General features: G+C 51.5%; 4 protein-coding genes and 3 long non-coding RNA genes across 10 annotated transcripts; 2 read left to right on the forward strand and 5 right to left on the reverse strand.

The window, feature by feature from the left end:
- Window positions 1-1111: 1111 nt before the first annotated feature.
- On the reverse strand, window positions 1112-4581 carry SC5D (sterol-C5-desaturase). Its single transcript, XM_048328981.1, has 5 exons — window positions 4476-4581; window positions 3641-3858; window positions 3147-3279; window positions 2604-2704; window positions 1112-2335 (listed from the first exon to the last, which is right to left on the reverse strand). Exons 2-5 carry the CDS (start codon window positions 3848-3850, stop codon window positions 1871-1873), a joined length of 909 nt encoding a protein of 302 aa, XP_048184938.1. The 5' UTR covers window positions 3851-3858; window positions 4476-4581; the 3' UTR covers window positions 1112-1870.
- Window positions 4582-5051: 470 nt separating this feature from the next.
- Window positions 5052-6740, forward strand: LOC125338335. The gene is made up of 2 exons (XR_007208247.1): window positions 5052-5694; window positions 6432-6740. It is a non-coding gene; the product is annotated as an uncharacterized LOC125338335 (long non-coding RNA).
- Window positions 6741-9339: 2599 nt separating this feature from the next.
- On the forward strand, window positions 9340-10559 carry LOC125338161. The gene is made up of 3 exons (XR_007208216.1): window positions 9340-9395; window positions 9436-9444; window positions 10525-10559. It is a non-coding gene; the product is annotated as an uncharacterized LOC125338161 (long non-coding RNA).
- Window positions 10560-11380: 821 nt separating this feature from the next.
- On the reverse strand, window positions 11381-12763 carry LOC125338225. Its single transcript, XR_007208229.1, has 2 exons — window positions 12330-12763; window positions 11381-12235 (listed from the first exon to the last, which is right to left on the reverse strand). It is a non-coding gene; the product is annotated as an uncharacterized LOC125338225 (long non-coding RNA).
- A 475-nt stretch (window positions 12764-13238) lies between these two features.
- On the reverse strand, window positions 13239-38072 carry TECTA (tectorin alpha). Its single transcript, XM_048328678.1, is given in 25 exon segments — window positions 13239-14276; window positions 14673-14789; window positions 14909-14996; window positions 15300-15419; window positions 15421-15463; window positions 15944-16192; window positions 16312-16475; window positions 16752-16954; window positions 17322-17432; window positions 17556-17836; window positions 17934-18220; window positions 18449-18832; window positions 19636-19835; window positions 20407-20968; window positions 21271-21881; window positions 22574-23147; window positions 23544-24136; window positions 24650-25220; window positions 25501-25913; window positions 27696-27861; window positions 28402-28539; window positions 31211-31498; window positions 32659-32792; window positions 34463-34527; window positions 35833-38072. Coding segments are annotated over 24 exon segments (6462 nt in total). The 5' UTR covers window position 34527; window positions 35833-38072; the 3' UTR covers window positions 13239-14175.
- A 1050-nt stretch (window positions 38073-39122) lies between these two features.
- Window positions 39123-58468, reverse strand: TBCEL (tubulin folding cofactor E like). 4 transcript variants are annotated; one of them, XM_048328679.1, is made up of 8 exons: window positions 58395-58468; window positions 54487-54636; window positions 52161-52300; window positions 50036-50217; window positions 48811-49067; window positions 47110-47236; window positions 46489-46605; window positions 39123-42417 (listed from the first exon to the last, which is right to left on the reverse strand). In XM_048328679.1, the coding sequence occupies exons 2-8, from the start codon at window positions 54617-54619 to the stop codon at window positions 42099-42101; spliced, it is 1275 nt and encodes a 424-aa protein (XP_048184636.1). In that variant the 5' UTR covers window positions 54620-54636; window positions 58395-58468; the 3' UTR covers window positions 39123-42098. The 4 variants fall into 4 exon arrangements, with proteins under 4 accessions (XP_048184636.1, XP_048184637.1, XP_048184639.1 ...); XM_048328680.1 differs by lacking the exon at window positions 58395-58468 and adding an exon at window positions 58315-58366; XM_048328682.1 differs by lacking the exon at window positions 58395-58468 and adding an exon at window positions 57990-58114.
- An 11667-nt stretch (window positions 58469-70135) lies between these two features.
- GRIK4 (glutamate ionotropic receptor kainate type subunit 4) lies at window positions 70136-243261 on the reverse strand. Its single transcript, XM_048328833.1, has 20 exons — window positions 243174-243261; window positions 185590-185721; window positions 136915-137079; window positions 130040-130137; window positions 127492-127657; window positions 122852-123030; window positions 119931-119984; window positions 109017-109178; window positions 104743-104895; window positions 103764-103868; window positions 97018-97125; window positions 95863-96066; window positions 87964-88077; window positions 80378-80487; window positions 78299-78472; window positions 77534-77699; window positions 75326-75551; window positions 73775-73903; window positions 71148-71266; window positions 70136-70590 (listed from the first exon to the last, which is right to left on the reverse strand). The coding sequence occupies exons 1-20, from the start codon at window positions 243244-243246 to the stop codon at window positions 70225-70227; spliced, it is 3003 nt and encodes a 1000-aa protein (XP_048184790.1). The 5' UTR covers window positions 243247-243261; the 3' UTR covers window positions 70136-70224.
- Window positions 243262-254126: the final 10865 nt, after the last annotated feature.

Raw genomic sequence — 254126 nt, forward strand, 5'->3', positions numbered from 1 at the left:
GCTCCTGCCCCACACTGGGGGAACGAGGAGGAGGAGGAGGAGGAAGGGCATCCACGCAGGTGCAGCTCCAGGGATGGCTGTCGTGAGCAACATCCCCATCTTGTGGCAACAGCAGCATCAGGGGAGCAGAGCCAGAGCTGCTGCTCTCCGCGCTACAGTGCCCCAAGGCCACCGCGGGGGACGCGTCCTGTGCCGGCAGCCTTGTGTGACCGGCAGGACACGCTCTCCCTGTCCCCGGGCTTTGGGGTACTGCAGATCCATCCCGGTGGGAATGCCAGGTGCCCAGCATTAGGACCGTGGGAGGGTGCACTGGGCACCAGGAGTGATGGAATTTCATCCATTGGATTTTACTTCCCTGCAAGGACCCAGCTGCCGAGGGTCAGTGTCTGTCCCGAAGCTGCCCAGGATGGGGTGCCCAGGCATTAGGCTCAGCAAAGGTGAAAGGATGGGGTGATGAGAAGCCTGGGGCTCTTCCCAAGGGCCTCATGTGGATTGGGAGTCAGGCCCGTGGCTGGCCAAGGTCAGTGATGTTGTCACCGTGTTTGATCGGGGCCCTGGGCAGCGCTCCAGGCCCCAGGTTAATCAGCAAACAGAGGTCAGGGGTCCTGTCCAGGTGGGGAGAGCGAGTTGGGATGGGCAGATGAAAGTAGAGCATGGCCCAGGCGGGGCACTGTGCTGGCAGGACGTGGGACAGGTGTCCCTTGTGCTCACCAGGTGCCACATGGTGCGGTGGTGTGGCCTCGGGCCACTCCTGCCTGGGGACAGCAGAGACTGGGTGGGGAGCACAGGGGCTGTCACCACAGCAAGGCACTCAAAGAAGGGCCTCTGTGCCCAGTAAGGGCAGCAGGGCTCCAGTGACTGGTGAAACTGGGGGACCAGGGGATGGGAAAGCACAAGTGTCACTGGGACGTGGTTAACCTAAGGAGGTTTGGGGGACTGGAGGTGGCTCTGGCCACTCCAACTGTATTTTCCCCATCCTCTGCTGTTTTAGCCCAAATTTGCTGCCAGCACAGCCCAGGTCTGTGACAAACCCCTCATGGGTGCTGTAGGGCAGAAACAGGCTGCCCCAGGAGGCTTTGCAGGAGCCAGGGAGAAGGGACCAAACAGTAGCCAAGTTGGCAATTGAGATTTATTGAATGTGGGTCAACCCCAAAGGTGGGGTGACCAAATTTCAGCAGGAAACACACAGGCCCTCAAGGGGGGAGCCCTCGAGTGAGGAGAAGCCCCTGCCCCTCACATCTGGGTGCCTGTTCCTCCTCCCTTCCCCCTCAGAGTTCTCAGGAAGCTGAAGGGACCCACAAGACTCAAAGTACACCTCTGTCCTACAGGCATTGATGTTTCCATGGGACATCCCCGGGCAAGAGGAAGGAGGTTGAGTGCAAGAAGTCCCACCAAGGGAGCCATCAGGAGAAGCCGCACCACCTCCAAAAGGTAAGGTTTTTTTCCAAAATACAGCTCGTCCCGATGGACACCACGATGGGAGCAATGAATCATCGACAAAGGGGCGCAGCAGACAAATGAAGACCCTGCCACGAGTCATGGTAATTTGTGCCACGTTACTGTTCTATTTGTGCCATGTTACTCTTCTGGTAAAGCATCAGCACAGCACTAAAGCAGCGCAGGAACCTTAGCAGAGATCCAAAGGGAGCTGGGAGGGGAAGCAGTAGGAAAAACAGGGCAGACCTGTGGTGTGGAGCGAAGCCGGACGCCGCCGTTTTGGGATCGGGGCAGGTCGGACGCTCACCAAAAATCACCTCACGCTGGTCACATCATCAGGGACAGGGGCTCTTTGTCCGTGGAAAACAGTCTTGGGTGGCTGGTGAGGGATGGGACAAGATCCAGCCAGAGAAGGGACACACTTGGAGGAAGCCTACTCGGTCTTGGAGGCCGCGACGCCGTTGGACGCTCCCTGGTCTTTCTTAGAGGCCGCGACGCCGTTGGACGCTCCCGAGTCTTTCTCTCGGAGCTTGCGCAAGTAATCGTGGGGGCCTTTGCCCTCGAAGGATGTGGGGCTCTTGTAGGAACCCCCAATCTTGTCCCAGAGGGTGAAATACTGCCCGTAGTTGTAGTCGAAGTACAGGTGGTGGTCGGTGTGGTGGGCAGAGCCGTTGATGACGTGCCGCAGCAGCCGCGGCACGCGGTAGTCGCCGTCGTGGATGGAGATGGTCCAGACATTGACGAAGATGTAGAGGCCCAGGTAGGTGACTTTGTGCAGGGGGAAGAGGAAGGGGTACACGTGGTAGGGCAGGCTCTGCATGAAGCCGTCCACGGGGTGGAAGGCGTGGCTGGCGAAGGGCGTGGCGATCTTCCACAGGTGGTGGGGCTTGTGGAAGCGCTGCGGGGACAGGGGGCTGTCAGTCGGGGTGGACCCTTTCAGGGGGTCCTCCAGGCAGATTCACAGCCCCAGGGGATGCTTTTTGGGCCATCACCACCCAAACTGAGCAGGGGACATGAGCCCTAAAGGGCTCTCAGCTCCCATCACATGGTGACACCTGGTTCAGCCATTCCCACCCGAGCATGCATTCCCTGGGAGGAGCATCTTGGACAGGTCCCCCAGAGTGGGACAAGGACTCTTGTCCAGAGCCCCTCGTCCTGTCCCATACCTTATAGAACAGCTTGTGGTGGAGACCACGGTGTATCCAGTAGATGCCCATGTCGGTGAAGAAGAGGAAGGACAGCATGCTGAGGAACACACCAGACCAGCCTGGGGGGAGGGGGACAGGGGTGTTAGAGGTGGCACATGTGGGCATCAGGAGGCTGTAAGGGCCTCCACAATGGTCCTCATGGTGGGAGACATATCTGAGTCGTGTCAGGTTCTGCCCCACTGAGGTGAGAGCGTCAGGCTTTCCCCTGTGACTCAGGGCAAGTGAGTCAGGTTTCACTGGGAGTCACTGGGAGCCATGCCCAGGGAAGGGAGGGATCTCTTTGGTGGAGGGAGGAGTGTGTCAAGCAGGGGGACACAACTCCCAGTGAGGGTGTATGGGTGCCTGCCCTAAAGAGAACTTGGGATTTTGGCTGATAGCCTGGGACAGGATGTACCCAGGAGGATTTCTTGGGGTCATCATTGGGAGAAATGGGGGCTGAGGGAGGTGGCCCAGGTGGGGAGAGGGTGCTGCCGTGGCAGGGGGTGCAGGGAGGTCACTCACCATAAGGGGAGTCCTCGATGTTGTCGTAGAGTTTGCTGTAGCCCCGCACCTCGGCGAAGAACAGGGCGACAGTGGGGACGCTGATCCAGGGCAGGGAGCGCAGGGCGTAGGCGATCTCCCGGCTCACCTGGTTCTGTGGGGCACGGCAAGAGGGATCAGGGGCACAGGGGACATCTGAGAGCCCCAGTGCTCCTCATGAGGCAGAGAAGGATGGCATCATGGCCACCCCTTTGTCGTGGCATCCGTGCCATGGTGTGGGATGCAGCGTGCTGCTCATTTGGGGACAGCTGTGCTTGGGGCAGGGCTCACACTGGGTTGTGGCACTTGTGTCTGGTCAGGGATGGTCAAGGGCAACAGCAGGCTGAGAGGGCTGGTTGTGACAGTAGGGACAGCCTGTGCCACAACACTGGCACGTGACATTTGGAGTGGACAGGAGGATGGCGAGGGGGATGCTGCCACGACCCCTGGGCGAGGAGTCCCCAGGGTGCACCCACCTCCAGGAACTGGGGATGCTTCTTGAGCTCGTGGTCGAAGATGAAGTAGTAGCTGAGGGTGCCAAAGAGCAGGTAGAGGGCGAGGGCCCCCAGGTTGGTGATGACGAAGAGGCTGAGGAGCTGGCGGCAGGGCTCGCCCTCGGGCCACCCCGCCGGGTACACGTAGGGCGTCAGGAGGTGCCGGTCAGCGGCTTCCAGGACCAGATCCATGGTGGCTCCTGCAGGAAAAAGAGTTGGTGCGACTGCTCAAATACGTCCCTCTCTGGGGCCATAGGGGCACGGGAAATCGGGTGCCCGCCAGGTTGTGGGCAGGGGGGTGGCAGGGTGGGGATGTCGTCCATCCCTCTGGATCACCTTAGACGGGACTGGGAAGCAAGTCTGGGAGATGCAGGTTGTGGGTGTAAAGCCAGAAGACGCAGAAGTGGGAGGCTCGCCTAATTATGGGCTCTGCTGCTGTGGGAGGGGGCATTTATGACAGGGGGCAGCAGGATGTGGGTGGCAGCGGGACGGGTGACAGCGGGATGCGGGTCTGGGGAGCAAAACCCCTTTTGGGGCAGCACATGGGGCTCCGTTCCGTGCCCCGCGGGGCGATTCCCGCAGCGCTCCTCGGGGGCCCCCGGGCAGGGTGGGTGGCCGAGGGTGGGGAGGGGTCACTGTGTTTGGGAGCCGCAGGTGGCACGGCCAGCGGCGGGGAAGCAACCGAGGGGTGCTGGAAAGGGGGACGGTGACGCTCGCGGCGAGCGCAGCGGCCAGCGGGGGCCCTGCCGGCGGTGTCCCCCCCCCCGTGACCCCAAATCCCGGTATCCCGTACCCCCGGTACCCCGTACCCCGTTACCTGCCCGAGGGTCCCGGAGCGGCGCGGGGCGGGAGCGGGGCGGGGCCGCCCGGTAGCGCCACGTGACGTCACCGGCGGAGGCGCTCGCGCGACCTCGGACGGTGACGTCAGTGAAAAGGGGGCGTGGCGGAGGCGTGGCCTGGAGGAATCGGGGGAGTGGGCGTGGCCTGGGGCGTGGCCGGGAGCGGGACATGCGGAGCTCCGGTGCCCCCCCGGTGACCCCCTGGTCCCTCCCCCGGTGCCTCCCCCGGTGCCTCCCCGGTGCCTTCCCCGGTGCCTTCCCCGGTGCCTTCCTCGGTCCCTCCCCCGGTGCCTTCCCCGGTGCCTTCCCCGGTCCCTCCCCCGGTCCCTCCCCGGTGCCTCCCCCGGTCCCTCCCCGGTGCCTCCCCCGGTGCCTCCCCCGGTCCCTCCCCGGTGCCTCCCCCGGTGCCTCCTCCGGTGCCTTCCCCGGTGCCCCCCCGGTGCCTCCTCCGGTGCCTCCCCGGTGCCTCCCCCGTCCCTCCCCCGTCCCTCCCCGGTGCCTCCCCCGGTGCCTCCCCCGTCCGTCCCCGGTCCCTCCCCCGGTCCCTCCCCCGGTCCCTCCCCGGTGCCTCCCCCGGTGCCTCCCCCGGTCCCTCCCCGGTGCCTCCCCGGTGCCTCCGAGCGCTGCCGGAGGGGGAATTGTGGCCGCTCCGGCCCCTTGCCTGCTGTCCCCTCGGTCGGGATGGCGGGGGCACATCCCTGGTGGCAGTCTGGGTTGGGAGGGACCTTAAGGACCGTCCGTTTTCACGCTGGACACGGGCGGGGACACCTTCCGCTATCCCGGGGTGCTCCAACCTGGCCTTGGATGCTCCCAGGGATGGGGCAGCCACAGCTGCTCTGGGCACCCTGTGCCTCCCCACGCTCGCAGACAGTTTGTAACCCTTTTTCCTAAAATTACTGCTTTTTTTTCCCCCATTTCCCCCCAGTTTTCTCTGCAGCAGCTTTTACTCAGTCTCCAGACCCACCTTCTCTCTCCCGCTCCAGTTTCCCGGAGTTTTCCCCTGAGTTTTCCCCAGGTAATGCATCTCTTTTCCTCCCTCGAGGTCACACCTTTCCACCTCCAGGGCCTGGGATGGGGACTCCAGCAGAGAAGCACAGCAAGGCCTGGCCTCAAATCATCTCCTGCTCATCTCTCTACCCAAATTCCTGCCTCCCTGGGAATTTCCTGCCTGCACAGCGCTGGGAAAGCTGGGACAAGGTCTGTACCAAGTCTCCTTGTGGAATTCTACTCTAAAAATCTGGGAGGGAGGGATGGAGTGATTCACCAAACTGTATTCCTGACATTGCCTCAGCTACTAAAATCATGGGATTTTTCCCAACACCAGCAAATATTGTACCCCCCATGCTTATTTTTATTAAGATACAGTCAGCTCTTTTGACTGTTTTCCCAGTAGAACTTAAGGAAAACTTCAGAATAAAAAAGTCAGTCCAGAAGGTTCTATTTTGTTGAAGTTATAGGTGTTAAAAGCAGAGGTTTTTGATAGAAACTCTGATTTGTGAGGAAATCTGAGTCCCATCTGTTATTTATGAGCTGCTGGTGGCATAAATACAGACAGACAAGTGCAGGACAGAGACCAGGGGGAAAACAATTTCCAGCGGGGCTTTTTGGCAAGGCAGCTGAATAAAAAAGTTATATCTTGACCTAAAGTCGTTTCCACTGGTACAGCTGTAGTTATTCCTGTTATTTCTATACTAACCATGTTTACAAATGGAATTTCAACAGAAAAAAAATCACCACCAAGTCCCTGTGGCCACTTTCTTTCAGGGGCAGCACAAACCATTTCACTTGGCTTTAAACCTTGTGCTGTTTCCCTGCAGTGCTTTAAAATGAATAAACACAAAACAAAACTAAAACAAAGGCCAGGGTGGCTTGGCTGGTGCAGGGACACTGGGAGATGTTTGAGAATGTATTTTCTGTCATCATCTCTCCAACAGGTCCAGGTCTTTCCTATATTTGGGGCTCCAGAAGTGGATATTCCACATGTTTGATGCACATTTTTATCCATCTGGGACAGATGCAGGATATTGATATGGAAAGATGGTGGAGGAAAAATACGTGATTGCTCGATGAGGAAATCCAGGCCAGAACTTTCATTCCTTCTGGAATCATCTGTATTTAACCATTAAAATAAAATGGATTTGGGCTCAGGTGGGGGAAATATTTGGTCCAAGTTCAAAATCAGGTTCAGCAGGGGAAAAACTTACACATAATTATTATTTCTCAATAAAAAATAATATGAATCAGTCTTGTTTGCCATTCTTATCAGAACACAGAGATATTTTTATTGTTCTTGATGCTGGTGTGGCTTCCAGCAAAATAAATGGGGGTTTTTGATGGGGTGATGCTGCTGATGTTCACAAATGTAGGGTGGAAGTCTGAGTCAGAGAATGACAGAAATCCTAAATTTGTTGTGGAAGGCTGATGGCTCAGAGAGGCTGGATGAGATGTGGAGAGATGAAACGACATTTCCTTGAATCCCAAAGCAAGAGAAATGGTAAATCCTAAAAAAACCCCAGCAGTTCAAATGAGAGGAGGAATCCTAAGGAGAAGGAATCAGAGAACAAACCAGAGGGGGATGGAAAGGATGAAAACTTCTGAAATTGGCACGGGGGGAATAAACACATTGGGAGAAGTGAAATGATCAAAGCCGGTCCCCAAAGAGGGAGAAATCGATCCCAAGTGATCCCAGTGATCTGAAGTAACCCCAGAGTGCCCTGGAGGGAGCAAGTTTGAACTCTGGTAACCCCAATGACCTAGAGTAACCCCAAATCTTAATTGGTGACCTCAAATAACCCCAAAATGACCCAAAATAACCCCAAAAATGATCTAAAGTAATCCAAAGATTTCTGGAGAGAGTGAGTTTGACCTCTAATAACCCAAATGACCTAAAATAACCCAAATGACCTATAGTAACCCCAAATCTTCATTGCTGACATCAAGTAACCCCAAAAATGACCTAGAGTAACCCAAAATTTTTCTGAGACAGTGTGTTTGACCTAGAGTAACCCCAATGACCTTTAGTAACCCCAAATCTTAATTGGTGACCTCAAGTAGCCCCAAAAATGACCTAAAATAACCCCAAAAATGACCTAAAGTAACCCCAAATTTTTCTGAGAGTGACTTTGACCTCAAGTAACCCAAATGACCTATAGTAACCCCAAATCTTCATTGCTGACCTCAAGTAACCCCAAAATGACCCAAAATAACCCCTAAAATTTTCCTGAGAGAGTGAGTTTGACCTCTAATAACCCCAATGACCTAAGGTAACCCCAAATCTTAATTGGTGACCTCAAGTAACCCCAAAAATGACCCAAAATAACCCCAAAGTTTTCTGGAAAGAGCGAGTTTGACCTCAAGTAACCCAATGACCTATAGTAACCCCAAATCTTAATTGTTGACCTCAGGTAACCCCAAAAATGACCTAAAATAACCCGAAAAATGACCTAAAGTAACCCAAATTTTTTCTGAGAGAGTGTGTTTGACCTAGAGTAACCCCAATGACCTTTAGTAACCCCAAATCTTAATTGGTGACCTCGAGTAGCCCCAAAAATGACCTCAAATAACCCCCAAAATGACCTAAAGTAACCCCAAATTTTTCTGAGACCGTGATTTTGACCTCAAGTAACCCAAATGACCTATAGTAACCCCCAATCTTCCTTGCTGACCTCGAGTAACCCCAAAAATGACCGGAAATAACCCCAAAGTGTCCTACAGTAAACCCAAAATTTTCTGGAGACAGTGAGTTTGACCTATAATAACCCCAATGACCTATAGTAACCCTAAATCTTAATTAGTGACCTCAAGTAACCCCAAAAATGACCTAAAATAACCCCAAATTTTTCCTGAGAGAGTGAGTTTGACCTAGAGTAACCCTAATGACCTATAGTAACCCCAAATCTTAATTAGTGACCTATAGTAACCCCAAAATGACCTAAAGTAAACCCAAATTTTTCTGAGAGAGTGTGTTTGACCTAGAGTAACCCCAATGACCTATAGTAACCCCAAATCTTAATTGCTGACCTCAAGTAACCCCAAAAATGACCTAAAATAACCCCTAAAATGACCTAAAGTAACCCCAAATTTTTCTGAGAGAGTGTGTTTGACCTCTAATAACCCCAATGACCTAAGGTAACCCCAAATTTAATTTGTGACCTCAAGTAGCCCCAAAATGACCCAAAATAACCCCTAAAATTTTCCTGAGAGAGTGAGTTTGACCTCTAATAACCCCAATGACCTAAAATAACCCCAATGACCTAGAGTAGCCCCAAATCTTCATTGCTGACCTCAAGTAACCCCAAAAATGACCTAGAGTAACCCAAAATTTTTCTGAGACAGTGTGTTTGACCTAGAGTAACCCCAATGACCTATAGTAACCCCAAATCTTAATTGCTGACCTCAAGTAACCCCAAAAATGACCTCAAATAACCCCAAAAATGACCTAGAGTAACCCCAAATTTTTCTAAGAGAGTGTGTTTGACCTAGAGTAACCCCAATGACCTTTAGTAACCCCAAATCTTAATTGGTGACCTCAAGTAACCCCAAAAATGACCTAAAATAACCCCCAAAATGACCTAACGTGACCCCAAATTTTTCCTGAGAGAGCAGTTTGAACTTTAGTAACCCAAATGACCTTGAGTAACCCCCGAGTTTTAATTCTTAACCTCAAGTAACCCCCAAAAATATGAAAAGTAACCCCAAAGTGCGCTATAGGGAATGAGTTTGACCACAAGAAACCCAAAATAATTAAGATTAGGGGTTATTATAGGTCATTGGGGTTATTTTAGGTCATTGGGGTTATTAGAGGTCAAACTCACTCTCTCCAGAAAATTTGGGGTTACTTTAGGTCATTTTTGGGGTTACTTTAGGTCATTTTTGGGGTTACTCGAGGTCATTTTGGGGTTACTTGAGGTCACCAATGAAGATTTGGGGTTACTATAGGTCACTGGGGTTACTCTAGGTCAAACTCACTCTCTCCAGAAAAATTTGGGGTTATTTTAGGTCATTTTTGGGGTTACTTGAGGTCACTAATTAAGATTTAGGGTTACTATAGGTCATTGGGGTTATTATAGGTCAAACTCACTGTCTCCAGAAAATTTTGGGTTTACTGTAGGACACTTTGGGGTTATTTCCGGTCATTTTTGGGGTTACTCGAGGTCAGCAATGAAGATTGGGGGTTACTATAGGTCATTGGGGTTACTTGAGATCAAACTCGCTCTTTCCAGAAAACTTTGGGGTTATTTTAGGTCCTTTTTGGGGCTACTTTGGGTCATTTTTGGGGTTATTTGAGGTCACCAATTAAGATTTGGGGTTACTAGAGGTCATTGGGGTTATTTTAGGTCATTGGGGTTACTTGAGGTCAAACTTACTGTCTCCAAAAAACTGTGGGGTTACTTGAGATCATTTTAGGAGTTATTTTGTGTCATTTTGGGGTTATTTGAGGTCACAAATTATGATTTGGGGTTACTATGGGTCATTGGGGTTATTTTAGGTCATTGGGGTTACTTGAGGTCAAACTCACTGTCTCAAAAATACTGTGGGGTTACTTTAGGTCATTTTTGGGGTTACTTTAGATCATTTTTGGGGTTACTTGAGGTCAACAATGACGATTTGGGGTTACTATAGGTCATTGGGGTTACTCTAGGTCATTGGGGTTATTAGAGGTCAAACTCACTCTCTCCAGAAAATTTTGGGTTTACTTTAGGTCATTTTGGGGTTACTTTAGGTCATTTTTGGGGTTACTTGAGGTCAGCAATGAAGATTTGGGGTTACTATAGGTCACTGGGGTTACTTGAGGTCAAACTCACTCTCTCAGGAAAAATTTGGGGTTATTTTAGGTCATTTTTGGGGTTACTCTAGGTCATTGGGTTACTTGAGGTCAAACTCGCTCTTTCCAGAAAACTTTGGGGTTATTTTGGGTCATTTTTGGGGTTACTTGAGGTCACCAATTAAGATTTGGGGTTACCTTAGGTCATTGGGGTTATTAGAGGTCAAACTCACTCTCTCCAGAAAAATTTGGGGTTACTTTAGGTCATTTTTGGGGTTACTTTAGGTCATTTTTGGGGTTACTTGAGGTCAGCAATTAAGATTTGGGGTTACTATAGGTCATTGGGGTTATTATAGGTCAAACTCACTGTCTCCAGAAATATTTGGGGTTATTTTAGGTCATTTTTGGGGTTACTCTAGGTCATTGGGTTACTTGAGGTCAAACTCGCTCTTTCCAGAAAACTTTGGGGTTATTTTGGGTCATTTTTGGGGTTACTTGAGGTCACCAATTAAGATTTGGGGTTACCTTAGGTCATTGGGGTTATTAGAGGTCAAACTCACTCTCTCCAGAAAAATTTGGGGTTACTTTAGGTCATTTTTGGGGTTACTTTAGGTCATTTTTGGGGTTACTTGAGGTCAGCAATTAAGATTTGGGGTTACTATAGGTCATTGGGGTTATTATAGGTCAAACTCACTGTCTCCAGAAATATTTGGGGTTATTTTAGATCATTTTTGGGGTTACTTGAGGTCAACCATTAAGATTTGGGGTTACTATAGTTCATTGGGGTTGTTAGAATTCAAACTCACTCCAGAAATTTTTGGGGTTACTTTAGGTCATTTTTGGGGTTATTTGTGGTCAGCCATTAAAATGTGGGGTTTCTCTGGCTCATTTGGGTGACTTGGGGCCACCATAAATCATTCCTGACAAAGCTCCCTGGCCCTGCCCTGGTCCTCAGCTCCTCCTGGACCCAAAGTGGGGATGATGAAATCCCTGTGCCTTTGGAGCAGGACAAAGCTCTCCAGCTCCATCTCTTCTGGCTGAATCTCAGTGTCCCTCTGTCCCCCACCCCTTCACCTTCTGAAGCTGCAGATTTTGGATGGATTTAAAACACCAACACAGTTTGAAACTTGAAGGTTTTATTGGGCTGGCAATCATTAACAGCACACAGCACCCAGGGTTAGGTTTTAATCATCGTCAGTACACAACAACTAAATAATCAGTCTTTAATAAATTTGGCCTAAATTAGCCAAAAGTCTGAAAAAAAACCCCATAAGTAGTTGGAATGTTGAGTTTAGGGAGAGTTTGGGGGGTTTTTTTCCCTTGTTTTGCCTTTTAAACACAGCTGGAGCATTTGAAAGCCTTGAAGTCAGGTTTGCATCATCCCAACTGAGCCCACATGGCTGGATTTGCCCTGGGCCATCTGACAGTTGCTAATTAGGCTTCTGCGTGTGATTAGGTTGATTTCGAAACATTAAATTACAACCTGAAGAGATTAAGATCAAAGAGAGTTTGACATCCAAGGCCCGGTCTTACAGACTAGTCTGGATTTCAAGTAGCAAAAGCCAGCTCTGCTTCAGGGTAAAGTTGGCAGAGTTCAATGGGATTTTGGGGAGAAATTCTTCTTTGTACAGGTGCTGAGGCCGTGGCACAGGGTGCCCAGAGCAGCTGTGGCTGCCCCTGGATCCCTGGAAGTGTCCAAGGCCAGGTTGGAGCACCTGGGATAGTGGAAGGTGTCTCTGCCCATGGAAGGGGTGGAATGAGATGAGCTTTTAGGTCTCTTCCTCTTCCACCCCAAACTGTTGTGTGATTCCATGATCATTAAGTCCCACGAAGCTGTGGCCAGTTCTGTGGTCAGTGCCATGGTCAGTGCTGTGGCCAGTTCTGTGGTCAGTGCCATGGTCAGTGCCGTGGCCAGTGTGATCCCCACAGTCAGGCTCTCCTCTCACCATCGCTCTTTGGACAGTCTGTCAAACCCTATAAAGATCCAAGGAAGATCATTAACACCACCATAACCCCCTCACAGTGCTCCCCACCACCCCACTGTGTCACCACGTGAGTTTTTACCCACCTGCTCACCCAGCAAGGGCCAGCCAGCCCCATCAGCACCTCCAGTGCCCTGGGGATCCTCTCCATCCTCGGGGTGTCCCAGCACATCCCCAGCACCCCCACAGTGTGCAAAGACAGACCCTCAGGCCACAGTCAGCTATCTCAGGTCAGCACACCCACACTCCTGTCATCCTCCACCAGTTCATTAATTAACGCCGAGATAAGGGCAGGAGACATGGCCCGGGGCAGGAGGAGGCAAAGAGAGACTGGAGAGAGAGCTTGGAGACCTGGAGAGTAAAGAGGGAGATGCAGAGGGATGGGGAGAGGGCACAGAGGCAGAGGGGGCAGAGAGCAAACATGGGGAGAGATACAGCAGACCTAGCTGAGAGTGAGCACAGAGACAAGAGAGGGATGGCAAAGAAGCACAGAGAGGCACAGAGAGAGCAGAGAGTGAGGACAGAGCAGAGACAGACAGGAGAGGCACAGGCTGGGAGCAGAGAGGCACAGAGATGGGGGACTGAGGCAGCAGAGAGGCAGCCACAGGGAGAAAAGAGGGGTGAAGGAGAGAATTCAGAGCTAACACACACACAGAGGACACGGAGGCACAAAGAGGGAGCTGAGAGGCAGAGAACATGAAGAGACCACATCCTGCTACCCACCTCTTCTCTTGGGGCAAGGGGAACCAGCTGCCCTCCTGCTGCCCCAGAACCCCAATCCCCTCTGCTCCTTCTGCCCTGCATCCCAGCCCATCCCACGGCAAACCTGCCAGACACACACTTCAGCCCTGATCCGTGCCCTCAGCTCTGGTGTGCCCCTGCCTGGCACCCCACAACTCCCTCCTCACCCCTCCCAGGGACTCTCTGCAGCCTTGGTGTCCTTCCAGCCCCTGCTGCTGCTCCCCATCCTTGCCCCATCACACAGGAGCCGCTGCTTACCAAGGATTACAACACTTTTTATTCCCACGCAGCCGTTTCACAGAGTACAAACACAAGACAAGACACCAACACCGACAGCCCCCCCACACCCACCAGCACCCCAAGGCTGCTCCCCACTCTTCCACCAGGCACCCCAATGCTGCCCTGTGCCCGCAGACCCCAACCCTGCTCTGACCCTCAACCCTTGCGTACCACGCAAACACGGCAGGGAATTCCATCCCTCCTTCTTCTGACTCTTGTTCCTGCCCACCAGAAAGCACCTCTTTCCAAGTATTGGCACCAGCTTGTCACCACCAAGCACAGTGCCAAGATTTCCAGACCCCCATGGATGAGTTTGGCTCTCTGAACCAAACCTCAGCACCACCTCTGCGCCAGAGAGTCAGAGGGTGACACGGTCCCAAGGTGTCACAACATCCAGTGATGGCAGTGCACTGCTCTGGCCATGACCTGTGCCCCCACACCTACCTCTGGTTGAGTCTGTGAGCTCATAAGACCCTGGTGGCAGCTCCCAAGGACAGTGGAGACCCACAGCTGTCCATGTGAGGGGACAGCGCGTGCTCCATCCTGTCCCACACTACCGACAGCGGCGTGGGCCACCTACAGTGCACCCCACAAGGGAGAGCCCAGGGAAAAGCTGCAAAACCCCTTGAGTCCACATCAACGATGGAAAGCTGCAAAAAAACCCCAAACCCCAGTCCCACATCACTGCTGGCGACCATCCAGCTCTGTCTCGCCGTTGCTGCCGCTGCGCCGGCCGCGTGTCCCCTTCACGTCCGGGTCCGCATCCCATCGCTCTCCAGGTCACGTCCCTTTGCCTCCTCGCAGCGTGGCCGGGTTGGCAGCAGCGTGGCCACTGCGGGGGGGGCTGTCTCCTACCCTACAAAGACTCAGGCTGACGCGAGAACAGTTTTTGGCTGGGTGGCGGGGCCGTGCCTACGAGGTCAGGTGCCGTGGAGCCGAGCGCAGCCACAGGCACAGCTGGGCTGCCAGCAGCAGGGTCACTCGGGCACGGTGCTCCCCTGAAGAGCTGGAGGCTGCCAACACAACAAGACCCACATGAGCTGGGGCTCCAGCACACATGCAGCAGGTGCCTGTCTCCCAGGTGCCCCTCAAATCACGCCAGTCTGGTGCCCACCCAAATGCCCGACCTCACTGCTGGGCCCCCAGACTCTGCCCATGGTGTTTACCCGACCCTGCACCATGCAGGTACCATCACCTCCCTTGCAGCTGCCTGCCCGCTCTTCAGAACCTGCCAGCAGTGGCCCCACAGCCCTCAGGTGACAGCACACATCTGGCTCCCTGCCCTCCACACCCCGCCTGTCTGCAACGCATCACATGTCCCAGCCACCTTCCCCACACTGCTCGTCCCACAGCCCCTCGGTTTGGGGGTGGCAGTTCCCTGCTGTGCCCACCCTGACCCCGGTACTTGCCCCTGCAGCTCTTGCCGTCCCCTTGCAGTGTCCCTGTCACACAGCTGCACAAAGGCCCGTCCGCCCGGCTCGTGCAGATCTGCTCACAGCCTCCATTGTCCTCGCACCAGTCCGATCCTGGGCACAAAGAGCAAAGGGGGACACCTGAGCCATGCTCCCAGACCCCTGATCCTTGGCTGCCAGAGGCTGGGATGGCAGAAATCCACCCCCAGCCTTCTCTGGGGTCCCACACTTACGCTTCCTCCTGATCGGCCCCACTGAGAGGATCTGCTCCTTGGACTCCTCGGTGAAGGCACTGGCCATCCTCGTGTGCTGCGGGCAGTTCTATTCGGGGATAAACACCATCTCTGTCACCCTCAGCCTCTGCCCGGGCCCCCTCTGTGCCCCTCCAGCTGTCCCAGCTCCCAAAGGGACCCTGCAACCAGGCTCAGAGAGCACAGGTCCTAAGGTGAGCTGCCCGTGACGGAGCATCTCCTCCCCATGCCTTGAGGGACACACAACCCTCCCATCTCACCCCTAGGACTACATCTCTGGTCACCTCTCTGATGCCACATCAACAGGGCTCACTGCACTCTGGAAGAGCCCTTCAAATCAAGCAATCCACCCCTCTGCTCTCGCCCCACTCACGATTTTGCAGGAGTATTTCTCGGAGTCGCAGAGGGACACGGCGCAGTGCAGGTGAACCTCGTCGTAGTCGCCGATGAACTTGAAGACGGTGACGTGGAAGCGACAGGTCAGTGACACCCCCGTTCTCCTCTATGCCGATGGTGTTGTCCTTCATGTTTTGGCACCTGTGCAAAGCACTGATGCTCAGCACCACCCTCCTGTGACTGCCACCCTCCCTCAAGGGGTCTCTGCCCCATAAGGTCCCTCACCCCAGGTACCACAGTGGGGTGCTTAGACCCTGCCATGGCTTGTCTATGGTGTCATGCCCTGCCTCTGTCACCTCTCTGGCATTCCCAGCTTGTACTCCCACTTCCCAAAATGCCTGTGCCATGATCCATATTCCCTCATCTGCTGCGAACAGGAGTCGCCCACAGCACTGTTGACACAAGGAAGGTGCTTCTCCCTGCACCTGGTGCTCTGTCACACGCAGGGCTTCTGGCTGTGTCTACACTGAGCAAATTAACTCCTGCTCTAACAACACTGCTCCTCACCCTTTCCAGATTTTGACCATCTCATTGGCCAAAAGGTCCTTGTCCCAGCTGATGCCACCACCCTTCGAGCACCAAGAGACACCATGAAAACCATCGGGGCTCGTGGTCACTCACCCTCCCTCGATGATGAAGTAGCGCAGTTTGTCGTTGCTGTCCCGCGAGGGAGTGGCGTAGCACTTGTTCAGCATCAGGATCAAGTGGTTGGAGTCAGCCCCCACCACAAAGACCCCCACGTAGAGCACGTCCCGGGTGGTGAGCACCACCTCGCCCTGCCGGTACGGGTGCTTGTAGGACGAGTTCTTGTACAGGGCCATCTTGGTGGTGAAGCTCCCTTCCTGCGTCGGCACCGTCAGGTTAATCACGCTAACGATGGCAAAAAGAATACTGGCTCAGATGGAGGAAAGGTCATGAACCCCAAAATTGCTGCCTTGCTTCAGAACCAGCACTGCCTCACCCATCTGTGCAATGGGCCCTGCTCCTACCTGAGCATCGGCCGCACCACTGAATCCAGGGAGATCTTGATGTCCAGCTCATAGGCACAGGAAAACTCCACATTGATGGTCCTGTCCCGGGTGATGATGTTGCCCGTGTTGTTGGCGCTCTCGATCCACACCGTGTTCTTGTACACTATGTGAGTGCTGTTGGACTGCAGAGGGAGCACAGGGCACTGCTTAATTCCAGCTGTCCCTGCTTCCCTGCTCCTGATGAGCACCTATAAACGAGCTGTGTGACAAGGGCCCTGCTGCCCCTCCACCTCTGGCCAGAAAGGGCTTGGAATTGTATCCTTATTCTACAAAACCTTCCTCTGTTCTCCTTGACCCCCAGCCCATTAAAGCACCTCCCAAGCATCACTTGCACTGACCTGCCCCAACCCTGGACTGTCCCACACTCCCAGCCCTGCATGCCCCACATCCCAGCTCACCTGCACCAGGTTGCCACAGTTGCCTTTGGTGTTGTTGATCTGGAAGGAGATGAAGTCCTCCCCCTCGATGCCGGGGCAGTGGCGGTCGTTGACCCGCACGCCCTCACGCTCAAAGCCCAGCTGGAACAGTTTGCACTTGGAAATGGACACCTCCATTTGGGCGGCCTTGCAGGTCACCTCCGCATCAATGATGTCGTGGGTGGCTAGAGGAGGAGATGAGACAACTTCAGATCACCACAAATGGCCCACTGACATTTCTCTCCACCACCAGAAATGGGCTGGGATCTTCTCCTGTGGTGTGCCCTGCCCATCCTACATCCCTGCTGCTCAAAGTGTTCCCAAAACAGAGATGCCCATAATGTGCACCCCAGAAAAGCTGTTCCCTGCTCTCTGCTCCCCTCCTGAACTGTGCATGGTCAGGAAAACCTGTCCTGGCAGAGGTCACAGCCCTCAGCATGTCCCTTCCCAAAGCCCCAGTGGCACGATGGCCCAACATGGAGCTCGGCACTGATCCCACAGCCAGGAGCAGGGGACTCCCTGTTCCCACAGGGCCAGGAGCAGAGGACTCACTGTTCCCGTAGGGCGGGGGCTCGATGCAGCCGCACAGCTCGCCGCCGTTGTCCAGCTCGCAGGTGCGGTTGGGGCAGTCGGCACCCACGCAGGGATCTTCCACCACTCCTGCTAAACAGCACAAGACACAGCACAAACACAACCTTTACCCTCAGACTGCAGGGCAGCCACCTCCAGCCCCTCTCCCCAGTAGGACATGGTTCCCCTCGACCTGGACAGCCCCAGTTCTCTTACAGCAATTCTCCTTCTCGATCCACTCGGTGCCCAGGATGCCGAAGGTCCGGCAGGCCTCTCCGTAGGCAGCCAGCGAGCCGCACAGCTGGACCTTCTTGTGGTTGTAGCAGCCATCCAGAAAGCAGGACTCGTAAAAGGGCAGCGGGTCCAGGAGGCCGTAGCAGGGCTGGAAGAAGCCCTTCATGTCGGTCAGCTTCAGGCAGTAGCTGTCACTCTGCAGCTGCTGGATCTGGACGTTGTCACACGAGGCGGCGTATTGCGAGTACTGCAGCTCGTTGCAGCTGTGGGCACCGGACACGTCGTGGGGGCTCCTTTCATGGCCAGCCCTGCTCCCATTCCCACTCCCACCTGGTGGGAAAGGGTTGTCTGTCCACTCACCTCTTCTGCATGCCATTGGTTTTCCAGCTCTGTGCCAGCACCACGCTGCTGACGGCCGGCTTGCCCCGCAGCGTGGCGTAGTCGTCGGTGGGGTCGCCGTTGAAGTTGCCACAGAGGCCGCACACCTTGTTCTGCAGCCGCTCGCCGATGGTGATTTTGATGACGTTGAAGCCGTTGTAGCGGATCTGGATGTCGGGGCTGGAGTCGATGACCAGGAAGCCCTCCTGGCTGAAGATCTTGGTGGACAGCCCCGTGACAAAGGGGATGCTCACGTGGCTTCCATTCACCTGGCGCAAGAGAAGACACAAAGCTGACGTCCCTCCCATATCCTCTGCCTACAGATGTGGGTGAGCCACTCGTAAATGATTCCATGGCTGCTCCCCACTATCCCAGCTGTGAAAACATCAACAGTTCCCTGGGGCCCTAGTGGAGACCACTGTGCAGCCTGGACTGCCATCCACTATTCCCTCCCCGCCCACCTCTGGAGGGGCCGGACACCCATGATGAGACCTCACCTTGACAGTGTTCCTGTCACTGATAAGGATCTGCTCCTCATTGATGTAGAAGTACACAGGGGAGATAATGGTGAGGTTGGGCGAGGACCACTTGTCGAAGTTGATGATGAGCTGGAAGGAGAAGTCGGGCAGCTTCTGGCAGATGGTGGAGAGGACGAAGGCGCAGTTGGCGGGGAAGCGCAGGAAGGCGCCGTCGAAGGTGTGGAAGACGCCGCCGCCGGCCGCCAGGCAGAAAGAGCTGCGGGTGCTGAAGCAGCCGCGGACGCCGTTGCGCAGCGCGCACTCCTCGTCCGACTTGCAGTGCCGGGGGTCGCACTGGATCAGGTTGCGCCGGAAGCAGCGGCACCGCCGGGTGCAGTCCCCGTTCCAGAAGAGCTGCTTGGGCTGAAAGAGGGACCCATCACCGGCTGTCCCATCGCCCTCCAAGGATGTTTGGGACAAGGTTTACAGCCCTCTGTCACGCGATAAGGAACAGCAGGCAACGAGGGCAGAGGAAAATGTGCAAAGAATGCGCTGGCAGCTTGCACCTCCCTTGCAACATTGCTGCTACCCACACTCACCTTTGCACTGCCACCGCAACCTCCCTCACCTCTTCTGCGCACACAAAAACCACAGTGCTAAAAATACCTCCTTGGCCTCTTTCCTGCACTCTGCCAGCCACCAACCCATCTGCAAGGAGCCCCATTTGACAGTAGCCCGATACTGGCTCCTCATGGAGCAAAGGCACCTTCCACAGAACAGTTGCACTGGCACAAAATACGACCCACTAAAACATGAGCAACGCTGTAAGCACAGCACTCTGCTGCATCAAACTCCTCAGTGACATGCAGCAGCTACGAAAAAGCAAATTTCATGTGAAACAGTAAATTTACCATGTGTGGAATACCTAGAACAATGTGATCATAGAGTGCTGGACTTTGGCATTCATCAAAGAGTCTTCCCAGTCACCAGCCTTTCCTCCATCCCACCTCCACCAGTGCCCTCCTGTGCTTGACGCTCAGGTCACCTTCAACCAACAACTGCTTGATGGGTTTTTTGGATAGAAAGACTCCCTGTGCAGCACACCATGCAAGGACATCCCTCTCCTCTCTAGCCCTGCAACCAGCCCAGCCTGACTGTCATCCCCGCTCAAACTCTGCCCAGAAATATCATCCAGACGGAGGGAGCAAGCCCCGAGAGCCACGTACCTCGTAGTATTTGCCATCGGAGTAGCAGCCACAGTTGTGGGGCAGGATGCAGCTCTTGCCATTGAGGACGTAGCCGGGATCACACTGACAGCCCTCCACGCAGTAGTGGCTGCAGTCGCTCTTCAGCCGGATGGCGGCACACCGGGGCTGGCACAGGGACACGCAGCTCTCGTAGTGGCTGTTGGGGGGACAGCTGACAGCTGAGCAGGGGACAAAACAGACACAGATTAGCTCCATGGACAAAACCAACCTGGCTCCCCACCAGGGACTGACTCAGACCTGTCCTGCATGGTGCCAGTCTGTGGCCTCACCACCCTGCGAGAGCGGAGCCCCTGAGCCATGGGCTTGCTTGTTAGAAGGGAAAAACAACACAAATTTAATTTTCAGTCTCGTTAGCAAAGACAATTACTTCCCATCTGATTTGCCAGACAGATTGGCTGCCAGGGAGGCATGCAGTCCCCATCCTCAGGAGCCTGATTGAACAGCACAGCGTCATCTTATTGACAAGGTGCTGCAGCTTCATTAGAGCAAACACGTCCTGCTGGCTCTGAGGCTGACTAATACAACCCCTGGTTAACAACGGGGGGATTGCTGATTCCTTCTGAGCTTGAGGCTTCCCCTTTTCCATCCCTGCTCCTGCTGTACCACATGCAGTTTGTAACAACTCCAAGAGACTTCACCCACCTCACCCAGCAACTGTGGGAGGGATTGGCTGCCAGGCCATCGGCCTCCCCCTCCCTGGCACCCCAGGAAAAGAAGGGTGGCACTTACAGCATGAGGTGAAGTTCCTCCAGCCAGTGATGGCAATGCCCTGAGTCTGGCACGTACTGGCGTAGTTCTGCAGCCAGCTGCAGGCTGTCTGCATGGCTCCCCCATCCACACACGTGTCAAAGAGGCAGTTCTTGTAGAAGAAGCCAGGGCTGATCTTGCTGTGGCACTTGGCAAAGACGCCACTTTGGCTGGGGATGAGGCTGCAGAGCTGCTGGGGCTTCCAGAAGCCTTCCACCTTGCCGCAGGCCGGGCAGCGGTCGCCGCAGCCCACGCGGCAGAACGCGTCCCTCTTGGCCCAGCTCTGCACGAAGTCACTGATGCTGGTGGCCGGTGTCCCCCCCGCGGCCACCAGGTCGTCCTCGGGGTTGCCGTTGTAGCGGCCGCAGAGGCCGTAGGTGAGGTTCTGGAAGCCCCGTGGGATGGTGACAGACAGGAAGGTCTTCCAGTCATACACCACCTTCAAGCCGAAGTCGGTCTCCACCACGATGTGGAAGCCAAAGGCAAAGATGTTCACTTTGCCCTGGCCCAGCTTCAGGGGCAGGTAGAGACGCTCGTTGTTGATCTGCAGGGAGGAAACAAGGCACACGGTGAGTGGGAATCGTGGTGGGAGCTTCCTCAGACGGACACAAATGAGGGCGTCTCAGCATTCCCAGAGCACGGCCCCTGCTGACCTCGCCTCCACAACCAAAACAAGGCAGCCGAAACAGAAACCCCCTCCAAAAGCTGTGCCTGGCAGCACCCTAGGACGAGCCCAAGCATGACCTGACCCCCAGAAAACCTTGCAGGCCACATCTAGGGAATTGCTCCGCAGTTTGGGAGTCACACCTGCAGAAATAACTGCAGCCCTCATGGTCCTGCACTCACCAGCACGGTGTACTTGTAGGCACGGTGGATGACGATGTTGTAATTAAAGACCTCCACTTCGACCTGTTTCACCCACAGGGCCAGAGAGGTGTCCCGATCCTCGTTCTTGGCCGTGACAGTGAACGCTGGGAACGTGTCCGAGCGCTCCACCATGGGCCGGGAGATGGTGGTGCACAGCACCAGCTCACAGCTGCTCTGGAAGTCGAAGGAGTAGCCATCAAAAGTCAGGTAGTGCCCGTAGCCCGAGATGATGCAGGAGGCGTCGGTGCGGACGTGGCAGTAGTAGAGGCCGTTCTCCTCCAGGCAGTACTCGTCGTCCTTGCACGACACGTTCTCGCAGTACACGCTGTTGTCCGAGCCGTTGCAGTAGCACAGGAAGTGGCAGGAGATGTCCATCCAGAAGGTCTGGTTGGTGGCCAGCTGCCGGCCCTCGAAGTTGCAGCCGCACTCGTGGCGGGGGATGCAGCGGGTGCCGCGCAGGGCGAAGCCCTCGTCGCACTGGCAGCCCTCCGAGCAGGTGTCCCTGCACACGGGGCCCGAGGCCAGGCTCTCGCAGGTCTCCACGCAGCTCATGCACTCCTCGAAGTGGCTGTTCTCCGGGCAGGAGAGAGCTGCAGGGCCGGCAAACACAGAGCCTGAGCCCCCAGCTCTGACAGCACAGAGTGAGGAACAGGCAAAAAGCAGGTGGTGACCGATTCAGGGGGGAAAAGGGGAAACAGTCCCAGCATTTTGTGGTCACTGGCTCATCCCATTCCCTTTGCAGCCCCTTCTCCCCTCAGCCATCACCCCCCTCACATCTCAGCCCTGTCCTGCCATGTGCCAAATGATGCCTTCTCCTGTTATTTCCCAAACAAACACCTTCCTGAACACTCTGAGGCAGAGACAGGCACAGCCTTCCCACCACCTACTTCCACACTCGGGATTTTTCACATTTGCTTCTGAATTGTGAGTGTTCTCCCATCCACGGCAAGTTTACAGTGGCAGCTAAAACCCAGTGTTATTCAAATTATCCTCTGGTGGTGGCGTACAGCACCGCCAGACACCATCTGTGGCGCCAGAACGCTCCTACAGTGCACCATAAAACTTCTGGTGCCTCCTGAAATGCCACCCTGAAACCACTTCCCTGGGAAATCTGTCTCTGCTGGCACCAGAAACTACTGCCTGTGATTCCAGCATCCCGCACGAAAAGCTGCTCCGCCTCTGCGCGCCCACAAATCCCCAGCAAAAAGTCTCTGCCTAGGTCTGGTGGGTTCCAAACCCCCTTCTCCCCATCCTGGGTGATGAAAAGCTTTGGTGGACTCACGGCAGAAGCTGTGGCTCCTCCACTGGCCGATGTCCACGTCGGCGTTCTTGCAGGCACTGGCGTAGCGTGCCACCGAGTCACACAGCTCCGACACGTTGCCCCCACTCTGGCACAGGCGGAAGAGGCATGTCCTGTAGTAGGCTGAGACATTGACCACGCTGTGACACTCCAGGAAGGAGCTGTTGGTGGGGTCGTTGATGATGCCGCAGCTGGAGCGGCTCCTGTACGACTTGAGCAGCTCCGAGTCGTTGTTGCAAGCCATGAGCAGGTCCCCACACTCTCCGTTGCAGATCTCGTCGAAGGTGGTCCAGCTCTCCAGGAAGAGCTCTAGGTTGTCCGTGAACTTGCCCTTGGGCAGGCTGAATTCGTCGCTGGAGTTGTCGTTGAAGAGGCCGCAGAGGCCGCCGGTGCAGTTGAAGTAGGAGGTGGAGAGGCGGATCTCCAGGAGGCCAGAGTCATAGTAGCTGATGGCCAGGAGCCCCTCAGACTCCATCACGGTGCTGTTGTCAGTCTGGTAGATTTCCAGGCGGCCAGAGGGGTGGAAATAGGGCAGCCCCACATCATAACCATTCACCTACAAGGAACAAGGTCGAGAGGCTTCAGGAAGGTTGATGTGGCTTTGCCCAACCACACCCTGCACATTAAACACTTTCTGACCCATACCCACCCTCCAAGGCCCAGAGCCTCCTCTGAGTGAGGGCATGCAGCTGTATCTTTGCTTTTTGCCCCACAAAAAGCAATTTTTCTTCCAGGGCAAAAACAATTTGCAGGAGAAGGAGGAGGCAGGAAAGCCTCCTCAGCAAACAGGAGGAGCAGTGCTGTGGCAACAACTTCACAGGCACCTCAAGGGCCTCCGTGTCATGGCTCAAGTGCCACTGTGGTGTCCACAGCCACAGATCCATGAGCTCTTCTCCACTGGATCACAGCACAAGCCACCACCTCCCAGCCCATCCCTAGGCCGCACTTTTACCTTAATGTCTGACAGCCTGGTGCCTGCAATCTTCACCTCTTGGCCGGCCGCCTGGACCCGCACAACGCGCGGCCCGTTGGGAGCGGAGCCGGCCTTCTTCTGGCTGATGTCCACCTCGATGAAGTCCGGCCTCTCTGGGCAGGTCTTGAGCAGCGTGTAGGACTGTTCCAGCGGGTAGGGGAAGGTGATGCCATCAAAGGTCTGCAGCACCTGGTCCTGCCCCACCAAACACACGGTCTCCCGCTTTGGGTAGCACCCCCGGTAGCCGTTCTCGATGGTGCAGATCTCTCCCTCGGGGCAGGTGGTGTTGAAGCACCTGGCCTCCCTGCCAGGCTCGCAGTGGCACTGCACAGTGCAGTCTGGTGACGCCCAGAAGGACTCCCCGATGGCGTAGTAGCGGCCGTTCACGTCACAGCCGCAGCCCTGGACGGGGACGCAGCGGTCGGCGCTGAGGACGTGGCCCTCGGGGCACTCGCAGCCCTCGGTGCAGGGGGAGGTGCAGGCCAGCGGGGCCGTGAGGTCCGAGCAGGTGGCAGGGCAGCTGCTGGCACACACCGAGTACTGGCTGAGCTCTGGGCACTGCACGGCTGCCACTGTGGGCGCAGAGGGGTGACAAACAGAAGGACCGTGTTATGGCACAATTCAGAGTCAGCTGCCACCTTCTCACTGGCCACAGCAGAGACAACACAGAGGGACCCGTGACCCCCTCAGTGGTAGGACTGGCCCCTCCATTTCCTTCCTAGGCCTCCCTGGCCAGTCCTGGGCTTCTCCAAAATAGCCCCAGAGCCACTGAGCCACCCAGAGCTATTTAAGGCTGCAAGGATGGTGGACTGACCAACCAGTCCCCATTCCAGTCCAGCCTCCAACTCTCCTCGTGGCAGCTGATGATCTCCAGGACAACATGGAGCTTCCACCTCATGCCTGGCTTGTGCCACACTTTTGCTGGAGCAAGGGTGTGATGCCACGGAGAGGAGGGACCGATCAGTTCCCTCCCGACACCCTCCACTTCAGGCAATTCCCTCCCTTGGATTTCCTCCCCCTCCTGCCACGCACTCCTGGGCACACAAGCAAACCCCGGCATCGCTCCCCTCCTCGCAAACACTCACCGCATCCCGTCTGGCTCCGCCACTCTCCCACCGAGATGCCCAGGGCCTGGCACACGGCAGCGTACGCCTGGATGGCCTGGCACAGCCCGGTGCCATTGTCCCTGGCGCTGCAGAGGTCGTAGACACAGCTGTGCACGAAGGCTGTGGGGTCCACAACGGAGCCACACTCCCAGAGGGGCCCCCCGCTCTTGTTGATGAAGCCGCAGTACTCGGGGGTGAAATACAGAGCCTCGGTGGCGGGGTCGCAGAGGCTGCAGTTCTCCAGGCAGCCCGTGGAGCACCTGCGCTCGGGATGTGGCACCTGCCAGCTCTCGCCCAGCTCCGGCACGGACGTGGCCACCCTCCCGTCCGAGCGCAGGATGTCATCCTCCGGGTCTTTGTTGTAATTGCCGCACAGCCCGCACGTGGCGTTGATGTACGAGCCCGGCACGGACACGGAGGCGTAGTGCTGTCCGTCGTAGGTCACCAGCAGGCCGAAGTCAGTCTCCAGGGCGGTGGACAGGCCGCTTTGGTAGACCTTGATTGCACCCAGTTCCAGGGAGATGGGCAGGGACACCACCAGGTCGTCCACCTGCGGGGACAACACCCGGCGGCTGAGCCAGCGCGTGGAACAGCAGAGCCCTCGTGCTGGGACACAGACAGGACAGTCCTGTTGTGGGGTTTTGGGGTGGGGACACGCACAGAGGGCCAGCCATTGGGAAGCCACAGGCATTTCCTGTGCCCCGTGCCCATCCCCAGGACCCACGAGGCCCAGAAGTGCCATCCCACGCTCTCCAGGTTGCCAGCGCGGTCCTGCTGCCGCCCCAGAGGAGCCGACCTGGCAAGTTCCCTGCTTCCAGCAGAGCTCTTACCTTTGCCTTCCCAAAGCTGCCCTTGGGGAGAACAATCTTGTGCGAGTAGACCTCCACAAAAATATCCCTCAGCCAGGAGACGGAGGAGCCGCCTCGGTTCTCATTCTTGGCCTCCACGTTGAAGTAGGGCAGCTGGGAGCCTGGCCAGCACTGCCTGGCGAGGAGGTAGGAGCAGGAACCCTGGAAGTGAAAGAGGAAGCCGTCGAAGGTGTGGTAATGTGGATCTCCGAACACCACGCAGGTGCTGCTCTCCACCGGCACGCACTGGAAGAATTTGGTCTTCGTCTCACACGCCTCGAAGGGGCCACAAGCCATGTCCTGGCAGAGGATCTCATTGTTGAAGTCCAGGCAGCGGCACTTGGTGGTGCAGTTGGCGTTGTCCCAAAAGATCTCCCCTTGACGGAGAAACTGTCCTAGAAAGACAGAAAGGGAAAAACCCACGCTACATCACTTCTCGAAACAGAAACACGCTCTGAGTGCACCCTCGGGGGGGTCTGCTGCTCCTGTGATGGGGACCACCACCACCGTGTCCTGCTGCTGGGCTTCTCAGCTGCTTTGTTTGTGCAAACTCCCAGCAAGAGCCGCTCATCAAACCCCAAGCTCCGTTTCCAATGGGTGGTGCATCCTCTTCGAGTCCTACCCACGCCACGAGTCCCTGGAATGCTGCGAGTGCTGTCACAAATCCGGGGTCAGTGCTGCAACAAGCAGGCTGGAAAACTTGAAGGCTGTTCCACACATTTTGGACACCCACCACTCAGGTTCTTCTTCAGTATTGCAGGGCACAAGAGGCATTTGTGCTGTTTTCTCAAAGGAAAAGCCCCATTTGGAGGCGCCTTCCAGCACTTTTGCTGCACTTGCAGCATCCTCCAGCCTTGCTGCCATTTCCATGATTCCCCTGCTCACACATCTGTGCTGGTCAGAAAGTCACTCTGTCATCAGCAGCCCCAGGAGCAATTTACTCCCATTCAGGAAGAGCTCGTAGTAATTACAACACCAAAGAGCTGTCGACAAGCAACTTCCACCCCACACACGAGCCCCAGCGGGAGAGCCGAGTCATCGCACAGCCCCAGACGGAGCAGACGTGTTACACCACCAGAGAGGAGCGGGTTTGGCTGGTGACAGACAGGAGAGGCTGGGAGAAGGCTGGAGAACAAGGATGGCAAGTCCCCGTGAGGGATTCTGTCCCCTCCATCTGGCCATCTTTCACACTCCTCCGGCGCGTGGCTTCTGCCGTGCGCTGCCTGAGTTTACCTCTCCTAAACTTTTTGTTCTCTTCCCTGCCTCCTACAAAAAAAATATGCTATTTTCTGCTTCCCCGCAACAAATGTCTCCTCTTGGCAAGGCCCACGCTCCAACCATCCTGGCGTGGGGAATTTGGGAAAGGGGTGTCATTCGGATCCAACACCTCGTGCTGTGTCTCCTCTCGTGGAGGGCAATCAGCCATTCGCTGTGAAATTTAAATCCAGTGGCGGGATCTACTCGTGTTCCTCTTGTCACCTGCAAAGCTGAGACTGGTTTCCAGTTTCTCTTCAAAGTCCAGCCTTTCCTCCTGGGGTCAGCAGCTGGAAAACGCTGGAGCAGCTGGACCCAAAACTCTGCTGGAGCTGCAAGAGCCTTGGAGTCTCGTGGACCTTCAGTACCGTCCTAAACTAGGACATAAAGAAGCCACGTGACTCCAGTGTCCGTCAGCAAATGACAATCCACTCTTGCTGGAAAGACTCCTGGAGCACAGTGGATGCTCCTGACAGTTTTATTTGTCAAATGGAAATGCAATAATCTTTCAGCAGCAGAGTCCCTGTGCAGCCACTGTGTGCATCGATTAATCCCTTTATGGCCCCGCGCTGTCAGGGACACAGGCACAGACTCTGTAACTGCTGCAGACACACGGCATTTGTCCTGCCTGGAAAACCTGCTGTTCCTCCTGCAGAAACGAGGGAAATGGCACCACAAGTTCAGCTTCCCTAATTTATGGGCAGCAGGAAATTGCTGTCCCCGGGTCTTTCCTGTTGCCACCAATTATCGCAGGAACTCGGAGATGTGCACGGACTGAACCCTCTCTTGTGTTTCTGTCCCTGCAGCTGCAGCTCGTGGAGATGCCTTGGCAAAAGCACAGATCATGCAGCACCCCAACAGCAGCACCTTTTGCTACACTGCACCCCAAAATCTGGGGACAAGCAATGCCATTTCTGCCTTACCTCTCAGGCTGCAGCCGTTGGCCGGGTCTATTTCTCTGCCATCTATTTTGAAAGCCCAGCGCCCAGGGATGTTTACGTTGGTTGTTTCCTCAATATTGACAATGTCTGGGGTTCTGGAGCCTGGGATGCTGAAAAAGTTGGTGAGATTTCCACCATTGAAGCCAGCCTAAACCAGAGAGAGAGAGAGCAAATTCCATCACCCATCTTGGCAACGGGAAAGCGATGCTGCATTTCCTCACTTCTCTGTTCCCCGCTGAGTGCATCTTCTTTAGTTTTAACAGCTCTTTCTGGAGATTTCTGCTTTCAGATAGCCTGAATTTCTTTTTTTCAGGTGGTTTGGATGTGAGTGAAAAGCTAAACAGGCACTACAAGCAGAAGGGATGTGTATTTACAGATTTATGTTTGTACAGACACATGTCTGTATATACATATAGATCTGAGGCTGTGTGAATTGAGTGGCCAAAATAAAGTCAGGGAGCAATGTAGGGAGATTCCCCTTATTCAGGAATGTCCCCCTCTCCTCAGGCAGAGGGACTGGCTGTGGCACTGCTGCCACCACCAAATTTTGGAGTGCTCATCCCACCATGCCCAGCAGTTCAGTGCAAGGCCAGTTCTAGGCCTGAGCAAGCACGGCCACCTTGGGAAAAGCCATAGGCAGTCATCCAAGAGCTCAGCAGAGGTGGGGATGCGGGAGCAGGAGCCTCACCTGTGCCATCACCCCGCCGAGACCAGTGAGGGGGTCCCCTCCGCTGGCCGTGCCCGTGGTCCAGCTGATTTCGTGGTAGTTAAACAAGGCAAAGGACGACACCCCGTCTGTGATCAGGACAGCCTGGAACGTGTTCACCTGTGCAAAACCACGGGCACATTCACAAGGTGATACTGCTTTTCTCCTGCCCTTCTGCCACATTGTTGTCTGGCCTGGGTGAGCCTCACAGTGAAGACCAGAAGTGGAACGAGACCCCAAAATCCGCTTGTTCTTGCTGCCACAGCTGCAGCAGCTCCCATTCCTGCTCCTTCCTCCACCTGGGAGCGTGTGAGGACGATCTCGGATCCAAGGGAACACCAATAGATGGCAGCATGAGAATAAGCTCACGGGGAAGGAGCAGCGGGCAGGATCTGGGTGGTTGTGATCTGTTATCTCCCATTACTCCACCTTAGCTTTATTCCTGCATTATCTTTCCCTGTTCCCTTCCACGTTCATATCCTACAACGCTGCTGAGGGTGGATTCCATCCAAGCCAGCCGTGTATATCCTGCACTTTGCTGGCTGCCAAATCCCCTCCCTACCTGCTCAATCCGCTGCTCGTGTTCTTCCTTTCACTTGAAATGACTCTGCATTTCCAGCCCCACACACTCCAGGCACACTCCAGCCTGGAATCCAGCTGGGAAGAGCCCAGCTTCCCTTTTAGGGCTGTGCAGAAAGACAGAAGCAGCTCCTTCTCCCCCTCTATCCCCGCAGATGAAGCAGCAGAGCTCCTCACTGGGAACTCAGTCAGTCCCTTCTCTCAGCTCCCTGCATTTTCCTGTCCTTCCCATCCCTGCCCTGGGACCACGCCATGAGAACAGCTCCTCCCGCCTCTGAGCAAGCAGGATTTTAGCAGGGCACAGAGTGTGGGCTGCCTCTCTTTTAATTAATCTAGAGCAACCCTTCGAGCCTGGCTACCTGGGCACTGCCCACTGGGGAGGAAGCCACAGCCACAGAAACAATTCCCAGGTGATTGGGAAAGCCCATGGATCGAACCATCTCCCACTGGGAAGCACCAAGGCTTATCCTGCCAAGAGCCCTGAGCACTGCAAGCAGTCGGTGGCTGCTGGAGGGAGGGAGGGGAGGGCTGGGGGTCACTTTGCACCACATCCCATCCCCTTGGAGCAAACCCACTGGCCCTGAGGAGGCCTTAGAGGGGAGCCCAGGGCTGCTCCCGCCGCCTGCACGCCGCAGGGATGTCACTTCCAAGGCACATTCGGCCCCTGCCAGGAGAAATCTCGAACACGGAGGCGAAGCAGCTCTGGGAGCTGTCACGAGAGAGACAGAGGTGGGTAGAGCTGCCTCTCAGCAGCTGCACATGGCACAGTTCACACCCGGGCAGGCAGGGCAGGGAGCTACAGCAGAGCCACTTCCACCTCTCATCCTTTCCTTGGGATTCTTTCTCCCGTTCCTGGTTTCCTCCTGCTCACCTTTGCCGAGCCTTTGGCTGTGCTGGGAGATCACAAACACGTCACACATAAAGGCAGTGGCACTTGGAGAGTGCCACAACAGCTTTTCCATGCAGCAACGAACCCTGCTCTGCTCAGGAGCCTCTGGGAGGGTGGCAGGAGATGAATCTTACACCTGGATCTCCTCGAGAGGAGCAATTCCATCAACCCCCAAAATTCTCCTCTTTGGAGCTCCTGCCCATGCAGCACCCTCTCTGTCCAACCAGGCCCTCAGGAAATGAACCCATTTGCTCAGGTGACATCTCCAGGCAGCAGCTGCAGCCTCCCCGAGGCCACATTCCCAAAATGGTTTTCTGCAGCTTTTCTGCATTGCGATGAAATTCCTGCTTAAGTTGCATGGTGCTATTTCCTTGTGCCAACTCCAGGCCCTGGCTGCTGCTGAGCAGGAAGGCTGCTCTGTAACAAAATAAATTGCATTGTGTTGCAAATGTAATTCTTCAGGCAATACACGGATCTCTATATTGCTGGCTGTCTGGAAATATATATATATATAAAAATATATAAATGTGGGGTTTTTCTGCAAGTGCTGCCAGGACTGGCAAAAAATATGCATCAAATCTCAAGCTTCTCTAGCTGAACTGTTTATCAGAGCCAACTCCTCGAGACAGAAGCAGCTGGGTTTTGGCACTCACAGCACACAGGCTAATCCTGAACAATCCAGACAATAGCTGGGATCCCTCACTTGCTGTTCAAGAATGGGTTGGATGAGGCTTGGAGCAACCTGGTCTAGTGGAAGGTGTCCCTGAGGTGATCTTTTCCAACCCAAACCACTCTGATTCTATCTTCACCCCAAGCTCCAGCACGGACCTCCCGCCATCAGCTGCAGTCACAGCTCACAGATTCACCAGATATTTAAAGCTGTCCATGCCCTGACAAACACCGCCCTGCCATCCCCCTCCTGTGAGATACAGCTCACACACTGATGGCCATGTGACACGGCCACGCTGTTGGTGTGACTCTGATCAGCGTGATCAGTCTCCCGTGCAGGCAGAGAGCTGCCATCAGAAATATCTGCATTTGTATGCAAGAAGCGCATTATGATCAAGGCAAAAAAGCCCTAATTGGTGTCAGAGCCTTGCTTAGATCCACTGCCTACAAACACTGCGGAGGAGATGCTTTCCCTGGAGATCCAAAGCAGGGAGCGAGGCTCGTACAGGCTCCCAGGGGAGAGAATGAAAGGGCCGTGCTGCTCCTCTGCCCAGAAGGGAAGTGAGCAGCAGGAACACAACGTGTCTCACTCAATTTCACACACGAACGATGGGACAAGACACGAAATACACCCGTGAGGAGCACAGCTCTTACCGGCGTCGTGCTGCTTCCCCCGTAGAACGTCACCTCCTCCCAGGTGACGATGAAGACCCAGAGGGCAGAGAAGGAGGCCATGTCCCTGAAGTGCCTGCGGATGTCCCTGGAGGCTCTGCGGAGCAGCTCTGGCTCCGTGCTCTCCCTGTAGTAGATCTCCCCGCGGATGCCGTTGTGCACGTCCGCCCAGAAGGGCGCCACGAAGGCGCGGCCGTCGGTCAGCGGGAAGGCCTCCGGCGTGAACTGGCTGACCAGGGCGTTGAAGGAGATCACGCCATTGTTGTTGACCTGCGTGGAGACCCCCACTCTGTCTGAGCAAAGGTGGTTTAGCAGAATAAATCAGCACAGAGCTGCTGGTTTGTCAGGAAATGTGGGGTTGGAGGGTTTGGGTTTATACACAGACAGAGGGTGAGCAGCCCAACCTTCTGGGCACAGATTCACTTCATCCTACCCATGGTGGCCAAGGGTTGGTGCAGGAAGCCCCAAAGGCAGGACAAAACCCTGAAAAGTCTTCAAAATAGGGTTCTGCAGGACAACACAGGAAAGGCACCCATCAGAGCAGGATGGCACCCAAATCTACTGAGACACTGCCGTGGGCCCCTGGGGTCACTCAGCCTTTGGAGAGCAGCTCTGCAGCACTGAGGGGTGTGGATGGTGATGACACAGGTGGCTGCATGGAACAAAACTGCCTTTGGCTTCGTCATCTGTGGCAGATCCTGGGGCTCCCCGAGAGCAGGGAGGTGCCACCTCAGCCTCCCCAGAGTCTGCTGAAGGTGCTCCCCAAAACAACATCGTGGCAAAGCGTGGGCAGCAAATGGCTCTGCTGCCCTGGATGCTGGAATTCCCCACCACACAAGGGCTTGAAATGGGATTCCTGCTGTGCCCGTGCTGCTGTGCACAAATACAAACTGGGGAACGGATGAGGCTTTGCCTCTCTTCTGATCCCACAGTGACCACAAGACTTGGGATGTGGCACAGTCACGCTGACTTAGGCCCTGTCTAAGGTTTAGGTGAGCTCAGGTGACCCCTCTCAGCCCAGCCCTGGTGTCCCCTTAGCCAGGCTTTTTGGGAACAGCAGCAGCCTGTCCTTCTCCTGGGCACCCATAAAACTCTTGCCCTTTTTCCCCCCCTGCAGGTCCTGCATGTTCTTGTTTCTTGTCATGGAGCAGGAATAATGTCCCTGGTGTCAAGCCCTTCGCTTTGCTGTGCCATTTAATCACCCACAGAGAAAATTTATTGCCTTTTAGATTCCTTTCCCATGAACATTATCCCATTAAATATACCTTTGACTTTCTTAATCATAAAACCTATCAGTTCATGAAATCTAAGAACTTGTCAGGTAGCTGCTAATAAATCTTCCAATTCCTGATGACAGGCAGAGCGTGTTTAAAATGCAGCCAATAATGGCAAGGAAAAGGATGAAGGGAAGATCTGCTTTCTCCACTTACATAAATGCTTCTGTACGGGGCTCCAAAAAAGATGAATGGCACAGAGATCTTGATTTCAGGTGAGCTCCCATCATCGACTTTGGGGGTTTTGGTGTCGTTCTGCCAGAATGGATACAGGCTTGCCATGCTGTGAGCTGGAAGGAGAGGGAGAAGAGTCCTCAGGGCAGTGTCAGGACAGCCCTGACTTCAGAGAGGCCACAGGAAAACAGCACCAAACCCAAAGGGTGTTTGAAGCCAGGGCAGAGCTGCTGGCTGGGGGACTGGCTTTAGGACAGGCTCTGGGACAGGCTCAGGAGAAAAAGCAACATCCAGGTTAGTCAGGGCACAGCAAAGTGACCACAGGATGCACCAGAGCTGCGCTTCTGCCTCCCCTGGGACTGTGCCCAAGTCATACCCCCTAAGTCTTTTCTTCACACGAGGACAACAGGTCCATCCCTGCTCCAGGACGGGCAGGACTGGCTGTTCCACGTGGTGAGGTGCTCAGGAGAGCAAACAGCCCCAGTTCCAGCCCCAGAGCCACGTTCCTGGCAGTGCCCACCTTCCTCCTGCCTGTTTTCCCTCTGCCGGGGCTCCTGGCCCGGGGAACAGCCTGAGGGGTCACAACTGCTCCAACATTTCCCGACAAAATTCAGCTTCCTGATAAAAGGCACTGCCAGTAACATAATTGTCTCTCCCAGAAGTGCTTCAGAAGATGGTTTTGACACATTTCAGCCGCTGCTTTTCTACCAGCCTAAAACCCATCAGCCTGAGGCACCAGCAGCCGCTTCAGGCCCCAGGGAACACGTCTCTTCCTGTCCCAGCCGCTGCCAGACCTCCGCTGCCATTTCATGTCCTGTTCCTCCAGCCAGCTCCTCACAGAGCAAAAGGGGATTTCTCTGGGTTTGCCTCCCCCTTCTCCCCTCTTTGATGTAGGAAAGCCTCACGACATTCAATCTGGGCTGACAGAGCCCCAGGCTCGGAACAATCCCGGCTCTGTTCACCTGGATTCAGGACATTTCCGGGGATTTCATTTCCTGGGCCCTACCCTGAGCTCTTGAGGGGCCTCCAGCCGAGGCCAGCTTGCTCTGTGTTCCCATGGACAGGGAAGGGGCTCTCCTTGATGCCCAACCCTGAGGATGCTCCATGCTGGGCATTAAGGAGTCACTGACTGACCCTTCACAGGCTCCAAATTTCCCTGGGGAAAGGGAGATTAGGGGAAATCTGTCCTAACCCATCCTGATTTCCTAGGACACTTGTGTGACCTGAGTGCCCTGTTGGACATCAAGGGAGGTGGCATTGACGGTGTCCAAACCACAGCTCTGTTTCCACAGACATATCCAAAGGGCCACTGCCAAATTCCTCCTGCCAGGCAGTAAAAGAAATCATTTCACAGCTGTTACACACCTGATGAGTTATCACAGCCAGGGCACAGCTACAAGACATGGATTTTATTCATTTTTTAAACAGGAAGCTCAGCAGACACTCCTCAACTCTTCTTCAGCTCTACCGGTGCCACACCACCGCACCTGCTCAGCAGCCCTAACACAGACATTTCCCAAACTCCTGCTTCCTCTGGAATGCTCTGGGTGCACACACAGCCATATAAATGATAAACAAAAGCACCCCTTAGGATTCTCAGTCCCTCCATCCCTATGGGAAACACTCAGTTCACCCTGCTTGTTGCTCTTGCTCCAGCCAAGGAGCTGGGGGTGTTTCTCAAGCCCTCTGGGGTTGTTTCCCAGCCCTCTGGGGTCATTTTCCAAGCCCTCTGGGCTCTCTGGGCACAGCCCAGCTGGGGAATGTTTTCCTGATGAGGGATACTCACCTCTCTGCCAGGCTGTTATCACCAAAAGGGCCACCCAGGCTCCCAGAAATGATCTCTTGTTCATCCTACAGGAAGGAGACAAACCCAGCCATGCATCACATTGGTAGGAAAACACATCCTTGAGGCGATTCCCAACTGCTGCCGACACGGGGATGTTTCAGGGCTGGAGGTCCCTCACCTACCAGGCAGCACTGAAATGCTGTCCCATGGATTGGTGTGAGGAGAATTCCCTGGTGATAACAGCAAATCACCTGTAGTGCCAAAGGGAGCCCAGAACCTCCTGGAAGAGCTCATTTCATGCTGAAAATAAATAAAGCCATGGCTCTCCATGGGCTCTCTATTCTCCTGAGGGTTCAGGAGCAATGTCCTGATCCACTTAGTGCAGGGATGGCCACTCCTGGCTGATCCCAGAGGGAGCAGCTCTGCTCCAGACAGGAGACCTGTGATGTGCTCTCGTGGTCCAGGGGCTTCAACTGCAGCTAATCCTCTGCCCTGGCTGCCACCACAACCATCGCTCAGGGGGCTGGATGAGCATGGAAGGAGCCCATTTTACACAGCTGGGCAGCTCCTTGCACAGGAATCAATGAGAGAGAGAGAGAGCAGATACAAAAAGGAAGCGAAATCCTGTGCCAGCTCTAATTCCTTCTGTGCCTAATGCAATTTGTTACTCGTTATAAATCCAATAGAAAATATTGCTCAAACACCTGCTTTGGTTTCTTCGCCCGTCAATTCCGCTCGTGCCGCACGGGCACGGCTCAGGGAGAGCTCCCAGGAAGGTCTGGGGTGCTCCCAGCGTGCTGGGGAAAGATGTGGCCAGCTTCCCACACCAACTGTGTGCATTATGCCCAGCCTGGGTGTCAACAGCAGCCTCCCCACCTTCCCAGCTTTAAAAACCTCCCTACAAAACCCAGCGTCTCTGTGTGTTCTCCCCATGGATCTGGTTTTATGGAATGCGTGGATCAACAGATCCAGCTCCTTCTAAGGACACTCACAGGGCACAGGATTACATCCCATCATCTCTCCCACATCACTCCCACTTGATTCCCATTTCCTGGGAAGTTTGGAACACAGTGGAAGGAAAGCCCTTCGCTCACACCAATGCGACTGCATTCCCCATGGGGAAAGTTCATTCCACCAAGGAGAAGTTTTAGCACATTCCCTGTCTCGGAAAGGTGAAAAGAGAGTGACAGAATTTTGTGTAGATTTTAAATCCGAGTCACTGCAAGGAGAGACCAGGCAGAGAGCGGCCAGTGGGGATGGCAGCAGTGCGAGGACAAGAGTGGAACTGGAGGGACAGCGAAGAACAGATTATTTAACACATCCCATCCAAAACTACAAATTTTTAGGTATGGAAAAAAAGAATTACCAACCTGTTTCGTAGGCTAGAGGAGCGACCAGCTCTGAAATTTTAGACCAGTCTTGGTAGAGCAGGGTGAAATCCTATGTCAATGGAGAATGCATGCCCGTTCTCCCGTGCCAATTATTGCTGACGACTGAAACGATGGCTCAGTCCTTTGCTCTCCCAATTGAAAACTCCGTTTTCCTCAAGGCTCTTCCAGGGCTGGAGCAGTGTTGAGTTGCAATCACAACTGTTGTTCCTCTATTGATAACCAGCAGGCTAATCTGGAGATCAGATTCTGGCCTGGAGAAGGAGAGAAGCCTCTTTCTTCCCCAAAAGCTCACCCCCTTCAGGTGGATTCAGATGGAAATGCCAGCGAGACAGAGCTGGGCTCGCAGCTCTGCTGCTCAGGGAACAGAAAACCCAACCCTCAGAAGAATTGAGCCCCTTCCTCCTTTGTGTAAAGGGGGAAAAAAAAGCCCATCTATATAAAGTTACAGGATTAGCATTAAACAGTGCTAGGCTTAAAGCGCCGTTCAAAGGCGCTGCCCTGGACTTTCAATGGAGCTGCTTTCACATCCAAGTCTTGCTTTTACAGGTGGAAAAGGAAAAACTCACCCAAGAGAGGGCTTCCTTGCTGTTCCCATTCCCACCCTCTCTGGAAGAACTGGTGGTAGTGGGGAGTTTCACTGGGGGACTGCTGTGAGTGTTACGATCCTTTTCACTCGTACGATTGCAGTTTCCACAGGGATTTTCCCTGCCTCTGGCATCTGGGCTGGCCACAGCTCTTCATTTGAGCCCAAAATGTACCCCAAAAATGATTTCAACTGCTTTGAGCTGGTTCATATCCATGTTGGATGAGAGGGAGAGCTGGAGCAGCAGCCGAAGGGTGAAGGATTCCCCAGCAGAGGCACGTTAGAGCTGATTTTTCAGCCTGCAGCAAGGCTCAGGTCAGACAGGCACTGCTCCACCCCAGCAGTGGGAAAACAGCCTGGCCTTGGCTGATTTTCCCTTCTGACATTTTGGGTGGGGGCCTTTTACTCCCTATTTTCCCTGCTAGGAGGTCTTTATTCCTTTTGTGCTCCTCACCCTGTGTCAGGAACAGAGAGGAGACAGGAATGCCAGCAGCCCAACAAGAAACCCAGACTTTTTCCCCTGGGTGCTCCTGGCAGTGTGTTCAGCAAGTTTCCCCCAAAAAGCTGTCTCTTACCTCAGCAGTCTCTTTTAGCACATCAGGGCACCAGGCAGCTCGCTGCCTCCACAGCAAATCCCGGAATTTGCTTTCCCTCCGTCCTCCAAGCAGGAATCTTTCATTTTAAAATTTATTCTTAAATTTTTAAAAATTTATTTTAAATTTTTTTAATTCATTTTTTACCCTTTTCTAAGCCAACAGCTATTTTAGGAGGGCAGGGGGATATCAGCACTGACTGATATTCCAGGGGCAGATTACTTCCAGCCCGCACCCCGGCTCTTCCCTTCCCTCCCATACATTTTAAACACGACCAGCTCCAGGAAAATCAATTGACTCTCCTCATTCTGTTTTGTAGCACAGAGAAAACTGGTGAAAATAGGTTTCCCTCTGCTCCTTTTGTCAGTTTAATATTCTGGTCCTGTTTGTCCTCGGCGAATGTACACTGATGAAGTTTGATTAGGTTTCACCAGCTCTTTGGGGAAGACTTTGTCTTCCAGCCTATCTTCTTCTGGCAGGGGATGTTCCCATCATGCAGTGCTGAACACATTGGAGCCCAGCAACCAAACACTTCTTCTTTTTTTTTTTTTTTTTTTAAATTCTTCTAGGAGAAAACTTCCTCCCATGCCTGACCTGAAGGAAAAACAAGCACTCAAAGATGCCACAAGGGCTTCTGTGGCTGCGTGACCTTAGCACAGCAGCCACAGGCAGTGCCTTGTCTCGTTCCCATCTCAAGGACCTGGCACAGCCCATGGGAGATGCCCTGGCAATGGATTTACCCAGGAGATGTTTCCCATCCAGAGGGGCATCTCCCTCCTCCTGCCTCCTCCTGCCTCCCCCAGGGTTGTTTGGTGCAGGCCATGAGGCTGAAATTTGTTTTAACCCCAAGGCCAGTCCCAATGAGGAGAGAGAGCAAGCTCGAGCTTTATTCCTCACCTGCAAGTGGGGATGAGTCCCAGTCATGGGGAAATACAGCCCAGGAGAGGAATAGGCCTTCAGCTCTGTGACTTCTCCTTTTGACAGGTGGCACCTTGCACAGGTGAGGTGGCTGTGCCCAAGCTCATGGACAGACAACACAAAAAAATCCTGGCAGTTTTCACTCATACCTTTGGGGCGACAGCAGGAAACATTTTTGCTTCAGGGGACACCAAAGTGCAAAGCTCAGGACACTGGGGTTTTTTTGTGTAAAAACTTACATAAGTTTATTGAACTGATCCAAACCAATGACCTATTTTGGCCTGAATTCCACCGCTAAGTCTGCGAGCAAACCAAAGGCAAATCGTGGGAGCGGGACGTGTATCCCCCGTGAGAGAAACCAGGATAAAAAACCAGATGGACTTACAGTTGTTTTTCTTTGAAATTACATATGAATGCAACACTAATAGGGAGCAAGATAGATCTTCATGTTTAAATTATATTTGAACTTTCCAGGAACTGCAGAAAAGCAATCACAGAGGCAAAGGCCCGAGATGGCTGAAGCCCCTCTAACGTTGCTCTGGGGAAGGCGTCTCTCTACTGCCTACAAAAGTGCCACATCCAAACGAGGCAGGCACAGCTGCCAGGAATACAGATTTTAGCCTCTGGGCTGCTTTCAGTGCCTCGTTTGCATTCTCCAATCTTGCACATGCACAGAACCCACAGAATCTCACTGACAAGCGAGGAGGCAGAGCCGCCGCGGCGCCTCCGTCAGACCGCAGACCCGAGGAGGCGCGGGCACAGGGAGAGCCCGTCCCCAGCAGCACTTCCTCCGAGTCACCACGGGTCACACCTGCCACCAGCACGCCTGCAGCTCCCAAAAAACAGGGTTACAAATCCCAGCCAGGGAGCAGAGGCCAGCCAGCACCCTGTGCATATCCATAACACCGCTCGTTACGCGATCCGCCCGGAACATCTGGCCAAAAACACGGATATTCAACGGGAATCTACCCAAAACCACAACAGCACAGCGTCTGACTCGGCACACGGAGCTGTGTGACACTTTGGTTTATAGCTGGCACCCAAGTCCTCGTGGAGCAGGTGCTCTGCCCGCTGCACAGGCTGCCCGTGGCAGACTTTTATGCGTGAACTAGCAGGAACAACAAAACAGCTCTCAACAAAAGTAGCCCTCGGACAGAAGGACACCAAAGCCAGGGAAGCTTGCAAATCTGTTTTGTTTTCTCAAGGGGATGTGGCAGACGCAGGCACCTTTAGCTGAAGCGGGTACACGATGGCAATGCCTGGACACAGCCCCTCCCAACACGGCAGCGGTTTAAATCAAACCCCCTGCCACCTCTGCACCCTCACTCAGCACCCAAACTCCCTCTCCCACTCAGAACCTTCTCCTCTCTCCCCAAGACCTGGTCCCCTCTTGGGTGGAGCACACACAAGACCCTTCCTCACCAGGTATCGTGAAGGGAAAGTGATCTGGGGTACTTTGCCACATTGCTGTGTGCCATTTGGTCCCACTTTTCACAGCTGATCAGCTGCACACATAAACTCACTCTGGGTTTTGGGGCTGAGTCCTTCTCCTTGGGAAGCCAACCAAGATTTTTGGGTTCTACCATCCCATGAGTGCTCCACTGCCTGCACACAAGGTGAATGCCTTGAGAAAAACCTTCCCCTGAAGAAGCAGCAGAGTGGTGATTTCACATCCTGACCTGAACAGACCAGAGGAGCAGTTTTGGGTGTCAGCACCAAACCTCCAGCACTTGTTAACCTTCTATGTTCTCTTTTTCCATCTTCCAGTTCCCACCAGGTCTGCCACAAATAAAATCAGGATTTACTGCCAGTTCTGAGCCGGTGACAGCACCGATCCCTCCAATTTTTAGTGGGCAAACAAACTTAAAAACACATACTTGGATCTCCTTTATCATCCCATTCCACCCTTTAATGGACTTTGTTTATTCCCTTCTCTGAAACGCAGACACTTAATTGTGCTGAGGAAGTTGGTCAAGAGTTACAGCATCTCATTAATAGCAGGTACAATGCCATAAATACACCCACAGAGGCAATTACTGCTCTGGAGAATTAGGTCAGAGATATTTTGCATCCCCACAGGTCGCTTGCCTCGGACTCTGCAGCCACTCCGGGATAACCTACTTACACTGGAGGTCAAGGGCTGAAATAGGCTTCTAATATTAAACAACCATATCTTCATAAAACTTTGCTTTATAACAAAATATCTTATTAACCACAACTTTTCCTACTGGTAGGTATGTATATATCATACAGAAGTGTTGGCTTAAGGGTTCTGCTATCAGGCAGCAAATTATTTTCGCTGCCCAAATGGAAAATACATCTTCAGTAAAGCTCTAGCTTATAAAAGCATCATTTTCTGTTACACTGCCACTGTCTCCCTGCTGTTTAGTTTACAGGTACCACGGATCTATGGAAAATCTATGCTACCTATGGAAAATCTCGCTCCCTTCCCTATTGCTCATCTCAACGGGGCCAAGAAATTGCTATTTTTGGCAGGGGGATGAGGCACAAATTAGTAACTTGTTTTAAATCCTCCCATTTTAACTCTTGCTTTGGATAAGGAACTAATCCCCTTTGAATAATCCCCACATCCTAAACCTGAAGACTATGAGATAATAATACTTCATGCCCTCCCCACTGATCCCACCCCACAATCCACATAAAATGTGAAGAGAAATTACACAACTCCAAGAATACCAAAGGAGCTCGGTGATGCGGGCAAAAGCATCCTGGGAAAGAAAGTGCACGTGGGGATAAAGGGAGCATTTCAAAATGAAGGTCAGGAGTTCATGTGTAACTAGAGCCCTCGCTGCACAGCTCCAAAAACTGGTGTGCAGCTGCTTGTAACCAGGAAATCGGGAAAGTCTTGAACTTGGAGCAGGGAAGACACAGGAAAGCGAAACGAGAGAGAGAAAGGAAGGAGGATTTCACGGAGCAGGCAGGGGCCTCTGCTCTGCAGTAGAAAACAGGGACTACGAGAAGCAGCAGCACACGATGCCTACGAGGGGAGCGTGGGGGAAGCCAAGAGAGAGAGTGAAACCTGCTGAACACCCAAACGTGAGTCCAGCTGCTTTGCTCCTCCACTTCCAGAGGCTGATCCGAGCCAACACATCCTCCGAGTTCGGACCCTACGCAGGGACCCCGGCCAGGGGCCCCGGGGAAAGTGCTAGGTTTGAACTGGTGCAACAGCAACAAACACAAACTTCAACTTGACTCTTCCTCTCTGCCAGGAGAGGAATTTTAGCCATCCCACTTGCAGCACCCACTGGTACAAGGTGAAGTGCAGGGGGGAGCTCTTCAGCATCAGGATGGACGACGGCCAACGGGGGAAGCAGCTCTTCAACCCCTCGTTGATCTGTTTCTCTGAAAACCCTTCCAACGCAGCGCTCATCCACCACATCCCAAAATTCACTTTCCAACACACCCTTTATCCCCACAGGCTGCAGACACCATGTGAGATGGGTACAGCAACCAAAACCTCTTTTTTCTGCCCAAAACCAGGTGGATATAGAGCGTGCGCTTTGAAAAGAAAGCTTCTTCCTAGGAAGTTCTTTATCTTTCCCCCATTTTGTGCACTCACAGAAACCAAACCAGCGGGGTGAAGTGGATGCACTAAAGTACCTGAGCTCTGAATCAAGCAGAATACTGATGGAGATCTTTCCTGTGAACTCGAGCACAACAAAAGGTTGAGACAGCACCAAGCTGCAAGAAAATACTACAGCAAGCTCGAGCCACAGTTGGATAGCGAGGCCAAAGGGAGCTCTGGTGGAGCAAAACACCAAAAAATTTAGGAAAAGAAAACAGCAGGTCGAATTCGGCACCGAGCTGTCTCCTCCCTTATGGACCCTGGCATTGTTTAGCTTGAACAACTGACCATTCATGCCAAATCACGAGTATACCGGAGCATCAAAGGAAACATCAAGGTATTGCCCACACTGAAACACATGTCCTGAAGTCAACTGTCACCTCAAGGTCACCTGCAGTGGATGGTGGGCATGGTTCTCAGATCAGGGCACTTCCTCCGGGCTAAGAAATCACCTGCTACAGAAACACAACCAAACCTCAACCAACCAACCAAAATAAAAACCTTGCAAAAACTCCTCAATGCATGTGTGTGGGTGTGTGGGGGTGTGTGGGTGTGGGCAAAAAGGCTATTTCATTCTGGGCTCCACGTAAATTTTATCTCCATCCCGGATGCCGTAGGAATGCAGCGCCCGCGAACTGTATTTCATCTCCTCGGGACCAAAAGGAGCTTCCTGGTCCAAGTAGAAGAGCAGCATGTTGCTTGTTGACAGCTGCACCACAGTTTTTAAGTGCTTCTTCAGCTCTGCCACAGTCTGATCGAGGCGGATGGACATCTCCTCCACCTTGTCCTGGAAGTGAACCTCCACCTTGGCGCTGCTCTGAGGCCGCAGATCCACCACTGCCAAGGGCTCCAGCTTCCCGTACTTGGTGACCAGCTCGTGATACCTGGAAAATTCAACAAGGCCAGAGTTATGGTGCAGCCAATGCACATTTCCCAGGTCTCAGTGCTCCTCACATGACACGACATCCACCCTGATTCCAGCTGATGGCCTGAAGCCCCAGAAAGCCCAAGCACTCCAGTCACTTTGGCCCACAGTCCCCAGGCTGCATCGTGGCACTGACACGAGCTCAGTGTCCCACTAGGGACGAGTATCTTGCTGAGGAAGGTGAAGTTACCACCAGTCTGAGATGTTGAAGCTGACTGGGCTCAAAAACAGCTTCCTGACGAAACTGAACAGCACAGTTTGGGCTCCTACAATTTCAGAAATCCCAGCTGTGGCTGCAGTGGGATTTGGAAGAAAGAGAGGATGCTGCGCTCACAACTCTATGCCTCCTGCTCCAGTGAGGAGTGCCAGAACCAAGGAGGAGTGCCAGAACTCACGGAGGAGTGCCAGAACCAAGCCAGGGCTCGCAAAAAGGACACAGCCCTCAGTTTAGATTCCAAGTATGTGTGGCTTCACGACTGATTATCAGACATTCCTGCTGTTTTCCAAGAGGCCATCTAGGTCCCAAATGTTACACTCCTCTGAGCACACGATCACTGAGATCACCGAAGCAAGGTGAGCTGTTGCACAGTTTGAGAGCTGATAACAAACAGGGCACTTCTTGCCAGCTGATCCCTCACACCTGCTCTAAAACAAGATGGGAATTTTCCTAGCAAGAGGCACACACTCCACTGTCACCTTGTCTTTGCAGCCAAGTTCTCTGAGTGTCCTTCGCAAGGCCCCTGCTACGGAAAGTCTGTGTCACCCCCGCCCCCTGCTATTGCTGCCATCGGGCCAGGCTGGATCTCCCTGCCTGGCTGGGAAAGAGCAGGAATGGCAGCACAAAACACAATGGGATTGGGATGACAAAGGCTGAGAGCTGCTGAGGACAGGTAACGTTTCAGAGCCCCTGCACAGAAAGCGCTTTGTGTTCCCAATCCCCAGCGGAGCCGAATGCGATCGGCGCGGTGTCCCAGCCCCCGCCGAGCAGTGATGGGATCTGGCAGGCTGGGTGACCCCAGGGAGTCCTGCAGGAATGTTCCTGGAGAACAGCAGCCCCTCTGTCTGCTGGGCACTGAGGTAAGGACCACAAGGCACTAGGGTTTCCCCAGTCCCACGGACACAACCAGAGCATCCAAAGACGAGACGGTGCCCTGCTCTCACAGGCACTGGGGTGGTAGATCAGCCCCATTTATCTGGGAAAGCCATTAGTGCTGAGAGAAAACAACACTCTCCCCACATCTAACCCACCTGCAGGCAGAGCAAGTGCCAGCCAACGTGGCACCAGTGGGGAGGGTTTCTCTTTCTCGGGAAGGATTTGCCAGCAGCAACATCCGACGGCAAAGAGGGAGAGAGGAGCCCACCTCTTGCTGCTCCAAACCCTCAGTCCCCTTTGGGACATCCCTTTAATTGTCAGCATCTCTGCTGCTGCAGACCAGCAGCAACTTCTGTACCAGCCACAATTACTGTCATGATTCATGCACGAAGGGTGAACTGGGCTGATGGTGGGGAGAGGATAAAGAGGGGGACAAATTTCAAACAAGCTGAGAGAGAGAACCACTGTGAAAGAGTCGAGATTATCCAAATATGTGCTGTAAACACGTGGAAGGTCAGGCAAGGCTCTCTGAAATTTCCTTGTGTTGAGGAAAGGCAGAACGAGCTTTGCAGCCTGCTCCTTGTATGTGAGCTGCAAAGAAAATGGGGAGTGGGAGTGACTGGCTGCCCTCAAATCAGTCAGGACCAAGGCACGCATGGTTTGTTTTGGACCCCAAAAACAGGCACCCTGGGGACTTTTCTAATCACCCCTTGCAGCCTGGCAGACGCTGAGGCTGCTGAAGACCTGAGCCTGGCTGAAAGTGTCTGTGATGCTCTGCAGATAAACAGTGGAGCAGACAGGCAGAGGGCTCATTAAAACCCCCCACACACGAGGACGTCACTCCACAAGACAGCCAATATTGGATTGTACACCCGGCGCTCCCTTTAACCACGACATCCAGAGAGATAAATTGTTCCTTCCACTTCCCTGCCTGCCTGATCCCTTCCAGCTGCAGACAAGCAGAGGGGTTCTGGTGACAGAGCTTATCACAGGCTGCACCTTGGCAGTCTGGAGAGGGGCTGCTCCCACTGGGAAGTTTTCTGTGCTCAGGTTGTGCTCCCTCTGCTCCAGACAGCACTGCAATGCAGATGTCAGACCCCAGCCACAATATGTGTGTCCTGATGAGTTTCTAATTAGAAATCACCTTTGGAGCCACCACACCGGATTTGGGAGCGAGGAAGGGGAAGTTTTAGGAACAAACAGACACAAAATCCCCCTGCAAGGAATGCCAGGTCTCCCTTCCAACAAGGGTCTGCTGCTTGTGGGTCCAGGAACTCAAACCCAGCACTAGGGACACTCAGCCATCTGCAGCCTCACTAGAAAGGAGTCTGCAGTGGCACCCAACCCCTCCAGGACAGAAAAACCCTCTCTGGTAGCTGCAGAAGTCTCCTGGAAACGCTGCACAGATGAAGGGATTCGGACAAAGAGGCCATTGACCATGAAAAAGGCAGTACCAGTGTTTAAAGGCTAAGAAATCCGAGGGGGAGGTAATTTTTCTAGCATAAAGCTGGCGTGTTGGCCAAAACCAGCCTGGTTTTCTTGAATGGGTGAGATGTCAGTAATCTTTTACGTGAGATCCCAGCTGGAAACTGATCCCAGTGGTCTGTGGTGATGTGTAACACACAGCCTGTTCCCAAAACCCATGTCCTAGGCATCATGAGTGCCTCAAGCTGTACCCCACTGTGTCCTTCCCAGCAATATATGGATCATGGACATTCTGTCACCACCAAACACAAGAAACAGGAAGTGTTATGGAAATTAATTCCTTTTGGGAGCAGCACCATGAGCTCACAGTCCCTGTCTCTCCTTCCTCTCTCCTGCATTCTCTGCCTCTGCTGTTATCCCTTCCAATATTTCCTTCAATTTTTATGCTTCAAGGCCCTCTAAAATTACAAGCCAGGACTTGTCCTCAGAAAAAGGACCAGCTGTCTTGTCTCCCTGACTACATGAGTGCCCTCTGCCTCTGAACTGACCCCAGCATGCCTTTAACAAATATTATAATCACTGACCCTATTAATACTCACACAAAATGCCATGCCCTCATTGCCCATTCCAGCCTTCCCACCCCCTTACTGGATTGGCAAGTCACATATCCAGTGCTTTAGAAAAACAATTTTAGCTGAGAGTTAAGCCAAGGAAAACACTGACCAGATTCCATTTGTACCTCTGTCATCCATACCAGGCCATACCTGTGACCTTCAGTGTGTCCCCACCTCTGACTGTGCCCTCAGAGTCACACACACACTCCCGTCCTACCCCTTTTCTGTAAAAAAAGGACAATAAAGCTTTGCTGTCCAAAAGCACATGAGGGTTTTAGGGCAGAGGGCAGGTACAGGCAGTGACCCGATGCTCCATGATCCCTCCTCAGCCCAGTAGAAGCGGTAAGTGGATGCTGGCACAGAAAAGATACAGACTGAACAGCATCTGTCCGAGTTCATTAGTTTACCAAGATGAACAGATCACTGGATGGACATTTTTGGCAAAGAAAACCCATCAGACTTGTGATTTGTAGGCCTGAAAGTGAGGGGACAGCTTCCCATTGCCAGCCACATTGCACACACCAGATGGTGCAGAGGATTAGCTGCCCTGGCCTGGCAGCAGAGAGCACGATGTGTCCTGGCTTTGGGCACACAGGTGGGTTATGAAGGGAGCCGTGGGAAAGGCCAGGAAACAATGAAGGTCATGAACTGAACAGTCCTGTTGTTTAATGGCACTTGACACAGGCACTTTCAAGATCAAATCTGACTGGGGAGTGACCCTACAAATCATCAGACACCAATAATATAACAACTTCAGCTCAAACAGACGGAGGGAGCCAAGGCCGGAGGAAGGTGAGGGACGGTTTCTTTCATGGAACAGCTGGCACATATTTCCCATCTCCTGTTCAGTCACCACCCTTCTGTCCCTGCTCTCCACTGCAGGACAGAGAATTCCTACCTGAAAGGGACCTCCTCCTCAGGGAACTCCATGTAATAGCGGATGAAGAACCGCTCCGAGTCCTCCCGCTCCCCGTCGGCCACGATGCTGCCGTTGAGCTTGGTGATGGATGGCAACCTGCAGGCACACACCAAGAGCCACAGTCAGCCCAGGAGGGGAGCCCAGACAGGCTCATCAACAAGCCAGTCACACCAAAAGTGCCCCAACTTTAACACCATGAGAATTCCTGCCAAGGAAGCTCAGGCCTCGGTCCCTTTGAGAGAGCAGGAAAGTTCCATGTAATGTCTCAAGCACATTCAAAATTAAGCATTTTCATTTCACCACATGTGCACAGGCTTGTGGGAGACTCGCAAAATTCCCTGAGAAGCAGAGCAGTCAGATTTAACATTTCCACTACTCTGACTTTTCCACAAAACAAGCTCAAATCTTGCTGCATTCACACAGAACTTCATCTCCTACCAACCTCTTCCTCTGACGAGCTGCTCCCACCCAACATATCAAGCTCCAGTCTTTCTGCATTCACACAGAACTTCATCTCCTGTCAGCCTCTTCCTCTGATTACCTGCTCCCACCCCTTCCTTGCCTTGTCATGTCTCTGCTGAGGAGAACAAACCAACAGACCTGGCTATTAGCAGCTTCCTGCGTTCCTCGGTGGTGTAGGACTGCAGCAGAGGAATTCCCAGCAATTTCACTTCCTCGAGTTTGGGGAAAGAATTTAACTTGTCAATGTCTTCCCAGCAATGCAGACCTGCTCAGAAGGAAAGACTTGTGTTAACAAACACAGAAAACACATCATGGATCCAAGATAATCAGACATAGCCAAAGAACATATGTGACAGGAGAGTGTCACTGCTGCTCCTTTGAGAAGTTGGCTTTTTGCTCACGATGTGCTGCTAAAAAAGCTACATTTGCTTACGAGACAGAGGAGCTGAAATTCTCTTGTGCTGTTTCCCAAGTCTGGAAGGATGCTCTCCATGGCTTTTTTATGGAGCACCCAGCCTTTGGCCTCTCTGCTAGGGACTGACCAGCATCCGTGATGTTGTGCCTATTAAGGGATGCTGCCTTCAGAGTGTTAAAGTCACCAGCACTTCTTTCATTCCAGGCATCACTAAGCAGCCATCAAACAGCTTTACCTCACACACATGACCACCTTGGGTCCCTTTTCTGCTCACAACCCGACGGTGAAACAGTCCCAGAAGCCATCCAGCCATTTAATGAAAAAGGTTTTAACTCGTTTTCAGCCCCCTCAAGACTTGACATTTGGGATAACAAAGCAAGCAGGGAGGACAAAATAAAGCAAAGCTGAGGATTGAGCACCAGCAGAGCCCTGATTGTGTGGCGAGATCAACACAACTCATCTTGGAGTCTTCACCTGACAGAACTTCAGAGTGCAGCAGCTTTCCCTAAAACCCCCAAAAAGTTTTAACAAGCTCCTTGGGATTCCTGTTTGACTTTCAGCTCCCAAAATATCAAAATGCAACACAGAGCCTGGAGTGCTTAAGCACCTGGCAACGGAACTGCAAAACTACTTACCACAGGAGCACTTGAAAGCTTTCAAATGCAGCTTAACAGGCTTTTCCTCCCCTAGTTAAGCTTTTGTTACAGGGATTCCTTGATGCTTATATTGTAGGGCATGTTAATAAAGTCCCTTCTACCTGCCTGACACTTAAGCAGCACTTGCACAGCATATAAAGCTGTAAAGAACAAAAGCTGCTGGTGCATGAAGCGCTCCTGCAGATGAATTTCTGGTGTATGTGTCATACACAAACACGTCACAGCCCCCACGAGCTGCTCTGCAGCTCCTTCTCTCCCAGCACAGGGTGCTCTTCCCAATATTCCAACTGCTCATTCTCCCTCTGGAGCGTTGGCTGAAAATTCTCTGGGGCTGGAGTGTAAAAGCAGCTTCCAGCATCACTTGTGAGGTTGTAGTGCCTGAGCACGGCTGACAGCTTCTACTGCTGCTGGGGGATGCTTGATCCACGCTGCATACCTGCACACGCCCTCATTTTACCTGAGATAAAACAGGGAATAAAGGGAAAATGGCATTTTTTCATCCCCTTCACTGCCAGACATTTATTTATCCTTCTCCAGCCAGGAGTACCTGAGGCAGGGATGGGAAACAGAGGGAAACCACCAACATAAAAAACCTTTCCAGCTCATTTTGATTAACTGGTCCACGCTGCTCTGACTCATCTTTTGATAAGGACTGACTACCCAAGGCAGCAGGAAAACCCCACAGATGAGCAAGTTCATTTCTTGTCATCTATACAGGAGGAGAGACTGATCAACCAACAAAACCCATCCCTGCTTCCAGGCTCTCACCTGACTTGTGCAAGTTGATGGATCTTAGGTTGGGGAAGAGCCTTGCCAGGGAATCTTCTGATTCTTCAATGGTCGTGAGGTTGTTGTTAGCCAGGATGAGTGTGTCCAGTGATGGAAACATAATTCCCAGCTTTCGAATTTCAGTCCAGTCTTGAAGATTATTGTCAGTTATGTGGAGTAGCTTGAGAGACTGACAGCAAACTGGAGAACAAGACACTGTTTCATAGTCGTTAAGGCACAGGAAGAGCTCCTCCAAGCTGCACAGGGCAAGAAGGATCATGTCATCAATTTTATGGGATTTTAACACAACTTTCCGTAACAGCTCTGAAAACCTTGGTGTAGAGAAGACCTTAGAGCACTCCCCATGGAGTGTTTCAACTACACCTCTGCTCCCATCCAATTCAGGGATTAAACAAAACCTTTTAAGTGTTCCCTGAGTCTCTCCCAGTATTGTGTAACAGACTGGTTGGGGTTGTCTTCCACATTTGTGCCACCAACCCAGCAGTGACTGGGAGCTGCTCCCAGTGCTCTCAGCTTAAATTAAAATGGGGTTTTGATACAACACTGACAATGATTTTTTCCCCCACATCACTGCCAAAGATTCCCATTAAAGAAAGAAGAGATCCCATTAAAGAAAGAACAGGTCCCACTAATTTTTCAGGCAACTGAACTTTCCCAACCCCAGAGAAGGGTAGGTTGGCTACACTGGACATTCTGTTGTCACCATCTCTGCTTACAAAGCCACACAAAGAGGGATCTGTCACCAAAATGAAGCCACTGAGGACATCCATGGGAGCAGAATGCCAAGGTGGCCCATGGCCAAACCACAGAAATCAACACCTTCGCAGAGAAAAGCAGGATGAAATATTCCCTGACAAGTGGCCAGACCCTCAGAGTCACATCCCATTTAACAGGTATGCCCTGCACCATTCATTGCACAGTGACTCAGAGGGAAGTGTGACCCTCCTACATTTTTGGGGTCATTATCCATCTCTGGTATTTAGGTCTGGAGGAGGAGAAGCCCTGGGCTTTGCAGCACCACCCAAGTTTGGTTTAAAGACAATGCAAAGCACTCACCTGGCCAGTTCCCAAACTCCCAAAGGAAAAAAAATCCCTTTTTCTTTACTGACGTTTGCATCCTCCCAGCCCCACTCATCCCTCACCACAGGATTCCATAACCCAGCCTTGACCTGAGTGCAGCAAACCCCCAGCTTCCCAGGCTTACTCTGGTAACTCCTGCAGGATGGTGTGCACAGTTTCCCAGGAAGCTTTGCTGTTGTTGAGCACAAGTTTGCGGACGCCAGCGAAAGACCCAGCGCAACTTCTCTCTAAAACGGACAAACTGAGAGGGTTGGAACTCAGGTTTAGAAACTCCAAGTGGGGGACGTTGGACACAATTTTACTGACCTAAGTGGGGAGGGAAGGAAAAACAAACAGAAAGAAAGAAATGTGTATCAGGCAGTAATCGGAGCTCTGGCATTAACACCCCACCTCCTAAAAGGGGCCCTGTGGAATCAGCACAAAGAAATAATATGGGAAAAACACAGGGATATCTACCTGGAATTCATTCTCCAGCCATTCCTGATCTAGATGGATTGGTTAATTGCTCATTCTCCTCAAGAGTTCATTTAATTACGCTCTAGGAGCAGCTTGATAAGAGAAAGGCAGACCCTTGGGACAGGTCATAAAAACCACCTCAACCCCAAGGCTGAGCAGCAGCACGTTCCAGGAGCCAGACCTCGCTCATGGGGGGCCATGAACACCTCTCCTGCCTCCATGGCCAACACTGAGCCCTTGTCCAGCTTCCCACTGCTCCCCACAGAGCTCAGCCAATCCCTAATTCCCTCCTTGACTGGGAAACTGAGTGGGAAGCACGTTCCAACATCAGTGGAAAATAATTCCGAGTCAGAGAACACCTGGCTGGAGATTTCCACTCTACAGAGCTTTGGGGTGGGCAGAGATGGGGCAGACCATGGCACACAGAGGTCAATAAATGGCCCAGCTGTTAGCAAAGGGTGATTGTCTCCTGCAGAGGTTGAATTCAAGTGTGGCAAACATGAGGTAATGTGTCTGCCTCGCTTCACGCCTCGTCTCAGGTGATGTCATGGTTTGGGTGCTACACCTCAAGAATTAAGCAGGCAAACTGGATGACATCAGTCCAGCAAAAACACAGGATTTAGAAAAAAATGGCTTTTGATGAACGATTGGAAGAAGGGTATTTTTTCAGTATTATATTAAAATAAGGAAAGGAGGCATTAAAGTTCTCCTTAGTGGGTATAAAAAGCTGTTGTATAAGGAGCAGTGATGATGCTCCTCCTGCCTGCTGAGAACAGGGCAGGCAGAAATTGGCTGAAATTGCAGCACAGGAGACTTAAATGACACAGTTTAGCCTATGAGGCTATTAGCTAAGCATGGGAACAGGCTACCCAGGGTTCTGGAATCCCCAGCAGGGGCAGGTTTTAGGAGTGGGGAGATATTCATCTGGTGTGGATGGGCTGTGAAAACTTAATCCGGTCTCAGAGGAAGGGACCAGCACACACAGAAACCTTTCAGTTCCAGGGCAGCCTAAAGAGACTGAACGCAGAGCGGGGTGTGAAATGTGCAGCTCCTGAGTGACCAGTGAATGACCAGAGCTGAGGTCAGCCCCACTGAGCTGGGACACTGCAAACTCTGCATTCACTCCCTGCTTAAAGACATGAGAATCTGATGGCACAAAACCCCAAGAGATCCTACTTTTTCCACGTATTTCTAACAATAAACACTAATATAAAAGGAGAGCATAATCCAGTGAGGAACTTAATGACACTTGAATGGATTGAGACTGTTTCACTCCTGTTACATTGCATTTATTGAGCATTATTTCATCCAAGCACTTCAAAGGATTTTACAACAGCATTTAGCATTAATTAATGAGGCTGCAGAAATACCCTTTGTGGTAAATATTATTAAATCTGTTCTGCAGATAAGGCAACGAATGTGGAGAGGGAATAAATACCTTGCCCACCATCACAGGGACAAAGCTGGGAATCAACTGCCACTCTGTTAAAAATTAAACTGCTCATTAACTTCTTGATGTTAGTAATGCCAGTTCCAGTGCTTTGCATGATGATATAAAACAAAAATACAGATTTTTCACCCACAGGCCAAGACTGTAAGTCACAAAGTACATGGAGTGGAGTGCCACACTGGATTAATTTCACCACATGTATTGCTCAGTTGCTGTCGAAGTAAATAAACATCACCTTCAGAGATGAGAAAGAAGCCACAAAAATGAAACCCTCAACAATGCAACATTTGCAGTCAGTAATAGCTGTGAGAGGTACCCAGAAAGGTGCCCATCACCATTTTACCTCGTGCCAGTCTTCCAGCTTGTTGTCAGAGAGGTCGAGCTCAAAGACGTGGGCGCAGAAAGCGGCGATCTCGTTCTCGTCCCCGGCACAGGTGATGCCACAGCTGTTGAGCACCAGCACACTCGGCAGGTTCAGGCGGTCTGGCACAGGGAAAAACAGAAGCTGCCTCTGCTCAGCACTGCCTTGGAGTTACAGAACCCAGCCCCAAGCAGGAATGTTACAGCCAGCAAAAGAAATCTACCAGTAACGCCAGAATTGACACTGATTTCAGGAGCTCAGTTAAATATGGATTTTATGACAGACACCATCATGAAGCCTGGACTGTAAATATGAAGTACCACTCCTATCGGTGCTCTTCAGCTCCTCCACGTATTCCTGTGTATTTCAGGCCTGTCCTTTGTCATTTTTGGCCTGTCTCCTATCAGTTCTTGCCAGAACTTCTGCTCTTCCCCAGGCAGCTGCTGCTGCAGATAGGACACAGGACTAGGGGAGTGTCAGCTGCACAGTCAGACTCCCTTATCCTCTTGCCCTGAGCCCACTTGGGCTTAGAAACAGCCAGGAGGTATTTAAACATTTCTTAGGAGGTATTTAAACATTTCCTTTCTAAGCTTTCCCTTCCCAAGGTTCAGTGTAGAGCATTCAGCATCCATGCAAAAACTCAGCTCTCTGCTCTGCCTTTCCATTTCTGCTTCGGTTTTGCTCCAGCTCCTTCTCAGGCAGGTAAATGTGCTCAAAGATACAACCAAGGAGTTGGACCTCAATCACAGCATGCTGTGCTAAGGCTAAAACATGACAAAAAACTGGGGATTTGTAACAGGAAACAATTTCCACACAAGAAATCCATGTTGAGGCAAGGCAAGCCATCAGTCTTACACTCTTTCACATACAACGTGGCTTTCCCACCTCTCTGAAATACTAAAATCCATTAAAATTTAACCACAAGCTTTTTCCTAAATAGGTGGCCCCTTTTCTCCTTAACACTTGACAGCTACAGGACTGAAAAAGGATTCTAGCAGCAAACAACTACCTGGAGTGATCTGAGTTTCCAGGTTTTCTGGCTTGTAAGTGTTTGGCTTCTTTAAAGGATGGTGTGGCACTTTGGGAATTACTCATGGAGTATTTGTAAGTCATGTCTCAGCCACTTTCTAGGACATGGCCTCTTTTCAGCACCCAAACAGCTCAGGTGAGCAGGAGAGAGGTAAATTTACCTGGAGAGGGGGCATTGACTGAACATTCCATCAGGCCAATTTTCTGTTCTTGTTCATTTTGAGAGTGTTTTATCCTCAACTGAACTCAGGCCCTTTGTTCTCCTCTGTCAAACCCAGTTATTGGAAACTTCATCCAGCTGATTTCCATGGCTATTTTCGTCTTTGGGGCTGGTTATGACACAAATTGACCTGATGGATGTTTGGATTACTCCTACAGATCGTGATGGGCAAGATGTGTGACACGAAGAAGAGCTCTGATGGGATCAACGTGAATCTCAGACCCATCCGTACAAACCAAGAATTAAATGCCAACATCAGAGTGTGAGGGAGGACTAAAGGGTGTCACATGGATCTAGTTCAGAGGAGATGGTGACACAGATTCTGCAGTCTGGGACGCTCAAGGACATCCACAAGCAGCACAGAGCTTCAGACACGCATCTGGCTAAACTCCCTCGAGACAGCAAGGTCAGGAGCACAGGAGAGGGGAATTCTCCACTAGGTCACAAAGCATTTGGTGCCTCGAGAAGACAAAGTACACTGCAAGTTCATCTGAGGCACTTGCCACAAAAGCAGCCCAGCCAGAGATTCAAAAACTCATCACTCTGCTTGAAATATGTCCCCTCCTGTGTACACTGAGCTCCTGTCCCTGCAGGCATCAAAGCAAGCTGGCACCACTGGCATGGGGACCAACCTCGAATTTAGGTCACTTTTTATGTATTTTTAAAGCCATCTCTGCCAAAATACCTGTTGCTGCAGCCAATAATAAGATAGGATCAGTGGCCTGAAGAAAACAAGCTCCAGGGACTGCTGAACCCTCAAAACCCAGACCGCACAGGGCCTTAGTTCCATCTTCCACTCACAGGGCTGGAACCTGGTGATCTTGAAGGTCTCTTCCAACCCAAATGATTCTATTCTATTCTCTAATTCTGATTCTGTGACACTGCAGAGAAATTTGGTTTTTTACAGCAACCAGTTCAGTCACTTTCCACCTTTGTTAGATTCCAGTCTCCAGTAAAAACCACATTGTGATGGTTCTTTCTCTGGGCAATTCAAGGTGATTCCTCTTTCAGTTGATTCCTCCCAGCACCCCCCAGATGCTCAGAAAGACCAGAATTTACCTTTCATAGGTGAGCCCTGTGGAGTTGCCGGGACGTGCACCCCCATGCCAGGCCCACGACGGTAGGGGAAGTTCTCAGGGCTGTATTTCTCACACAGAACTTGCATGAAACTCCTTCCACTGGGTTGGTCCATGCTCCCTTCTTGGACTTCTGGTTAAAGAAGAGAAAAACAGAGCATATGAGCAGTCAGCAAATAATAATCACTTCTAACAGTGGTGCTTGAGAACACAGGGAAAGAAGGCAGGTGGGTCACGGGTTTTGTTTTTGAGCTCCAGCTTAGTCTAACAGGTCCTATTTCAAATTTGAGATTAAAGTAAAACATTACTTGAAAAGAACCCAGAACCAGAGGGTTTGGTGCTGTACAAACACAGCATTACAGGCCAAGTTCAAGACCTCCTTACCCCACTTACTCCTGCTCTTCCAGGATAACTCCAGGCTGCAAAAGGTGACTTCTGCACTTGCCACTTCTGCCCCTCCCACGAGGACTGAGAGAAAGCCACAGCTATTCTCAAACACATTCCCAGGGCAGCCAGGAGGGGAAGGAGCAAACAGCTGTTTCTGAGTAAGAGATTGCTCCAACAGCTGTTTGCCAACTTCCCTTTTCTGCTGTGTCACCAAACATCTCCTGGCCAGGCCAAAAGGCACCTTCTGCCAATTCCATTCTGCAGCTGCCTAATGTATCTGGGAGATAATAACTGTGCCCTGCATATCTGGGCATGGCCCAGAACAGCACAGGAAGGAGGCCTTGCCTCATCACAGGCTGCTGAGCTGCCTGGAGAGATACTGAGAGTCAGCTGGGAGGGTTTTTGGCACCAGGATCCCTCCATGGCCGGGGTTCTGCCCTGCCCAGGTGGGACTCAGCCTCTCTCTGTGTCCTGTTTTCGTGTGCACACTCTGAAATCAGCACTGATGGTTTTGTAACACAGGAGCAGAGCTTGGCTCATGAATGAAGAGATTGTTGTTTCCAGAGGTCTCCTAGTCCTGCTGCCCATCACGGACACACCATCACAATCCTGAACGTGCAGGAACCAGAGCAGGTTTCCTACAGTGTCCAATTAGTCATGGGGCAGCTTTTTCACTAATTACTGCAAAATTACCTTTTTAAACCTCAGAGTGGGGCCACGTATACGTGGAAAGCCAAGTTGCTAATCCTGAATTAAAATGTCTGCCTGTTTCTTTCTGTTTCTTTCCTTTACAGTTGTTACAGGCAAGGATACAAATCTAGATTTAAAATTCTAAACAAAAGTGATTTTGCTGAGGCTCCCTTTGCTGAGAATCACCTGTTTAACAAGTTCCACATCACTTCTTTGTGACCAGACTACCTAAAACCCACCAACCAAAAGGACTTGAGTACAATAAGCAGCAGTTGACTGCAGTGTGTTACCATTTTTATATTATAAATAAAGTTTAAATGTCACAAATGGGGGCTTATTGGATTGGTCTTAAAAAAACCCCAAAACCCACCATTTTCATCTTTAAACAACTGGGTTGATTCAGAGCTCAAACTTGACTCATGTCACTATCAAGAATCAAAAAATCCTCAAACCAGATTTGATAGGAACAAGGCATTTAATTTTAGACTAAATCACTCCACATGGTACAGGAACAATTTGCACTGACAGCCAAGGTTTAGGCTGAGAGGCCTCGTTCCAGAGTGCTTTGGGAGCCTCACAGACAGACAGGGCTTTCCAAACACACATTCAGACATCCTGGTCCGGAAATTCTGGAACTCTCCTGTACATGTTTGTCCTGCACGTGGCTTTTCCACCAGCTCCATCCCTCTTTATCTGCTGAACAAACATCAGCTGGAAATTCCATAGGAGAAACTCACTTTAGAGGCAAAAAATGGTGTTTCCAGCTATAGTATGAGAGCAATCCAGAACTGAGAAGACAAATTACTGACATTTACATCCAACAGCTTTGAATCCCCAACATTTTCTTCCTCAAGCTCTACTTTTGCACGCCAGTGCCATTGTGAGATGACAAAAACGTCATGAAGTGGGCAGTCGCCTTTCCCACCTCCCTTCCCATGGGATTGCACGTCCCCTGTAATCATCTGTCAGGCACGTGGCTTCTCGGAATCCCTACAATTGCCTGGGAGCAAGGAGCAGCAGGATGTGCAAAGGGAATGACAGGTTCCAAGGGAATGCTGTCAGCACAAGGGCAGGACAGGGTGGCCTGCAAGGTGCACGTTTCTGAGTGTGTCCTACTGACAGCACGAGGAACAATTCACGTCCCAGAGTAGCTCTGGGTTTCCTAAATGACAGCACAGAGTGCAAACGAGGCACTTGGGCTTTGAGAAGTATCAACAAACCGCCTTTGTTGTTATGTTCAAGTGCTCTGCTGGCCCCACTGACAAACAACAGAGAATCCCAGAATGGTTTGGGTTGGAAGGGATCTTAAAAAGCATCTCATTCCAACCCCTTGTTCCAACACCTCCCACTATCCCAGGTTGCTCCAAGCCCCATCCAACCTGGCCTGGGATACTTCCAGGGATCCAGGAGCAGCCACAGCTGCTCTGGGCACCCTGTGCCAGGGCCTGCCCACCCTCACAGGGAGGAATTTCTTCCCAATATCCAGTCTAAACCCACTCTCTGACACTTTGAAGCCATTCCCCCTTGTCCTGTCACTCAAAGCCCTTGGAAATAGTCCATCTCCATCTGTCCCTTCAAGGCCACAATGAGGTCACCCCAAACCTTCTCCTCTCCAGGTGAACAATCCCAGCTCTCCCAGCCTTTCCCTGTCACATCAGAGCTGTTCCATCCCTCTGATCACCCTGGTGCCTCCCCTGGACTCTCTCCAACAGCTCCATGTCCTTCCTGTGCTGGGATTCCCAAGCTGGAAGCAGCACTGGGAAGTGTCCGGAAAGAGGAGCACGACCCTGACTTGAGATTCCAGGGAAACCCAGCGTGCTGCTGCAGCTGATGAGTGAAGTGAGAACACTAAAAAGGACATGGAAAACATTTCCATTCCCTGTGCTGTGAGCCTTCGAGGAGAATAAGAGACCCTTCAGGAGAATGACATCATTAATGACATGCTAATGAAATTCCAGTGCCACTCAAATGCCTTCAGGGCACATCCTGAATAGTCACACACCAAACACATCCTGACATGTTTGTACACATGGAAAATAAAGCGTAAGGAATGGATGAACAGCACAAACATCCGTCTGCAAGGAGCTGGAACATCGTTCTCCCGAGACATGATTCAGGGAAATTACTTTTGAGACGATCTCGAGAGGCAGAGAAGTGAATCACAGAATGGCTTGGGCTGGAAGGGAACCTTGAAGATCATCTAGTTCCAACCCCCCTGCCCTGGGCACGGAAATCCCGCCAGGATTTATCAGGAATTGTACCAGGGCAGGGATCCTGACCCTCGGAGCCACCAGGACAAGCCACCCCAGCAGGTGAAACTCTGTCAAGGCCCCCACCAAACCCAGCACGGCTGCTCGTTCCCACACCACAGCACCGTGCTGAGGAGACCACAAAGCACACGGCAGATACCTGAATTATCCTTGGCACGCTCCTGGCCCAACCCTGACCCTGTCCCACCGAACCAGCAATTCCCTGCTGGAAATCCCTCTCGGTGCGGAGCCACCCGCTCCCTGTCCGTGCCGCCGGCCCCCGGGGCAGGATGAGCACCCAGCTGCCGCTGACACCTCGGCGTCCGCAGCCCCGAGCCCCCAGAGGCCTCCCCCGCCCCTCCCGCCCCTCACACCACCGGCCGCGCTCCCCTCACACGGCCCCGGGCTGGCCCCGGCTGACAGCGGCCTCCGCGCTCCCGCACCGCGCCGCTCCCGGGGCCGCAGCCGGGGGGTGCCAGGCGTACCCGGGCGGCGGCGGGGGGTGCCAGGGACCCCCGCTGTCCCCTGCCCGCCGCTGGCCCCGCCCGTCCCCCGCCCCTCTCACCCAGGCCCGGCGGCCGCGTCCCGCATCGACCCGGAAGCAGCTCCAAACATCACGTGACGCCGCGCGCGGTCACGTGGCGGGGCGCTCCCCCGTTGCCGTGGAGACGGCGACGCCGATGACGTCACCGCTGTCACCGGGGGGGTTTTCCTGGGATGCGCCGGGAACAGCGATGGCAGCGCATCAGGGAGGGGATCCTGCCCCTCTGCTCGGCCCCGGGAGGCGCGCCGGGAGTGCTGTGTGGGGCTCCGGGCTCCTCAGCACAGGAGGGACCTGGGGCTCGTGGAGCGGGGCCAGCGGGGGGTGACAAAGATGGAGGGGCTGGAGCATCTCCCTGACGAGGGAGCTGGGGCTGTTCAGGGGCTCAGAAGGGACCTCATCCCCGTCTGCCAGTGCCCGCAGAGAGGGCTCCGAGCAGGGCCCAGGCTCTGCTCCGGTGGGCCAGCAGTGGCACAAGGGGAATGGGCAGGGACTGGTGCCCGGGAATTTGCACCTGGACAGGAGGAAGAACTTTATTATTCAGTGACCAAGCCCTGAACAGGCTGCCCAGGGAGGGTGTGGAGTCTCCCTCACTGGAGGTATTCTAGAACCACCTGAACACAATCCTGTGCCCTGTGCCCTGTGCCTCGGGATGGCCCTGCTGGAGCAGGGGGGACACGGTGACCCACTGAGGTCTCCTTGCCCTGGCCCAGCCTGTGGTTCTGTGATGCCACACAGAGATGATGCCAAGACCCCTGCAGTGCCAGGGTTCAGCTCTGGGCACAGAAGTTGCCCCAGGGTGGCACCCCCTTGCCCCCAGGGTCCTGCTGGAGCTGGCTACATAAAATTACCTAAAACCTGCAAACCTATAACCACTGCATGTTCATGATGAGAAGTGTGAGCAGCACTGGCTGTATTGGCTCCTGCAGCAGCTACACCCCTTTGCTGGCAGTGCCCACCGGCTCTTTACCAGTTCACCCATTTCTCTCAGTGCTGGCTCTGCCTTTTCTGCCCTGGCTGGTCACAGCCCCAGAAGGAAGGACAGAATTTTAGAATCCCGGCCTGGTTTGGGTTGGAAGGGACCTTAAAGCTCATGCCATTCCACCCCTCTGGATGGGCAGGGACTCCTTCCAGTAGCCCAGGTTGCTCCAAGCCTGACCTGGATGACAAATCATGCTGGGAGTAAGGACAAATCCACCCAGCCTGGTTCCCCACCTCCAAATCCTTGCCAGGTTTACATGGCAGGAATCAGAAACTGCCTGGAACACTGCCTGTCCTGCCTGGCAGAGGCAGGGGAGCTGGAGGAGAGCGGCATCAGTCATGGCTGAATGGCTGCAGTGCATCTCCCCAGCCTGTAACATCATCGGGACAGCTTTATCCTGTCACCCGCACACCCCGGCTTGTGCACGCTCCTCCGGGGCTGCAGGACACAATGGCAGCATTGTGGGTGCCACCCAGGCACAGGACAACAGGAGGGGCTCAGCACCAGCCCAGGGGCTGCGTTAACTCCTGCTCTGCCAGGAATTCCCTGCCTCACTTTGGACTGGCGTTGTAGATTTGCACCCACACAACTCATGCCGGGCTAAGGAGGCAATTCTGGGATCCCCAGAGCTAAACCAGTTGCACTGAGCATTTCTCAGCAGAAAATCTCCCTCCCAAGAAGCAAAATGAGACCATTGCCAGAGCTGGAGCCATCAACACATCACATCAGCCCCAGCTGCAAACTTAAAAGCTGTAATAGGCTTAGTCATAGAATCTAATGAGCTAATCAGAGGTGCCCAAACCTATTAGCACAACTAAAACGCAGCTACACTGTCTGCCACTCCCTGCTTCTCCTCGGACTGGGTGCACAGCAGCTTTCTGAACAAAGCACGGGGCAGCATCTTCAAGGCTCTGCTGGAGAAAGCCTTGCCTGATGAGGGTTCTGACAGACTCACATCGCTGCTACGCATCTGTGACAAATTTACTGATGTGGAAGGGCTCCGGGCTTTTCAGGTGTCACAGTCCCCCTCACGTGGACCATGTCCATCACAGTTCTGCTCTGTGCCACCCTGCCACCCCCACTCTCCTCCCAGCACAGCAGCAGCCCAAGCTGAAATACATTTCATGAGCCTGTTTGCCCTTTAACAGAGAGAAAAACACTTGGGCGTTCTTCCTTTCTACCCCATTGACACAACATTGGGATTATTTGGTTCCTGGGCAGGCCAGCACAGCTGAACATCGCCCTGCTAACACTCCCTAAAAACCCTCTCTCTCTGTGCTCTGAACGGCTCATTTGGTTCTTTCAATACATTCCAGAGAGAGCTTTGTCTCCACTTGGTTTTCCTTCCCCCTCTGCCTCTCGGATCTGTTTCAGCGAGATAAAGAATTCAATTGCATTCAGAGGCCACGCTCTTTTCCTAACAATCCTCGTGGTCTTTTTGCTCAGCTCACCTGTGCTATTTGGTTGCTAGAAGGCAGACAGAGCACACTTTAGCTGGTAACTGGCACCACAGTCTGATTTGAAACACATTTCAGGGGCTGCTTTCTATAATTACAGATGGGCTGGATAGAGCAGATGTCTGTGTTAACCTCCACTGGGTCAGTGCTGCAAGTGTGAGAAAGTGGCCACGGTACCCCTGGCTGACTTTAGAGCCCATTTCCATGGAGACTGGACAGGGCAGGGAATTGTTAACACAGAACAATCTTCCCCCTCCAGGGACCAGTTTGAATTCAGCCCAAGCTAACCCAGATTCGGAGTGCTTATCACCTTGGCTGTCTCATTGTTCGAGTTTGGTGGGTCTCCATCTCCTCCTCCCTGGCACACAAGTATCCTCTTGCCGAAGCTTTTACCAGCCCTGGCCCCTCCCTGGCAGGCTCCCCTCTTTCCCACAGCCGCTTCCCCAGGGTTAAACAGGCCATGGGAACTGGGAGAACTGGGATCAGCACCTCCTTCCCTCTGCCGGGTTGTGCAGGGGATACCAACAGTGATACCTCACCCCGTGTGAGGTGACAGAACCACCAAATCCAAGTTATTTTTCTACTTTTAGAGCTCGACCTGATTAAACTCAGCAAGCAAAACATCCTCAATATCTGGCAGTAATCCTATCCCAAGCCTTCCCTCCTTACTCGTGTTTCTAATGCACCACAAATCAGTGTCACCCACTGTCACTGGGGCACTTACCAGGGTCTGGGTTGCACACACTGAGGCCAGAAGGGAATCCCTGTCACATCCAGAATAAAAGCCACAAACTCCCCTAATTTCACCACCATTTGGTCTGAAAGGCAAACAACCCCCACCGTGTATTCCTGAAAAATTACCTGAAATGGAGAATCAGAGCCAGTCTGTAAAAAATCAGTTAAGTACTCACTGTGCTAATGAAAAAAAATAAAGCAGGCTTTATTCCAGTCAGAGTGAGGCGTCTAAACCCAATTAATTCCCAGCTCACACTAATAATGTGCAAAAGGTCTCGCTGCACACAGAGCAGGAGTGTCACTGTCACACTTGGGGACACGGGGACACCGAGGTCACCAAATTTCCCTGGGTCACACACAGAGATAATGGCAGCAGCAGAGGAAGGAGCATCTCTTCGACTCTGCTGCTTATCAGAATACTTCTCCCTATATTAAAAACAGCAGAGGCTTTAGGGGAGGGCGGGGGAGAGGATTTAAACCATGCAATTTTCTATTTCTTTTCTGTAGCTTTTTGATCCTTTCACTTTTGGGTCTGGCAAATGCAACTTTCTTCATCTTTGGAGATTATTCTTCAATTCCTCAAAGAAGCTTCAATTTTCTCACAAATCTCTCTTCCTTTCACTTAATTTAAACATTTATGGCCAATTCGATGATTTAATAATGAGAAATAAAATTGGAGATTTACTAAGTGTGCAGAGAAGACCTTTCATTCCACCTGGGGATTAAGAAGGGAGTTAAAGGTGGGAGCCCTGCTAGCCTGACCTGAGCTCCAGGAAAGCCCAATCCTGATGGATGCTGAGCATTCCCTGCTCCCACCCAAGCCAGGGAATGCTGAGCACACTGCAGATTTGGCCCCCAAAGACTCAAGCAAGCTCATAAATCCACAGCAGAGCTGTTTCATAGATATTTTGCTAATAACTTCAGAGCCTGTCTTCATTTAGCACCAGTGCCAGCTGATCAAGTCCAAGCTGCTCCTCACCACACCATTAATTTAAGGTAACTCTTCACCAGGATCTTCGGTTCCGCACAAACGCTTCCCAAATCGCTTCTTCAGTCTCTGTCAATTATCCGAGACTAATGCACCTTGAAGTTACCTTTTAGAGCAAACATTTCTCCATGGCCATAATTCTAAAATATTATCAGCAGCCCAAAGATCGGGACAATGCCGCTTTCAGCTTCGGAAATTGAGGCTGCACGCTCAAACGGAGAAACCAGAAATAAATCAGCGCCGGTGCAGCCTCAAGATCTATTGCATTTTCATAATTTGGCAATTGCTAGGCATGCTCATTGGACCAAATGAACCTTGAGCCTTTTATGCAGTTGATTTCATTTTCTGGATGGCTACTATTAGATAAAGGCAGCTTTCTCAGGTACCCTGCAATGGCACTGCTGCAAATGAAGTCTGGCAAATCGAATCTCCCCTACTTGGGGCCACACCTGTCAGCTGGCTGCTGTCACCCTCTCCATCACCAGGAGAATCCCCCTGGGCACTCGGTGCAGGATGCAGCTGCCCTGCTGTGCCTGGGAGACCCCCAAAGCCACGTGTGACCTGCTGTGCCAGCCCTGTCCTCTCCTGTGACCCCTCAGCGTGGCATCCTCACATTTGGAAGTGCCACAGCACGGGCAGGAGCTCACTGACCCAGCCTGGGCATGGATGGTGCTCACAGCCCTTGGCCAGCCAGCTCTGGGTCTGTCCCTGGCATGGCACCCACCTGTTCCAGACACATCTCATCTCGGACCACAATTTCCATCCTGTTCACTCAGACAAAAAGGGCACGGGCAGACAGAAATGAGCCCAGACGTGGAAAAGGCTGAGCCTCCCTCTGCCAAATGCCCTGGCTTTGTAGCTCTGATGAGACAGAGAGGTGCCACTGCTGTCTGACTTTGGAATGGGGCTTTAGCTGGGAAAACAGGACAGAACTGAGCTAGAAGCTGTCTCTTCCCATCTTCTGTGTGTAACAACTCCAACACAGGTCTGGATCCCGCTCTGAGAACGATGCTGGCTGCATCTGTGGGCTGCCAGAACTCGTAATAATTAACCAATAATGTTGGCAAACACTTGGCAAATCTCCACCTGCTCTCAGAGCCCTCTGCAAACAGGAACAGATTAAACCTTGCCAGACCCCCTCCAGTCCTACACATTAATCCAAAGATTTTCCTCCACTTCTATTCCCTGACAGGGTATTTAGCAAACAGGGTGAGGTCGGGAAGTACTCAGGTCACCCCCATTTTACAGAGTGGTGGCAAAAGTGACATTTCCAAAGCCCCAACAAGCACTGCTGGTGCATCAAGACTGAGTGTTTGTGGCCTCCAACCCTGCCCCATCCTTCCTCTGCCTGGCAGGGCTTCATCCTTATCTCACTGGCAAGAAAGCCCAAGCAGGAAAGGGATGCAGACTCAGCCCAGAGTTTGTCATGGATCAGCAAACTGGTGGAGAAATAGTTCTGCTTCTGTCCTCGCTGCTGGGACACAGCAGAAAGTGACCCAGAAATACCCCTGAGCAAAGCACAGAGCACAGGGCGCTGTGACAGCAGCTTCTCTTGTTCCTGCTATGGCTTGGTGGCATTTTTGCCACCCAGCGTTGCCATCCTTGCTGCTGTTTCCTAACAGCTTCTTGTGGACATGATCCGAAACAAACCTAAAAGCGGTGGGTTTCACTCCAAAATAGTGATGCCCCCTTGAAATACAGTGTTCACAGGGAGGAATTAGAATGAAATAGATTGGTTAGAGTGAAAAATTACATCTGCTGAAGCAGCAGACTTCCTCCACAAAGACACTCCCCAATAAAACTCCAGTTTCCCACTCAAGGCCCAGCTCCAAACAGAAACACCATCCATTTGACCCAGTCACAGTGTGCCAGGGCCATCAGAAAAGGCCAGCAGACAGACCTTCCTCACAGGGGAGAACAATCTGGCTCCCAGGACCTGAGAGCACGGACATTTGGTGCCTTTCTGCTCACACCTGGCTCCCTACCATGTCCTGACCTTCATTTCAGCTGAGGGCTCAGGGTGCTGTGGCTGAGCAGAGGCTCAGTAAAACCAGGGGCTGTGTGTTCACCTCCTCGTTGCAGTTTAGCTCAGCCAGCAGCAATGAGAGCATCCTCCCTGGCCGTGCTCACGAGCTCACAGGAGCATCTGCTGTAGACTCTGGAAGAACAATCAGTTTTAGGCTCGCAGCTCAGACATCTCAGCGCTCGTCTGGGGATAAAAAGGCCTTTCTTCTTTTCCTCCCCTGGTTCTTTCCCCTCATCTGTGTTCATTTCTGGCTTTGAAAGGAAATTGCTTTAAATTTCAGCTCAGCAAGAGCTGGGAAGCCAGAGGGCTCCGTTCAGGAACATTCCTGGGGAGTTCAGGCAAAAGCCAGGCTGAGACCTTTTTTTCCGAGACTGAGCAGCACGAGGAGAAGTATTTAGGGATGAACAGCAAAGGGACAGGTGCTTGGAAGGCAGAGTGTCCATGCCCATGGAAAGGGCTTGGAACAAGGTCCTTTAAGGTCCTTTCCAACTGAAACCAGTCTGGGATTTGATGACAAAGATGGAAGAGGTTTGAAAAAAACATGGATCTAAACTGCCTTTTCCTCACCAGCATCGGTGAAAATCCCACTTACCCTGTGAAGAACCTGCCAGGAATGTCCTTTCTCCTGCCTTTACCCCCCAACAGACATCTTCTGTCCCTTGTACCCTAAACATCAAACACTGAAAACAACAGAAAGGATTCGTCTCCACGTATTGATCAAAGCCCGACAAACACTGCTCCAAACCAGCCTGAGTCAAGGCACAAGAAATGTTAGGCCTTTCCCTTGTAACAGAGCCTTATTTATCACGGTGGAAAGGGTATTTTGGAGAGGCAAATGGCCAACTAGTCCCTTTGATACATGGAGATGCTTCAAGATAGGTATGATACAGAAAACATCGGCAGAGATATGTCCCAGCTAATCTGACAGTTATCTCTTTTACAGCCAACTACTGTCATTTCAGTCTTTGAGAACTGCCAGCTAGGCTGATAACTGCAGACCTCAACACAGCACAGGAGAAAGCCTTTGTTAATTAAGCTGCCTTCATTTTCATACTGCTCTGGCCCTGGCGGGGCTCTCGGGGAGCCACTGCTGTGTGGCCCTTTGTGCTGGCGATGGTGCCACACGTTCCCCCCCCAGCCAGGACAGCTGCAGATCCTCACCCTCCAGCTGGAAAGCTCCCCGGGATGAAATATGCAGCCCTGCCACCGCCCAGACTCATAACTCGTCTGGAACACAGCAGATTCCCCCCTCGGAGGGGAAAAAATCCCTCCCTGAAGGATGCACAAACCTGCCCATTGTCCCACAGGGCTGGTTTTCCCAGTGTGGTGTCGGGTTCCAGAGGAGCCTGTTTGTACTGAATTCATGAAAGCCACTTTGTGCCCAGAAGAGCTCAGCTCTGTGTTTTCAATCAGTTAGTGGCCATCAGACCCTGATGGGGTTTCTGGAACTGTGGGTGCTTTATGCTCTGTTCTGCAGGCGTTTGGGCTCACTGAGCCGTTCCCTGAGCTGTGTTCAGCCCCTCACTCCAGGAAAACGTGCTGTCCCCTCACTCTTAGATCCTCAGCAGACTTGCAAGTGTCACTCGTGAGCCCAGACCATTCCTGAGGGCAAGCTTGCCATTCCTTCTGCCTGATTCTGCCCACGCTGGGGCTATTTCCCTTGCCTGGAGTGGTGCCTCACTCTCCTCCTGATGGCCAGTGCCGCTTTTCCCCCTTTAGCCAAAGTCACTGCAAGAAATTCCATCACCTTCACTGGATGCACAAGCGAAGCAGAAGACAGAAACACCCATCCTGCAGGTAATTAACTGCAGAGCTAAATGGAACTGCAGGGATGGAGGGGCTTTGATCACTCATACCAGGATTTTCACAGCCAAGCTGTGACAGCTTCACCCCAAACCAGACCATCTTTGCTTATTTGCTCTTTCTTAAAGAAATGAAAGCAGCTTAGAAACCTCCTTAGGAACCAGCCAGCCTCCACTGAGCAGCTCTCACCCACAGGTCCCTTCTTTTTTACCATTCAGAGCCATCACCCAAGAACCATCCAAAGCAGTTACCCACATTCCAGTGTCTATCCCAGTTACCCTGCAGCTCTCAGTTCCCTGCCGGCTTACAGGGACTCATATCCCTTCCAGACCCTCTATGAACTCCAAATCTCTGCAAAAAACCTCTTCCCTGTGCATCTCCCTCCACCTTTTGGGTCACTTACCTGGTGAGGCGCTTGGGGCTCAAGGAGAAAGGCAGAAGCAGGGAAGATTTCTGTGGGTCTGGAATGGTTAAAAAGATTCCTGCTGCAGGACCACTGAGGGCTTAGTGTCTGTTCTATAATTTATAGCTCAGCATTTCTCTTCCCAAGGTTTTGTGCTCACAGAACAACCCTTTTCTATTTCATGTACACGGCTAGGTTCAGGAAATGCCCCCAGGTTAGTCCAGACCTCGTTAATACCTTCACCCATGCAACCTCCAGGGAGAAAACAGCTTTTTATCATTAGGTGAAAGTGGAACTGCCTGGAAAAAACAACACAAACACGGGTTTTAGCCCACGAGGAGAGATTCCAGGCCTTTTAGTTAGGAAGCTGCCAGGCTGCTGTCGACTGAGCCAGGGCTGGAGAATTGGCTGTCAGGGCAGGGAGAGACGTGAGCCCGAAACAGAGGGCAGCAGGAGGCTCAAACACACTGGTTAGAGGGGATAAAGCAAAGTATTACATTTTAATTGATCTAATCTTTGGCTCCCAGCAGAATTGGCAGAGATATCTTACTAGAATTACTCGGGGTTTATCAGGAGACAGCAATACTGGGAAAGTGCCTTTTGCAAGGCAAGCTACTCCAGATCTTGAACTGCATTAGCATCGGGGCTGGCTGAGCAAAAGAGCCCCCACAATGGTTTCAAAGATGAGAGGAAAGGAAAAAAAAGAACCTGAGGACAGAGGGAATATGTGAGATGTAAACCCATCTGGGTATGCAAACGTGTGTGAGCACAAACCCAGCACACACATTAATGCTGCTTGCTCCCTCCAGGGTGGGACCTGCGAGGATTTACCAGGGAGCAGAAAATACAGGACAGAGGCACATTAGAGAAAGCATCTCAATGACAGCAGCTTTTATCCTCCTCGTCTGAGGTCCATTTCTGCTCTGAGTGCAAAGCCTCTGAACATTAAAAGAAAAAAAAAATGTAACATTAAAAAGAGAGAAGAGGGCAAGAGGGACATGAAACAAATCTCCTTAAAATACAGACCCAGATATAAGATACCATGGGTGGAGCAAGCTAACAGAAGAGATAAAAAGCAAAGACACTCAGAAACCAGGTGGCATTTCATCATTTTTTTCCTTGACATCCTCTGTCTGAGCAGATGACTGCAAGATCTTTGGAGATGCAGAATAATGTCTGGCTCTGTCAAGATTTCTCTTTAATTCAATGCAGGGAAGTGGTGAAAAAAACATCAAGTCTGATAAATGATTCATGGAGCCTTTTCTTCTGCTAATCTGTAAATAAATTTTAAAAAGCAGCTTCCTTTTGATGAATACATTCTGCGGCTTGTGGAAACATGTTGGCCTTTAAGCACAACACAGGCACTCTCAGATGTCTCTAGTGCTGCTGTCAGGACCCTGAAAGCCCAGCCTGGCTCCGTGCAGGGTTGGGTGGAGTTGTACTGACTCACCTCAGCTGAGGATCTGCCTCTCCAACCCCATGGCACTGGGGAAGCCTCACCTCACCTCACTGCTCAGTTTAAGTCAGGCAGAGGGGAACGCCCTGTGGACTCACAGATGTGAAAGCCAGGAAGGACCTCTGTGAACATCTCCTACGACATCCTGTAAAACAAGCTCTAAATCCTCTCCTTGTTGTGTGTTTTACAGTCACTGGGAGGCAGAGCTTCCCTTCACACCCTGCTGGGAACAACAGAATGACCCTGCTGTGCCCATCACCTTGGATCCCACCCCATTCCCTGCACATCCTCTTCAGAAACATCTGCTGGAATCACTCTGGATTCTCCCCTGGGCAGCTGGGCTCCGACCAGCAGGTCTGGGAAGGATGGAACTGCATCCCTGCTCACCCTGCTGTCAGTTCTGAGTTCTCTCCTTCCTCATCACCGGATGTTTGGGCTTTCTTTTTAATTGACCTTTGCTTTTTAACTCCTGTTTTCCATTCGGCTACACCACCAGCAACACCACAGGTGTGTTCACACTCGGGCAGCAGAGACCTGCAACAGCCAAAGCACCTCTTGCCTGTCAAGTTGCTGGGTTTCTCCCTGAGCAGACGGGCCTCAAACTGTCTCACAACTTTCCTGACTCTGAATAGGGATGGAAAGAGGGGGGGAAAAAAAAAAAAGGCATGATTATACAAGGACATCTTTTATTTCAGTACATTCAAGACAAAAAGAAAAGAAAACAATTCAAGAACAGGATGTACCTTCACTCAAGGCTTTATCTCCCCTGCCCCTCTCCATTGTCGTCTCTTTCCTTTTACAACCAGAAATTGCATAGAATTTGTTTTTTCAATCAGAAAATTAAATTTGCCAGTGTAAACCCCACATCTGTACCAAGCAGAGGGTGAGCTGCTGCTGTTTCTAGGGAAGTCAGTATTTTCCTTACACGAGATCCCGGGCTCATGGTTTTCTCAAATGCTGTGTGGCTGGAATTCACCCTGAAAGGTGAGGGTGCTCCGTGGGGTCACGGATTTGGGGAGCTCGTGAGCCTGGGGCAGAGCTCAGAGTCACTTCAGGAGCGTGCAGAGCACAGCCAGGGACACTTTGGGGGTCCCAACACCTCCTCCCTCAGCTGGGGGGGCCGGGCAGCCTCCCCCAGTGCTCCCCACTCCCTCAAAAGGGTCCCCCCACCCCATCCCAAGAACAGAAAGGAAAAGAAAAAAAAAAAAAAAAAAGGCAAAAGATAACCCCAGAACAAAACAAAAGACACAGAACCCCTGAAATTCCAGGCGTTTCAAGGCCTCTTTGAGTTCACTGTGTTTGTTGGCTGTTTTTTGGCATTTTAATATATGTATATATATCTATGTATAGATATATTTCTCTATATAAGTAATTTTAACAACTCCTCAGATGGACTTCCAGCAAATGCTGCTTCTCACAGGGAGCGTGTCCCATCCCATCCTCCCCTTCCCCCTTCAACCCACCTGCCACTCTCCAAAAAGGAAGAAGAGTTCAGCACCTGGTGCCTTGGAGACTGGGTCCTGACATACCCAAATTAAATAAAAAAACCAAAATAATGACTCCTCCCTTCCCATATCCACAGCAAATAAAAAGTCCCACCCCCTGCCCTCGGAGAACATCCCCCAGTAAGTGACGGAGAGGCAGTGCCAGTGTCCTTTCTCCTGACCTTGGAGGGGGGAGAAGTTCCAAGAACCCCTCCAGCCCCTGGGTGGGCAATATCTGCTGCACCAGCCACCCACCACATCCCTCCTTCCCAGAGACAACCTCTGGACACCCACCAGCCTGAGGACCTCCCTCCTGCCACGCCAGGCTGCAGTGGACACCAAAACCGCAGCCAGCCCTCCGGCCAGGCCTCCGCCGTTGCATCCACCCCAAGGTCCACCTTGCTCTGGAGAAGCCGGGTAACTGCTATTGATTTAAAAACGAGTTGACATTGTACAAGTCCGTGTTCTGTAAAATGGAACAGGACCCTCTCGTCCCACCCCGACGCCCCCAGGCCCAACGTTACTCGGGCTCGCTGCTGTTGGTGGCCTTCTCCCACTCCAGGCTCTCCTCGCTCCGCGCCGGCGACCCCGCGGCCGGCCGCGCCCGGAGCCCCTGGAAGCGGCGGCACTCGGGGCACACGCGGATGTGGGTGCAGCCCCGGGCGACCAGGGCGGCCTCTTGTGCCAGTCTTTGTGCCAGGGGGTCTGGCTCGCCCCCGCTGCACAGCTTGCCGTTGCTGAGCGTGGTTGTGCTGCGGGCTCGGCGCTCCTCGGGCAGAACGGGGCGAGTCCGTACCACCCCCCCTCGCCTCCGACGGGGGTGGAAACTGTCCTTGCACAGGATGATGTTGCGCAGCTCCGTCACCATCTCTTGGCACACCGACACCTGCAGGGGAGAGCGGAGGCGTCCTGCTCACCTGAGCAAGCTCGGAGTCCCTCAGGGGCTCTGGCTCCCGGAGTGGTGAGGCCTTGGAGCCCTCAGGTGGCCCTGACCATGGATCTTTAAGGTCCCTTCCAACCCAGGCCATTCCATGATTCTGATGCCAAGTTTTTATGGACTCAGTGCCGTTGGTTTTAACATCAGTGTTCAGACATCTACACTTGATTTAACCCAACTCTGACTCTCAGCAGAGACCCTCCCGTGTGTTCCTCACATCAACACAAGATCCAAACCTGTTGCAGGTAGAAATCCCATCCCCAGGAAAGGTACCTGGATGCTGTGCACAGCTTTGATCCTTTGGAGCATCTCTACAGCCTCGCTCTGAGTAGGAGTGCACGAGAAGCTCATGGATTTTAGACCCTGCCCAAAGGACCAAGCCTGCTGCTGTGTTTGAGGTGTCAAAGCTAGGAATGCTCCTCCAGCTGGGTGCATGACTTGCTCTAGGACACCCCACAGACAGCAATAAACACACCCTGTCCCCTCAGGACACTCCCAGGTCCTACCTCTGACTGTTCAGAGTGTCGAAGGCTCCACAGAAATTCCAGCATTGCCATAAAAATTGCTACGATTAAGCCACAGATGAGCACCACGAAGATTCCACCAATGTTCTCCATTCCCAAGCCTAAAATAAAGCAGGAGGGACACTCTGGAGAGGCAGAAACATCATCAGTCTCAAGTAGTGCTGCACAGAAATCCCAGGTTTTGCTGTTTTGTTGGCATCGGAGACACCCAGCCAGGGACCAAAACCACGGAGCCAGCAGTGTCCTATTAATAGCTCCCTGCATGACTCAGATGGCCAAGTGAGTGACTTGCAATAACTGCAGATCGAAGATGCCTTCTCAGAAATGATGATTTTGCAGATAAACAGCCAGAACATTGGAGGGAAGCACAAAGCAATTTGTGGACAAACCGAAAACAGGAGGGGAAAAACGCGGGATCAATGGGGCACATTAATCCCTGCAAATTATTCACCGAGCTCCGGTGGCTTTGAACTTTGCAAAGGAAGAGGAGCAAGGTTGTTAAAGGAGCAGAGATGAAGGAGACAGGGAAGGGCTTTAAAGGCAGCTGGCACAAGGAAAAGCTCCTCTGATTACATCACAAAGTCCTGCAGGAAAATGATGCCGGCTGCTTGGACTGCAGTGGGAAAGGAGAGGCTCCAAACAAGAGCAGGATGCTGTGTCACTCTACAGGGTGACAAAATGGGGTCTCTGTTATGGGTTGGGTCTCTCTGCCCAGCACCCCTGGCCCATGAGAAGGAAACAGCCCCTTCCATGGGGTGCTTTATCCCACCTCCCTCAGACAGCCCGCTTCCACTGGATGACCACGATGCCTACCCAGCCTGCATTCCAGGAAGTTCACCAGCTGAAGAAAAATCCATCCCTTAAAATACCTGAGTTTTCCATGCTCTGAGGCTGTCACCTCACTTCCCACCACAGCCCTGGTTGCCAAAACTGTGCCTTCATCTGCCTGTGAGATGAGCCAACCTCGACATTCGCTGTCCTGGGATGTGGCTCCTCTGTCCTCTGTTTGGTTTGGGTCCCTGATTGGATTGATTACTAAAAAACACATGCCCTGCACTGGGTTTGCTGTATGAGGCCATTTCTCAACAAGAACATCTATAAAAATCTTCCTCTCCCTCCTGTAGCATTAAATCAAAGTGTAAGAATCGATGATTTATTGACTTAATCTCGGCTTGGCTTTTAGACATAAAACCTCACCAAAATCTTTGTAAATCGCTGACCTGTTTTGTTCTAAAACTTAGGAGGTCACATTTCTGCCCCCTCCTCCGTCATTCTCTTGGCACCACCCCCAGAGCAATGCAGGGAGTCTGTAATCAGAGACTTTTGCTTCCTCAGCAGTGGCAAAGCAGAAAACACAGCCTGGAATCACAATTTAGACCCAAAGGTAAAGGCCATCCGCTCCTCCCAGCAGCTCACAAGTGTGAATTCAGGGTTGGTACCTCTCTCTACATCCTCCCAGCATTCTGCCTGGGTGCCACCTCAGACACCCAAGCTCACTGAGAGGTATTTCCTTCCTCCATGCAGCTACAGCCTTCCTCATCTCCCAAACTGAGGAAGTGAGCCATGGCACAGGGAACAAACCAGCAGAAAAACTTGCCCAGGGTCACAGACTGTGCTGGGTAGTGCCAGAAACAGCCCAGCTTCCCCCTTCCAAAGCCATCTCAAAACAGCCCCCAGCCTAGATTCCACCTTGGAGTTGATTTTTGCACAATTCACAGAGAAAAAAACCAAACCCTTCCACCTTTGAAAGTAACTCCTTTAATAGCAGTAACCTGATGTCTTACACCTTCAACCTGGAGATTAGTAACTGGGGTTGCCTGTAGAGCAGCACTGCCCAAAACTGAGCATCACCTCCCAGCCCCATGGGGGTCCCATCAGGAACTGCGCAGACACACACACCTACACCTGCTGCAAGGTCAAAAACGCCAAAAGAGCTTCCCCACATCTGGCCTGGCTCTTTTCTCTGCCCTCACAAAGGTCACAAGGCTGTGCTTTTAACTGGGGGGCCTGCTGGCCTCCCAGAAAACACTTGCTGAGGAAAGGGCAGCTGCCAAAACTAAAAAAATGCAGCAACTGTGTTAAGCTGGCAACTGCTCTCACGCTGGGACATCAGCCTAATGTGGTGGCTTTTATGGCAATTTGCATAGCATTACCCAAAAGAATTTGCTCCTCAGTTTACAAATGTACTAATAAAGTCCTCGTGCCCCTTCCCCTGGCTGTGTAAAAGATGCTTTCACTTGGAGCCATTAACCAGCGGGCCTGTGGTGGAGATCCATCTCCCTTCAAGGAACCCAGGATTTTGGTCTGATCCCTTTAGCCATCCATTTTCCCAGACATTCATTAGAAGCTAATTTACCCTCCATATGCCTCCAATATTTGTCATTTGGTTGTTCCCGCTATCTCTGCCCCAGGCAAAAACACAACAGCGTGAGGCACAGCGGAGCTGTTTGGCTTTCTCCTTGAATTGTGAGGGAAGGAATCTCAGGTCAGGAGAAGGGGAAAAAGTGATTCCCAGGCAGAAAACAAGGCAGACATGCAGCTGGGTGTTCATCCTTGCACCTCTGGCCAGGATGTTTCTGTGCCTGGTCGCCTGGGAGTGCAGGGCTCACCTTTGGCTCTGTGGTCCTCCTCTTTGGGGCACTTCCCTCCTTCCCACCACTTGCGCTTCAGGATTTCCAGGCGGTTGTTCTCCTGCAGCTGGAGGATGGCCAGGTCGAACTCGTCGCGGAACACGGAGCCTGCAAGGCCAAGAGGGACGTGGTAGGGTCCCGCCTTCCTCCCCATCATCATCATCATCATCATCATCATCATCATCATCATCATCATCATCCTCCTCCCCACTCGCCCCATCCCAGCGTGCCCAGCTACCACAGCTCCTCTCCGGGTGCCTCGGAGGGGGTGTCAGTCCATGCAAGCCATGGAAAGCTGCGGCCTCCCCGCTGGGAACGTCACCTGGTTAACGTCACTTGCAGAAGGTGACTCTGCCTGGCCACCATGACCCACACAGGCCACTGGAGGAGGTCCATGACAAAGGGAGCTGTGGCTTTTAAATGAGCAGTTCAGTATCACTGCTCCTGCAGACCACGGAGGTCCCTCTCCTGTCGTTCTACCTCCAATTCAACCTTGCTCTAACGCTCCTTCCCTCAAACTGGCCACGGAATAGAAATCCTGAGTTGGAAGGACCCCAAGGATCATGGAAGCCCAAATGTCCATGGTGGAGAAGCTCAGTCCTGTGCTGGGCGTGGAGCTCTGCTGCAGTCCCAGTGTCTGCTACCAGAGATCCCGAGGAAGGGCCGTGGGAAAGGCTGCGCTTCTCCCAGTAACTCTGCACTATTGTCCCAGCCAGCAGCTTTCTGCTCCTCTTATCTGCTACGGTTTCACTGTTTAACAAGACAATGTCAGAACAAATTTAGCCCTGAAGGTAGGGATTTGTACTCACTTTGATCAGGTTGCTGTGACTTTACAAGCTTACCCATGTTCACTAAACTAGAGAGGCTGTTTGTGTGACGGGGCCTTATGTAATCCACCTCAACTTTGTGTTGCTAAATGCCAGGGCTTAAAGGTCAGGACAAGGCTTCCAGGCTGTCCAAAAGATCAGTGGATCGTTTGGAATAACAACGACTAAACCCTTATTTAGTGGTGATGTTCTCTTGCAAGGAGCTCATGCATTTGAAAGACAAAACCCCTGCATTTGTTAAATGATGATGAGCTGAGATAGCCCCTGAACCGCCCAACTCTCTGTCCTGCAGTTCTAAGAACCACCAGCTGTTAAGACACTCGTGCTAAAAGCTACCAGAGCTGCAACAGCGTTACTTTGACATCACTTCTGGGATCAAAACAAGAAGCACAAAACGATGCACAAACACTGGTTGGGGAAGGAAACAGTCAGCAAAGAGCAGATATGCAGAAAACAAGCAGCAATTTTGAGACATCTTTCACATGAATTATTGAAAGAGCCGCGGTTCGCGTCTCACATGGCTCTGAACCAGAGCAGGGTCTTGCACATCTGGCTCTGAGCGTGGGCAACAGGTAAGAAATAAAAAGGACTCTGGGCAGAGCTGTGAGATGCAACGTTGGCTTGTAGAGCCGGCGCAGCCTTTGGAACGCTCCGGTCCTCTGCCGACAGCTGAGAAGGACTAGAATTGTTCTTCACTGCCTACCGACGGGCATGCCAATCCCGTAGCCCTTGGTGTCCAGAAGGCCCCCGACCTGCGTGAGGTTGCAATTGCGCTGCCGATAATACTCGTTCATGGTGGACTCCAGCAGGAAGGCGTAGTTGGAGTTCAGCACGCGCGCGATCCCTTCCTCCGTGCTCTTCACGAAGACGCTGGGCTGCTTGGAGTACATGTAATTCCACATCCGCTGGTACGTCTGGTAGCGGGAGTTCTGGTGAGGAGAAAGAGGCAGCCACAGCTCAGGGAGGAGATTTGGGGTGAATTAGACTCCCCAAAATTAAACCCCCAAATCGGGCGCCGCTGCAAAAAGGCCACAATGAAGAGAGGAAACAAATTAGATTTCAGATTCAGAGAGGACTTTGATGCCTCATCTTCATTTATCTCAAACAGGCCCAAACATGTTGGCAGTTTGTTGGCAAAGCTGGGCATGGAATGCCCCAATTCCAATTCCCCAATTCTTTGTGTAAATTCAACTTCAGAAAAAAAATCATACTTTCAGTAACCACGTATCAAAAACACAAAGAAAAAGCCAGAAAAAATAGCTCCTGCTTGGCTGATTGAAGCTTCTGGATGCTTCCTGTAGAGCTCACACCCTACTGACCATCCCTCAAACATTGTCCCAACAGTTCTTCAGTGTCAGAGCCAGACTCCAGCACCCTGAGGAGGGCACTGAGGGCTGGGGGCAGCACAAAAGCTCTCTGGAGCTTGGTGCTTGCAAATTTTCTTCAAAAAATAATCCAGATTTGGTTCACCCCCCTGTGAAGCAAGTCAAAGTGCCTGCTGAAAAGAACTGGGGTTTTTTTGTCAGTGATTACAATAAACTAAAGCTCAGCCAGCCTCAAATCCTCAGAGTTTGCTGGTGGCTGAACCACCTTGGTCTGATGAAAAGAAAACTGAGAATGATTAATCTCTCTTGCCTGCACTGAGCAGAGAGTGAGACCTGCTCACACAAAGACTGAATATAAACACACTCTGCTCTACACCAGGATTTTCACACTGTCAAGGGCTCATTTTCTGTGGCTGCCGAGCGATGCTGGACAGCCTCAGGGACTCTGCTGCTGACCCACTTCCCGTCCTCGTCTGTCCAGCTCTGTCCTCTGGGTGCAGCCACTTGGGCAGGAGACAGATGAGCAGGGGGGGAGTTGGACCCGATTCGCTGCATTTTTAAACCTGAAACTCTGTGTGGGTGTCAGGGGAAGCACTGCCAGGACACGGCGCTTCAGGAGGGGACAAACATTCCCTCATGCACCCAGGAAGGGAGGGGTTGATGGAGGCAGCCTGTGTTATCCATGTCTGCTCTAACCTCCCCATCCTCACACCAGGGGCAAATAGATCCCAGCACAGCTTAAAGCACCGCAAATGGGACAAAAGCCTCTTTTCCTAATTTCCTCTCTGATCTCCAGCACCCGTCAGGCAGTGCAGAGACACAGTCAGGGGTTTAAACTTGAAAGCTTTCCTCAAGGGAGCCCCTCATGTACAACCACCTCACTCACTTAGGCTCTGCTCAGCTCATTTTAGATGTAAAATTTGGCTTAAAAGTAGCTCTTTTCCATATCCCTGAAGAGCATAAAGTTGGCCTGAAAAGCTCAGGCTCACTCCAGAGATTTCCCAGCCTTCCAAACTCAGTTCAGACTCAGAGTGGGGGGGAAAGAGTGAGAACAAGCTTTCTCTCCTTTTGGAATTTCAACAAGTAATAAATAAATAAATAATCCTCAAGCAGTTCTTTGTGCGTTCAGAGTGCTGCAGAAAAGATTCACTCATTTATTTCCCTTCTGAGCAGAGCAGAGAAGATAAAAATTAAATTGGGCTAAATGGCCCACATAAATTTGCATACACTTGACTTACTTATTTTCAGTGCCACTGACCTCACACAGGCGCCAGCACTTTGACTTCTGCGAGCCTGCCTGGGCTGTGCAAATGTTGCTTTGCTTATCTCACCTGAAAGACTCTCAAATAAAAGCTAAAACCACTTGGAGACCCATGAAAATTTGACTTCCTTGTCTAATTCCCTTCTCTGTCCCCCACCACGCCTCTCCCGCCTTCATCCCATCATCCCCACTGTGGATCCTGTGCAGGGATCTCTCCAAAAACTGGAGTGACATGGGCACAGCAGGCTGAGGGGACACCCAAATCTCACTGAGGGGTGCCCTGTGCTCCCCCTGCCCCCCCAGGCAGCCAAAGAACAGGGTTTACTTGGAAGAAGGTCATGCTGGAGCCGCCGTGGATGGTGCCGTACTCGATGGTGGTCTGGTCAGCCAGGTCATCCACGGACTCGATGGGGACGTCCATCCGCTGGACGGTCAGGAACGCTGCCAGGTTGGCCGTGTAGGAGGAGATGATGATCAAGGTGAACGCCCACCTAAGGAGAGGGAAGAGAAGATGAGGTTTCCCTCGGAAAATCTGCCCTCCGTCCCCACCGTTTGCCTCCGAGAATCCCAGAATCACTGAAGATGGAAAATCCCTCCTGTGGATACAAAATGCTGCTAGCAAGAATTTCTCTTGCTTCTTTCCAGTCCCGTGAGATACTTTTCTCTCTCATGAAGATATCAGCAGAGTTCTATAAGCTATGAACACCTGTGACCTTGCAGAGCTTTGTTTATGGTACAGTAGGAAAATATTTTGACAATGGATGTTTTAGGATTTTAGCCGATCACCCCAAGGGAGGGCTGATCCTTTGACCAATTCGACTACGAAGAAAAAAGTCTATAAGAGAGTTGTAAAATAATCAAATAGAGGAATCTTGCTAGCTGTGTATTGTATCCACACCCTCCAAAACCATCAAATCCCAACTTTTCACCCAGAGAGACGAACGCCACATCCAGTCATCCTTGAACGCCTCCACCACCTCCCTGGGCAGCCCCTTCCAACGTCCCACAACCCTTTCCATGAGGAAATTCCTCCTCCACATCCACTTCTGGCCAGAGGAACCTTCCTGAAGGGAAGGGCTGCCCTCCTTACCAGACTCCGCTGACGCAGCGCGTGGACAGCGCCTGGGGGGCGATGGTGGAGCCCTGCTGCATGAACCCCCCCACTGGGAACCACAGCGAGTTCCCCAGGGAGTACTGGTTCACCAGGAGGTTGCATCGACCTTGGGAGCAGGGGTGGGGGCTGTACCACTCGTACGGCGTCAGCCTGAAAGGACAAGAAACGGGGAGCTCAGGGAATGTGCTGCGAAATGGGACACTTAAAAAAGAAGAAAGAAGAGAAAAAAGCTGTGAAGCTCCAGCTCTCCTGGAGGCAGAGCTTTCTGAGGAGGAAACTCTCTGCTGTCAGTTGATGCCCAGGGCTCAGAGCTGCGTGAAACGTTTGCTCTAAGACTCAGGAGCCAGAGGCTTTCTTGTAAAGATTTGCAAAAACTTTGAGAGGCTCTGCTCTGGGCAGCTCTGCGTGCATCCTGCAGCCCTGTGTGCAGATTCACAGCACAGCAGCAACTCCAGATGTGCACGGACTTGATGGAAATAGAAATCAAACGTCTTTGGCTGTGTTCCCTGCCGGAGCACGAGCGCTGATGGGAAGTTCAAAAGCGAAGTGTGTGAGCCCTGACTGCATTAAACCATCAAAAAAACCATGTTGGTGCAAAGGGTTGTTCTGAGAAGGTCTGAGGGGGAGTTGGAAGTCAAGTGCTGGTGTTTCAAAGCATCCCATCCTTCAGAGACAGGCCAGAGGTGGGGATGGGGAATATCTGACAGCCTGTCACTGTTGTGACTGCACCTCTCTCTCTCTCTTTTGCTGTTTCCAGTCCCCAGATCCCTGGTTGCTAAGAAAGTCTGCTAATTCCTGAGCTGCACTCCATCTTATTGCTCTGGCTAAGGAAGCTGGGGCCTGGGAGAGTCATTTTGGGGCCGCTGCCAAAATAGCTGCAGGGCCCTGCCAGCTCACCTCGTGTTTAGCCAACATGCAGGGGTCATTTTCATCCCTGCATCCCCTCTCTCGCTGTGGTACCAGGGAGGAGAGGAGGTTATTTCCTGCAGACTTTCCATGGTGGATCAAGCACTGGCAGCAAACCCCAGTGCTCTGGGAGAGTCTGCAATGCAAAGGGTCAAAAGCTCCTTCCTGCTGAGCAAGGCAGGGAGCAGCAGCCAAAGCTCCCTCTCCAGTGGGTAAAGGAGTGGTAAAGGTTTACCAGCGGGTAAACCTTTTTGGAGGATCATATTTAAAACATGAAGAAGGGGCTAAAGAGGCACCAGCTCTGCATTATTCAATGGTTTCTCCAGAACTGCGTTTCTGAGGCTGTAACAGCATTTGAAGAACCCAGTCAAGCCCTGTCAGGATGACAACTGTAGCCGTGCTGAGGGAGCAGGTGACAGCACAGTTCCAATTTGCGCAGTGAGAATTGGGCATTAAGGGTGTCCCCAAAGAGCCATCGAGCCCTGAGCCAGGACACGGCTCCACTCTGCCTGTAAGAGCCCATCCACAGGGATGTGGGGAGGTCAGGGAGAGCAGCAGTGGAGCCCAGAGCCCGGGCCTCGATGGGGCCACGCTGCAGGCGAGCACTCGGCGCGGTGTTTTAAGACTGATTTAAATTGGTCACAGGGGAATGGAGCTGAGAGCTGCCGAGCGAGGCTCTGCATGTCAGCTGCTCAAAGATAGCCATGAACCTTCCTGTCCTCCACAAACTGAGTTGCTCAGGGCCGAGGGATCCAGACATCACTCACGGAATTTGTGTTGACACCTCGGAATGGATTTGCAGCTTCCCAACAGCCTCCATCCTCCCCGCTCAGGACAAGGGGTAAAAAAACATCTGCAGAGAGCATTCAAACAGCACCAAAACCTTCTCCAAAACCTTCTCCCACCCTTCCCATGCAGCTCTGGGCACCGCTGTGGCCAAGCACATCCTGAACCAGGCCACGATGGCCATCCCAGAGTGGGGACACGGTGACAAACCTCAGTCAAACAAAACCTTCTCGCCAGCCCATCCCATCCCGGTGAGCTGGGGGGCAGAGGATGTCCCCGTGTCCCCCTGGGCATCCCCTCTCCGCGGGTCTGCGAGTGACACTAGGTGGCACCGCGAGGAAGGGAAAGGCACCGCGACATTACCGAGCCACCAGGAAGAGGACACAGCTGACGGCCAGGTAGGCGAGCAGCATGAAGAGCCAGACGCCGGGAGAAAAGGGATCCAGGAAGGAGAAGTAGCCAGGTCTGCGGCCCTGGGAAGGGAAAGGCACAGGAGTTCCAGCTGGCTGGGTTTGGAGGGGTGAAAATAGTTCTGGAAAGGCATGAGGGGACAAACCTGCCCTGGTGGCACAGCAGCAGGGAAACAGAAATATGGGAGAAGGGGGATAAACGGGAGAGGGGGGATAAATGGGAGAGGGGGGATAAATGGGAGAAAAGGGATAAATGGAAAAAAAGGAGATAAATGGGAGAAAAGGGAAATAAACAGGAGAAAGGAGGAATAAAAAGGAGAAGGGGAATAAATGGGAGAAGGGAAATAAATGAGAGAAAGGAGAACAAATGGGGCAAAGGGGATAATTGAGGCAAAGGGCGGTAAATGGGAGAAGGGGAATAAATAGGAGAAGAGGGATAAATGGGAAAAGGGGGATAAATGGGAGAAGGGGGATAAATGAGAGAAGGCGGATAAATGGGAGAAGGGGGATAAATGGGAGAAGGGGGATAAATGGGAGAAGGGGGATAAATGGGAGAAGGGGGATAAATGAGAGAAGGGGGATAAATGGGAGAAGGGGGATAAATGGGAGAAGGGGGATAAACCAGGCTTTGGAACAGCCTTGCAGGGCAAACAAGTGACAGCAACCCAACAAACAATGAAGTCCTGCAGCATCTCCCTGCTGGATTCATCCCCTAAATCTGTTCTTCTCCCGGTTTTTGTTCCTCCAGGCAAAGAAAGAGGTGAATTAAGAGAAAAATGAGGCAATCACAGCGCTCTGCCCCCTCCCTGGCAGGGTTTGCAGCACCCTCAGCCCTGAGCGGGGGTCCCCCCAGCCTTGTCCACACTTAACTGGGCAGAAGGGGCTCCCCTGGCAGGGCACAGCTGAGCTCACAGGTGGGTGGGAAATACATTTGTACAGCAAAAGGTAAAAAAAAAAAGAGATGTTTTCAAAACTTTTCTCTCTTTGGCCTTGAAATGTTTCTTCTTTTACAAAAACCCCAATAAAATGATTACTTTTATCTCAGGGAACAGGATATTTTTATCTCCAGGATGCGTCAGAATTTCCTGGTTTTTTCCTCAGCAAACCACCTTTCCTTGAAAAAAACTCAGGCCTGACTGCTAGAAAAAGCAGGTTGATCTCCCAGAGCATTTGAAATTTTCACAAGGATGCTGCCGCCACTTGAAAATTGTCAAACGTCACAAAATTTGTGCAAAGGGGGAGATTAATTTTTTGGAGAAGTTTCTCAAAAGCTGAACACCTCCCATTTTGAGTGGATTTCTCCTTTCACCACCAGCTCTGTGGGTGCAGCTGCCCGGAAAGGAAAGAGCAGCTCAAGCACAGCCAAGTCACCACAGGGACAAGGGACATGATCCCATAGCTCACAAGAGCTTTGTTTTTTCTCTCCCAAAACACAAAATCCATCCTGGCATCCCTAAAGCAACTCCACAGCTTCCCCAAGCACCTGTAACTGGGAAGCTTCCCACGAGTCTCAGCTCTGCAAAGGCTTTTTTATTCCTTCCCCAGACTTAGACCAGCACTTTAAATTCCATTTCCATCCAAACCTCGCTGTTTTACTACTAAATGTTATGCAAAACCTGAATTTCACAAGGTCTCAGCAGTTCTCCTGGAGACTCGAGTTGTTGCTAGAAAAGGCAACAGTTGTTGCACAAAAATCTTCCTCTGCTAAAAATATCCAGGAGACTGTGAAATCCTCAGCTCCAGTCACCATCTGGGAACCTGTAACGCGTCAGAAACCTTCCCCAGCAAAGCCTGCACGAAGGAGAAACCCAGCACACCTCAACAACCTGTCCCTGGATCCTTCAGGACAAGAGGAGTTTGGGATCTGTCCCTGGGGGTTGGAACTAAAGGGTCTTTGAGGTCCCTTCCAAGCCAAACCGTTCTGAGAGGAGCATTTTTAGAGAATCTGGCTTATTAGGGCTTCTAGCAAATAGATGAGTTGAGGACTGAGTGGTTCAGCATCCATTCTCAGATTAATTTGAAGTTGATTCCCAAGGAAAAGTTCGGGTTCTCCTGGGTTTAATTGCAGAGTCTTTCTTTAAGGCAATGTCTCTCTTCTGTTCCAGGTTATCTCCTATAAACAGGTGAGGTCCAAACAGTGAAAACTCCGCATTCTTTTTGTCTTTTCCCAATTTTTTGGTCAGCTGCCGCTGTGTTCTGGCTTTCCAAGCCAAGGGCTTTCAGAGCCACAGAAACTGCAGGAAACTGCACCCCCAGCACCCCGAGGGACTCCCATTTCCAGGATCAGCCTTTGCTCACCCTGCTGGAGCTCCTCTCACTAATTCAGGGAGGCCAGACCCCCTCCCAGTCCTGCAGGTGCCGCGGTGTGTTCCCTCTGCCCTTCCCACTGATCCATCCACAGGATCACGGACTGTGGATGTAAAAAGCTAGGAGCAGAGGAATTTTCCAGCAGCTGAAGCATTTTGTGAAGTTTTCCCTTCTCATGCAAACTAGCTGAAAACAGTGTAGAGATTTTTGCAAACCAAGACTTTATCTTGCACCCGTGAACTTGTTTTCCAACTGTTGTTTTGGTACACTGGGGAAAATATTTTGAATGGGCGTTGTGGAACCTCCACCTATCATTCTAGAGGGTGGCTGATCAAGGGACCAATCCTATCATGCTCTCTTGCAGACCAAGTTATACAACCCAGTTTGTAATTAATGAAACAATTCCATTTTCCATTTTCTCCTTGGACCTGTGTTGTGATTCTTGCCGTTTCTCGGTACAACAGCAACAACGGATTTGCACTGCCAAAGCTCTCCCCTTCATGGCTCTCCTGGATGCCCCTCAAGCCCTGGTTCCCTTCTTCCTCTGGAGCTAAACTGGCTCCAGAACTCTTTATTCCTGCAGGTGTTTGCACACTCAAGGATGACATGAGGCCGTGGGAACCTGCGAGGTGTGAATGGCACAGGCTGCTGAGCAAACTGGAGCTGCTGCAGCACATCACTCCAGGCAGGGCAGGGAATGTTCCTCCCTGGCATCCCGGAGCTGGCAGGGAACTCGCAGGCCCTGGCAGAGCCTTGGCTGAGGCTCCCCTGCGAGCTGCTCCTGTGACAAAGTTCCTTTCTGCAATTAAGGCCTTGATGTCTTCTTCATATTTCTGGGGCAGTTTGTCAATAAATTACTCTCATTAAGGAAATTGCGTTGGAAGCTTTAAGTCTCCAGCTTGGCAGTGAATCTCTCCTGTGACTTTACAGTTGTAGTAGTTCTGGTTCTTTTCAGCTACAGTCATTCCCAGGCTGCTGGGACATATTCTTTTCATTCACAGTTGTGGGTAAGAATAAAGATATTCTGTTCCCACGGAGGGCACAAACTCTCTCTTATCTGTCTGTTTTGAAGATGGGAATGACAATATCTGGAGTCTGTCAGATATTTTTAGGCAGTCCCAATAGAGCTTTGTTAATTGGAAGAGCTATTTTTTCTGGAATAGATATGTTCAGAATGTCCAATAATTGATGAAGGCCTCCTGCAAATCCTCAGATGGAAGTGGGAGAGATTAATTTACCCTCCTCCTAAGTTGTTCTTGGAAATCTTCATTTTTTCAGCCAGTGAGCAGCAGTTTTCTGGGAAGACACTGGTGACTGAAGAGCTTGGACAAGGGGGACATTTGGCAAGGGGAGGACAGCCCTGGATTTGCTGTTTTCAGCATCTCCTCCCCTGCACACACGGAGTCTGGAGGGACCCCAGTCAGCCCTCTCCCTGTCATTTCTCCCAAGTGTTTTCCCCTAAAAAGGAGGACAGAGAACTCTCTTCTGCCTCTGGAAGTCAGAAGGAAAGCAAGAAAACTCAGCCTGGAGAGGCAGAACGTTGATGTGTGCTCGGTACAACTGCAGGGCACTGAACCAGGGCATATCCCAGGATAACCACATCTGATCCAGGGGCAGATCCAGACCCCTCCTTTTCCCTGGAGTCAATAAAAGCCCAGCACAGGCTGCTGTGAATCCTGAGCCTCATTTGGAGTCATCACAAGGTTCTTAACCAGCCAATGCATTCCACAGTCCGGGGGCCAGCCGTTGCTCCCACCCTGCTCTGGTGGGGAGGGATTCCTGCTGGCAGAGCTGCCAGGAACAGGACTCAGCTCCTCTCAGCCCCTCTCAAGCCTCCTCTTGCAGGAATGAAGGAGCTTTTCAGTCCATCATTCCCATTTCGTGTCCTCTGCAGCAATCAAGTCGAAGCACTTTAAGCCTCAGCTCACTTGGCCTAAACTCAGCTATTCCTGTGCACTCTCCCAACCTCCATTTCCTCATTTTGAAGGCAAGGACTTCCAGGGCTGAGGAGGCAGAATCATCTCTAGTCCCTCATTCCCTGCCACAGAGGCAGGATGTGAGCAAAGATGTGTAAGACACAAATAATCCTGATTTATCCTCTGTGCAGAAGCGACCCTGGGCACCTGCTCCCAGCCCCTGCCAAACCCAGGGACTGCTCAGGGCTCCTCACCCCTCTCCTGCCATGCCCACATCCCCCTGGCTGGGCAGAACGGGCACCTAATAAAACCAACCAAGCCTTTCCTCTCAGCAGCCTGCGAGTCAGGAAGCCTGTTAGAGCTCCCGTGTCAGAAATCCAGCCTTGATTGTATCACAAGCAGTGAAACTGAGAAAAATGACAGCCCTGGTTAAAGCTGCCATATTTGGTTATGTGTGCTAAGAGGCACAGGCTCTGTGGTGGCTGGGTTGGCGGCGTGGGGAGGAGAAAGGGGTGAGAAATCACTTGCCACTGGAGCTACATGGAAATTAAAATGAAATGTCATCGCATTCGGAGGAGCCCAGGGTGTGGAGACAACTCCTCGGCGAGGAAGAGGCTCATTTGTGGTTATTTATTAGGCTCCATCTCATCTGAGCCGTGATTAACAGACGTCAGCTGCAATTTTTGACATTGCAGAGGTGGTTTTTGGGGTGGGGAGAAGAAGGCTGTGGGGCTGCTCTGCAAACCACATCCTTAAAGGAAAACCAGAACTGTCTGGTTGAACAAATATTTACCAGTTTGAGAAGTCAGCGGGCACAGAGCTCTCAGGCAGCCTCCTCAAGCTGAGCGGGAGAGGTCTGGAGGAAGAGGTACCAAGGGCTGGAGAGGGAAGGGGGGGCTCTGAGCTTCCCTATGGGGATCCCCCCTCTCCTGGGGAGGGCACGAGCCCTGGGTGCCCCTCTGAGTCCCTCATGTCCCCAGTGCAGCCAGCTGGGGCTCACTGTGGGGTGACCTGACCTGGGAGATGTCTTTGCAACCCTGCCTGGGTCCCTGGGCAGCTCCTCTGCTGGGATCCAAGCCGGGTGTGGAGCAGCCGAAGGCGTGCTGACAGCAGGGGATATTCCCAAACCCCTCTGGAGCCTGTACCTGTGAATCCTGCTCCGTTTGGTGAATGCCTGATGGGCAGGCTGCAGCATGGCTGGGCTGTGCTCCTCTGGTGGCAGCAGATGCTCCCCTGCCCTGAAGAACTGCCACCCTAAATAGAAGTGTCAGACGATCCCACAGAGCTCCCCAAGGCAGCAGCAAAGGCCTCTGAGGGGAAGATCCTGTGCAAAGCCTGCACCAGCATTCCTGCCTTTCCTCTGGAGGGAGGAGTGCTGCTCAGGGAATGCTGCTCAGGGAACTGCTGAAGGTTGTGGTGCAGATCTGAGGCAGGACATGCACAGAATGGTTTGGGTTGGAAGGGACCTTAGAGATCATCCAACCCTTTTTCACAGGCAGGGACACCTTCCACTATCCCAGAGCTCCATCCAGCCTGGCCTTGGATGCTTCCAGGGATGGGGCAGCCACAGCTTCTCTGGGAAATCCATTCCAGGGCCTCCCTACCCTCACAGGGAAGAATTCCTTCCTAATATAACACAGTATTTAATCACCAAATCCGATTGTAATCCTAGGAAACACTGGCAGAGAAAGGCCCTGGCTCCACAAGGCAGCAGCTGATGTGAAAACCCAACTGAGGTGGGGAAGGGACAATTCCAGCTGATTTCCAGGAGCTGGAAGAGTCAACCCCCTTTTATTTTGTGATCAGCTAAGTCATTGATCCTAAGTTCTGCACGTACCAGAGGAACCAGAATTTTAACTAGATTTTAATTACTTGTTTGCTCTTGGCAGGAGCCACTCAGCACAGAGATAGATGCGTGAATTTGTTTCTGTTCATCCCCAACGCTGCATCCTTAACAGGATGGAGAGGGGGCTGGGAGAGGCAGCTTGAATGGTTTATTCCTTCTGGCTGCTATTGTTGGGCTGACAGAAACCGAGGCACTGTCACTCACGTCACACTCGACACCGAGCAGAGCGCGTTTCCAAAATGCACATTGGGAATAACGAGGCTGCAAAAGGAGCTGGCCTCCTGTGACACTGGGGTTTGGGAGTAACTGGGGAAAATCCGGCCTCTCCTGAGCTTCAGGGAGACGATAAAACAATGGAGAATGCAAATAAAAGAGGATCTGTGGGAATTTAAGACAAGTTTGGCTAAGCAAAGACACACCACCATGTACATGCTTGCACACACCAATCCCTTGGGAATGTTCCCAGCTGTTTTGATTCAGAAAAATCTGTGCCCCACTCCTGGAAGTGCTTAAGGCCAGGTTGGACGGGGCTTGGAGCAACCTGGGATAGGGGAAGGGGTCCCTGCCCATGGCAAGGGGTGGTGGCACTGGATGAGCTTTAAGGTCCTTCCAACCCAAACTATTCCAGCATCCTGTGATTCTACAACTGTGCTGGGAGCACCGCTGAGGTTAAGAAGCTTTCCTTGGGCTACAGGGGCTGCTGATTTTAGGGTGAACAATGAGGAGGCTGAGAGCAGAGAGGCAGAGCCCAGCCAGGGCGAGGAGCTGACTGCCCATGCTGAGCTCAGCCTGGCACCCTGCCTGCCCCGGGCACTCCAGGAGGGACATTTTCCCCTGGGGTCAGGAAAGCAGAGGGCTGATCTCTGCTGTAGAGCATTTCCAGGAGGTGACAGCAAAGAAAGCAACCCAGGATTCCTCCCTGATGTGATTCTTGGGTGAGAGAAGGCAGCAAGAGAGCAAAGCTGAGATCAGGAACACGGCCTAATCTGCACCCACAGATATCCCAGCTCAGCCTCCCAGATAGTCTTTCCACTAAATCCAACTGGATGGTGACTCCAAACCAGCATTCTGCAATTGTGGGAGCACCCAGCCACGCTGCTGGGCTGCTGCACCCCTCCAGCCAAGCCTGCCCTCAGCACCCCTCACCCAGTGGCCTTAAAGCCTCTTAAAGCCACTTAAAGCCATTCTAAAACCATCCTGCGACCCCCACTGTGCCAAAAAAACCCCATCATGTGCCCTGGGAGGAGTGAGGAGAGAAGCCAAAGGCTGGGGGGTTGGACAGGAGCGGAATTCACCAATCCTGACACACGGCAGAAGGACAGAGAAAAGCAGGAAATAAAGGTCGAGCACATTTGCGTTTAAATGAGAAACCAAAATATTTCTACGAGTCGTTCATTATTCTCCTATAACCAGGCAGGTTTGCATGCAAATAATGGAGGGACATAAATGGCTCTAAAACCAGGCTCTTACCATGTGAACTCGGTAGAGAATGCTAATTCCCAGAGTCATGAAGGGCTTGGAGAAATCAATCACCTTCTCCCGCTCCGCCGTGATCGTCAGCCCTGCCACGGCCAGATCGGCTTTCTGGAGAGAAGGGACAGTGGCAAAGGTCAGAATCCTGGGGAAGCAGCAAACCTGGGGCCACACAGGACACCTGCTCCTGCAGGGGGGTGTCCCACCTGCCCGGGCCATCGCTGTGGAAACAGCAGGAGCTTTGCTGGTGGCCTCCACTGGCTCCCCACACCCCCCTGCCCGGCTGGGTTTCACACAAGCCCTGCTCAAACACACCCCAAAGTTTAGCCCACCCTGTGCTCTGGAGCATTCTCTCCATTTTTCCTTCCCTTTCCCCGTTTTTCCTTCCCTCTCAGGCTGGAGCAGCACCAGAACAGCAGCTCCTTCCCCTGAGTGCTCACAGCCTGCTTGCCATTTTTATTCATTTAATGCATTAAAACCTGGAGCCATAAACCAATAAATATTATATTAATGTATAGAAAATACAACCTCTCCCTTCCCTGTTGAACACATCTGTTCAGGTACAAACAAGCACCACAGGTAGGTGACAAAGCAGCGTCCTCACCCCTGTCCTCTGAGCCATGGAGTTCACAAACCTGCCCAGACTTCCAGAACTAAAGATTAGTCTCAAAAAAAATAAAATAAAATAAAATTCAGAGGCTTGGCATTAAAGTTTGCAGATTGACTTGCAAAGCAAATGAGATTAGGGGGAGAAAAAAATAAAAATAACTTCTTCCCATGTTAATACCCTTGTAATATAGATAAGGGATTTGAATTTTAAATATTATTTTTATTACTTTAGCTCTTTTAATGTCTGTAATTGCTTTCAGTAAAAATGAAACCTCCACTCCCTTATCCATTTGTTTCTCTGCTTTGCAGGGAGATGATTATGCATGTGGAAAAAGAGAAGATGGGAAGGGAAAGAAAAGCTATTTGCACTTTTTGTCCCTAAATTTGACAAGGTCTGTGCAGATGCCAAGGCACCACCAGGCCTGATGGGGATCCTGGGAAAGGCTGGGATCGCAAGAAGGAGGAGCAGCACTGCTGGAAGCAGGAGAGGGAGAAGAAGGGAAGGGAAGGGAAGGGAAGGGAAGGGAAGGGAAGGGAAGGGAAGGGAAGGGAAGGGAAGGGAAGGGAAGGGAAGGGAAGGGAAGGGAAGGGAAGGGAAGGGAAGGGAAGGGAAGGGAAGGGAAGGGAAGGGAAGGGAAGGGAAGGGAAGGGGAAGGGAAGGGAAGGGAAGGGAAGGGAAGGGAAGGGAAGGGAAGGGAAGGGAAGGGAAGGGAAGGGAAGGGAAGGGAAGGGAAGGAAGGGAAGGGAAGGGAAGGGAAGGGAAGGGAAGGGAAGGGAAGGGAAGGGAAGGGAAGGGAAGGGAAGGGAAGGGAAGGTACCCAGGAGCCCAGGAAAGGGTCATGGAGAAGGTGACACTTCACAGGCCATGCAGGGCTGCTTGGACATGCTCAGCACCAGGTTTTTTGTTTCCAAGCAGCTCTTACAGATTCCTAAGAGGTTCAGGCTGGAATGAATTATGAGCTGAGGAGAATTTCTGCATAGCCAGACATTTACCCAGAGGCTTTTAAAAGACACCAATAATCCAAACGTGGTGTGCGAGCAGTTGAGCCCTGGGTAAACACCAGCAGATTACTAAAATGGGATCAGCTCATCTCTGGAACGTGGCATGTGGAGAATTTTATCTACAAGGAAAGCCTAAAGCTCCCTGAACCTCTCTTGTCTCTACTTAAAAGGTTTGTAGGTACCACTGTCCCAGGGAGAGCTCTCCCAGCAAAGCCCCCCGGTGCAGACACAGCTTAGTCTGAATTCTTCTCCCAGTTCTCCAAACTGAACACAATTCCACCAGCAAAGCCACAGACTAAAAGAGAGGGTAAAAATGCCACGTCAGGAGTGTTTCATGGCAAAGCTTCCAGGAAATTTTCATTTCGGGGGCAAATACAGAAGTGCTGATGGAAGGAGCAGCTCTGTCCCCACGTTTACCCACCTTTGGGGTCCTGACCATTCCCTGGGGAGAAGCAACATCTTGGTTGTTCCCTGAACATCTCGGGGTTGCTGAACGTAGGCAGCAGCACCTTGAAATGCTCTTCCCTACACAAAACACGACAAAATCCATCCCCCTCCCTGTGCCCAGGGAGCACAGACACAGCACAGCCTTCCCTGGGCACTCTGACTTTGTGCCCAGCTCCCTTCTCTCATCTCCAGCGGCTTCTGCCATTCCACCAGAGTTATTCCTTCTGCTCACTCCCTGCCAACTTTTTAGGACTCCTGCCACATCCGAACTTTCTGCAGCAGAGCCCCAGCTCCTCATCACTCTTCTCTTCTCTCTGCAGGCTCAGTCATGCAAGTTAAGAGCTGATCTCCGATAGCAGGAAACTTTGATCTGGCAATGGCATGCAAAGAATTCTCTGCCTGAATTTCATCCATTTCATGCTTTCAGCTCTGCTTCCTGACAAAACTTCTTGTGATTCACCGAGCTCAGTGGAGCTCTGCAGACCTGAGTCCCCTCCAGCCTCCCCCACCTGAGCACAGGTAGGTGTTGGGATTTTCTGGGCTAAGGGATGCCCTGGGGGAGGAGAAATGGATTTTGCCTTGTGCCCCTGCACTCTGTCCACATCTGGGCTCTGGGGAGAGGGAAAAACAGGAGGCAAAGAGGGGGGAAAGAGGGGTTTGTTTTCATCCTCCCAGCACAGTTGCAGCTATAAATGTCGGCGTGAAATAGGCTTTGAAAATGACCCAGAGCTTTTTGGGAGCGGAGACAGCCGCTTCTCTTGACAAAACACCGCCTAAACAAGGCCAAACCCTCGCTAGGTGAGAGGAAACCCAGGTGGGCTGGCGTGCCAGACAAAAGCTGCCAGCACCGCCACCCTACCTGGCATTCCCGTGGGCTCTGCCTGCATCGGGGCTCTGGAAAGGACATTAAACACGGGGGCTGAGCCGGGCTCCCGAGGAGGAACAACAATTAAGCATCCTTCAGGAGCAAATTGCAGGGACTGCCAGTCCAGAGGCGGCTTCCACCCCCTCTCCACGGGGCTGGCAGGGCTCAGCTCAGTGCTAATGGTGATGAATGGAGCCTGACGTCAGCCCCAGCCCGGAGAGCATCCCAGCAAAGCCTCCCACGGCATGGGATAGCAGGAACCAGCCGGGAGAACAGCCCAGCTCCGGCCCCACAGCGATTCCCAGCCCTCCGCTGGGCTGCGGGGACACAGCGCAGGGAGAAGGTGCCAGCGGAGCTGTGTCTGTGTCAAACACCTGGAAAACAAGCCAGGACAGCTCTGGGAGCACAGGGCTGGGATCTCTTTCAGGAGCAGGAGTCCCTCGCTTGAACAGCTCCTTGGATGCCGCATCCCCTGGGTGCGCGTGACAGCGGTGTTGTCACCAGCGCTGCCCACGGAGCCCTGGCAGCGTGACCAGAGGCAGAAAAACCTTTTTCTACCCTGTCCCTGTGCTCAAAAAGCCTCCCAGAAAGGTGAAATTGCTGTTCAAGCTCCAGGAGCCACCTGGCTGCCAGGTATTACCCGACTGCAGAGCCAGCAGCACCAGCACGGGGTTGTTGCCCCGCGGGGAACCCACCCAGCTGGAGGTGACCCTGCTCCCTGCAGGATCATCTCCAGAGGTTTTCTGCTGTTCCACACAACTCCATGAAGCTCAAATGCCTATTCCTGCATTTAAAGGCAGGAGGGTCACTCCAAACAGGTGTTTGGGGATTTTTTAAGGACAAATGTGGGTTCTGCTGTATCGGAAGTGACAGCCTGCAAACCCCGGAGGCTGCAGCTCTCCCTGCAGGCCACAGCCCGGGATGGGTGACCAGCACTCAGTGCAGATGTCAGCCTCGAGTCTGCCCTCGCCCACCCTGCCTCAGCTGGACTCTCTCTGTGGCTGGGAGGACAAAGCCTGTGCCAGGTGTTCACTCTGCCCACGGCAAAGCCAGCTGAGGTGAAGCACCAGGAATGGGGACCCAAAGCACAGAGGGACAGCAGTGAGACCAGCCCAGCTCACCCCACCCTGTGTTTGATGTCTCAGCAGCGCTTTGCAGACCGCTCTGCCCATCCCCTCGCCGTGGTTGCACAAAAACCCACAGCTCCTCCCTTCCCAGCCTCTCCTAGAGCCCCCTTGTCACAGCTGCCACCACGACAGCCTGCAAACCCCCCTCCCGCTGCCTCCCTCACCCACACTCAGCTCTTCTCTCCACACACCAACACCCACCAGGACTCTGCCAGTTCTGGAGAGTTTTCTCCTCCCTTTCCCCTTCCTGCCGCTCTCCAGCTTTGGAGCAGCTGAAGGGAAAGCAGCACTCGTCCTCCAGCAAGGAAAACCAGCACCCCAAAGCTTTAAGGGGTTTCCTGTTCTTGGTGTTGCTGCTCCTGAGGCTGGACAAGATGGACAACTTCACGTCCCTCACTTTACAAAGAGCTTTGGTCACCACTGATCCTGGCCAGATTCAAGGCAGGAGAGCAAAGGCCAGGGTGGTGGGACAAGGCCAAGGCTGTCATGTTGCTGTGAAAATACATCCCTTGGTCTGTGCCGTGCCAAAGGATTCATTTCAGCTCGAGGATGAGCTGGAGAGAGAGAGAAGGGGAAGTGCAGACACCATCAGGGACTCTGAGCCAGAGCTGCACTGCAGCAGCAAGGAGCAGGATGTAATTCTTCCAGCCCAAATGCCCTTTAAGTCTCTGATGCCAGAAAGCAGGAGATGGGAAGATTTTCTGTTCTCCCTTGTTTGTTTGTCTGTGCCAGAGCCAGGAAGGCTGACAGGGAGAGCGACTTTGCTGCCCTGCTCGCTCCAGGAACGAGCAGGGTGCTCAATCTCCCTGCCCTGCGTGCTCAGAGGGACAAATTAGCCCAGGCTCGTCTGGGTTGGTGACATCCTTCACTACAGAATGGGCTTGAGGGACCCTTCATCAGGAACTGGAGTGACAGGACAAGGGGGAGAGGCTTCAAATCGAGAGAGAGGAGGATGAAATATTGGGAAGGAATCCTTCCCTGTGAAGCGGGGGGGGGGGGGGAGGGGCGGTCTGGGATGGAATTCCCAGAGAAGTTGTGACCGCCCCATCCCTGGAAGCGTCCAAAGCCAGGCTGGATGAGGCTTGAAGCAGCTTGGGACAGTGGAAGGTGTAAATGGGGTTGGAACTAAATCCCCATTCTGTGATTCTGAGTCCTTCCAAGTGGTTTCTCCCAAGCCAAACCTCCATGAGCTGATCACAAACTGTACAGGATTCCCAAGCCAGCCCATTCCCTCTCTTCCTTACCTCCCAGTCTGTTTTGTGAGCAGGTCAATAAGACATGTACTGGTGAATTTGGGTCAACAGCAAATTTATGTTAGCACAGCATCCTGCTCAGTCATAGCACGGCGCACAATTAGCTGTAATGGAATTCCCAGCGCTTAAGAATAAATCAATAGCTGGTTAATTTAGAAGCAATAGAAAGAAACATTTTTTTTCCCAAATAGCCTAGAGTTGCTCTGAGAAGATTCCGTGCCACAGAGGGATTACGGGGAAAGTGTTGCATGGAGCTGGGTAAGTCTGTGACCTTTTGGTCCTGCACATTATTGAGCGTGAGTTAAACCTAATTTTCTGGTGGCTGATCAGGGTCATGGAGAAATCACTTTCCTACAGTGATATTGTGCTGGACAGAGGAAAAGCTTTCATTCTGGGAAGGATTTGGGACTTTTTTGAGAGGTTTGTGCCCCAACTGATCCCCTCTCTGTCCTAAAGGAGCAGAGTGCCCAAGGGATAAATCCACTGAAAGAGGAACATGTGCACCCAGCACAGATCTGCTGGATCCCGCGGGACAGGGATGAACAAGGGGCTGGAATCAAGGACAAACTCCCTTGGGGACTGACTGTCAAGGATGGAGAGGAGCCCCTTGGACAGTGAAAAGCCCTCAAAAAACAACACCCCAGGCAGTGCTGAATAAACTCAACACCAAGCACACACAGCTCTGCCCTGGCTGACCTGAGCCCAGTCCCTGGGATTGATCAAAAACTTGCTGAAACCATTATTAAAAACTCTCAGGGATATAGGGAGAACAACAGACAAAGCTGTTTCTCTTCTCCAATTTGTGATCCAGCCTCACAGGCTCTGACAGCTCTGCCCTGCAGAAGCAGAAGTAAAAATCCTCCTAAATAAGGCTCAAGCTGCAGAAGAAACAAATGGTTTCTCTGTGAAGATGAAGTTAAAACACTCTTCACTGGAGAAAAACAACCCTCCAGAAGGTCCCATTTAATGAAGAGGCACTGCCAAGGTTAGTAGGCCAAAAGTTTGATGGCTGCTCCCTGCCTTTGATCAGATGCTGCGCTCGGCTCCTTCCCTCCTGCCTCCCCAAAGGAATGTTGCAGGAGTGTAATTGTGTGTGTGTACACACACACAGACACAAGGATGGATAAAAACGATGCCAATAGCCTGGAGCATTTGCAAACAGCCTCACAGAAGCTCTTTTAAAAGAGCAGATGGAGGTGGGATCTCAGCTGGTGTCGAGAGCGACTGCTCTGGGAAGGGTGACCCAGGAGACAGGGAGGCAGCTCAGGAGAGTCTCCAGTCTGTTCAGTGCCCTGTCTGTGACCCTCTGAAAACCCCAAATCCCTCCCTCTTTCAGAAAAAGAGTTGTCCCAGCTGACCTCAAACACTGAGTTGAAACTCCTAAGGTGGGATGAGCATCACCCTTCGCCATGTGGGGAAGAAGCAGAAGGTGCCAGTGGGCATCTTTGAGAGATCATGGAACCATTAAAGACCACAGAATCATGGAAAACACCTCCAAAATCCTCCAGTCCAACCTTCAACCTAATTCCACTGTGCCCAATAAACCACAGAGTGAAGCTACGCTCATTTTCCAGGGAGGAAAGATCTGGCAGGAGCCTCAGAGCCCAGCCTGGAGCCACAGGGGATGGATTTGGACCCTTGTCCTCCTGCTCTGTCCTCCTGCTCTGCAGAAGGCAAATGACTCAGGGTCTTCTCTCCCACAGGGGGGGGATTATCACCAAACCACGTCACCGTGGATTTGTCACCAGCTGGGAAAGTGTCACTGGGCTCTCACAGGCACATCAGTAATGACAAGGCAGGGTAGAAATCAGTGAGGAGGTATTAGCTTAAATAGCATCAATCTCACTGTTAGCTGGGGCTAAGCCTATTTTCCTAAGGATCTCAGAGCATTTTCCGAGCTGTATTTAAGCTTCAGGAAGCCTGGGAAGGAACACAGAGGAAAACAAAGAGCAGGGAGGAGGGGGTCCAGGCTGGCTGAGCCCAAGTGTACGCAGAATTATTGTTAAACCCAGCAAAATAATTCAGTTTTCAGCTTTTCTGCTGGGCAGCAGCTCCACAGAGCAGAGCAGTGAAAAGAACTCAAGCCATGCACTTCAAGGAAATAGAAAATGTTCTTCTCCAAAAGCAGCACCGAGTTAAGCAGCTGAACTGAATCTGCCAAAACTTTTCTAGGCTGAAATGGTATTCTTCCTTGCCTCCTTCCCAGTCTGGTTTTGTAAATGTTTTCAGCTTGTACCAAGCCCTGCCAGAGTCTGTGCATTTTCCTGTTGCAAGTTTTCATTAATAATTAACTCTGCAACGAGTTCTTATATAGAATCCCAGAGTTCAGGTCTCCTTTCCAACAAAGTGAGCACCCCTGAGAGCATCCCACGGCCCTGTTCTTGCTCTGACTTCTTCCCACACCGTCACACCACCCCAAGAAACACATTTTCCACCGGCAGAACACATTAAGTGGAAATCCTCTGCTCCAAGCCTCCCACATGGACTAAAACCCCATCCATCCTCATCCTCCCGGAGCACTTCACGAAGCACCGGGCTTTGCAGCGCCAAATCCCAGCGGAGCAGAGTTAAAAAGAGCAGCTAATCCACTTACCCGAGCTATCAGCTCCCCGACCATCCCTGTCCAGGTGCCGTTGGCCTCGGGGACTCCGTAGACGCCGTCCCCAACCAGGTGGATTTTGTAGTTGAAGCGCAGGATCTCCGCCAGCTCCTTCAGCATGTCCACGCAGAAGCCCTCGTAGCGGTCGTTGCCTTCCAGCTCCTGGTGGTTCCACTTCAGCATTAAGTAAGGGTTTTCCTGCAGTGAAACTGGGCAGCTGTCATTCCCATCTTAGCCGAGGCGTCCCGCCAGCATGGAGCAGGGAGGGCAGCGCCAGAGGCTCACAGGGTGGGTTGATTGGGAAGAAACCTTCAGAAACATCTAGTTCCAACCCCAAAAAGCACATCCCAGCCCAATGAATGCCCCTCAGCCTGGATATGGGAGGCTTGGGAGCTCAGGTGGTGCCAAGCTCTCAGAGCTGTCTCCACACTGGCCTCTGCTGTGGGGGGGTGCAGCAGATTTATCCCAGTTTAGGACATGAAGCAGAGCTAAGGGATCATGATTTGGGAGCTGGTTCCAGCTGGGAAGTGCCAGGGCAGCCCAGTGACTGCTCCAAGTCATGGCAGGACATCCAGACCTCAATCTCTCCTGGCACAGAGCCACTTCTCCAGTCTGTCTCCTTTTCAACAAACTTTGTGGGGCAAGAGGAGACAGTCAGGAGTTTGGGTGTCTTTAAAGAAGGAGCAAAAACATCACTGGACAGGCAGCACCTGGAAGGAGAACCTACTGAACACAGACAGTGGTGCCTGTGGATGTGAAATTCTCATAAAAATCGTGCCCATCTTGGCCAATATTTATAATTTTATGGGTAGAAGGGGCAAATGTCCCTTCCCACTCCACAGGCCAAACAAGAGCCCAGTTCCAAGCTGGATGCAGAATGGCAGCGTGTCCCCATCCCAGCCCTGCCCCCAGCTGCCTCTGAATCATCAAACACCATTTCCACACAACATCGACTTGAGCTTAATTACTCTGCCAGGAATTGTTCCCCGTGCTGTAATTAGAGATTTGCTCTCCTCTCCTTTGTGGAGTCAGCGTGGAAATGCCACAGGGTGGGGGGTAGGACCAGGGAGCGATATTCCAGCTGACCCCACCCCTGAGGGCTGAGCTGGCCGGGAGCTGATGGGAACTGCAGGTGCCCCCCTCCCTTACCAGGATGGTGGTGACAATGAGCGTGGTGTTGAAGAGGCTGTCGGATATGTTGGAGGAGAAGATCCTGTTGTCCATGCTGAGCCCTTCAGAGACGTGCCAGTGGCCAATCTGGAGAGAGAAACAGCACAATAAGGGGATTTATAGGGCGAGTCACTGCCCATATGGCTCTGGTGAGGGACAACCCCGGAGCTGGCCTGTTTAGGGATGCTCCATTACCTTCACAACGCACCCCAGAACGGGTCAGCAGAGAGATTAACCCGCTGTGCACACCCCACCTGCTCTGCAGTGCCACCAACCTGGCCCTGTGCTGCCTTCCCACGCGTCCTCCCTGCAGAGCCCTGAGCGGGGACAACGCTGTGAGCTGGGCAGCTCCCTGGGAGCCACACAGCCTTGTGTGCTGTCCCCAAATGCCACCAAATGGGTCCATCTTAGCCAGAAATCCCCAACCTGCGGGTTTGTCCCTGCCAGCGTGGTGCTGGGAGCCTCTGCCATGCACCTTGGTGGCAGGTGATGGGACAAAGCCACCTTCTCAGTAGTGCTGCTCCACGACTCATGTCCTCTTCCAGCTCCTAACTACCACAATTAAGCACTTCCCAATCCTTTGATTCAGGCTCATCACACCCAACAGCTCCACCGACAGCTCGATTTACCCATCCAAGCATCATCATGGCTGCAGCAAACCCAGATTCCCAGCGTGGATGGCAGGGACCAGTCCTCCCAGCGCTGGGGAGGACAGCAGGACTCAGCTGTGACACAACTGCCTTCAGCCAGGGGGGAGGAATATTCCACAAAACCTAATTTTAACTTCAAGAGCCTAATCTCCCTCCCTCAGAGCTCTGGGCAGGGAGATCAGCACCTCCAGCAGCTCGCTCAGAGCATGCAAATTAAACTCTTGCTCTCTTATTGTCCTTAAAAGAGCCTCTGCTTTTCCTCCTCTGCTTTTCCTCGTGGATACTCGTGGCTGATGGAGGCCAGATCCCTCTGAACCCCCTTCTCCTCCTTTTTCTCCTCTGTCCCATCAGGTTCCAGCACTCTGCTGGCGTCCTCTGACACCTCTGTAGTGGGGTGCTGTGGCCCTGAGAGGTAGCAGGTGACCCTAAAGGTGCTGGGGGTCTTCAGAGCTCCTCCAGAGCAAATCCATGCCCAGCTCCCTCCTGTGACACTGGGACTGAGGCAGGCTATCCTCTCACTGTCAGGGTGGGAGGAATTAATTGATTTTCCCTTCTGTCACTGAGTAATCTTGTTAGGTCCGGGGGGGGAAGGTGGTTTGGAGCCCTGGAATTGTCTCTGTGCCTGCTCTCAGCACCACTTGGCCTCTGGTGTGACCAGCGGCTTGAGGACTTGGGGCTCACCTGGATCTGAGCCCAGCACAGACACCCTCACAGACTGGATCCCTCTGGGTGTTGAGGGAAGGGCCAAGTCCTTTCCTCTCCCAGGTATAGGTGCAAATCCAGCCCAAGTGACCGACAAGCCACAGTGGGAATCTGTGAGGAGTCCCAAATCCAGCCTCCTCAAGGCACAAGGAGCAGTGGGAAGGGCAAGCAGGACAGCTTTGCACTCGGAAGCATCAAAGCCCAGCTCCTGGCCCTGCACAGACACCCCAACAATCCCAGCCTGTGCGTCCCTGAGAGCATTGTCCAAACACTCCTGGAGCTCTGGCAGCCTCGGGGCCATGCCCATTCCTAGTACAGGACTCACCTCTGGGAACAACAGCCCCAAACTGGGAGATTTCCCACGTATTTCACGGGCAGGGAGCCCTTGGAGCACAGCTTTCACTGGCCTGCACAGGGTCTGAATCCATGTGGGATGAACCCCTCCTGAATTCCCCAGCTCAGCACAGAGGTGTCTCCTCCTGCTCTGACTGCTGAACACCAGCCCCTCTGCAGCAGTCGCCTCTCAGATCGAGTCATCACTCACAAACATTGCCTAATTTTTCTTCCCTCTTGGATTTCTCAGCCAGAGATTAGTGACAGATTAACTTTAATTTTAACAGCCCTCGCTGTTCTCCAATTTGTCCCTCCCCTGCTGGCATGTGCTGAGACTAATTGCCTCTTCTTCTGACAGTGCTGTGGGGTTGACCTTGCCTTTAAAAGCACCAAGGCCATGCAATCCCACGTGCAGGGGCACTTCCCCCCATCCTGGCGGGTGCCAGCTCACCACTGTGCCCCTCACACAGCGACAAAGCTCCTCACGCTGCTGTTTCTGCAGTGTCGGAGGGTGCCTGGGCTCCTCACATCCCCCTTGTGCAAGATGGATGTCAAGGTGATTTTAATCATCTCTATCTACATATAAAGAGCCTCTGGAAAAGAGCAAACATATCCATTTGCAAAGTTTTTTAGATAACAATCAAATGCTCCACACGGACATGGATGAGACCATCCTGTTGTTAAGGCTCTGGACAAGGACTTCAGGGTTTTTAGGACTCAGGGTTTTTAAGAAGTGGATGTGATTGGTCTGTATAAATACTGCAGGTGGAGGAGGTCTGTAGCAAAGAGGTAGAACAGCTTTTTGAAGCTGAAACGATGGCACTGGAACAAAAATAAATACACACAAACCAGCCAGAAATAAACAGGTTGAAAAACCAGAGAAGTGGTTCCTAATGATCAGAGGAGCTGGAGTGATACCTGTCCTAGAGGAGCAACGAGGGCAGCACAAGCACCTGGCTGCAAGCTGGAGCTCAACACCTTTGTGAGAAGGATTATGTGACCTGGTGACAGGTGACAGCCCAGGGCCTGATGGAGAAAGCTCCCTCCACGTCCTCAGAGATGTGCAACTCCCACGGCATCATCTCAGCACCTCCCAGCGTCTCCCTGTGCCCTAAGGAGATCCTGGAACACCCACAGGCATCTCGAGGCAGGTCTGCCTCGTTCATCCTTGTGAAGGCAGGGAGCAAACACAAACTGTGAAACTGGGAGCATGAATCAGCCCAAAAAGCCTCGAGCCTGCAAGGAGCAGGGAAATGCCACTGCTGCTGCCACTGCTCCATCCCCACGGGCAGATGAGGGGCCTCCATTCAGCTGCTCTCACAAAGGTGTTATTTGGGTTGGTGGCACAGGAAGATTTCTCATCTCCAAAGAAAATCCCCACGTGGGGCATTCCTGGCTCGCTCCTTCCACCCTCTGTGCAGAGGCTTTGAGGCTCCTCGTGGTGCGAGGTGATGAAAGACCACTCAAAGTAATGATTTTCATGAAACCTTCTGCTTATTTTTCTGGAGGCACAGGGATGACAGGGCAAGACTTCGCCACAAGCTTCAGAGGCACCACAGGAATTTACCATCCCCATTCTCAGCTTCAAATTAAGGTAAAGGCAGCTCTGAATCCAGCTCTTGGAACAGGCAGACAACAACAGGCACCTTCTGGGCTCTGATTACAAGTGCTGTCCTACAGCTTGCATTCATCATCTCCTCCTCTCCGTGTCCCCAAGAAAAGGAAGGAGTGCATAATGCAATCAAGGTACCCTAAGGAGAGGGAATCTGGGAGTGACTGGGGAGGGGAAAAAGGGAATCAAACAAACAAACAAAGGAAATCCCTCTGAGGACACAGCCCAGGGCTGCCACGGGGTTGGATTCCTGAGTGACAGCACTGATGCCAGCACGGAAAGGAGGCAACAGTTCCTCCACTGAAATTAGCACTGAAAGCATCAACTGTTAAACCAAAGAACCACACACACCTCACCCCTGAGGCCACCAGCATCCCCCAGATGTCCCCTCCTCCCCAAATCTCTGCTCGGGACCACACAACTGACACCTGGCACAGCCCAGGCAGGGCTGTGGTGGCACGCACGGAGTTTGTCAGATCCTGGGGGCAAAAGTCATCGAGCTCTTGGCAGAACCTGTCCCTGAGCTGTCCGTGGGGGTAGCAGCTGAAGAGGAACCAGTCCCACCGAGGCTGATTAGCTGCTGCTAAATGAAAAAGGTTTGATGTGGCGGGGACTGCGGAGGGTCCCAGAGCTATCGGCGGGGAACTCATCTGTATCTCATCAACATCCCAATTAACAGCCCCAGCACTTCACTGCTCTGTCTCAGGACACCAGCAGGGCCTGTGGTTAAGTGGAGACGATCGGCCTCACTTAGGATGGGGAGAGCTGGGCTCAGGGTCTGCAGCTTCCTCCTTCCCTTCCCTAAATCACAGCCCCTCCTCGCTCCCTTCCCCCGTGCAGCTCCCAAACCTCAGCTGGTGATTTACAGCAAATCACCCTGCTGGAACTCCGCAGTGGTTTTTAGAGGGGCAAAGAAAAGGGGGGAAAAAAAAAATAAAAAGGATGACATTTACCAAACCCAGCCCTTGTCAGATCTATAGATCACCAGCACATTAATGAGCTTGTGCTTTATGGAGCATCCTGCGAGCAGAGAGAGCAGCTCTCATATGGCTGTGGAAAAAATTCCTCTGGTTAAGCTAAATCAGGAAAGGACGTGTTTGGTGCGTTACATAAACGTATTAAAAATTGGATGTCAAAAAGCCCTGCCTCTCCCTGCCCAAAAGCAGCAGCAAGTTAGAGAATCTAAGTGGCTCTAATTTGCTTGCTGGCTGGATCAGCCTCAAAATTCGGTGAACTCTCCATCAAAGCTGATGAGCTGGAAGCCCCTGTGGCTCCACTGGATGGAAGGAGAGAAAGGAGGAGATGGAAAGAGAGGAAGAGAGGAATGGGCAGAGTTAAAATGAGCTTGGTTAAAACCAAGCAGGGAATAGAAGTGTTTCAAACAAATCAGTTCATACAACCCTCGGGAGCAAGATTGTCTCCAGGATGTGAATGTCTGTTCTTTACCCTGTTCCTTTAATTAAAATATTTCTAATGATTTATTTAGTCCTTTTCATTAAAAGAAGCTAGGCTGGCAACAAGAAAATAACCATTTATGGCACAGCAGGGCTGCCTTTGGCTTCCCTTAGCAGGAATGTGGAGGGGAGGCAGGTTGGGCAGGAGCCTGATGGGTCTCACAGCTCTCTGGGGATGCCCTTCCCAGTCAAACACATCTCAACAAACTCCTTCAGGCTGGGAGGGGCCCTGACACCCCTCTGGGCACTGCTGTGGGTCAGGAAAAATCTCTGAGAAAGGGAGAGAAGGCGGAAAAGCTGTCACAGGAGCAGTTTTATATAAATCAGCTCATTCCTGGAGGGTTTGTGACAGGACAGGGCTTGCAGCCACCCCCAAGGCACTGCCCTGTCCTTCCAGCACTTTTTCCCTGTGGCTGGAAGTGCTCCATCCCCAGTGCACCCCGACGGGGAATTTGGAAGGCTTAATCCCAGCACAGCTTTCCTGGGCATCTCACAGACACAAAGCTCCTTATTTACCGAGCTGTTACAACAGGTCAGGAAAGGTTTTCTCCTGTCACACCAGGTTTGTGGGGAAGAGAAGAGGCTTTAGTCTCAGGGCAGATCAGGCTGCAGTCACAGCTCCCTGCGGAGCTCTGGGGGAAGCTCTGCTCCAAGAGGACCTGGGCGTTTAACGTGAAGTCCCTGCCACATCCAAACACATCAAACCAAAGCTGTCTCGGGGAGCTTTGCAGCATTTCCTTCCCGAATCCAGCTGAATGCGTGCTCCTGTTAATGCAGATGGGCTTGGATCTGTCACTTCTGTTCAGAGGGTGATGGGCTGGGGAAAGGATTAAAAGGGCATTGATGCTGTGAGAGATCTCACTGTGGGGAAAATGCCATCCTGATCGCCCCTGCTCGCTCAGAGAAAGGCACCATCAAAGCCAAGCTGTCACTTGACAGGTAAGAACTGGCAGGTAACATCCTTGCCAAGGCTGAAATTCACTGCTGCCAGGCCAGGGGAGGGTTCCTGGTGCCAAAATGCTCTGTTGGTGAGGGCAGGATACAATAGCTTTTGTTCTCTGCCAGCATCTAGAAGTGGCAATCTCTGAGAAAAGGGCAGCAGTGGAGCTGTCAGCAGGGAAACAAGACTGACGAAACCACTTGTTTTCTGGGATTTCTATTTTTTTTTGCCTGAATGAGGTTTGGATTTACCAGCAAATTCCTTGGATTGGTGTCATGTAATCACACCAGTCTGATACCTGTGGTCCCACACAGTTATCCTTAACTTCAGCTCAAACCAGAAAATATGGCTCGGGCAGAAAGTGTGAGATGAGGAAATACCACTCGAATTAATGATTTTAATGAAATCTGCTCGGTGTTCTGTGGGCAGAGGAAAGCTGTGAGGAACCTACGAGCACTGAGACAAACGTAAATGAGAGTGTGAGCTGAGCAACCCTGTTGGAGAGGAACCATCAACCAAGAGTGAAATGAGCTTGAACTTCCCCACACAGGGGAGAGATGGTGGGGAGCTCCTGACATGGGATTGTCCCATTCGCTTTACCTCCCAGAAACAGTTTGAAAAGGTTCACAGTACCCCCTTTTTTCCCCATTTCATGGAAAATCTTCCCATTTTTCCCCATTCCAAATAATTTTGAGCAAATGCAGCCACAAGCTTTAGAACAAAAGGGTTGTGAGCGTGAGCTTGCAGCTGGCACAGACTCCCCGCCCTGAATTAGCAGCTGTGACAGGCCAGAGATTGGCTCTGGCATCACCCCCTCCAGGGCCTGATAGATCAAGACAAATCTAAATGATCCTGAGGCGCGTTCCTGATGAAGTCAAAGGCGCCGGGCTGGGGCTCAGCCGGAGCTACGGTGACACCCCGAGCACCTCACAGTGCAAACCATGGGGATCCACGGCCCCTTTTTGCCCCCAGAGGGTCACCCTGAGCCAAGGACACCCAGGACACGCTCCCAGCCCTCCCTGGCTCTGCCTCACCTGCCGGAAGCCGCCGCGTGTGTGCTGCAGGATTTTCAGGGCGTAGTTGGAGCGTTGGCCTTTGCTGTTGAATTCGATGTGGCCGGTGAGACCTTCCAATTCTACCTGTCCAAGAGAGACTCAGTTACAGCGCCCAGCGAGGCTGCCCCACCCCAGAGCCCCCCTCCAGAGACAGGAGGGGTGGTCCCACACACACCCCACACTCCCAGCAGGAACAATGCTCTTGTCTCAATCCTAATTATTTTTGGAGTCTGGATAGAGGAGAAAAGACACGGAGAGGAGCAGGGAATCAGCAGCAAGAGGTGCAGGACTCCCCAGATTTCCTTGCTTTGGAAAAAGCAGCTCCACATCCCCTCGTTGCCTCCCTCCATCCCAAGGCCAAGACCACTGGGTGTCCAAGCAGCAGAGTTATGGGGAGCTGGAGGATTTTGCTGTCCCTAGCAAAGGTGAGATTTAAAACAATGGGCCAAAGTGGTACAAGGCTCAGCTGAGCTTTCCTTTGCGGGGAAAAAACCCCCTCATAAATAAAAAACCCCTTATAAAATTTCCTTGTCTCAGCTGCACCCAAACAGACTCAGAAACCTCCTGCTGCATGCTCACCTCAGCTCTGAGGAGCCACAAACTCTGACTCTGCCACAGGGATGGAATTTCAGAGTGTTCTTGTGCCAGTTTGGTCCCAGAAATGACAACTTTGAGTTCAAAGGAGCCCAGACCCATAGGGGAACTCGCATCTTGCCCTTGAGCTCTGAGCAATTGTACTGCGTGATCTCATATCAGCTCAAGTCAGAGCTCAAATCACTTCAAAACATTCAGACTTTAAAAAAAAACCAATTGAATTCCAGCTTTTCTGCAGCAAAGCCTGAAAAAGGGAGAGTTTCATGTCGTTCCAAGGCCGGTGACAACCCAAACCCCCAGATCTCTCTTTTCACTGCCTTCAAAAGCCAGCTGGCAGCGAGGAGCAGCCCTCAGCCCCTCTCACCATTCTCAGGTAGTTCATGAGGCTGGTGCCGTGCTGCCAGATCTGTGCCGAGCCGCAGGACAGGGGCTTGACGCCGATCTCCTGGCTGCGGTTGAGCTCCTGCACCGCCGTCACCACGGCGTACACGGCGTCAAACAGCAGCGCCGAGGACAGCTGGGGGGGAAAGGCAGGGAAAAGTCAGCTGGAGGGACAAAAATCCACCTTCCTGCTGCACCTTGGAGCTGGAGAGTGCTCTGTGCACAGCCTGGGATCAGCTGGGGTAGCTGTTGCGTGCTTGTTTCATCCGTCACCGTCATCTCTCTGTCTCTGTTTGTCCTTGCTCCTTCCCAATCTTTTCAGTTTCTGCAGTTTTCCTTTCCTAATCAAAGGAGGTTTTTTTGAGCATTTTGGGGGCCCTGATCAAATCTGCTGGCCAGGGGGAATGCTCCTGAGAGAACCAGGAATTGCCAGGGGGAATTGCTCCTGAGATCCTGCGCCTGCTCCCACAGAAGGGAAGACGGTGCTGCTTCAGCCATCACGGGTGGCCTTGTCCAACCCCTTCTCTAACAGGCAGACCCACAAAAAATGAAGTTTTGCTTGATCTGCTTGTCAAGCAGCCAAACCCTGCCTTTCAGACCCCACAGACATCACTCATCCCTCCTACAACCTCCAGCTCCCTGCTGGAACAGCACTGCTGAGGGAACGTCCAGAGTGACAGAGCTCACCCCCTCTCCTTCTCACCTTGGCTTTGGTTGCCTTTCCCAGGTTTCTCTTTGTCCATCCAGCCTCACAAACCCCGTTTCTCGCCCGTGCACAACAGTTTCCATGGCTTTGGGCTCGTTACCAATCAGCCATTTCCTCCCTCGTGCTCACTGTTGCGAGTGAGATTTCACTTTTAATTACTGTCACCTCCTGACTCTGCTGGAATTAAGCCGTTGCAGCTCATTACTATCAAGGCTGCATTTTCCTCATGGATACTTCCAGGAGCATCCTCTTCCCATCCCAGCTCCTGGCAGAGGGTTCAGTCTCCTTCCTGGGGCTGCTTTCCCCACCTTACCCTGGCTGTGGCTTCCAGCCCTGCAGTGGCATCTGCATCCTCTCCTCCTCTCAGAGCCTGACCAGCGGCCCTGCAGGGACAACCTCACCCAGTTCAGTGATCCCAGAAAAATCTTTGGCTTCCACTCTGTTCCTAATTTGGACTCAACCCTGCTTGATTTTACTCAGACCACTGGTGAGACCTCACTGACCACACTGGTGTGGGATCAGGCACTCAGAAAGCAGCACAAAACCCTCAAAACCTACAAGCTATCCTAAATTAAAGGCAGGATTCCAGCCCAATGCCATCAAAACCTCGAACACCAGCTCTGACAGCACCGGTAACCTCTCACTCCTCCAACCTGCTAAGGCTGACCTAAACATTCCCCTCCTGGAAAGCCTTTTCCAGAGATTCTTAAAGGAGCTGATAAATCCTTCTCCTCATCTTTATTTTTTCCTTCAATACAAATTCTTTCCCTAACAGAGCTTCTCCAGCCTCTCCTGTCCTCAGCCCCTGTTCCATGAAGCTCTTTCCATACACTTAATTTTAATTACGAACTTAATCCCGTCCAGGTTACAGGATGGCACACCCAATCAGCAATTCTTTCCCAAATCAGGAACTGTGTTAACATCAGCCGGACAAATGAAACTGTTATGAGACCAAACACAACCCCACGACCCAAAGTTTCACCCATTTCCTACCAAATCAGAATATTGGCCCAGCATTTTTAATTGTCTCCTGCTGGGTTTCCATTTCCATTTCCCCTGAGCAGTTAATCCCTTATTAGCTGGTGAGCGAGAGACTTGTAGATCTCAGTGAAGCATTTGACATTATTGATTGGAATGTTTTACTCCTGAACTCTGGAAAATTCATTAGGATTTCTGCCAGCACCCTTTATGATTTCAAGCAATTTAAGTATTGGGGAGGGTGTGGAGATGCACAGGATCAAGTCCTCATGGCATGGAATAGGAATCCCTTCCCTGCAGCCTGACTTTGCATGGAACAGGTGTGAACCACAAAGTTTTGAGGTCACAACTTTCAACAGAGGAGCGAAAAAAAAACCCTTTGGAACATCCTCCAGGCAGATCCAGCCAGAGGGATCAGTCACTGCCCTCAACTTTCCCCATGTCACCTATAAAAACCTCTCACTACTTTTATATTCTCGTTTTAAACCACAGCTTTGTCCCTCTGTCAAAAAAAAGCCAATTTGCCTGCTAACAAATTGATCCTCTCCCTCTCCTGCAGCGTCTGATTTGTGCAGAGCCCTGTTGGTTTTGTGCCCCTCTGCAGTATCAGAGCTCCAGGGAAAATCCAGGGGGTTTGGGGGACTTCCCTCAATCCCCAAAGCCAAATTCTTGACAATCCTTGACACTGAAACACGAACAGGCTTGGCTGCTCTGGGTTTTGCCACATGGGGCTTTTTTCTCTCCCTAAAACATTATCAGCTGTGTCTTTGCCCCCAAACCCAACACGGGGAATTAAAACCATTAAAACCCTGTGAAATAGACTTTGCAATCTGGATTTTATTCAATGACATAAACACTTAATTACAAACATCTGTTTTAGCCCAAATTCTAATTACCAAATCTAGCCATCTGTAATTTGAATGATTTTCTCTGATTTCCTTTCTTTGCAATGTGATTAATGAGAACGGCATTAGAGCAGGCAGCTCCCTCCTCCTTTGTCAGATGCTTCCTCAGCTCCAGCAAGAAGGCCCTGGGATTTCTGCAGCTCACAGGAAACCTCCCTCCTGTCACTTCCAGCTGTTGAGCTTCCTTTTCTCCCTTCAGGATGAGTTATCCCATGGGATAACTCCTTCCCAGGGCTACGAGGGGAAGTCCTAACACAGAGGGACACTCCTTGCCGGATTTCCAACAGCAGAGGCAGAAAGGTCCTGGATTCAGCTCACAGACAAAAGAAACTCTGCCTGGGAATATGTCACCTCTGCTCTGTAACTTGCCCACCCTCAAATCCTTTTCCCACCACCTGGGGCGTGGCATTTTAAAGAATTCCAGTCCCTCCAGGCATCACCCTCCCACCTGCAGGTTTTGCTGGATGCTCAAGACAACGTGGGCTATGAACCTGCAGTGAGAATTTTCATTTCCCTGTCGCACCTGCTGCCGGTTCCTGCTGGCTCCTGTTTGCACTACCAGGAGGAAATTTGTTTTTAATGCCTCCCAACAGCCCCTGCAATCCAAAAAGGAATCTTCCTGGTACAAATCCATGGAGACTGAGCAGGGCAAGCTGATTGCAGCTGCCTCTGGGTGGGAGGGAGCGCAGGATGGTCCCAGGCACGTGAGCTCAAGTCAAGCCAAAGGATGAGGACACAAAGGGCAAAAATCTCCTTATTTTGCCTCTTAAGGATCCCTTCGTGGCGACAATGAGGAGGTTTCCAGCAGCTCAGCTCGTCAAAGGGGCTCTGAGTTCATTGAAATCCACGCAAAGGGTTCAGCTGATGATATTTTCCTCTCTTTCCCCTCCCCCAGCTGCAGCTCCCTGCACCTCTGCTGTGGCAAATCTGCTTTGCAAACTCTCCCAGTTGTGGAGAATCCCTGGGGAATCCTCCAGTGCTGATGTGCATGCTCCCCAGGGAGATGCTGGAGCAGGAGCACAGCTCAGCCCCTCGGCATCTGCCTGAGCCAGCCCCTCCTGTGCCATCTGCAGCCACAATCCCTTCTCCATGAGCCATTTTCCTGGAGTTTAAACACAGGGACAAACTCCCTGAGGGAAACACCAAACCAGAGCTGCATCACCCCCTGCACTCACAGAGAAATACAATCCAAATTAAGATTAGGTTTGAACTTAAAGCTGCCCCCAGTCCAGGACAGAGAAGCTCTGCTCGCCAAGGTCCTTTGGGCAGTTCTGACTTTCAGGATCTCCTTGGTATTTTCCACATTGGGAGGCTCCCCTGTAAATCACAGATTGACACCCCAAGTCCTCTCCTACCTACTTAATAAAAATGCTCTGCCCTGGCTCATCCTTCCCATTCCTGGACCAGCATCTCCCCACAAAATCCAATCCAAGGTACAACGGCAGCCTGGCGATGTCCCTGAGCTCTTTAGCACAAGGTTAAATAGGATTAAGTAATTAAATTATTTAATAATTTAAACATTTTTTTAAAAAATTATTTAAAGACCAGAGTTTCTACCCCTGCATTGCTCAGGACTATCCTGAAGCTCTTCCCACAAGGTTTTCCCGATGGTCTGTCACAGCTCCCAGCTCAGGGAGGTTCTGGGGGATGGGAATGGACTTCACTCACTGCTGGCCCAGTAAAAGGAGCGTGGTCGCAGTTCTCCTGCCAGGACTGGTTGAGGCTCTGCACGAACTCTTGGAAGAAGGCGTGAGACTGGTTGAAAATGGAGAATCCCAGGATGTTGACTCGGTCGTCCAGCAGGCTGTCCAGGCGCTGGAGGGAAAACTCCTACAGCAGCCCAAAACATAAAACGGGATTAGAGGGGGAAACAGGCCCTGAAAGCTTCAAACCCACTCAGTGCCCTCGAAGGGAATGGGACCATGGAACTGTGAGACCCTGGATGTGAAACCCACCCAGGTGTTGAAGGGAGAGCCTGGGGTTTAACCAGGATTTGACTCAGGTGCTGCTCATCTCAGGCTTTTGACAAAGATGTCAACTAAGTTCAGTACATCACTGGCCAAATCCCACAAAAAAACCCCCAAACCCTCCAAAGAGGGTGTCACTCACCTGCTGAGTGAAGCTGCTCTATCACCACATCCAGTCTGGGGACACCAAGTTTCAACTGTTAAATTAAATCAGTTCTTTCCCACAGGGGCAGGAACCAAATTCTGCCTAACCCTAAAAAAACCCAATCGTGCCCTGCTCCTTTGTGCTGCCAGGTACCAGGAGGAGATGCCACCCTAATGCCCTGGGGAGGGTGGGAAGGTGCCTCGACTGTGGGTTTTGGAGCTGGGAGCCTCCTCTTGCATTTCTGCAGGTGGTTAAGAACTATAAAAACGACTACATGAAAAAAATTAAAGCAAAAAGGGAGGGCTCTGTTTTGCTCCTCACATCCATAGAAGCAGCTACACGACAAAGCCTGGAGAAGAGTCCAGCCTTCCTTGTCCTATTAGCCAGGAATAAATGCCCCTTCCTCACTAATTTCTCTTCTGCTAATTGCTGAAGTGGAGTGAGAAGGTGGGAGTGATGGTTCCAGCAACTGCTGGATGCCCATCACGGATACAGCCGGCCCTGGGCTCCGTGGGCGATGAGATTCCAGCAAGTCGAGCCATTTTTTATCTTTGCTGGGCACGCAGGAGCAATTCCTGTAAATCTCCCAAACATGGGACTTACAAGACTATTCCAGCCCAGCCAGCTCCCACGGGAAGGTGATCAAGCCCAGGATGAAGCGCATTTTGGACACGGTGCCACGTTAACGTTGGGTAACGTGAAATTGCCTGTGAACTATTGATTCATTTGAATGATATTATCCCCCTGCCTCGCTGACAGGTGATCCATTCACCCACGGCATCCTGTCAGCCCAACAACGAGGGCAGATGGCTAATGAGGAGCTGGGCCTGAGGAGATGCCGGCTCCAGGCACGGCAGCAGGAGGGATGTTAAACCCCTGTAAAATCCTCTCTCCCCGCAGCCAGAGCCCTGAGGCAAATTGTGCAGGGCACCAGGCAAACAGCTGCCCCACTGCCCTCTTGGCTTCGGGATATCCAGGAGGAAAATGAGATGTTTTGTACTGGAACATGCACAAAATCCAAGGCTTCCTTCTCGTGCCAGCCCACCCCAGCCTCAGGGAAGCTGAAATTAGTGTGTTTGTTTATTTATTTATTGTGCCTGTTCTCCCCTGAAAACACTTCCAAGCTTTTGAAGTTGAAGGTTTTGTTACGCTCTGATCTTTAAATTAGCAATTACTGGGTGAGGGAATGAAGTGGTCTCACTTCATGAGGGGAAGCTGAGGCAGGGGTGAGATTCACCCCAGCCAGGCACAGCCACAGGGCTCAACCCACAGGTCCTGCCTGCCCTGACTGGCTGAGTGCCACGGTCAGAACCAGCCCCTGAAGGGACCTTTTCCCACTTTCCCTGGGCAAATTCCACACTGCTGCCCCGAGGCAGCTGCCAGGACTCTCTGCCTGCAAAACAACCATGGCCAGACCCCGACAGGCTCCCCCCAGAGCCAAGAACTTGCTCTGGTTCAAACGTTACCAGCAGCTTTGCCCAGCTCCCATCACCCCTGGCTACTTTGTGCAAGCTTTGGTCTTTTCCTACAGCCAACCCTGTCCATATCCATCTTTTCCCAGGCAAGCCTCCAGCTGCAGAAAACCCCATTTCTGTGGCTGTCACGTCCATAAAGCATCACCTCTGTGACACACAGGGGTGGCATGGCCTGTACCCGACCCCTTCCACCCACTGCTCCCTGTCCCTTCCCTCTGCTCCAGCTCCAATCTTTGGCCATTAAATGTCTTTCCATCAGATGAGCACAAAGGCAGCCAGCAGAGCGGGGTCAGGAGGAAATGAGCCGTGAGCTGCCTATGCAATGAGATGGAGATGAACCACCCTAGGGGACACGCTTCGTTTGCAGGGGGTAAGAGAGATTTGGTAGGGTCAGGCTTTGCTGCAGAGGGCAGAGGGGTGAGAGAATCCCGATACTCCTGGAGCTGCCAGCTCAGCTTCTGTCCCTATTTGTTGGGGTTTTTTTCCCTTTTTACACACTCATTCACCACGCTTGACATTTCCAAACCCACGTTTTGCAAACAAAACCTCATTTGCTATTCGAGACCTGCACCTCTCAGCTGATTTCCCACCCGTCCTGCCTTCCTTCCATGCTGCAAGAGGCAAACACAGGCAGGACAAGGGGTGGAAAACCCCTGATCTTAGGGGTGTTTTCAGCTGGAGAGCCAACGATTTCTCCTTGAGGCATAGTGAAGTTGATTCCTACACAAAACAGTTTCCCAGCTGCCTTTTTCTCCTCCTGGAGTTACTCTCCCTCATTCCCAGTGCCGGATGGTGCTTTTACAGGATAGAAGATTCCCAATGCAATAACAGCAAAGAGCCATTAGGAAAATAACTCTCACATCCTGTTTAAAAGGGGACTCCAAGCCTCCTCCACCTGTGCAAACACAGCTTTGTAACCACAGGCTTTCAGAAAATGCCATCCAAATGGGTGCAAACAGCAGCTCCCTCATTTCCTCCTATTCTATTGGGGTTTTTTTATTCCTCTCCATACATTGGAGGAATTGCAGTAATTGCCTAAAACTTGGCCCTCAATCTCAGTCCAACCCGAGGCACAAAGAAGACCACCAGGAATCACGCCAAGGTGAATTTCAGGGACACAAATCCTGCCCGCCTGAATTCCTCCCCCTCTTTCCACTCCTCTTTTTTAAAACACCCACCGCATGTCAATATTCTGTTTCAAAAGACCTCGGTAAAAAATTAGGCCTGGAGGATCTGCAGCCAAAATTAATGAACTTTTTTACAGAAGAAAAATCCTCAGGCCTTGCTCCAACCACAGCGAATTCGGCAGCAGCACGAGCAGGCAATTACGGTGTAGATTTTGTGACTGCTACTACAGGGCTGCAACCACTAAACGTGTGCTGTTAAATAACAACACTTAGCAATTCCGTGGCACTCTGTATTTTCCGAGTGCTAGGCACACATTAGGTAATTGAATTCCACGGGGCTCCCTGGGAGACGGCGCTGGAGGAGTTATTAGAGGATGAAGTCACTTCCCGGGTTCCTGCAGCACTCGACCCGCACTCTCACTTTCCAGCAGCACACAAACCCCACGGAATGACCCCAGCATTGAGATCATTGGGAGGACCTGGCTGATAAAAGCCACAGAGCTGAGCTCTGCGGTCCTGAAGCCGTGAGATTGGATTTTCCGGCGTTGCCGGGCATGAGTTATGGTCAGAACTGCAGGATGCAGTCCCCGTTCCATTAGGGACACGAAGCCATCAGGAACAAGCGTGTTACTCAGTGCTTTGCAGGTCTGGATGGAGGATCAGCTGATCCCGACCAGGATTCAGCACCCACAAGCCCTCTCCCACCTCAGCTGGCACCGGGGCTCCTGCAGCACCCCTGAGTTCGGGAGGGAATTGTCCCTCCTGCCCTGCCCGTGCCGCTCTGTGACACCCCGGCAGTGACACTCTGCGCCTCGCACTGGCACTGGGCCAGGGTGCCTCAGCATGGGGGGAATCCTGCCTTGGAGCTGTTATACCTGGAACACAGAGGAGGAAACTGAGGTGCATAGTAAAAACCAAGCGACTGAACACCTGGCAGCATGGCTCGTAGAAACACAGGACCATGGAGTGGTCTGGGTTGGAAGGGACATTAAGCAGCATCTCATTCCACCCTGACGCCTTCCACCATCCCAGGCTGCTCCAAGCCCTGTCCAACCTGGCCTTGGTCACTTCCAGGGATGGGAATTATCTCCACAGCTTCTCTGGGCATCCTGTGCCAGGGCCTCCCCACCCTCACTGGGAAGGATTTCTTCCCAATATCCCGTCTAAATCTACCCTCCTTCACCTTAAACCCATTCCCCCTTGTCCTATCACTCCATGCCCTTGTGAAATCCCTCTCTAGCCCTCTTGTAGGTCATGTTTAGGCACTGAAGGTGCTGTGAGGTCTCCCTAAAGACTTTCTTCTCCAGGCCAAGCCGCCCAGGAGAGATGTGGGTTAAAAACCTGCCTTACAACGCAAAACATCAAAGCCAGCATTCATCTATCCGCATCTCACTAATGAGGCACCATCCCAAATCTGCAGCTAAGCAATCAACTCCTAGGCTAAAGGAAATCCCAGAAATTGTGGCCAGTCCTTCCTTCCCTCATCACTCATCCTACTGCTTCCCAACTCCGGCAAGAAGAGGCTGGAGCACAGAAAGGGCCAGCCCAGCAGGAGATTGTCAGTGTCACAGGAGCCTGCCTGGCAAAAAAAACGATTTTAAAGTGTGGAGCTGCCTTCCCTGCCCCGCCACGCCAGGATGTCCCTCCGGAGAGTGGCTCCTGGTACCTGCTGCCCCTGCAGTGGCCACTCTGCTGCTCAGCACTGCAGCACCTCCTGAGCTCCTTCCAGCAGCATCGATTTTGCCGGTGATCCTGTTCTGCAGCCCGCTGTGTGTGCAGGACCTCGATCCTTATCTCGTTTTTAATAACCCGGAGCGCCCGGGCAGCGGGAGGCAGTGAGTGGTGCCTGCAGGCTGGGGACGAGCCTCAAGAGGGGCTCCTGTCACTGCCAAGGACACCCAGACCTTCCCACACCCCGTCTGACCTCATCCCCAGCCTCTGCAAGGAACAGCATTTGCTCAATTCAGGCAGCACCAAGAGCAAGATGCCTCCCTCCCTCCTCTCTCTCCCTTGCACACACACAGTTCTATCTTCCTCTCCTAATCACTGCAAGGACTTTATTGGATTTTTGGATCTGCTGATTAACAGCCTCCAAAACACCCTCCAACACTCTGCTCAGCAGGAGAAACTCACTGCTGTAATTGCAGCAGAGGCTGCACTCACCTCATCCCCCTCCAGCCCCTCTGACAGCACCAAAAGCTGATTTACACCAGGCCCAGGACACTCTGTGCTGTTCCTTCTCTTTTTTTTATGTGGGATGGGAAAGGAGAACTCTGGGCCAAGGCTTCCATTTCTCTATTAAACCCTTGCTCTGGCAAAACTTCCTTGTCCAGAGAGTTTGGTGCTTAGAAAAGCTCTCCAAACCCAGACTGCAATGTCCATGCTGGGATTTCTTGGCAGCTTTTCTGCAAGAGCCAAACCTGCAGTGCCAACTCAGCACAGCTCTGGTGACTTCACTGCTGACATCACCAATGTGTGCCATTATCGACCATTTTAGGGTTAATAAAGTAGCCCAGAGAAGGTTTTTGGGCAAACTGAACTCCAGGGAGCCTCTTCCCAGCTCATGGAAGGCAGAATGACCACACTTAACCCAAAAGGAGCTTGAGCCTGCAATGGTCAGTTCTTCACCCCCTGACCCAAAGTGACCAATTTTTCCCCCAAATACCACCTCAGTTAGAGGTGGAGAAAACTCTGCCTTTTCCTCTCTGCATCCTGTTGCCCTCAGAGCCGAGCTGCCAAGTCTGTTAATCATTCCAAAGCTCCCCTCAGAACACATTTATTTGTTTACTCAAGTGGACAATATTATGTTAAGTGCTTTCTATGGTTTTCCTGAAAGGCTCCATTTATTTATAAACTATCGACGGAGTCAGTAAGTTTCTAATGGGCCACATGTAAAAATCAATTTCTCTAGGAGGGGAAAAAAGTCATCACAGCAACAATTTGAGTAGGTAATAGGATGGGGTAGATCCACTCAAGGCAACGCTAGTTGGCCATTCAGGTAGGGGAAGAGGAGCTGTGACCTCAGGGAGCTCAGGGAGGATTTAGGGGAACCGCATTTATGTCTATAATTGGATTTTTCTTCCCAAAAAAGCATCAACGTGCCATATGGGTCTTGAATCTCCTCATGCAAGGCCAGCTGTTATTTTGGAGGCTGTTCTTCAAACAAGAACAGCACTTTTAGGAAAATACACTGCCCAAACTTCGACTTCTCTGCAGGGAGCCCAAGACTTGGAGAAAGAGACATCCACAAAGAACAAAGAGGTCAAGTGCTAAATGTTGGGACCTAAAAAAACCCAGCTCTTGGAAAAAAAGAGGTGGGAAGAAGGGCAGAGGGAAAGAGAGAGGTTTGCCCTCACCTCAGAGGGACTAGGGTGTGTCTGAGAGAATGATTTACCCAAAAACTGGGAATCAAGCACAGGAATCTGGTCAGAAAGTAAAGAAGACTCGGGCAGGCAGCAAAAGGCAGGGAGGCCCAGCTCCAGCTTTGTCTAAATCCTCCTTCCCTCATGCTAACTAGAATGAGGAGAAATTGCTTTGGCAGCCTTGCAAAAACCTGATTTGTTTGCCCTGCTACCACATGCCACTGAAAATATGATCCATAAATCCAGGCAACGATCGGGGCTCTCCAGAACACTTCGCATCAGCTGCTGGGAATCAGGAAGGCTGGCTGGGCTGAGAGGGGAGATTTGTCACAGAGAGACTCTGCCTTCCTCACCTGGGCACTGAGAGAGAGGTACCCCTGGCAGCGGAAAGGCCAAACACCACAGCCTGTGCTGGAGCTTACGGCCAAAAAGATTATTTCACCAAAAAAAGGTAATTTCACAGAGCAGGACTGAAAACCTAAGCCCTGGTCAAAGCCTAACGTGTAGTTCCCTGTCCCTCTGCTTGATCTGACATCATTCCCTCCTTCCAAGGGATGTCACCCTGCTGACAAGCTACAGCTGAAACGTGTGACACTGTCTGCGGGATTTGGACACCAATTTCCTCTCCAGTTCCAGTTCCAGGCTGACAATTCAGCTTCGAAGCCCCTGTTCTGTATGAAGACCTCTTTATAAATCACCAAACAAAGAAGAAAAAGCGGGGAAACAACAAAAAAAGAACCAAGCCCAAACTGATTTATCTGGTCTGAGGGAATTGAACACGGCAGCTGTTTTATCAGCAACAACACCTGCACACAATTTTGTCAGGGAAAAAAACTGCACCCCGTGAACAGCCCTGCCTGACTTAAGGCACTGGGAAACCTCCTTTACACCTTTCCCCTTACAGTAATAATTTTAATTGTTTCTATTATTCCCATCTAATGGCCTTGACAAATGTTTTGAAATTCAAACCCAGCCTGAGGTCCGTACGTTATTAAAAGAAAAAACAAAACAAAAAAACAAACAGAGAGGGGAAAAAAAAAAAAAGACAAACCCAACAAGCTACACAAAATTAACAAGCTAAAAGAATTAATTGTAGCATGGGGTTTTGGAGGCATCCAACACCCCTCCTACTCTGTGCTGCTGATTTCAGGGATTTCCAGTGCTGGAAGGAACATTTTCTTCAAGGCACAGCAGTCTGCTTGCAATGGTCTATTTATGCATTATTACTATTATTATTATTATTATTATTATTCATATCAGTGCCCCCTTACACAGCCGTGAGCTCTGTGGAGACCCAGACAGCCCTGCCAGGGAGAGGGGAAGGGATGATGAAGAGCTCTGAGCTCATCCCAGCACCTCTTCAAGGAATTTCATCCCTCCCAAAAGTCCCAGAGCAAGGGAACCATCACCACATGGAGATGCCGGAGAGAAATTTGGGTTGGATGGAGATTTTTCTGCCAGAGGATGGAGGACAGGAGGGCTGCCCCAAATGCAGGTGATGGATGTGGGGAGGACAAAAGCACCAGACCTGAGAGTTCCATTAGGACTCCTGGAAAATTTGCCAGGCTGCTGCTGCCGACACAAAGGGTCCCTGGAGCTGGCTGGAGGAAGCTGATAATGAATTTGCACGCAGGAAAGGAGCCCGTGGATATTTTTCCATCAGGCTGCTCGCCTCAGCTCCCACGGAAATGTGTTGGGGGCTGACGACGGGGTTCCTCCTCATCTGCTCCAGTGCTCTCCTAAAAGCTGGGAGAGCATTGGTGCCACTCCCTGCAGCCACCAGGCTGGGACAGAGGAGCCATCACCCCCAAAAATCCCCTTCCTGTGCCCCAGCACAGAGAATTCCCTCCTCTAACCCTCACAAGAGAGCAGAGCTGCACCACACCACGAGCTGTCGGCTGGGATGTGCTTATTAAATAAAATTAATGCTAAAAGACAGAAACAGAATTCCCCTCTAGAGCTGCAGGGCAGGTGTTTAATTCAGCATTTTATCCTATTTTCTCCTCTTTTTTTCTTTTTTGCCTGAATTATTTTTCCATCTCCAAGCAGCTCAGTGCTCTACAAACTCTCTATTCCCTTTCCTGATGGGTTCTCTCTCCATTTAAGCCATCTTTTTGCTTGCCCCCCCTGACAGTAGTTCACTATGATTTTATCTTTTCTGTTAGGCAGTGATTGCAGAACCTCAGAGGGTTCATTAGGAGCTTGATAATCCCTCCAGATTTATGAGCCTAAATTGCTCACTCCCATCTCCAATCCCCATTTAAATATTACTAATTTCCTTAAACAACTCTTCCATCTGCCCAGGTTTTGTCTGATGTCACCTTTCCACAATGAACCCTGCCAAAAATCCAGTTAGTTCTGCTAAGGGCTGGGCTTTTGGACAAAGTGGTTAAAATAACCTGGGTAAACAGATTAATATCCTGAGAGCGTGAATGGCAACAAAACTCATTTCTTTCTCACCTGCCATAACTGCATTCCACGAGATGAATGGGTTTGAAAGGCAAATTTCACCTCCAGCAAATGCTTAATCACACCTGTGCTCGGGGATGGTGTGGGGGTGGAGGTGGGAGCTTCATTTTTAGAGTTGTTTCTGTTGTCTGAGCAGCATCCCTGAGCAGACTCCGCTGTGCTGGGGATGTGCAGGTGGAAATCCCTCACTGCGTGCCCAGCCCTGCTCTGTGGGACTGTGCCCAGGGTTGGGGAGGGCAGGTGGAAGAGGAACAGCTGTTGGGAGCAGTGGAAATCCTTCCTGGGAGCGGGGAATGGCTGGGTTTGGCAGGGTGGGCAGATCTGGTGGGGATGGCACCGTCCCTCAGTGTCCCTCAGCAGCTCTGCCGGCACAGTGACACCGTGATTTAGGGCATAAACCACAACCCCCGGGCTCCATGCCTGCCTGATCCCCTCAGGAACATCCGTGCCTCTGCCTGTCCTGCCTATTCCAGGGGGATGAACAGGAGCAGTGAAGCTCTTGCTGGGCTGATCTATGGATTGAACACTGACAGGAACCCAAGTGCTGTTGGTCCAGCCGGGAGCCTCGTGGCCTTTTTTACTTCCTGCATTTCTCTCTCTCTGACACCTCCTTCCCCTTACCCCTTCTCCATTCTGTGCCCCAAGCGCTCCCTTGGCTCCCAACCCCTCCATTTCCCTCCTTCCCCTGCTCCTCTCCACTCCAGCTCCCCTGCCCACACGTTTGGCTCCAGCCCTTCCCGTCTGTCTCCCACCCAAACACAAAGCATGACTCAGCTCTCGGCTTCCCTGCCAGAAATATTAATGGAAATGAGAGAATAGGAGAATCATTTGGGCTGGGAGGCACCTGCACTGAATCCTCCAGGCTTCCATCAGCCCCACACCAGCACTAACAGCTGGGTTCCTGCTCTCCTGGTGGCACTTCCCTCACGCCTCGTGGCAGCCCTGGAACTGCCGCAGAGGGAGAAGTTTCTCTGATGTTTATTTTGGGTTTGCCCTGCTGCTGCCTCAGCCCATCACTCCTTGTTAGCACAGCTCTGTGGGGTTTAACCACACGATGCCCCCATTAATGTTATTAGTGGCCATAAAGCCAAACCACCGTGCTGGAGATAAACCCTGCTCTCAACATTTATGGGATCATCCTTCCTTTGTCTCGGGGAGCAGCGCAGCAGCAGAGCACAGGGCTGTGATGCCTTCCAATGCTCATCCCAGAGCATTCTGGGCTTTTCCCAGCACAGGGAGTGGGCTCGGGGGGGTGACAACTCCAGCATAACACCCACAAATCAGGAAAATCGGGAAAATTGGGAGCCACCCATCTGCTGGAGCTTCCCATCTGCACATCTCATGGCTTCTGTCACAATGTCCACAATTCCTGCCTTTGGATGCCACACCAATCGTTTTCCACCTCCCAAAGACCAGTGCAAGCTTTCCCAGCTTTGCAGGAATGACGCCTGAAGATTTTTTTAGCTTTTTGTGTGTTTTTCATACAATTGCAGCCTCGTAGCTTTTTAATATGTAGTTGTTCCCAGCACTGTTCCTGCCCTTCCTCACATTTTAGAACAATAAGCCAACTCTTCCTAACACATTCTTGACGTCCTGGTTAGTCTGATTTTCACGACAGGAATTTCTAACGAGGACGTCTTGTTTTGCACCAGAATTTAAGAGACATAACAAGACACAGAACAACTTGGAGGGGCAGACCCAAGGGTGGGTTGCTGGGGCAACTGGTCCCTCATTGGATGTACCTGCTAGATGCACTAATTGATTAACCTGCTAAACATTGCAGAAATCCAATACCAGGGATTTAAATGAAAGCACTGACAGCTTTCATTTAAAAACTGCTTTTGGAATTACTATTCTTGATGTTGTTTGGCAAGATTTTGCCTTTGGATTCTAGGCAGCAGGTGACACCCCTGCCTCCCTCCCTCCCTCCCCACTGCAGGCACGTGGCTCTTCCCAAGGATTCCGTGGGTCAGGGGGATCAGCTCCCATTAAAATGACTCCACACTCAGGCAGGAAAAGCCAGGAAAAACTCCTTACCAGATTAGTGAAGATATAGGTGTAATAGGCAGACGCCATCCCCAGTTCAGCTGCCTGTGAAGGAGAGGAAAAAAGAGATTAAACCAGAGCCTGACAAGCTCCAATCTCCACTCCAGCAAGGCAGAGCCAGGGCCACGTTTTGCTTTTTCAGGCTTATCTCTCCCTGTGAGCGCCGCTATCTCCCTGCAGGAGGGGAGGGTGGGACACAGCAGCACAGTTTGACCTGGAAACTGAGGTCTGGGGAAGCAATTTTTCAGCAGGACTGAGCCTACCTGGGGTCTCCTGCCCACAACAGCCCTGACAGAGCACCTGCACAGGGAGAAATGACCCAGCACTGCCCAAGCTGCAGCTCCAGACCCGTGGGAGCATCCCCACTCCCTCCACAGCATTCCAAGATGGAATTCAGGGATTTCTGCATCCTGCAGGTGCATCCATCCAAGGACAAACTCTAAGGAAGATGCCTGTGGAAAGCAGAAGCTTTTGAATTCCCAACAGAACAGCTTTTTGAACCCTGGGCAGACTCCAGTGGTCCACAGAGACACTGGAAAGGTGAGGCGGGTCCTGCAGCACCAGCCCTGAGAGCTCCAGAACCCCTTGGGATGAGAAATTCCATGATGTTTTTGGAGGAAAATGAGGTTTCCTACTTTGGGTATGGATGCTGCTTTGCTCCTGTTTTGGGACATAATGGGGGAAAACAGCAGCTGAGAGCTCCAGGCTTGTCCCTTCCACCACAAACACCATGATGGAGAGAGAAAGGCAGGAGAAGCCCTTGGGAGTTACAGAAAAAAGGACAATCAAGTCACTGGTGGTTTTCCAGTTTTATCAGTCAAATGTGGGCTCCAATCCCACAAATTAATGAGCATGGATGAGACCCAGTAACTCAGCCTGTTCTCAGAACTGACACAGGGCTGTGCTGGCCACAGAAATAGAAGAAAAGAGGGCAAAAGTGTCCAGGGATGCAGAGGGAAGGACACAGAATATTCCATGGGGATGATCTGTTCTAGAGATCACAGAGCAGATAACTGAAGCCCTTTCCCAAAATTCTCACTACACAAGGAGTTGGTTGTAGGAACAGATGCTCAGGAAAGTGGGGCATTAATCTGCAGATGCTCCTGGAAGCCTCTGTTCCACTGCCAAGCACAGCTGGTCTAAAATAAAGCTTCCAGACCCTGGCAAAGAGGTTTTCACAGCAGTCCAGACCACACAGAGCAACGGGAGGCGAGGAGGGAAGGACCAAAGGCAGCACCTCCTGGTGCGAGTCCCTTTTTATCCCTCCCAGAAGCTGTGACAACAGGAAGTGAGGGAAGGAAAGACACAAAGAGGCAGCTTGGAGTGCACCTTTCCCTTTTCCTGCCTGTTCTTCACCTGCTCCTGTGGCTCAGGCCTGGCTGTGCCCAGCCCTTTGGCTGCCCATTGTCACCCTGTGCCTCGCCCAGGTCTCAAAACAGACACAGCAAAGCCGTTTGCTCAAGGAGCCCCCCGACTCCAGAGGAGGCCGCCTCATTTTTCACCCCCTACCAGCAAAACTTGGCACCAATTCCCCCTCCTCGTCCCTTCCTGGGGGCAGTGCCAATGCCAGCTCTCCCTGTGACTCACTTTGAGGTCCGAGTGTTTGGTTTCAAGGGCAGAAAACGAAGGTGAGCAGCACGGCGGCGCCTGCGAGCGCCTCTCCCATCCATTCACCTGCCCTGGCAGCTGGGAGTGGGACAGGCTGGGAACGTGGGGAGCAGCCATGTGTCTCCAGCCCATATGTGGAGGGTGAGGGATGAGAAACTGCTAATTCTTCTCGCTGTGCAGCACTGGGACAGACCCAGCAGCGCATTTTTCCTGCTGCTGGTGCCCCGTGGGGTGGGATGAGGATGCACCTGGTGCTCGCCACCACCATCCCTGGCTCCAGTTCTATAAAGAAAACACTTTCCAGCCTCCCAAGGTGCAAGAAGGTGCCAGATCAGGAGCTCTTTATTTATTGCCTTCTGTTCCTACAGTCCTCCAGCTGGAAGGACTGGGTTTTACTGGGAAATCCTGGCAATCTCTGACGTTTCTCAGTGGTGGCAGGAGGAGGCTGGAGCTGGGCAGGGAGATGTGGGTGCCTGGAGAGAACTGCTGTGAGCCTGTGGGAAGTCACTATAGCAACAGAGAAGGGGGACAGCCCTCAGCAGCCAGGCAGCAAAAGGGGAAAAAGGGAAAAAAAACCACACAAACCCCCGATTAGACAAACACAAAAAATCCCCCAAACTGCCTGTTTAGGAATAAAAATTGAATGTAGGGGAATAAAAATCTTCTGGGGGGAGTGAGGAACAATAAAAACATCCCTGCTGGCTGTCATCAGAGATAAACCTGACACAGGCAAGGCCTTTGGATGACACATTCCGTGATAAAACAGCCAGGACAGTGTGGAATGCACCAGCCAGGGGATCCCAGTGCTTGGATCATGCCTCCCTTCAGGAATGTGCTTCTTGTTCCCTCCAGGATGTGGGAAACTCTGCTCCATCTGGAGCCACTGCTCAGTTTTGAAGCAGGCTATCAAAACAAGCGCTAAAAACTGCAGCCAGAGACCATTTAAAAATAAACAGGATTAAAATAAAATCTCGGTTAATAAGACAATTAAAATTAAAAAAAAAGGAAGAAGTTAGAGATATAATGGGAGGGGAAAAAAGGAGGCACAAGAGCACTGATGGAGTCATTTCAGAGCTGAGCAGCCCTTCACAGCTCTTTGATGGCAACATCCGCACGCACCACTTGTGGAGAGCAAACACATCCACTCAGAGCAATTAAACCATCACTCCCACACATCCAGCCCTGGAAACTCCATCAGTGGCAATTCCCCTCTGGGCAGAGAGCATTCCCAGCGCTGCTGCAGGACTTTTCACACTCCATCATCACACAGGACCTGGCTGGGGGAGCAGGGGATGGACGCTCACCTTCTGCAGGATGGTGTGGGACATGGAGGCGTTGGCATGCACAATGATGGTGGCTGTCTTGTCATCTCGGATCTCCTTCAGGAGAGGGGTGGGATCCCGGCTGTCATCCAGCATCCGCACCGACAGCGTGTCCTTGGAAATGAGGAACTGCCGCAGCAGCTTCTCCAGGTTTAAAAGGCCTTCGGAGAGAAAAAACACAGATCCCTTTAAATTTGAGGCTTGGTTCTCCCATGGAACACAGTCATCCATGGCAGAATGCATTCCTGACGTTCTGGGTCTGTGCGCTACAAAGGAAAGGATTTGGGGCTCAGCGCTTGGCCCAGCAGGGAATGAGAAATGATGGAGCTGCTCCAGCTGTTCCCCAGAAAAAGAGAGAGGAAAGGAAAGGATTTGGGACTCAATTCTGGGCCCAGCAGGGAATGAGAAATGACAGAGCTGCTCCAGCTCTTCTCCAGGAAAAGGAAGTGGCCCCAAACTCCTCTTGGGAAGAGGTAAGACCATCAGTACATGGTCCAGACAAGGTCTCCATTATCTCCCTGCATGTGGGATTGTTCTGGCTATTGGAGGATTATTCCTCCCCCTCAGCCTTTGCATTTCCAGCTCCCAAATTAAGTGCCCAGGAAGGCGCAGCTTTTTTGGAGATCTTGGAGCGCTCTGATAGGAAGCTGCTCTCTCTTCCAAGGGGATGGGAAGCTCTGGTGAGAGTCACTGCAAAAATACAACATTAAGAAATTGTGACAAAAATAAGGATGGGCACATCAAGGGCTCCTTCGAACACAGCTGCCTTGAAGCCTAATAAGATGTCAAAACTCCGGCTGCAGATTTTGTTAGTCAAGAAAGCAGCTTTGATAGAGCCCCTCTTCTCTCCAGCTGCTGAGTTTCATCAAGAAATAACCTCCTGTCAAGTTTGATTGACCAGAGGGACCAGCAGATGTAATCATCAGCAAGACACACGCAGCCAGCACAGCCACACACCCCAGCCCTACAGGAGGACAACCCCAAAAGAGCGGGGAAAGCTGAGCTGGAAAAACAGAACTACCAGCAGGATCACATCCCAGCTGGTAGAGAGGCAAATTAACCCTCAAGTCACAGTTTTACTCTCAACCTGACTTATTTTTGACTGCACAAATCCTCTCGTTCCCCAGCAGGTCAGGAGGCAGGGAAGGGACACAGCCGGATGGGGTCAGTGCTGGAGCGCTGCTCTCAAGGACTCCCAGCACTTCACAAGGTAACAAAGCAGCGCAGGAAAGGGGACACACCCCAGATGAGGAGCCTCTCGTTCACAGCGAGAGCTTTAAAGCACTCTGAGTTTGCTCTGAGCTCCTGACAATGCTCTTGCCTCTCACCTTTCCTCTGGGTACAGGCAGGAACACAGCAAGGGGTTACAGAAACAGCTGTGCCAGGACTTTTCTGGGTCACACCAGCTTTTTCTTCCTCACCAGGCAGAGAATTCACTCTGCTTACAGCACACAAGGACCTCACCTGAATTCTTCTTTTGTGTTCTAGCCCAAGTGAACAGTAAATTTTACCTAAGCCCTTCATTTGACCCTTGAGGATGTGGAAAGGTTTATTTTCACCTCATTCCACAACTGCAGGGGACCAGACAGGTCGCTGCAAGTTACAGCCCTGACACTACCAAGTTTACTTGCAGCTCATCTCTGCTGCTGTGAAAATTTTTCTAAAGCTCATCAGGCACAGAGAGGAAGAAGTGGAACCAGGAGAAAAAAAAAAAAAAAAGGGATCATTTGATCTCCAGCTCGAGGAAATTATCATTTCCAGCACGTTAGATCCTACCTGTAGCCTCATCAAGCCTTCTGCTTGCAGCTGCTCTTGCTGTGTGCAGGGAAGTCTCTATTGTGTTCAGAGATTCCCCTTTGTTTGATGCCGGGAGGATGTGAGACTCTGCTGCCAGACTGGGACTTCAGAGGGACATGAACACCAGCAAAGGCTTGCAGACTCCTCCTGGCACCTTTGAAGTACTACAGTGAGGACAGAGAGGCTGCACCAGGCACCTGCTGCTTGAACACTCCCGTGGGGAGCTCTGAGAGAGGTTCAGGCTGGCCTGGGGCAAGTCCTGACCTTGATTATTTTATTTTTCCTTATGCAAACATCCGGAGCTGGCAGGAGCAGCCCAACATCGAGCTCTCAGCACTAGAGCTGCTTCCTGGGAAGCCGCAAAGGCAGGAGCTGGAGCTCTCCTGGAGTGCCACATCCCTGTTTATTGCTCCTGCCCGCGAGGCTCTGCTGATGGAGGACCTGCAGTGCTGCTGATGGCTGCAGTCCTTGACATGGATGGCTGGGAAGAGAACATTCCCATCATCCAGCCTTGCTTTTAATCCCAACACCATCGCTTCAAACATTTCCCTGGGTGTTTGAACCTAAAAAAAATTTTTAAAGGATCAGGGACATGCACAAGGCCTTGGACCTCAGTGTCCTGCTCTCCCTTCTCAAGCCCTGGGTGTTATTCCCTCCCCTCTGACAATCAGAGACGCTCCTAACAAGTCTATGCACTCCTCTATTTGCCTTTTTGGGTTAAAGTTTCTGTGGAACCACACAAAACCTTCCAGAGCAGTGCCCAAACCAGTCAATTTTTGAACATCACAGAGAAACTGAGTCAGATAATCTTATTCTATTCACCAAACTGAGTCACACAAATCCCACTCTATTCATGGCATTACATTTTACATTCCCCACGGCATTAAACTTCAGGCTGGCCCAAGTTCTTTGGCTTTAAGGGTCATTTTCTGCTTCTGCCAGGGGAAATCACAGTCAGTCCCCGGAGGAAGGATGTGACAGGATGAGTGTGGCAGGGTAGGGCCCAGGGGTCCCATCACACAGCCTTGCACTTAAACCAAAGGAGCACCAACTTCCCCTCCTGGGATCTAAATAATAACATCCCTCAAAACAGCATTTCCTCACTGATGAGCAGGCAGCTCGTGTGCTCCCCTCAGCTGCCTCAAGGGAACCTTCCAAAAGCCTGAAATGCCTCCACTTAGTTGTTTAAGGACCATTCTTAGGAGCAGTGCATGTCCTGAGGGAAAAACAGGGTTTGTGCTCCTACATGAAGCTCAATTAAGCCTTGTCTGTGCTCTGTTACAGTCAGGGTATGTTGGGCTTTGAGCCTGGCTCCGATCAGGTCCTTGCTGAGCACAAAGAGCAGGATGGATGAAAGGCTCCTGCCCCACTGCTTCCCTGGCTCTGGGAAGGACTCAGCACACCCTAAATATTGAGTTATGCAGCAGCACCGGAGTGAAATAAATTGAATTGCTTTGGGTAAGAGAGTTTGATCCAGCTAAATGAAAATCATATTAATCATGGTAATCCCAGCGGGAGGCACCTGGCCCAGGAGCGGGGAGCAGGGCAGGGGTGCAGAGCCCTGTGAGCTCCTGGCAGCAGAGCCCTGAGCCTCCTGCATGGCAGCTGAGAAAACCTAATTATCTTTGCTTCCCTTCTTGCTTAAGGTTAAGGTTAGACAATGAAAAATTCCAGCACTGGGAGTAATGTGGGAGACCATTTGCATGATTTTAATTGCATCATTTTGAGCGAGGCCCTTTCCTGGGGTAAATGTGGGCACGCTCACTGAAGGTGATTTACTGACTTACCTCAGCTGAGTGCCCGCCGTCCTCAAGGCACAGAAAGCACAAAGGAAAGGCAAAGACACTCCTGTTCCTTGTGTCCCCGAGCAGGAATCCCCCACAGCACTGCCCTGCTCACCCAGCTGCTGCTGGACATTTGCCCAGGGCTAACTGGGAATGATCTGCCTTTCCTCCACCCTGCCCAGTCAGAGAGCAGCATTCCCAAAGCTCTCCCTGCACCCACGGGCCTCTCCAAAGCCCCTCTTCCAGGCTGGTTTGTCTGGCAAACTCCAGAGCTGATGGATCTGGCACAGGACAATAAAGGCAGAATTTGTAGGGCCACCCCACACTTGCTGCACAGTGACCTCAGGAAGAACAGGACACGCTTTGCTCCAAGCACTGGGATGCAGAGCCTGCTCCTGCCACACCAGGAGCCCTGCTGAGGTGGAGGTGGCCCCGCCGAGGCGGAGGTGGCCCTGCCAAGCTGGAGGTGGCCCCACCGAGGTGGAGGAGGCCCCGCCGAGGTGGATTTGGCCCCGCCGAGGTGGATTTGGCTCTGCCGAGGTGGATTTAGCCCTGCCGAGGTGGATTTAGCCCTGCCGAGGTGGAGGTGGCTCTGCCGAGGTGGGAACTCCAGTGTCCAGATGCACCATCACCAGCACGTGTGTGGCTGCAGAGCGCGTTGTGGTGACTATTAATCAAATCCTGGTTTTAGGCCACAAACTGCATGTGCCTTTGGGCAAGACATATTTCAAAGTGCTTTACTCGCCTAAAAATAATCCTCCTAAGCCTTTATTAAAGTTTTGATTTTTCTTATTCAAAGCCCCATCTGTGGAAGCAAAACGCTCTTCAGATGGTCAAACAGAAGGCAGGAGAATCTCTTCCCATGCCCTTTCCTCCTCTGAGAAACACCTCCATGGGGCACCAGGGTGGAGAAACTGTTCTGGAGTGGAAAAAGCTGCTCTGACCAGAGACATGAGGGGACCTGGGACCTTCTCCAGCAAGCACCAAACAAGAAGGAGGTGAAGCAGAGGGGCAGGCAAACCCAGCCTGGCAAAGACTTACATTCAGCTTTGGCACAGATGAGGCAGGCAGTGGTGCAGTTAAAGAAATTCAGGATTCCTGCCACGGCCACGCTGATGTCGGTGTTACTGGGGTGGAGGTTGAGGGTGGTGAACCTCTGGAGCTGCAGCTTCAGGAACTCCTCCGGAGCCACTTTGAAGTGAGGAACCTGAGCGTGGGGAGGAGGAAAGAAAATATCATTAAAGAGGGAAGTAGAAATAAAAACAAGTAAATCTGCGATAAAGGGCCTGTGGTATGAAGTGCACAGCAGGCAGAAAGTGGAATATCCCAATAAAACTGCAGAAGCACCACTGGAGTCAAGAGGGGAGGGTGGGACTCGTGCAGCAGCAGAGGAAAATAATTATCACAGCCACGAAAAGCCACGGGAAGGAGTGGATCAGGAAAAGTCTTGCTGAGCCACTCAGCGAAAGGCAACGGGGGCTGTGATTACAGCCCAGGAAACCTTCCGTGTGAGTTCAACCTGATTAGCTGGGGCACTAATTGTGGCCGGGCCCAGCCTTCATTCGGGGCTGGCAGGCAGGGAGGGACACAGGGGATCATCCAGTGCTATGAATCCAGCCCTGCCTGCTGCACAGAGGTGCCACCAGGTAATTAATTAGCAGAGATGAAGGCAAGAACAGGATGACCCTGCGCTGGCAAGGCTGGGCAGGGGAGGAACAGCCGCAGCAGCCAGGAGCTTTGGGCATTTCTGATCAACAGGCAGCCAGACAAGGCTGGAACCACCGGTGCTGGCAATGCTGGGCCTGTCATTGATCCAGCAGAGCAGCAGCTGGAGCAGGATGCTGCTCTGCAGGGAATTTCGGGAGCTGGGAAGCCTCAGGGCTCCCTCCGAGGTAGCTCTGCTACACATCCAGTGTGCATGGAATGGGTGGGCAGACACACAGATCGAGCCCAGACACTGAGGGCTCAGCCAGATAAAGAGAGGCAATCTTGTTTCCCTTCTGCCAGGTGAATTATTTTGGAAGAAACAGAAGTTGAAGAAAGGGAAACATCTGCCACGGCTTCGTTAGCCGCGTGTCAGGTTCTCTCTCCCTCTGTTATCAGTCCTTCCGAAGCCATCAGCCCCTGCCTCCCACCCCTCTGCTCCTGGGAAAGCCGATTAGCAGCCTGTGATGGCTGCTTCACTGACAGCAGAAGCTGCTGGTTAGCAAGGGGAAGTTAAGGAGTAATAAGCTGCTATCTGCCTTGATTCCAGCCTGCAGCCCTCACCCAGGGAGGGGAAGGTGGATTCCTCTAAGCAGAGCAGACAGGGCAGCTCCTGGCAGCATCCTGATCACTCCTGGGAGTCATCCAGACCCAGCCTGGGACTCAGAGAGAGGTGCAGACAGAGGGGGGAGGAATCCACCATCACATCAGCTCCCAGAGCTGAGCACAGCCCTGTTCATCCCCTGCCTCCAGCCCCAGAGTCCTCCTCTCCTTTCCAAGAGCTCTGCCCCAGTGCAACTCCCCTTTCTGGACAGGTGGGAAGGGATTCTTTGGGCCAAAGGCACAGGAGGGGTAACACAGGACAGATTCATCCCCCCAGTGAACATCAGTCCCTCCACCTGGTGCTCGGTGGTTGCCTGGGGACACTGCTCCCTTTCCCTGAGGGCTGGCTGTGGGCACAGGGGGCTCTGGCTGGGCTCTGTGCCATGTTTGACACGGTGGCACCAGCTGATGCTGCTGGGATGTAAATCCCAGGGAGTTACTGCAGGTTTACACCGCTTGGAGGGCAGCCGAGAGAATCAAACACCTCCGGAGCGCACCAGCACTCACCTCTCCTTTCTGAAGAGAAAAATACATCAGAAGCCTCAGATCAGAGGCTTGGATTGAATCTGAATTTCAGAGGAAAAACACTTGCAGAGTTCCCTTTCCTGGGATGGAGCACATGTCCATGATATTTAGCAGGAGAAAACACTACAAAATACCCCCTCCTGCTGCAGCCCGGTGCATTAGGGCTGAAAGATCCCTTCCCTCTCCTCAACACTCCAGGAACAATGAACAGCACTCATTTGTGAATGCAAATTATTTACAGTGCTCAGTCCCAGCCTCCTCTCCTCGGAGGCTGGGCTCCAGAGAGAGCCACTAAATGGCTGAGAGATGTTATCTGGCTTTAAAGGGATGAACTATGAGAAGAGAACTCAATTTCTTCTCCCGTGTGCAGAGCCAGATCAGTGTAGGATGGTTCGAGGCTTATAAAATATTAAATCCAGCACATAGTCTGGACACAGATGAAAAAAGGGGCTGAATTGGGTGGAAGAGCAGCAAACATAAAGCTCCCAAGTACGTGCACAGTCATGTCACAGCAGGGGCTGTGGATTTGCATCCAGCAGGGCAAGCTTTGGGGTTTGCACCCCTCAGTCAGTGGGGACGTGGCTGTGTTGGTGATGGATGTGAGGGGAGTTGGAGCCAAAGGGGATGCAGAAAGGAAAAGGGAGGCAGAAAGAGGGAGGAAAGGGAAAAGGAAGACATTTCAAAAGTTGTGCATTAGGAGGAGGGGTGATAACCATGCTGTCCACTCTGACCATCACAGGGGAACCTCTCCACTTACCTCCTTCTCCCCACAGATGTTGCTGATAATCGAGCTGGAGGCTGGGCTGGAGGAAGGTCCCAGGACTCCCACCACACCTTTGGGGAGAATCTGGCACACTGTGGGCACCAGAGAGAGGGAACAGGCGTCAGAATTTATCCCAACTTCCAGCAGACGGTCGTGCTTACAGTGCCTGCTGCACCTCAGCAAGGAGGACAGGGCATCATCTCCTTCACACAACACCCTCTCGGCCATTTCCATCCCCAAAATCCCCTCACGCCCCCTGAAGCACTGTCACCCTGCCTGTGGCACTCTCCATCTTTCCTCAGCCTTTTAAAACCCCACCTAAACTCCCCTCACATCCCAGTATCCTCCTCTCTGACTGCCTTGTACCATCCCTTTCTGTCCCCAGGTTAAAACATGAACTGAACTTTATGGAAGATGCTACACACAGCAGTGACCTGGCTTCAAAGCATCAAACAGACTTGTAGGAATTTCTCCCCTCATCTCTGCAGAACTCAGTGTGAAAATAAGGATTGCTTTGCTGGTTTTCATTTGTTTTGTGTTATTTTTTCCCTGGCAGGAGTTAAATCTTCTGGCTCCACGCCAGCAAGGTTAGCGGAGCCATAAAAAACACCTGACAAACTGAACAAGTTAAATCTCTCCCCGGGTTAAACTGCAACCTTTTTTTGGCCTTTTAATTCACAGCACAAATCCAGCTGAACTGCACTCCCAGGAGCAGCCCAGCTGGTGTCACCTCCCTGCTGCCATCCCCATCCCCTGCAGCGCTCAGAACCCTTCCAGCAGAGCAGGAAAAACCTCATGAACAAAAGGTGAGAGCCCCTCATGCCTCAATCCCTGAGCTCCAAAAGCCTCCTGTGCTGGCCACGGCTCCTTCTGCAAAGCCAGAGCTGCCTCAGCAACCTCACACACCCAGCTTTTTCCCCAGAAAAAGCCACATTTGCTCAACTGGAATCTTTCAGAAGAAATTGGATACTGAAGGGGAGGAAGGAGGCACCAAAGGGAGAAAAGAGGCACCAGAACTCTTCTCAGTTCTGGCTCACAGCATTTTTGTGTGTGAAAACCAAACCAGTGCATCACAAAGCTGAGATTTTAAAGACTGGGGCTCTTCAGTATCAAACCTGCCTCCTCCCCTGGCTTGCACCTCAGACCAGCTCCTGTGAGGGTTGTGAAGAGCTGTGAAGAGTTACCCAAGCAGGAAAAATTCAAATCCGAACGTGGGGTTTTTTTGGTAGTAGAGTGAATTCATCATCAAAACTGCTGAGCTACAGATCAGAGCAGGTTTTTTAGCAACTTTGAGTCTTTAAATCAAGGCTGGAAGTGAAATGAAAGCTTACACCGTGCTTGGGGTGGGTTTAGAACAGCGAGTGTGGGGTTGAGTGTGGGGTTTGGGAAGTTAACATGTCCAAGTCCAAGTTTTCCCAGAGAAGCTGTAGTTGCTCCTGGATCCCTGGAAGTGTCCCAGGCCAGGTTGGACAGGGCTTGGAGCACCTTGGGATAGTGGAAGGTGTCCCTGCCCATGGCAGGGAATGGAATCTTTAAGGTCCCTGCCAATCCAAACCATTCTGTGATTCTCTCATCTCCGGCCTTAGACTCCTCAAGCCTTCCCAGCCTCACGTCTGGAAGAAGAGGCCCAAATGTCATTTAGTTTTTCACTCTGGGGAATTGGTTTTACTTCTCCTTTGAAGAAAAAACTCCTTATCCTCCCCAGTCCCCACTGATTGCTCCAACTTCTTACAGAAAGTGCTCATGAAATGCAAACATCTCCTCTTGGGTTTTCCTTCTTTCTGAGCTCCCTCGCCCTCCAACAACTCAATCTCCTCCAGAACGAGGGATATTTTTCTGCAGCATCTTCAAAGGAAATCCAGGGCTTGCTTCTCCTCCGTGCTTAAAAAATTTACAGCCACTTACACCTCTCCAGAAGATCCTTTTAAATAAAGAGCAGCAGTGGTTTGAAAGCCTCGCCTGCTGCCTCAGCAGCACTCACCAGTCCCTCTCAGCTCTGCCATTCAGCATCCAGGAGGAAGGAGCTGCTCCAAGCCCTCCCTTATCCACAGGTCACCAGGAAAAAGTTCCTGGGGAAAATTTTGACAGGAAAGTTTGGTGAGTGCTTTGCTCCTCGTGCCTGGTAGCCGGGACAAAAAGTGGGTTAGGTAGCCATAGCAACGGAGGAGCAACAATGGAGGAAGAAAAAGACCTGGCTTGTCACTACCAGGGGGAAACATCCACAAAAATGAAGGAAAATGAATGGAAACAAAGTGGAGGTGCCTGAGGCAAAGGTTTTGACCACATTTGGAAAGCTCCTTCTGTAATCCAAGCACATTTCCTATTTCAGAGCGTTACCTGATGCTGTCAGGTCTTCACAGGGAGAAAAGGCTCGACCTTGCTACTGCCGTGGGCATTCAGGGATGAGGAAATGTTGGTCCTGTATCCGAAATCCATCCATGATAATGACAGGGACCATAACTATGGACAATTACAGAGCCCCTGCCACTCAAATCCCTTCATACTCCAGCACCAGGGCACCACCAGAGCTGTGGGATGTGCAGGGCACTTTGTGAGTGCTGCAGGCTCCACCAGCTCTGGGTTTCTGTCCCAATTTTGATGTTGTTTAGAACTCAGGGTCTCAGGAAATGCTGGACAATGAAGAGGCATCAATTTAAGAACCTCTTTACCATGGGCACCACTGACCATCCTGGATCAGGTGTGTGTTCAGGGCACAGTGACCCTCCTTTCACACAGCAAAGCTGTGTCCAATTGTTTCCATGAATATATTTGGGAATTAAGTCCAGGTTTGGACACTTGGGACGCAGAAAGGTATTTTTTAAAGCCAGGCAGAACTGCAAACTTATTTTTGAACGTGAAAAAGCACAACAAATGAGTAGCTCTGATGATAAATGGATGTACATCCCCTCAGACGTGGGCAGAGTCTGTCTTTCACTTCCCGAGAGGCCAGGGCACCTGGAAAACATTTATCCAAATTTATCCTGTTCAAAGCAGGGCTGAAAGCTCCCTCCAGAGAGAGGGGCAGAACACAGCATCTCTTTCAGTGCACAGAGATAACCGAGCCAAGAGTTTCCAACAGAATGCAGACAAGATTCCTGGCTCTAATTCCAAATAAATGAGCAGGGAAGGTGTGCAATTACCTCAGCAGCTCCCTGCCTGCAAAACACAGCAGAGATCTCCAGAGACAGGGACTGCTCATGGGATTCTCAGAGAGAAAACACCAAGTGCATAAACAGAAGGGGTTCTAGGGATGCTCCTGGAGCATCCCTTGGGCTTCCTGACAGGAACCTGCAACCTCTGGAGAGGTTGGGGATGCCCTGGAAGTTTCCAAGGCCAGGTTGGACAGGGCTTGGAATAACCTGGGATAGTGGAAGTTGTCCCCGCCCGTGGCAGGGGTGAAACAAAATGATCCTTAAGGTCCCTTCCAACCCCAACCCCCCTCTGTGATTCCACGATAACCAGAGCAGGCTGAAACACGAAATCCCCATAGAAGTGGTGGCACAGGTAACAACAACACGAGGACGCCCTGTGAAAGGGCACTTTGAAATACCAGTGTGGATAAATCAAAATCTGCAACTCTCCAGCTGCTCGCTGGCTCTTGATCCTGAGCTGCCCCAGCGTGTCTGGATTCACAACAAAGAGGAGCTTCAAAGGCTCACGAGGCCGTAGGGGACAGGGTGACAAGCAGGGAAATCTGTCCTGCCCGGGCATCAAATGGAACAAGGTGGTTTAGATCAAGACATGATTAAACAAGGCGTTCTGGAGCTGCACAAAAGGAGCTGGAACATCAAACACAAAGAGGGAACAGGCTTTCCTTGTAACAGCAAAAAAAAACAGGCTCTGCCCATAACCTCTCCCTGCAACCTCCTTAAAATCACACAGGAACAGCCAAAGTTTGTGTTCATTCATATCTAAAGCTGGAATAGCAAACCAGGCATGAATGTGATGGACTGACTCAGACTTTATTGCTGGAGCAATTGAGATTTTGGGGCTCTCTAACATTAAAACACTTGAGTCAGGCAGAAGGAAAAATGGGAGGAAAACAGCTCCAGAAAAAAAACAAAAAACAGGAAGAAAATCAAACCAAGCAACAAAAAAAACCCCACAAAAAACCCCCAAAAACAACAACAAAAACCAAAACATACAAAAAACCCCAACCCCTAAATCCCCAAAGACAAAACCTAACTCCCCAAATCTCTTCCTCCTCTTGTATATGCAATACATGGTGTAATCCCAGCATTCCTAGATGTGTCAGCTAAGCATGGAGCTGTGATATTTCGGAGTGAATCAAAGGGTGTGAAATGTGAGAACAGCATTAAACAGCTGTAAACAGCTCTGCAGTCACAGGTTAAAACATCTCAACAGTTTTTATTAATATTGTGTGTCATAACAAATACCAGCAATGTATTGAAGCATTTGAAAGCCATGAAAGCCTTGAAATTTAAGTTAGGGGATCTGATTTTCCTCTGCCACCAGGATAAATCAAGAATAACATCAGTGACATTAATAGCGGAGCTATACAGAATCCAGATTATTCCTTTTCTAAGAAAAGCTTCCAGACATTTTTTCCGCTCTGAAGAAGAGGCAAATAACACACTGCAAAATTCACCAAAATCAAGTCCATTTGCTCCAATTTCTACTCTATAAATCCAAGTAAAGAAAACAAAGAAAATCGCCCCAAGGTGAAAACTGGAAATGGGAGATGCCTCTTCCTCACCTGCCCTGTTTCCAATTCCTCCCCAAACACAATTTGCTGAAATCAACAATTTCTTGCATAATATTTCATTCTCAGCCAATTAATATTCTTCTCCTTGAGAAACCTCCCAAGAGAAGAATTCCTGAGCAGTGTTACAGGCTGGAAATAAGACAGAAATCCCTTTCTTGATCCTTACAGCAGCTCGGGGGTCACTGCAATCAAGTCTCCTTCCCAAAATTAAAGGCCAGGAATGCTGCTACACACTGGATATTTATGAGGAAGGAACAAAAACGGAGCTAAAAATGCTGCTGGGTCCTTCAAAGACAAAGAAGGCTCAGGAAAACGAGGCATTTTCTCATTTTCTGGGAGTCTTGCAGGGAGATTTGGGATATTTTAAGGGGCAAACTGGGAATGAGCTTGGAGCGAGTCCAGAGGAGGCCACCAAGGTGATCAGAGGGATGGAGCAGCTGTGCTGTGAGGAAAGGCTGGGAGAGTTGGGATTGTTCAGCCTGGAAAAGAAAAGGCTTTGGGGTGACCTCATTGTCCCTTCCAGCTGAAGGGAGGGAAAGGGAAAGATGGGGAGAGACTTTTGGAGGGATGTAGTGACAGGACAAGGGGGAATGGCTTCAAACTGGCAGAGGGGTGGGATAGATGGGATATTGGGAAGGAATTGTTCCCTGGGAGGGTGGCAAGGCCCTGGCCCAGGGTGCCCAGAGAAGCTGTGGCTGCCCCTGGATCCCTGAAAGTGCCCAAGGCCAGGTTGGGGTGGAGCTGGATGAGCTTTAAGGACCCTCCCAACCCACACCAGTCTGGTATTCTATGATTCCGTGCAATCCAGGCAATTCCCATCCCTTCTGCAAGGTCTGGCCAGGGACACTGGATCTGCCCTAATGCTGTGCCAAGGGAGGGGACAACAGGGTGTGCACAATGGAGATGGGGAAGACCAGGAGAATATTGAAAAAAAATGAGGGATCCAAAGCAGTGGAGAAGTGCTGGGTGGAAGAGTCGCTGAGCTGGGGTTGATCTGGGCTGCTCCCGGGTGACAGGCTCTATAAATAGCGCCCAGGTACTCGCTGAGACGCGCTTTATTAACGGCACATGGCTATAAATAATGCAAATGCTCCTTCAGGAAATGAAGGAGCCATGTGCTCGTCCCACAGAGCCTGCTCTGCCAGCTCACCTGGAGAATCCTCAGCACTGCTGGGCACAGGGATGCTCAGGGCTGTGCGCAGCGAAACTCCGGGAAAAGCCAGCCAGCCCCAAACCACAACACTCTGCCCCACTTTTTTGGGGATACCCTGCAAATCACACAGTCGTGGAATGCAGAGCCACTGGGAAACGAGTCTAAAAACCCTGTTATTTAAAAGGATTCCTCCAGCTTTTTTGAGCCAAGTGGTACTAAAAAATTATAGCCCTCTCTTGAACTCTAAAGGTCAGCTTGACAATGATCCTATAAAGAGGATTTCCTGTTCCAAAGGGTTTCCCTCTTACAGGAAAGCACTACCACAGACCTTTAGGGTTTCTTTCAAACTGTGGGACAGTGACCATCAATTTCTTTTTTATTCACCAGCACAGAACTGGCACATTGGGCATCCAGAGGAACAACCCTAATAAAGAACAGTTTCATTAAGGGACCTTAAAGTGCCATGGGAAATCTGCTGCTCTTTCAAAATTAGCTCTTCTTCATCCCCACGATTTCAAACATCACTTGAAAAACTTCACTTGGTGTAAATAAATCCACTGCCAATCTCGAGCTCTGGGAAGAGCTGTCATGTTTGCTGACACACAGGATTCCACAGGGTTTTAAAAACAACTTAATTGCACCCAACTTGCCCGAGAGTCTCTTGCTTGCTCACCGTTAAATGCTCGACAAAGGATCAGCATTACCCCTGCTTACTGACAGGCAGATTAAAGGAAATTATTTGTCCCGAGCCACTGAGTGGTGGCAAAGCTTACTGGGGGCAGGGATCCTCTCAGTGCACGCCTGGGCTCACACCAGCACATTTCATTTCACCTCGAATGAAAACTGCTCTCTGCAAGGAGCAAAGGAACTGAGAGAGAATTTTTTTCTCTCTGTCCCCGTTTGACTGCCACAAAATCACAAGTTCAGTGTGCCAGACACCTCCTGGGAGCTGGCAGGGAGGAGGGCTGGGCTCTCTGGGGTGGTACTCACTGGTCTCTGCCGTCTCGTACTCGCTGTCCCGCAGCAGCTCGAAGATGTCCACCTCCACCCTGGCCTTGCCCGCCCGCTCGGGCGCGCGGTTGATGCGGTTCTTGGCCAGGGTGATGGAGAGCCTCTCCCCTCTGCTGCACTCCATGGGGTCATCCAGGATGGCAGCTGTGGGGGGAAGAAGGTGTTGGCACCGGTTAGGCTTGGGATCCGCACTCCCCTCCCATGCCCACGCTCCCTGATCCCTGCAGGAGCTCCGCTGCTGCTCCCGTCACCACCCGATGGCGCATCCTCCTTCCCACACGTGGCCTTTCCCGCTGCTTCTCCCACTCCCCAGGTCTTGCCAGACAGGTGGGTGGTGAAATCTCGGCAGCAGCCTCTGTTTTACCTGCTGGAATGGCACAGCACAGCCACCCACACTGCCAGGCTCCCAGCACCCACTGCCACACGGGCTGGGTGCTCCCAGAGAGGCACATCCAGCTGTCCAGCCCAAAAAACGCAGATCCAGGCACCGCCTCACATCCCAACAAAGGCAGAACGTCCCCAAAAACCCCCGGATGGTTCCTTTGTGGAAGCATTGAAAGGGAGCTGAGAGCTGGAATATTTCAGGAAGCACGTGGGCAGCCGTGGGTGGGGAGAGACAAATATTTTTCAAACAGAAGGCACTTGACTCTTGAACCCAGCTCCTGGGGCTGCCCACTCAGAGCTGTGTGAGGCAGAGGGAGGTGGGGAGGGGTATTATTTTTGTTTTCTTGAGGGAAGGCATAAAGGATTCAGGAGTGGAGCATTCGTGCCAGAATTTCATGAGGAGCTGGCACCCCAGTGGGTTTTTTGGTAGGGAAAAGCAAAATTGAGCTGAGAACTGAAATAAAACCCAGCAGGGATACCCTGAGTCCCAAGAGCAGGACACCGAGATTTGGAAGGCAGAGCTGACTGGGACCAGGCTTAGAGCAGCTCTGGGATGTTGTGCTGGAGGTGGCACTGAGGGATCCACAGAGGGATCTGGGCTGTGCCTGGGAGCTCCTCATTGCTCCTGTCACCCTTCACTGCCACCACGGAGTCTCCAACACGGCCCAGACGCCTCTGGCTGGGGCCCGGGCTCCTTTTCCTTTGGCTTTCCTGCCCCTGAGACTCGCTTTGACCAAAAAACCTCAAAACAGAGCCTGATTTCAACACCCAGCTTGCACCACGTCTCAGGGCTCTTTTCCCAGCCTTGTCCTGCTCATCCCACTGGGATCTTTTCTCTCCTGGCACAACTGCAGAGCATCTCTGTGTCTCTGCCCTGCCCTAACCCCAGCAGGGGAAGCCCAAAGATGGCCCACACCAGCCTGATTTACTTCACATCCTGATAACACTCAAGAATTCCTTCTTTTCCTATCTCTTCCCAGTTTTATGGGAGCTAAATTGAGTTCATCCTGATCTCATTATGCAACAAAAAGGGTTGTGCTTTCCTCCAAGGCCAGGAGCAGGGTTTTAGGATATTAATATGACCGGTGACTGCTTTTAATTACAACAAAGCTGGGAGAACAATTTGCTGCAAACTCCACTTTTCCAGGAGAGAAGCAGAGGAGAAAGTTTCTCACTGACAAAACATTTCCTCCAGCCCTGCTCCCAGGGAAGGGTAAATCCAAGTGCTGAGTCTGATGAACATCACCAAATGCAGCTCCTGCTCAGGTGCTGATGCTGCGAAATTAAAGATCAGCGGTGGGGGAGTGGATGTCAGCATTCTCAGATTCATTAGTTTCTAATTTAAAGCTTCAAAATCACTAAATTAGGGAATGTTTTCAAGTATTTTCCTAATTGGCAGCTTTCAAACAAAACCCACTTTCACTGACGTACAGTTAAATTATTTTTAAGTATAAAAACAGTCAAAACCAAAGCATTTTGAATCATTTCCTCAAGCCAGCTAGGCAAAAAAGTTTGCACAAAGATTTTTTTTTTTTCTCTCTATTCAGGATGGGCTTTTCTATTCTTATTTTTGAGAATCTTGAAAACTTCCTTAAAGGTGAAGGGAAGAAGGGAAGAAGGGAAGAAGGGAAGAAGGGAAGAAGGGAAGAAGGGAAGAAGGGAAGAAGGGAAGAAGGGAAGAAGGGAAGAAGGGAAGAAGGGAAGAAGGGAAGAAACCCAAAATAACAACAGCAAACTCTTTTCCCTACTCAGCTCTGGTTAAATTTGAACTTTGGGGGAAAATACAAGAGGAAGGGGAAAGTGCAAGTTTTGGAAAATAAGGAATTCAGATGGAGAACCTGGATCCAGGATGGAAGTGGCAGCAGCATTCCTAGAACCCAGATGAACCTCCAGCAGAGCTTCCAGTCTCCCTGTGAGATTTGGGATAGGAAACCAGCAAAATGTGCTCATTTTGGGAGACTGGTTACTTTAACTAAATATTGAACCAGCCTCCAGGACTGGGGAGGTAATGAGGCTGAACTAATCTTTATTTATTAAAGCCGGAGGATGAAAAAAGGTCATTTAATGTTTAAAAAAGGTTGGTTTTAAAGCTTCATGGCTCAGGACACTGTGCCAAAGCTCATCTAATAGTGGCATCATTAAGTATGAACGAAAATCTTTATAGAAATTCCCTTTCATCTCTTCCTGTCTATTAAACAGGGGAAGATGCATCAAGTAAATCTTTAATCCTGAAGACTTACAGCAACGTCTTTGAACTTTGTTGCCCTCAAAAATCACTTCTATCTTCCCCATTGTGATAAATGTCTCCAGTCTGGACTGCTTCTCCATGAATGATGAGAAAAATACTGCACAGGGAGCCAGGAGCACCTGGATCTGCAGCGCCTGCCTCAGCACTGCTCAGGATTCCCCAGGCACTGAGAGTTGAGGGAAGCCAGCAAGGACTGAGCTCTTCTCAGGAAGAACATCTCTTCCCATGGGATGGTCCAATCCTGACAGAAGAACATCCCTTATGTCGTAATAATCAGCTTTTTACTCAATATGTGCAGATTTCCATACAATTAACACAAAATCCACACTCCAGAAGTGCCAAAACCAGGAGAGTTCATCCCTTTGGAGGAGCTGGGTAATAATCAATCAAGCTTCAAGCAACAAGTGACTTCCACTGCAGATCTCCATCAGACACAGATTTCAAAGGCAACCCTCAAAGTGAATGATTCAACAGCAAGAAGCAGAAAAAAATAAAAGTATAATTGGGAGCCAGAGAAATGCAAGGGGATGGGATGGTGCCTTCTGAGAAAAGCAGATTTCAGTGACTGTCCTGCAGGGATTTCCCAGCCCTCGGGGATGAGCAGACAGGATGGGGAGACAGGAGACAGGAGCAGGAATTGGTGCTCTCTGCTGAGCCAGGGACTGGGAAAGGAGGAATTGGTGCTCTCTGCTGAGCCAGGAATTGGGAAAGGAGGAATTGGTGCTCTCTGCTGAGCCAGGGACTGGGAAAGGAGGAATTGGTGCTCTCTGCTGAGCCAGGAATTGGGAAAGGAGGAATTGGTGCTCTCTGCTGAGCCAGGGACTGGGAAAGGAGGAATTGGTGCTCTCTGCTGAGCCAGGGACTGGGAAAGGAGGAATTGGTGCTCTCTGCTGAGCCAGGGACTGGGAAAGGAGGAATTGGTGCTCTCTGCTGAGCCAGGAACTGGGAAAGGAGGAGGAATTGGTGCTCTCTGCTGAGCCAAGGGCTGCACAAGGAGCTCCCTGTGGCTTCCCCAAGCCCCACATCCCTGAGCCCACCCAGGATGGGGCCATGTGGCCACAGCCCTTCCAGCCCCGAGCACAGCACTCTGTGACAGCAGATGCTCAACCCCTCCTGCCTCTTCCCCTGGAAAAACTTCTCCAGGGGGAGGAAGGACGTTCATTTCTCACCCCAAACAGCTCAGCTGTGCCAGAGAAGCGGCCGGGGGCCAGGCAGGGCTGTCACTTGTGTGCTCTCTGAGCTGCAGACAGCTGTCTCCCAGAGCTGGGTGAGATCCAGCCATTGTCTGACTCAGTGCTCCAGCCAGCTCAGCCAGCTCAGAAATCCAATCCTCTCCACCCTCAGCTGGTCCCGAGCAGGGCTCAGGAAGCAGAAAGGCTCCATCCTCTATTCCCCAAGGCCATGTGGCTCCTGGAGCACCGCCTGCCCCAGCCAGACTCCCAACATATGTGCCCTGACAGGCTGATCCCACTGCAAGGCAGCTACAGCATCACTCCCCAACTCATGATTCATCCAAAACCTAATGAAGTCACATTTTTATAACAATAACAGCGAACAGATGCTACTGGCAGGATCATACAACAGACTGTGTGCAGCTGACCTTTCCCTGTTCGTGGCATTTTTTTATTTATTTACATTTTCTCAGATGCTTTTTATACCTTTGAAATGTAAAGTCATACTCAGAAACGCGATTTCCATCTCAAGGCATCTCTTGAAAATGTAGATTTAACACAGCACTGGCTTGGTAAACAGGATATTTCACTGTTCATAGGCTGTCCCTTCAAGTGAAAAACACATAAAGGTACCTGTAGTATTTCCTAAACATCCCAAATGACAACTTAAGATCACACCTACAACCTCTTCTGATTTATGCTGTAAACACAGCAACAGAACCACTGAGGTTGGAAAAGTTCTCTGGGATCATCGAGTCCAACCTGTGCCAAATCCCTACCAGAGCACTGAGTGCCACCTCCAGCCCTTCCCTGGACACCTCCAGGGATGGGCACTCCAAACCTCCCTGGGCATCCCATTCCAATATTTAACAACCCTTTCCATGGGGAAATTCCTGCTGGTGTCCACCCTGAGCCTGCCCTGGCCCAGCCTGAGGCCGTTCCCTCTCCTCCTGTCCCTGTTCCCTGGCAGCAGAGCCCGACCCCCCCGGCTGTCCCCTCCTGTCAGGGACTTGTGCAGAGCCACAAGGTCCCCCCTGAGCCTCCTTTGCTCCAGCCTGAGCCCCTTTCCAGCTCCCTCAGCCGCTCCTGGGGCTCCAGCCCCTTCCCTGGACATGCTCCAGCCCCTCCATGTCCCTTACTCCATGAGGAGCCCACAACTGGACACAGACTTCCAGGTGCCTCCTCACTTCCCTGCTCCTGCTGGCCACACCATTCCCTAATCCTCAAATCCTCTATGCCCCCTTTATCAAATTAAGAGCTCTAATCCCAGTCCAGCCCAGTTCAGCCACCCAAAAGATCCAGCACCTGTCACTGGAGCCGACCAGTCCTTCCTCTCCAAACCAGGAAACCCAAAAGCACTCCAGGAAAACATTTCATTCTTCAAACACCCCTGTCCTGCTGAGGAACAGCAGGATATGCCCCAGGGACCACCCCAGACCTGCTGCTCCTGCTCCCCACCTCGTGAACTCCAAACCTCCAAAAACCTCCAAAACCACGAGGCTGCAGGGTCAGGGGATTCAAAATTGTTGCCAAAATTGCCTTATTTTGTGCTTTTCTGCTCGGCTGAATAAGGTATCAACCCTTCAGGCTGTCAGTACAGTAAAGGAGAAGAAATTTGCACAGTTCCTCATTACAGGGCTGTCAAGTGGAGCTCCAGTGGAGAAACAGGTGGGATTGTATTTCCATTATAATCTCTGAAGTGCTGCTTAAAAATAAAATAAAAAGGCGTCAACACGCTATTACTCTGCGAGGAAAGAGCATCTCATCAAGGAAAAAAGGAGATCTGAAAACATAAAATCTCCTTCACAAAGAGGCTTGATAATGTTTGTCTGGTCGGGGTAGCAGAGGGCTATTTATTGCTCTTGGCCAGCACTGGAAATCTGCATTTAAATGGAGCTCCCCTCTCATTCCTGCTATCCAGTGAGAGCAAATTCAGAGGGGAGAGAGACAGGAGGGGAGACGTGATAAAAACAGCTGAGGGCTTTAGTTCCTGCTGCCTGAAACACAATCTCTCTTTTATCTTCTTTAATAACTGCTTTGTGTACATCAAATCAGAATTACATTCCCCCACACCTGGAGTTTCCAGGAAAATTGAGAAGGAAGGTGGTGACCTGTCCGTCATGCTGGGATGCAAAGCCTCAGTGGGATCATCCCTGCATCCCAGAAACATCCTCCCTCTGGGGCAGGCAGGGAAAAACCCTGCCAGGCTCCTCCTCTCACCTGATTTTGGGAACATAAATCACTCTCCAAGGCAGCAGCAAACACCCTGAGCATGAAGAGAGGAGTAGAAGGGCACAGGAAGAAAAGAAGGGGGTCTGGAGTAGGAATGTCCCAGCCAGAGCTGGCTCATGGGGTCTGAGCCCAGCCTCTCGTAAAAAAGCAGGGTGGCAAACTGATTTTAAAGGGAAACTCCTGTGGATTTCCACAGCCAGACTTGAGGCACTGCAGCTGTGGAGAAAGTCCTGATCTGGGGATTTAAATACTGGGATTGTGACCAGTTAAGTCCCACTCCATGCCCTGAAAAACCTGCCCAGAGAATTCCCAAAAACGAGGAGAGAAAAGCAGGGAGGAGGAGGAGGAGGAGGAAGAATGAGGGATTGAACCCTCCCGAGGTGTAAGGTCAGGGCTGCTGTAGGGAATGGGATTTTGACTTTGGAAGAATGAACACCAGGGGCTCTCCTGCATGTCCAGAAAGCCCCAAAACCAGGGAATTCCAGCCACCAGGAGCTTGTTTCTGCACAGGTGAATGTGGTGTGATGGGATGGCTTTTTTCTGTTTTCCCTGAAACTTTGTTCCCAGCAGGAGCTCCCCCCAGCACTGCCCTCTAATCCAGATTTTCAGCACCTCTGCAAAGCCCCATCTGTCAAACTGGACCAGAGTTTGCCAAAAATCCAAGCTTCTGCATGGCCACCCACATCCCCTAAATGCCTAAATCTTCTTTTCTTAGGAATCCAGCCTAAAACCGCTGGCCTGGGTTGGGAAGATCATTTCTCTGCCTGTCTTTTGCTTCCTTAATGTCAAGCTGAGTTTCCAGAGGAAGTTTTTCTGCTCATTTTCGTGGTCTCAGGTGACTGGCAGCAGCTGTGGTTTTGTAGGAAGAGAGCACTGGGAAGCCCTGGTGGGGCCAATAAACTTGGCAAGACCAAGAAAGGAGCAAGAACTTAATTAAGTCAGTGGAGAGTATAAATTTAAGAAAAATAACCACAGAAACCCCAAGTGCCACTGCCAGGCAAGCAAAAAGAATGAGGAAGGAAGAAACAATGGGGAGAAATCCTGAGTTCCAAAACAAAAACAACAACAAAAAAGCCAACAAACAAATGGGAGAGTCCAGTAGGATTTATGGCTCTAATGATGGATTTGAGAGATGGCAATGAGTAATGGAGCTGTGGGATCTGGGGCTGGAGAGCAGAGTGGGGGGAAGAGCCTGAGGCAGGAAAGGACCCAGACCCCACAAAATACCCTCAATAAATGTGTTTTGTACCCACAACCCCACAAAATCCCAGAGCTCCGTCCCCAGAGGTGGCTGAGTTTCAGTGGCTATTCCAGCACACACAAAGATCTGCAACGCTTTGGGATTTTCTGACTGACAGGGATTTAAGGACAGAAATATTCCCAAACCTTGCACTTCGCCTTGCAGGGGGAACCATCTCCTGAACCTCCTTCTGATCACAGGTTGGAAAAGACCTCTAAGATCATCAAGCCACCACCATGGTCACTAAACCCTGTCCTCAAGTGCCACCTCCACGCGTTTTTGGAACACTTCCAGGGATGGTGACTCCACCACCGCCCTGGGCAGCTGTGCCAGTGCTTGACAGCCCTTTCCATGGAGAAATTTTTCCTAATATCTAATCCAGGCCTCCCCTGGTGCAACTCGAGGCCGTTTCGTCTCATCCTGGTGAGGATGAGACAGCAGGGTAGAGGATTTACGGAACTGAGGGTCCCTCTAAAGCCACTGAATTTCCATTAAGTGGGGCTTTAGTGACCGTTCTCCTCTGAACCCTTCCAGGTATCTCAGCATTCAAAGTGCATTTGCTCTCCTTCCAGCACCTCCCTGCTTCAGGGGCATCACAGCTGTGCCTGATCCCTCCCAGGCTGGCAAACCCCAGTGCACTGCAGGGGATGCACAGCTCAGCCCCAAGGATGGAGGGGGGTCCCCCACCCAGTGATTAATCCACACACAGAGACAGCGAACGGCCTTGGATGTACCCATAACGCCAAGGTGAGAAGGGGCCAAACGTTGCAGAGGGATCTGGGGGTTTGCTTGCATTCACATGGAGAGTTTGGAGATAATTTGCACCACTTCTATTCCTGTTACAAATCCCTGGGCGCTGCTGCTGTGACAAATCTCTAAAAGATGGACCCAAGGACAAGGACCCACCATGCTGGATGTAGATATGGCAATTCCTATAAAGATATGAGCCAGACAAATGATAGGGGAAATGATTTTCATTCTCTCATGATGGATGAAGAGTGAAGAGATAAAGTGGCTCCTCAAGGTTTTCCAGGACCACGTGGCCAATAAACAGATTTAACGTGCCAGGAGGCTTCAGAAAGCCTTGTTTAGAGACTCAGCCTTTCTACCACCAAAACCTGACACTTGTGCCTCGATCCTCAGGCACTTGAGGGCATCACAAAGTCAGCACCGTTAGCAGATCTTTTGGGAGGTGGGAATCCCTGGAAGCAGGAACGTGGATAAACAGGTCAATGCCACATGGCGGAATGTAGATGGAAGAGTCAAACTATGCTTGGGAGCCTTTGGGTTGGAAAGGACCTTAGAGGTCATCAAATTCCACCCCCCTGCCATGGGCAGGGACACCATCCGTGGACAGGGACACCTTCCATGGACAGGGACACCTTCCGTGGACAGGGACACCTTCCATGGACAGGGACACCTTCCATGGACAGGGACACCTTCCGTGGACTGGGACACCTTCCGTGGACTGGGACACCTTCCGTGGGCAGGGACACCTTCCATGGGCAGGGACACCTTCCGTGGACAGAGACACCTTCCGTGGACTGGGACACCTTCCGTGGACTGGGACACCTTCCATGGGCAGGGACACTCTCCATGGGCAGGGACACCTTCCGTGGACAGGGACACCTTCCGTGGACAGGGACACCATCCATGGACAGGGACACCTTCCCTGGGCAGGGACACCTTCCCTGGGCAGGGACACCTTCCATGGACAGGGACACCTTCCATGGGCAGGGACACCATCCGCAGGCAGGAACACCATCCGCAGGCAGGAACACCTTCCATGGACAGGGACACCATCCGTGGACAGGGACACCATCCATGGGCAGGGACACCTTCCGTGGGCAGGGACACCATCCGTGGACAGGGACACCATCTGTGGACAGGGACACCTTCCGTGGGTAGGGACACCATCCGCAGGCAGGAACACCTTCCATGGACAGGGACACCTTCCATGGACAGGGACACCTTCCCTGGGCAGGGACACCTCCCACTAAACCAGGTTGCTCCAACAGGAAAGCTGAAAAGATGAATAAAGGTGGGAAAAGGTGACACTGGAAACCTCACCCCTCTTGAAGAGGATCCAGATGTCTCAAACCACATCAAAGGGTTTGATGCAGGTATGAAACGACACTCGAGCCCTCCCCTGCCGTGCCTCGGGACTGTTTTCATCCCTGTGCTTTCCTGCCAGAACAAACACCTTTTGCTGCTGAGTCACGCTGGAATGAGATGCTAAGGAGCTGCCACAGCAGATGTGGAAGCCCTTCAGATCCAATATTGATCAATCTGCACAGCCTCTATTTATTTCTTTTTTTGCCACTCAGCCTTCAGCTGATTTAATGGGTTTGCTTTAACATCCTCCTGCCTTCCCTTGTTCGTTTGCTCTGCCCACTGCAATCCTTCTGCCCTGATGGCTTCTTCCCTGACTTCTGGGTGGGAAAGAAAAACAGCAATTTGCTTTTCCCTGGACTCTAATGTGGTTTTCCCTGCCTTTCTATCCATCTCAGCAGCACACTGCTCATTCATCTAATCCCAGGATACTTTTCCTGGTCGTTTGGACCAAAAAAAGGCAGCTCCACTTTGTTTTTCAGATGGCTTTTTGAGAGAAGGGATATGCAGAGCCCTGAGTGAGTGAAGTGATGCACAGCAACATCCTCGCTCGGAGCAATTTGTCTCAGCATCCTCTGGAGACCACCCCTAAGTGGGGGGTGTCAGACATTGCCTGGAGAACCCCTGGCACAGCAGAAAAACAACCACGAAATCCTTAAAAAGTTACTCCAAGTTTTCCCAGACAATCTCTGCGGTTCCTAGTGCAAGGCTCTCCAGTGTGGGTAAACAACTTTTGGGCAAACAGCTTTTGCTTTCAGCTTGGGAGCTCATTACAGATTTTCCTGCATCTGGAAAAGTTTGAAGACACCACACAGAAACTGGAGAGGGCAAGTGAAGAGCAAGAAAGGAAGGGGGGAAAGCAAGGACACAGAAAAGGCTCAGCTGCAGAGAGCAAATTAAAGCAGACATAAAAACTCTTAGTGAACAAGGCTGAACAAACCCGAAGGAAAAGCTGTTCCAGGCTCCCGGGGATGTCAGGAATGATGGAAGAGCCGGGATCGGGGAGGAACCAGCACCAGCACTGGGTGAGGATTGAGACGTTCCAGACCCAGCCAGGCTTGTAAAGCAGAGTGAGTGGAGTGAATTACATCCCCTGCAGTCTGTTCTGAAGCTTCTTAGGGGGGATCCTGAATTAGTGACATTAATGCAGCAAGGAACAGGATCAGCTTCCCAGTGATAAGCTTAATTAAACAACAGAGTTATCCATAGGCTGGGGTTTATGTTATAAATAAGCAACATTTATACTGATTAATTGAAGTCATGGTTCAGATCGTTAAATCCTCCTCCTTCCAACCATCTTAATGAGGATACCTGCAAGAGCTGAAGCCAGCATTGATGTTTGACACTTGCAAGCCCAAGCACACACTTAGGGGAGGGCAGGGGGCCTTGCCAAGGCTCTTTCCCACGGCTCCTTCCCACTGTCTCGTATTCCAGTGGGTGGTCCTGGAATTCCTGCTGGGGGTTTCTGCTGGGGCTTCACTCTCGCTGCTGTCACGGGAGGAGTCAGGGCTGGCAGCCTCAGGCAGCACCACGCTCCCAGTACTTCTCCAAGTCTGTAAAAGACTTCTTAGCACAGCAATGAAAACATCTTGGAGACAGCCAGCTGTGTCAGCTGCCCTCACAAATCCAATTCTTTTTCATTATCCCAGCCAGAAGAGCCTGCCTGGAGAAACAGGGCTGCTTTATCATCCTCCCCTGCCTCTTCCCACGGGAGAGATGTCCTGGGCCACGCCTGGGACAGCAAACTGTGACCCCAAACCTCCCCTCCCTGTCACCCACTCCTGGCCACCCCTCTCAGCTCATTCCATGCTCACAATAACACCCTGCAGGGTTAAAGGGGAAAACCCTTCTGAAAGGCTTCACTCCATGAGATTGGAGGTTTAGAGATAAAAATCCCACTCCAGCGCCACTCTGAGCCAGGATCAATTACAGATCATGTCCAACACTTATTCTAATTGGAATTATGAAAACAGAGCAGACCCTTTGTCCCTTCCTTTTCAGCTTTCTGCTCCTTCCTCCCACAGCCTGAGAGGTTTTATACAGCTCTAATATTTCAGAGAGTGGCCTTGGTGCTCTGAAGTGAAAAGCCAGCTTGGGAGACCATGGTTTGCTCCAGCTCATCCATCACATCTGCTCCCAAACCCAGTGGTTATTAAAAATTAGAGCTGGTCAAATTATTGTTATATTTTGACACATGGAGAATATTATTATCATCCTTCCCTGCTACCCCCAATCCCTCCCCATGAATCATTCATGAGTCTCTCCTGATTCCTGCAGAAGAGCTGAGCTCCTGCTTTGTGCAAGATGGATTTCCTGCCCAAGGAGCAGAGCCACAGTGGAGGGAGGCTCTGGAGGGAGCCAAGACGAGGCCCCAAGTCTCTAATGAGCCCATCAAATGGTCCCAACAAATCCTGTAAGGGTGATTACCAGCCCCATCATCTCCTCCAGCCTTTTCCCCTTTTTCTTAACACAATCCTATCAGATTGGGAACTGACTAATGGCAACAATAATAAAATAAACTTCATTTTGGATCCGTTGCAGGATTGGGGCTATTTCCTCCATCTCTTCACCATCACAGAAACTGTCTTTTAAATGGATAACAATGATTGTGAGGGCCCAGTTATTACCTTGAAACCTCGCATTTTGATATATCCAAAGCTGTTCTCTTACATAAATAACAGTTATTACTGTACAGTGATTTTCCTCCTTCTGTATTTCCAAAGAGTTCCTGCAGGAGATGGTGGAGAAAATGGATTCCATTAATGCCACACTTAGGCCCTGTTGCTTTCATACTTTAACTCCCATCATTAATCTCCTTATGTGTCTTTAAACAAATGTCATTCATCCCACAGCTCTCTGGCAGCAATTCTTCCCCTTCCTTTCCCCCAATCCCCTTTTCCAGTTAAACAGGAGCTCTTCCTCCCCTGACTCATCAGTGGGTGTTGTGCTCCTGCCAGTCAGGGACAAGTGTTTTGTTCAGGCAGCTTCCTGCTAATTACAAGGGAAAACAAGAGAGCCCACAGTCAGGGGAGACAACACATCAGAGGGAGCTGAAAATCCTCGGCGAGGATCACTTTGCTGAAGGGAGAATTCCAAACTAACCTTGGAGCAGGAGTCCCCATGACTTGGGCAGGTTCTCAGCTCAGGGAAAACATTGCCTGTGGCACTCAGCAGCCTCTGAGCATCCCACAAATGCAGCTGCCCCACCAAAGGTGCCACTTCTGTGTGATTTGAGGATGAACAAGGCCCTTCTTCTCGTGACAGGCACGGGACAACTGCAGCTCTCGGCCGTTTGCTCAGGACTCTGAAACAGCTCCATTTCTCAGCAGCCAGGGAAGGGCTGTCACCTCCTTTCCATGGGGAGAAGAGGCAGAAAATGCAGCCCAATCCTGCCCCTGGGGGGTAAAATCCCACCTTTTCCAAGGAGTCGATCCCTCTCCTTGATGGAGCAGCACACACCACCAGCATTTGAGTCCTGCTCACCCTGCCAAGGTCACAATGTCCACCCAGCCAGGGGAGGACACGCTGACCTCCCAGCAAAGGCAAAACCCCCCATTTTCCAGGCTAATTAAGGCTAATTATGCACTAGCCATAAGGCACGTGGGCACAGGACCGCAGTTCCAGGGAACGGGGATGCATTTTGCGGACACAGCACCACGATGTCACCCCCCCTCCACATCTGCTCCTCTCTACACCCTCAAAAGAGGAGAGTCCCTCCCCAAAAAACTCATTTTCATAAATGGTTTAACAGCAAAGCCAAGCCAGGATTGTGAACTGGAGATAAATAACCTTCACAGGCTGCCCAGCTCGGAGTCACTGATTTTCCCCTGCCACCTCTGGAAGCAGAAATAGCAAAGATTAATGCTTGGAGTGACCTCACGTAACTCCTGGACATCTGGATTTTCCTGCTCTGTCCTGCTCCCCCAGGAGTGCTGCCATTCCCTCTGCCCTTGCTCAGCCACAGCCTCTCCTTCATTATCATCTGTCAAGCCCAATTAACAAGTGCAGTGACATCCGGGGACATGATTCCTCAAGTCTCCTGCGAGAGCCACTTGACAGGAGCCTCCACCCTTGAGAAGACAGGTGAAAGTCCCCAGAAAATTGTCATTTCTCCCCTCAGGATCCTCCCCTGGCAGCCCAGAGCACTCACTTGGACTCCCCCACCTTTTAAAAATACCCATCCCTGCTCCTAAAACCCGAATTATCTCCCCTTTCCCAACCATCCTACTGGATAAAAGGATTTCGGGCCAACAACTTGGTGGTTTGCAGGTGCCTCCTCTGAGCTGTTTTCCTCCCTTCCAAACCTTCACAAAACGTGCTTGGCTGCGTTTTCCTGATTAACCCCTTACTGGGGAGTCTGCACAGAGCAAACCCAGCAGGAAATGAGGCCAGCACGAGCCACTGCATCCCTCCTGTTTGAAACAAGGGGAAAGCACAGGGAAAAAATCCAAAATATTCCCCTCAAGAGTGGCAAAAGCTCAACTGGAAAAGTGCTTTTCCTAGGAAAACCCCCTCTACATATCTTTAATATCATAAAGCTCCTTAATGAGCTGGAATATTCACGAATAAAAGCCTGAGCTTGTGTGGGAATAGCTCCTAAACCGACTGGCTCTGATGCTGTCCCTGCTGCAGGAGGTCACTTTCTGCCTCTCCTTTAAGTGGGTAACTTTGCTGCAAGGTTGTGGGTTTGCTTTTTTTGTTGTTGTTGGGTTTGTTTGCTAGAAAAAAGGTCATCTAAAGGAAAAAACAAAAAGAGGCAGGCTGGGATAATTTTTTGGCAGAGAAGCCCTGACAATATCTTCTAGGTCAAAAGTGGTGTTTCTCGAAAAATTTAAATTTCTTGAGCCCAGCAAATGTTTTTTCAAGGAGTAGAGAGGGTTTTCATTACTTTAGAAGTCTCTGAATGAAGGATTTTTCCTGTAGAACATCATGAGCCAAGTTGTGAGATGCTAGTAAAGTCCAAAAATAAAGGATATTAATCACTTGGCCGCGACTTTATTATTTATTATTTCTCATCTAACCAAATCTGATACGTGTTTGCGTGAATATGTATAAATAAAACATGAAAAGACAACCTTTGTTTAAAATTAACTGGTAAGTTAAAGACTCCAGCACTACCAAGAGCAGCCAAATTCCGTCCCTTTGCTCAGGGGAGCTCAGCAGAAGCGTCTCCATTTCCTTTCTGGAGCAGGAACTTGTGATTCCCATACTCCAGGACTTCCCACAGCCCTTCCTTTCCTAAAATCTCGACAGCAGAGCACTCACCCCCCAACTTCGTCCCCTCCAACACTTATTAAACCCCACCACGTACCCAAACTGAGAAGCTTGGCAGTGCCCACGGCTCAACATCGAGAGCTTCAATTAAATCAATTAGCATCCCCATACATGGCTAATATTGGAGACGTAGGAGAGGTTTTATTATCCAAATAGAAAATCAGTTTGTGTGTCCAGATGGTCACTGGAGGCGCTGGAATTGCCACACTCTCGCTGTGTTTGGGCCCGTTTCAATGGCACCAGCCCTGTTTATCAGCTTGGAGGAGAGCCTGTGCCATCTGGGCGAGAGGAGGTTCATTGTCTGCCTGGCAGGCACGGGGTAAACACGGCTCCCCCACCCACTCCGCTGCCATTTATTAAATGTTGAGTCTGGGAAAGGCAGGAGAGTGCTGGGAACTGAGTTTGGGCTCAGAAAGTTCTTGGAGGAGAAGGATGCTCTGGGAAGATGCTCTGGGAGCTGCACCCCATGCCTTCCTGCTCTCCTGCCTGCAAGGGGGTGCTCTGGGATACTCAGGGGGCAACGAACGGAGCCAAAATTTTAGCCCCAAACCCCTCTCGGCACCTGCTCCTCCACCTGCGAGCACCGAGGAGCTGGGAGCACAGCACCAGCATCTCTGATCTGCTCTTCAGGAGAGCCACAGGTCTGAAAATTCCAGTTATTTCTAAAGGCAGGAGCCAGCCTGAAAAGGGGAACGGGAGGCTCTGAGGCAGCCAAATTACCCAGCGCTGCTTCCTGTGCTACAAAGGAGCTTCAAACCCGCCGGGGTTCAGCCCCAGCCATCGAGCGAGCTCGGGACGGGCTCAGCAACAACTTCTGAGCATCCCCAGCTCCCATCTGGCTGTGTAAAGCCAGCGAGGCAGCGCTCACAGCCTGTTAAGTCTCTAACTACTGCTAAAAAAGCCTCCCATTAGCCTCCCGATGTCACCTCCGTGTTGGGAAGAGCGAGGGATAATCCCTCTGTTCTCACACCCTTTATCCAGTCCGGCAGCAGAGATTTTCCCCTCATTATGCACCGGCACTCGTGGGTTACACATGGGACAGGCACGGCAACACAACCCACAGTGACAGCTCGGAAGTATTTGCCTGTGCATGAATGAAAAACATCGTGAAAGGAGATTATTGCTGGGAAGACGACCGGGGGGAAAAAAAAAACAACAAACCAAAAAACCAACCTTGAGAGACACGGAGCCTGCTGTGGGTGTGCTGCAAGTGAAACAGGCTACAGAAGTGGTTCTGTACAAATGGATGTACCCTTCTCTCATGACATCGCCTCAATTAAGTTTTCTTGTTGAGGTAACCTGGAGGCAGCGCGGCGAGGTAACACATGGCAAAGTCTGCCTGTGAGGGGAAGCGCAGGGTTTTCCTGACTCGAGGTACAGAAAGCAATTTATTGTTCTTTTTTCCCCTCTTGCATTCAGTGTTTCTGACGAGGTCAACAGGCAGGGAGCTGAGAAAGCCGGGATTCGGATTCAGATTTCACACATCAGAGGGGAAACAGTCAAATCAAAAAAGCTCTGGGAGCAGTAACTGAGAAATTATATATATATATATATATATGTGTGCTTTTTCTCACCTCCAGCCCCATTCCTTTATTTTATCAAAAACTGCCACATTAACGTGGTTTTCAAGGAAATGCATAAAGCTCTCCTGCATTTCCCAGCACTGTGCTGGTTTGCAGTGATAAAATGAATTTTCCAGCCACTGGCCGGGATGGGATCAGGGTGCTTGAGGGCACACAGGGCTCTCCCTTGGGAACAGGGATTTTCCTGGTGCCTGGAGTCCCGTGGGTGGGTCAGGCACAGCCGGGTACTGAACCCAGGGAGGATTTTTAGAAGATGAGCAGAGGCAGAGTGTGAAGCATCAACCCAAAACCAGCTGCAGCCAGTGGCAGGATGAGAGGAAACTGCGCCGGGGAGGATCAGGTTGGACATGGGGAGGAATTTCTACATGGCAAAGTTGTTAAACATTGGAAGGGGTGGCCCAGGGAGGTGGTTCGGAGTCCCCAGGGAATGACTGGATGTGACAAGGTGAGGATGGGCCACGGGTTGGACTTGAAGGTCTGGGAGGGCTTTTCCAACCTCAGTGATTCTGGGATTCATTCGGGGTCCTTCCTTGCTTTTCCTGTCTCGTGCAGCAGCAGCTGCCTGAGGTGTTTCTCCAGCAGCTGAGAGCTGCAGCTTTCCCCTCTTACACAGACTCCACAGAGCTCCCTCATCACCCTGTCACCTCCCAGCCACCTCACAGACACCCCTGACATCCCTCCACAACCCCCTCCCATCCCCACTCTTTGTATTTCACATTAAATCCATCAACAGCAACGGCAACTCAAATCCCAGCCTTTAAAGTCTCCAAGCTCGCTCACTCTTAGGATTTCCCTTCCCAAAAAAAGCTCATTTAACCTGACGTTCCTAATTCCTCCCACCCCGGGAGGCGCAGCCAGGGATTTGCACAGCTCTGGCATGGATCTGCCGGGTCTCCAGAGCTCTGTCTGCAGGGAAAGCCAAAAACCCCTCTGCTCTACCTGGAGAGGCTGAAGGACTCAGGATTTCACCTCGTTCCTCCGTGCCCCGACCCTTCTCTGGCAGCTGAAGTTCCCACATCATGGGAAAGGCAGGGATATCCCTCTTTAAGAGCCTGTCAGCTTAACCCAGGCCTAGAGAAGCCTCTGGAAGGCTTTGGAGGGGGCTCATCCCTGGCTGCAGTTAATCCAGGGGCCACACACAGCCTTTGGGGAGGTGCTGGGAGCTTCCTTAAGTGCTTTTCCTGATCAAAACCCTGCCCCCAGGGCTGGGCATATGTCCAGCTGCTCCAGATGTTATGGAAACCCCAGGGGATGGAGAAAAACCTGAACACAACCAACCTGCAAGCTCCTCCAGAGGCTTCCCCTGGCTATGTTTGGCTTTCCTCTCTCCCTTCTTTTTATGGCTGCTGCTGTTTCTGTGACCCCAGAGCCGAGAGCAGGACCCCTCCTCCATTAGCAGGGACGGAAATGGTTTCCCCTCCGAGCAGCAGCAGCGCCAGCAATTTCATTTCCTGAGTGTCTCTTAGTCTGGAATACATATTGCTTGCTTAAAGAGCCCAAAAAATAATAATAATAATAATAATAATCCCATGTCCTACAAAGCCTCAGCTCTCCACCAGGGACAGGTGAACGTTTGTGAGGGACAAAAACGGGACAAAGCGCTGGAGTTTGGTTATAAAAGGGCAAAAACCTTCACACTTCATCATGAAAACGCCCCAAGATGACTGGGCTGATGGAAGGTGTCCCTGCCCGTATCAGAGGGGAATGGGGTGAGCTTTAAGGTCTTTTCCAACCCAAACCATTCTGGGATTTTGTGACTGGTGCAGAAATCTCAGCCTCCCCCAGGCCCTGGCAGCCAGGAGCCAGCAGAGCCCTGCTTGCCACAGGTGGGTCAATAAGGTTAATTTAAAAATATGAAAACACACGGGCAGAAGGGAAAAAAGAGAGAGCGCTGCTTTTCTTCTGCCCGTGTTATCTCGCCAACAAGATCCAGGTAACAGCAAACACGAAAAGCACAAATACAGATTTGTTATTACCTTTATTTGCTGCAGGGCCAAGGGGAGGCGGCAGAACTGCACCTCCTCTCCTACACAGCCGAGCAAAGCTCCCTTCCTTATTGATTTATGGGGCAGGACTCCCATTGACAAAAGTAATTAGGCTAACAGTGATGAAAGGAAAATACTTCCCCTTAGAGGTGCAATTATGGACACTGCTGAGCACTTAACCCGGGCTGGATCTCTCTGAATCACAACCAGCCACCGGACAGCGCTGATCCTGGCCCTCCTGAATGCCACTTCCATAAGGAACACTCCAAAAAAGGAAATTTTTCCCATTTAAAGTAACTCTGTCTGCCCGTGGTTGTTCAGTGGGAGTTCAACCTGCACCTCAGAGCTGGGTTAAAATGAGAAAATATTAATTAAAAGAAAGGTGCTGCAGAGATGCAACCCCCGTGAGGTGCTGGAAGAGCCCAGCACGGCACCAAACAGCTCAGGAAGGACAGGCTGCCTGTCTCCCTGACTGACAGGAATTTTGGGCAGCTCACCACGGAGCAGCAGGAGAGGCTGGATGCTCCCGTGGCTCCGGGTGCCAGCTCGCCTCACCCTCAGCCTGGGCAAACCCCCAGCACAAACTAGAGTGACCCCAGGGCGCTGCCAGCACAGCGTGATGCCAGCAGGATGTCCCCAGAGTGTCACCTCCCTGTGCCCCACGCCTGGGCACTGCCAGGGCAAGAACAGGAGATCAGCACACGCCAGAGCCGTTGCTCCCTGACTGCATCCCACCTTTTTAATTTCCTCCGTGCCGGAGAGAGCTCGGCTGCTCCTCCATCTGCTCCAGGGCTGGCACAAACCCCCCTTTGCCCTCGCTGCTCCCCGCCCTGCGCCAGAGCTCAGGGGGGAGGATGGAGAGGGATTCCAGCTCTCCCCGTGCCCCCACTGAATTCCTGCCCCTCCACCTCACCCAGAGTCAACCCAGCAGGGTGAGGGATGCTCGGCAGCACCTCGGCATCACTCCCTGAGCGATGGCACTTTGGAGATGCCAGCACTCATCGCTGCCTCTCCTCCTTCCCTCCTTGCCTGCTGCCCTCGGAAACGGCTCCAGCAGCACCCAGGGGCTGCCAGGAGCCCCTCAGGAGCTGGGATGAGGAGGGGGAGAAGGAAGGGGAGCAAGGGGGATGCTCACGGGGTGGTGGCTCACGGGATGCTCACAGGATTCCACGGAAAACATGGATTAAACCCATTGGTCATCACTGAGGGCACCAGAACTCACAGGATCCCACAGAAAACATGGATTAAAGCCATCAGTCAGCACTAAGGGCACCAGAACTCACAGGATCCCACGGAAAACATGGATTAAAGCCATCAGTCAGCACTAAGGGCACCAGAACTCACAGGATCCCACGGAAAACATGGATTAAAGCCATCAGTCTGCACTAAGGGCACCAGAACTCACAGGATTCCTTGGAAAACATGGATTAAAGCCACTAATCAGCTCTCAGGATGGCACAGGAGCTGCTGTTCCCATGCACTCCTGGCCTCCCCCGCAGCCTGTGCACCCTGCAGGAACCCCAGGACTCTGGAAAGGATGGGAATTTGCTTTGGGCACACACCTGTGGGGCACAGGTTATTCCAGCAGCATGGAAAAGGAGCAGTGGGAGAGGCAAAACCCCACAGCCACATCCCTCCTCCGTGCCCCAGTTCTCAGCCAGACCTCATTTCATCGCTTCTTTTGTAAAAGCCTTTTCTGTTTATTTTCACAGCAACTTCATGATCCCTTCAGCAAAGCTCTGCACCAGGTTCTGTTCTGCAGTCACCAAGACAAATGGCATTACAATAATTCAGGCTCCAGGCACAGCCATCGTTAATGCTCCTGGTTTTACTGGGAGTGTGCAACAGCCACACAATGGATTTTTAAAAACCCTTCCTGACTTTTATCCCTGGCAGGGAAAGGCAGGAAAACCAGAGGGTTTTCTATCTCAGCACTCTCCTTGTTCCTCAGTTCTATGTGGATTGATCACAAAACACTCCCAGAGGGTTTCTGATCTCTTGAAGTTTTTTATCAATCTCCTCAGTTTACAAATTTTTACTCCTGGGCCAAAAAAAACCAACCAAACAAACAAAAAAGCATTTAAAAAACCAAAACCCTGTGCAATTTCTGTGCTGAAATTTATCGCTCAGTGGCATCACCATCAACCTTCTAGGAAGAAAAACTTTCCCTGGAAGTGTCCAAGGCCAGGTTGGATGAGGCTTGGGGCGACCTGGGATAGTGGAAGGTGTCCCTGGACTAAACCATGTCCCCAGGTGCCACATCCACATATTTTCTGAACACCTCCAGCGTCAGTGACTCCACCACTTCCCTGGGCAGCCTGTCCCAGTGCTTTCCAGCCAGAAATTTCTCCTAATATCTGATCAAATGTGGGGGTATCCATAGCTGAGCTCCAAAGAGAAAAAGCTGGGGAGATGAAACTCCTGGAAAAATAAACTGAAGCACAAATCCCTTTATCCAGCTAACACCGAGTCCACAGAAAGGTGACACCAGAGCTCTCAGGGGAGCCTGGAAATGTCACCAGCTCTGGGGACAGAGGGTTCTGTGCACACAAGTCCGAGTCCAAATGAGCAGCTCAAGCCATGAGCTCCACCCCAGCTGCCTCCAGCAGGGCCAGTTTCTTTTGGTGCCTCCCAATTTGACATTAAGAGCCCCTGTTTGTGTCCCTGCCTGCACTTGAGCAGCACCTCCCAGCAAACGGGGCCATCCACGTGCCACAAACAGCAGCAATCTGAGAATCTAAAAGCCAGCAGAGCCCGGGCAGGGCGAGCTGGGTTTATAAAAACCCCTCATTAAACCAGCACAACATCTGTTCCCTGCGCAGCATCCCGGCTGGCATGCACTTCCAGGAGATTCACAGCCCTCTCCCTCCAGCTCCACGCTGCTCAGCTCCCATCAGGGTGCTCACAACAGCTCCATCCATCTCCCAGCCACGCCACCCAAAGCCATCCTGGAAGGAATTATGGGAGCAGGTCTTGCTGCACTGAAAGCGAGCATTAGCCAAACTTTGCTCCATAATTTTCCTCCCCTTTTAAGCTGTCTCGTTCCAGAGAAGACAGTGAGGTTTACACTCTGCAGGAGGAGGGGGTTGTCTGTGTCTCTGTGCATCTTCTGCACAGGTGACTTCCAGGTTTTTTCTGCCAGCATCACAAGAAAGGAGAAAAAACCGAGTCAGGTAAAACCCGCAACCCCCTTCATTTCCCCACCACCAGCCAAAAATACCCTTCAGAATCCCTTCAAGGAACTGCTGCAGCAATCTCAATAATTACCTTGAAAGTTCTGCTGCCATAAATCACATCAAGACAAACTCTATTCAAGTGTTGTAACCAGGAGAGATGATGGGGGCCTTGTACAACGGCCAATGACCACGGAGGAGTGAATTAAGAACATAAATATAAGTGATGAGGGCCATTTCCTCACTGTGCCATCCAGTTCTGGAAAACACTTGTCTTTTCTCATCAGTGCTAAACTGGAGCTCCAAGAGCTGCAGGAGCGTGCAGGGAAAGGGGTGGGAAGCTGCCAGGGGCCAGGAGCAGAGGACAGGGCTCTGTGGGTAAGGACTAATTAGATCTTGAACCAAAAGTCTCCCAGATCTCCACACCACCTGCTAAAGATCTGAGCAAACACCACCTCAACACATCCAGGCTGGCTATGCTAAAACCCAGTGATTAAGGTGTTTGTCCCAACGGCACTGAAAAAAGAAACTCAATATAATTCACTGACGATGAGAGCAAATTTGAAATCAAGATTTATTTGCCTGATTTTCTTTTCTTTTTTCCCCCTAATATTTAACCTTCAAATTCCCAGTCTGATTTTCCTTGCTGCTGCATACATTATTAAGAGGAGATTTCAAACCCCTCTGGTCAAGCCTTTGGGAGGCAGAGCAGGGCTGGGTTTATTGCCCTTTTCCCTCTGCAGCCACTGGTTGGGGTTTGTTTCCTTTTACATTAATTATTCCTGCTTTTGCTGATCACAGCTCCACGGTTCTGCTCCACTGGAACTCCCCAAGACACCTGGTGGGGTTTTCATTGCCCAGGTGGGCTTGCACAAATAGTTCATCATCTTATTTTGCAGGAGGGGCTGGAGCTTTCCATCCAACCTCACATTCTTAAACCAGAAGCAGTTTCTAGACCTGCTTGTTCAAAGAGGAGTTTTCCAGACCGGCAGGGTGACTCAAAAAATCCCTTTTTCCCCCCTATATTTTCCATGTCCCAGTGCTCCTCCCTAAATAACGAGGTGCAGTGCAGCCCAAAGCGCACCCAAAATGCTATAAAACACCAAAATGCAGCTGCTTCCAGTGTGACACCTCAGCCAGCAGCTGCCTCCCCCCTTCCCACCCCTGGGGAAGGAGAATCCAATATAAATCACAGCACAAAAGTTGACTTGACGTGTTATAAACACTCTCACTTTGAATTCAGTCAATAATACTTTGCATTACTAAAATATGAGTTTACAATCATTTCTCATCTGAAAGCTGTTTAAGCAGTAAACACCAGGCTCGTTACTGATGCCCAGTTTGCACTGGAAGTATTTAGTGCTTTTACTGATTTTCCCTCTATTCTCAGCTCCTGGAGTTATGGGATGCCTGCCCACACAGCTCCTATCATCCCAAAAAAGCCAGGTATTTACACCAGGAGGTGGCAGGTTTTAAACAGATGTGATTTACAAATTATCACACGTGGTGAGGATTTTCGAATGAATAAATAAAGTGATTTATGCTGCGGAGAGGCTTCACGGAGAGATCTGAACACCCCCAGCTCCAAGCACACAGCAGGGAAAGTCTCATTGTATCAGAGCATCCCTGTTCCCACCCTGATCTACCCTGGATAGCTCATAACCACCTGCCGAAAATACCCGACTCCTCTTATCCCAAAAAGCGCAGGTATTTGCACCAGAAGCGGCACGTTTTAAACAGGTGTGATCTGTAAACCACCATGACAGGTCACGAGGCTTTTCAAATAAATACGTGAAGTGATGTATGCTGCAGAGAAGCTTCACAGAGAGAGCTGAACCCACACAGCAGAGAAAGGCTCATCCTACCAGAGCATCCCTGTCCCCAGCCTGGTCCACCCTGGATACTTCATCACCACCTGGCTGAAACACCTGAGTGGTTTTTGAAGGTGAGTTCCCAGCTCTCCAGGAACTTGTAGGACAAAGCCCTGCACAGAGGAGAGGCACTGGAGTGGAATAAGAAAACACAAGGCACAGATGGCAGCGGCTGGGGAAGCTCTGACCGTGAGAGAGGCACTGGTGGCAGGTCACTGTCACCTTCCGGCAGGGGTTTGATCATGGCTAGGGAGGCTTTTTTCTGCTAGGCAAACAGTCAGGAACTCGGAGTTCCAGGTGGAAATGCAGATATTTCAATGCAGCCCCAGCCTCTGGCCCATGTTCCCAAGCTGGCTGTGACAGGAGTTTGCCAGAGCAAACAGCAGTGCCCTTAAAATGAAGTTTATAACTCGCTCTTGTTTATCTGTGTCTCTATTGCTGCTATTAATATTTAATGTCTCTGGAGGAAAGGTTCCTCTCCAGCAGAACGAGCCCTGCTGCAGCATTAATCAGAGCACCAGCAGCCCCGAGCTCAGCTCCACGCCTCAGGGTTCCCGCGGCACATTCCTGACCTGGGGAAAGGGGAACAGGCTCTGGGAATGCTGCCCGCCCTTCCCCTGTCTCCTGCCAGCTCTGAGCCGCTGGTGTCAGCCCCACAATGGCTTTGAGCACCCCTGGGAGGAGAGAGAACCATTCCCAGTCTGGTCCCAGCACGAATTTCTGTGACCTGAACCTCAGGGTCCACACCCAGACCTTTGTCCTCAACATCACAGCTCCCTCTTGATCCTGAGCAGAGGAATCCACGGAGAAATGAGGGAGAAAAAATTGACTCTGGAAGGCACAAGAACCTTTCTAAAAGCTCTGCATGGCGGCTCATTAGGACCTGGCTGGGCTTTGCTCTGCTCCCACTAACGATCCCCTTCTCCTGCCCCCATCCCACCTCACTGGACAAACCCCTTAAAGAACCAGGGCAGGAGCTGGTGTTTGATGTCACCCCATTTCCCCCGGCCCTGAGCATCCTGAGAATCACTAACTGGCTCAAATCACCAGAGCTCTGCACTTTGATTTAACCCTGTGGAAAAGGCATTGCTGGAGAAGGCAGCAGGAAGATCATGAGGTGGATAAAGGCAGCGAGGGAACGGGATCATTAGTTTACACAAACACGCTCTCCCAGACAGTCTCAAATCCCAGACTACAGACTAGAACAAAGCCAGCCCATCACAAAAGGGTTTTTCTACCTTGCCCTGGCTGCCCAGCATCCATGAAGGAAATGAAATAATCCCAGGGAAGCAACATCCACTGCTTGGAAGAGCTGCTGTGGCTGCCACCACACACAGACAAAGAACTCCACAGAAACAGTGCGAAAGCAGCCTCACACCAAGCAGCAAACGAGCTCCTGTTTCTGCAGCACAAAAAGTGGGGCTGATGTTCTAATCCCACGGGATTGCATCCACAGGGATGTGGAAGTTTCCCTCCAGCTCCATGGGCAGCCTCGCTGAGGTGATGTTTGCTCTGTGGAATACAGATTTTTCAGTCCAGCCCTTCTTGCTGGTACTCAGTTAAGTGAAATGCAGTTGGAAAAATTATTTCCTTTCCTTAAAGTACCTGAAACAACCCCCCCCACCACACACACACACACACTCCTCCTTCCATCCTGGCTGCCAAATCTTAGCCCTGCACTTCAGGGCCAATTCCTCCTTTATTTACTGGAAGTTCACTCTAAATCTTTTAATACCAGAAATGCCAGTCCTCCAAACAATTCCTCTGGCTACAACGTTAGTCAGTTCCCACCTTTTCCATCAGTGTTATCATTTGATGGCACATCACCTTTGCTTTCGTAAGATCTGGGCCGTGCCTTTCCTCTCCTGTCCTTCCTGGTGCTTTTCTATCCATGAGATTCCAGATTCCACCTCCTGACCAAGAGGTAGAATCTGGAATTTTCCTCTCTTTCTGACCACCAGGAAATATCAATCCATGCATGGATCCATGCAGGAGATTCCAGTACAAACACCAATCCACGTTGTAGCTCCTTGCAGAATACCAACAGTGCAGAGGGATTTATTTTGAAATGTCTTTTTTTTTTTTTTAAGGCTGGAAATCTTTTAACTAACATCCCTGGGGCAGTGGGAAGTCCCTGGGAAACACTTAACAACCAACACTGAGATTAGAGCCAGGAGGCAAAGAAACCAGATGGGAGCTGACTGTCAGCTCTGAGCCTTCTCCTCGGAAGAGGCAAGGAGCAAGTTCTGGATCTCTTACCAAGTGTTGATGGCAAGGAGAGGAAACTCAGAATCCTGGTTCCAGGGTGGTCAAGGACTGGGGTTACCCCAAGACAGAACCCAAAACCTGAAGCCTCAAAGACAGGATCAGACCAGGTTTGTCCTGCACACGGCACCAGCCCAGGAGCTCCCACCAGAACTCCAATTTACCATTGACAGGATGTGGTCCGGGCTGCCCTGAAGGCATGAGCCTGCAGCCAGAAGCCACCTTCACTGCTGGGCTCACCTTGAGCCCCTCACGGCCCTACACAGCTCATCCTTCCCCTGCTGGAATTTGCAGGCTCTCCCTGGGGCCAAGGAGCCGCCTTTCCACATTCAAGCACTTCCATCCACGGCTTTTTTTCCCCTTCCCTCATAAATCTTTTGATAGAACACTTCGGACTAAAAGTGGAGCTGCACCAGAACACAAACCAGTGCTCTCCTTATGCAGACATATGTCTGATGTCAAAAAGACAGAGCAGGTCATTCTTAGAAAAAGGCCCTTGGAACACCAATAGTCGCTGTCATCTCAGCTCTCCATCACAAAATGACAGCCTCCTGTCTCAAAACAAGCTCTAATGGAACCACATTTATCCCCATCTTGCTGTAATCACATTAGACAGTCCTACCAATTTAACTTTATTGGTTTCTTAACTGTCTGGGAAAAAAAAAAAAAAAAACCAACCCATCCAGCCCAGCCTGCCATGTTTTACTACACAGGAACAGCCACCTGCAGTCCCCTTCCGACAGCAGCATCCCACGGTCAATAAAGAGCCTTCTGTTTGGTGTGAGGCTTCCTGCTAAGATCTCGTTTTCTTTAAGAGACTTGTGCAGCTTCTGAGCACATCAGATTCCGTTTAAGCCAGAATTTGCAGCGTGTGCTCGGCCATTAGAGGCACAAGTGATAATATTCTCAGCCTCATCAGCGCAAGGATGTTCACCTGCAGGAGCGCCGGGGGATGAATGTGTATGAGGCTGTTGTTACCTGCTGCCCAGATGCCTCACCCCGGCACGCACAGGGGAGGCAGGGTGGGAGCGAGTCCAGGGCACACTGCAACACCAGGGATTCGGTTTTGCAGCGGTTTTTCAACCAAAAATTCACGGTTTGGGTAGCGCGGTGGCCGGATGCAATTAACCTCCGCGACATCCCGCTGCTTGCTAAACCCACAAGCCAATCTCGTTCCCCCAGGTCCCCGCTGAGATTTCCCTGGAGAAGCAGTGGGTGTCTCCCAGAGAAGGGAAGAGAGCTGGCCCCATTCCAGGCACCGCCAATTTAGAAAAGAGAATAGCAGCAGCAGCCAATTTATTTTCTGCCTGGGTGGAAACCTCGGCCAGACCCTGCTGAATTTCTGTGCCGCTTCCCCACTGCTGCTGTTTATGCTGGGAAGGGTGAGCAGACAGGACACGCGCTGCTGGCATCCCTAAGTGGACACAAAACAATCTCTTACAGGGCAGGAAAGTTTCCTCAGCGCTCTGAGCTCCTCTAGCACTGAAGCACGGGGAGCGTTTTCTGTGCTGGAGGGAAAACTGCAGCTCTGTCAACTCCTACGATAAACTGGCCCATCTTTCTCCACAAATAAAGCCAATTTTTTATGGAAAAGGCATCGAAATGCCAGCCCTGGGCATGGAAGTGTTACTCAGATGCCCAGACCTGCGAGCTGTAGCTGGTCCATGGCCAGCTCTCACTCAACCCAGGCTGCACCCAGACACACACAAACTGCTCAGTCCGTTCCCTCTGTGCGGATGGAACTTCCAGACCATTCCAGCAGCTGTAATTTAAACTTTGAGGCAATGGCTGCACAGTCTTGGACACCCTTCCAGGGCCAGAGGACGGGATGCCATCATCCCTGTGTCCCCTGATGGGAAGTGGCAGCGACCCGGAGCTGCCAAGTGCTCGCTGCCCAGGCACCAGCCCTGGAGTGTCGCCACTCACGCCCTCCCCAGCCACAGCCCCCTTGGAGAACATCCTCCTTCCTCTCCCCAGACCCCTCCAGAGCTGCCTGCAAGCCCAGCTTACCAAAACAAACAACCCCACGAGCCCAAAGGGACCAGCAGGCTGCGGTGTGACCCCCGAGCCGGGGGAACAGCTGGGGCTGGCGCAGCCTCTTTCCTTGGCTTGGCAGTGAACAACATCAACTGCTACCCCCCAAAACCCACTAGCCAAAATGCACTTTAACCAACGTGTGCCACACTCCTGCTCGTGCTGGGGTGTTAGAGCACACGCAACACTGCACAGCGGGCAGGAGCTGGCAGGGGAAGTGTATCTAATTAGCCAGAACATGGATTGGAAACCTCCAAGTGGCTGTGTTTTCATACCACCAAATTAGGCTCATCAGGTTACCCGCTATGGGCAGGAGGATTTTTTTAAGTGCTCCTTTGAGGCAGATAAAAGGTAACAGAAATTATTTCAGCAAAGCGCTCCCGGCTGTGTGGCTGAAAGGAGCTTTTGTCTCTTTTGGAGCTGAGTCAGGAGAAAAAGCAGCCTCTGAGGCCCTTCTCCGGCTCCCCACAGCCCAAGGGGTCATGGCAGGGGCTCCCAGTCCATTCCTGGCTCTGAGCAGTGGAACTCCAGCTCAGGCCAGTTCACCTCCAACCCACCAAGTCCACAAACCACAGGAGTCTCGTGGCCCAGACAAACTAAAAGATGGTTCAGCCAGGTTTGAGGGAGCAGATCACACCCTGTCTGCACTGCTGAGGTCAGCACTGGATCTTCCCTCCAGCTGCTTCCTCAACGTAAGAGAAACATCCTCAGGGATCACCAGAAATGGGGACAGAAACTCCATCCTGCTTTCCACGGGAAACTGCAGTGAGCACGGGGCTGCTCTCAGTGCATCAGCCTCATTTCTTCCACTGGGATGGGTCATGGGTGTCACTGTGGGAGGGACAGGCCCTGCAGTCACAGTCCCCTTCTCTCTGCTCTGCAAAAAGCCCAGCAGACAAAAGCCCAGAAGACAAAAAAATATCAGCCTGAGCCCCATCTTTGAGCTCATCTCCTGCTTGGGTTGAAATCCGTGGATTTCGGACAGGCTGGAGTTCAGAGCAGCAAAGACGCAGAAATTAGAAATAATAAAAAAAAAAAATTAGACGCAGAAATTAGAATAAAATCGACTGGAGGAAGAGGAACAAGAGAAAGATCATCATCACAGCAGCAGCACACAAAGCCAGCCTCATGTAATTAAGATGCAATAGAATCCAAAGTCTGAGCCATGGCCCATATGATGCTGAGATTCCCAAGTCCCAATTTCTCATCAAATCCACCCAATCCCATTTTCTGCCTGCCCACTCCTAGCAGAAAAACAGACTCTGGAAACAGGTAGCTTGCTTTGCAACACTGAGTATCTCTGTTTTCCCTCATCAAGAAGGCACTGGCATCAATTAGAAGACAAAGCCATTAGACGCAATTTGTTTATTCAAATTAGCAACATGCCTGTGTCAAAACCCCGGGCTCCCCACGGCCCTGATCTCACACAGTGTTTGAGGCAGGATGATTGACTGGGCCTCCCACAGCCCCTGGTGGCTTCCACAGGCTTTGGACTGGCTTGCTCAAGAATCCATCTCAGCATTCCAAGGCATTTCCTGCCTCCCTCTGGTCCCCAGCCTCGGGGTTGGTACCTGGTTTCACTGGCACTTGTCTCCATCACAGCCTGATGCAGGAAAGCGCCTTCTCTAAGGATCCACCTCACCTGACTCAGCTTTTAGCCCCTCAGACCTGAGCAGAGTTTAAAAAAATCATCCTCCTGAGAAGTTCCACCTCGCCAGGACCCCTTTGATGCCCACGGGGTGTCTGTAGGGGTTGTGCCCGCACTGCTCAGCCACTAAATCCTCTCTCACTACAAAGGCAGGCGAGCACCTGCAAGTGAGCACTGAAATACCCCAGCAACTTCCAGAGGGTTTGGGTAAGGCCCAAACCCAGTGCCCCTTTGCTCTCTGTTTGTGAAAGGCTCTCACACATCACTGCACAGCAGCACTGTCAGGCTCCCAGGGTTAATTGGCCCTCAGCATCTCCAGGGCCGCTTCCTCCTTTAATAGCCAATTAGACCTTATTAGCTGAGTTGTCATTTACATCCAGGCCTCCCAGCAGTCTGTCCAGAAGCTACAAAATCACCTCAGCAGCCCTTCAGTAGCGTGGACTTTTACATCATGAGCTGACCTTGCTGCTCTGCCTGTGGCCCGGCTGCTCCAGGACACCTGTGCCGGCAGCTCACCTGGCCGTGGGTGCGGGAATGCCCTGCAGGGAGCACGGATGGAGGATCAGAGGAAGGTCTGGCCCACCGGGAAGAGTGTTCAGAGTGTCTTTTAATGGGCTGCAGACATGTTTAGCAAACCTCTGTCAGCGCCCAGCCCGTGGGCAGGCCGTGCTGACGTCCTGCAGCTCAGATCAATCGGCAGAGCTGGGTAACGGCCATTGATTTTACACGTGGAATGAAGTTGTCGAGTCTCTGATTCAGCCATTAGTGAGTGCTCATTTTATCGACCTGCAGGGCCAGGGGGCCCAGGGGGTTTGGTTTTTCCCTTCTAAAGAACAAGCAGCACCTGCTAATGAGAGGTGAGGGGTTCCCTCCTCATCCTCTCCCTGCTCCACCTTTCCCCTCCTCTGCTTTTCCCATCCCAACACCAGTCACACGCTCCCAGATCCACAGGAGGTTTCCAAACCCCCCCTGCAGCCTCTGGAGCAGCTGGAATTCCATTTTATTCCATTCCACCATATTCCATCCCACCCCATCCTATTCCACTCCAATTCCACTGACAATTAAAGGAATTCAAATACAGTGAAGACGCATTTCTGTCTTTGCCAGTTAACGTTTGTTTCCAGTTGCAAAAAAACTTAATTAACGTTGTAATTTGATTCTTGATAATGATCAAATATTTGTGCTTACAAGGAGCCTAGAAAATATCCCAAATTAATCTGCATGCAACATAAGGAATATGAGAATAAGGAATGAAAGCAGAGGACAGCACAGTAAAAGTAGAGGGGCTCCCTGCATTAGAGGATCAACTTTTACCACAACTTTGCTAACATTTGGATGGATGGATCTAAGTCAGGAATATTTATTACACTGTCTAGATAAATAGATTTGACATATCTTAGCAGATAAATGACTGATAAGCTTCTTGCAGCCATCACAGAAGAACAGGCTGATCGGAAGGGATTTAAAGGATGCAAGGAGACAAGTCCAGCTGGTCCAAATTCCAGCTCAAATTCCCTGGTTTTCATGGGAATTTTCATGCCCTTGTCCCAGCTCTGCCTTTTGTCCACACCCAGCTTTCCTCACTCATGCTGGACAAGAGCACAGCCTGAGGCCACTCAGCTTTTGGCCACACCGTCAGGAGGCTGCAAGTTTGAAAAAAAAAAAAAAAAAAAAAAAAAAAAAAAAAAAAAAAAAAAGAAGAAAAAATGAAGAAAACTGAAAAAAAAAAAATGTCTGAGAGACTGAATCAGAGAGGACTCAGGAAGGGGAGATTCAAAGGCACACATGGATAAAATTAACCCAGGATAGGGGTCCTCCCTGATGGAGTCTCAGCGAGGTTGTGCTCGTGCCTCTGTGTCTGACAGGGATAAAGCAAGGCACCCAAAACTGCAAAGATGCTTAAATTAGAAGGGATCCAACGGACACCAATAAAATGCTGGAAAGAATTGTGTATCAACATCTCCAGAGAGGTTGAATGAACACAGCCTGCTCTTCCTAAAAACTAAATCTGAGGTAGGAGAAAAGGGGAGAGCAAGATAATCCCACCATAAAGTGTAGGACAGAATCGTTTAGAGATGAAGCAGATATTTAGGGATGCCATTAAAAAGCAGAAATGAAGGCGCAGCTACAGAAATGGGAGAGGAGTGCTTTGTTTCCTGGGATAAAAACCCAAATATTTTACAGGTTTACATTCATTCTGCTCCCACTAAACCAGGGGATGAATCCAAGCTGAATTTTCCAGTTCCCAGGTGCTTCCCCACCCCGACCCTGCTGGTTCAGCCCTCTGCACCTGCGTCACTGTTGCCACAACTTCCCTCTGTTTGTTGCTAACAGCCCGGGCAGATTTCCACACTTCCCAGCCTTGATGGACACTGCACCAGGCTGGGGCTTGGGAGATAGAGGTGCTAATTTGAGAGCTTGCTACAGGCAATTCCTTCCATTTTCTCTGTGCCTCTCTGCCTCATATCTGGATCGCAAGAACAAATGTTACTGTCAAAGCAAAAGTCCATCCAATAATTCCTGCTAATAGCCTCCCAGCCCTGGGCTGCTCTCAGGTTAGGAAACTTCTGAAACTGATGTTGTTTATATACTTAATAACTCCTAAGTGCTTTTCTCTCCCCTGTGCTCAGCCACTTTCCTCTTAAATCTGCGAAAACTTTCTGTACCCACCACTTCCTTCGAGCTCAACATATCAATCCCTCGTTGCACAAAACCAGCTGATCCTCCCCACCTCCATTCCTCCCCGGATTTGCCTTCCTGGAAACTCTCCAGCACAGGCATTGCCTCTCAAAATACAAAACCAGGTGTCCTGGGGTGACACACATTCCCTGGAATGCCATGGGATACAGGGAGCTGCACACCGGGGCTGAATCCAGCCCTGCCTGGGATCTGCAGGGCCCATCAGGAGCTGATGAATTGCTTTCTGCTCCCATGCCTGGCTCCGGATTGGGTTATCTGCGCAGAAAACGTAATTTGTTTGCTGATATCAAAATGCCGCCACTCACCTGAGGGATTAACGCCGTGACAAAATCATTAGGAGCCTGAGGGAGTGCTGGAGGCCTTCTGAGTTCATGGAAAATTCATTCTTCAGCCAAATGAATGTCTTTTTCCAAACAACTGCCACAGCAACCCTCCTGTTTCTCAGCTCCCTCTAGACCGAGGATGCACACACAGGGCTCACCTTGATCCTACACCAGCTAAAGGGGCCAACAGCACCTTCCAAACCCACAACTGGCACAGGGAACAAACCCCAGCACCATCCCTCAGCCCCAGCTCCGCAGGGAACGTGTCCCAGCGCCACGGGGAGCCCGTGCAGAGGCAGAGCTGGGAGCTGAGCCCCACTCTGCTCCCACACCTTCCCGTGGCTCCCGCATCCTGGTCCCCCAGGCGCTGCACACAGGAGACAAAACACCGCTCTTGTCGCTCTCCCTGCGAGCTGCTGCTCCTGCCTGGTGCCGTGAGGAGCTGGCACTGAGTCACTGTCACTGCTGGGGAAGGGGAGAGGGAGCAGCGACCTTCCCCGTGCCGATTCCCTGCCCCGTCACACGCGCTGTCTGCTCCACGCCGGGGCCTCCTGCCACAGCAGCTGCGTTCTGCTTTTCCCTCCTGCCCTGTCACCAAGGTGACACCATCAAGCATCTCATTCCCAAACAGCAAGGCTGGGATTTGCATTTCAATTTGAGTTCATTCTCGTGGTTCTGATGAACTTCTGAAACAGCTCCTCGTGCGTGGTGATGGAGCACGCTCCCCCTCCCTGCTGACACACACAGGGATGTATTTTTAGCCTTGATCCCTGCATTAGGGAAAAGTCACCCTCTTAAAAGAGCAGTTTTATTGCCAAGCGATATTAGCACAATGAGGGAAAATCACTCCTAATTTTTATAAATTATCTCATCATCTGCAACTAATTAGCAGCCGCGGAAAGACGGGGAAAAAAAAAATCCTCGCTCCAGAGAGAAGAGCTCGGAGGTGTTCAGAGCTCAGACAGCCCTGCTGGTGAAGGATTGCACGGGAATTCTCTCCCACTGCACAGGTGAGGAGCTGTGCAACCCCTTCCCCAGCACCACGGAATAACCAGGGTTGAAAGGGACCTCTGGAGATCATCCGCATGCTGAGGAATAGCTGTGATGCAGCTTAGCTGGAAACTTTATTAAAATCCAATCTAATCAAGCTGTTGCGAGTCTCCATTCTCCTTACCCTTGCTCCTGGGCGCTTGTGCCTCTGTAAATGTGTCTGTAAAAGTAAAATGAGCAAGCAGCCAACGGCTAAGCGGCACTTAATCAGAAGAAAATGTATACCCTGGTGGATAGCAAACTGCTATTAGGCTGGGGAGGGGGGAACAGCAGGAAATAATAAGCTATAAATGGACAACCAAATAAATCTCCTGCTGCACCAAGTGAGAGCACATCTGGTTAGATGCCACCTCCAATGAGTTGTGAGCAAAATATTTATTTGCCGCCGAGCACCTGGCAGCAGGAGAGGGAACGGAGCTGCTTTCCCCTGCCTGGCCTCAGAGGTGCCTGCAGGAAAACCCTACCTGGAATCATCTGGCCCCCAGGGCATCGCTGGCCAGGCTGTGACCCTGCCCACAGCTCGTCCTGCTCCAAAAACAAGGAGTAAAATATCAAAATCCATCTTCTCTCCAACAGGAGAGCCCCTCTCCTCCATCCCTACCACGAGCCCCAAGGAGGTCAGGCAGGCAGGAGACTCCGAAGCTTTAAGTACCACAGGACTTTTACACCTCTGATCCCTGAGAATGCCTTAATTTAATATAGAGCACTTCAGCATCAGGAGAAAATGGGATTTGGGACTTGGAAGGCCCCGAGGGAAAAGCTCCTTGGAGAGGGGCATGGCTGCAAAGGGGATTATCACCATAATCACGAGATTAGTTGAATAATCCCAGCCCAGAAGAGAGGTTTTGTTGTCTGCACGACGCTCAGCACCCTCCTGCTTTCACGGAACCGCAGTGCAGCGCGGGGTCAGATTGAATTTGAAGAATAACGTGGGGGAAAATCAGCCCAGGCTGTGCCTCACAGTCCCTCCAAATCCATCAAGGTGACACTGCCGTGCTCCATGGCCTCGGGCCAGCCCCATCTCCCAAACCCTGACAACACAGCACATCCAAATTGACTTTTCACCCCCCCACAACCCCTCTCTGCTTCATTTTTCGCTCTTTCACAGACTGAACGCAGCCACGGAGTTCAAGCCTCCAAAAAAAAAGGCAAAACCCTCCCCAAGAAATTCAGCCCTTCCAAATGAAAAGAAATTGTGCCAGGGAAAATAAACTAAATCAAAATAAAATAAAATAAACCTCCCCTCCTAATCACCCAGCCTGGCTCTTCTAAGGAAGCTCTTGCACAGCTGAATTGCGCAAAGTAAACAAATAATTACCAGCTATTTTCTTCTATAGGTCAGAAAGCAGATTAGCAAGCTGAGACTGAAATCTAAAGCACGAGCGTGGCGTGCCCAGGCTTACAAAAAGCAGAAAAAAACCCGGCCAGAGCCCTGTAGAACAACCACAGCTCTCAGCCCCTGCTGCTCTGGGTGCCACAAGAAATCCACCTGCTCTCCCCGCTCAGGTGTTGATAACCTGGCTGGAAAAACACCTGAACTCAATGCTATTGTTTTGCATTTCCAGATTCTCAGCTTTTTAACTGAATCTTAGTACCCAGGGAATGGTTTTCTGAGAAGGGGAAGCCAGAGTTTGGTGCTTCTCCTGGAAATGCTTCATCCAGATGCCTCAAACCCAGGGCTGAGAATCAGAAGGGAAGAAGAGGTGAGAGATGTAAGCAGCAATGCCTGCATTAAATCCCACTGTACTTTTCACTTTTTGCAACTGAAAGCAAAACTCACCCTCCTTGAGCCCCTTGTGGGACTGGGAAGGACGAGGCTGCTGGGGTGAGAACTTTAGGTCAAGGAGGTCGTAACACTTTTCCTCCACAGCGCTGGAGAAGCTGCTTTAATTCAGCCCTGGCAGAGAAATCCATAAAAGCAGCGGGGAAGGGATGATATTCCAAGCATCAGGAGTCTCCCAGGGGAGCAGGAGCTTTAGCCCTGACAGGTTGTCCTGAGCCTGCAAGCAGAGCAGATGAGGACACCCTTCCCCACTGCTGTGCACAGATCACTCTGCTTTTCCCCCCCCCCCCAAAAAAAGCTCCAAAACCACGGAGCAGGCAGACAGGGACCTGTTGCAGCTCCCTGCAGGTGCTGGCTCGGGCAGAACACACGGCCAGTGCTGCCTTCTCAAGCACAGATAACACTGGAGGGCTTCCAGGTGGGGAGGGTGGGGGAGAGCAGAGAACAGAGCCAGGACATTTAAAACAGCTATATTCAGCAAATATCTGCTTTTCAGAAGGGTTTTAGTCACACAGATGCTCTCTTTTTTATCGATTTTTTTTTTTTTTGCATTTCTTCTGGCATTATGCTGTTATTTTCTTCTCTTTTCTTTGTTCTCACCTCACCTTCCAGTGCTAGAAACCATCCATGCTTCATGCTGAATTTTAGCAGCGGGAGAGGAAATTCTCAGAGTCAGTGTTCTTCTAACCAAGCCACCAAATCTTTTCGAGGTTAATTGATTCTCCAAGCATGAGGACACGTCTTCCAAAAGCATGTTCAGTGCCATGAACTGCTACTCTAAAACTCTCTGTGCTGCCAGCTAATGCCTGAAAACGCTTCCCATTTCCTCACAATGGAACCTGACAGCCCCAGGACAACAAACAGCCACGGATCCGTCGCGGTTTGTCATTCAAAAGGGCAGGAGCCGGGAAATCATAAAATCCCAGAATGGTCTGGGTTGGAAAGGAACTTAAAATCATCTCATTCCAACCCCTGCCATGGGCAGGGACACCTTCCACTATCCCAGGCTGCTCCAAGCCCCGTCCAGCCTGGCCTGGGACACTTCCAGGGATGGGGCAGCCACAGCTGCCCTGGGAATTCTCTGAGGAGAAGGAGAAGCAACGGCAGCAGAGATTCCAGGTTTGCGGCTCAGCCTGGAAATATCCCACCCTGTGCAGCAGCAGAGCCTCCAACAGCTCAGGGTTACCTGTGGTGGGAGCACCTTCACTCACACCCCATGTCCTGCTTCATGTCCCAGAGCTCTTCAATCCATCCCCCCTCTGGCTTGCCAGCAAAAAGCCACATCAGCCTGTGGGTTCTTTACACCTTTTTTCCAGGGAAATCTGTGTCTGTGCCCGACTCAGGGTGAGCTGCAGGCACCTTGAATCCCTCCTCACGTTCCTGACTTATCACCCCCAGCCTCTTCCCCTCACTTTGTTCCCCATGCTAACAGCTTTGCCAGCAGCGTCTGCAGGGCTGAAGGGACTGAGGGCAGAAATAGAAAACAGCAGCCTGGAGATGGGAATGGAGGGAGCTCAAAGCCTTTTCCTGCCCAACAACAACCCAAGCTGCCTGCAAATAAAACTCCAGAGCTCATCAAGCAACTCTGACCACTGAGGGTGCTTAATAAAGATTACTTTTCTACAGCTCCGCTTGCCCGAGGCATCATTTGCTCCTAATGAGATGCTCCATGGGATTTAAATGCAGGAGGGAAGAGCAGGATTTCAACCACAGCCGAGGGAAAACGAGATTTCTGCTCCAAAAATCTGAGTTGGGCAGCTCAGAACCATCTCCTACCATGCTGATCCTCCTCAGTCGTGCCAAGCTGGGCACCCACAGGGCCTGCCTTGTGCCAGAGCTGTCCCATGGCAAAGACTGGTCATGCTGGGGACATGGAGGCTTGGGCAAAGCCACTGCCAGCCTCACCTGGCCCTAAAAAACTCAGCTGGGGCTCATGAGGCATCTGTGCTGGGTGTTACATGGGGTATTTATGGCTTTGCCAGAGCACTGCAAGGTATTTCCTTGCCAGCTCCTCTGTTTTTCGCTTTATTTTCTGTGGTCATTAAGATCATTGGATTTCCAGGCATGGCTGGGATGATAAAAGTTCTTCTTGCCACTGTAGCAGGGCCCCCAGTGAAGCGAGAATGCCAAAAAATTTCTGTGTGATATTCTAGTGGATATTCCATCCACTGAAATGGGTGGAAATACCACGGGCAATCAACACTAAAGGTCTGCAACTGCCAAGCTCTACTGGGATGTGGAACAAAACGTCCTGAAGTGCCGAAGCCAAAGAGCAGAATGGACTTGCTGCTGGAAAAATGGGAATATGGACAAGTGGGGGCAGCTGAGCATGACCAGAAAAACCTCTCTGCAGGGGGAAGGAAGGGCTGAGCTCAGGGGCATCCTGCCCCGGTGGAGCTGCCGTGGATCAGGGCTGGAACAAGGTGGAGGACGTGAGATGCTGAACACCACAACGTGCACACACGGGCATCCCAAAGCACCGATCCTGCCAGGTCCTGGGGACTACAAAGGGGAGGCTGGAATCTGTGATGAGTGAGGAGATGCTCAGACAAACCCAGGCTGACCCCACGTCACAACTTTCCAGCCCTCGTTGCCCCCTGGGCTTGGCAAGGAGATCACAGAAGTTTTAAGCTCATGTGGGATTAGAGTCACCCCAGGACAAGGATGAGCCTCGGGCTGGAGCTCAGGCATTCATCCCAGCCTGCACCTCTATGATAGGAAACCAGGAATAATTCCAGGGGACAGCCCAGCTCCTGGGAGTCTGCTCTAGGGAGTGCACAGCAATCCCTCCAGCAAGAGTGGGGACACAGAGCCCCTTCCTTGCCTTCCTCCAGCTCTAAATTCCCCCCTGAACACAATTTCAGCTGCGTGACACGCAAGAACTTTTGGCATTTATAGAGACCAAGTTGCTGGAGAAGCCCAGGAAAAGAGATAAAAATCCAGGCTGGGCTCAGCTCTGCCTGCAGCCAGCTTTATCAGCCCTTCTGACAGCTGCAAGGCTACCAAAAATGTAATACTTACGGGAGACAGACTCCTTTGAAGAGATAAGAGCATAATCCAGGTGGGTTACCCAGAACCTGGTTACCCCAAGGCTGGAATTTGATCTCGGATTCCTGCATCCCACCTGAGCCTCCCAACCCACCAATGATTTGATTTCTCTCTTAAAACTGTCTGTAAAAAAGAATGAAAATTCATGAATCCTGCAAGTAAAGAACACAAGATGTTCTGAAACCTCAGGGCTGCACAACTAAGAGGAAAATCAAGCTCCATCCCTCCTTGTGCCTTTGTACCAGATGCTCCCCCCTAGGCCAGGGACCGTCACCTCCTGGGCTCAGAGCTCCAGCAGCCAAGAGCAGGCTCCCAAAAGCGCTGAGAGAAGATCAGCTCCTTCCCTCCACGGGCAATTCCAGAAGCATCTGGAGCAGTTCTGCTTTCAGGGCTGCTGCTGCAGAGAGACGGCTCCAGAGCACACGAGAGGTGACAGGTGACACCTGCACTGAGTCAGGTGGCCAAGTAAAGCTGGCCCAAAGCACCTGGCTGCAGCAGCTCTGCTCCTGCAGAAGCAGGTAGCCAGTGACCATTAGTAATTCCTGCACTCTCTCTTTGGGTAAAACTGCAGCACTCAAGGCTCCCAGCGCGCTCTTTCTCTCCTAAACGCAGCGAGAGGCTGCTCCCTTTGCAGCACTCCAGGGGAGCTCTGAGTGCATCATTTTACCCCAAAAAGGATGGAGCACTGCATGGCCCTGCTCTAAAACTGCTCCCCAGGGACACGAGGGACCCAGAGGTATCAAGGTGATCCCCACTCTGAGGTGATCCCACCCCAAATCTGCCAGCAAGAGAAACTTGAACAAAGATCAATCCACTTCTAAAGCAGCGAAAAAGATCCTTGTGAAAGTACAAAGCACTCCTGGGCAAGTTATTGCTCCTGTGGCTCCATTCTAGAGGATGATGGCACAGCTGGTGCTCCCCCTTCCTCACATCCCTGCACCTCCACAGGCTGAGCTCTCCCTTCAGGAATGCTCGCAGCAGATTAAAACCCAGTTTATTAAATAAGGCAGTGCTCTAACAAGGGTAATCCACTGATAATTTCACTCATTTAAACCCTATTTTATCTCAACCAAGTAGACTTATTTCCATTTAACAATCTTAATTCTTTCAGCACTTTCCAGCTCCCAAATTGGCTCCGACAGTAGCGCTGACATTCAGCCATCACTTTCACATAAAGTTACATTTAGTCTCTCCAAGGCCCTGCAGTGTCTGGAGGTGCAAGAGGAATTCATTAGTGATGTCTTTGGGAACAGGAGCCGTCCCTCCCTGCGGCCTCCTGACATCCACAGCCCTCATTTGGCAGGGCTGGAGTCAGGGCAAGGCCAGGCTGAGCTGCTCCTGCTGCACTCAGCTCCCTCCCAGCTCCACCTCTCTGCTGTCACATCTGCATTCTCTGCGCTCTCCTCCAGCCAGGATTGTCACCTTCTGCTTCCCAGGCTGCCCACATTCTTCTCCTCTCCAAATAACACCCCAAAGAAGAGCTCTGGGCTATGATGCCACCCCCCCAAAGCTCTTGGATGGTTGTCCCAGTGACAAAAGGCCCCCATTTTCCCTGCCTGCTCACAGCCCTTTCTGCCATGGGTTGTGCCCTGGGTGTTTTTCTTCTCTCCCATGTGCTCCCCTGCTCTTCACAGCTGACACCCCACAGCAAAGCAAATTTCATTCTGTCAGATCCTTCCATCCTTCCCTTTTTCCTCAGCAATCTCAGCCAGCAGCTTTGATCTCAGAGAGGAAGAAGAGGAGGACGAGAAGCACAAAGCTGGGAGCAAGGGAAGGGCAGGAGCCACCACTCACCCTGCTTTGTCAGCAGGTTGCTCTCCACTTCTGGGATTGGGACTTTTCCAAGTGCTGTGTGTCCCTAACACCTGGATATGGAGAGTGGGAGCTGCTGGATCTGAGCCAGGGCAATTTGGGATTTCAGCTTCTCAGGGGCCGTGTTTATCTGACACCGAGCCAGCAGCAATTAGCTGCGGAGGGGCACTCGAGATAAATGCCCTGCTAGGTCAAAAGCTCCTCTTCTGGGAAGGTTGCCCAGCAGCCCTGCAGTGCCTAAACTCGGCAAGAGGGCTTTAACACCTCGCTGAGCTCAGCTCTGGGCACGCGGCAGCCTGGAGAGCTCCTGAGCTTGCAGCCCACCCATCCACGGGGCAAGGACAAGGGAACGTGCCAAGAGTCACAGAGCAGGAGGAATGAACCATGAGCACGAGGCTTGGAGCACAAAGAAACCCTTCCTTGCACTCCCAGGGTGGGGATCTCAGCCCTGCTCCAACTGGCTGGAGCTGGAGTGGCTTTTTGTCCTTCTCCCATCTGCCGTCCTCTCCCTGCCCTTCCCAGAAAGGTTCCAACAGCTCCCAGGTAACAAATTCGGCTTTATCTCCACTCACCTTGAGGAAATTGGGCATCTACCTAAAATCTGCCTAAAGACTCTCCTCCCCCTCACTGCCCGAAAATGACCTTCCAATCACATCATGGTCCCTGCAGACCTGCAGTTCCCTAAAAACAAGGAACATGTTCTTCAGCCAGGCATCCAGAGGTGCCCCGTCCTCAGGAGTCACTCCCAGAGCTGCTCCTGCCTCTGCGCAGGACTTGCCTCCCCTACGTGCTTATCCAAATTATTTAACTCCCGTCTACATCCCAAAATTCTCCTGCTCACTTCAGATGGTTCCTTACACACAAGTTAATTGGTCTGTGGGGAGGAACAGATTTGGAGCTCCAAGTATCACCGAGGCTGGCATGCGTTTCCCAGGTGCTCTGGATGCCAAGGCAGCAGCCTGGCAGGGTGGTGGCTCTCACCCCAGCTCGGCTCTGAGGAGGAGATTTAATCCAGCCCTGCAGTGAAGTGAAATCCATCCTCCCTCGCTGCCCACACGGATAGCCAGGGGCGAGGGGCTGGGCAGCAGGAATCCGTAATGCAGCCTCGTGCACAATCCCATCTCACGCCACACTGGAACTCTCTGCAGAAATTCCAGCTCTGCTGAATTTGGCTCCGAGTTGGAATTCATTTTGGCAGCTGTTTAGGCAGGCAACCAAGGATCTTTCATTCATGTAATTGACTTTTTTATTCATATATATATATGAAAAAATAATGAAAGAAATTGCAGAGTAGCTCTTGCTATCTGTAGCTTTCTCTGTGTGAAGCAAGAAGATCTGCACTAAAAGTGGCTCAGCAGCTAAATATACAAAGTGCTGCCCAGGGGCAGGAGCAGTATTTAGATATAAAACAAGTTACACGACTCTCAGATCCTGATCCTTGGCTCCGGGAGAATGTTTAATATTCAGGAACAAATGTAAAAAACCAGACCTTTGATACAAAATTCTGCACATGCACCTATCCGTGCCTGTCCTCTGTCACCCTGCCACAGCTCAGGACAGTGCCCGCAAGAGATAAATGTGACCTTTCCACTGACCAACCCCTCTCTGCCTGGCTCCTCTCCTTAAATTCCCCTTTCCTGCTGGATTAGCACTGCTTCCAACCCAGTCACCTTCCAAACCCACAAAGCCACACAGGCCAGGGCAGCAGCTGCTGCTGTGCCCAGGGGCACCACAGCTTCCCCCCGTGCTGGTGGCTAAATGGCTTTCAATAAACAAGAGAGTGAAGAAATAGAACGTTGATTTGCTGCTTAAGTAACGTGGCTCTTTTCCATAACTACCAGCCGCTTTGCTTTCCCCATGCAGCTGCTCTGCACAGAGAGATCTATATCTATATAATATGTATGTGGATGTATAATGAATCAAAACAAAGCTTAAAGGCCTCCTGGGGTGGATAATATAACCTGCCTCTCGGACATTAATGAATAGGAACAGATCAGGAAAAATAACTCTTGCCACAGAGGTGCAAGAGATGGAAGGAGATGATCTGTCTGGCTGACTCCCCGTCCCTCCTCACTCCATGCCCTGTGGCACCGATCTGAAATATAAATCTGCTTATTATTTATTATTCACATTATTACAGAGCTGGATTCCTCCGCTGGAGATGGGGAGCTCATTATGTTTTATGTGGCAAAGCTGCAGCCTGGAGAGAGGCAGAGCCCTCCCACGCCAAGCAAGGGGCACTGCTCTGCTGGGCAGGATCTGCCTGATGCCACGGACACCTTCCCCTTGCAGGGCAGCTCACCCTGCTCTGCACCAAGCCCCTCTTTTTTCCATGGAGTTTCCCTGCTCTGCACCAAGCTCCTCTTTTTTCCACGCAGTTTCCCTGCAGGATGAGGCTCAGTTGATTTTTAAGCCAAACACATCCAACCTTGATCACACAGAATTCGTGTACAAACCTCCGTGGCGGAGGAAGCCATCAATCCCCCCTCTCCCTCTTGGTAGCCAGTCCTGTCAATCTGCCAAACAGGCCCCTCTCACTGCCGGAAACCAAAGCCAAACGAAGCAGGGGTGCAGGGTTTCTGCACCCCTCGGGATTTCTGCATCCCTCGGGATTTCCACACCCCTCGAGAACCCGCTCGCGGCTCGTCCCGGTTCCCGCTCGGAAGCGCTCGCGCTCCTCCCGCAGTTTTCGCTCACACTTCCGTGGTGCTAATGAGCTCCTGCCTCTGCAGGCTCAGAGGGTGCCGAACACAGCCCCAGGAAAAGCTGCATCCACAGGTTTAGTGGGAATGGTGTGCAAACCTCCTGCCTGCCCGTGGAGACTGTCGGGCGCCCACCGCCGACCTCGGCTGAGCCTCAACACCCTGCCCTGGTGTCCTGCACCAAAAGCTTTCAAGGAAACTCCTCTCACCAGATCATTCCAGAGAAGAACAGGGTAGATAAATGACTGCACCAGTCACCAGCCCCTCTCTGAACAGTTCCAGTTGCCTCTTCCTGAAATAAACTCATCTCATTTTATCCTTGAGTAGCCTCTGTGGATGAGTCGCCTGAACGAGATCAGGACAGGAAGGGTAAAGGATGGGGCAGTGGCAGCCACTCTTCCCAGTGCTGGAACACAGGAATAGCTGGCGAGAACTGCAGAGAATCCAAGGATGAAATTTGCCCAGAGAAGCTGTGGCTGCCCCTGGATCTCTGGAAGTGTCTAAGGCCAGGGTGGACAGGGCTTGGGGCAACCAGATCCAGTGGAAGATGTCCCTGCCCATGGCAGGGGGCTGGAACAGGGTGATCTGTGAGGTCCTTCCAACCCAAACCATTTGTGATTCACTGTAAGTTTAACGAGGCTTTGCTGAAGGGCCTGGCATCTGTACAGGTGATTTTTATTAAAAAAATATTTAGGCACATAACTCCGTAAGAGTTTAAGCCCATAAATAAGACATCACTCTCCTAGAAGAATAATCAGAACCAAATTAAAAGGGCAGACAGCAAATGAATATTGTATTTTTCTCTACCTCTCACCATTCTCCAGCAGCAAATGATAAATAACTACGAACCTGCTTCGCTTTAATAAACTTAACTGGCTGTTTTTAATATTGGGAGAACTATTAATATTTTATCCCAATAACTACACCCTCCTCCCACCCCACTCCCCAAGCCAGGCTGGGATTAAACACTCATCCTAATGACAGGTGGAAAGGTTTTCCAGCAACAGCACCACCATGTGAGCCCTGCAGGTTGTTCCTGTGCTCTGAGCTGATCACAGCAGCCTGGCTGGGTTCAAAGCCAGGGTAAGGCCATTCCTCTGCTGGGGAACAGCAAATCCACGGCCACTTTATTCCAGATCCATGAGTATCATCCACAAAGGGCTTGGCTAAGGCAGAGCTACACCAGGAAAGGAGTTTGTGCTTTGTGTGTGTTAAATGTTCCCAGCAGGAGAGAGAAGAGGAGTTTCAAGCTGTGTGAGCCAGCTGCAAGCAGGAGAGGGGGAGCTGGAGATGGCACAGAACCTGCCACAACGCCACAAAGGCACTCTCTGCCTGCCTGCACTGAAAGGCACAGCTGGGTTCCCCCCTTCATCCCAGCCTCACTCCTGGGAGGAAGAACCTGGTACCTGCTGACATCAGCGTCCTCCTTCCCCAGCACCCAGGGGCTGGCTGCACCTTCATCATCAGAGCCACCAGCACCCTTTAAAATGCTAATGCTGCCTTGTGGGATCTTCCCTGCAGCGCCTGCAGGAGAATTCTGCGTGTCCTGAAGGAGCTGAACCAAACCATCCCCAATTCCTCTGCTGTTACCGTTCATTTTTAATGAGTTTTTAACGCTCGCTTTTCCCTCGCCTCAGCCCTCCAGCTCAGACACACCTATGGACAAACTGCATCCACCAGGGCAGCTCTGGGGCCTTTACTCACTGCAAAAGTGCTTGAGTACATCATAAACACCTCAGGAGGGTGATTACACAGGGAGTCAGGGCCGTGCAAACGATGCTCTGCTACCCACGGCCGTGACAGAGGGATGGGCTGGGAATAAAGGGGCTCCACACAACCACAGCGATGCAGGAAAAGCTCCAGTTCTGCCTCTTGCCACCTCCTTCAGCACACACAGATCAATGCCTGGGGCTTCCTACAGCTCCACGTGCTCTGGGGGATCCCCAAGAATATCTTCTGGACATGAAAAGCGGAGAGAATTGGGATTGTTCAGCCTGGAGAGGAGAGGCTTTGGGATGACCTCACTGCAGCCTGCCAGGAGCTGCAGGAGCTGCAGGAAAGATGGAGAGAGAATTTCTACAAGGGCTTGGAGTGACAGGACAAGGAGAAATGGCTTCAAACTGACAGAGAGCAGGGTTAGATGGGAGATTGGGAAGGAATTGTTCCCTGGGAGGGTGGGCAGGCCCTGGCACAGGGTGCCCAGAGCAGCTGTGGCTGCCCTTGGATCCCTGGGAGTGTCCAAGGCCAGGCTGGGATAGTGAAGGTGTCCCTGCCCATGGCAGGGGGTTCGAACTTCATCTTTAAACCAACCTAAACCATTCCATCATTCTATGATTATAGTTCAGAGCAGACACAGGAGATTCACAACCCCTCAGGCACTCCAGAATTCTGGAATCGTCCCTAGAAACAAGGACAGACACCCCAGAGAGACACTTCTGGTGATACCCCAGCATCAGGGTGGGATTCATGAGGACTTGGACCACAAATTGCTTCTCTGGTGGACGAAACCACAAAGCGCTGGGACAGCAAGGACAGCTGAGCCAGAAGTGGATACAGTCTCTGGGTGGGGCAGGGGGCAGAAAACCACCAAATTTCATCTCAAAAAACACCCTTAATGCCACAGTCCCTGACTATGGGGTAGAAAAACACCAAGTTTCACCCCAAAAAACACCCTTAAATGCTGGAGCTGTTGTGTAAAGTTTGCAGGGCTGGGAGACAGAGGCAGGGAAGGGATTTTCACGGGCAGAGGGAATCACAGACAAGCACCTGAGAGGCTACAGGAGGCCTTGCAAGGAGCTTGTCAGCAGATCCTCTGTCAGGGCTCCTGGTCCTGCTGCTGGTGAGGGCAATGCCGTGGCTAAACTCCAATTTTGGCCGGGGTATGAATTTTAAATGAGCTTTTTAGCACGCCCAATGAATCAAGGCAGAGAATGCCAATTTAGGGCCCCCACGCTCTGCTCTGCGAGCCCGAGTAAATAACCCAGCAAATAACTCAGGCAAATTTCCTGACACTTCCTTGAGCATGAGTGAACAGGAGAAAAACAAACCCAGAACTGCTCCCACACACGCTGTGTGCTGCAGGAAAGCAGGGCCAGGGGAGATGTCGCCCTGGAGAGCAGGAGGGAGCTGATGATTTTCGCTTTTTGGGGTGGCTGGATGCAACACAACCTGTGCAAGGGCAAGCGCTGCACCCCAGGATATTTTGGGAGGCTTTGCATTGGTTCTTCCAAGCTCTACAGGCTGCCTGGAGGCAATTCCTTCCCTCCCAGAGCTCTTAAAGCTGCTGAGAACGCTCCCAGCCCTGCCTGCTCCTTCCCTCCCTGATCAGATCCAGCTTTTGAGGTGCACAGATACAATAATTCACCCAGACAGAGCAGAGAACTGACTGACAAAAGACATTCTTAGTTAAAACATCACCATTTTGGATAAAGCTTTTAGATCTGGATTTCCCCACCAAGGCCTCCAGGAGAACAAGGACAAGGAGGTTTTCTCCAGGGCTGGATCAGAAAGGAACAAACAGTTTAAGGCTGAAGAAACAGGTTTGCACTGATGGTTCCCCCCCCCCCCCCCCCCCCCACTGTGTATCAAGGAGAGAAATAGAGCGTTCAGGAGGCTCCAGGCTGCTCCTCTACAGCCACAGGCACGGGGAAGGTCACCCTGGAGCCCACATTCTGCTCGATTTCTTGCACAGATGACGCCTCCCAAGCTCACTGCAATGCAACACTCGCTGTGGGTCCTGTCCAGGCCAGCAGAAATTCACTGTGTGCTCAGAGATGAGGCAATCTGCTGCCTCTCAGCTCCACTGAGGGCTGCCAGGGCCAAGATCCACCCGAAACCCCAAAAAAGCAGCAGCGGGGAAGCTCAGGGCTCGGTTCACAAGCCAAGTGCCCCTGACTCAGCAGCACCGTGGTTCCTTCTGCCTGAAGCCAAGAGCTGCAGGCAATAATCTCTTTTTGCTGGTGAAGAACCCACCCTGGCAGTGCCCAGCTCACCTCCCCTTACTGATCACATCCCGGGGCATTCCAGCAGCCCCCTATCAGATGGTTTTCAGGATTGTTTTAAAGGTTAGCTTGCATTTCCTTGGAATATTTAAATGTTCTTGCTGGTCTCTTTTTCCTTCCCCATGCAGAGCCTTGATTGATGTTGCTAGATACCATATCTCCCTGCCTTGCCAAGAGCATGCATTTGGGAATGATTTCAGGGCTGCTGGTAATATTTTCTCCCCTCTTTTTATTCTGCACTTTATTTTTATTAACTTTTTTGTTGGAGACGCTGTAAAAATGAAACTGTGGCTCGGAGAAACAACACTCATCAAACCCCCCAGCCAAGCCAAGCTGGAAGGCAGCTGCCATTCCCACCTGGAAGCTGCAGCACAGATTTGAGTTTCCAGTCCTTAAAAACTTAAAATCACAGTCCCAGGTCTCAAACATCTTCACCTTTCACTCTGGGAGGTGGGAAACAAACAGACCCCAGGTTTGCAGCTCTGTGCTCTCGGGGGAGCTCCCCTTTCTTCCCACACTCCCAAAACTCCACAGTGCTCCCCAAAAAGACGGGACACAGCGCAAAGTGAAGGATTTTCACCTTCAGCACCCTGATGATTCACCCTCCATCCCCATCCCTGCCTGCTGGCTCAAGCGGAGGATGTGGCCATCAACGAGAAATGCAGGCAGCAGAGCTGGGAGCGCGCAGGGAGCGCTCCACATGAATCAGGGATGCCGGGGATATAAAACACCAGCCACCCTTCCCAAGCTCCTGCCAGCTCACACCCTCCCCTCCCATATTTCCTGAGCTGCTTCACGCTCCACTAGCGGAGGGGAGAGGTAATTTTACTTCAAGTGTGTCACCTGTGCAAGTTGCAGATGGGGACAGGAATAGATTAGCTGCTTATCTGCAACAAATAGTTAATAAAGGCAGCTGGTGGCTGCAGGGGGAACAGCGAGGGGAAGCAGTTTCCTTTCTAAACAACAGAGCAAAGTGTCGATACTGGGAGGTGAGTTTCATTACGAGGTTTCTGGATGCATTTCTGTTCCCTAATCCGCACAGGCAGCCAGGAAAAATGACAGTGCCTCTTCCTGAACACTTTTTAACACAGCCCAAAGGAGCCTGAGTTCATGGGGCTTCCCTGCAAATGGGTATTTTGGGGTTATCACAGTTCTTGTGGCACCCCCGAACTGGGGGCAGTTTGGGCTCAGGCACTCCTGGCTCATCAATGTATTTGTGACAGAAATATTGCATTTTATGTGGAGTTTAGGAGAGGGGGTAGGACATGGCACGGACAAGTTTGGCTCCTCAGTGGCTCTTTGAGGGGTGGCTTTGAATTTACACAGGAAGAACAGCACCAACACCATGAAAACCAACACAAACATGGCAATTCACCATAAACAGCATTTCCTTTACAAGAGGAAAGAGAGAACATTCCCAAAATGCAAAGAGGAGCTTCAACAACTGTGTCAACTCACCATAAACTAATCTCATTTACAAACTGAAGACAGAACACTCCCAAAATACAGCAGGAGGAGCTCAGTGTGGCAGCTCACCATAAACTGCACTTCATGTATAAGAAGTAGAGAACACTCCCAAAATGCAGGGAGGAGCTTCAGCCAGCGTGTCCACTCATCATAAACTATTTTCATTTACAAGCTAAAGACAGAACATTTCCAAAACACAGAGAGCAGCTCAGCAACCTTGTCAACTCACCATAAACTGCCCTTCATTTACAAGGGGAAGGAGAGAACCTTTCCAAAATGAAGGGAGGAGCTCAGTGTGTAAACTCACCATAAATCACATTTCATTTACAAACTAAAGACAGAACTCTCCCAAAATACAGGAGTGGCAGCTCACCATAAATCACATTTCATGCACAGGAGGAAGGAGAGAACCTTTTACTCAGGGTGTCAGCCCCACCTCAACGGGGACACCCCACCGAGGCAGGGAGGATTTCCCCCCTCCAAGAATTCCTCCAGAGTGGCCAAACAGCGCTGGACAGACCCAGATGAGAGCGAGGTGTGCACTCACCAATCCTCAGGGAATGGGGGCTGGCCCAGATCCGCATCAGCCACAGCAGAAGGAGCACCAGAGGCGCCAAGACACGGAGCATCTTCCATAAATCCTCATGGAGCCCTGCGGTGGTCTGGGCATGACATAACTCTGCGGGGAGACACAAAACACGGCCGTGAGCCCCTCTGCTCTCCCAGCTCTCCCCCAGCAGCACCACACAGCTCCCAGCTCGTCCAGCACTGGGGACAAAGGCTCCATTTACCCGAGGAGGAGGAAGCTATTTACAGACTATGAATTATTCAGGGATTGGAATCAAACTGGGCAGAGAGATTCTAGCAAAAACAAAGGAAAAAAAAAAAAAAGGAAGGAAAAGAAACACAAGGAGAAGTCCAAATATTTCATCTTGGCATTTTTAGCGTTTCAACAAAAACAAGTGGAAATCAATATTGAGTCACATCTCTGACTTCTATTCTCACCCAACCTCCCCCCCCTTTTTTTTCCACTCAGAGCAGCCTGCAACTCATTCTATAATACTGACTTCTGATTTTATGATGGGACAAACATTTTCGTAGCAAAACGTGATTTGAGGGAGGGGTTTAGGAGGCAGAGAGTCACTTGGGCCTCAAACTAGAAACCAGTTCCTTGCCACAATTCCAGTCACCTCCTTCCCTCCCTTTCAGGAACAGGAGAATTCAGCACAAGACCAAAAGCATCTCTTTTTCTCCTCACACAAGGTCTCACCACCCCACCACACAGAGGTCCAAGCTCCAAAGTCAAAACACCACCAAAATGAAGGGCAGGAGGTGGAAAATCCACAAACTCATCATCAGCACGAATATTGGCACCGGCTGTCCCACAGCAGGCTCCTGCAGCACAGCTAATCAAATTTGTAACAAATACCATTTTAAACAGCTTCATAAAGGGCAGATTTTACTTCATAGGGAAGAAAAAAAAAAAAAATGGTTGTCTCTGGAGTTGATAAAATTATCTCCACAGGCAGCAATGTCCTTAAATGCTGACTTTGAGTGTTTCATCTGTTACCTTATCTTTCCCTTCCCCAGCTTGCTGGCAAACATCCTCACACTCTTCCATTTGTCTCCTTCCTGGGCCAAATATCCAAGTCCTGACACAGGCAAAGTCTTTAATCTGCCTTTGAAGTTACCAGGAGTTTTGTCCGAGCAAGACGCAGCCTTTTACTTGCAATTTTCCAATTAATCTATTTTTAGATTACATTTAGACTTCCTCCAGCTTATCTCAGCACTCTCCACAGGGACCATCCCCTTTCACAGAGGGGAAATGCAGAGGCAGGGCCACAGAAAGAAAAATCCAGGGAGCCCTGGGACATCTCCACTCGCTGGGGTTCGATCCCTTCCTGGATCACGCCTCCCTTGGGAAGCTCCCACCAGCAGCTCTGCCTCCTGCATCCCAACCTTCTCCATTCCAGCAAATTGAGGGATCTCATGCTCAGCTGTCAGTCACACACGGGAAGAGCATCCTGATTTCAGCACGCTCAACCCATTTTTAAAAGCCAGAAACTCCCCAAAACCACCTGGAACTTGTGAGCCACCTCTGTGAAGGCCAAATAGGAATTTCCTCCTTATTTTTTTTTTTCTCCCTCTTTTCAGTGGGAGTTCCAGAGTAATTCCTGGGGAAGAGAAGCCCTAAAAGGTTAAGCACATGGGGAATTGGTTACATAGAAGCGCTGGCAGCAGCAGAGACAGATTGTGGAGCATCGTATCATTTGAGCACTTTGAAGCAGTTATTTCCAAACTTTCCAAGATATTGACAAAACAGCAGGATCACGTCAGACGCGCTCACAGCCCGGAATGTGGAGCTGGAGCTCATGGAACACACACAGACACATCCCTTCCCTGTGGAAGCAGGGATGGAGACTGCAGGACAGCGAGGGCAGCTTGAGGTTTGCCACCCAAAGAGCTCCCTCGTGCTCAGTTCTGGCCCTAAAGCTGCTCCCCAGCACTCACAGTCCTGTTTTCCTCCTTTTTTCGGTCTTTTTTATGTCCTACTTCTTGCAGTGCTACCCCCAGTGTGCTTTCCTTGCCAGTCCCTGGTGATGAACAGCCAGAGCTCAGCTGAAGCATCTGGTTGGGAATCTCAGAGCAGGACCAGGGCAGGGAAAAGTGGGTAACAAACCCCTCAGTTTCCAGCCAAACAGGAGGGAAATGACTGCCTGAAATTCGAGGAGGGTGCTGGAGTTTACATCCCCATCATTCCCTGCCAAAACTCTATGGAATCACTACAAGGAAGGAACTGAGGGGCTGGAGGGAACAGAGCTGGGAAGGGGCTGGAGCCCCAGGAGCGGCTGAGGGAGCTGGAAAGGGGCTCAGGCTGGAGCAAAGGAGGCTCAGGGGGGACCTTGTGGCTCTGCACAAGTCCCTGACAGGAGGGGGCAGCCGGGGGGGTCGGGCTCTGCTCGCAGGGAACAGGGACAGGAGGAGAGGGAACGGCCTCAGGCTGGGCCAGGGGAGGCTCAGGGTGGACACCAGCAGGAATTTCCCCATGGAAAGGGTTGTTAAATATTGGAATGGGATGCCCAGGGAGGTTTGGAGTCTCCATCCGTGGAGGTGTCCAAGGAAAGCCTGGAGGTGGCACTCAGTGCTCTGGGCTGGGGACAAGGTGGAGACTGGGCAGAGCTTGGACTTGATGGTCTGGGAGGGCTTTTCCAGCCTCAGTGACCCTGCGAACCACGAGGTGAAAAGGAGTGGTTCTCACTTCAGGCTCTGCGAAGACAAAGTGCACAAGGAGCACGCAACTCCTGGGGGAAAAGGGAAAGGCCCCTGTGACTCCCTGCTCTGAGGGACAGAGCCCAAGGCCACTCTTCCTGTTTGCAGCCCGCTGGAGAGGTGCCGAGGAGATTCCCAGGGAAGCAGCAGCTGCCTGTGCATCAGCAGCTCGGAGTTCACCAAAGCTGAGCAATAAATCCAGGGTGCCCGCTGAGCTCTGCTCCGGGAGCGGCGGGGCTGTAATTACCCAGGACAAGGAGCACAGGGGGATGCTGCTCCACCTCACGCCTTTCCCACCCCTCAGGAGGGCTTGGATTTTGGAGCACGGGCCCAGGGAACAGCTGTCAGCAACAGAAATGCACCTTGGGGGTTGCCAAACAGCAGAAAACACAGGATCCTACAAGCCGTGCCCATCTGGCTGCTGGAGGTGATTGCAGCACAAGGATGCCTCCCCACCAGCCCACCTGCACACAGGCTGGCATTCCAGATTTCGGATAAGGAGGCAGGATTTTCCTCCTAGCCCAGCAAACAAGGAGGTGTTTCAGTCCTCACACCCCTCTGCATCTGCCCGGTCCCCCCTTGCCGCCTCCTCCCTAAATTGGGGCACTAAAGGGTGGTGAGCACAGTTCAAAGGCCCTCACTGCACTTGCCATCTCCCCAAGCTGCCTTCCAGCTGCAAGGTGCATCTGCCTGCCCTTCATGTCCCCAGGAGATGCCGCAAACCAGGAGTTCCACCCACGTGCACCAGTGGATTGTGCCTACAGCTGGGGTATCCACTCCGGTGCAGCCCCAAATTCCACCCAGAGAAGGGAGGAGGACAACTTTCCTTCGTGCAACACAAATATAAAAACCTCAGAAGCCAAGAAAACCCTGAAGAGACAAAGCTATTTAGCAGCTTGCTGCACTAATTCTCGTGCCTGTGAAGATGACTTATCCCAGACTCATCCTCAGCTGGCTGAAAATAAATCAAACCAACTTCCTCTGCTGAAGTTTCCACTGAGAACACGTCAGGAGCTGTGCATTCACAGCTCCTGCTTTAGTGGCTCCTCTTTCCTGTGCTGACAGCAGGCTTGGAGAGCCTGCTTGATGGACAGCTGTCTGTGGAGCATTCCCAATCTGCTCCCCCAAAAAAGAGTGGGATGGCTGGGAAAGAGTTCCCTAGGTCCTTCAGGGTGGGAGGTGCCTTGCCGAGAAGCTGCTGCTGGATCACGAGCTGACCCCTGTGTGCAGCACAAATGTGGAATTCTTTTTCTGCTAAGCACCCCCCCCCCTTTTTTTTTTTTCCATCTTCAGCTCTGAAAATTCAAGAGAATAAAATAAATCAGGGCTATACTGGAGAGTTTTGTGTTCTCTCTGGAGATAAAAGTCTCTAAATACCAAGCAGAATTATGGTCGATTTGCCTCCGAGAGGGAGCAAGTTGCTTCTGAAACTGCTGATACATTTTTAATGACTGTGTGAGCTGGTGCTCTTCTTCACTGCTATCACCACAGCGTCCTGCTATTTGGAGATTTCTGCAGAAAAATTCTTAGACAGTAGAGCAAAAGCCAAAAGGCAGAATAAAATGTTAAATCTCTAAAGGAAAACCCAAAAAAAACCCCTCTGCTGAAGCTGCCACGGAAATAATGAAGAGATCCCTGAGAAGCAGCCACCTCTCTGCTTGTTCCCTCTCCACAGCCTGACAAGGACACTCAAGGAATCTGCTGTTATCTCGGGGAATTATGGAGTGGCTTGGGCTGGAAGGGACCTCAGAGATCATCTGCCCTGGGCAGGGACACCTTCCAGCATCCCAGGCTGCTCCAAGCCCTGTCCAGCCTGGCCTGGGACACTTGCAGGGATGGGGCATCAACTCCTCTGAGCAACCTGTGCCAGTGACTTCTGCTCTCACTTCCAAAATCGCCATCACCCTACAGAACCTGTTCCTGCCACATCTGTCCCCACAAAGCCCTGGAGCCAGACAGGGCTCAGCATCTCCAGCTACCCTGGAAAGCAGTGCCAGGCCCCGGCTTCCCAAAAATCCCAATGTGTTGCTTTTATCCCGATGCAACCGCACGCTGCAGCCCCCCCTCCACGCCTTCTCCTGCAAGCTGAGAAACCACAAACACCCTGGAAAAACCTGGCAGCAAATTCCACCTTCTCCAGGCAGATTTTCACCCAAGCAGGAGTTTGGAGGGGGCTTTGGTGTTGATGGATCTCTCCCTGCCTCACCAGAAGCTTGATGAATGGTGAGAAAACGCAGCTCGAGAGGAGCTGGAGTGATGCTCACAGCTGAGACAACAAATTTAACAGCTGCGGAGCAGCAAGGAATTGGGGGGAAAACTGTCGGGAAATATCAACAAACAACTTAACGGGGCCTTTTTCATTCTTCCGACAGGCAAAGAGAGCTCTTGCCTTTTGCACAGCTTCATCTGCAGAGCGGCTCGGGTTTAAATGGAACAAGCAAGGAGGGAGGAACTTGAAAAACCTGAAAAACATCTCAACAAGTGGCTGCTGCTGAGCTCCAGAAAGCGTCTCAGGGGGAGGGGAGAGCTCCGTTGCCAGCCTGCCCCGGGGCCACAAAGATGTAAGTTCAATTAAACTGAAAAATCACTCCGTTGAAAGCCACCACCAATATGTTTCGCTCGGCAAAAAATGCATAATTAGCATGGGTAAATCATTACCACGAGGTATTGTCGCAGTCAAAAAACCTCCGTGAGGCTGAGGGAAGGATCGACATCTATAAAGAGAACGAATGGCTGGAATTCCAGTAGTAAATTTGGGGGGGAAAAAATACAAATTAAGATTCGGATGGGGTGCAAACCCTTCCCACTGCAAGGAACTGGTGAATTCCCAATTTCTGAGGGCTGGAAGAATCAGCCCTCGGGGCAAGGCTCCTCACACAGCCTCTGGAAGCAGCCAGTGCTTAAAAAGGATACTTAACAACATGAAGCAGAGCTCGGTTCCAGTCTGGCAATTTCTATGTTCCTATAAAAACCACGTCTCGTTTTTCAGATTTCATCAGCACTAAAGAGCCTGCTTTGCTCGCAGCCTCCCCTCTCTTTGTCCTCACACCAGTGCCAGGGATGGATGTACCCAGGGTGAGAGGCAGAGCTGTGGTGGCACCTCCCTTCCCCAGGTGTCAGGGGGATAAAAGGAACCCTGGGCTCCTCATCACACCACACCTCTCCAGGAGAGTCAGCCAGGTAACCCCAGAGCAGGTGACAGCCCAGGGAAGGTGATATTGGTGATAAACACCTGCTCAGCTGATACATAAAATGGGTATTTTTTTTCTTTCATTCGCCTAGCTGTGTTCTTTCATCCCTCTCTTCTCCATTTTTTTCCCCTCCACCCTTCGTGACTTCCAGAAAAAGCAGCAAGAAAACTTCAAGGAGAAAAGAATTCTGGAGGCAGTGAAGCAGAAGGACGAACGTATTCCTGACATTTCTCGTTGCTGTGGATTATTTTCTTTAACTTTCTCTCTCCCCAGCCTTGAGTCCTCTCATCTCACCCTTCTCAATCCTCCCCAGAATTAGCAAAGCCTGATCAAATTTCCCATCACTGCTCAGAGATAAAAGCAGCGTGTCCCCATCCTCACTGCTCACAGAGGCTGGGCTATCTCAGAGTGAGACCTCCCCCAGCATTATCAACCCCGGAGCCGTGAGCACAAGGAGGCTTCAGCCACAGGACATCTTTATGCAGTTCTCCTCCTCTCCACAGGTTTATCACTCGACCCCCCGGCCCTCCCGGGCTCTGTCAATTCTGGAGAGCTCTGCTGGCACCGAGAAGGGAATGGTGAGTGTGGAAACCCCACCTGAGCCACGCTCACCAAAGTCCCACTGCAGCATCGACCCCGCAGCATTAGAACTCCTTGGCTGGGGCAGCTCGCTTGATCCTGGCAGTGGGTTCGAGCTGGGTCTCTGCTTGGGAATTTAGGTAGTGCAAAGCCCTGGGAGATCCAGCTGCTGTGCCTTCTCTACCCTCCTTTAAAGCCTTCAACAAAAAAAATCCAGTGGCTGCTGAGCAACACACAGCACGATGGGTGCACACAGCACTGGGAGTAAAACAGCCCCATATTTGAGTAAAAACAGGCCGATACTTGAGTAAAACAGCCCAGTATTTGAGTAAAACAGCCCGATATCTGAGTAAAACAGCCCGATACTTGAGTAAAACAGCCTGATACTTGAGTAAAACAGCCCAGTATTTGAGTAAAGCAGCCCCGTATTTGAGTAAAGCAGCCCCGTATTTGAGTAAAGCAGCCCCGTATTTGAGTAAAACAGCCCCATATGTGAATAAAACAGCCCCGTATCTGAGTAAAACAGCCCCATATCTGAGTAAAACAGCCCCATATCTGAGTAAAACAGCCCCATATCTGCAGTTGTGGGGCTGCTTGGTGTAACCCTGCCCACCCTCCCTGGCCTCGCTGCTGCGCTGGATGAGCTGCCCCAGCCTCTGCTGCAACAGGGAGGATGCTGCTCCAGCTGCCCCATCCCTCTGCCAGGAATTGCTGCTCCTGGCAGCAGCACAGCTCCAGTTTTGCCTCGCAGCCCCCTCACAGTGAAGCTGAGCAGGGATTTGCACCTTGCACAGAGGATGGGGACACACCCAGGACCAAACATCCCAGCACATCCCTCCCCACATCATCTGTCAAAACCTCCCTGGCTGTGACCATCCACTGATTAAAAAACCACAAGGAAAAGAGAAAACCAAGGCCACGTGGGATTCCCTTCCTCCCTGGTGCCCACGATTTATTTTTATTAACAAACAATAGCAGTTAAAAGCACCGTGGTCTCCCACAGCGAGGACTGTGTGAGACACTCTTAATTGGCTCGGAGCTGTTGTCTGAAAGGTAAAATCACCATCAGGCTGGGGGAAGAGGGGAGGCTGCAGGTGGGAGGAGAAGGGAAGGATTTCTCCCAGCTGGGAAGGACAGCGAGCTGTCATTAAACAGGGGCCAGAGCCGGCCACAGCAGCGCTGCTCCTCTGATCCCACAGCCAGCACCTCAGTCCTTGACCATTCTGAGCACAAAACACAAGGCTGAGGGTTGTTTACCTTGGAGGAGGATTCTGGGCAGGTCAAAAATCATCTCTAAAGAAGGAAGGAAAGCTTTGTTTGCTTCCCCAGCCCTGGCAGGCACAAACCCCTCCGTGTACAGCTGATTTTCCCACCTAAAGGGGCTCTCCTGACATATTTTGTGCCACATTTATTCAGCAGAAGATACCTGCCCGCTCTGCAGGCCTTCACTTCCATTAAAGCACCTCTGGTGAGGGACAGAGCAGAGTTTGCACGGCATACAGCGGAGCAGGAGGGGATTTACGGAAGGGGAAATGCAAACTGATCTCTCCAGCTGAGGTGGCCTGGGGACACTCCGAGGTGAGCAGAATCTGAGCTGCTCAACAAGTCTGCTTGCAAAGAAACTCTGAATAAATGAGCACAGCCAGAGCCTTGGATTCATCAAAAGCTTAACCAGGAAAAAGGCTTTAAAACAGCAAAGGTCTCACACTGAGAAATGGATAAAAATTGAGTTTTGGAGTGTGCTGTTCCACTGTGGCTGTTCCAAATGGATGCTCCAGGGTTGCCCCAGCCCTGGAAGCGTCCAAGGCCAGGTTGGACGGGGCTTGAAGTAACCTGGGATAGTGGAAGGTGTCCCACAGCTTTAGCAATTTTAGCAAAACATCTTTCCCTGGGCAGTGCAAGACCCAAGCACCTGGCTGGCATCAAACCTTTCATTCTTCCAACCTTCCTGCCTGTCTCTTACACAGCCATGCTGTGAGTGCACACAGTGGATCAAAACCCCACTCAGTACCCCAAGGACTGCACTTACAACGTGCCAAGCACTGCATTCAGAAGGAACTGCTTCAAAACATCCCTCGCCTGAGCTTTCCTGCACTCAGTGCATCACCTTTGATCACAGCAAACAGAGCTGCTCACAAACCCATTTTCCCCTCCTCAAAAGCCACAACTCTTCCAGTTGGGCCACGCTTTTGTTTTGCTAAGTGGAGACACTTTTGGGAACCTGCTCTCAGCCATTTGGCTCTAAATGATCCGACCTTCATCACACAAAACACCAACTTTCTCCTTTTGAAGGAGACCTTCAGGTTTGAGGTGGTTCCCCCTACCCCTCCAACGGCTGCTCTTTTTCCACAAAAAAAGCCCCACAAAAACAACCCAAAAACCCCTCCTTTTATCAAAAAAAGGCTTTGATGGAAAATTTTCAGCTCTCTCAGAAGAAAAGAAACCCAAGGAGCACGGAGCCCTATTTTGCTGTTAGTGAAGAATTGCTGCTACCAACGAGGCTCTTTACACATGAAGGAAGTTCTAAAATATGAATCGGATCTGTGAGCATCTCAGGAGTCTAGAGGGAGAAGAAGCTCTTAAATGCATCAACCTGATCTCTGGGCTACAGAAAGAAGATTAATCTATTTGTTTAACTTAGAGTCCCTGGCAGATTCAAGAGGGAAAAGAAAGGAAAACAAAGCAGCCTCTACCAAATCAACCTGCAAGAAGTGGTTTATGGCCAAAAAGCCGGGTTCGCTCCTTTTTATTGCTGCCAAAACTGTAAGTGAAACAAATAGATTAATCTCCCATCTATCACCCAAAGAACATTTTGATCCATCCAAGCTCCAAAAGCCTGGATTTTGAGGATAGGAGGAGGAAATTTGTGAATGGCTGAGGAGGATATTTGTGTGTTTTAATGGAGCAAGGATCGCTGGGGGTGCTTTGGATGACAGGGAGCATTTGCACGGGGAAGGAGGTGGGAACGAGGACAGATGCCAAGCTGAGAACAGGCACGAGAAAGCTCAGGGGTGACAGGCTTGGGGGCAAGGGAGCAAGGAAACCTGCAAAATTAATGGGATAGAAGGAAAATACAGGAGCTGGGAGAGGCTCATGCACAGCTGCACGGAACCAGCAGATGCCGAAGAATAATGCAGCAATAAATAGTCTTGCACAGGAAGGCAGAATCAAAGTCCAAACTTGGATCTGAAGCTGCAATTAAAGGCATTATTTTGCATGAGAGAAGCTTTTAATCCTGCTCGTAGCAAAAGTGACAAGAAGAAAAAAAAAAAAAAAAAAAAAAAAGATTTCAGGCCAGAAAAGCATGGGTTTGATTAATGAACAGCAAAGAGCACCAATTAGGGGTGCAGTGCTTCTGTGTTGCTGAGATGAAACACCCAAAGCCCAGAGGGATGGAGGAGAACGGGCAGCCCTGGCACTTTTCCTCTGCTTGCTGTAACCACACACCAAATCCCAGGTAAAAGAGGGGAATTCTGGCTCTAGGGGAAATACCAGCCAGACAAGTGGAGTATTCAGGGCTTTTTGGGGGATACTATTTGCTGACCTCCCTCCCTGGTGAGGACGTGAGCCTGAGGGAGTCGGATTTGCTTTTAATCCAACAAAGACTCCCCGGGAAAGGAGCCCTCACCCTCCTGGCTCAGCAGGAAGAGCACCCCTGGAGCAGGGATGGGGAAAGGACAGGAGAGAGGCACTGTTGGCTGACAAAAGGAAACTTCCTCTCCTGCCTGTCGATACACTGCTGGGCAGGAGACCAGACAAACCCTCACACACACATCCTTGGCAGGAACCCGCTCCGCTCCTCCCCGCACCACAACAACAGCACAGAGAATTCACTCGCAGACATGACTTTGCCTCCACAGCCTTGGCTCTGGCACCTCTCAGTTTCTCCCCACGCTCCCCTGCCTGTCTCATGGCCTTTCGTGGGTTTATTTAAGGCTTGGGGAACCTTTTGCATAACGGGAAGTTTGGGCTCAGAGCAGCTTGCCTGGTGCTGCAAGGAGCGCAGTGGAACCGAGCACCACTCGAGTTTCATAAGCCTCAAGATAAACTCCTCTCTGCCTCCTTTATCCTCTGTTTCTCCAAAATCTGGCCACTTCACAGACACAATTCCAGGGCAGCTCCTCACTTCCTGTGTGGTTCTGCCTGAGTTTTTCACTGTTTCTCCTGTTTTGCTAAGGGGAGCTTGCCCAGGCAGAGCCACTCCTACAGGAGATCTCAGCTTTTCTACACTCAAGGTGAGCAGAGATCCCCAGAAGTGCTAATGGGGCTTGCACTGCCACGAAAACCACCCCAAGGAAAGCCCTGAGGAAAACCCCACAGCCACAAAAATTTTCAGCACTGATTCTGAAACCTGGTCCAGGGAAAGGTGCCCCTGCCCATGGCGGGGGCTTGGAATGAGATGAGCTTTGAAGCCCCTTCCAACCCAAACCATTCTGCGATCCTGTGATTCAGACGGAGCCAGCATTTGAAGAGCCAAGCACGGGATAAATCTGCCAGACACTTAAGGAGGTTTCACTCCACTCTCTCTCCCGTCTGCAGCGTGGTACAAAACGAGGAGTGACACCACGGTCGTGGGCTTCCTCCAGGAGCTCCGTGTGCAGCGAGCAAAGATCACTTGGCTCCGTTAACAAAGCATGACACAGAGCCCCACGAAGGCCCAGGACACGGCCTCAGCATCAAAACCAAATCTGTCCCCTGAACAAATCCTCTGTGCCCACCTTGCCTCGCTGCTGTAACCAGGCTGGCCGTGCTCCTGGCTCAGCAGCGTGCCCAAAAGTGCTCCCAGAGCGCTCATCCTCGTCAGTGATGTCCAATTTCCAAACTGAGCAAGGAGCAGCCCTGCCCAGGGCTGGCTTTGCACTTGTTCTCATCACTGGCTTGACATCAATTCTGGTTCAATGAGGGAAGTGCAAAGTTATGCCCAAGCTGAGCGCTCTGAAAAGCATCATCGCATCTCCTCCAGCTCTATCATAAATTGTCCTCATTAAGCAGATTCAGCCCAGCTTCAGTGTTTGCATCTTGACCTATAATCCATCCAAGCCCCAGCTCCACATCCTAATGCAGCTGTCAGCCCCGAGCCCAAACTCACAGCCTGTCTGCCCAGATGGGCCAACAGGACTCGGGAATGTGACATCCCGGACTTGTTCTTTCTCATCCAGGCACTTCTGGTTGTGTCTCAATAACAGAGAAAAAGAGGCTTAAACGGCTGAGCTTTCAACACCCATTTCTGTGCCCATTCCCAGTCAATCTGGCCAGCTCCCAGCCAAATTTCATGGGGATGCAGGCTCATAAAAAACTCCTGGTTTCTCTGAGCTTCATGAAATAACAGTCTGCTAGAGGAGAGAAAGATTTCCTCGCAGAGGGAAGGGCTGCGTGTTCAGCTCGGCTTCCATCAGGCACCAATGAATCCACCAGGGAAGGACACTGTGCATGTCCTAAACGTAGGGAAAATCATCACTTAGAGCTTGCTGAGCTCAGCCACGAGGCATGAACAACTCTCCAGGCTGCCTTAACTCCCCAGCTCACGGGAACCACTTGGGTTTTATCCCCCCAGCCTCTGGAATTCACTTCACCTCAGCCCCGCTCCAAGCAGAGGGAGTTTGGAGTGGCTGTGATTCAGCACAGCTCATTTTGAAGCAGGCTGGAGCCCGGCAGGCTTCCAAACTATTCCAGCTGCCCAGGAGCCACCAGCCCAGCTGATTGCTGCTGACTGCTGTCAAATGGCAGCCTGGCAGCCTCTGAGTCTCCCCCTGCCCCCAAAAAGAAAAGCTGTTAATGCTAAAATCCACATTATTCCTTCCCAAAAAGTAGTTTCCGTACTGCTGGTGGGAGAGAACAGCACTGAAGGTGGAGGAAGGATCTTGATCAGACCCCCAGCTGGAGCTGGAGCAGCTTTTCCTCCCCTCCATCCTCAGCCCCAATTAAACCACAAACATCAGGGGGCCATTCTCTCTCTGCCACCCCCAAGAAACGCTGCTGCTCCAACAACAAACCCTCAGAGAGCACAGCGAGGCGGTGACCCCCCGTTATTAACAGAGCCAGGGCAGCCTGGTGCGTGCAAACAGAGCCTTAAATTAAAAACAAAACCAGCTGCCAGCACCTCAGTGGCTCCTGGTGGGGCAACAGGCCCTGCCCCGAACCCACAGGATGCTCTCTGCCCCCACCATCCCACCCCAACAGCTTTTCTCCCACAGCAGCTGGGCTGACAACACATCAGGAAGGTTATTTCACATGAATTTCTGCCACTGATCTGGGCATTGCCCATGGGGGCTCACAAAGGGCTCCAATTCCACCCCGTGGCACAGGAGATAGGGTGTGGGAGGGACGGGGTTGGGTGCTGCTACCACGAAATGAAAACGGTGACAAGCACAGCCCGAACTCGTGCAGTGACACCGCGCAGGAGCCTGGCCAGGGGCACGGCACAGACTCCTTTTCCCCCAGCAGCAGCTTCAGCGAGGGAATGCAGCAAAGAACGATGGGTGCAGAAAGCCTTTGACACATCAAGGGAAAAAAAAAACCCAGAAAACAACACTGTCAGCAATAAACAGAGCACAATCTGCTGTTACCGAGGCGCTGGATTAACTCTGGCCCCTGACCGGGCTCAGACTCTCCGTCCTGCAGGACCTCTGCGAGCAGCACTTGCAGGGAGCTGCTCCTTAGGGCTGCAAACACCCAAAGCCCCTTCAGATCCAGCTTCTCCCTGAAGTTCACTGCGTGCTCCCTCTCCCCTGCACGACTGCAGTCATTCGAGCCCCCTAAAACCGAGTTCATCTCCCTCAAAATGTGGATGTTCACCCCAACAGCTCCCTGCTTGGATTTGCTTCACCTTGATGCCTCCCCGAGCCTGGCAGTGCTCAGCAGGAAAACTGAAAATGGAAGCAGCTCACCTCCTGTGCTGCCTGCTGCAGCCAGGTTGATGAGTGCCTGTCCTTTTTTCCCCTGACTCCCACCTGCATCCCCTTTTCCCTCCCATCCCCATGGCTACCAGCACTCTCTGCCAGCTGCCTGCCAAACACCCCTCCTCAGGGAGGAGGCATCAGTGCCTGCCTTTCCCTGCTCTGGAACTCATTCCCTGGCAATGGATCCCACTGCTCTCCCCCCATCTCCCCTATTTATCCAAGCTGGTTGTGTTTTTCCCTCTGCCCTCAACTTCCTTGGCGGGGTTTGTCCTCGGGGCATCCCTGCAGAGGAGCGTGGTGATGTTGTCCAGCTCACAGCCTGGTGTGCCACAGGGGACACAGAGCCCCCACAAAGCCCCCAAATCAACCTCAGGACTGTCAGAAGGGAGGGGGAGAGGCACAGCAAGGAAAAGCACCCTGAAGTTTAAAGGGCTGCACAGCTCCTGGGCTGCCGGGAGCCAGGCAAGGCTCCCGGTTCTATGGAGCCGCTGCCATTCCTCAGTGCCAGCCTCCACCACAGCATCTGCAGGATCCTGGATCTGCAGGAGTGAGAGCAGCTGGTTTTCCATGGCATTTTAACTCAGGCCAGCTTGAATCCATTCCCTGATGACAACTCCACCAGCCTTGGCCACTGTGCTCCAGTCTCAGCCCAGCAGAAGCTCAGAGAGGAGAAGAGAGGTCCGTGAGTGGGTGGCAGAATCCTGGTCAGGAAGAATTCCTTCATGGAAGGGGTTGTTAAACGTTGAAAGGGGAGGTTTGGAGTCCCCATTCCTGGAGGTGTCCAAGGAACCACTCAGTGCTCTGGGCTGGTGACAAGGTGGGGTTTGGACAGCTTGGACTTGATCTTGGAGGTCTTTTCCAACCTAAATGTTGGATTCTAAACCTGATTCTGTACAGTCCTGCCCCCAGTGCTTCAGCTTGCTGCCCTCCCTATCCCAGAGAGGGGCACAGGGAGGTAGAGACAGGAACCCCAGTGTTTGAGGAAGAGGAGGAGTTGGAAACACTGAGCATTCAGAGCCCAAAGAGACCACATTTCTGCCTCAAAGCGAGCTAGGCTGGAGGCAGCAGCACAGCATCCAAGTCCCAGGGAAAGAATGGACAGTCTCCAGATCCCTGGATTTATGTCAACCTGGAGACTAGACAAGGACCCATTAATTCCTGAGCTGTCCAAGCAAGAACTGGATGAGTGACAACCTCAGCACAACGACCACAATGGCCCACGTCCCCAGGGTGCCGGGGAGAGGATGCTCTCTCTGCCTGAAACTCCATGAGAAATCCCAATTCCCCACATCCCGCCCTCCTCACATTCCCAGCCAGGAGCCCTCTCCATCTCCCGTGCCTTGGGAAGGCCGATAAAGGACTCTCTGCTCTTCCTGCAGCCTCCTCCTCTCACTCCCTGTCCCTCTCTTCCCAGGCTGCTGCCACTCAGGCAGGAATTGCTCTCTGGGGAGGGATGGGGGGCACAGGATTTTCAAATCCCTCTCTTGGAGCTGACAGCAGCCTTTCAGCCCAACAACAGCTCAAAACGCTGCTGAAGAGAGATATTTTTATGAGAGCTTCCCCCTCCCTTCCCGAAATCATTCCAAGCTCCTTTTCTTAGGCACTTTGAAATAATTAAAGTCTTCCATCAAATTATACTGAAGATCTCTATGAAAAGCCTTTAATTTCCATTCACTTAATGTAACTCCATCCACCAGATGAACTCTGCAGGGGGCTCTTTTTGTTTGGGGTTTTCTTTTATCCCATCTCTTTATCTTTTTTTTTTTTTCCTCCCTCCTCCTCCTCCTAAAACATCAAGCTGGGAAACTTTAATTTGATTTTAGCCTGCCCGGAATTCTGGGCTGTGCCACATCCTGCACAGCTGCAGTGGGAATCTCGAGCTCTCCTTAACTTCCCTGTGTGGCATTTAATCAGCTCCTGGTGGGCAGCAGGAGTGTCTGAGCGTGGGGTGGGGACATGAGTGAAGCCTCTGAGTGAGCAAGGAACCAGCTCCAGAATCTCCCCAGTCCATTGCTCCCTCCCATAGGAACGCTGGGATAACAAAAAGTGCTCCAGCAAGCCCAGGCAGCAGAGAGGGGAGGGTTTCTTATTTTATCTAAATAGGGGAGATTGCCAGCCTGACCTTTCGCTCACAGAATAAACGGCAAGGATTTTCCACCGGGCAGAAAAGGCACTTTCCACCCCAGTGACTTCTCCAGGTGATAAACCCCTTAATGAGTGAGAAGCTTCCCAAAAGAGAGCCCGTATCACCTCCCAAGTGACAGCTGGGAGATGCTGGACAGGTTTGTGCCACGATGCCACAGCTCAGGGCACAGCTGCAGCTGGGGGCAGCTCAGGATGTCACCAGGGCTGTGGGAACGTGCAGAGAATCCCCCCCTGTGCGTGCCACCACTTCTGGCTGCAGCTGAAGGGAGCAAACCTAACATCAATCCCCCCCAAACCCCCTGATTTCCCCCATCGCTCCTGCTGTGGCAGTTTAGGCACTTCAAAGCCTATTTGCCTTTACACAAATGAAGAGAATCTGCTCCCCAGACTGTTCAGGCCATCTGTGCAGCATCTCGGGAGGGGGAGCTCGGCAGTGCTGCAAACAGGGACGGCAGGGCAGGCATGCAGGGCCCTTTTCCCCCCCACTCTGTCCTGATCCAACTCTTGCCAGGGTGGTGGAGAAGCTGAGGGAGGCAGCAGAGCCAACACCTTGGAGAGGCACCGAGGAGAAGCCAAGGAAAAGAGCAGATCAGGAAGGGAGGCACGTGCTCCTGTCCAACAGAGGATTTCCCTATTTTTGTGGATTTTTGTGGGTTTTCATGGCTTTATCCCTGCTCCCACTGGTGCTGGCCCACTCCTCCTTGCTGGGTGTCTCCTGGCCAACGCATCCCCCTGGCACAAGGGCAGGAGCAGCAGTGTTACATAAAGGAGCCAAAACCACGAGAGTCAGGCACAGGCTTGGCAGATCCCTGGGTTGGTGCAGAATGGCTCAGCAGGACCCATGCAAGGAAAAACGGGGGGGAAAAAACCCCCCCAAACTGCAAGGAACAGCTTTTAGCTGCTAATAGTTGAGAGACACAGGGCAGGAAACAGGGACAAGACCGAGGGATGCAGAGTTCTGCACCCTGAGAGAGGAACCAGAGAGGGAGAAAGGGAAACAGATGCATTTCAGGAGCAGGCAGGCACATCCTGATGTCATTCAGCTCTGAACTTAGTTTGTCCACGCTAAAATGAGGATTCTATCCCAAAACCAGGATGAGAAAAGGGGTGCCAGTATCCCTGGGACTGGGCAGCCCTGCACACAGGTGTGACCCCATCCATAGACCACATCCCAAACCAGCCACGGGCCTCGCTCTTTCCCAGGGCTTTTCATGGTGCTGCAGAAGCTTTCACATCCCCCAAAAAGGCCTCAAAAATTCCACAACAAGCTCTGTGAGCGATCTGTGAGACTTAAAGCACTGGCATGTGGCACTGCCAGCAGCTGCTCGGCAGAAGGGAGATGATGATGATAAACTCGTGTTTGATTTTCTCCCTGGCAGCACATGGCAGATGCTGGGTTAAGAGCCCTTCGTGGCACCCCAGACAAGGAATTATGCAGGAACAAGGGGTATGAAGCTTGCTGACCTTCCAAAACAGCAGGGCTTGATTTAGAAATCAAAGCACCAGCAAATTCCAGGAGCTGGGAAAGGCTCCTGCGAGGCAAAGCCTGACACTGCTTCAGGACACCAACGCTTCCTCCCCAGCTCTGCTGCCTGGCTAAACTTTCTGTCCTCATGCAATAATTTTCCCACCTGTACCTAGTGAGAATAAAGCCACAGACCTCTCCAGAGGAGGTGTCAGGATGAAGAGTGTTCTGTAAGGCTCATACATCATCATTAGCTCTGGCCAGGAATAACCCAGGCGCTGGGAACCTGGAGCAGCGTTTTTCCAGCTGCACTTGGAATGTGTTTCCCTCCCTCCAGCCCACACCCTGCTCCTCTGCCTGGCTGGAATTTATTGCCATTTATTTGGAGCACAGCAGCACCCCAAATGAAATCCTCAAGGATCCTTGTCCCCAAACATCATGTCCTGTCATTCAAATCAATTCCTGCTCTGCACAGCAAAAAAAAAAAAAAAAAAAAAAAAAAAAAACAGAGAATCGTGAAATATCCGCAGCTGAAAGGGATCATCGAAGTCCAACTCCTGTCCCCGCACAGCACAACCCCAAGAAAACCACCCTGTGCCTCAGAATGCCCCCCAAAACAGAACCAGAAGATGCTGCCATTAACATTTCACACCCAAAGTCCACAGACAGCAGTCGCAGAAAAGCCCAACATTCAGCAAAATGAGGAAATAACAGCTTTTAACAACATTTCCGCGGGGATTTTCACCCTGCGGTGCAGCCAGCTCAGCCATTCCCATCCCCACCGTGGGACAGGGCGTCGAAAAGTCACTCCAAGAGTTCCCTGCAGACACGAACCGAGCGGGTTACGCAAGGCAAATTCCCTCTGCACAACACTTCTCTCACCCCAAACCAGAGCAGTGATTCACCAGCTGCAGAGACTCTCATAATTCTCCCCTGACAGCTCAGGACAAGCAACACAGCTCTGGTAGCATCAGGTCAGTGCTCTGCCTCAGAGCAGCGCGGGGATGAAGGTAATTAACGACGTGGTAACGAAGCTGTTTAGTCATCCGCTGTGCCTGCAATTCATCGCTGTCATGGGCAAACCCAGAATCAAAGCTGCCAGCGGGCTCTTGAGCTGCCTGCTGGCCCCACACAGACGAGATGGGCTTCAGAGAGGAACGGGAGTGGCCTTCTCCAAAAAAGCCACGTCCAAATAAACCCCGAGCTGGCACCACCGAGAGTCAGGGGGTGACGGACGCTCCTCGGCACATGTCCATCCTCACGTGAAAAACCGAGACCCAAAGAGTCTCTCCCCTTTTCCAGAATCCCAAAGGGGTTTTCCAGAATCCCACAGTGCCCATGGTTGGCAGGACACTGAACTGAGATCCCAGGGTAACGCTGCAAGCCCTGAAATATCCCATCCTCCCTATGCAAACCAGGGGAAAACCCCAACAAAACCCACCACGGACGACATTGGACGAGATAGAACCAGAAAACTTCCTTCAGGTTTGCACCTTCCAGTATCTTGACTGTGTAGAAGTCCAGGAGATCCAAGAAATAAAAAAAAATTAAAAAAAAAAAAAAATCAATCAAAGCACTGATTTGGGTTTGGCAGCACCTGATCTACCAGGATTTGGGAGTTACCGGAGGATCGAGCCTCAGCCACGTGCTCAGAAGCCCCACCACAACACAACCCTGAGTTTTGCACGTTCATGGGGAAAAGACACAAAGTTTCACGCTTTTATTCCCGTTATTCCCATTTCTGGCTCTGCTTGGGGCCAGGAGGGGCAATATCAGAGCTGGACAGCCAGCGGGGGAATCCCCTTCCCCAGGAAATCCCTGCTCAAAATCGCAGCTGCTCCTCCAAGGGAGCCCCGAGGGGCAGCATTCCTGCTCCACCAGCCAGGGAAATTCTGGCAGCGCCTCTGGAACTGCCTGGTGGAGTTTTCCAAGGGTTCGCCCCGCAGCAGTGTCTGACACAGCGGCTGCGACTGAAGCTGTGGGCGGGGAGCTGTTTGTGCCCAGGACCGAGCCTGCCAAAGCCAACACACACCCCCCGAGGCTGGGCTAGTCCACTGCCACTGCACAAAGCCATTTATAGCCCCGAAAATGCCCCGTTCCCTAGCCCTAAATAACTCCCTGGCTCTCCTTCCCCCTCTGTAAAACTGGATGTATTCCCCGCGAGGTTTTTTGGCTTTGGTACTGCACGGATTTATCCCAAGGCGTTTCAGAAATGCTGTTTTGTCTATACCATAACATCCCTGGAAGTTCCACCGTGGATTCAAACGTTGCTACGAGGAGAGAAGATGCCTCCAGCCCTCAGAGGGCACCCACTGATTCCCTCTGTAAGGAGATTTGGGAGGGAGAGCCAAGAAACCACCAAAAAATGAATGATCGCTATCAAAAAATTGTAAGTTTGTCGTATATCCACACACAGAGCTCAGCTTCGAGGTGGAAAATCTGTTTGTGTGCAGAACACAAGTTTGTGGAAGCTGGGCTTGACAAGAGGCAAGGCACGAACGCTTGGGAATGTGCATGGAAAACGCTTCTGTGCCCAGATTTTGGGCGTATTTCAAAAGGTGGGGGGGGGGGATCCAAGCAATTGCCTGGATGGGAATCACATTTTTGACACCCAAAATATGCCAAAAAACCCCAGCTCTGGGTTGATTTCGGCCTTTGCAGCAATTCCTGAGAGCAGCCCAAACGCCTGGGTGAGTTACTGCTCCCCTGAGACTGAATCCAGATTCTCTCCTCTTCCCTGTCCACCTCCATTTCTATCACGGTTTTATTGTGAACATTGGTAGTTTAATTTCCGCCTCTTCTCTACCTTTTTTTCCCCTCCCCACCACCACTAAAAGCTGGCAGGTTTTAAAATCCCCGAGTATCTTGACGATAGGAGGGCTGGAACGGCTCCTTTGGGGACAATGGATTCGATTCTCCTGCAGTGTGCCTACAAAGTCAAACCCAAATTCTTCCTTTTTATAGGAATTCATTCAAAGCCTATTGATCTGAGCCTTCACTCTGGTCTTAACAGCCTCGGAGTTGGATTTTTTTTTTCTTTATCAAGGTTTCTAAAATGACATTCAGGTCTGTGCCTTTATCTTTTTTAACCAGCCCCTTTACTCCTCCTTGCCCCAGTGCTGCTTCCCACACTCGGATTTCATGGCAAAACCCCACAAACTGCCCCAAATTTGTACCTTAGCTGCCCACTGCATTCAGCTCTTTGACACAGGCGTGGTTCCTCCCAGGATTATGGATGCTGGAATTGCTCCCTGGGAGTCATTACAAGCCGTGCCTAAGTTGGAGCTGGGGACTCCTTATCCCCTGAATTATTCTCCTGGAAGCAGCTCATGCAATCTGCTGAAGGGTTGTGCAGCAGGGCTCGCACTCGTGGATTGTGGCAGTTTGGATTTACTCTGCCTCGAGGTGCGAGGCAGAAAATTCCACGTGGGAATGGTTCTAAGGGCAGCCACTTCTGCCTCCTGCCTGACCGTTCCAGGACAATGGAGCTGCTGATGCACCCCTGGGATCAGCCCTCCTGATCTCCCGGTGCCAGCAGCATTCCCGACTTTTGAGAGTGCCAGCACAACCCTGACAATTCCAGAGCACAGAAGGATCCCTGGAGGACGGGGAAATGTTTATCCATGAGCGAGAAGGAACTTACAACTCCCCCTTTAAAGTGGTCTCCCTTACAGTAAACCATCAAGAATACGGGTGGTACCCAAGCCTCGCCAGCTCCTGCACCATCTCCTACAGTTTCCCAAACCATCCCCATTTTCCAGCCTGTTACTCCTTGGCCATATTCCCGCACATGAGTTTTGCTCAGGTGACACCAGATAAGCTGCCCGAGGTGGGAGAGGACAACCCTGCTCCTCATCCCTCTCCCTCCAGCACCGGGCAAGCTGCAGAAAAGCAAGGACACAGCCTGGTGACCCCCAAAAAATTGGAATGTGAGCCCGGGAGAGGCGGCAGGCAGACAGACAGACATGGAACAGCGAGCACAAGGCTGCACTGAGCTCACCAGCATGACTGGGAGAAGCAATAGCCCCGGATTTATGGCCAGGCTGGAATGCCTGGTGGAGCAGAAGGTCAGGGGAACAGGCAGGGAAGAGAAGCAGTAAATCCTCCCTCCCAGCACAGCTGGCCCAGGAGCAGCGAGACAAGGATAAAATCACCCTGTTCCACCAACCTGAAAGATTCCCTGGGTTCTCCTGGTAGCATCACTCTCAATTTCAGCTCTTTCTATCTGTGACTCCTCAGGTCTGGAGCTCTTTTGGGCTGAGTTATTAATGGGAGATTAATTAGAGCCAAGCAAGGAAGGAGGTTATAATACAGCAGGGTAAGATCATGTCCACAGCCACAGGACTCTGCTCTGAGGGCAAGGACACAGCCAAGAAACCCAAGAGCCTTAATTTGAGCCCACAATCATCCAGATAAAACAGAGTTTTATGCTGGCTTCGCGCAAATACGTGGCTTAAGGGCAGCCAAAGGGGTGAGGAGGCAGCAAGGACAGGAAAAACATGCCAAGTCCTGAAGAAAAAAGGCATTTTGCTCGTTTTAATAAATAAAGCACATTTCCATTCATTCAGAAAGTGGATAAACACTCAGCTTGCAGAGCAGGAATTACTCCAGGTTGGTTCCTCCCCTCCCTGTTTGGAGCAGCACTCCAGAACTGGGGCTCTCTGTCGCCCAAGCAGTGGGAACAGCAGTGCCAGGTGCTATTAATAGGAGCTGCCTACGGCCTGAGGGAGCTCTGCCGCTCTCACCAGGGCTCTCTACCCATTCTCAGATTTCATTTTCATTCATTAAAGATTAAAAAAACCCAAAAAACAACCCCCCCCCCCCCCCCCCCAAAAAAAAGGTTTCAAACACACTTGATGAATTGACACGTCGATGCTTCCCCCCCTGTCGCTTTCCCCTCTAACGACTTTGCCAAAGCAGGAAAAATAATTCAGCTGTGGCCAAGAATGGGGTTTGAGAAGTGTTTGTTGTTTTCTGGCTGTTTGTTGTGCTTAATTATAGACGTGTTACAGCTCCCGTGCTCGCCTTCCCCTTCCTGCAGTTACATAACAGCCTCCAGCCTGCTCCCACCCACCACCACAATATTCCTGAAGAGTCATTTCCCAGAGTTTTCTACTCATTTCCCTGAGTCTTCTACTCAGAGCACCGAGAGAGGCAAAAATGAAGATGCTCCTCAGCCTTGCTGCCTGTGGGGAGCAGCTGGGATGAGCTGGGATGGCCAGAAGGGCTCAGAGGTTTCTGTCACAGCCGTAAAAAAAAAAACCTTCCAGCCTCATGCTGAGGTTTTATCCACGTGGCTGTGGATCTGCTCCCTCCTCTTGAAACAGCTGGTGCTCAATGTTTGGAGCACCAAAGTCCTGCCTTCCCACCTGAAGGGCTTTCCCAGGTTACAGCTTCACCGTCCCTGAGGATTTATGGGAATTTCAACAGATCCCGCACTTCCACATGAGCACATCGAGGCACTGAACCAGACCTCCTTCATTACAAAATAAAAATCCCACACTGTCCATCATGAACAACCCCAGACACAATCAGCAGCTGAGGGAACAATTCCAGTGTCACCACACAAAGTCACACTAAAAGTAATAAATCTCCAAACACGCACAGAGCAACAGGTGAATACCAATAGCATGGAAACACTGATGGCCTGGGCTGGCAGGGACCTTAAATCCCATCTCATCCCACCCCTGCCCGGGCAGGGACACCTCCCACGATCCCAGGATGCTCCATCCTGGCCCTGGACACTTCCAGGGATGGGGCAGACAGAGTTTTTCTGGGAAAACCGTGCCAGTCTCTCACAGCAAAGAATATTTTACTATAACCCCATCTAACCCTACTCTCAGTTTGAAATCATTCCCCTTCTCCTGTCACTACATGCCGGAATTAACCAGAATCGTTGTTAATCCAATGAATTAAGTGGGATTGTTCATTTCCTCCCACTTTCTGACCACATTTGCTGTGCCCAAGGTTTGTTTAGAAAGCAAGAGACTTAATCTGGCTAGGAAAGGGAAGCAGGAGTTGCAAGTTTCTTGGAAAACAATGAGCCTGTTCAAATATCTGCAACAAAACCAACTTTTGGGTGACTTTTGAACTCTTCCAGAGGGCAAAGGTGTGGAATTAACCCTTTTGGTCTCGATTAGGATGTCACTACTCCCAAAAGCTCTGCCAGGGCTGTGCCTGGATGTGATCCCTGCCCTGCTCAAATCCCTCCTGGAAACAGAACTTTGGGAACGTGGCACAGACAAGAAGTTGGGATAAACCAACAGCGAGGCTGGGGCCACAGCAGCATCCAAATCCTAGGCTAATCCAGAAGGTGACATTCCTTGGAAGGGCGAGGAGCATCCAGGAGGAAGAACAGGCAGAGGGGCCCCAGTAAGGACAGCCCTCGTCACCCCGGTCCCAGGCAGGGACACAGGAGACTGATCTGTGCTCGTCACATGGATGCACTCAGAGCCTCCAGCAGCCTCACAGATTAATCACAGCTCCGGCCTCCAGCCAAGCTCCAGCCACAGGAGCCATTTATCACAATAATTAAAAAAAAAAAAACCAAGCAGCGTTACAAGGATTCTGGAGCCATCGGTCAAGGAGCAGAAGAGAGGGGAAAAAAGCTTTCCCTGGACTCTTTTTCCAGCTTACCTCCACCAACAGATCATTCCCACCAGCACCATGAGGTGACAGCTCCAGGAACCTGGCACATCACTGGCCTTTGCCAGCACCCTCTCAGCCTTTCCCTCCTCAAATCCCGTTCCCTTCGTGCCTTTTGTTCAATCAAAAGGAGAGGGGGGAAATAAAGGATTAAGACATTAAAGTTCATTGATTGATTCAAAATTATGCTTTGAAACAAAACCCTCTGGATTGGAGAGCTTGTATTTCACCGTGGGAAGGGGTGGTGGAACACAGGGAACACACGGACAAATAAACAGCCTCGTCTCAGAGCGTGTATTTTGGCTTCATTACGCCCCTGAGAAGGTGTTAATATACAATGTACAACGTATTAATCACCCCTCTAACTTCCGAATGCGAAATGCATCATTAACATTCATGTTGTTTTCAATTAGTTTGCTGGATGGGAAGGAGGGAACAAAGACAGGTCCTCTCACTAAATTTTGTTGCGTTTCCAAGGAGTGGGGACGATAAAAAGCAGCCTGGGTGAAACTCCTGCACTCCCCACCATCCACGAGGGGCTGCTGGCAGCAGGATGCAGGGAGGCTTTTAATTGATGTGGCAATTAGGAAAAGGCAGGGCTATGGCGGTGTTTGCAGGCAGGCAGGTAATTTAGAAGTGTAAATTCCATTTCCAGGAGTGATTCAAGTGCTTTGGGACAGATTTTCAAAGGGTATCAGCCACCAAAAGAGGCCGATAAGCACCTCGTGGGATTTGTAAGAGCCCCTCAACTAAGGCCCCCTGACTCCTGTTGATACTTTCATTTACAAAAAAAGGGCTTTGAAGCTTTTTTTGATCCCAAGTCTTAGAAGTTTTCCAGTTGAGATCCAAGCTCTCCTACGGAGAAAAGCTGTTTGTTTCTCATTTGTGAGACTCTCATCTTTCACGGGCTCATTTGCCACGGGACAGAAGGTTCAAAGTCACTCATTTAGGACACCCGACCTGTCCCCAAAAGCAGCTCAGTGCTGCCCATTCAGAGGTGTTATCACTGAAATTATTTCGTTTCCGGGTGCTGACCACTTCTGGAAGCTCTTAAGAACTGGAAGGGCAGCACCACCAAGAGATGAGCCGGAAAGTTTTCCCTCCAGCCAAACTCTTCCAAGTCTTGTGGCCACTCTTCCAGGAATTTGGCTTCGGTGGCAAAGCTGGAGCAGCTCAAAAGAGTTGGAAAAGAAGTCTGGACAAACAGCTGGGTTCTTTTGCTAAAGCAGCTCCCTCTGACAGATCAGTCAGAACTCCCGTGGTAGTCCAGGCCCCCTTCCAAAACAACCAGCCATGGGCCTTCTTGAGCTCATTCCAACTCCAGCTTTATCCTTCAGGAAAAGCATCCAATCACAAGCTGAAGTTGCCATTCATGGATAATTGACCACAAGCCTTAGGGGAGATATTACAGTTTTTAATTACTCTCACTTCTCAGAACCATCTATCCGAGTTCTACAGCAGAGCTCCTTGAGCTCCTGCTCCTTGCAAGTGGCTCTTGCTGTACTCTCTTAGACCAAAAAAAAATTAAAAATTGCAGTCACCTTGGCAGTAGAAAGAAAAAAATAGGATTTTGTAAAAAGGGAAAGACATCCTGAGCCCAGGAGGATGAGTCACATCTGAGATGTCACCTCGGAGGGAACACAGTCCAATTGCTCTCCGTTGACTTAAGGAGATGAGACACCTCAGTGAGGGTAAGTGGGATGGCTCCGGGCTGAGGGACGTGAGAAATGAGTTCTTCCCCAAAAAATCCAACCCCCAGCCATGGAAAGCACGTCCCCACTCAGCCTCCACAGCAGTCCTTGGTTGAATATGGAATTTAAGAGGATGCACCCAAGGTCCCACAGCTGAAATGGGACAGAGCCCACCCTGTTCTGGTCACAAATATTCAGCACAAGCACCTCTACCTGCAGGAGCAGGGACCCTCTGTGCTGCTGACTCCACTCACCAGGCACCAGGAGGCAGCTGCTCTTCCCCAAAGTGAAGAAAAAAATAAACAAAAACCTCCCACACAGAGAAATTCCAGCCCCTCCCTAACTCACGGGAGCTGCGTGCATCCTCCTTTAACTGTGGCAGCAAATCCCACTTAATCCCCCTCATTCCAGCACGTGAGCTGTTCAATCAAACAGCCTTTTGTTCAAAAGTGACGCCACCGGGGACAGAGCTGCTGCCTCAGCCTCCAACCCAGCGCAAAACCACCTCTCTTCCCATTCCCTACCAACCACGGCTCCCTCGTGGATGGCACCTGCACAGCAGCCCGGGGGGAATCAGCCAAGCCAAAAAATTGCCACGTGCTGGAGACCTGAATCTCCAACTGGAATAGGTTGCTATGGTTCCCAAGATCTAATCCAGAACGATACAGGTATAAAAAAGAGAAAAACGCAGTGATTAAAAATAAATAAATAGACAAATCTGGGCCCGGTGCCATGAGAAATGTGAAGTTGTCCTTGACTCCAGAAGCAAATGAGGCATGAAATGTATCAAAATGTGATATTGAATATAAGGATGTATTTAATATTTTACAACACTGGAAATCTTGTTACAAAAGGGTTGGATCATAAATCAAGCCGGGAGGGGGCCAGCTCTTCCCTCTACCTGTTCCAGAAAAGTTTGAGCGGCGGAATCCTTCACTGGAGGGAGGAAAGCCGAGCATCACTCACAGGAGCAAGTGGAGCTGCTTGGTTTGTCCATCAGCAGCGATAAACCCTCATTAATCACCTGTTCCGCTCCAGAGTCACTGCTAATTCCTGGAGACCTCCATCCCTCCAGAGCTGTTCCCTCTGGAAAGGGCTGAAACAGCTCAGAGGAGATCTCTGCCCTCAGCTCATTAACCCGTTGTGTTAATTGTCTGCTTGGGCTACCACTTATCAGCTTATCACTTGTTGTCTGTACAGAAGATTTGTCACTGTCTCTTACTGATTTTGCCCCTGGATTTTCACTCCTTTATCAGATGCTGGAGAGCACCAGCCCCATCCCGTCAGGAGCTGGGGGAATTCAGTCTGCAGAGCTCCTAGGCGAGAGATGAAACACACATTTCACTCCTTTCTCTTCTTATTGCCCAGACACTCACACTTTTCATCGCTGTTTTTGTTTAATCACACTCCTAAAAATGAATAACACCCAAAAAGAGTAAAGGGATTTTAGGAAAATTGCATCTCCGGTGGAGAAATTGGTTTTTTGTTGGTTTTTTTTGTTGTTTTTTGTTTTTTGGGTTTTTTGTTTTGTTTTTTGGTTTGTTTTTGTTTTTGTTTTTTGTTTTTTTTTTTGTTTGGTTGGTTTTTTTTGGTTTTTTTTAATACTGCAGGCAATGGAAGTAACCCTGTGGTAAATGCAGCCCTAGTACCGAGCACAGGAGCCAAAGCATTGAAATCCCATCCCCTGGTCATGGAAAACGAGCAGTTTTAATTTAAGCACCACCCTGCATGTCAAGTCCTGTTTGTCACCATGCTAATGGACGTGTTTATTCACACATTCCCCAGAAAAAACATCCTCCTCCCTCCTCTCAGAGTCCAGAAATGGTGGCACTGACTCCACCAGGTCCGTCTGCCATAAATATCCTTTACCCACCTATCTTTCCAACCTGCTTTCCTATGGAAACAGGCAAAGCCACCCACAAATGAACCCACCTGCAGCACATTGGCCAGAGCCAGCTCCCCCAAATCCTTCCAGCTCCACAAAAACAGAGGACAGACAATAACCAGGCTCTCAGCATCCTCAGGGACAGGCAGGATACAAGGCAAAGCTCACTCCTTATTAGAGAGTTTACACACAACCCAGCTCTTCCTGTGGCTGGGGCACTCAGTCAGAGCCTGAAATTATTTAGTTATCAAAGAATCCAACCATGAGAAAGCAATCCATAGGAAACCAGGCTTCATTACTTCCACTGCTGATGATACTACCCTGAAGACCAGGAGAAAAAAAGGAAAACATTGGTACTTCAAGTGATGGAGCTTCCAACGTTTACCTTGAAATTTATTGCCCAGAGTAATTGAATTGCTGGATTGCAAACTAACACCTGCTCAAGGCTTTAAAAAGTTCAGCAGAGGCAGAGAAAGGCTTTGCTTAAATCATCGCCCTTGCGCACCAAAAAGAAAAACCCAGCAGGAGCAGTTTCCAGCCTGGAGGAGACACCCTGAACTCCCAGGGGGCTGCTGGGGAGAAAAAAGAGAAAGGACAGAATTCTTTGTTTCAGGCTGAGTAAAAGGCTTTGTTCCAATTTCAATGTTTATAACCTTAATAAAAAGATGAAACACATTTCAAAACTAAATTCTTCCTTCACGGCAAACAATCAAAGCGTGGTTCTCAGCAGATGCCAAGTGAGCACGTTTGCTGTTTTCGAGAATTTCACCTCGAACATTTCGTTTTCCTGAGCATTTGTTTTGTGATAAATTTACTTAAAGCCCCTGACAGAAGCCTCTCCATTCTCCAGGTATCAAACAGCCCGAGTGGATCCCCTCTGCCTTGTAACCACCACGCCAGAACCCCAAAGTGGTTTCAATTCCCACTGGGACACAGTGCGTCACGGAGCTAGCTGGGCTTATTGCCATGCTTTTCCTTCCTTGGAAAAACCCCTGTGCTCCACAGGAGGAGGCTGACACCGAGGTGGAGCAGTGAACCCTTCCCAGCAGAGCTTGTGGTGCCTTTGTGATTCACCTTCCTCCCCGCCACCGACTGCTTCCAGCCTCCTGCAGCTCCCTGGTGCCAGGGCCACCTCCGGGAACCCAAAGCCACCTCCAAGCACGGCAGCTGGAGGTTTGGTTGCTGTTCCTCCATCCCTTTTCCTGTGCTGGGCTTCCTTTAGGCCCTGACTGAGTGTCCCAGCCATAGAAAATGTAAATTCTCCCATAAGGAGTGAGCTTGCCTTGCACCCTGCCTGTCGTCTGGCCTCTATTTTTGTGGGACTGGAAGGATTTGGGGGAGCTATGCTTCGCTTTTCCTCCTTCCCTGGCTGGACACAACTCCTGCTGGACACAACCACCACTCTTTTTCATTGAATTAGGCAGAGAAATAGCAGGAAAGCTGGAATTTTCAGGGATAAAGGGCCTCCCTAGACCCAGAAGATCCCACCTGGAGCTTCTCTGCTGCTTCCAACCCGGTGCCCCTGCTGGAACAACCACAAACTCCCCTTTCCTTAAAGGGCAAACTGACACCTTGATTTCCTGCTCTTGGCTCCCCTCCCAGCTCCTGGAGACGTTTCCCACCCAGCACTCTCTGCCTCAGCGACTCTGAGTAAAACATGTGAAAGTGCCTTTATTCATTCCTCCAAAAAGTAATTAGAAGCAAGAACAGGAGTCAAGAACGTAAACGTTATCCTTCCTAAAGGAAAGCAGATTTCTAATTAGCCAAGAAAGCAGCTTCTGTGGGATTCTTTCTCCAAACAGCTGTTGCTGAGGGATCATCTGTCTCTCCTCTTTTCCTCTTTTGCAGTAAAAAGTTCATTTATTTTAACACACAGAACTGTTGCAGCACCCAATTAAGGCAGGCACGGAATCAAGGAACACCGGAGTGGAATGGAGACGGCTCGATGAACCCTGAGCACACAGATGCCACTTCAACCACCCTCATTTTCCTGTGCTCTGCTCAGTCCACACAAAAGGTGGGAAAACTGTGCCAGGACTGGCTCAGCTCGGAAGAAACAGGGAGAAGAAAGTGCATTACTGGCGGTCTTTAGCCCCTCTGACATGTCAGACAACTTCCATCCAAATATTCCACTTTATTTCTGCTGGCTTCATTTCCTTTCCTCCCTTCTAGGACATGACAAAGCTGATTGGTTTTAAATCATGGCAAAATCAAAGCTGTGCTACCACTTCACACACACATGAGATTTCCGCATCAAAAAAGACATTTTCCATTAAGGAAGGCTTTTCACAAGGCACCTCTTTCTTATCCATTGTAATTTTTTTTTTTCTTTTTTTTTGCTTCATTATCACGAAGTTTGACAAGTTCATCTGAAGGAGGAGATGTAAATCACCCTCCACTGAGCTGCAGTGACAAGGGCACATTTTAACTTCATGCTGAAGGGGACTTTGAAGCAAACCCCCAACTCAAGGCAGCCCATCCATCCTGCTGGGATGCTCAATTCCAGTCTGAGATAAATCCAGCGGACAAACCCTCTCTGGGACTATTGATGGCCAAGAAGAAAATTAATTATATATGTTGTTTATATTATATTTTATATTAATAATAATAATAATAATGATGATGATGTAAAAAAATTAATGGGGCTAAGCAAGCCCTGGAATTAATTTAGGCTGCCATTAGAGCAGCAAGGAGCTGGAACTGCCCTCCCAAAAATTAACAAAGGGGGAAAAACCCCAAAGCAGGTTGCAGGCGGGTGCTTGTGGAGCCTTCCCAAGGCAGGTACCTGTGATTGCAGGGGCTGGGTGCCTCCAAAGGTCCCTGTCTAGGCTCACATCCAAAATTCCTTCAACACATCACATGGGGAGAACAGAGCAACGTGTCCATATGTGCCACAGGCAGCGTTTCCAGCCAAGCCCTCCCCTCCTCCCAGGAGAAGGTGGCTGTGCTGTACACAGACATATTGTGCACCTAGGAAATGGTATCAACAAACACACCTACAAAGGCTTTCTGTGCTCAGCTGGGTCCTCTCCAGCCCGTATGGCTCAGCTTCCTAAGGAACCAGAACAAACAACGCAGCACTGAGCGTTGAAACTCAAATAATGGCTTAATAATTCTGCCAGACTCAAGTGGCTTCACTTCTACCTGGATGAAGCCTCTTGGGAAGGCTCAGGTTCCTTTCCCAGCCTGCTTGGGAAGGAACATGGGAGCTTGCAAGTGGGAAAGCAAGGAAAAACTCAGCCCCTGGGGGACATCTGCTATTTCCAACCAAAATGAGCCCCTTTTGCCAGCCCAAAGCCAGGGGTTGAGGCAGGCATGCAGCAGAGAGAGCTCTCACATTTATCAGCTGGAAAAGGTTACACAAAGCACGCTCAGTGTCTGACCTCTCGAAGCCCACACGAGCCCAAAGGCACCACCCAGGCTCCATCACACACATGGTGCTGGCTGCAGGTAAATTCTTACGTGTGGAGAAAGGGGAAAAGAATTAAAAGGAAATCTGTAAGAGTGAAATCAGAGCTAATCCCCAAGCGCTCGGTTACAGCTGGTACAAACACACACACCGAGAGATGAGATCTGTATCGACGCTCTGGGACCTGCAAACTGATAAAGCCAAACAGGGGAGGGCAGAGAAAGCCCCAGACCAGGAGGGCTCGTGTGCCAAAGGCAGAGATGTTCCTCTGCACAGCACAGGCACCACAGAGGGCTCTGCTCAGCCTCAGGGAAACACAAGGACCAAGAGAGAGGTGCAGCTACAAATTTTCAAATTAGAAATTTTCCAACAGCTGAAATGGAGTCTGATCAAAGGGATGCCTTAGGAATCACTGGGAGGGAGCACAGGAGCAGACATTGCAAAGCAATCCTTTGTTCACATCACACCTCCTGCAAAAATCCCATCCCTGGCCTCCCTCCCTCCCTCTCTCCCCTCGGCCCCAGCCCTGGTTATTGAGAATATTGACACCAGGTTTCCTTTGCACTCCAGCTCCCATTACACCATCTCAATCCAGTCCATCATAAACATCAGCTTGATTACAGAGCCTGCTGCACATAATAAATGTTGATAATGTATACGTAGGGAGAGAGAGACACCTCAATATTTTTGCTTTGGTAAAGACAAATAGCCTCAATTGTTTAATCAATAAAAATGCCTCTCCAACTCCCACTGTTATTACAAAGCTATTCCAGACAGTGAAAAAGAACCATTGCATCTGTATTGCTGTCAGAGGAGACTCTGGGCCAAATGAACCACCTGGGCACATCCTCTGTGCTCCCCAAACCCCCAAACCTCAGCTCTAAGCAAGCTGGAACTGCACCCCAGCCTTTCTCCAGCACCGTGCCTTCAGCCAGTTGAAAGCCTCCCATTAACTAAATGAGGATTCTTCCAGGAAAGGACTCTGCATCTCAGCCAAAAGCGCACAGAAACTGTGAATTATTCAGCAGGTGGCAATTCCAGGGAAGGGGACAGGCTGGCCTGGGAGGGTCGTGGGTGTTGGCATCAGGAGGAGAGCAGTGGGTGGTCCCAGAGGAAGGAGGCAGGAAGGGGTTCTGTGCAGCAGGTCCTGGAACAGGGATATTCCAGCAGGGAACCTGTCCTGCAGCACAGAGCACAGCTCCACTGCAGAGAGGCAGCTGGGGGTAACCGCCAGCGAGGCTGTCCTGGTGGGAACAGCAGGGACCAGCAGGGTGGGAGGGACAGGACAGCCCCCTCACACCTCGCTCACTCCGGCAGCTCCAGCTCAGAGCTGGAGAGAACCCTGGGCTCAAAGGACAAAACCCAGGATTTTTTATAGTTGCTCTCCTCTTCCCCTTCAGCACATCTTGTCTTTAAGTTCCTTGGGATGTGTGTCACCTTCAGGAGGAACATGAGGTTTTCCATTTCTGGATGCAAAATCCGCTTTATCCCTCCGAACCCGAGCTCGATCAATGGCCAGGTAGAAAGCCAGGCTCAGCTCTGGAGTGAGCAAGCACATCCAGCAGCGTTTCCTCGAGGAGCAGGCCCTGGGGTGCATTTGGGAACGCTCAGCAAATCCAGGAAAACTTTGTACAAATTTTAAGCCAGAGCAGAGGACAAAGCTCTGCCCTCCCTGGGGCAAAAGCAGACACAGAAACAAGAAACCACTGCCCCACCTGGGCTCTCAGGTGCCCACTGCGGGGATATGACCTCGCCAAATCCAATCTATGCCAAACCCAGATTCCCCAGATCCCAGCCTGACACTGTGAGCAGCCCTTGCTCAGCTCTGGTATTCCTCCCATGGCTTTTGGCTAACCCAGAACCTCCCTGCGGTGCCAGGAGAAAGCTCCTGGCCAAGGGTTTCCCTCAGATCCTCGGGAAGATGGAATTTGCATTGACCAGGACACTGAGGACTGCTGCAGCAGGAAGAGGAGGAACCCCAGGAGTCAGGAGGATGCCACATATTCCACACCACCATCCACTCTCTTCTCCATCACTTCCTTCTTCTCAACAAAGACATTTTTTCCCCCCTTTTCTTTTCCCTTTCTCTCCCTGGAGACTGTAAATTAACTGTCAGTTCCCTGGTATTTTGTATCCTGTTCTTTCTGGCTCTTTTCCAGATCTCCAGGGTGCCATTCTTTATTTTTTTCCCCCTCCTCCTTGCTGCTCTCTTTCCTTCACCTCTCTGCTTCTCCTCGCTCTCCCCTGGGGTTTCCTGCTCTCCACAGCTCCTAGCTGAAGGACTCCTGACCACCAGAGCCCAGCCAGGCTGATCTCACCCACGCCCTTATCAGCTCCATATCTCCTCCTCCTCGCCCTCTGCACTCGGGCAATGAAGCCTGGTTGCCCTTTCTCCTGCAGGTGGCAAATTCCCAATGGGAAGGGAGGGGGAAAAGAGGGAAATGCATCACCAGAGCCACAAAATCCCAGAGATCCCCTGTCAATCAGAGCCTGCCCTTCAGCCCTGTCCAAGCCAAGCTGCTGCTGGCTGGGGAAAAGAACTCATTTCAGTTATCAGTGCAGGAAAAGAGATTAGAGATGTTCTGGAGAAGGGGAAAATCAGGCAGCAGAGGAAGAAAAGGTTCTTGCAGAGAGGGAGAGGAGATATTTGCTTGTCAGGCACAAGTAGAAGCAAAGGGAATAAAATGGGTTGGGAAGTGAAGGACAAGAGAAGGGAGGAAGCCAGACTGCAAAGAGCAGATCCTGCAAACTCCCCTGCCCTGTACTTCAGCTGATTTGGGGTGAAGAGAAGAAATTGATGCCAAAAGCTTCTTCCTTCTGCTGCAGCAGACACAGCTTGGAGCGCTTGAACATCCACACCTGACAGGGACAGGTCTGCCCAAACCTCACCCTGGCTCTTGAGTGATTTCCTCTCCATCCCACCCTTCCAAAGACTCCCAGGATTCCCCCCATTGCTCAGCCCTTCCCTGTCCTTCCCTACAGAACCCACACATGGATTTCTACCCCCCAACATCATCCCGTCATCCCCAGCCCACAGATTCACCCCCCCAGCTCCCAAATCCTGCAGATCCTGCCCCATTCCCTGGGGCTCAGGCCCTGGCACAGCTCTCCCTCATTAAGCTGCTGGCTGTGCTGAGGCACAGGCAGTTACTCATGCCTGGCTAAAAGCTCAGCTGAAGCCCAGCCAGACTCAAAAGGTCTTGCAGGCAGGTGAAATACAGTCCCTCGGATGACTGGGGAGCAGGAGAGCTAAGCCAGACCTAAAGAGAGGAGTGAGGGATGCGGGAGATGGAGAGAGGGAGCTGGGAAAGCAGGGGATGCATTTCTGCCTGAGCCCTTTTCATGAAATCCCCTCCATCTGTGATGGGCCTGCAAATTCCCACAAATCCGGGAGAAAAGAACCTCAAAAAGCACCTCATTCCCACAAATCCGGGAGGAAAGAACCTCAAAAAGCACCTCATTCCCACAAATCCGGGAGGAAAGGACCTCAAAAAGCACCTCATTCCCACAAATCCGGGAGGAAAGGACCTCAAAAAGCACCTCATTCCCACAAATCCGGGAGGAAAGGACCTCAAAAAGCACCTCATTCCCACAAATCCGGGAGGAAAGAACCTCAAAAAGCACCTCATTCCCACAAATCCGGGAGGAAAGAACCTCAAAAAGCACCTCATTCCCACAAATCCGGGAGGAAAGAACCTCAAAAAGCACCTCAAAGTACTTCCAATCAGCTCAGAAAACTCACACAAAAAGAGAGAGGAAATCAGAGGTTGAAAGGGAAGAAAGGGAGCAGTGGAGTAGATTCAAGCCACAGAATTTCTGCAGAGAAGAGGGGCGGGGGGGGGGGGGGGAATCCAACCTCCTGCTCCTGAAAAGGAAGGAGTGGGCACCACTCGGCTTATGGAGATTTCTCCCTCTGAAAAATTAATCCTGACAATACAAAGAAGTAGACAAAAAAAGGAACAACTCTCTGCAGAGCACCCAGGAAAGAGAAAGCCAAGTTTGGTCAGGGAAGATGATTATTTTAACATAATCATGCCTCCCCCCAAGGCTTTTGAGAGAACCTGTTTTGTGTTTTCCTCCACTGCAAGGCTGTAATAACCCCACAAACACTCAGTCAGCTACAATGAAAGCCACATCACAACAAAGGCCATTATATAAAACACATTTTCAATAAAACTTTAAAAAAAGAGAAGAGAAAAACAATAAAGGCAACGCTTTCAGAGTGAAACCTCAATCAACGCCTCTTGCCCGCCACTATCAGGGGTGCTGGAGGTGGATTTCTGCTTGGTTTTAAGTAGATGAAGACAAATGTCCACCCTGAATATCTGAATATTTCCCCTCTCACACCATTTTCCGTCTCTGGTTCATCATCACCCACCCACAACTTCCTCACTTCTTAAATATTTCTGCTGTTCCCCTCAGGAACAATTTTTGGGGGGCATTATCAGCCCTAAAGAAAATGCCCTTTTCATCATCCTGCATTCCCAAGCAGCGTGTCTGGATGGTGGCAGGAGAGGGCAAGACCTCATTTCCTCCACCAATATTCCCACATGGACGCAAACCACCTTGAGCCAGCACAGCAATGAGAAGAGAGCACGGCAATTTCCTGATTTCTGTACAAAACCATCCCAGTGAGATGCCTGGAAAGGCAGCACCTCCTGGAGTGAGGGGCCAGCAGATCATTGAGGTGAGCACAACCCTTCCCAAACCTCCCTTGGGATTTTCCATTGGTCTCCTTGGGCTCAGCCAGCACCAAGTATTTGAAAAGGAAATGCAAAAGCAGAGCAGAGAGAGCTTATCCTGGGCTTAAGTCTCTGCTCAGCTCTCATTAAGCAGAGCTTAGGTCATATCCTGAAGCACAAGAACTTACAACTTTCTCTTCATTTATGCTTTTATACTCCCAAGTCCCTAAAAGTCTGATAAGCCCCATAAATACCTACTCTGGGTTTCAATTACACCAGGTGGCAGTGAACACCACGGGCTGTTTTTTCATGATACTCAGGAATTAACCCACAGATCAGCAACTGGAGTTTGACTTGAAATTACCTTTTCTTTCCTGAATGAAAAAGTTACAGAACAGGGAAGGGCAGTGGAGGGGGAAAGAAGGGGAAACAGGGGATGGGGGGACTCCAGCTCCCCCATTTCTCTCTTTTTTCAGGAGAAAACCCCATGGCAGAGGCCTTCTATTATTCACTGGGTTTTAAAATTATTGTCACAAGTCCTTAAGATGTCAACAATGAAGGATCCCATTGTTCTCCTAATTAATTCAGCAATCTCAGTGAAATAATACAAGATGCAATTGTAATTCCAGGCTCACCCCTCGACCACTGGAATCGCGTAATTAAATAACAATCAGCACTACCACTTGCATTTAGAAGATGGACTATTCCTTTTTATTGCTGCAATTAGGGAATGCACTCAATAATCGGAATGAAATACAAATTTACCCAGGAGCCCACTAAATTATGACCATTCATACTTTGTTGTCTTTTCATCCTAGCAAGAAAAAAAAAAAAAAAAGGAAAGATGGCAATTTTCCCCTTTCCCAGCTTCCTCAGCTGGAAAGGGCATTGCCAGCTCCCAGTGCAGGCCCAGCTGTGCAGGCACCATCTTTCCCTCCTCCCAGTTAGGATAATCTCTGTCTTTTTGATGAAGGTCCTTCATAATCATCTCAGATTTCATCCCGTGTCGAATAAATCAGCACAGGGCTGCAGACACACTCACACATAGACTGGGGCTGAGCAGGGACCTGTCCTGGTGTTCCTGGTCATGGCCAGCAAGGCACCTCTGAGTGATGGCCAGATCTCATTATCTCATGGAAATGCTAAATTTTATCTACAGAGGAAGAATAATATTTGAAGAAATACCTGGGGGATGCAGTTATCTGTTTTAAATGATGATATCGGGCCATAATTCCCATATTTTGAGTCCTTCCTTCCTCTGTCCTACACCTGTAGCTCGGCATCAATGGTTATGAGGTCCTGCACTTCGCATTTCAGTGCCAACACTTCCAGCTGAGCTGGAAAAATCCTCTTTGGAGTCAAGGCAGAGCCCTGTACAAATTATTAGATCCCATCTAGGGTGGCACTGGGCACTAAAATGAAAGGGAACACATCCCACATCCAGTGGGGAGCACCCTGTTCATTGTCAACCTCCAGCTGAGCCTTCCTGAGCACCCCGGGGTGAAGGTGGGTCGAGATAAGGACAGGGACATCCCTCACCAACTCCTGCCACAGGCAACACAGCCTCAGCTTCAGGAAATTACTACCAATCAAATCAGACCATGAGACATAAACCCAAAGCTTACAACAGCTTTTCCAACCCTCTTCCTTTTTCCCCCTGGTATTTTTTTCTCTGTCATCCAGAGGTGCTCCCACCATTGCTGGAGGCTTGGCCTTGGAAGTTTGTGGCACTTTCAAACCAAAGCTGCCCAAACCTTGCTGGGCACTCCCAGCAGGGTGGCACCAGCGTCCTGTGAGCCCCAGTTTCTGATTAAGAGCACATCCTTCTGTCTCTCCTCTCCTGCCCACCCTGCAGGCTCAGATGGCAGCTGGGCCTTGGTCTTTTTGGGCCATGAGTCACAAACATCACAAGGCCAAATTCAGCCTGCGAGGCCACCGAGCCCAGGAGATTCTGGCTCTGTTTTCAGGGACAGAGAAGTGCAATTGCCTGACCCTTCAGCTGAGACTTCATTAGCACTTGTGGTGCTGGCAGGGCCAGAGCTGATGATGACTTGTCCTCCAGCTGCTGCTGTGGCTCTGCAGGGCTGGCAGGAGCCAGGAGGATGAGCCTGGCTAAAAGCAGAAGGGTGAATTCAGGGTGGAACCACACTGAAGTCACGGGGAGGTGGGCACTGACACCAAGAGGAGGTGCTCATGTCCAGGAGAACCCTAAGGAAAACCCCAGAAGAAGGAAGAAGGGACTGGTTTATATCCAAACCAACACAAAGTCACAGCTGCCCTTGTGCTTTAGACCTGTCCTGGTGGGAATCTGAAGTGTTTTGCCCCAGGACAGAAGGAAGCTGGGACCAGATCCACCAGGTTTATGGAAGCCAGTTTGGGATGGGATGGAAACCTTGAAGGCAATCACTCCAATAAAGGAAAGACACCCACTGCAGAAGCACAGAGATAACTGGCAAGGACAGCAGCGGCAGGAGGAGGTGTGAAAATTAAATTGGATAAAAGGCAGGTGCTCAGGGAGGAGCGGAGGCTGAGGGGAGGGGGGAGGCAGGAGAGGTAAAGAACCAAACAGAGCCGTGCTGGGATCGTGCTGCTGTCACTGGGACCTCAGAACATTTGCAAAATGCTCCTGTCCCCTCCAAGGAGAAGGAACAGAAGGAGCTTTAAGCTGCAGACTCAACCCAGCACCCAGAGTTAAAGGAAATCTGCATTTTCCCTGTGCCCTGGCCTTGCTCAGAGGTGGAAGTCAGGGAATCCACACTTCCAGCTGGGAGTGGGGTACAGAGGGAGGGGACAGCAGCAAAAGGGGCTGCTCTGGCCACCCCACGATCCAGACGCGGCCAAGGGGCTTTGAAACCATTCCTGTGACCCTGGAACCTTGCAAAGCCCAACCCCTAGGAGGCAAAGCCATGTGTTATCCATGGGATTACATGGATACATGCCAGCATGTCCAGGGTAGAGCAGAGCTATCACCTTGCCAGCAGGGTCAGAGGGAGGGAGCTGCCTGAGGCATCGTCCTTCCCTCACATGAGGGATATTTCAGATGAGGCAGCATCCGTGCTTCAGAAATAATGAACTGTGATTACACAGGATGGTGGCCAAAACACATTAGAGCGAGAGCTGGGGAGAATTTCTCAAACAGTTTTTGTCAAACGAATGGCCCTCTTCCAAAAATTGGTAATTTTTGCAATTCAGCCCCCTCACCAAGAAGTTTCCAATTTTTCCCACAAACCCCTCCAGTAACACATTCAATTTCTTGTCTCCTTTATTAAGGGTTACTGGAGAAAACAGCTCTTACCAAAGGCAAGAAAAAAAAAACAAAAAAAGGAAAAAAGAGCAGAAGGGAAAGGAGACTGTGAGAAGGAATAATGAGAGCTTTGCTTTTTCACCTCCAAAACTGCAACTATTTTTCCACGTGTGTATTTTTGCTATTTCGGAGCCTCCTCCACCTCCCACAGGTTTATTTAAGCCCACAGAGAGCCCGAGGCAGAGGGGATGAGCCAGGCTGCTCCAGCTGGGTCAGGAGCCCAGATGAGGGAGCGAACAGCAGGAACACGCCCTGCCTTCGCCTCCTCTCCCCAGTGCAGGTGTTCCCATGGCCTCCAAGACAAGTGCCTGGATTCAGGGACTCAGCAGTGCTCCCACCCCGCTGGCACGAGCCAGTGCTCCAGCTGATTGTGCCATTCATGTCTTTTTACATGGAAAATGTCCCTGCTTTCCCTTCCACTTGAGTGCCTTGGAGGAGTTTCCTGTAACAACTGCTGGGAGCCTCCCTCCTCTGCCCGGATGCCCCTTCCTGGCTGCACATCTGACACGTTTACACCCAAAAAAGGAGCCAGGGGGCTCAGAGCGAGGTTTATTCCACAGATTTCTATGTCATCCTTGGGATATTCCTATTCCTTTGTCATCCTGGCAAAAGGTGCAGCAAACAGAACAGCAAGAAAAAGCCTGGTCCTTGCAGGATGATGAGCGTGTGTCCCTGACCTCTGCTGCCTTTCCCCACCCCAAATACTGCCCTGCCAGTCGCCCTTTCCCTGCTCCAGCTGCTCTGATGTCCCCTTCCTGCAGCTCCAGGAGGATTTCAGCTCAGGCTGGCACTGCCAGGAGCGAGGCAGTGCCTCCAGATTTCCCCTGCAGCAGCAGGGACAGCGCTGTGCCGGGGTTTGTCACCCATGGGCAGCAAACAGGCTCCCAACCTGTCCCTGCTCCCTGCCTGGCAGCTCAGGGATCCAGGAGACTGGGGAGAGCATCTATTAATTACCCAAGTGTAATGAACTAAAGCAATTTGTAGCAGAGCTTGTTCTGCTCGAGTCAGGAGGCTTTTATCTCGCGAATCAGTGACCTGAACACTTCGCCACTGAGCTCACAAATCCCAGGGATTCAGCACTGGGGTTTGTGCTCCCAGCAGTCCCTCTGCCTGTGGATAAACAGGACTTCCCCTGTTCACAACATCTTGCTTTTTTCCCAGCAAAACCACCCCAAAAATTGTCTGGCGGCTTTTCCCATAAAAGAACAACAAGCAGCTGGTGTGACTGGAGGCAATTCATCCACACCACAGTTCTAAAGCTGGGTTTAGAGCCACCAAAAGATTGCAAGATCCTTCCCTTTCCTGTTTCTGTGAAATCTGGTGGCCCATAACTGCTCCACAGGATTAAATTCTGGCATGGCCAGTCCTAGATCTCGTGTCCTAAACCAAAAGATTTGGACCAAGTTGCAAGGAAAAGCAGATTAACTTGTCCTGAGGGAGAATTATGCCGGGCCTTTGCCACCTCCAGCATGAGAAAAATTTCTGTCCTCTAGAATAAAATAAAATATCCTGACTGCATAATAATTTCACTTCTCGTTTTTGATTCTCCCATTGTCCCCGAGAGTGCCCAATCTGAATGACTTTGAACTCAAGGATATCTTGGAGCAGCCAGGTCTGCAGGCAGAGGCTGCATGACGTGGGAAAAGATGAATTCATGGCTCACACGGAGGCTCAGCTGCAGAGTGGAGGGCCAGGAGATCCCAACAGAGATCCCCCTCATCCAGGAGATCCCAACAGAGATCCCCCTCATCCAGGAGATCCCAGCCAAAACCCTGTGACAGGGCCAGGGGGAATCCTAACACTGCTGCAGGGATGTGGTCCCTGCCACATCAGCCCAACACATTGGAAGCAGCAGCTTGAGCTAAGCAAAGTGGAAAGGAAGCAAAACTCTCAATTCATCCCCAAAACCAGTGCAGACAGCACAATTTCAGAGCAGAATAAGGTTCTCCAGTTCCACAGCAAGGCAGGGGAAAGAAACAAAGCTTCACCAAGAATTCAAACTGCTGCATCCAAAGGAAACCACGAGGCTGCTCTTGTTCCCGTAAAGATTTTTTTTCCCTCCTATTAAAAATATTGAGCCCCAAACCTTTTCCATTGCAACTCATTAAAAAGAATAAATAAAAATTCACTCTCAGGGAAGGGAGAGCAGGACAATGCAATGAGGAGGAGGGAAAGGAAACCAGAAGCACAAACCACAGCGGAGGCACCTCTGCCATCGATGTATTGAAAGCCCTAATCACAATCCCATAAAACAGTTAACTTGATTAAGCCAAGCATGATTTAGGCATGGTTCCCCCACTGCTGCTCCTTGTTTTCCTGACAAGGCTGGATCTCTCAGAGGCTCTGCACTCCCAGTGCCAGGGGGAGGCTCTTCCAGCCAGGCAGGGTCGTTTGGGATTCCAGAGACGCCTCTCGCTTTCCCCTCTCCCTCTCTCCGTAATCAACCCAGCCACACTCACACAGCGCCAATTCTCCTGCAGCTCCCTTCCCCATATGCCCCCACTCCTGCAGTTGGTACAACTCGTCCCAATTCCTGCCTGCTAATTAAAGGAAGAGCCTGGAGATGATGCGAGGGATGCTCTCCTTGGGTGCAGCTTCAAAACCTTGGCAGCCGCTCTGTGCTCGCTGTGATGATCCCGAGCCCCCAGGGCACACAGCGCACATCCCAGCCCTAACGAGGGCACCTTCGTGCTGCTGAAAACAAACAAACAAGCAAACAGCACCCACAAAAACAAGCCAGTCCCTCTGGGCCTAAGGCAAGGCCGCCCTGCCACCAGGATGCTCCATCCCCAGCCGAGCCACAACAACCAGCGAGTGGGAACGGGGCTGGAGCTGCCACCAACCCCAAAAACCTGTTGCACTGGCAGGGACAGGCGTGCAACAAGTGTCCTTGCCCGTGAGCGCAGCGCTGCTGTGAAGGATGGGGCTCGGGTGATATACACAGAGCTGACAGGCAGAATGGGCTGCTCGCCTCACTGTGAAGACGTCTCCTGAGAGGCTGATGCTGGAGGACAACATCCTCCAAGCCTTGCTGAGCAGACCAATATCAGCCCCGAGCCAATAACCGGTGATAAATCAACACCAGCACTTCACTCCTGCTGAAGTCAGACTAATTACACCACGCAGCACGGCCCAGAGGGGCCCAGGCAAGCCTGTCTTGGGGAGAAACTATTTACAAGGGCACCTGATGACAGGACAGGGGGAACAAATGTCAGTTTTAACCTGACAGGGAGGAGGTGGAGATGAAGTATTAGGAAAAAAGCTGCTCCCTGTGAGGGTGGGGAGACCCTGGAATGGATTTCCCAGAGAAGCTGTGGCTGCCCCTGGATCCCTGCAAGTGTCCAAGGCCAGGTTGGGGCACACTGGGGTAGTGGAACATGTCCCTGCCCACGTCAGGGGGTGGCACTGGATGAGCTTTAAGATCCCTCCAACCCAAACTATTCCATGATTGTGTGTGAGCTGCTTCCCTTGCTCTCTGCTCTGCATTTTATCTGCCTGTGGCACCTCATGGAGAGGCCATCCACCAGGAGTGACCAGCACCTCCTGCACACGGAGGGGAGAACCCACCCCCCAATCAACCAGCAAAGAGAAGGACTGAAAGGCTGATGTGTTACACAGCAAAGGCCTGGCATTTGAAAGGACTGCTGAGAAAATATGAGGAAAACACCACACATCTTCCCTCTTGAACCAAACACTGCCAGGCTGCAGAAAAAGGAGCATTTGAATCACCCACTGCAGACAAGTTGAAATAAATCTGGCAGTCCCAGAGTACAGGTAACAACCTAAAAACCACCTGGATTGGATTTGCTGCTGCAACAAGCTAATCTTTTTTTCCAGTCCTCTCACACTCTTGGTGAGTAAATTCCCCTTTATATGCACAAAGAGGGGATGCTCTGCATGGGTAAAATGAATATATACACACAAGCAGCTACACAGAAATCCTGGCCTTTTTGCTCCTCCATCTCTTGGCTGTCCTCACTGCCCCCACCAGACACCTGCATCATCTGCAGCCACGAAGATTATTAATTTTTTAAAGTCTCATTTATTTTAGCTGCTTCCCTGAAAGCCAGCCCCAACCTGGAGCCCTTCTGCTGACACAAGGCCTTTAAAAAAAAAAAAGCCTTATTGTTGCTGTCGACGTTTACAAATTCTGCTGTATCCATCTGTCCAGTTAATTACTTTGTGCAGTAGCCTGTTAGCTCCTTAAAAAAATGAAAAAGCACCCAATTATCATTCTGGGCAGCTCGCTGGATCCCAGAGCAGCAGCACATCCCGGGTGCCACGGATGCTTTTGTTACCTTTGCGAGCTGACAAACAAGCAGAGAGGGAGGAGAGCTCTGCGGGGATTGCTTTTTGCTGCTGGGATGAGGGCAGAATTCCCATCTCCTGGTGACGTGTGGCCCTGTCACCATGACACTGCTGGTGGGTGTCCCTGGCCCACCCCTCCCAGCAGCTCCCCATCCCCAGCCTCTCTTGCACCGTCACCTCCCCACATCTTCCTCTCTTCCCCACGTCCCTGGGGATCAGACACTGCCCAACACGAGGGACGTGGCCTGGTGGCCCTGATGGGGACACAGCTCTGTGGGACAGCTCCTCCCACACTCCCCAACTCCTCAGTGTCCCTGTGGATGCCCGAGTCGTTCAGCAGGAGGGTTTTGCTCGGGCTTGCCTTCAATGAGAGCATTTTTGTGCTGGAACAAGGGGCTGAATTCAGCTGCTTGGTGCTGTCTGCCTGCAGTTTGTTGCCAGAGTAACCGAGGCACCGGAGCTGCCAGGGCCGTGCTTCAGGGGAGGGCAGGGGCTGCTGCCTGGCACCCGCTGCCATCGCGCTCAGGAGGGCTGAGGACACCAGGAAAGGGTCCCTGGTCCTTTTGCAGGGCGAGCTCAGCCCACAGAGCTCCCAAAAGAGAAAAGGGAGAGGCCTCTGGAGATGAGGAATCACTCCTGGCATCTTCTGGAGGTGCTTCAAACAACTGTGAACCGGCCTCTGCATGCCCCTGTGAAATTGGGATTCCAGCTCCCACTTTGCCACCCTTCTCCAGCCAGAGCTTCGCATCTCAGACCAGTCTCCGACCTGTCTGTGCCTCGCTGCAGTCACTATCCAGCCCGTCACCCAGTTTTTCCCAAGGTTCTCCCACATTTGAGGGCCTGGACACGCAACACGAGGGCAGCGAGGAGGTTTGACAGGTCCCTGTGTCACCCCCGTCCCTGTGCTGGGGTGTGCTCCGGTCTGAAACAAACCCTGGCCGTGTCTCCTGCCTGACCCAGCCAAACCTGGTCTCAGGCAGCCAGCAAGGGCTGAACAGAAGTGGTTTTCTTCCACGGGGAGAATATAATTTGTGCTTTGTACACCCAGAGTGCCAAGGCAGCCCTGTCAGACAGAGAGTGCACTCTCTGCAGATCAAATAAAACACCCCCTGATTTTCCTGCTTCAAGGCTGAAGTTTGCCCATCACAGCTGAGCCCCGAGCTCTGCAGACCACCAGGCGACCGCTGCTTCTCCCTCCTTTCCCTCTCCCCGCGTTTATAGATTTATAAATTGCTTTTTCATCTGTAACCTACCACTCAGCTCACTGCCCAGTTCAGCTTTGGAGAGGTTTTTGCAGATGAAAACAGCCAGTGAAAGGACACAAATATAGGGCTCCCCCCGATTTCTCAGCACTCTCCTATCATAGCACTACAGAGGCCAGGGAAAAACACTCCCCAGCCAAATAACTCCAGACACAGGCTCAGCACTGCATGGTGAGAGTCGCTGTTATCCTGCACATGCAAACGAAGCCACAGCCCTGTCACACACAGGGTTTTGAGACTTCTCTGGATATGAGGGAGCTCTGTCTCTCTGCTGATTCCCTCTCACAGCCTCTGTGAAGTCAGGAGACCCAGCCAACCCTGCCACGCACAGCGACTCGCTCCCTCGCCGCCTGCTTTGCAATTTTAATTTCTCACCTTCCTAAACAGAAGAAGATTTAGCATACCCTAGTCAGAAATATTTAATTTTCCAAAATTCTTCTCCTTTTTCTTTTCTTTTTTTTGCCTTCCAGAGCCCTGAGAGCCTTGAGATAATGACGTTTTCACATAACACCCATCTCAATTTACATAAATCTGCTCAGGAAGGATGGACTGCACATCACAGGGAGCAGAACCACTCCCAAAAAATCCTTCCCTGTGAGGGTGGGGAGGCCCTGGCACAGGATGCCCAGAGAAGCTGTGGCTTCTGGGAGCTTCTGTGGATCCCTGGAAGTGCCCAAGGCCAGGCTGGACAGGGTTTGGACCAACCTGGGACAGTGGAAGGTGTCCCTGCCCATGGCAGGGATGGCACTGGACGAGCTTTAAGGTCCCTTCCAACCCAAACCACTGTTATTCTATAATTACCACTATCTCTAATTAACCATGGACTAAAAAAGGCCAAAAAAATTCATCTCAATCCCCAACAAGGAGACCTCTACTTGTTGCTGAAAGCCTGACCAGTGATCAGGAGCTTCAGATGACTTTCCTGAGGTCAGATGGCAGAGCTACGAATTAAACCTGAATCTGCGCATTATTGTCAACAGTGGCACAGACTGCTCGGTGGCCACAAGGCTGAAACAAAGCACTGAGAAACAGCCAGGAAACCCCAAATTCTCCGTCCTCAGGGCTCTGCCAGCCCCAGAACCAGGCAGAGGTTGAGTTTAGGGCTGTCTGTGTGGGGAGAAAGGCTGGCACGGGGCAGTGCCGCTGTGACACTGATGGAGGAACCGTGGGAAGCCGGCAGTAAATGAAGAGCTCTGTTAGTCCTGCCGTCCGTCCAACAAGCTCAATCCTTCCAAGCCATTTGTCTAATCTGTTCTTTAAAATCTCCAGTGACAGATCCTCTGCAAACTCCCTTAGCAATCTATTTTAGCTCTTCACTATTTTTACTGTTCAACAACATTTCCCAATGTCCAGCCTCAATTTTTCTTGCTGCAATTTCTGCTGTTGAGAGGAGTTCATTCTCTCTCTTTCTTTGGAGATTGTTTCTCTTTGATTCCTGAGGGCTTGTGTTCAGATTTCCAGGCCTTAATAAATCAAACATTACAGCACAGAACTGATGGCCCAGCTTATCTGAGCTGCCCTGTGCAAGCCCAGCTCGGGAATTTGCTGCTGCTGAATCGCCAGCCAGACCTTTTCAGATGGCTCAGCACAAACAGGAGCTCTGCGGGTCAGAACCCCAAACTGGCAACCAAAATGTAACAGGGACAGCCAGATCTCTAAAGCCCTGATTCTCCCTTGCACAGAGACCCCAGCACCCAGATCTGGGCACCCAAAGCAGCAGTTTCTGTTTCAGACACGTTAATTACCTTCAGAGACGCCACAGTTCAAAGGTGGTTTTTGTGCCCAAACTGCAGATGAGAGCTCCCACCTTTGAAACATCGCCCTGCGGCCTTGGGAAAGCAGAAGAGAGGGAAGCTGTGCCCTGCCAGAGCTGTGCTGGGACCCGGCAGCCCCCGGCCAGGGCCAAGGCCACACAAACGAGGTGTTAAACAGAGGAATGGATGGGGGGAAAAAACAGGAACGTGCAAATGGAAAGCAAAATGGGAAGCAAATGGAAAACGAGCAAAGCTCTCCCAGTAACCACAGCCAGCGAGGGGCACAACCTCACACCTGCAAACTGGGGAGCAACAGCCCTGCTCCCAAGCCCTCCTTACACACAGGTTTCCCTCTCTGTCCACCCCAGAGCAGGAAACGAGTGCTGTGGGGAGAAGGGAGCTGCCTGCATCTCACCCAGGGACAAATGGAGCGGCTTTGCTGATCCCAAGGTGGGCCCTGCCCCGATCCATCAGCCCGTCTGGGTCGCTGCGTGCTCCAACACAGGGCAGAGCCGGGGCCTCCAGCCTTGGCTGGCCCCAAACACCAACTGCAGGGCCAGCTGTGTGTCCTGCAGTGTTCTGCGCATCCCTGGACCCCTCCCAGCATCCCCACAACCCCAGGGGCACCGGGACAGCACAGCAGGCACCACCCAGCTCCTGCCACGGCTTGGCTGGCTCTGCCACCGAGGCAGAGCCACCAACACAGCGCTGCCTGCAGCTCCAGCAGTGCCCGAACACCAGCAGGATCATCCCAGAGCTCCCTCACCACAGCAGGGGCAGGAACGAGCCCTCAGCACCTCTCTTTACATCATTCTCCTGTTTAATGACATTTTTGCCACTGCTCAGCACTTCTGCCTGTCCTGCAGCCTCCCGGGGCCATCCCTGGGGACAGGGACACCCCCACTGCTCCTAGAGCAGCCAGCCCTGCCTGGATTTCCCATGCCCAACACCACAGGGACCACGGGACTCAGGGGTTCATCACCCTCACAGAAGGTGGGAAAAGGAAACAAGGCAGCCAACTTTCCTCCCCACTGTCTGTGCCAGAGGTGCTGCCACACACACAGAGCACCCTGCCACCGCCTGCTTGGCTGCACAGAGCTGGGATCCGGGGATTGCCTCCTTCAGAACCCTCCCCTCCCCTTTTCCATCCTTCCAGACCACTCCATAACGCCCTTACAGCCCGGGAGTCGCTCCTTTATCTCACTTTAGTCCATCCGACCTTCTTTTCCCTCCTTCTCCCAGGAAGGATGGGGCAGCAGCTCCCAACTAATCACCTGAGACATTAACAAAAGCAGATGCAATTATTTGCAAGCCCTGCTCCCCTGATGAATTCCCTCCTGTGCCTCCGCAGGCTGTACCCATTTGTTCCCTGCCTTTTGCTCCCAGATCCCATAAAGAACTTTTCCCTGTCATCATTAGGGCTGGTGCCTTTTTGTATTCACTGAGTAACTGCTCCCAGTGGCTCCACATTAAAAAAAAAAAATGAAATAAAATCCATGTAACTTGATTTCAGTTGCAAAATAACAATACCCCAAACACAGAACAATTCTCCTGGACAGGAATGGAAACATGACAGGAAAACACAGAAACCCCAGCACATCTCGTTCTGCCAGGCCAGTACCACACCAATCACATCTCCCTGCTGTTTAAATTAAGGAGCGGCATCCACACTTAGGAAAAAAAAAACCAAAAAAGCAGAACATGCACAGCAGCTGGTTTGATAATTCTCAGCCGTTTCCCCAATAATTAGAGGTTTTAGATGCTCTAACAAGGCGAGCACCGGTTCCACCCATGGGGCAAAGTTCAGGAGGAGAAGCTGGAGGAAAGTGAACAAAAAAAATGTGCAGTGAATTAAAATTCAGCAGCTCGTCATCTCCGTGGGAACACCCAAGTACACAAGACAACAGCTTCCTTTAATTAAAAAAAGACTCATCTCAATCTGTTTTCCACAGTCTTTTTTTTTTCCTTCTTCTTCTTCTTTTTAGGAAGGGCATTTGAAATTTTTAATAGAAATTCACAGCTGCTCGTCCAAAGCTACCTGTTTCCACACCTCCAATTATTCACAGTTAAGAAGGGCAAAACAGGGTCAGAGGAAGCCAAATTGCCACTCATCCCTTCTGAGCCTCCAGATCCATTGTTCTTGGAGGAGGGAGTGGAAGGAAGAGGGAGTCAAACATCCACCTGCTCTTCCCAACACCGCCCAGACCCCAAAGGGTATCCCACTGAACCCAGCTTGTCCATCATTCTAAAACTGAGCTTCACAGATGTTTTTTAAGCTGAATTTAGCTCAGCAAGCTGCCCAGCTGTGTTGTATGAGCCAGAGAGAATTATTTATTTAAAATACCCTTAGCTCCCCTCCTGGTTTTTTTTTTTTTTTGGTGCCTTCCCAGGGCTGCCTGATTTCTGAAATGCTCAGTGCCAGGGAAGAATCAGCTCAGCCAGAGTTGGGGGCACGGGGATGTGACCAAACAGATGGCACAACACAGCCTGGGTCAGCTGCTGAGCTCCTCGGCGTGGAAGACAAAGCCTTGTGCAAGAGAGGCAGAGAGAGAGAAAAACCATGGCAGCAAGGAGGCAGAAATAACTCGAGTGTCCCCAGAGCAGGTGCAGGTCCTGCCTGTGACCTTGGTAAAACACTCAGGGCTAAACTGAGAACAGAAATGATCCCAGACAGGGCATCCTGCTGGGAACAGGGACAGCAGGGACACCAAGGGGACAATGACCCTCCCACTGTGGCACCAGCACAGACCCTGACAAGTTCAAGGCTTCAGAGCTTCCCTTGAGCAGAAGTTCATCCCTTCCCCAGGAAGGATTCATTTCTTCACCACACTGGAGCTGTTCATGGAAGCACAAACACGCCAGTAATGGAAATAAAATGAGCTGGAAACCTTCCTGCCACGTCTCCAGGAGAAGGCAGCACATTTCCTCCCACCCTGCCATCCCTCAGGAGTCCTGGTGGCCCCATAAAACACAGCCCCACTCAGTCAAGGATTCCCGGGATACAGCATGGGGATGGCACTCCAGCAGAGGATGCACTCATTAGAAAGAGCGTTGAATAACAAAAAGATTTGGGTTGGAAGGGATTTAAAATCATCCCATAGGCTGGGACACGTCCCACGAGCCCAGGCTGCTGCAAGCACATCCAACCTGGCCCTGAAGCACCACTCCAGCTTTAAACTTTTGAATCATCCCCTCAACTCCTGAAATTCCCAAATCACCCCCTCCTGGTCTGGGGGGGAAAAAGGAGGCACAACTTCCCAGCTTCCCACCGAAAGCACCGACTCTGCGGCACCAAATCATGGGAAAGGAAAAATAAACCACTAAAAATCCCTTTGAAGCAGCTTAAGTGTCCACTCCACAACAGGCTGCAGCAAAACTCTTCATTAGTCATGGCTGGCAAACTCGAGAGGAATAAAAGGAACCAATGAGTAATGCAACACCATAAAAATACAACAACCTCGATAACAGCAAAATCAAAACCCAGCTCAAAACCCTCCACGTAAACAAAGCTACAGAACCAGGGAGGGCTCGAGCCGAGGTAATACAGCCCGAAATTCCATCTGCATAAGTGCATTTGGAGCATTCCACCCATCCAGAGCAGCTTGGAAATGGTGGGTTTCTCACCCTGACATATGCACTAATGCACGGGTACAACCATCATCTCCCTCGTCTCGGCAATCCCTGCCAGGAATTGCCACTCCAGGAAGGAGCAGGTGAGGGGTAGTGGCTCTATCAAGCATATGTGACAGCTCTAAAAGCTGCATTTATGCAAGCAAATGGAGCAGAGCAGCTGCACTGCATTAACACCGATGCCTGCAAATGGGACTCGGATATTTTTGTGACTGGAAATCTGCTCAAGGAGAAAAGTGCTCCGAGTTCTGCCTTCAGAGCAGCATTTCCAGCTCCTCTAGCATCATCCCATGGTAATCTGCCACATTCCAGGAGCACAGGCATGTCCATGCTTTACAGGCAGAGAAAAATGAGGAGTGAGAGTGTCCCTCACCAAAAAAACCCAGCCCGGAGAGAACAACTCCAACCCCTGCAATTCCCAGCAGGATGGACCCTGCAGACAACTGAAACCACACAGACTCCATCCATGACCTCAGCTAAGGCCTATAAAGAAGGATTTGCTCATTCAGCTCAGGATCTGACCATTCAACTCAGGATTTCTGACCTGTTGCTCAAAGTCCCCAGCAAGAGAATCTCCACCTCACCAGGCTGATGGAAAACAAGTTTCTGGTTTCTTGTGGCCCTCAAGACAAGGTTAAAGCTGCCCATTGCCAAAAACTGAATGGACAGAATGAGTCTAACGTATATATTTACATTTCTTAAGCCACTTTCCTACTTCTGAAGGTCACCTGTGGATTGAAACTTGGGCAATGCTTTCAACTCTGCAACAGCTGCAATAAACCCTGCAGGATTTTCCTCTTGACATGATGATGCTCCCAGAGACCAGAGAACCGTGGAGTAAATTCTTATATAATATGATAATTGACTTGGTCTCCAAAGGATAAGCATGTCAAGATCCTAAAAATCATTTTTTCCCTTACCAATGCAATAAAGATGTGATTGAAAATGTCGTGTTCTGGGTCTATGAGCAATATTCTCATAACTCATCATCTAAAACAAATTGTTCTTTCATTTGTACAAGTTAGAGGAGATTCCAAGTCAGACAAGCTGAAGGCAGGAGTTTAAACAGATTCTGCATGGCAGAAGGAATATTAATTTCCGTCCCCCCTATATAAATGTTAAATCACAGTTTCTCACCTAGGGTTAATTAATCTTCCCAAAGGTGCTCCAGCCCCCCAAACACACGCCAGGAAGATCTTTCACACCAGGAAAGCCCCACCACAAATCTTAGAGCTCTGCTGCAAGATCTGGCAGGGAAGGAGCGATTGAATATGCAGAACTGCACCACGAGCCTCGTTCTTTGAGGGAAAATGCAATTACTCCGGACACGTTGGATCACGGGGCGGGTGTGGGAGAGGAGCCGCGTTTGGTGCTGGGGATTACTGGGATGTGCTGCCAGCTCCTCGGCTGGGTCAGAGGAGGACTTGGAGGACTCAAGGACGTGTGGAGCCCGTGCTGCGCTCATCCCTCCTGCTCCAGCTCTCCTTGGTGCGTCCTGCACAGGAACCTCCCACACCTGAACGCTCCCAGCCCCCGCAGGGAGCCCGAGCAGCTTCCCTGGAACACAAAAAGGCCCTGACAAGTCTCCAGTGGAAGGATGAGGCAGAGTCCGCGATTACCTGATTACAGAGCCATTTACATAACAGACACCATTACAGAGAAAGCTTTTGGCTTTTCCTTCCCCACCTCTGTTCCCATAAAACACCATTCACTCCCATAATTGAACCTCCGGCAACAAAGAACCTCTAATGAACAGAGCAATTTCTGGGGGAACTCAGACCCTAAATCCAGGCAGACAACAGCTCCTGGACCGAGTTCAAACACATCCCCTGCTTAAATTCTTGTCTAGGGCCACTTAAAAACCCTGAAGTATTAAAGCATTAGAGGTACTTGGGAGAGAACAAGGATGGTGTGCAGGCTGAGCTGGCTCCAAAGAGGAGGAGATGATGCTAATTATCCAGCTGGTAAAATGGAATCACTAGGGGGAAGAAATGAACAGCCAAGCCGGCTCCTGGTGCAAGAGCAGCTCTGTTTAATCAGGGGTAGGGCACCCGCCCGAGAGGAGCAGAATTACATCAGGGTGGTGACAGACAATCAATGAACACTCAATTAACACTTACAATATTACTAACTTAAGCGAAACGTGGTTTTGCAAATGGCAATCTCTCCTTTGTAATGATACAGCCCTAATTTAATTTTCTTCAGCGCACCAGCACCAAGCCGGGAAAGAAAAAGAATGAGGTGCCACCCTCTGAAAGGGAATATCCTTCAATTCTGCAAAGAGCTGAGTCAAAGTGGGGGAAGGAGACAAGGCAAGGCTGTGGGATGCCCACCTGGAATCACTTTCCATCCGGAAGAGGGGAGGCAGCACTGGCTAAACCTCCCTGTCCCAATCCCTGGTGAAGCTGGGGTTGTTTCCAGCTGCATTTTCTTGCCGCTGCTCCTTCCCCGCTCCCACCTCGCTCTGCAGCTTTAAGGTTGGTGAGGTAAGAGGGGAAAGTAACCTTCCAGAGCGGCCCCGTGCCCTAATTAACATGCCAACCACCCACCGAACGGTAATGATGCCTCTTAATCTTTCTCCCTGGGTCTGCTGAGCACCTCTCGGGTGGTGGCAGAGAGGATTTGTGGCTGCAGCATCCTGTGTCTCTGTGCAGGAGGCTCGGGAGGCTGGTGAATCTCATGGGACAGCGAGAGGAAAGTGGGTCTGAGGAAAGCAGAACCCTCCAGCCACCCTGAACACATCCAAATAGGCCTGTTCCAGTCTCAAAAGCCGTGGGAAAAGGGGATTTTTTAAGTGGGTAAGCCCTACACGTGGGCTCAGCTGTCAGCAACCCAATCCCTTCTACACTACAGCCCAAAGCCCTGCTGGATTTTCCATCCCCGCTCTCCCCCACATCAGAAAAAAAAAAAAAACATTCATAACATAACGAAAGATGTGAAGGGCAATAATGACCATTTTGAAAACCTTGTTTGAGTTGTGACTGACTCATGCTGAGCTTTTCCCACTCCAAACCTGCAGTTGACCTAAAAGAGCGCTGGCAAGATGTATCATTTCAATTTAAAAAACAGCAAATGTACCAAGTCCGGGGTAATTTGCTCCTGTGCTTAAATAGAAAGTTGTACAAAAACAAAACATGGCTTTTTCTTGTCTGGGTTTATCCAGCCTGAGCACCCAGCCACAGAAGCACGGCCTGCCTGCGAACCCTTGCCTAGCAGAAGCCTAGCAGAAGTCTCCTCCCCTGCTTAAGTCCTCATGGACAACAATCAAATCACTCCCTCTCGTGAGAAGCAGCAGACTGGGCTCAGTCTCTCTCCAGCCTGTTTTACAGACCTCACATCCCTGTGGCTCTCCCCTTATCTCCCTCCAGTTTGCCAACATCATTTTTAAGGTATAGATACCAGGGCTGCACACAATGCTCTTCCTGCTTGTATTCATTATTTCTCTGCTTAGACAGCCCGAGATAGCATTAGCACTCCTGAGGATTCACAGCACAGCACAAGACCAGCCAGTTATTGATAAGATAATGAAATTAAGCTCCTGCTTCTCACCTTGATGTGGCGGCTCTCGGGGTTTCCTCTTGCCAAGTGTGGGTTTTACTCCCCTCTCTCGTTAACGTGGATTAGTAAATTATCACAGGGGCTGCCTGTGCGCTCACTCCCTTTATAAACCCAGGGAACTGGCTAAACCCTGCACCCTCACACCCATCCGTGTGGCAACACGGAAAACCTTGGCTCAGAGGTGCTGCAGACACCCCAAAATCCAATGGTTGCTATCAGAATTCCGGGCTGGAAGAGGGGAGGCACTACCCAGACACAGCCACAGGTCCTGGTGGCTTTGTGCTGCTGCAGCAAAGCCCCATCCTGGGAGCCAAACGAGCTCCAGCATCCCAATCCCAGCACTGCCAGGCTCTCCCTGCTCCTGCCAGGATCGAATCTACCACACCAGGACCATGGCATTTCCACCAGAGCATCTCCCACGACACAGCACCAGGTCCGGCGCAGCTCGCGCCAGAGCCTCCTTCCCAAGACATGCTCCCACTTCCCTGACTCCAGCGGGATTTTGGGAGCCAGGAAAGGCCCTGGGCCCACTCCCCCCGGCCCCGAGGAGCGGTTTGGGCAGTGCTGCCAGCACGTTGCAGGCTCGCAGACACCAGATGGAAACTGCAAACTCATCCGGCGCTCCGAGGGATCCGCACCCAGGGGTTTGCTCCGAGCAGCTTCCCCTCTTCCCTGCCCCCAGCCCCACCAGTTGGGAGTTCATATGTCTGGATTTTCTCACCCACAGTCAGAAAAAAAATTTGTCATAGAAAATGTGCGAGCACTGACATCTTAAGACAAAAAAAGATGCAGATTTCTCAACTGTTCTCAGCACATTATGGAAATACATTCTCGGGGACTATTAAATATGGGATTATTGACTAGATGAGCAGCAGCTCAATGGACTGGCTGGCAAATATGTCTTTAGACAATTCTTAAAATGCAGATTAATTATCTAACAGACAAGAACATTTTTTTCCTACAGACTTTCTAATGATCTGTTGCATAAACAAACATCCAGACAGTTTTGTTTGCACTTGTGGTGGCTGCGATGTTCTTCAATACCTAAATAGTGACTGAGGAGACTTAAATCTTATTTAACACCCAGCAGGAACACAACAAAAGGCATGTCAGTCCAAATCACTGAAAGCCACGTCTCCTGAGAGACCCTCGGGAGGTCCACCTGCCAAAGAGACCCCGTTTCCCAAACACCAAACTCCTGATATTCCACGGAGCATTAAATTCCTTCCGTGTTTATGCCATTGAAACAACTGCATCGATGTCCATCATTTAACCACCCAGCCCCTTTGGAAATGAGCAAGGCATGTTAGACTAAAGAGATATTTTTCAACACTCTGCAGGCTCAGGAAAATATCCCTGCTGCCCATCCATGGTGGAATTCCATTTGAAAGAACGAGGTTAAAGTGGGGGGAACCAACTTCAGTTGCACTGATTTCTGCCCTCAGCCTGCAGATTCCTTCTAACCTGGTCAGGCAGAATTTAGAAATCCCATCTTGATTTCCAGTTTGTCATGGATACAACACGGAGCACAGTGGTCATTTCCTCACTAAAGGTAATTAACTTGTTATTTGTCAGCTGTGCCTCCAGCTCCCAAGCACCCCGCTCCTCGCTGCCTTTCGTGATCAGTTCAAACGCTGTTGGGTATCAAACCCAATGCAAAGCGAGTGTGAAACATTATTATTCCAGCTTCACACCCACTTTCCCTCGGTGTGAACAATAATGCAAACTGCGAGACAGTGATGAATGGGACCTGGAGAGGACCAGATGCTCCGTGAGCATCAGCACAGGCTCTGCCCCAAACGTTTCCCAGGCTAAAAAGAGATGTGATAGCTCTCAGAGCTGCACACACAATCCTGAACAGCAGTCAGGAGGTGGGACAGGAAACGGGAAATAAGCAGAGAGCAAACAAGAAAATAGCGAGGGCAAACAGTGAATAACGAGAGCGGGTAGAATAACAGATATCTCAATCAACCTCTTTTTTGGGGTGAAAAAGGCAGTTTTGGCACATGGAACAGTTTGCAGATCAGCAGTGGCTGCCATGAACTGAGTTTACAGCCCCTGGCTCAGCCACTTGCCCCAAGCCAGGCCACGTTTAGAGCGGCTCTCTCAGACACAGCAGCAATTTGCTGCTTCATCACAGCCTGCGAAGGGAAAGCTGCCCGGCGTGAATCCCACACAGACTCCAACATCAGTGACAGGGAGCCCTTGCAGTCCCCGTGTCTCTGAGCAGGGACAGAGAGCCATCAACCAAACCTTCAGCATCAAAACGCCACGCATTCCTTCCAAATGCATCAGCTCCTGTCATCCAACTAAAAACTCCGTGGTTTGCAGCAGAAGGTTCACACAAAGGTCAAGGCTGAACAAGGGGTGTTCAGGAACCCATCCCCTCCTGAGGGGCACAGATTATCTTTGCTCTCAGACTCTGCTGTAGGAAGGGGGGAGAGGGCACAGAGAGACGCAGGGAAAGTTGATTTTCTGCAGAAGCAGCTGAGGTGTGATCACACAGCTCATGAGGCTGCGAGATTCACGACAAAAAAACTGCTCCAGCAAGAGCCAGGCGAGGACCCAGGGATGCTCCCAGGGGGAACTGGTGTCACACAGCACGGGGAGAGCTGTTCCCCACCGGTTGTTCTCCTCTTCTCCGACACAGACATTGTAACAGTCCCCAGAAAGGTAAAAAACCTGCTTTTTAAAAATAGCAAACTCTTTAAGGAGCTGAGCACATGCCTGAGTGGGTGGGAAATTAGTGTTATTATTATGACTTCGTGCTCACAGGGTCTGAGACCTCAGATGACTTGTTTGTGCCCCGAACGGGTTTTTGCAGACTCATTATAAACCCTGGCAAAGAGGGGTTTGTAAGGTCACAGGAGAATTTCCATTAGCTGGAGCCTGGCCGGGGATTGCCAGCATGATCTATGTCTCCCATTTATGCATATGCAGGGAGGCCAAGAGGAAGCTCCTCTGCTTTATTTCCACATCACTGTGCTGCTGCTGAGCTCACCAAATAAACAAACTCAAAAGCCAGTGGGGAAGGGGGGGGGGGAGGAACAGGAAAAAACCAAAAAAAAAAAACAACCAACCCCGTGCCTGGCTGTCTCCCTCATGAAGGATGCAAATAAATTCTGCAGACTTTCAAGTCAGGAGATCTCAGCAGAGCTGCAAATCCCCCAGTGCTGGATGGCTCGGCAGGTGAGGCACTGTGTGGGGACTGCGCTACAGAGCTGCTCCCGTGCGAAGGGTGCAGGGAATAAATGTTGTTATCTGGATGAGAGCTGGCTCAGGGAGGCACAATCCAGCAGGAACAGAACCCTCTGGGCTCTCCAGCAGGAACAGAACCCTCTGGGCTCTCCAACCCCCCTCCCAGCACTGAGGGACCACAGGCTCTGCAAAGGCTGCGCTTCAAACACGGAACAGCCCCAAGGGTTGGAGGTGCCATGGATCTGGACAGTGTGTCTTGGCTCCTTCATCCCTGATCCATCATCTATCCCCTTGGAAAATCCAGGAGATGGTCCCACCAGGAGGTCAGGACTCAGCAAAGTTCCCCTTGATTGATTCCAAGGCAGCAAATCCAGCGGGATGCTGGCACAGTCCAGACACCCACAGCCCCTGCTCCAGCAGCAGCAAATCCCTGGCCCGGGAGGCTTTGGGAAGAGCAGATGTCACTGCAGAGCCCTCTCCGAACCACACAGACATGGAGAGAGCACTGTTTGCCCCAGCAGAGCATCTCCTGGGGCTCCCTGGCACCTGCAGCTCGTCCACACAGCCCCAGGACCTCATCAGCTGCACACAAACCAGACCAGTTCCTCGTGTCCCTGCACGTTCTCCTGCTAGAATCCCACAGAATCACCCAGGCTCTGTTATCAGGGAAGGATTCACTCAGATCTTCCGGTTTTTTCACATGCTCAAATCTGAGTTACACCAACTGCTGCTGCGGTGGCCGAGCTGCCTCACGCTCCAACCCAGCAGCTTTCCCTCTCAATTCTCGCAAAAGCAACCCCTTTCTGTGAGCATGTTCACTCTCCCTAACCCAGCTCTGATCCATTTCCACCTCCAAATCATTAAAGATAATAAATAAGCCCAGCCTCAGTGTGAGGAGCCCTCACATAATCACATATCTACACTCCCATCAGCACTCGGCCATTACACTTCTGTTTTCTGCAGCTTAACTAGGAAAGCCAGCACTGAACTCTGCCCCTTATCCCACAGCTATTTATTGCCCACATATTTATTTCCTAAAATAGTCTCTTTTGGGTGGATTTAATGAAATATCCAAATAAATTGAGCCCATTGGAAGACGTTGAGCTTTTATTTCCTCAGCCTTAGGAAGGTCGGCTTCCCCACTGGGCACCCATCCTCTGCATATCAACTGTGGTGCTTTGACCCCCAGGGATAGACCACCCGAGTATTTGAGGGATAATCAGGCCCTCCCAGCAGGCACAGAAGACAAAACTCACCTGCCTGATATCCCAGCTCTTCCTCAGGTTTGGTTTCTGGACAGGCAGAGCGTGGCAAAAATCCCTGCTGCATCCACCAGGTCCCTCTGCCCACTGAGGTTCCTGCCTCGGTAATGCCCGGGGCGGGGAGGGGAATGGAGGAGGAGGAGGAGGAGGAGGAGTTCTCCCGTTCATGTTTACACCTGCTGCCATTTTACACCTGATTTACCTCAGATCTACTGATTTACAGCACCCTGGCTCCATTCCTCCCTCTCTGAACAATCCAATCCCTGCTAATTCACTGCAGCTGGGCACTGCCAGCTCTGTCCTGCCCAGCAGCCACTCCCTGTGACCCGCATGGAAACGATCCTGGTTTATCCTCAGGAAGGTGTCCCTGCCCATGGAATGAGATGAGTTTTAAGTTCCTTTCCAACCCAAACCATTCTGGGGCTCTACAATCTGCTCCTCACTACACTTTCCTCCTCCTTCATCACAACCAGGCCCCACATCCATTAGCAAACCAAACTTTCCAGAGGCACGAGGACAAACACAAAACTCCCTGTGTGTTACCAGCACAATCTGTCCTGGCAAGCTCCAGCCCATAAATGAAGTTATTATGGGGATCCTATCAACTGCTCCATTACCTCCTCACAGGTTTTATACCTTCTTTTATCTCTCCCCGTCCCCCATTTTCCCTCTCAGGGAACCCAGGACAGCGTTAGTGGCCGCCCTGAGGGGACAAAGTGGAGTTGGCAGCCTCCTGTGCACAGGCACGGCTCCAGCAATCCCACAGTCTCCTTTGCAGACAGTTTTCCATCCCTGCACAAAGCTTTCCTCGTGGAGCTGCTGGTACCCCACTGGTTCCTCCCTCAAGTCTAAGCAACACCCTCCAAGCTGTTCTCATCTTGCTCAGCCACTATTTCACTGCTCCTCCTGTTCACACACAGCAAAAGGTGCCTTGTTTTAACAGATTCCTCAGCTTTTATGAGCTGCCTTAGAAACCTCTTGCCCCAGAACAGAAAACATTTCTGAGGAGGCTTGCAAAACTTTTGTCTTGCCTTCTGCCTGCCTAGAAGCGTGAAAAATAAATAAAATCTGACCCCAACAAGTGCTGCTCACGAAGATCTCTCCCCAAAGTCAGGGAAAATCAATATCCACACCTCAGGAACATCAGCAAGCCTTTCAAAAGGGCAAGACATTGACTGGCTGCACATGCTCAGTGCTGAACAAAACCAGAAGAAAGCTTAAATCGCCTTCAAAGAAATGAAGTTTCTTGGAGCAGAGCATTGTCCTCTTCCTGTCTGGCCCAGCCATGCCTGACCCTAAGGACCCTTCCACCCACCCAAACATCATCCAGTGAAAACACCCAGCTTCTCCTCCAGCCAAGCCTTTCCTCTGGCCCTGCTTCACACGGAAAACCAGCAGGTTCCTCCGGGAGGAAGAGGGATGTGATCCCATGTGGCTCTTGTGGCGGAACACAGAGATCCCACATAAAATTCCCACCAGAATTTCCCGTACAATCAGCCAGGATTTAGCTGAAGATCCTCCCAGCTCCTGGGTGAGTTCGAGGTTCACTCATCAAGCAGGGACATCAATGTGAGCACACGCACACACACACACAGATGAGATTTCCTGGCACACTGGAGCTTTCAGGACAGTTTGGAGGCAGCACTGCCCCTACCTTGCCTGGCTGCTGCTTTGATGAGCTCTTGGAAGCCCAGGTCCCTCAAATCCTTCCCCACTCATCCCCAGATTGCTGAGTGCTCCTTGGCATCGAGGTATCCAGACCTTTGCCAGCCCACAGGACTCCTTGGCTAATTTTCCTTGCACAGCTTGCAAAAGAAACCTCCAGCAAGAAACTTGCAGCAGCAGCAGCAGCAGCAGCAGCAGCAGCAGCAGTTCTGTGCCTCTCAGAGCTGCAGGCAGCTGCTCCAGATCGCCCACTTAGATGTTCATGTCAGGGATGTTCATGTCTTTATCCCAAGATTTTGGGATAAAGCCCTTCATTTCGGGGTTCACCTTCCTCAGGCAGTCTGTTCCCACCCCACAGGAGCCAGACCACAAAGGGTTTAAGAGAAATGGCCATTTAAAGGAAGGAAGGAAGAAGAAAAAAAAAGAGCATTCTCCTTCTCTGCGCTGCCACTCTCTGCTCAGCACAGCCTGCCAGCAGCTCCCTCTTCCCCAAAATTCCAGGTGTCTCGTCCCAAGGTATTAATTCCTGCCAGGTGCAGGGGAAAGCTCCACCTGCGAACCTCAGAGAGCCACCCAGCAACTTTCCCAACTTCTGTCTCTGCTCATCAGGCCCAGCCCTGAAATGGAAACCAAGAGGGGAAGGTTCTGCCTCTCACCATCAATTTCTCCACGCAGATGGTTCCCTTCAAATCCACAGCTTCAGACCCATAAATACTGAAGCGGGCTCGCATGGAGGCACTTTAAACACGCCTTGGCGCGGTGGGAGCCTCACTGCAGATCGCTTCTCCCTCTCTGTGAAACAAGACTAACGCAAAGCACGGCAGGGAAGCCCCCGGCACGGCCACAGCCCCCTCCTACCTGCGAGCACACACGTCTGAGCGCCCAGGAGCTGGCGGCAGAGGCAGCTGCCGGCTGCTGTCAGCTCCTCAGCAGAGCCACAGACTCCTGGGGGATGCTCCTGGCTCTCTCCGATGCCGTAGACTCCCGACTCGCTGCCCAGGGAAGCGAGGAGGGCTCTGCTCCCGGCTGCCTGCAGCGCTCACATCCAGCCGGGATGTGGCTGCTGAGCCGCTGCCCGGAGGAAAGGCTGCCTTGCCTCGCCGAGACAAAGGGCTGGCTCCTGCTGGGGGGATCTCCCGTGGTGTGGGGGCTGCCGGAGCCCCGTCAGAGCGGCCGGGATGCGGTGGCAGAGCGGGCTGAGCCGTCCCTCAGCATCCCTCGCTAGCGGCAGGTCCCCGGGGAGGCGGGCACGGCGCTGGATCCTCCGGCCAGCAGCACCTCCCCGCGAAGGACACGCGTGTGGGGGACACAGCCAGCCCCAGCGGGGTCCAGTTAACTCCCCCAGGGCCACAGCCTCGAGGTCTCAATCCTACCAAGCGAGAGAATCCAGCCCCATGGATGGCGAGAGCCGAGCGCCACTTGCAGCATCTCTCACCTACGCAGAGCCCCGGCCCGAGCCGCAGCTAAGCCGGAGTTTGAGCATGAATCACCCGGAATAAAGTTAGGCCTAGGAAGAGGTTTCTGCATGGAGTTTCCCCCCACACTGCCCGGGATCGGCGCTGCCGGTTCAGGAGAGGAGTCCGTCAGCATCGGCCCCGCACGTCTGCGCACACAACGAGCGCCTCAGAGATCCTAACGCGAATCATCCCCGAGCACAACTCCGCACAAACGCCTCCCAGAACAAGGAACCTTTTCTTCCCCATCCAGAGCCTGAGCGAAATATGAGTTAAAGAGCATTTTCCTCGCTGCCTCCGAGCGTGGCACGCAGGCTGCGAGCGCAGCAACACCCGGGTCCGCGGAGAGCATCCCTGCCCGCCGCACGCTCCTGCACCCGGCAATCGCTCCCGGGTGATCCGCAGGAGTTGTAGCCACGCCGAGTGCCCCCCTCCCCGCGCTCTTTGAACTTCAGCTCTGCTAAGAGCCCGAGCGTGGCGTTTTTCAACTCTTGGTGCGCTAAAACACCGCAAAGGGCTGGTCCCAAAGTCCTTCAGCGAGTGCAGGAGGCGGTCGGGGGGCACCGGCTGTGCCCGGGAGGGGGGCTGAATGTGGCCGGGGGAGGGCTGGATGTGGCCGGGGAGGGGGGGGACTGAGTGCCAGCCAGGGGCACCGCCAGCCGCCGGCAGCCAGCGAGCGGCGGCGGCTGCGGCTCCGAGCGCTCCCGGCCCCGCGGCTCCGCAGCGGCGGCCAGCGGATCTGCCGAGCATCCCGCGGGGGTCCCGGGGAGCCGCGCCCGCCCCCCGCCCCGGCCGCCGTTCCCCCCCTCCGCCCCGCATCCCCCCATCGCTGCCCGCGGCTCGTACCTGGGCTGGGCTCTGCCCGCGGCTGCTCCGGCCCCGCTCCGGCAGCGGCGGCCGCGGGTCCCCGGCGGCGGGAGGGGGAACTGCAGGGGGCGGGGGGCGGCTGCCGGGGCACCGAGAGCGGCAGCGGCGGCGGCGGGGCCCCCCCGCGGGCAGGGGCGGCGAGGGAGCGAGCGGGGCGGGATGGAGGGATGCGGGGAGAGCAGGGAACTGAGGATGGGAGGGATGCGGGGAGAGCAGGGGACGGGGGATGGATCGGGGGATGCGGGGAGAGCAGGGAACTAAGGATGGGAGGGATGCGGGGAGAGCAGGGCAGGGTGGAGGGATGCGGGGCGAGGAGGAAGCCAAGGGTGGAAAGAGGACAGGCAGGATGGAGGAATGGAAGGAGGACAGGGCAGGATGGAGGAATGGAAGGAGGACAGGGCAGGATGGAAGGATGGAGGGAGGACAGGGCACTAAGCTGTGCCAGGGGAGGTTTAGGTTGGAGATCAGGGAAAGGCTCTTCCCCCAGAGGCTGCTGGGCACTGCCCAGGCTGCCCAGGGAATGGGCCCGGCCCCGAGGCTGCCAGAGCTCCAGGAGCGTTTGGACAGCGCTGCCAGGGATGCCCAGGGTGGGGTTGTTGGGGTGTCTGTGCAGGGCCTGGGGTTGGACTGGGTGATGCTGTGGGTCCCTCCCCACTCAGCCTGTTCTATGGTCTGATGATTCTAAGGACGGAGGGAGCACAAGAATCTGGGATGCAGGGGGCTGAGGAGGGAGGGCAGGGAGCAGGGTGGCGCTGGAACTGTTGCTTCCAACATTGACCGGCTTCCCTAAGCCCGGACTAAAGGCCCCAGATTGGGACAGTTGGGTTTGGGAAAGCTGCGCTTGCTCCCCACACATCCCAAATCCTCAACTGCTTTGGGATTCCCTGCCAGCACCCCGAGCCTCCCTCCATGCCCTCTCCTTCTCCCCTCCCTGAGAAGGACACAGGGCGAGATAATTTTGCTCCCAGCTGCTGAAATCTCCATGTTAAAGGTTAATCTCCTCCTGGTGTCCGGAACAGCAGCACAGGCTGGGAAAAGCCATCATCCAGCCCTGGGAAGCACGAGTGGGACAGAGCCATCCCATGGTGTGAGGCTGGGAAACGCCAGGCAGGAGCCTGAGCCGTGTCCCTGTGCTGCTCCAGCCCTGCCTGCAGTGCTGCAGTCCTGTCCTCCTGCTTTTGTTTGTTTGTAACAGCGAGGAAAGCAAAGCTTTTAAACCATCAATTAATTGGACTCTTGCATTAAGAGCAATGAACTATTATTTGACAGAAATACATCTTCCCCCCTCCTGCTGAGAAGAAATAAGCTGGAGGAAAAGAATCAGCTTCACAGGAGAAAAATAAAACGCCTCTGCCTCAGAGACAAATTACTCATGAGATACACAGGTAACAGGCATGGGGTGTTTGAGCTCATCTCTTTTACACATCATTTCCCTCAGGACAACAGCTCCAAGTCAGTGGCTTTGTGACACATCCTCGGGCCACTGTCCCTGCCCAGCAGGCCATTCCCAGCATTTGTTATTCCTGGAATTGATGAGCATTTCCCTCATCTGGGCTGCATCTGCTTCTAATTAATGTCAGTGGCCCTGCAGGTCCAGGTTCAGCCCTGCCTGGGTGAACAGAGGTTTGGCTGATGGGGCTGGGATTTCTCCTGGACCCAGAGCAGCCTCTGTGCCAGCTCCAGGAGAGGGACATGGATGGATCCCACCTCTTACTTCAGCTCTGACCACACCTGGGCAAGGCAGGGCTCCTCCATCCACCTTGATCCACATGGATTCTGCATCCTCCTCACAGCTCCCACCTTGTGCCACCACCCCACTCTCTTTTAGGTATTTTTTGCATGGTTCAGGTCCATCTCTGCAATGCCCTGGGTCCTTCATGCAATTATTGGAGCCTCAACCCTGCTGTTGTACACTTAGAAGGCAACTCAAGAGCTGGAAAACTAAAATTTCTCCAAAATCTCCAAAATCAGAGCAGAATCACAGAAGTTAAAGCACCCTGGCAGCCAACAGGGTGACCTGAAAGCAGGAATCCAGGGGAGACAGCTCCAGAAACTGCCTGCAAAGAAATCTGGTTTGGTTTGGGGGGGGAAAAAAAGCCAGGATTCTAACCACAAGAGAGAGGTTTCCAAAGTGCCTTCTGCTGGGAAGTGCTACGTGGGGAGAGGAGGGGGAGGGAAGGCACCCAGCGAGGTTTAAAATAGAGTTTGGTCATTTTATGAATGAGGTGATGTGACACAGTTCCCTGCCAAAGCTGGAGGGTTTGGTGGCCTAGAAAATCCCGTTTGGGGAAGGAGCTGTTGTTGATGTGAGGCTGCAAATCCAAGTGTTACGGAGGGTGTGGGATCCCGCTCACGCTCAGGGCACACGGAGGCAGAGAGGTGCTGAGGCTTCCAAAAGGCCTGGGGGGTGCTCGGGGCAGGGCTCTGGTCCCCCCCAGCCAGCCCTGGGTGCTCCTTCCCGGGGAATCGCTGCCAAGAGGCTCCCTGAGGTCAGCAAGGCACAGGGGGAGAGCAGCAGGACTGGGAAATGGAGTTCATTGTCCAAAACAGCAGCACAAACCCACGGTACCACTGCAGGTCCAGCTCAGTCCTGACCCAGATGTGTTTTGGGGGCTTAATCCAGACCCAAACACACCATGGGGTCTTAATCCAGACTCAAAACACTTTTTGGGGTCTCAGTCCAGACTCAAATACACTTCAGGGTCTCAATCCAGGCCCAGGGCCTCAATCCAAACCCAAACACATTCTGGGGCCTCAGTATAGACCCAAACACGCTTTGGGGGCCTCAATCCAGACCCAGGGCCTCAATCCAGACCCAAACACATTTTGGTGCCTCAATCCAGCCCCAAAACTCTTTCCCGAGCAGCAGGAGGGTGTAGGAGATCCTGTGGTGCTGCACCTGGCTGAATCTGCCCCAATTTCCCCAAACTCCAGGCTGTTTGTTCCGGGCAATAATCCCACAATAATCCCACACCTCCAGCTCCCAACATCCAGGAGAAAGAGCCCCCAGCAGTACCCGCTGCTTCCCTCATGGCAGGTTATTCATCCGAGCAATTCAATTCTCTTTTCCCTCCCAGCTGCACAGAGAGGGGCTCTGATCTCAAACTGACGTGGAGGTGAGCAGTGAATCATTTAAAAACCTGCTACATTTATCTTCATGGGTGGCTGTGTTTCAGCAGAACTGTAAATAACAGCCCCACTGCAAGAAAAAGGAGTCAAATTCAGGCAGAGGTGAGAGATTTCGGGGGATAAAAGGCACGGAAAGGCAAGATTTGACTGAGACACAAAGGATAAATCTATTATGGGTGGGATTTCTTTTGCACCCGGGTTCGTAACAAGTTTTTATTGGTAATAGAACTCATCCAAATAGGGTAATTTTATAGCTAAGAACTGCTCTGAAGGAAGCAGTCAGAGGAGCGAGTAGCCCGTGGTAGTTATATAAAAAAGCCCAGCTAATTATAAATATATATTTAGATAGCTCCAAGAAGTTGGTAGGATGAGTTAGATAAATAAGGAACATTTTGTGGAACAGTTTGTTTGCCTTCCCTTCCATGCAAAAGGAAAATGTGTGTGAATTTCAACGAGTCAGGAGTGGCATCTGCCATCCTGCTGCAGAGTTTGGGAGGATATTCCTGGGCCCAGCTGGAGGCTGCTCCACACCCTGGTTCCCAATTTGGGAAGCCTTGAACTGCCATCTAATCCCAGAAATATTTGTGGGATTGGGGATTTTAGTGCCTAAAGCTTCCCAAGAATGGATCCCACCCCCTCTCAGGTGCTGCACGCGCAGTGAGAGAACCCTGGGAGATCAGAGCGCTTAAAGAAGGTGCAATATTTAAGGATTTCGGGATTTTTGTCACTTCAGGGATGGAGAACAGAGGGGTGGAGCAGTGACAGGATCTCAGGGAGGTCACACAGAACATCTCAGCAGTCATGAGATCCATCCCCTCAGACAATCAGAAATACTGGACTGATCATTTCCAGCCTATCTCTCCTTCCATCACAGTTTTCCTTGCTCTTTTTTTTGTTCTCCTCCTTGTAATTACTGCCATCAAAGGATGTTTTCTCCTCTGTGCATCCCATTCACACCCCAAAGAGAAAGCAAAGCAGTCATTTAAGCATGGCAAAAAAAAAAAAAAAAATCCAACCAAAACCCAACCTCTCTTTGAAATGTGGGGAAAACAAAAGATGAGGAGACAAAAGATGAAGAGACTCTCAAGAGATGAAGGATTAAGAAAAGGGAGGAAAGAAGATCGGAATGAGTCATGGGCAGGTTGGGCCAAGGACTCAGGAGGAGACCTCTCATTTTTGCAACAGGTTCAGGGAATTCCAGCCCTGGCTGCGATTCTGGGGCAAATTCACCTGCCTTTAAGTCTCCACCAGTTTCTAAAAGCTTCCTTTTTCAGGCAAAGAGCCGCCTTTTATCCCTGCATCTCCCAAGGAACCGCAGAACTCCAGCTCTGACTTCTCCCATCAGCGCAGTGCAGGACATGGAGAGCTCCATGGAGAGTTAGGGAAGGAAAGCAGAGAAGGATGGACTCAGTCCTAGGGGGATGAGCACCTGAGCAGGGGGATTTGCATCTGGCTGAGGGCCCGAACCCCGAGTTTTGTAAGGAAACTCCAAGCACGGAGCCCTGGAGGAGCAGCTGGAGCAGGGACCACGCTGCTGCTGTGGATTTGGGGGCAAGAACTTGTGCCTAAATCAGAGAATTGGGTTTGCTGAGAAGGAGAAGCCAAGGCTGGAGTCATTCCTTGCTCCTTTGCTATTCCCAGTCGAGCTCTGAGCTCTCCCACCTCTGTGGCTGAGCGGGGGCATCCACAGCCACTGCTGGGCCTGCGGGGCTGTAACAGCATTTCCAGCAGGGAAAAAACACTTTGGGGAGAATTTTTCCAGTTTCTGAGGTGGACTGATCCAGTCCAACCTCAGCAAAGCATTTTCTCCCAGCCCAGCAGCAGCTCCCATCTGGCAGAGGGAGACGGATGAGGCCGAGCTCAGCAGTGACAGGGGCAGCTTTATTATGGCACAAATAAAGAAATTGCAGAGGAGAAAAGATGAGTTCAATAGAAGCTGCAATCGAGGCTATTTGATTTCTGCTGCATGCACGCCCCAAAAGGATGATGATGAATCGTTGTGAACCCGTTTGTTCCAGGAGAGAAGTTCCCAAGAAACCAAAGAAGGGAAAAAAAAAAAAAAAAATATCAGGATTTGGAGGTGAAAGAACAGGTTAAGGGCAGGCACAGGGGAACAGGGAACAGTTCTGGCACGGAGTTTTTGTGGTGAAGAGCAAACAGCAGAAGTGCCAGAGAAATGGGATTGAAGTCCAGAGCTTTGGAAGATGGCAGAAGGAGGATTTAAAAATGCCACCGAGAAGGGTTTAATCTCCCGCTCATCACAAGGCCCAAGCAGCTGGAGCTGCATCAAACCCATCTTTAGAAGACTCGAGAGAAAAGGGCTCTTTCAAAGCCAGCTGACAAAAGAAGAGCAGAAAGCTCCTTTCTCTCCGTGCTAATTCAGAGCTGGGAAGTTGTTTCAGCACCAGAAGTGGGCTCAGAATTGAAGCTCAGAGAGCCAGAGGGAAGGGAGATGTGCTCATTAATATCCCAGCATAACAATAACCCCAGATAATGTGAATTATTGCCAAACCTCTGGAGAGCTGAGAGAAACAGAGACTTACTCTGGAGCTCCACTGCACGGAGTTTATTCAGCAGCTCTGAGTAAATATCAACAAGGAGGTTAAAATATTGATCAGGGGAGATGCTCCACACTGAATGAGCTGCAGACATCTGGAAACAAACAAACTGCTGCAAGAAAGAAAGAGGCTGGGATATTTTGGGGGTTTTATTCTGCCAAAAGCCCAACTCGATGATTTGCAGCTGTAAACTCCCAGCTGCTGAGGAAGAAGGGAAAAAAAAAAATAATTATTCAGCTTTCTGACTGAAGGAAACGCTGGTGGATTTTTGGTTTGGGATATGGAGAAATTCAGGAGGGATCAAGCAAGAGATGTACTTGCAATCACGGAATTTTCAAGGCTGGAAAAGCCCCTTAAGATCATCCAATGATGATATCAGCCCATCACCCACAATGTCACCACCAAACTGTGTCCTCAGGTGCCACATGCACAGGTTTTTGGACGTTTCCAGGGATGCTGACTCCACCACTGCCCTGTTCTGATGGAGAACTATCTCCCAATATCCAACCTAAACCTCCCCTGGCACAGCTCAAGGCTATTTCCTCTCCTTCCTGGTTTCCTTCTCCCAGGATTATTTTCCAAGAAGGGATGGAATCAGTCAATGGGGCTGGAAACCAACACACAGCTCTGCAGAAAGGCTCTGAAATCCCTCACAGATCACAGCTCTCTTTTCCTGCTTGGCTGCTCCTCTCTCCCAGCCTGACCTCGCCACGGTGGAGTTGAAGTGGGAGCAAAACTTTTGGCTCCTTCCAAAACTCCCCTGAGCCTCCTTTTTTAATAACAGGTGTCTAAAAATTTTGGAGGATTTGTTAAACCAACATTCTAACCCAGACATATGCTCAGGGATAACCCCAGACTCTTTCCCAGCTCAGTTTTGGATCACACTTTGAAGGAAACATATCCAAGTTAGTTTTTCATTCTGGGAGTGCTGGGCCCTCTCTGATGGGAAACATTTCCCCCCCAAAATGATCAGCCCAACTGGCAAAGAGCTCGTGCCAGGCACTGGACAACTTCCATCCTACACCAACCTCCATCAATATTTTGAAAGAACAACCTAAAATCCACTGAGGAGTTGACAAAAAAAAGGGGCAATTATGGATATTTTTCAGCAACTATCAAGGGGATCTTTGCTGAGAGAACAAACGGAATGAGCAGTTGCTTTTTGTCATTTCAGAAGGTGGATGGATAGAACGTCATCCTAATTGCTCAGAAAACCCCTGGAATCATGGAATGGTTTGGGCTGGAAGGGATCTGAAACCTCCTATAACCCAACA

The sequence above is a fragment of the Corvus hawaiiensis genome, chromosome 25 (genome assembly GCF_020740725.1).
Source record: "Corvus hawaiiensis isolate bCorHaw1 chromosome 25, bCorHaw1.pri.cur, whole genome shotgun sequence".
NCBI lineage: Eukaryota > Metazoa > Chordata > Aves > Passeriformes > Corvidae > Corvus > Corvus hawaiiensis.

Coding starts and splice junctions, on each gene's coding strand:
- SC5D (XM_048328981.1), bottom strand. CDS start 3,850: ATGGATCTGGTCCTGGAAGCCGCTGACCGGCACCTCCTGACGCCCTAC. Junction 2,705..3,146: donor CATCGAGGACTCCCCTTATG/GTGAGTGACCTC, acceptor CCCTCCCCCCAG/GCTGGTCTGGTGTGTTCCTC. Junction 2,336..2,603: donor ACCACAAGCTGTTCTATAAG/GTATGGGACAGG, acceptor CTGTCCCCGCAG/CGCTTCCACAAGCCCCACCA.
- TBCEL (XM_048328679.1), bottom strand. CDS start 54,619: ATGGACCAACCCAGTGGAAGGAGTTTCATGCAAGTTCTGTGTGAGAAA. Junction 52,301..54,486: donor ACAGGGCTCACCTATGAAAG/GTAAATTCTGGT, acceptor TCCCTGTGCCAG/ACCGCCTGAACCTGCCGAGT. Junction 42,418..46,488: donor GAGGAGGAGGTCCCTTTCAG/GTAGGAATTCTC, acceptor TGAATTTTCCAG/GTATCACGAGCTGGTCACCA.
- GRIK4 (XM_048328833.1), bottom strand. CDS start 243,246: ATGCAGCAGGGATTTTTGCCACGCTCTGCCTGTCCAGAAACCAAACCT. Junction 137,080..185,589: donor CCCCCATTCCCTGAGGATTG/GTGAGTGCACAC, acceptor TTCCCCCCACAG/CTGCCATCCTGGATGACCCC. Junction 70,591..71,147: donor GACACTCTGAACAGTCAGAG/GTAGGACCTGGG, acceptor TCTCCCCTGCAG/GTGTCGGTGTGCCAAGAGAT.